This window comes from Gallinula chloropus, assembly GCF_964237585.1.
Source record: "Gallinula chloropus genome assembly, chromosome: 4".
In the NCBI taxonomy this organism is placed as follows: Eukaryota; Metazoa; Chordata; class Aves; order Gruiformes; family Rallidae; genus Gallinula; species Gallinula chloropus.
In genome coordinates this window covers 58,061,309-58,349,666 of record NC_140088.1, presented here as the reverse complement: position 1 = coordinate 58,349,666, position 288,358 = coordinate 58,061,309, and the positions used below count along the sequence as shown (strand labels likewise).

The 288,358-nt window shown below is 38.9% G+C and overlaps 1 protein-coding gene across 4 annotated transcripts; it reads left to right on the top strand.

The window, feature by feature from the left end:
• Positions 1-60,491: 60,491 nt before the first annotated feature.
• INPP4B (inositol polyphosphate-4-phosphatase type II B) lies at positions 60,492-253,231 on the top strand (the record flags this gene model as incomplete). Of its 4 annotated transcripts, none has more annotated exons than XM_084263374.1 (23): positions 60,492-60,597; positions 62,219-62,263; positions 86,631-86,749; positions 88,519-88,635; positions 128,712-128,762; positions 132,748-132,827; positions 142,100-142,211; positions 144,467-144,539; positions 150,566-150,713; positions 161,108-161,238; positions 166,375-166,479; positions 172,354-172,462; positions 181,327-181,504; positions 186,135-186,347; positions 192,563-192,707; positions 203,510-203,682; positions 204,708-204,831; positions 205,831-205,948; positions 210,240-210,380; positions 214,111-214,208; positions 218,348-218,460; positions 224,171-224,325; positions 253,099-253,231. In XM_084263374.1, the coding sequence occupies exons 1-23, from the start codon at positions 60,507-60,509 to the stop codon at positions 253,229-253,231; spliced, it is 2,772 nt and encodes a 923-aa protein (XP_084119500.1). In that variant the 5' UTR covers positions 60,492-60,506. The 4 variants fall into 4 exon arrangements, with proteins under 4 accessions (XP_084119500.1, XP_084119498.1, XP_084119499.1 ...); XM_084263372.1 differs by lacking the exon at positions 253,099-253,231 and adding an exon at positions 251,678-251,852; XM_084263373.1 differs by lacking the exon at positions 253,099-253,231 and adding an exon at positions 251,678-251,852 and having other exon boundaries at positions 60,492-60,605; positions 62,227-62,263.
• Between the last annotated feature and the right edge of the window lie 35,127 nt (positions 253,232-288,358).

The following is a 288,358-nucleotide window of genomic DNA, read 5'->3' as shown; positions in this document are numbered from 1 at the left end:
AAAGCAGGTTATTTCTTTTTTCTCCTTAGAACTAGTGAAATACGGAACAGTGTGTGAAATATCTCCTTGATGAAGTATTGTTCTAAAGTGTTTCTGGCTGCTTCTCCTTTCTTCCCGGTCAGGCAGGAGTTCCAAAACCGTAAATATTCAAATGTTCTACTTGTGCAGGAATATATATTTTCCTATCCAAAGTGAATAGAGGACTGTTGAAGGAATCTGGCTCTTGCCTATTAAGTAATATTGTTGTGGCTTGTAAAAATAGGGAAATGGAATATCTGAAACAGCAGCTTTCAGTTTGATGTATTGCTGCTGTTATGCCTTTCAGAATTATAAAAGACATACTTAAGTGTGAATTGGAGAATAATGTCAAGGGAAAAAATGTTACTTTTTGGCAATAGTTTAAAATAAATTAAACTTTGGAAATGTTCAGAGCCAGGTGTCCCATTTTGATTCATTCCCTTGCATTAATGTATTCCCAGCACTTTGTGTTGTGAATGACCTTTTCCAATTCAAAATAAAAAAAAAACCCTAAAATTAGAGAGGTAAGGCTTTTTTCCCCCACCCTGAAATAGGAACTAGTCTGATAAGCAATCAAAGACTTACAAACTGGGAAGAAGTAGAATTTGTGTGAGATGTTCTGCAAAACTGGAGTAAACGAAATTTTCAATTAACCAGTAACAGAATCCTTGGAAGATTCAAGGATGTGTGCAGGTGGTGCGTGGGGGGTGTGTTTGAGTGTTTGCCTGGGTAGCAATTTCTATGTTACTGCTCATTTTCTGGGTTGTGACATATGAAGCCATAGATATTGCTGGCCTTGGGCCAAGGCCCCCTTGACCCCCAAGACCTGTGGACGTCATGGGCGCCAACTAGGACTTGCCAGACTATCTTCATTAGGAGTTCCCCAAATCAGGAGAAGGTAACACAGCCAGCATTCTGTTTAGCTTTGCCTAAGACTAAGGTGAACGGCTTTTCAACAATTTCCAACCTCTTCAATATACCAGTGTAAAAAGTGAGCAGCATGAAAGCCATTTAATTGTGTGTTGGCATGCATCTATCCAAGCATGCATTAGAAATCAGAAGGAAGGTGGGAATTGTTCTCCCAACTTCTTTTGCAATAGTTCTATGTGATTTGGCATCATGGAAGATCATCTACATCTGAGTCCTCTGTTGAATTAAAAAAAACAAGGCCTAGACAAGTGTGGTGGTGGGGGAATCTAAATGGGAAGTCAGTCAGGGTAGGGGTAATGGTGATACTATATACAGCAGGAAATAGTGGTGGTAATTACTGGATTTTTAAGAGCTTTGTGCATCATATAAATGGTTACAAACCTGATCATCTTTAACACAGGAATGCTGTATGAATGCTGGTGTCTTCAGAGTAACACATGGAAATGACTACTACCAATTTAATTGGAGAGATTGTAGCACTCATTCTGCAGTGCTGCTGAATATCAGTTTATCTATGCATATGATGGATAGATTATTTTTTTTTTAATATTACCACCAACTAATGTTACTTATTTTACTCTGGTATGGCAAGAATAGAATATTTCAGTTGGAAGGTGCCTACAACTGCCTGATCACTTCAGCACTGACCAAAAGTTAAAGCATGTTATTAAGGGTATTAATATAAATAAATGCCTCTTGAACACTGCCAGGCTTGGGGCATTCACCACCTTTCTAGGAAGTCTGTTCCAGTGTTGACCACTCGGTAAAGAAATGCTTCTTCATGTCCAGTCTAAACCTCCCCAGGTGGAACTTTGAACCATTCCCACATATTCTGTCACTGGATCCCAGGGAAAAAAGGTCAGCACCTCCCTCTCCACTTCCCTTTCTCAGGAAGCTGTAGAGAGTCATGAGGTCAGATGTCCTCCCACACTGATTATTTGCCTTCTTGACTGCCAAGGCACACTGGTGACTCCTATGGAGCCTGCTGCTGGCCAGCACCTCCAGGTCCCTTGCTGCAGGGTGCTCTCCAGCCCACTACTCTCCCAGTTTATACTTGTACTTAACATCTAGCCATGAACTTTATTTGGAGTAGTGCACAGTGCCAACAGTAACATTTCTTCATGTCATAACAGATGACTGTATCGCAGGCTTCAGGTTATCTTGTCTTTTTGTCCTTTTAGATGACATCGGATTTTGGGGTTAGATGTATATTAATGTGCAGTTATATTTCATCTGGAGTAAGACTGCAAGCAAAGTTTCATAGCACAGTCCACCTTGCTGTATTAGTTAAAATTCTGTACCAAAGAAAATCTATTGTTTTTTATTTAATAACTTGATGTCAGCAATATGCCAGCTTATACTTTCTATGTAATTTCATATTTGTCTACCAGTAATAGAGGTTACAATAACTGAGGCAGGTAAGGTGTAATGCTCTTCAAACTATTCCCATAGGTCGTTCATTTTGACTTAACCGGGAGCAATGTGTGGTGAAGGTTTTTAGGGTGATGCCCTTAACATATGAAACATCTGAAATGGGATAATTTAAATTCAATATCGCTGAATAAGTGTTACATTGATTTCTTAGATGAAGTGTGCTCATACTGTATGCAAACTGATTATGTTAAGATATTCTTTCTAGTGAGAAAAATGTCCAAATAGTACAAAACTTGTTAAAATTATAGAATGAACTAACTGGGTGAGAGACAGTTTTCCACATCATTAAAACGCTTGTTTTCAAATGTCATAAAATGGATAAAATGAAAGAATCTAGGTTATTTCTTCAAGGATAAGACTAAAGTATAAAGCAGTGGCAAATGGAAAATTAAGTGTCTCCTGAATAATATTTATAAAGATTAGAAATATGTACTGAACAGAAAGATAAAATTCGATGTGCTTCATTACATCAAATGTATGAAGGATAAATGAGGAAGATGGGTAATCGTTATAAGCCAAGAAGAACATGAATACTGAATAAAAAAATACTTTTTTGTGTGCTAAGCTAGGAATCTGGTATCGTTGGTTGGATCAATTAAGAACATTTCCAAGGACTATTTATAAATACTCAGTTTCTCAGACCAAGTTTTTAGGCCTGTTAATGACACTAGTGGTAAATTCTTTTTTGAGGCGAAAAATGTAATTATAAAAGGAGTGAAAGTCTTTCTTTATATTGTCACTAGCTTGAAAAAAGATCTTTCCTTGCAATCTACAAACAGCAAAGTAAAGTATAGAACAGAACTACCTTTAAAACTGCATAGTTGTGATGGTTACAACACTACTAATATTTTATAAGTAATATTTTAGGTACGTGTTTCTGCACAGGTATTGGTTGCCTCAGGCTAACTTGACAACCTTTTCAGCTCTTGAAATGGCCTTGTTCCTTTTGTTCTTCCTTGTTGCTAATACTCAGCTGCAGTTAGAATTTGCTGCTGCAACTGACTGAAAGCCAAACACCAGACTAGCTATGTGGTTTGTTTTCTAGGAATTGAATGCTGGTACTCATCCCTCTACTGTGTTCTTCATAGAGTGATGCAGAAACACTGTCTGACACAATAGAAGCAGTTGCTGAGGTTGCCATGTGGGAGATGAATGCACTGTTAAATCAGGCTTCAACAGTCATGACTGGTTAACTTAGAAGATATTTTGGTTTGTGGGTTTGAATGTGGATAGAATAGCACTGGCTAACATAAAGTAAGAGTAAGGCTCAGTGAAGAAAGGCACCTAGAGAAGCAGCAACACTAGGTGATGAAGATAAAATATCTAAATAATTTTTAAGGATTCTTTTCTTGCTGAGTTGGAGTTTGAATATATGCAGAATCATGTCTTAAAGGGTGCATACTGACCTGTCTCAGTAGAAGTGAGTAACCATTCGTTCCTGTTCCTTCAGAACTGGAGAAATTGCAGTTGGGTTGGGTCAGATTTGGTAAATGGGTCATATTGTCTGCACCAATTTGATAGTGCTGAAATGTATGTTTGGACCTGTAGAGCAATGATAGTTATAAATGAAGGAAGAATTAAGTTGCTCGTCAAAGTAAATAAATCAAAGTCTGGCAGATACTGTACTTTGTCTCAATTTTTTTCCTGATTTCTGTGAGACCTGGAAATGCAGTTTGCTGTGTGTAGCAGAGTCATTAAATGGACTGAGAGGAAGAGATGCTTATGAAGCGTAATGCTGCCAGGCTTCTCTGCCAGAGGTGCTAAACCTGAAGAGCTACGAAAGGAAGATCTGTGGTAAACACTTGGACCACTTCGCCATATATCCAATATTAGATGTATAGTCCTTCTACAGGTGCTAGGGTCACATGTTCCATGAATGCTTCAAAATGGATTTTTTCTGCCCTGATAGGTACCTTATTTAGCCCCTAACTTGGGCTTAATTGTCATCATCTTGCAGGGACAGTATCTGTTCAGGCTGTTCTTTTAAAGTAGTTGCTTCATCTGGGACTTGATGTAGTTAAGCTTAGTCAGCTCTCCTGGTTTCTTCCATTTTGATTCTTTTAATCAGCTGGCTTTCCTTGTTTCTTGAGGGAGAGGTGGTTCTGTCTTCCAGTTTTGTGTGAAATCCACAGTTCTCCATCTGTCTCCTAGCGCTATTTTCTCCTATAGTTCTTTTTGCCCTCCCGTTTTGTCCAGTTTCATTTTCATCCCAACATAACTTTTTCGCTAGCCATCTTCTTACATTGTACTGACTACTGTACTGTCTTATTTTTCATGTGATCCGTGTTTCAGATGCTATATAATTTCAGTGTTTCTAGACATATCAATATTATCTTTCAATTTTTAAGGGGCAATTAAGCTTGATACATATTGTGATTCTTACTATTGTATGTTACAATAATTATCCCTAACTATTAATCAAGACAGATGAATAGCTAACATAATGACCTAATTCTTTGCCACGTTTTTGAAGTAAATTATTATTTGTGGGAAATAATTTAAGTGTGTTAGAATAGATGTTGTAAGCATGCAAACCATTAAATCACACAAACTGTGATTACTTGTTCCATCTACTTAAAGAGCGTAGTTGCTCAAGAGGTTGAATGACTTGAACACCCGTTCATCATTCACCATGCAGTAAGAAATACTGTACCTTCTAAAACAAATTTTAACAATCTGCTCCAAATTTAACACCCATTTAACCTTTTGAGCCTAATTATTTTTCAGCAAACCAGCTAAGTCCGTAGCCTGTCTTACAACGCCAGCCAACTTTCACCTCTAGGTAGAGCATTTCTTAATTTTTGGAATTCAAGACACATTGGGCAACAGCTGCAAGACTTCTGCAGTTTTTCTTGCTGCTAAAAGAATGCAAATTTGTTACATATAATTCTATGTGTGTTGGCAGTGACCTTACTGCTAGAACTTGCTGTTATTTGTGTTGACTTACTTGACAGCAAGCTTTTGAGCTTTCTTTAGTTTAAGTACAGGGTATGGAGTTAAATCTGCACTTCTTAATAACATCTGAAAAGCTTATGGATCTCAAATTTAGCAGGCTCCTACATTTGATTTTCAATCAAGGAAATGTATTAAATAATTTAAAGCTGTTGCAAAAAGAATTACAGTATTGTGTTAAAATTCTGCTCATAGTAGCCACAAAATTCAAGGTGCTGAACCCTTCTGAAGTATGAATGCAGTTGCATTATGCTTGTCCTCTGTTCTGCTAACTTGTTCTACTACTTAGAGGCTGGGTGAAAATCATAGGAGAGGGCTGTAATTATGCTTTGTTTATGACTGGGAGGCGAGGACTGCGGAGAGGAAGTGTGCGTGGAGGGTGGGTTTCCTTTTTTCTTTTTCTTTTTTTCCCCTCCAACTCCTCAAATCAAGAATGTGAAGATATATGTAGTGTCAGGGCTTGCCCATCTTACTCAGTTAGTCCCGTAATTCCAAGTTGGAGAATTGTTACCCAAAAGGTCTTTTAGACCAAGACTAAGCCAAGCTGGCAGTGCGGGAGGAGTATTGTTTGGCTTTTCCTGTCTGAGAGAAAGGCAAATATTTGCTTTGAGGTCATCCCTCAGGTTGGACTGTGCTCCCATTCCCTGAGGTTTCCCTGGGGTGGAGCAGGGTTTAACTGTGTGCAGGGCAGATGGGAGACCTCTGCTTCACCAGCCCACCTGGGCAGCTTGGGAAGGCCTGCCATGGCCCTAGAGCTTGATGCTGTTGCCCTGAAGTAGGAAGCCTGTGGAATAGCAAACTCTTAGTTTCATGAAGGCTCCATGCTGACCTGTTTCATGAAGATTACACTGAGGCTAACTTCTCCCCACGGCTTATGCCTCTGCTGAAGCGTGAGTGTTCCTGTCTTGATCAGTTCTCTCTCAGTACCCTTTGAAAGAAATTCAGTAAATAAATTCTTTTCAGCTAAACATGAGAAATATTATGATGCAAATGAGCTGTCACATAAATACCTGTCAAAATAATGAATTGGTTACAAAAATCCTCCAGCTGCTTACAGAAAAATGAATAGCAGTCATAACTTGATCTGTTTTGGGAACTGGTAGACAGCATGTAGCCATGGATGGCTAAGAAGGTAACAAGCTGCAGCTTCCACAGATGAGCTCTGTGTTGCAAAAGAAACTCCAGGAAAAAGAAAACAAAACAAATTCTCCCCCAGTAATTCTGTTACCAGGAATTGTGTACAGAATTAATGAATGAAGGGATGCTGTTGCAACTCTGTTACCTGCTTGCACCTTCTGTTTGTCTGTGGGTTGTGGGTTTGGTTTTTTTTCTTTTTCTTTTTCTTTTTCTTTTTCTTTTTTTTTAAATTCTCTTCTATATTTTGTCTTTGATCCATCTAGGACAGAGCATTAGTTGTTTGTGATATGGAAAATGTGGCGACCTCTTTCAATAAAGATTTTGCAGTTTTAGATCTCTTCAGCCATACTTATTTTGGGATTTGTCTAATTTCATGTACAAAGCAATTTGGAAACCTTCTGTGGGATGCCAAATTCATACTCTGATCTGCCCATGAACAATTAGTTGTTTGTTATTTTTAAATTTGTTACTGACAAATAAAACAATCTTTAGTTGTTAGTGTGCAGTTTATAAATGTACGGATGTGAAAGAGTATAAAGGGGGAAGGAAAACCCAATAAAAAAAAAACATGTTGTTGTTACTGAACAGAGAAGAAACTCTTTGAAAAAATACTTGGAATGGCAAACTGCATAGGTCTTGTATTCCATATAGAAAAATAACAGTGGAAGGTTAAAGCTAAAGGTTGATTCATGGATTGCCAGTAGTATTTTGTACAACTGGTGTATTGAACACCAGGTTTGGCACGAATACACTGATATGACAGGTGGGTTTTGCTTGAAGGTCAGGGGCTGTACCAGGTGAATAAGTGCTTGCTCAGGGGACATTTATACTAGTGATAGCATTTTTAAGAAATGGATTTATTAGTTTTGCTGTGGATAGAAAAAAGAAATTAATAATATATCGAATTGTATTAATTTTGGTTTTACTTTCATTATTTTGTAGACTTAGCAGTAAAGTGTATAACGCCCTCTGTCTTGTTGTTTTAAGCACTGTCATCCAAAAGGCTTAAATGCTCATAGTCTGTCTGGGCACAGAAAGGCAGCTGAACCTTGACTGGTTTTAAATTAGTTCAGTTTGATTTCAGCCAGCAGATTGGCATCTGTTAATGCCACATGAGGTGCAGGCATAATAGGCAAAGACCACTGATGTTATAACTGTAATACGTAAAGTCTTCACAGAGTGACAGGAAAGTATATCAGCTATCTCTCTCACTCATTTGAGTTCCTATTCTGGTGACAACTTCCCCAGCTCTCCTTTTTGAAGTTTATCACTTATACATATTTCTAATTTGGGCAGTTGTACAAAAGAGAAGGAAAATTTTAATGAATCAGGTGGTGGTGGTGATGGGTGAGGTTATTAATTTGTTTTCTTTGAGCACTTTCTGAGCTGATAGTCTCAAGGTTTGGTACAGTGTTTTGTGCAGGACAGAAGTGGGAATGAAGATAGCTTTTTACATAATTATTTGTAGTACCCTTCATATCCTGGGCAAGTCAAACTAGCAGTTTTGCACAGTCTCTCTTCTGCTGTGTTGTACTTATAGCCCCAAAGAGTTGCTCCAGATCTACTCCATCTTTAGCCTGTAGTGTTACCCTCTGCTCCATTGCACAGTGCTCGACATCTGCAGGGAACCAGGATGTAAAGACTGAAAACATGGAAAATCTTTGGATATCTAATTAAGCTGTGTCTTATGTCTTCATCTCATACTTCTTAATATAAACAAATGAATATAAGTTTAATCTTCCTGGTAACTGGATTTTAGAAGTAGAAAAATAACTGTTAAATATCCCCAGAAAATCTGAAAAAAGTAATTTGAATTTTTTTTTCGCGTAATTCAGTGACTTTGTTTTGAGAAGCCTTTGTTTTTAAATGGAAATGGTAATTTGGGTATGTACTATTCTGGATGAGGTTTGTCTGTTCTGCTGCAAGTAGCACAGTAAATTTGTGCTCCAAGCAGCATGCTGATTACATTAGAGAGAGAATCATTATCTTTGCTCTAAGTGATTTGAGATTATTTTCCCTCCATCGGCTAGTCCATGAGGTTCTGTAAGCATGCAGCAGACTGCTTTCCCTTCATGTGCTAAGTGGTTGCCTGAGAATATAAGCGTGGCATCGCACCGTGTAGCTTTTCCAAGGCAGACACCTGAGTTTCTGTGAGCGTGTGCGCCAATACGGGCGCGATACGAGGGAACCCACGGTAAGACACTGGAGAAAGCATTGCGAACCGAGTGCTCAGGCTTCCAAAAGTAATGTGAGTGAATTGCTCTAGGAGCACAATATATGGCTCTCAACGCATAGCAAAAGTTGTTTCTGCTCTTCCCTTTAGGTATGTGAGAAATGGCACAGAATTCCTTGCTGGCCGTCCGAGTGTCGGCGAGGGGGTGGTTTAAGAGCAGACTAGCCTGGCACGCGTCTTACCCTACGCCAGACAGTATCTCACCACTTTTCAGACCGTGTTCTAAAAAATAATTTACTGTTTTTTTCTTTACTCCAAGTTCAGAGATGTCTTTAAAATAGTCTGATTAAGGTCAAGGATGTTATCATGTGCTGCAAACCATCAGCATTTTTACGTTCTGCTATGAATTGTTTTTTACCATTTATTTTGTTTACATATTCCTCAAGGTGCTGTGCTGTGATAAACTGCAGTCACTGTAGGTTTTGGGGCACTGTGAAATAGGGAATTCTATTGTTCTGCTGATGGTTCTAGAATAAGGATGGCAAGTGCTCCTCATAGACAGTTTTTCTTTTTTTAAATGTATTATTTGTAATTCATTGAGGACTGAGTTGTAATTTTTTAAAAGCATTTTTAGCTTGCCCTATTTCTTGCTGCACTTTTACTCATAAAGTTAATTGCTTTAAATGTAATAGTTATCCTGCCTCTTTCTCCATGATGGTGGCGGTTAACTGAAGTTCTCAAATTTATGCTGAGTATTTCCCCCTGTAAACTGTCTGAAGTATTTATCTAAACAAAGTACCTAAATGCTTTGGGTCATGCTGAATATGAGAGGTGTGTGCTGTTAATGTAATTGTTCATTTATTGGAATAATGTGGTCTTTTGCAGCCTTTTTTCCTTCTGGTAAATGAAGTGATTTGTGATTTGTCAAGAGTAGGGCTTTCCATGGCATGTCTCCCACAAACCCCTATCCCACTTTGTTGAGTTGTGTTTCGCTTTCTTTGGAGCTGAGTTACTCAGATCAAGAAGATGCTAAACCTCTCAGCTATACTGCCCCAATCAATGGAAAGTTAGTTTCCCTAGTGTTCCTCTTGGCTTTTATGCCCGAATTCTTTCTGTGCTATGCTGGTATGATATCAAAGCAACTTCTGTGACTTCAGTGAAGCTAATGAGTTTCACTTTAAAATGCACACACGTGATGATGGAGTCCTATATCTTTTCAGATTCACATCCTCTTTCTTACAGTAGAACAAGTGAACAGCAGATAAGGGTTTGTTGAACGAAGAATCAGCCCATTTGTGAGGGCTGTGGGAAGGACTGAGGAGAGGTGGTTAAGGATTCAGCAAATACATGAACATACGTATATGTTTGCTGTGATGTTCACTGGACTGTAAAATGAAAGGGTATTAGCCCAGTATTTCACAGCAGCTAGGTTATTTAGAAGCCACGTAAACTCTACCTTCAGAGAATTTTATCCCACACCCTCCCCCCGCCCTTTCCTCTGGAGGCAATCTGTTTTAGACTTAGAGAGATTCTAAAAATTACCAGATGAAAATGGGAAAATTGCCCAGGTAGCAGTTTCCCAGGCACAGATTAGGTATTCTGGTCTGTTCTTGAGAGGATTATTCTCTAAACTTTTAGGTAACACCAGAATATTGAAAAAGGGGATGGTCTACTACCATTTGTTACAGTCCAGCTCTCGATGTGTAATCAGGCTTGTTTTCCTCAAGATACTTCAAAAGGGTATTGGATAATTATATCTGAGCATGTGAAAAATGGATATATTTTTAAAAAGTAATGGAGTGCAATCCTAATAGTTGCAGTTTGTAGCTAGAATGCAATAAGATGGTTTTGCTTTGTGAAAAGATAATAGAAATAATGCAGCCAGTGTTAGGAATCAGCTCTCCACATGATTTGCCTGTCGGAATTCATAAGAATATTGCTATGCTAATAGACCTACACTGTAGTGAAGCAAGATGGTTTCTCATGTCCTTGACAATAGCTGGGAAATCACCCCTGGAAATCTACATATACAGATCAAGTAATACACTGGCTCGTAGAAATGAACTGCTGATCCCAGGGATGTTTCTTTTCAGTTTTAGTAATAAAACAACAAAACTGGTTGCAGTGAAAAGACTTCTGCTCAAATGTGTACCCCAGTGCAACACCTGCTCTTCCCCTGTCCTGGCCCTGTGGTACTCTGCTGAGCTGCACCCATTGTCTTCCTTTTGGGTATAAGCAAAGCTAGTAATACTAAGTGTAATGAAAATGTGCAGTAACCCTAACTTTTGTGGTAAGTCCCAACCAAGTCATTAATATATGTGGTAATTATGAATGCTTTTACTGTCTATTAGGTATGTGATATTTTTTAATTAAGTTTTGAAAAAACTCAAATATCCCTTTCTTCTACTCTTCTAATTAAGTCTCTGATAAAGTGAGAATAAATAATTTGAGCAGAATGAAAGCTATAGTCTAATGGGAAAAGCACTGCTTCAAAATTACTTATCCAACAGTGATATGAATTGCAGTTTGTTCGAAGTTCAGGCCAGAGGAGAATATAGAGTTTTCTCCTTGGTTTTAAAATTGTGCAAACTATTGTTTTTCTCTTAAGTTGCATCACAAGTTTTGCTATCATGGGCAAACTGCTAATTTGCTTTGCATTGACAATCCTGCATTCGTTGCCTAAAAACTTTCTAAAATACAAACCTGCAAGTTTGAATTATTTTCCCCTCAATTTTCCATGTAAACGTTTTATGTGGGGCTGTGAGCTTTCAATAAGACTTTATTCATGCTGAAATAGTCGCGAAACAGCTATTTGAGCAGCTGTTAGAGCAAGTGGGAGGAATCTCTTGCATTCTCTGACTATGCTGGCTGTCTAGCAGTCTGTAGTTTGAAGATGTCCTTTGTTTTTGCTTGAAGATATGCACAGTGGTCTGTTCTGTAAGGTTCTTCCCTACCAGTGTCAATCACCCTTGATGGTTTTGTTTGTAGAACTGCAGTTGTTGCTCATTAGGTGACGAACTTGGGAGTGTCTCTTAAATTGTGTGAGTCAGTTGCCTGAGTGCAAACTCTGCATGGTGTCTTTAAATCATGTATATTTATAACGTTTTTCTTGTAGAATCAATATAAAAATTCATATGGTATTTGTCATTTATGATGGGGTTGGCCTTGGAACTAGCAAATGGAAGCCTTTATCAATTTATCTGATCAAAGCAATTTAGATTTATATAACCAAGATCAACAATTTGAAGAAAAGGGTGATATTCTTCTTTTAGCAGAGGTGGTACCTCAAAGACTGTCTCCAGAAGAGGGAAGGGTGAGCATGGCTGGAAGACAACCAGTTTCAGGGAAGTAGATGGAAGTGGGTTTTTTGTGGGGTGTTTTTTTGTTGTTGGTGGTGTTGGTTTTCTTTATTTTTCTTTATTTGCTGTTTATTTTTCTTTGTGGAAGGAAAACTTAAAAAGTTTATTGCATTCAGCAGCACTGAGGGAGTCTAAATGAAATAAATGGGCTTTGGTTCGTTTTTATAACTTGTGAATATGAAAATGCTTTTTTACTGTATGCTGTTCAAAATAGTGTTTTCCCTCTTGTCTTTGGTAGGCATCCAAAATGGGAACCATTACAGTAAGTCTGTTTAATGTTTCTGACCTGGGGCAGAGAAGTGTTCTCATCTATCTTGTGAAAAATTGTGAATTGTGTAATTTGTCTTTCTGAAATGATTAAGTTCTTGTGTTTAGTTTGCATGCTTGCTTCTGTTTTAAAGAAAGTATTCCCTTGTGTATAAAATACTGTGTTTCTTCCTACCTCTGGTGGAGAGCTCAAAAGAGTAAATCTAGGATAAAGAAGATTTGATTGCTTTCTTACAATCTTTAAAAATTCTATTTAGCAGTAGTGGCCAGTGGTGAAACTGTCCTGTTATCTTTGGTTAGATGTCACTTAATGTACATACCCTACTCTGATAGTCTTGGGGATGGAAAGAACAGACTAGATGCTGCTTTCAGTGTTGTTCTTGACAAAAGCCTTTTTAATGTCAAAACAACTCAAGCAGAGGATTTCTACCTCATCTTGTGGTTGAGCCCTGAAGACTAGTGTGGGACACTGGGGCTTCTCACAAGGCTTGGTTGGAAGAAACTGAATTTAATATAGGCTCTAAGTTTGTGATTGTGCATCTGGGTTAAAACCTTGGAACAGTTTTGAGTCTTGGGCAGTGTGTGTGTGTGTATATATATATAGCTAGTTACTAAGACCAGGAACCATCAAAATTCTTTTGATCATACTTGGGTGTCTCTAGTATGTTTTAAGCAGCAGTAAGATATTAGATTGTTGTCATAGACTGTGAGGGTTTTTTTATTATAGTTGTTATTTAAAATTACATGGTTGTTTTTTTTTTTTTTTTAAATCAGTGTAGCACATAGTAATTTTAAAGTCACATATGTTTCAGTTGCTTGGTCTTTTCAACCTCTCTTGGCTAAATAAATAAATATGTCGTTGCCTAATATATCTGAAGTATTGCTTTTAGGAATCTAGATGTGAGTGTCTAAACAGCATGTCCCTGATGCCAGAGACTGATATGTGCTTTTTTCAACTTTTCTATAATGCAGTTTTGTGCAACGCTTTAAAATGACGGTGGAAATGAAATAACAGGATTGAAAATTAGAATTGCTATACAGAAGAGAGCAAAACATAAAGGACTTGATAAGGTCAACTTTCCTGTTATTAAGCTATTAAAAGAAACAACCCCAAAAGCTCTTCAAAAACACATGCCAAATGACTGAGGCTGTTATTAAAGACTGGTTTTGTAGTCTATAGAGCTACATTTATGTTAGGATTGTGTAATTCCCCAGATCAAAGTTACAAAGTAGATGGCTAGAAACAAGAGCTTCAGCTGCCTGAGGTCTTTAAAAGACAGACAGACAGTCACTGCTTTTGAGAAACTTCATTCATAAAACACAGTAGGAGTATAATATTCCAAATGAGATAAGAAATTGAAATTATTTAATCTGGGAATAATGCCAAGCTGCTTGTACTTTTTTATTATTATTTTTTTAATTAGGAGTGGTTGTAAGGTTATTACCAGTTTCCCAAGGGACTTCATCTCTTCCCCAACTGCCCCAGCGTGGGTCACTTCAGTGGACTGCAGTCCTAAAATCACAGAATGTCTCACAGGCCCAGACTGCTCCAGCCCGGTTCTCCACAGAGTGACATGTCCCTCCTGGTTATCCAGCATTGGAACAGGCTGCCCAGCGGGGTGGTTGAGTCACCATCTCTGGATGTATTTAAAAGACTGGTAGATGAGGTGCTTAATATGGTTTAATAGAGGACAGGTATGGTTGGACTTGATCTCAAAGCTCGTTTCCAACCTAGTGATGCTGTGAGTGTGTTTCAGGTTTTTAACTAGTGTCCTGGTTCTGGCCATGACAGAGGAAACCTCCCCAGGCATCCAGCCCAGGTGAGCTATGTTAGCCCAAGCTGTTTCCCACACCACCTGACATCACTCCCCCATAAAAGGGGCTGGTTGGGGAGGGGTGCTCTTGGGTGCCTCCAGGGCAGTCTGAGTGCAGCTGGGCTGTTGGGTTGGTCATCCTGTCATGCAGTACTCTGTAATGCTCCTGTTGGTAAGGTACTCTGTGTTACCACTGGGTGTGAGTGTAAATGGTTGTTATTGTTCCCCTTTCACGGTGCTTTTCTTAGCAAACTGTCCTTTTCCGAACCCACAGAGGCTCTGTCTGCTTCTCCACTGAGAGTGAGCCTGTGGTGCTCAGCCACTGTTTTGGGGCTGAACCACCACAGGAGTGAAACTGCTGTTGCAAGTCCTTTTGTTCTCCTGGGGCTCTTCTTTTCAAGACCACCACTTTCAGTCAGGAAAGTCTGAGCAAGGTTTCTTTTGGCAGCAGCAACTGTTGATTTAGCCCTTCTGCGTGTGTCTGCTCTATTTTGAGCAGGTCATCTGGCTTCATTCTGTTGGGAATCGGAAACATGCTGGTGTAGATTTTGAGGAAGCTCCAGAAAAGAATGTGGTGGGACAGAAAAAGTTTATGCTGCCACGTCAATATGTGAAGTTTGAATTATGGGATATACTGGACATGTTTTTGAATCCATGCCCCACCAACAGCATAGGCATAACTAGTACAATAATTACCTTTGGCGTTTCAGAGCTGGTGGGCTAATGAGAATCAGAAGCTTAGGGAGAAATTCTCACTATTGATTCAGACCAGATCTTCCACTATCCTCTGTCACCAGGCAATTCTTAAAGTCAGACTTCACATGAGATAATCAAGTGTGAGATTAAATCATTAGAAGCAGTGGCAGAGGCTGTGGGAGAAATGAGTCTTCTTCTTTTTTTTTTTTTTTTTCTATGTAACCTCAAGTTCGCTGTGAAATGGTACACAAGGATCTAGATGCTTTCCAAGAGGTGATAACGGTCAATAACCTGTTCACTTGGCAGTAAGTCTAGGGTTCAACTTGTCTGCCCTCAACTTCTGTGGAGGCAAAAGCTGAATAACATTGAATGTTAAAGAGTACCACAATGGCCTTTGCCATGCAGTACATATAGAATCAATGTGTGCTTTGGAAATAGGTTTTTTTGGAAGCCATTGATTCTGTTTTGACTGCAGATTGCTCTGTACTGTTGGCAACATCCCACATTCAAGAAGTATGTCCTTTGAACTGTATCAGTTTTAAAGTCTTTAAATGAAAAATATCCACTTTCTGTAGTATTTATTTGTCTAGGTATTAAAATGGCAATGCTTAACCTACAGGAGTTGTTAGTTTTACTAGCAACCCTTCATCAGTGAGTTGTGGGTGGGGTTTTTTTGTTGCTGGTAACATGAATAATTAAGGTAAAATGGTCATAGAACTTGCCATTATGTGTATCAGGAATTCCTGTAATGAGCTGATTAAAGTGGTGGTTGCTTGCATGTGACAGGGATGGCCAGCTGTTGAGTAGCTAATTTAAATCAGTTTGGTGGAACAGTTTTAAAATACTGTTGCATATGTGAATGAATGAGAGAGATCCTTTAAAATAAAGAGAAATTATTCAGAAAGACAAACCCAGTAGATCAGAGCTGCATTAGTTCAGTTTCTTAATTAAAAAAAAAAGCTGAAACTAAACCATGGTGGTTTGATGGCATGTAGGGTATTGTCATGCAAAATGGCAGGAATAGATTCCCAATTTCAAATGAAAATGCCTCCTAGAAAGCAGGATATTTTTTTCTTACCTTTTGGAAGGTGTGGCATCAAGTTGTGTCAAAATAGATGAAATCTTGTAAGCTTCAATTCTTCAACATGTTTGTCTGTATTTTCATAATTTGGAGATGTCTCAGTCCACTATTATACCTCTTGGGCTGAGACTATGTGAACCTCACAAATCTGCATGGAGCTTGGTGAATCACGTGTCTCCTTTTGTTTTTAAAACAACATGTTTGTATTGTGCAACATGGAGATACTTCTTAGTCACCTTCCTCAATTCTGGGGAATGCCATGATGCATCCTTGGAATGTACAGATGTTTTGAATCAGCTAAGGTTAGCAGTTACTCTCCATATTTATTCTGAGGTACCACATTTTTCATGATGTGTGACCTGTTCTGAGCAGTCATCCGGATAACGCATTAGTGGGTTGCAATGGTTTTGATGGTACTACTTCTAGTGATACAGAAGGAGGAAAGGCCTGAGTTCTCCATGGGTGGAAAATCATGTTCTTTATCACCTGCTGTTTGACTTGACTGAGGCCTATGAGAAGTGTCTTCCTTGCTGCTGTTTGCTGAGGTGATGTAGATGAATTGCAAGGAGTGAGTGTCTGTATTGCATGCTTGTTTGCTGCTTGGTGCTGTGCTATCTTTGTTGGCAATGGAATTAAAAATAGAGGCCTATGTGCCATTTGGAACTGGACACAGGAAATGTGGCTGTGTAGGGGCTGAAATTTTGCTTGCTGAGGTAGGTTGCTGAGATGCTTTTATTATTTAAGATTAGATTTTGGACCTAGGAACTTTCTTTTAAGGCAAGTAAATAAGATGGCCTTTTGGATTTGGTTACAGTTTTTAATAAGGTTTGAGGATTTCATATCCATATTAAGACTTCCACTAAGCTACTCCTACTGGAAAATGGTGTATTACTGGAAATCTCATCTTGAAACCTTGGTTAAAATTTCTTCCAAAAAACCAAACCAACTAATACCCCTCATCCCTTCAATGAAAAGACTTCCCTGAAGCTTGTTGGCTGCCAGAGATTCTTCTGTTCAACCAGTGGAAGTAGTTCTCTTTATTATGGTGCCAGCTTATGCTGGCTGTATTGTCATGTTTCTGAAATGTTCTATTTATTTGAAGTCTTAGCCAAAGGGAGCCTAAATTATGTAAATCTTGTCACAACTGCTCTTCAAACCTCTAGAGGAATTACTGCTGGGTACCTGCCCATAACTATAGTTTGAAATTCAGGGCTTTCTAAACAAGAGAGAGACTGACTGTATAAGAGCAATTTTTCATGGCAATTTTTCTTCCAGATAGACTTAGCAGATACAGGCAGAAATCTTGTTATGCCAAGTCTCAATTCAACTTTTTAAACTGTTTTATTTCATCTTTTTAAGTTTTTGATGTTTGTAAGGAAACTTCCTGTTTTAATATTAGAGATAATACTATTTTATTTGACTGTGTGAAGAAATGAAGATGCTCTATATTTAATTGCTTCATATGTAAATTTAATGGGATAATGATTTTGTCCTTATGGTTAAAGCTAGACGTGACAACCTTCTCAAGGACAAGGCAGCAGAGGGTGTGTGAACCTGCAGTACACAGGCTGTTGATAACCCTAAAGAGACAGAAATCAGGTTGTATACGTGGAAAATACGAAGTAATGAGATGGATAGATCAGAATCAAGTCCACTTTTGTGGACTCAAATTGGTTTCCTCAGCATTGCACAGCTGCGAAGAGGTGAAAGTTGTGCTAGTGTGTCTTGCTGGGTGACAGTAACCATGGAATAAAGGATATATATCACTGGCAACTTGCTGAGGTGAAGTATTTTATTTTGATAGGTGGTGTACATAGTCTTAAAGTTTACTGGCTTAGTTTTTAGCACTTAGTGCCTTTCACATAAGTCTAGTAGAAATCTTTGTTGGCAAGAAGGGGCTCTGTTAATAGCTGTGCTTTTATTTCAACTGAAGTGATAAAAGGAAGAAAATTGTTTTATGTATTGTAAAGTGTAGAATAGCTAACGGTATTATAAGATTATCTTGTCTTTCTGTCTCCATCCATGAAGAATTTTTACAACAAAATAGCAGCCTGTATTGTAGCAGCAATTCTACTGAGCATACAGACTGTAACTTGATTTAAAATTTGAACTCTAAAATTGAATTCATTCTTAGTGTAATTTCTGAGTCCATGAAGCATTACAAGGAATATATTTGACCCACACATGCTTATATACTGTATACTAGTCTCCTGTGAAGAAAGCAGGTATGGAGTCATCAGCTGAAAAACCTATCTGGGATGAGGACAAAGATTAGTATTTCTCAGTATAGCTTTAGGTTCTGTGCTTCCTCATGCACCTTCTCCGTATTCTATTTTTTTAAAGGGTTTTTCAATGCTCAACGTCAGTGTAAAATTAGGCCTACTAAGCACTGTTCATCACTTCATCATTGGGTTTAAAAGCAGCATAACTGTATGAATACTGTTTTTAATGCACAAGAGAAATGATTTATACTCTCAAGCAAATGCAATCTACACCCATGTTTTGGAACGAGTCATTATGAAGTGTTGAAACTGATTTTCTTCTTTTAATTTCTTGTTTCTCTGGATGCAGCTTTCATGAAAGACAAGAAAAAGGAAAGTTTGATTTCCTTTTTTTGTGAGCCACAGTAGAGCTATATAGGAGTCCAGCCACTGCATTGAAGTAGAGAAACAGGCATGCAGATTGTCTTCCGGAGTTAGAGGTATCTGGGAAGAAGACTTGAAATAACCATTTTGAGCTTTCTCTTTTTAGACTTTTTTTCCCAAAGTAGCTTTGAAGCTTTTATAATGGATATCATTTCAGTCTAATAAATCAAAACCTGCAGCTGGGGACAAGATGATGCCATCTTAGGAATAGAGAAGAAGGTTTCAAGATGGCTTACTTGCCTGCAGTCACACCTCCTAAGCATTTGTACTTTTCAAAGGTTTTGTGCTCTTCAAGTGATTTTTGTTGCGAGTCTGGCTCTTCTATTGCCAAGTGACAGAAGTGGCATGGCACCAGGAGTGTGAAGCTTTTTGGAACCATACAGTGAACTGTACCTGCTGCTGGAACAATTCTCTTCATCAGTTACTACTTTGCATGCAGAAATGTTTTCTGTTTGGTTTTGTTGCTGGGTTTTTTTTTTTAATAAGAACTACAAAATGTGAATCTTCTAATCAAATATGTTCTTTCCCTTTTAGTTTCTTGCTCTTAATCTTTGGATTCTTTTGTACATGTGCCAAGCTTGTTTTAGCACGAGTACTTTACCTTTTGTTGGATTTTTATTTATTTTTTTTTCAAATGTCATGTTGTATATTTCCGTGGGTCTGATTTGTTTTCCAGTTTTGAACCGGGGTGGGGGGAGAGCCTGCTCACCCAGAACCTGATGGCTGATTTTCCAATCATATCTTCAGAAAAGAAAAGGAAATTTGCTGCATGTAGCAATAAATATTTGATAACACTGTGATGAAACTGAAGGCTCATATAGTTCTATGTCACAAAACTGTGTGTGCTTTTCACACTTAGGGTTTTTTCAAGATAATAAGAGACTCTTTAAGGAGTAGCTTAAAAGCATATAAGGTGGTGAATACATTCTTAATATAAATAAAGACTGAAAAAGAATAGAAAAAATTAGTTAAATAGCTCAAGGATATTTTAGGTATAACTTTCACATAATTTCTGCACAGTTTTTATAATATTGTAATGTAGTTTTGGCTCCTAAGGTAAATACCTGGTCATGAAGTTTAAACACTTCAGAAAGATTGTAACTTCTTTTTCAGATTGTTTGAGTTTGGCTTTTTCTGGCTGATTATACTCCTATGAGACATTGGATAATGACCTACAGTTCTTTTGTGGATGTTCAGTTAATTTCTTTATTATTGTCTTATTGAAGGTCATGATGATTTTCTAAGTAATTCCCATCTCTGCTCTGAGGGACTTGATGACTTTTAAGAGAAAACATCTATCCCTTGAAGGAAAGAGCAATATATTTTGGACCAGGAGAAGAAGGAGATAAAATAGAAAAAAATCCCGTTTAATAGTAGAAGTAGTAAAATGGATAAAACTGAACTTTTTTATGAAAGGTTGAAAATTACTTCTCCAGGGTAAAGAACTATTCTAAGGGGCATGCAAAGAAACTTTTCGGACTGGAACAGCCATATCAAGAGCTAAAAATGTCTCATTTACCTGTGAGACAAATCATACCGCTTCCATAATAGCACGGTGTATTTAACACTTGTATGTCAATTTCTGTCATTCTTTGTAGTCTTTAAACAATAGTTCTTATCATATGTGTTCATATTTTGGGGTCTTTTCCCACAGGTGTCTTTTCCTATGTGTATTCAAGCTGGATTTCATTTTATTTCTGATCCGTGCATCTTATCTTTTTAATTTCCACTGAACTTTGGTTCTCAGCCTCTTTATTATATTGCCAGTAGTGCTCCCACAGGTGTTCTGTATTAGGTTTCTTATGGGGCTGAAGGAAATAAATATTCTGTAAGGTCTGACCAAGCTCTTCACTTCAGAACTGAAAACTTTGCAAGCCCCGTTATTGTCTTTGTATCCCAAGGTAAGTGTATCTGCAGAGGCGAGCTTTTAACCCGAAACGATAAATTTGCAACTTGGCTCTTCAGAGGAAAGTAGAGAGAGGAGGAGGTGGGACACAGTAGAAGTGATGAAATGTGACGTCACTGTTAATATTGTGAATGCTGCAGTTTTGCTGTCCTCATTAAGGGCAGTGTAATTTTGCGGGGGCCGGGGTGGGAGAAAAGGCTATTGATGTATGAGCACGCATTGTATCACTCTTAGCATTTTGTATGTTACCTTTTTCTAGCTCTTTTCACCATATAATGCCAACAGGGTATTAACAGGAACAATCACAGGCAGAGTTCCACTGAGGAGCAGACCTCACCAGAGCCTCCCCGGTAACTTCAATTTCAGGTTGAAGCCGCTTCCCGTAGCGATAGGGTTCATCGTGGCCAGTCCCCAGATACAGTAAGGATGGTAATGCAGTTCTGAAATTCTTTTTGTTTGCAGAACTAGGGAAGGTGTCATGTCCTTGCAGTATGTTTGCAATAGAGAATAAACCTTAATCGCTTCAGCAGAGCGCAGTGGTAACATTCATCTTGTCAAACTATGCAGGAAGCTTGGTAGCAACTGTCATAGCAGGCTGGTGGCAGAACTATGTCAGGCTTTCAGTGTTTGACTCTTCAGAGCCTTCACGTGGTGTCCAGAACTTTTTAGCTGATGGTGTAGAAAAAGATGAGTTGCCATAACAAAACTGCACGCAACAGTTTGGCTTTTCCAGTGTTTGCTTGTTAAGATGAGCAATGAGATAGTTTCACAGTTCACCTTGTATGCATGTGTACAGATCATCTGATGCAGGAAAAAAAGCCCTAGAACAGTACTTTAATGTGTGTCTCAGTTGTTTGCCTGTCCAAGTTGAATGTGAATTAATTGGTAGGATATGTTAATAGCTGCTTGCATAAGGAATGCATGATTTTGATATGCTTTTAGAATGGATTTGCTAGCTATTTGTTTGATTAAATATTTAATATTTTGGATGTTAATATTTCATACTGCGGTTGAGTACAGTCCTACATTAGTACAGCTTCTCTGAATTGTAAGTCTGCCTAGAGGTTATCCATTTCTTAAAACTGTTGGTATTGCTTTCATGTCTGTACTATTCTTCGTTATATCCTCCTGCAAGGTGAGTAGATAACTGGATTACGTTATACAAAACTAGTTGAACAGTTCTACAATCTTCCCCAAAAAAATAGTATCTTCTTTCATAGTGTCTTAATCTGAGAAAGGATCAGTGAGTACTGTACACGAATGGACTAGTAGTTTATAGCAGTGGATGAACAGAATTTCATAACAGTTTTTGTAGAGAGGAGAGCTGTAGTGGATTTCAAGTTTTGATGCCAAAGCAACATAAACAGCATTTTATCTGATGAAGCAGGTAGCACAGGAAAAACCACAAGAGTTAAATTGGTAGTATGAGAGCACTGAATCTATAATTGGTAAGATAAAAGGCAAATGAATATACTTATGCTTTTTTTTTTTAACTGTAGCTAAACTTTGTGAATTGTTTGAGTTCTGGCTACTTTTTACCAGTTATGTGTGTGAAGAGGAAAAACTGAAGTCCTGTCTGGAAGGTGGAGTGTAGCAATGCAAAACAGGGAGCAGAGTTGGCTAAACCTTCGCGAAAAGACTACTAGAGGGATCAGACCGTAGGACTGAGTGCCTCAAGGTATGCTTTTAGAGACACTTCGGTTTAGGATTAACTTAATTTTGAATTGCAGAACTTGTCCATATTCACTCTTTTTTCAAAATTCCATATTCATCTGAGAAACCTTGTGCTTCCTGGAAGACAGCAATCAGTTTTGTTCAGGATTTAGAGGATATGCTTTCAAGAAGCCTCTCAGTTGGTACTGTGCAGAGCACAAAAGTATCTTACGGAGTTGTTAAGCTGGGACATTGGGAAACATCAGGTATTTATTTACAGAAGTAGGTCATTGTTCCTTGGGTTTTTGGGCCCATTTTCAGTGGTAATTTGTTAGTAGCATTACCATTAGCGAATATATTTCATGTTGGCTGAGGTCACACTGTTAAACTTTGAGTGGATTTTCTCTCCATTTATTAGACTTACAGGTTATTTTTAATTTTTTTTTTTTGCTACAGTTCATACAGGTACCAGCTTCAGTCATTTGAGAAGCAGCAGTGTTTTTCATTGTCTCTGCCTCCCCATTTGCTTATTGCAAGTAAACTAAACTGTTGAATGTGTTCTAGTCCTCCTCACTCAGGGCTAGAAGTATCCTTGGTTTTGCAGCTTCCTGCCTGAGGAGGATGAGAATATCCACAGTGAAGGTGAACTAAATTTGCAAACTGGGACACCTTTTATTTCATTCAGTTTTGCTTGCTTGTACTCCTTTTGGGGGGGGGGCTACTATTGGCTAGTATTGTTCGAATAGTCTCTGTCTTGCAGTGCTTCCATAGCTGTGCTCTGTGAATTTTTGGAGGTGTGCAATATTTGGAAAAACAAGACAAATTCTCAACCTAAATCTCCAAAGATTATGTGGAACCCATAGTGGCTTGAGAGTCATAAGGGACTGTCTTTCATGGAGAAATGTCAGCCTGATTTGTAGGATGATTAGGTGGTGTCACTTTGGGCTGACAAGCAGCTGCATCAGGAAACAGCAACTAGTTTCTTCTTTGAAAGCACTGGCTGGATTTTGAAAATAAATCTTTTTGAATTCTAAAAAGAGATACTGTTTTTTAAGTACTGCTTTCTGCTGTGAACTTGTGTACATGGACATTCTCACTATTTGTGGGTCCTATTAAAATAGCAATTAAAAAAGCCCCTCAGATCTACGTTTCTTAGAGCAGTTGGACTTTGTGGGTGTACAGTGTAGTCCTTTCTGATGTTTATATCTTAGCCTCAGACTTACTTCTTTGTGAGCTGCTGATTTTTTTTTTAAACACGCGTAAAAGGAAGTTAACAGCTAGAATTCTTTCAGGATCTTTACATATCATTAAGTAAAGTATTATCTGTACTTTAAAAAGTTGACAATGTCCATGTAGCAAAGCAGTGGTACCACTGAAAATGCTACTTGGCCATACATTTAGGGGTGGAATAGAGGAAAGTAGATATTGATATATGTCAGATGGTAGGATATACAGAGAAACTGATAGGAAGACAGAACAACTCGGTGAGTCTGGGCTGATACAAGGCTGATGACAATGTAGCAGGAGACAAAGCCTGTTTTACTTGGCACAGATGTGTCATATTACTTCTATGACTTTTTTTACAAACTAATCCGACAATTTAGAACAATTGAAAGGTATGCTGCTTAATCTCAATTCATAAAAATTAATGGAAACACCTTGTCAGACTGTGGGTTGTTTTGGAGGGTTTTGTATGCTTTTTTGAAGAGGTTACAGTTTTATTCATGAAAATGGTGTAAGCTTTGGGGGTTTCTACTGGAGTCCTCTCAATCTTAGAAAACAGGATAGTCTTTAAGATCATAATAAAACCCCCATACCCCCCAAATTTGAACATAAGTGAGATTAAAACAGCCAAGTAGCATCTCTAAAAGCCAGCATCAGTTGAGTTGATAGCAGTTGATAATAGAATGGAGGTTTTGCTAATGGGACTCTTGATAGTTTCAGCAAGAATGAGGCTTAATGGTAATCAATTCATTTAGAGAAGTTCTTCCCTGCTTGCTTGATTGGATTTGAATTTGTGAATTATGAACCTTGCTCAAGGGAGGATACTCCCAGATGGAGAGCCAGATCTTAACTTCTCAAATAACAGATCCTACCCCTTTTGCTTTCTTAAGCATTTAAAGGCATCCTCCAGACTTTAATTTATCTTTCATTGGTGTAAGTCTCTCCAGAAGGAGGGATGCTCACATTCTCTTCAGGCCTGCTATGGGCATGGGATATCACTTGGATCGCTCCAGAGCAGTGAGAATGATTCTGCTTTCTGACTTGGAATAAGCAGTAGGATTTTTTTTTGACTCTTCTCATACTAAAATAACAGTGAGAGTATTTAATGTTGAAGATAAAGCTTCTGGGGCGGGGAGGGGGGGCAGGCAGGGAAGCAAGGGGAGACAGGTGTTAGTCTAGATAGTATCCTAAAATTCTGCTTTCTTTAGAAAAAGAAATGTAGATCTGTAATATCTCTGAGCTAATTGAGAGAAAGATTGGTAGTACAGCAAGTCTGTATGACTGAAACCTTAATAGTCTCTGATTTGATGACTTTATGAAGGCGGATTTGTGAAAGACACGAGCTGCTTGATGAGCTTCTAACTGGTTGGTATTCTGTGATTGCAACATTATAGCAGTGTGCTCATTAGGTGGGAGTTACCGAATGGAAAGGAACTTTATTGAAAATATTTGGTATTCCCAGAGTTGGGTTCTACTGTCCTCACAGCCTAACATGTGGCTATGACTTCACAACTAGTGAAAAGTTGTTTGAATGAGGTCTGAAACATCATTATAGAGGTTGCTGTGCTGAAACAATGCTGTTGCTCCTTACCCGACCTTGAACTGTGGTGATTATATCGCTTGCAGCCATTGTTGTCTCAAGGGCTCAAGCTGTCAAGTATTTAGGAAGAAAACCTTCAGGTATTTTGAAAATTAGCAGCAAACATCTCTAACTGGTTATCTAGTAAAGTGGAGCCTTGTTGCTTAAGTAGTTCACTCATAGCATCTACTTAAAAGCTTCTTAGACTCTTCTAAAGGTTGTTCATAATCTCAATAGCTGTCCTCATGAGATAATAAGATAACCTCAGAGAGCTGGGCTTTGTTCAACCTGGAGAAGACAAGGTGCTGGGGCAGCTTTCCAGTACCTGAAGGGACCTACAAGAAAACTAGAGAGGGATTGTTTACAAGGGCATGTAATGATAGGACAAGGAGTAAGGCCTTTACCTGAAGAAGGGGAGGTTTGGATTAGATAGTAGGAAGAAATTTTTCCCTGTGAGGGCAGTGAGGCCCTGGCACAGGGTGCCCGGAGAAGCTGTGGCTGCCCCTTCCCTGGCAGTGTTCAAGGCCAGGTTGGATGAGGCTTTGGGCAACCTGGGCTAGTGGAGGGCGTCCCTGCCCCTGATGAGGGGATCAGATTACATGGTCTTTAAGGTCCCTTCCAACCCAGGCTATTCTATGATTCTATGAACCTGAAGTGTTTTTTTTATACTGGTTTGGATAAGTTCTGATTGCTGCAATTCTACCATGTTAAGCTGCCTCTTCATTCTTTGAGGTTGTTTGTGCAGGTACAGTACCAGAAGGCAACTTATAAACTGAAAAGAGGTCATAGTTACCAGTGTGCTCTTTGAGACTGAGCTTGAACTTGAATACTCTCTGTTGATTACGCTATTCAAAGCATTGCAGATTTTTTTCATTTGAAGATACTGGGTTTTTTCTGTCATCTGAAGGTTAAGTGAAATAAAATGTGTTAAGTTGTCTATAAAAATTAAAGCACTTTAGTTCCCACAATATAGAACCCAAACAGGAATAGAGGAAAGTTAGCCTTGATGAATCTGGAGAGTTGTTGTTCCAGATATTGCATGGAAAATTATTGTAAATCATTATAAAAATCAATTTAGTGTATCACCACTGTAGCTAGCATTTCAATGTACTATCTGAGATTTAGTCAGACTATTAAGAATGCCCTTGTGATCTTTGTCTTCAATCATATATGGCATTTCTTTCATGTCTCAATCAAAGTCTTACCACTGCAACATAATGGAACCATATAATTGCCAAGTTTAGCATTGCCATGTGTGTTCTCTTAAAGTTAATTGTTGGCTTATGCAAATGTTTTGGTAATTCATAATGTTAATGTGGTGATTATTTCCTGAAGAAAAACAGGCGAAGCCAGAAGCAGATTGCGAGCTCACATTACCTTGCACCAAAATGAAACTGTGTACATGTTCAGCTAGCAGTGATGCAGATGTTCTTTGGATTTGCAATGACATTTCACAGCCATCAGGATTAAGAAGTATGTTTTTCCGGGGCCTTGTGTTACTGTAGCAGCTGACTGCATTGTGTATTTGGGGCCTGCTGGCAGCTGTGGTGGGATAGAGGTAGTGGGGATTCCAGCCAGGAGTGTAAGGTGTTGGTTAAGGGTTTATGTCTGTTACAGGGTTTCTGTTTTCTTTGTTGTCTTGTATTTCTTTTTACTTAATTGGTTTTTTTTTTACACTTTGTTTGCCCAGAAAAGTGTGCTTAAACTGCTTTAAGGGCATTAGTTAATTGATGGTGATCTTTTAATGGGATGGCAATATAGGGGGAGGAGACTATTGCATTGAAATGTAGCATGGCTGACAATTTACTAATCTGAAAACCAGAATAAGTTTATTTCTTGTTCTTATGAGATTTCCACATACCCCACACCCCTGCCAAAAAGGTGTTTGGAGACTTGAATTTAATGAGGCCAGAACTGGGTCAAAATTAACACCTAGAATGGAGGGAGCCTAAAGGCTTAATAGGAATTTGTATGCAGTGAATGCAGAAGCAGAGTGATCTCAAGACGACAGAATTTTAGTGTACTCGCCCAGTCATATCAGGCTGTTTAACCCAGACTGGAAATACCATATGGAACCTTTTGTTTATCTTTTCACTTTTTCGGCATAGATGGTCTTTGATAATTGTTTAGCAGCAGATCCGGATGTTTTTATTCCTAACAACTTTTTATTGGTATATAAAACTTACAGAAGATGATAATGTATGACTGTACTATATAGAGTTACCTATTATAAATAGCTTCTCAGAATGACACTGTCTTTATGATCTTTGCAAACCGGCAGAATGGTTTCTGTTTTTATATTTGTGATGGTGATGTTAATTTTAGTAATTTAAAATTAAGTCTTTGTTTTGAGCACAGTTTGTTTCAGTTTATATACTGAAGAAAAGTGATTTCACCATGCAACTACTCTGTAAAACACACCATTTTTTCCTGGCAAAATGAAAGCATAACTTATCCACATGTAAAGTAACTCTCAGTCGTGTTGCTGAAGTGTGGGGTTTGTGTAGGTCAGTATAGCTTCATTTAAGGCTGAAATTTTAGTATATTCAAAGAATTAGCAATGAAGGACCCCCTGAAGTGTAAGTAGAGTTTGGTACAGTTCTTGAGAGGGTTTATCAGCACTGGTGTTAGCACGGAGTAGAGAGAGCAGCTGGAAGGAGCCCAGCTGCCTGCAGTCACTTGGGCACAGCATGCTGTTTTCTGTTGTGGCACAAAGTTCTGTCTCTGTGCTGTAAAACCTGGGAAACTTCAAGTCTGTAGGCTCCTCATGTCAGGGTGTATCATAGTTGTTCAGTGCTGGTAAGTATTTGTGATGGAACGCAGTAACACCTCTGCATCCTGTTACATGCAGCTGTCTGTAATGCTACTGTGCAGCTCCTGAGCTTTACGTGAAAGAGCAGCTCAAGAAAATAATAAAGAAATTTGTCTTATGCTCTATTTTGTGCCCTCATCTGCCATTAAGGGTACAGCTCATCTAAATTTTCCTCAGAAGTGGTGCTGTTAGTACAAAATCGGTGCTGGTCAGAGGGGTAACCTATACTTAGTGTAAGTCTGATTAGCCACAGAGTTACGGTGTGGTGCTGGAGGGAGTTTTTACTTACCACACTGAATGTGCACTTTGTTTTGGGACCTACCCATAATGTGCATCTTCAGTGGGGCTGTTAATACTTGGAATTGTCCATGCCCTTTTATCACCTCATTTCCAGCTGTGCCTGGGCATCACTGCTCAGATGCTGCCACTTGAGACCAGGCTTTCTACTGAGCGTAGGGCCTGCCCAGCCTGGCAGGTAACATTTAGCAGGATGGCTCTGCTGTTTCTTCTGCTTTACTTGCAGAAGTAGAGGCTGGGTTTTCTCACCTTGATGGTGTTAAGTGATTTGGTGCTTTAGCACTGTACTGTGAAGTTGCTGTGGCTTTTGCAGTTATACTTGCAATTTATTTTGTGGTTGGCTGCCTGAGAGATTCTTCATCTGCATCCAAAGAGTCTGTTGCCTGTGTTACTCATCAGTTGAAAACAGAAGTGTACTGAAGTAGCTCAGAGTTCAAACACCTGTCTCTAGTCTCTGTGCTCTTACACTTGCACAAGAGATGTTTCCATTTTAAATGTGAAGTGTGGGTGGGTGTATGCTTTCATGACGAGCTTGTTGTAGAAATCACATTTCACAACATGCACTGTACTTTCAGTTAGCTTAATAACTTTTCAAGTAAATTTGATGCCTTGACAAATGGTAAGACGGTAAGATTTGCGTTCTGCGTTGAACACTTTATATAAAAGCTCAAATGGGGCAAGTAGTTACATAACTACTATCTCTGGATAATAAAAGGAGCCCAAATTTAAATATTGTATAAATGAGGGAGTGGGGTTTGGGTGTGTTTTTCCAGCTTGATGCATTGGACACTGATCAGGCTTAAATGAAAGCATCCTTGATGCTGAGCTGGGCTGTTACATGTGAATATGTGAACTGCCAGGCTTTCTGCTGCTTTCAGGCACTGAATGTGATCCTGTGTGTGGTAGCAGCCCAGGGAGAGGAGGATGCTGCAACCTCCCTGCTTGTGGGAAGTGTTAGGAAGCACTGTTGTGATACAGCAAGCTCGCTCTCTTCTTTCCTTTCCCTGTGGCTTTTATGTACATCTCTTTGCTCAAAGGATAGGAACTGAAATTGTGGTAGGAGTTGTAAATGTCTGGGATAGTTCTTGGGTCCTCTGCTGTGCTTTATGTACCCCACGAGCAAAAAGGGGGGAGGCAGGGAGGAGGAAAAGGCCTTTCTATATTTCTGTCTACTATGTTGTGCTTGCTGGGAAAACTAATTTAGTGATAATTGTATAATTTCAGTGTATTTCCTTAATAATACGGTATGCTTTTCAGAAGCTGAAAATCCAAGCAGGAAATTAAGTAGAGCAAGAGAGACAAAGTTTGAGCCTAGCCTTTACTTTTTCATAATGTAGTATGGTATTGCATTAACATTTCTTGATTAGTAATTTGTGTCTGTAGAAATACTACTTTTGTAACCTTGAGCTAGGGGGAAATAATCAGAGTGAGATTGACATCATTGGTATTCTGGACTCAAGTTGGCCTTTACCATTTGCTCTGACAGAGTTCAGCTGCTTTAAGGTCTAAGGACAGAATGGATAGTAGTGCCTGAAGATAAATAAACCATGTGAGACTCCTTTGCAGGTGCTACATTAGGATAGCAAGACCAAAATTTGAAAAAAACCCAAAAAACAAATGGTGTTTTAGGCATTCACTTAAAAAAACCAAACAAACCAGAAAACCTAAGCCCCCAAAAAATCCCCAAAATCAAAACAATGCCAAACCAAAAATGCTTAAGCAATAATGTTGAAGAAAAATATAGTATAGAGCTTATTTCCAGATAATACATACATAAAAACTGATGCAATAAGCTTCAAATTGGCACTAGAAACATAAAAATTTGGCATTATTTTATTTAAGATAATTATTATGGTATATCCAGGAAGTATTAGCAAAACATTTTAAATGGTGTGAATGCAAGAAAAGTCCTGGTTTTGAGATCCCAATAAAAAAGACAGTCCATTACATGACTATAAGTATTGCAGAATTTATTTAAATGTACATTTTTCGGTTGTGGGAAGTGAGAAATGCCATAATGGGGAAAGTTCTTGTCTGTTGTTGCAGTACTTTGTCTCTTCTGCTGCATTGCTTGTAGAGTAGCTGTCCTCTGAGAAGAGCTCAACAGCTGTGGTGAAGAGAATGCTGCAAGTTTGAACATAAAGAACATTGAATTTCCTCTGGAAAACAAACTTCCAGTTTTAAGCATGGTGATCACAAAGAAGCAGCACACTTAAGAGATAGATATTTCTTATAAAGCACACATGGTTCTGGTGCTTTTCCTGGTTCTGCTGTGATGCCAACACTGTTTTTACTGACAGAAGAGCATTAAAGAGTAGGATTAGAAAATTTAGATTTATTTTTGTCTGTGCTTAAAGTTACAGATATGATATTGCTGCTGCTTAATATTCCTATCCACTTGACTGGATTAAACTCTAGCTGTGTTTAAGGGAGTGCTGGTGTGTGTGAATTGAAAAGCAGCAGAAGAGGTTAAATGTTTGCTGTAGTTCTCATCTTTAATATAGTGCATTGGATAAGATGTTTTGAAAGCTGATTCTCTTTTACTTCAGGACTTCGTGCTTGTGTGAGGAATTTGTCTTGAGAGATGTTTGGTGGAAAAGAATTAACGAAGACTCATTGTGCATATCCCTGGCAATAGTGAGAAAGATTAGGTGGAATGAGCCTAATTTCATTCTTCTCTTTTTTTTTTTTCTTAGAAATTACTGCAGTTATATTGGATCCTTAGAACAGAGTAATTATAGCCACAAGCTTAAAAATGCTTAAGTTCTAAATTTGGTTTCACTTCTTAGGTTTATTGATATTTTTAGAAAAATGAAAGAAAAAAAGCCCTTCAGAAGTGCTTCACTGTCTCTGGTAATAACACTTAGAGCCAGATCTCTTAAGTAATCTTCTGTCTTGTATAATTCAGTTCTGCATATGGTATTTCATTTATTACTCTTAATGTACATATTTAGTAGTGATTAATTTAGATTGTAAAGGGGGGGAAAAAAAGGCAGGTGAAGTGTTCTTTTATCCCACGTTGCTTGATCGTTTCCTATTTTTATAGATAGATTGTTTCATGTTTACTGACTTGTTTCCTGAAGTGCAGAGACTGATGCGGTTAATGGCAAACAGGCTTGTGCAGAGACCCCCTCCCACTCTCACCCCTGGCTTCAGACATCACCGTCAGCCACAGCACCAGTGCTCATTTTTAAAAATACTTTACAGAGCTTTCTCCTTATTGCTTTTAGGTCCATTTCCTCCTTCTCTCGCTGGTCTCTTCATGACCATCTGTGCCCAGGATCTTTGTCCCTGATTGAGGTAGTCACAATTCAGTTTGGCTGCATGATTGTGTATCTTTCTGCACCGCTGGTACATTGATTTATACTTCTTGTGCATTTGCCCAGAGAGATGCTAAGCTTGTTTAGTGCAAGAAGATAGGGTTTGTGTGACTACAAAGTCTCTTGCTTGTTACAGACAATAACTACTCCTAATGTGACTATTAGAGACGAGCAGCATCTGAACAGAATTGCAGTTATCTACTTTTTATTTTTAGAGGTTTTTATCAAACAGCAAATGCAGTTATCTATATTTTGATGGTTTAGTTTGTATTTGACTCTGGCAATGTGACAAGGACACAGATCAGCTGAGTCAGAGCTGTTGCTTTTTACAAATTTTTTTGAGTTGAGGACTTCATTGGCAAGGTAGGCATCACTCAAATTTATCCACCCTTTAGCCCCAAACTCTGGAAAGATGCAGGTGACTGAGGCGCCAGGTCCCACGGCCTGTGAAGGCTTAGGGAAACAGGACTCCGGAGCTGGTGGCTCCAGGCTTCCCCCAAACCAGGAATTTGGAAGACAACTGTAGGGGTTCCAATAATGGGAGAAAATATGGTTATTTTTGTGTTGAAAACTCTGAAGAGAAGGAAACATCTTATATTCCCACTCTGAGTAGAGGTTCCAAAAAGGAATATCAGACCACAGTTGGACCTTTGGTACCCTAAGAGTACAGACGTGAGAGCATTCATCCCAGGGGCTGCTTGGTTAGGGATTTTAGAGCGCTCTGACCAAGAGAACTGAAAATGTGCACCAGTGTTGCTATGTCTACCATATTATTTTACCAGACTCTTTTCAAGCTCATAATGTTCTACAGTGTAGCTGAAGTGAGCATGAGAAAATTAATTGTGTATATTCCCTCTTAAACGTTCAGGTGGTAATTAGCCTCATCCCTCATAAAATGTGACTACATTTGTATGGTAAACATACGTCTTCTCTAACACTTTGAAAAGTCACTGTTAGCTGCTTTGACATTTGAATTAGTAGTAATATGATGGACATTTTGGGTGCTGAAGTCAATGATGTAGGTAGTTTCACGGGGTTTCTATGCAGCTGAGTATAAATGTAGTAATTCTTTAACTTGCTGTTATTTTATTATACCCCAGATTGGTGGTTGCCCTTTATGCTGTGTCATTTTGATCGCTTTCCTGGGGGATATCTAATGCTTCACTCAATGTTTAAGAAGGAGCAGTTACTTTGCGGTGGTATATGAAGCAATAAATGGTTTTTGAGAGTGGCTAAATGCCACAGCACTGGTGAGGCTGTAAAATGAGAGAACTGTTTGTAAAAGGTTTTTTTTCAAAAACACTTCTGTTTTGCTCTAGACAGAAAATAAAACTAAGTGGAAACATGAAAAATAATCTCAAATTTACGTTGAGATGCCCCTTGCTCTACTTGGCCTGTCAACTACTTGTAAAAGTCCCTCTTGAAGGATTTGGCAGCATGGCAAAGGGGTGATCTTACCAAAATCCCAAAGGGTCAAATGTGTAATTCTGTGTTGATGTTGTGTATGGACCTGCTTGCAGGTGGGTACTTTACCTGTGCAGGTGCAGTGTTTTGTGGACATGTTTCCTCGTGCTTGTACACAGATGAGAGCTATACATAGATTGGAGACAGTTTTTTGAAATGGGATTGCTGCTTAGTTAATGTCTGTAATGAAAAAAGTGTTACGTGTGTTGTTTTTTTTCTTCAGTTGAGGTACTGTGGCTGAAATTGTTCTGAAGTATATATTAAGCATACATTGGGATGCTTTGGATTTGCTCCTTGAGATCACTGCTAAACCTGAGACATCTATGGATTGTTTGTTTCCTCCCCTTTTTGAGACCAGTAATTACAGTTTGAAGTCAGAATATGAGGCCCAGATGAAGATTGATTTTTGCCTCTGAAAAATGTTTCTTGGCTGTTATGTTGCCATAACCATTGACATTTCCAAAATGCAGTACAGCATCACCTTTAATCCAGTGCTTTCACCTGCACCTTTCTTTTAACAACAGCCATGAATGTATTTTAATTTTGTTCTGAAAGTACTTTGGAGGAAGTTAATTACTGTTATCCATAATGGAGTGTTTGAAATAATTGTTTCAGAAACTTGAAGCTGTCTCTTTATGACCAAAGGAGGAGGAAAATGCAGAAGGGCAAGATAAAGGCATATTATATGCTTGCTCAGTGAGCGTGTACAAAATTCACTATTTGCCAGTGAGTGTTTAGAATAATCTATGTAGAAAACTGCAAGTGCAGGATAAAACGACTTTAACAAAAAGAAAAAAAAGGCATGGGGGAACACCAAAAGAAAGTTAATTTTCTCCTTTTAGCAAGTCTCTGCTATGCTATGAAGTCAAAATTGTTGCTTGATTTCTTTTTCCCAGGAAACAAATGCATTTGTGATTAGTCTTGAAAACAGTTCTCCTTTGTGCTGAGGGAAGTTTAACCTGATTCCACATAGTACGTCATCATTTGTGCAATGAATGTTTGTTTATACAGTTTTGTAAGCAAAACTGTGGTTGCTTATTTGGAATGTTCAAATGCACACTCTTTTGAGGCTGTGCACTGTACACCAAGCAAAGTTTTCCTTGATCTGATGTAAAGTCTGCCAGGATTCATCTCTCCAAATGAGGTTGCACAGCATTGCTTAGTATATATCATAGGTCTAAAATACTTACTACAAATTAGGATGGGATTCTTGCAATAGTTTGATTCATGTTTTATAGCCAAGCTCAAATTTTCAGAGATGAAAATGAAAGGAATCTGTAGTTTCTTTGTATGAGCTCTTAAGTCAGCTGTATTATCTTCTTTCCTGCATTAGATGTCTCTGTGCTGTATGTTTTCTGCATATTTACATGTGTTTTCAAACAGTTTTACTGGGGATTTTTTTTTTCCCTTTGGTAGTTGTTGTAGGGTTGCACCAAAATACTATTATTAACTAACCATTAGTAATATTTGAAGTAAAAATAACCAGGTCAATTGTCCAACATCTGTTTAGTGTCAAGCACAAGTATCAACATGTACCTTTTAAAATTAATTATAATTTTTTTCCATTTACTTTACTTTCATTAAGGTGTCTCAGAGGTGTTTTGGTCATGGGAGGTTTTTTGGTTGGATTTTGGGTTGGGGGTGGGGGGTGTTCCTACTTTCTTTGTTTTTTAAACCTAGGTTTTCCTTTGCAGGAGTCATAATGTTTTCCCCTAAATCCATAACTCAGCATGCAATGCTAGTTTAAGAAATGTAATAGTTCTTCGCAACTTGAAACAAATTTGCTTGTGTCACTATAAATGTACTACTAAATAACTTCACATGGGAACCGCTTCACTGCCTTGTAATGAAGTCATTTATAACATCACAAACCTAAATGTGTGTGTTGGAAGTAAAAGCACTAATCGTTTAGCTGTCTTTTCCCAGTAAGTATAAAAACTTGAATTACTTTCATTAGTAGAGTGTTTTGAACAAAACCTCCATATTTAAAGCAGAATGTTTTAAGAAGATGGATGTGAATATTATGAATACCGGTGTGTTGAATCAGTGGTTTGAATATTTTTATTATGATTCCAGGAAGAATATTTGTTTTAAGGCGTGTTAGAACTTGTCACTTACCATTAATTTTAACAACCAGTTTTATGCTTGCTGTTTATAGCCAGCACGTGGTACTGTAGACCCCAGTTTCTGCACTGTATTATAGAAGCACATAAAATACGTTGAAATAGTATTTAGATGTAAATAAAGAAATATTTAGGGCTTGTTGATGCAGTAATCAACAGCCAGATCCTGGGTAATTGGTGTTTGAATAAACTAACCTTGTAATGCTTCTGTTTGGTTTTGCATCTGCTTTAAGTGTGGAACATGGCAAGTATTTTAGAGTCCAGAACACTGATGGCAGCTGCTGCATGTGGACTTCTTCATGCTCTTGGCTTCAAATAGTGATTGCATAGCTGGAGTTTGCAGTCATGGGCCTGGGCTGAATTTTGTGGGTTTCTTTTTAAGTATACTTTGATTTTTCGTTAGGTACAGAAAAGATTTTTATTTGCAGAGAGAAGGTGAATAGGTCTAAGTACAGATAAAAGTTTGCTTTAATCTATTTACTATTCTTTTTTTTTCTGGTAAATAGGTTAGAAACCCCACAGATACTCTTTGTTAGCTATCTTTGAAAACTATATTTGCACTGCACATCGAGTAACTAAATTTAGTTTGAATTTAAACATTCTGTGGTGTGCCAGCTCAAATAGGTATGCTTCGTGCTCACCCATACTTACTGATTGATCTTTCTGAACTGTTAAAAATGCCTTTCTTTAAATGTTTTTCTCTGAGCTCATGACTCCATTCTTCTTTTTGTGAGTGCTGCTCTGAATGATGATAGTGGTGCTGTATCTCTGGTGATGTGAGAACGTAACTGAGCTCAGTAGTTAGAGGCAATGGAGTTTATTAGACCAAGCAACACAGCTGAGAAGTGACAAGCTCTTGATCACAAATGCCTTTAAGGCCTGAAATCAAAGCATTAGTTTTCAAAGCTAAATAGAAGATGAAGACTGTTGCTCAGAGTTCAATTGCGTGTGGATCAATTTTGCTGGTTTGGAAAGGAAGGTAGCTCCTAGGAAGGGAGGCAGGAGAGGTGTAGACAGGATGTTCCTGGTGGAGGGGAGAGATGAGAAAGCAGTTGCCTCCTATGGGGAAGAGACAGGCAGTTTCTAGCTGGTGGAAGGTGAGGAGCTGGCTGTGGAGGGAGAGATCATACTGAGCCCTATATTTTTATTTTATGACCCATTGGATGTATTTGGTATCTAGCAGAGTTATGAATTTTACCTGTTATGTCAGTTTAGTTGACTGTAAAACTACGGTTCCAAAGCTTGTATTTGGGAAGTAGTGCATGGGTTTCCCTTGAGGATGGCCTGAGAGGTTAGAGATGAAGCAACTGCTTTATGGGAAGTGTCCTTCTGATATCTGGTTTATTTTCTTCTGAATCAATTGTCTGCATGAATGTACTTTTTTAAAACATTTGCTCATGCTTACTTACCGTTCTCAGACTGATCCTGAAATAGGAACACAGGACCTTCTAGGAAAGTAAGGAATTTTTTTTTGGGCTGAGTTTTTTCAAAGTCTAGATAAAACATTTTCTTATAAAGAATGAAGTAGGATGAGCTTAACATTCATTTGTGAGATGCCACCATTTCCTTTGGTATTTAACTGGCTAAAAATTATTCTTGGTGCTTATAATTGTTTGTCTTGTAACACCAAAGCATCTAACTTCTCCAGTTTGTCCCAGCAATGCTTTACTAGGTCCTCTTTAGTGAGAGAATTCCTGAGGTGTAATCCCAAAGATCAGAAAGTCACACTGTGTCTGAAGTAAAATAATATTAATCAGTAAGCAAGGGAGGGTTGGCGTTTTTTTTAAACTAAGATTAATGAGGTTTAACAAGTCTCCTGCATTTCAGAGAGTATGATATAAGCTTTCTAAATTGAAAACTTACAACCTAGATGGCTTTTCTCTGGGTGCCCATACATGAATTGTATGGGCAACAACACTCTGCCTGTTATGTCCAGTGGCTTATTGGTTATAAGGGAATATGGAAAGCAAAGTTTCTCTGGGAGAGAAAAAACCCCAATCCTTATTTTTCTTTCAACAGCAGTAACAGATCTGGGTTTCTGTGTAGCATGGGGTTGGGTTTTGTTGCTTTGTTTTATTTTTCCTCAAACTTGAAATACAGGAGATACACACGTGGAATATCAAGGGCCTAATTTTGCTGCTCTTAGAAAGAGCACACTCATCCCAGCATTGATGCTGGTGCAGGTTGAAGGCAGAGCTGTACTCTGGTGTACCTTGTTATGCCCCTTTGAGCTTGGGAGTGATCAGGAGGGCTGCCATTCCTTTAGCTGCAATAAAGAGAGGTGGAGACAAACAAATGCTGGAGGAGGAGTGAGGAAGTTAAAATGAAGAAGCTTTAGGAATTAGAAGTCTTGTCACCTTTGGTTCTCTGTTTAGAAGTTAGCATTTATTGACGATGGGCAAGGGCTACATGGAGACAATTTACAGGTGTGCTAGGAATTCTTTTTGATCCTCTTAGGTACTGTAACTAATCATACAACACCCATCTCTTCGCACAGGGAGACTTGAGGATCTTGAAAAATATTCTGTTTGCTTCTTTCATAAAGCACTGTCGAGAAGATTAAAGCTCAGGGCAGTAAATCATAGCTTGCTTTCAAATAAAAGTGAACATCACTATGGGCAGTTGAAGGAATCACCAGAGTGGGAGTTATCTTTACAATGCATATGTTGGATATATCAGCACTCAGTTTGTAATTCAAAATATTCCAACCATTTTTTGCAATGTTTTAATTCCAGTTTTTTATTCTGAGGCTGTGGGAAAAGCTGATAGCATATAGTGAATTTTTGATTGATTTTTGTCACTTGGGGAAAACCTTCAGGTGAAAATATAATACTTAGTTTGAACAGAAAGGTAGTATGAAGAAGGATATTTTGTTATGAAGGAGTACAAGTCTATCCTGAGGCTGTTTCTTTGCAGTTCTGTGGATCATGAAACTAAGTCTTGAATAAAGCATGGTTCTCCCAACAGCAATTTGCACAATGTACTGCTTGTTGGGGGCCAACCAATGCAATGCAATTTGATCTTGTTTTTCTCTGCACGCTAACATTTTTTAAATACTATTTTTCTGCTGCAAATCTTGCTGTCATTTATGATGACCCTAATTTATATGTATTTGAGTAACTGTACATGCAGTTTGCACATCATATAAATCAATGAATGTTCTGTAAGATCCCTGATAACATTCTTTACTTCTGAGAGTAAATGCAAAACAGTTGTATAAGTGACTGTATTTGTTTATATACATTTACATCCCTCACTTAAACATATTTTTTTCACCTTCTGATACAAATAATGCTGATCACTACATTGTAATAGGAAAGGGGAAGTCTAGCACAGATAACTAGTTGAATAAAACTTAAGTTCTAGGAACTATGACCACTCAGCCAGTTCTCAGAGGGTAGTGCATCAGCAGGGATGTGTAGTGAAGCTGGTGCTGTCGTAATTGCAGAAATGCCAAGAAGATGCAGTGAATAAACAAGTCTGATGTTACAAACTTGCTGAATAGTTAAGATTGGTGGGAGTGGGGAGCGTGTCGAATATTGTAGAATGACCATAGAAGTCTAAATCATTAGGTAATAAAGTGGCAGATAAATTTCAGTATTAACGTGAAAGTTACACATGGGAAGAAAACTGATTAAAATGTCCTGTTGATAGAAGGGCTTTGTATTCATTTTCTGTCCCACTTAGTGAGATCTGTAGGGCGTTACAGTTGCGGGAAAACATCAGATGGATTGATCATTAGGAGGTGTTGATAACATGGCCAAGAGCTCTGTAAAGACAGACCCACCACACAGTTCCTTTCATCTTACAGGATATAGAGGAGAGGGGAATTTTTCAGAGAAAGGGCAGTTGGAGTTGATAGGGCAAGGAGTGAAGAGGATAAAGGTTTTCAGCCTGGAAACAAAATGATGGCTAAGGTGATCTCTGATTGTGACCTTGAAAATCATGATCAGTTTGAAGGCCGTGTGGGTTAACAGTTCATTGTCTCTCACAGGATGCTAAATGAAGTGAATAGGAACTGGGTTACAGACAAAAGAAGGTGGTTCTTCGTGGAACAGGTAGCAGAAACACTGCAGTTGCTTGCCATGAGATGCTGTAGATGTTAGAAGTAGGTATGCATTTGAAAAAATACTAGGTGCTCTCAAGAAAGAGCATCCCTGAGAGTTAGTGAATGGAACAGGCATCTGAGGAAATACCCTGATGTCAAAACAGCTGGAGGCGCTGACCTTTTACTCTTGCTTGAACACTTATTGATGGCACTTGTTGTAGGCAGAATAATGGTTCTCTCATCTGATACAGCTGTTCTGGAAATATTGCATGTGGGTTCTGTGTCAAGTCTGCATGGGCTCTGAAATGCCAGAATTCACAGCATTACCATGATCTGTCTAGGGCCAATTCTGTGGTCATGGCGTCTTGACACTGAAATCCAGAGGTGGTGGGTGTTTGGAGGGGTCTCTTCATAGCTTGTGGCTATGTTATAGTTAATGGAATGGTAGCAAGATGGTTAACTCGTAGTACTGATGTACTGTACTGGCTAAAATATTGGTTTATTGCAATTCCAGTTTATTATATTCTGAACTGTAGGTGTTATTTAAAACAAAGAAAGAGGAAAGAAACTGTCTGCAGCACTTCTGGCAGCCCAGTCATTTGCAGTGCTGAAAGCTACTGCAAATGTATATAGTAAAACCATAGCAGTCATGTAAGTCATGAGATCATTTAAACTATGAAATTGTTCCACTTCTGGACTTGCTTGGTGTTCGCTTCTGGGCTTCTGACTACAAGACATGTGGACATACTGGAGAGAGTCCAACTCAGGGCCACAGAGATTAAGAAGCTGGAACATCTCTCAGATGAGGAAGGTTGAAAGAGCTGGAGCTGTTAATCCTGGAGAAGGGAAGGCTCAGGGGAGGATTTTAATGATGTGTGTAAATATCTGCAGGGAGGGTGCAAAGAGGATGGAGCCAGGCTCTTTTCCATGGTGTCCAGTGACAGGACCTGAGGCAGTGGGAACATGTTGAAACACAGAAGGTTTCCTCCCAACAGCAGGAAACACGTTTTCACTGTATGGGTGACTGAGCCCTGGCACAGGCTGCACACAGAGGCCATAGAGTCTCCATCCCTGGAGATACTCAAAAGCCATCTGTACGTGGTCCTGGGCAATTGACTGTAGGGGGCCCTGCTTAAGCAGGAGGAGGTGCACTAGATGCCTTCCAGAGTTCCTTTCCAACCCAGCCGCTCTGTGGGTCTGAAAAGCTTTAGCCAAATATGGAGCCAGCTGTAATGGTTTAAGAGGGAAAAATATTTTACTACATCCAGCTGTTTTGAGTTGCTTTTCTGATGGGAGAAGTCCCTGTAAAAGAAAATCATGGCCTTTTATTTATCTTCCATAATAAAGATACTGATTGCTCTATTCAGCAGTCAGTTTCTGTGCATTGGTAACACATTACCTAAAAGTACAGAGTCTTCATGAGAGCTGCTGATAGCTTGAGCCCCTTGTCACGTTATGAAGTTCTAGATATCTTGTTTTTTAAAAAAATATTTCTTTTTGACCATCAGCCAGAGACTGGCAGAAGAAACAGTCTTGGTGTGTATCTTGAAATGTGAATTATGCTGAAATGTTCTTTATGGCTCATGTTTCACAGGAGCAGTTAAGTAACACAGAGGTAAGGAAGTTTGGATGTAGTTCATTGCATGCATGTGACATAAATTCAGAATAAAGAACATGTAATAAAGCTATAAGAAACTGCTTTTTTGAGTTAATTAGGGAAATTAATAATTAAATGATGATAACTGAAGGATCATTGCTTTATAATGAGGGTTATCAGACACTAAATTAAACTTCTCCAAGTACATATTTCTCTTTCTCTCCTCTTCATTGTGGCTGTCAGTTTGGATCATCTCGTTTAAATGCTTTCTGACAAGTGGGCACCCTGTTGTGGAATTAAATCAGAATTAAACATCTGAACTGCAAAAATATTTCAGATCTTGGAAGAAAACACAAACTAAGTTAGGTAAAGGAAACCGATCTCCAGAACTCTCACTGTCCAAAATATCCCTTTCATGAACTTGTGTGGGACATACGAAAGGGTTTCCTTTAGTTGAAAGTCATCTTCTATCCAAGAGAGTGGAGAGGGGGGTTGTAGTACCCCACAGTTTCTGGATTTCTTCATATCAGAATGCATGGGTCCGGCATATGGTGTAACTCCTGTTCCCTTCCTGGTTTGGTTTCCTGACAAGCATCATCTAGATTTTCAGCAAGTGGTTTCGGAAACAAAAAGACCTTTTGGTACCCTAATCTAGCTGGAACTGCTAGTGAGTCAAGGAAACAGTGATGGCTGCAGACTAAATGTCCACATTCCTCATGTGGACTACATCCAGCATGTGCTCCATTCCCTCTGCTCCTCCTTATAAACACGTATCACTTTCCTGTGCCTGTCATATTTTGGGGATTCCCAAGAGAACCATTTTCTGCCTGTTAGGAGTTACCTTTTAATTATTTTTCTAAAGACACTTGTGTAGCTAAATTAACTTCAACATGGGTTAAATAGTATGGGACTCAGTGCAGCCCAAAAAAGGGGTTTGTTTCTCACCTTCTTTACTGCAGGGTCACGTAGTCCATGCTCAGACCCTGTGTCAGGGAACTATTGTTCCCTTGTCTACTCAGCTCCAGGGGTTTTGTCCACTTCTTTCTCACTTGCATATTGAGATATATTCATATTTGTGAGTGATGTTCCCCCCACCCCTTGCTGCAATCTGGACTCAGCATTGCCCATTGTTCCCATGAGTGGTTCCCTGGTACCCGTGTTCTAGCAGCCCTGTGTCATGGCTGTTCTTCTCAATACCGAGGGGATTATTATAGCAATGGAGCGCATGAATTGTCATCATACCTTGGTTCTTCAATCCTTTGGCAGTCAGAGCTGGTAAAATCTTGCTCAGCAGAGTTTGCCAGAGGAATAACAAAACTACATGTGCGTCCGCTTTCCACTGAGATCAATTTGGGCCTGGCTGCTGGTGCTTGAAATGCACTTTCTTGCATGTTAAAGTCAAATACTCAGAACTGTCTTAGTGTTAAATATGATGTTCCTTTTAACTGGGTCTCACCAGAGCAATGATGTTTGGGCTGGAATTGGTCCTGAATAGAAATGACCAAATAAATCTTGTTAACCAGTCAGGCAGGACTTTTGTTCTCTGGTAGGGAGTGTAATGAGTACATCCATTGATTTACTTTCAATTTTTTTAATAGTTTGCTCACAACTGGAAATTGTCACTTAAATCATAGTATGATGGCTACCAATAAACTTATGCATCTGAAGTATCAAGAGCAACTCACAAATTGTACTGGTAAAACATTCACCTCAGTGAAACATCTTTTTCTTCCTCTAGCAGAAAATAAAATTACATTCTTCTGAGATCTTTCTGCAAGCTAGATATCACCCTGCAGAGGTACATACATATCCCTGCATCAATGAGGCATGATGATCTCAGCTCCAGGAACTGAGAGCTGCTGAAAGTTATTTCAGAGGTTGCAAAACCTGTAGTAAAATTTTAAAAATGGCAAGAATTGTTACCAGTGGGAAGAAACATCCTTCACTGTCTACCTTAAATATCCAAAAATAATGCATTTTACAAACAGACAATCCTTGAAGTGGTAATATTTTTGTGTTCTGCCTTACTTCCCCAGTACCGCTGAAACTGATTAAAAACTGTAATTAAGCTGTCATATCTAATTTTAGAATGCAGCTAACATTTAATTCTTATTTTAACCTATTTTTAAATAAATATGCAGTGTACTAGGAACTGAACCAGAGATTAGTAACGCAGTTTTTAAATGACAGCCCAAAAGTGTAGAACAAAAGGGAGGAAGTTGTTTTTTCTTCCTTGACGTGTATTGTCTAAGGTATGCATTGTGATACAGCACTGGAGTCTTGCACCAAAATACAACTTCAAAAACATAACTAATTCATATAGGAACTGTACTTAGGTAGGAAGGGTAATGTGAGACTGTTTCAAGCTGTCTTTAGAATGTAGAAAGTGTTTAATTTTAATGTTTTTGAAGTACAGTCATGCATAATAAACTGAGTGAATGTGGGGTGTGACTTAAGGGAGTGTATATGTTTATACTGTTATTACTACTAATGCATTTGGAAACTGAAAAGAAAATGACTACTGGTTAGGTATTCACATCTGTTAATGGTAATAGTCTATTAAAACTACTTGCCTGTTCTGTGGGATTTGTTTGGTGATGTACATCAACAAGGTTTTCCAGAGTGAATGTAGATTAGCGGTATTAGATTATCATGACGAAGTTGCTATCTGGTTGCACGGCTTGACGGATTAATCACAGGGGGTAAGGCATTTTTTGAAAAAGATGATTTAACTATCTTTCAGTGAGCTGACAGTTTGTAAAGGTTGTTGCAATGAATTGCCAGGTTACAGCCTGTGTGGAATAATTAAAGCACCTCATCAGATGCCCAGGAAGCATATTGTTCCTTATCACTCAGCTTGGGTGCTTTGAGATACTTAATAGCCATGGGGTGGGAATATTAATATGGCAGAAGGATATATATAATATAAAAGGACATTTCAGATTCCTGAATACTGCTTGCCAACCTAAAGGGGCGTCTTTAATTCTGCAAATTATACACTTGCATATGTCATGCAGTTATTTGTTAATACCTCAAAATTACAACAGCGTACTTTAATCTATTTGGCAATGGAACTATTGCTGTAGAAATACATTGTACCTGCCTACATGTAAAGACTGTTAGATTTTCTATTTGTGAATGGAATTACCCTGACAAACTCTGTAGCTTTTTTCTTGTTCATATGTATAAAAAAGCTGTCCTTTAACTGCAGGGTGATGAACCTTACCTGTGCTAACACTGAAATAACAAATATAGGTGGTAATGGTTATAGCATAGTCAAAGGCATGACCTGAGCACACGCGGGCATTCCTGAGCCAGTAGCAATCTAGCTCCTTTGCCAGTACCAGGAGAGCTGTGAAAACTTGGGATTGTAGGCTAGTTGTACAGCTTGTGCCATTTGAATGCCATTAGGACTTCGGTGTCAGAGCTTATAAGGTTAACACTAAGCTATCGGTAATGCCGTTGTGCATCTCGTACGCGTTGCAGACTTTTAGTTGCACTGTAGGAATGCCAAGAGAGAGCAGCCATATCATTGTGTGTGCACGCTGTCTTCTAGCTCTTGTCCTGGAGAGCCAATCGAAAGGAGGAGTCTTGAGGACATGAATTTTCTGAGCCAGGTTTACAGAGTCAGGATGTAGGTACATGGTGGAACTAGGGAAGTGTCCATAGTGAAGTGTGAGATGCAGGCGCTTCACTTCCCTATCCTGCAGGTTAGGCACTTGGCATGGAAGTCACTGAAAGCAGTGCCGAAATAGTTGGTGCTTCAGGTTTCCTCAGTCACCTACTTTTTCTCTAAGGCTTCCAGTAAAGGCATGAGATAGGCTTTCTAATAAGGGGTGGACAGTGGCTTTTCAGTTTAGTCAAGGAAGATGATAATGGGTTCAAAATAATTTGATGAACTTTACCAGCTGCTATCAGTACCTTCTGGCAAACTCTTCATTGTAAGTATTTTCCTTAATAGCTAGCAAGAACTGAAACCAGTTCTGGTCATTGGCATTTTGAAGGTATCTTTGTTTTGTTTTTGCCTGACACAGCTTTGTTATTTGTGCGATCATGATTTTGCCTATTTTATTGCCGCTTTGTTACTTTTCTGTAAAAATTCTGCCTTTAACTTGTTTTTATCATAAGAATGCTTACAAATGCAGGCAGAAAACAACTGATTTAAGAAGCATGAGTCAACTGGTGTGTGGAGCATCCCTATTCTGTAAAGCTTTTGGTTAAATTATTTCAAGTTCACAAAAGTAAGTGTTTGCTAAAAAACCCCAACCCTTTAATACACGCACACACACCTACCCGCCTGGGTTTGAGGAGATTTTATAATGTCCTATTAAGAGTTTTACTTTCTGTAGGGTTATGGGGGTTTTTTGGGGGGGGTTGGGGAGAGGTGGGGTGTGGTTGTGTTTTCTGCAGTGCTACAGCATAGGAATTGTTTGGAATGTTACTTCTAATTTTAACTGTCAGTTTAGTTCATGACTTACTGTAGCTAGTAATAGTTTTATTATTTCATACGCTCCCTACAGCAACAAATGTCTTACTGTAAATCCCTTTCATAATTACACCTTTCTTCCCTCCTGCAATGGTACATCGTCAGATCTACAGGAATGCAAAAAAAACCTCAAACATGCTACTCTGACAGTTTTAGAAGTTTCTGGGTGCTTTAATTTTTTGGAAAGCTTTATTTTCCTTCCCAGTCCAGAGAAAAATGTTAGACTAGAGTCTGCAATAGCGTAGTTACCAATCCCAATTGCAATACAATTTACAAATGGTGTGCAGATACTTAAAAGCAATGAATGAGAAGGCAGCAATATCCTTTCAAATTCTGTGTGCTTCCATTACTGCTGCAGAATGTGTATTCAGGTTTTATGCATTCTGACTGCAAAATGTTGGATTGTACTCTATCTGTAAACTTCTCTATGCCACGTGTACTTGAACGATGCTTGCCAGTTTAGCATAGTTTTCTTTACATTAGAAGGACTTGTGTCCAGTGTTGTAGGTATGAATATGCCACGTGTTTTGGTATGACTGTCTCTTATTTCAGTTTTAGCCATGGACTTCACAGGAACAGGGATGTTCTGACAGCTTTGATTTGAAACTCATGATGGTTACAGTAGGCAGTAATGGATTTAGTGGTACAGTAATACTTTGGTTTTACATCAGCATATGGACAGCAAAGTTTGGCTCGTCATTTGGTACAGTCAACTGAAAGGGTTTCTGCTAACTTTAGGTTTGGGGAACTCTTCTACTTCAGCAGTTTTTCTAGGATATTTAAGTTAGATTTATTAAACATGTAACTTTCTCTTCTAATCAGTGTTTGAATACAATTTCTTGATCTGGGGGAGGGTGGGTGGGTTCTGCTGCCTCTAGGCTTTGGCAGTATTTTAAGACGGATATACCAGTTCAAGGTCTAATTATTTACTGGCTTTTGGATTGATCCAGTAATTTTTTTATAACAATTATCCAAAATCCATAGAGTGGCATGGATTGGAAGGGACCTCAAAGATTTAGTTCCAGGGACACCCTTCATTGGTTGGACCAGGTTGCCCAAAACCTCATGCAACCTCCCCTTAAACACTTCCAGGGATGGGGCTTCCACAGCCTCGCTGGACAACTTGTTCCAGTACCTGACCAGCCTCACAGTAAAGAATTTCTTCCTAACATCTGATCTAAACCTACCCTCTTTCAGCTTGAAGCCATTGCCCCTTGTCCTATGACTACACTCCTTGGTGAACAGTTGCGCTCTCACTTCCCTGTAGGACCCCTTTCAGTAGTGGTAGGCTGTAATTAGGTCTCCCCAGAGCCTTATCTTCTCCAGACTGACCAAGCCAAACTCTCAGCCTGCCTTCACAGGAGAGGTGCTCCAGCCCTCTGATACCTTTGTGGCCCTCCTCTGGACTCTTTCCAACGGCTCTATGTTTTTCCTGTACTGGGGACCCCTGAGCTGGATGCAGTACTGCAGATGGGGTCTCACAAGAGTAGAGCAGGGGCAGAATCACCTCCCTCAAGCTGCTGGCCACGCTGTTTTTGATGCAGCCCAGGATGCCAGTGGTAGGAAAAAAAAAAACCCAGATGTGTTTGATTGTAACACATAACTGCAGATCTGATTTTGATCCTACTTGCTGTGCATAAAGACCAGATCATTCCAAGTTACCCTTTTATTGAAATCAAACCAAGAAATATAAAATAATAGCTAGTCCAAATAAGCTCATATTATGCACTTAAAGTAAGAGAGAAATTTTGCATCTCTTCTGATACTGAAAACCAAATCTGATCTCTAGCAGATACACATAATGGTTCCCCTGATTACAATTTTGTTATTTCATTTGTAAATAAATTTCTTGTTTAGCTTTTTGTGTGACAGACAGAACATAACTCATCTGAATGATGAAAAGTCTGGAATCATAGTAATGCTTGAAGATCTTTTCTTTGGTTTTGTGTTAGGATACGAAGGAGATTTCACAGCAACATGTACTTTCTTTTCTGGCAGCCTTACACTTTCATCTCTTTTTTCTTGTTTCCCTTCTTGTTCCCTCTGACACACAGGAAAAGTAAATGCATATCTTCTGATCACTGCATGCGGTCTGATATGCTCCATGTATGTTGGAAAAGCAAAGCATTCCAACTCACTTGGAGATGCAGCATTGTTTCATTCCAGCTTCAGCTGCTATAGGGAGTGGAGTGACATGTCCCTAAGAGGCTCCTGTGCTATCTTAAAATGCAGAAAGTCTAAAATAATCTGAACCTTCCTCTCTCCTATACGTCAGCTGCATTGAGAGATGAACCTTACTAATAAAAATTCTTTTAAATTATTTGATAGGGGGTTTTTGCTAACTGCTTCCAACTTTTAGTATATGTACGCTGTATATAAATCTAAACATCAGGTCTTACAATCTTGGCAATTTTAGCAAACTACATGGAAGCCGTGGATCTTCATTCCTGGCGTTTCTGAATACCTGACATGTCTGAAAGCCATGCAACAGGGAGTTGCTTCTCTCTATATTCTGACAGACTTCTACTTAACTCAGATACATGTTTTGGAGGAAACTTTAAGTCTAAGGAGTTGCCCTGGTTGCACATTCTGTCTGTGGGGCATGAATATCAGCAGAGGAACTGTTTTCTGTAGTGATGAAAATGGGGTAAGCTATTTGAATTAACTATTTTTTGGACAGGGATTTGTTGGGAGTCTTTCATGTATTCACAGCTGAATGTTAGATTATCTCAGACCTTTTTTAACTTCTGAAATAAACCCTTCTTTTAGCCATATCTTTTCTGAAAGATTGCCAGCTCTTGAAGGAATCAGGCTTGTTATCCATTTTCCAAGTGAGGATTATCTGGGAGACTGTATCAGTGTTGATGCCTTGCTTCAAAATCTAGAAAACTAAAATAGCTATCAGCATCATTGCAGTGGAGAGCTTCCCAGTTAGTCTGCTGTTCACTTTCTGAACTACCATCGCTCATTTTCCCAAGCTGACTTTAGGTATTCCTCACAAAGACTTTGAGTATTTAACTTTACCTGGCAGCACCTCAAAGAATGGCTCACCCAATAGCTCCTGAGAAGTGCCTCTGGGTTACTATGCATGCTCAACTTTTTTGATTTGATAAATAAAGAAGCTCCCCAATATCCTACTTGTATCTCTCCTGAAACTCACTGCACTGTTTCACTACTTCCTCCCTCTTTTTAGTATTGTTTGTTTTAGCAATCAATTAACTGCTTTTCAATCTACAGGACAGAATGTCCCTTTAAAACCAGAACAACCTGAATAGTATTTCAAATTTGTCAATGTACAGGTGGTTTCTAGAGGAGTCTGATTTGCTTTTTCTTCCTCTGTTAAACCTTCTTTCTTGACTTCTGGTGTATTTCAATATAATATCATGTGGGTTTATTTCTCCTGCTCCTCTATTTTATTTTAATATTTTGTCACCTTTGGATGTTGACATGTGCTTTCATAACTGAGTTTAAAGGATTCATTTAATAAGCGGTAAAATGTGAGAAGGGGAAAATATATGTAGACTTCAAGAAAATCTTTGTGAGACCTTCTGGAATGTTACTGGTCTGTTACTTATCAGTCTTAGTGTAGCTGCACTTTCTTACTGTATTAAGTGTTCACTTCTGTGCTCTTTTATTTCTGTCTCTGGAAAAATGCGTGTAAAACGTGTGACAAAGTTTTAGTCTGATTCAGGCAGGCCCAATCACACAGTATAAATGCAGGGAAAGAGCCAGGCAGAAACTTGTGTGTGCTAGGTATGTGTTATAAATATGAACTTTTTAATAGGTAAAACTAAAGTTCAGGCTTTCGTTAAAATTGGTCTAAAATGTGAAAAAAAAATCATCCTTAGGAGCACTTGGCATACTGAAGTGACTGGGAACAGAATGTTAAAATAATGATTCATATTAATCCCTGAAGAATCTCACTGAAGTAAAGAATGCACTCTGTGAGCTTCATGTTGTGAACCTGCAATAAGGAAGTGTATGGGTGCATGTTCTAGGGGTTATTTGTTACCAGATGATAGGAATAAAAAATGGATAATAAAAGTTTTAAGGGGAAAAAGATTAATTCTGAGGGAGTGATCAATCGCTTCACTCCTCTGAAGAATGAGTCGCACTTATTAAACTAAAAGAAGAGTCTGCATCTTCCCTGCAGAGCACTCTCAAAAGATGATAGCAGTAATTTGTATCATATTGCACTCTGCAATAGGTCTGTATCGCTTAATGGCATTTGAATTGCATAGCCTGAGACAACATTCAGAGTTTCGATTGATGATAAAGAAATCTCTTTTAAATGAAAATTGAAGAGAAATATCTCTTGTAAGCTTGCATGTTATTTTGTTCACTGGAAAATACCCTACTCTTTGAACAGAATCCGACTTTTGATTCGACCACATTAGTAAATACGGAAACTGCGATGAGCTGGGTTGGCCTGACGTGCTTAGGAATGAAGTGGCATCTAAACTTTTGAATACCTAACTACTGTGTTCCATTTTTCTTAGTTTCCTGGGTGTTCTTATCCAAGAGTTTCTTCCCCTTATAGCTGGTTGAGCTGAAGTAGGGTGGCACAGATCAGTAATTAAAAAATGCCTGTGTCCATCTGCCTAGTGACTGTAGTGACTGTTACGCTTTGCTGCCTTTATATCTACAGGTTGCATAGGCCAAACAGAAGGATGCCCAGTTGGGTTCCAAATCCTAACATTTTGTCACCTTTATGTCTCACAGAGTTCTGAAGTCTCTGAAGTGGTAATCCTGGAGCGCTGCTGGATTGTGGAGTTCAGGAGTAACACAGATGTTTCAATAGTTCTCAGTAAGTAAGACACATTTTGGTATGTGCAGTGTTTTTATTTTTTTAAATTTTTCTTTTATTTCTGTCAACGGAAACGATGAAAAACCCCAAAACACCCACTTGTTGAAACTTTGCAAAAATCTTAGCTAAAATATAGCCTTTTGTCTCAGATGCATACATCTAAATACTGCTTGTCTCTGAATTCATGCCTCAAAGAAAATCTTAGAGGCTATTTTACTTTTTTCTAAAATCAGATGGAAGTCTCATGCCATCTTCTACCTCTGGCAATAAATAGAAGTTTGATGTTCTGGTTACTATGTCCAATATAGGTTTTGTGTTGATATATAGCCAGTTTGGCTTATTCTTGAATGATTAATCATTGCCAACCTCCCTACTAAATGAGGGGTTTCCTGGTTTTCCCACTTCCTATCGACTCTTCATTAATAAAATTGAAAAGTGACAGAAAAAAATAGTTATTCCATAGAAATAACAATCATTATTTTAACAGAAAGTTTTTATTTGCAGAGAATGCTGACATAGTTTTCTCTGCAGGGCCCCCTCAAATCTTTGTGTTAGAAAGAATTCACATCATTATAAAATTCTGTTACCACTGCAGACTTCCGAAGTCCTCAGATCAATTTGCCATTTTCTGTTAGCTGCAATGGTCTAAGAGCAGTTTTGATAAGCTGATAACAGTAGTTATAAGGGAAAAAGGTTCTACTGAATTACTGTATTTAGTAGAAGTTAATGTCTCTTTTTTTTTTTTTTTTGTTATAGTCCCTAAAATCTCCAGTCCACTTGAAGGAAAACTTTGCATTAATTTTGCTAACTTTTGTCCCTGCCTGCTGAAGTGATTCTTAGTGTTTAGTCACATTTGAGAAGGTAGTGAGTTAAAAAGTATTCATTGTAGGTTTTATCCTTTTCTAGGTTGTGTTCTGGAGAATAGCTCAAATCTGCATTGTCAGTAGTGGAATTAAATCCTGTGTCTCGTGCCTGATGTTGAGGCACTGCATCAAAAAAGGCATCTTTCTGAGTTTGGAAGCATTGCTTTGCCTAATGACAAACAGCTGAATGGTTACCATTAACTCTCAAATTGAGACTTCATTAATTATGCCTTTATTGATTTTGGTTCACTGATTGGAATCACCATCTCTGTGAGGTGGTGTTGGTGTATCAGTTTGGGTATAGAAAATCATGTCTGTTCCTTTTTGGTATGTCTTTTGCAATGCTTGGACATAAAGCTACTGAACTGCACCAAGAACACTGTTGTAATTGCTGACAGAATTCTTTCAACTACCTTTGAAGCCTGCAAACAGGACAGTTTCTGTGGCAGCAAGACTGGCAGATTTTAAGCCCAAAAGCTGGGGAAGTAGACAACAAGGAGTACTGAGTAAGCACTTCAGGCTGCCTATGGAGAAAAAGAGACTGAATATGCATGGAGGAATAAATATACTTTCATATAGTTAGGAACAGAAATTTCCACCTGAGAGATAGACTTTTAGAAACAAAGTTTGAAGGTCAGTAGTGTAGTCAGAGGTAAGGATGGCTTTCTGACCCGCACTGATGTAGAAAAGAGGAAACAGTGTTGAAAACTACAGGTACGCAGGGCCAAAAAATGAGGATGAGTGCCTGAGGCATGACCAAAGGAAGACAACATAACATAAAGGAAGAGACAGACAGGTAGAGGAGAAATGCATTTCCAACTTGGTAATTTTCTTGTGCTGGAGAACAAGGACAAGAGCCTGGCTGATGATTTGTTGGATGGGAAGAGGAAGAAAAAGCCAGATTAATATAAAGTATTACAACAAAACTATAGAAAAATGAACTTGATATACTGTATATTGAGTAAGGATAAAATGCCAAAATAAATGAAATAATAATTCATGTACTGTAGTACTGAACAAAATTTGGAAGACAAAAGGGAGGACAAAAGCAGAACTCAGGAACCAAGAAGAGAAATATTTGTGAATGGGGACATTGTTCATGGAAAAAATGCACTGCCATAAGAATATATCCATTGGCCACCGAGAACCAAAAAAAGCTCTAAAATTTTTACCTGGAACTTTAAAGGATTCAGGTGGAAGCAGGATAGGAGAACATACCTGCTCATGATGTGAAATTCCTTGTGGAACAGAGGAAGAGCTGTGCCACAGCACAGTAGTAGGTCCAGGGAAGGTACCAGGTGATCTGTGGGGTGGCTGCAAAGGGACATATTCTTTATCTTGCAAGTCAAAGAAAATCAACTGGGGGTTCTGCTCGAGTACCGTGAGGGGAGTTTTGGATTAAGAGTTTTGCCGGTTGTATCTGAGTGACGGGCTGAATCTTAGCAGACGTAGGAGTGAGAAATGGAGACAAACTGGGCTAAGAACAAAGTGTAATAAAGGGCAATAAACATGGAGGGGAAAAAGGACGTGTTTATGCAATCAACTGTGGACTTAATCATTGCCTCAGGGTGCTGTGGGCACTTGAAACATAGGGCAAGTACAGAAGAGGTCAGGCAGTCGCAGCAGATAATCCTGTCAGTGCTTCAAGTGTAGGTAGTGCTCCCAAAGCAGCCTAGCTCAAAAACTTTCTAAGTGGACCATGAAAGGAAACGGAAGGGTTTTTTAGGTGAATTATCGCTCTGCATGTGGCTGGTTGCTTGCCTGCCCTCATAACATGAACTAGTTGCTATTAGCGGAATGGGTCAGACAGTAGTGTGAGATGGATCTGATTGAATGTGGCAGCTCACACAAGTGTGATTCATTCCTGAAATCCCAGAAGGTGTGATGAGGAGAGCATTTCAGCCCTTTTATCCAAAAAGATCTTAAACCTGGAAACTGCTGCTGTGCACTGAAATATTTGAGCAATGGCATGTTAACTGTCTGGCCTTCGATTCTCCTCAGGAATAACCACCACGTTTACACCATCTAAACTTGCCCTTGTACAGTATAGGCAGCCCCTGTAGCCTCACTAGGCACAGGAGTATATAATCATAGTTATCTAGAGAATATCTGTGTCTCTGCTGGACCTTGGAAACCCTGTTAAAAGTGGTTAAACTGCTGGGTTCACAGGCCCAGGTGCTGGCAGTGAGGGCTGAATGGTCTCTGTGAGGAAAGGCCAGGACACAGCTGGTTCCAGACAGTTCCAATGGCCTCACCACAGGGGCCCCGCTGGTGGCACCTCAGGAATAGTGTGTTTCAGAAAAGGTGAAATGCTGCCAACAGTTAGGGGAAAAAAAAGTGTGAGAAAAGCCCCAGGGTGATAGCAGAAGGAGGGGAGGAGGTGCCCGAAGTGCTGGAGATGTCGCCCTGAAGCTCCTGGACAAACCCTGGGGAAGTCACTATTTCCCTGCAGCCAGTGGAGAGAGGCCACACTGCATCCAGGGGTAAAGCTTGAGAAGAGAGAAGTAGCAGAGGAGCTGTGGCTGAGCATAACCACCCCAGTCCTCAAGCCCCCACTTGGGAAGGTTGGAGAGTGAAGGTGAGCTGGGAAAAAAGGAGGGAGAGGAGGGCGAGGAAGGTCTTAGTTTCTCCCTAGTGAGCAGTATTTTACATTTGCAATAAACTAATTTATCTTCCCATGAACAATATTTCCTATAATTTTGTCTGTGATTGTAATTGTGAATTGATTTCCCTGTTTTTATCTCAACCCATGAGCTGCTTCATGGTGGGTTTTTTTTTTCCCCCCAGCCCAGTTGAGGGGGGGGTAGGAGTGAGGAGCAAATGTGGCAGCTGGCAGCTAGGCAAGGTCAACACACAACAGTTATTTTGTGTCAGGCTTTTGTCTTTAAGTGTTTTCTCCACTGGCAGATGTGTCAGTGTTTCAGCAGATAATGCAGAAAACATGAGCAACCAGGAACAAAAAGTTGGCATTAATATTAGTAGTTTTAAGTTGCTGTTACATTTCTCTGGGATGGGGCAGTCAGAGCCATGTGGTGCAATGTTTGAAGCTGTCCCAAGAGCAATCTGAAGTTCACAACTGTGTTGTATAGAGCCTCATGCAGATGAGAGCAAGGACTCTCTTTAGTCTACTTTCCTCCATGTGATGTACAACACAAAATTGACAATGAACCCACGAGACACAGGCACAATAAAATGAAATCAGATATGAGAGAGGGACTACTTTGTCTTCATCTGTCTCTTCTGTTTTTGAGAAGAGACTGTATTAATTGCATTCCCGTAGTGAGAAGTAGGGAGGTGAGAGCTCTAACATCCAGGTAGGGCTGGTGAGGCATGAGGAGGAAGGGTGGGAACAGAGGAAGACAGAGATCGCCATCACCTAAAACATCTTGCAGGGTATTGGCTGGGTGTTTAAAAAAAAAAAGAGGAAAGGGAAAAAAAATAAGGCCAGCATATAGGAATACTCTTAGGGAAAGTAAGACAGCAAGCATTCCTTTTTTGCCAGTGGTAGTGTCTAAGCCACTTAGAGGTTTTTGTTTCCTTCTTTCCTGTTGGAAAGACAGGTCAGTATCACTCCCTGTTTTAGAGATGGAGTGACTGAGGCATATGCCAAGGTTACTCCTGCAGAGCTAGACAGGGAATAAAGATTTGTAAATCCTGCATTTAAGGTAAACTTACAGTCCAGTCAGTGATGTGATCTACTTCCTCTCAGAAAAAGCAGCCTACTGCTTTGCAGAAGCCACACTTACTGCTTTGGGTGAGTGCTGCAGTGTATCTGTTCGGTGATCTTGAGATACCATTGTGGTATTTAAATATTTGTGTGGTCTGCTTTGCTTCCAGCATAGGTGTGGTATTTATTTAATGAAAGGGGAGAAGCAATATGGCATGTTTGATAGCCTGCAGATACTATAAGAAACTAAGTATTATACTGTAGTAGTCAACCTGGGATATCACTCTGTATTCATTTCAAATAGCTCAAGCTCTTTGTGAGCTTCTGTGGGGACTTGAATGGAGATTATAATAGTAACTTATATAAGTTTATTCCAGCATTGCAAAATAATAAAAAAACCCCACAGAAGATAAAATTTTTAATTAAATTCTTTATCTTTGATTGAAAATTTAACTTCCAAAGGAAGATTAGCGTAACATCATGAGTAACCATGGGATGATTTCATCACCACTAATTTGAACATGAAATGCATCAGCATATAGAATTTGGGCAGCTTTGTGAATTAAAAGCCTCTGATGTCTGTATTAGAAATATCCTGCGGATATAATTTACGTATCAAAGCTTCCATTCTACTTCTCTTACAGCATATGGTGGTTAGCTGTGACGGTGCTTTATATGTTAGAGTGGCAGTGGTTCATTGATATTCTCAACCGTTTTCTGCTGCTGAGGTAACATCTGGGAATTACTTTTTGCTAGTGTGTGTGAAAAGAGGGGGACAACCTTTAACCCCCTTGAACTCTCTTTACTGTGCCTATTGGCATAGGAGAAAAATAGTGATCCTCTAGAAAAGGGGAGTCTTTCAAGCCTGGAGAAATGAACATGTGCTTTGCTCTTATTTTTATTTAAATCCTGCCAGTAATTTCTTCTTTTATGCTGTTAAACATGATTTTAGGCTTATGACTTTAATGAAAATAAAGCAAGCCATGGAGTATCAGTCTTCCTGTAACTTTCACATGTTTAGTGGAATAAAATAATAAAGCCTTCTTAAGAAAAGAAAAAAAAAACACATGAAAAAGCTTTAAAAGCAAAGTGTTTTCTCTCTCTCTTGGAAATATTTGGTTTATTATTTTATATTTTAAAAGCCTTTCCATTAAATTGCAGTCTTTTGCAAGACAAGGGTCAACTCCAATCACTGCCTGTACTTTTTTTGGTGACTCAGTTCATTATTTCTGGCTTCACAGAAACCCAGGTTTCTGTGTAAGAGTTTGATTAGAGTTACAAACAGGTATGCTTTGAGGGACACCATTAAGACTTCTTTAACAAGAAATTGGTTTTCATTGTTTAAAAAAAGTGAAATATCAAGGTATTTGCAGAGAAAAGAGGCAATTGCTATTGTTAAATTGAAAAACTTGGGAAATATAAGTATTGGAAAATAATAGACAAAAAAGGTTATTCGATGGTAATGGAGCTAACACCAAAATACACTTCTGATTTTAGATAGTTGGGTTAGGGTAGAAAAGGCTTTCTAGTGCCTTTCTAGTGTCTTTTATCTTTGTGCTATTTCCTTACTTGACAGTAGTCCTGTTTGAGCTGGGGGGCAGGGGAGAGGGTGGGGGTGTGTGTGGGGGGTGTGTGTGTGTGAATTCTTTGAGCAGTGGAAGTCCTATGGGACCATAACTTTCTATTCTGGCTTCTGTGGGAAAAAGTCTTACTGACCACAAAGGCACACGCCCACACACCCCCATCCTGAGGCTGGTAGCTATGACCATTAATTTATTTTCAACTGGACATTTCAAAACTGAAGTAACAGTATAGATATATGATGAGAAACATTTTGGTAGCTGATTATTTATTTCAACTGCAGACTAATGTTTAATGGAAAATATGAAGACTTCATGCGAGCATGTGTGACTTTGCACACCTTGAGATTTGCTCTTGTCATAATTTAAGTACTAGTCACACTACTCCTGCATTTAAGCACTCTTAGATTCCAGGAAAAAAATGAAATGTCTTGCGAAAAGCTGAGGACAAAGCTTTGTAAAATACTGATTTGGTTGGTGATTTCAATTAGATATAGACAAATCAACTGTCAGGGCAAATTCTATCAGGTTACTGTCCATCCTAGTGCTGGATCTGGTAATCTTTCCCTTTGTTTCCTTTTGATTTTATGCAAGCTATGAAAAGGTCATATGTTGGGTTTTGTAGCTATGTAGATGTTCGTAGAATCATAGAATCTTGAAGACCGGAAAAGACCTTGAAGATCATCAAGTCCAACCATCTGTCCAATAGCACCATGTCAACTAAACAATGTCCTAGGGTGTCAGGTCTACGTGTTTTTCTGACATATGCGGGGATGGTGACCCCACCACCTCTCTGGGCAGCCAATTCCAATGCCTGACCAAGCTTTCAGTGAAGAAAATTGCCCTAAAATCCAGTCTGACCCACCCTCCACCTGACACAACTTCAGAACATTTCCTTTTGTCCTATTGCACATTTCTTAGGAGAATAGACCAACCACCACCTCACTACAACCTCTTTTCAGGTAGTTGTGGAGAACAAGGTCTCTACTCACCCTCATCTTTTCCAAGTTGAAGAATCCCAGTTCTAGACCTTCTTTGGTCCAGGAAGAAAAAGAGATCAAGATACAACTATATACCCTTTATAGATATATACTATATATAATGTTTTGCAAAGAAAACCACTGTGTCTAAGTGTATGGATGTCTTCCTTAGGTTTCTGTTCCAGCACGAAGATGAAAATTACTGTTCTGCTATAGTGAATTCCCAAGTAAGAGGAAAATTTTCTGAGTTTTATATATTCTTAGATCGCACATGTTCTCTTATTAAAAATGTTACCCCTATAGTAAAGCTAGGAACACGTACCAGATAAGGAACTGGTCTCATTCAAGTCAAGAGTGAATGTTTTCAAAAGGTCAAGATTTTTTTCCAACTTGAACTTAAGATTTCATATTAGCAGTAAGGGAGCATAACAAAGGATGTTTGTATACTTGTATTTTTAACAGTAACTCCTTAATTGTGAAGTGCTTTTGTCCACCTATGACCTACTCCTGCACTTAGGATGCTTCAGTAGGAATATAATTCTGCTGATATGTCCACTGTCCATTTGAGGCCTTCACTACAGTTGTAGGTCTGGTAGTTTTATTTTCATTTCCCTGCTGAAACTTAGAATTGTCTGAGCTTCTTAGAGTTTACTGTATGTACGTGATCTAAAATTATAGTCAACATAATCTGGGAGAGATGAGCAAAGAAATTATGATCTCTGTTTAAACGAACAGGCAGATATATTGCAACAGACATTTTAGCCAACGTGCATTTTGGACATTGTGCTGCTTCTAGCATGTGAATTGTTTGTAGGTAAACATTACCTGCACTGAAGCAGTACAGGAAATATATCACTTGTCAGCTCTTGGATCTGCAGAAAAAACCTCTACATTTGCAGTGATGAATATTTTTCAGATATTTTCAGCTTTTCAGAATTTAACTTAGCTGTCAGAGTACTCCAAAGATCTAAATATAGCAGACTCTAGTGTTTTGAAGTGATAGTTCAGAATGAATTTCCAGATCTCAAAACTGGCACCTGTTAGATCAGAATACAGTGAATTATGCCCACTCCTACTGCATTTCACTATCCATTTCTGCTTCCATGCATATTAAGGGTGATTCAGTATGTCTTTTGTGCTTGGCAGTCTGATTTCCACAGCTAAGAGGTAAATATAAATAGCATGATTTCAATTGCAAAGTATTGATTTCCTCCCAAAGCAGATGCTTTTCATCTAGCTAGTGGTAGGGTATTTCAAGGCAAGATCACTTTTCTTATTTGCATTTAAAAATAAAGAGCAAAAAGAAGAGAACACCTTGATACATTTGTAGCTTGGCAGTGATGTGTTTATTTCTTTGTCTGACAGTTTTTCCATAGCTAAAGTATCTTGGATATCCAAACCACTTCTATTAAAAATTGCCTGTGCTTTTAAAGGCTGAATAGTACAAGTAGGTGTTTGGCATGCCTCTGGGGGGGTGGGGTGTGGGCAGGGGTTGGGTTTTTTTTGAAATGAATTTTTGGTTTGGTTGTTTGGGGTTTTTTTTATAAAATAGAATGACTGCTGGTTAAGTTTGGTCTTGATGTGGTTGGACTACATGCCTCATTTTTTCCTTCCCTTTTTCCACTGGTAATTCTGAAATACTATAAAATAAACCCAGACTTCTGAGTCAGTGGTGTCAGTGATAGAGGGGAGTAGAGGACTGCACTTTTCCAGATCTTATCAGAGGAGCAGAGAAGTTGCTAGCTCTTCTAGCCAATCTTCTTGAAGGTTACTGCCCTTGTGGCTTCGTTGCAGTAGCAGCTGACACAAGAGCTTACGGCTAAAACTTCCATATCTCTAAATTTATCTTTGACAAACAGTAAAGCTCAGCTTGTTCAGGTTTGGTCACTCAAGACAAATATGTATTTTGTGTGTAAACAAGGATCTGATTAACATCTGCAGCTCCTTCAGATTTTGAATGTTCTTGTCTCAAGAACTGACCTTGTTTCCAGACTTGGCCAGAGCTATAGGTGAGAGTTTGAATCCTTATTGGCACTTAAATTGCCTATGAAGCCAGAAAGATGTTTCCCATACTTTCTGCTCTTCATCCCAGTCTTTCCTCATGAATTCTATAGTCTAACTAGTGAGTAAAATCTTAGCCAGCTCTCTTGGTAGCAGCTGCAGCCACACAGATTTACTTAGATCACCTCCAGACAAAAAACTCATTCCACCTCTACAGGGATTTCTGCCAGTGCAGTTCTTCAGAGGCTTCCAGACTTGAGGTTTGCATCTTCTGTTCCTCCCCACCCCCCAACATATAAAAGCAGGCTTAATTTCAGGTGGCAGATGTTCAGTTTATGAAGTGCAAATGGGTTTAGAATAGCATATGTGGGTAAGTGCCCAAAGTTAAATACTCAAGTTAGTAAAAGGGGATTTAAGATCACTTTGTATTGAAAAAAATTTTTGTGTTACTTGGGTTTTTAGACTAAATATAAAAACATTTAAGTATTGTGTGTCATCAGTAGTATGAGCTGCAGCTTATTTACGTCAAAATGATTTTAATGTCCAACCAAATGTTTCAGTCCTTATTAATACAATGGCACAGGTGTTTTATAGAGTTTTATGTTTCTAAATCACTTGGTAACAACTTTTAAAGCAGCATTGATTTTTCTTTTTTTTTTCTTCCCCAGTTTGTTCTCAGTGTGCATCACACTAAATGTCACATTGAATTTGTGACTCTGTGAAGCCATCTATAACACAGAATTTTAAATGCCTAAGAGGTGTTTTTTCTTCCTCTGCTGATTTTAATTAAATGAGTGACCCTTGCTACTTACCTCGATTCCTTGGGAGCTTCTGCTTTTTTGTCCCCCTTTTCTCTTTTGTTCTTAGAAAATTTGATCATTAAACAATTAGACTTCAGGCAGAACAGCAAGTGACACGTGGCTAGTAATGAGGTCAGGAGCTCTCACGTGCAACCTGTTGAGCCTTCACAGAGGAGCTATGTCATGCTAAATTATCTGCGTGTGTCGGTGAGCAGTATTCTGGCAAGGATGAATGAGAGGCTGAACATAAAGGAGAGCGCTAATAGAAGAAATGATGGACACATTCATTCTGCTGAATCCCACTGTCTGTCAGAACCATGTCTGCTGCCCCTGCTAAATTAAATTCTTGTTCCAGTTAGCAGCTCTGATAGCTACCTGCTAGGCTGCAGAATCTGTGCTAAAAAGGATTTCCCATTTATGTTTGATTCTGCTGCCTAGCTTAGTAATACATTAATTGCTTTTGGAACCACTCTGTGGTTAGATTCAGTACTGCACCAAGTATGAAAGAACTGGGGTTTGATTCAAGAGGTGGATGGGGTGCATGGTTCTGTGACCATGAGAAGAAACGTGTGTGTGGTGGCTTTAATGCAACATCAATGTTTTTGTGACCCTTCTTTTGAATCAGAGTCCCTAAAAAACTGTGTGTTTTCTGAGTGCAGAGTTCCAGAGTGGAGAGCCAGATCTTTACCTTGAAGCTGCATCAAAGCCAGATTGTGAGTCTTGGGCTGTGGCGCTGGGAGAGGCAAACTCAGAAGGTTTGCGGAATAAAATTCAGCAGCTCCGCAGGCTGATCATGGAAATCAAAGAGGAGAGGTCGTCAGAGGAAACACGGCAGTTTCTCCCTTCATCCCAAGCAGACAGTCTGGGAGACCCACAATTTACGAGTAAGTGTGTGTATGCTCATTGTATTGAGTGGTACAGTAAAAAATGGCCTGCTCTCTGTAGCAGTACAGGTACTCTCACAGGCAGTAACACACTGTTTAACTTCTTCCTTGATAAAGTGCAGTTGTAGAGGAAGCAAACTGGCTTTAGCTGATGTATTTTGATTTGTTCCCCTGATGATTATCAACATAAATGTGTGATTACTGTGTTTCTGACTTTTCCACTGTAAGCTGTCTTATTCATAAGCTTTAGAAATTGCTTAGCTAGAAATACTCTTTTCCTCTCATGTCCTGTGTGAACATATGGACTACTGTTTAAAATATAGCCTGATAACTGTCATAAAGGTATAAAGCTTTAGTGATACTTAAGTGCAGATTTATTCTTTGTGATGTAAAAGCATTCTGAGGATTTTAAAGCATGTAGACATGTGTTGAGTCATGTTTGGTGTATTGGAGTCTGGGCACAGTTGCCCAGTTACTTAATCAAGTTCATATCCAGCATATTCATAAATGTTGCACACCAGTATGCTGATTCTGTTAGTGGCAGAGTTCAGCTTGCAAATTTTCTACTTCATTAAAAAAAAAAAAAAGGTTATTTATTATTTCTTACTGACCAAGGCCTTTCAAAGCTGCAATTTTTCTTTCACAGACTTGCATGATTAGCTATGGTAATGAGAACAGTGTAAAAGTAGACCTGGTCACCAACATCACGTTTTCATGGAGCAATAGCAACTATAAGATTTTGGTCTGTGAGTGTGTGTTTTGTGGTTCTTCAACAAAAAAACACCCAAAAACTCACAAACCCCCCCAAAACCCCCACATATTATTATTAAAAAAAAAAATCTTGTATTCCAGTCCACATACCAACTTGTCCCTTCCCGTTTGACCAATTATGCCAATACAGGCAGATACTTACTAATGCTCACTGGAGACAACACACAACTGTTAACAAGAGACAATTTAATTTCTACAACTGTAGTTGTGATGCAATTACTTCTTGCAAAGGGTGAACAACTTAGTATTATTTGACTGTCCTTCCTGCGTTTCTGTTGTTGCATCTCTGTGCTTCGCTCTTTATTGTAGTGCAGCAAGAAAAAAGCCCTGTTCTTTGCAGTAAAATATGCACTAGAACATAATTCCACGATGGAGGGAATTAAAATGTTCTTATTGTCCTTGATATATGAGAAAAGGAATGCATATACTACTTTCCAACAGGATGAATTAGGCTCTCTTGTTTTAGAATTTATATGTAGGTCAATAACAGTTTTATTGTATTAACCCGATTTACATAATTTCACAGAATATGTTTTTTATTTCTAATGTGATGACATACCTACTTAAAAATGAGTTGTTAAATTGAATACTTTTCCAACAGTATATGTGTTGTGATTGAATATTATACAAGTTCCCATCCATGAAAGGCTAGGATATTTTTTCCTTAATTTCCTTTCCTAGTACAGAAAGTCTTGATTAAAAAGAGAACAGAAAATGTTGCTCTAGTGTCAGTTGCAGGTAGTTAGAGGTATGAATTAGTACAACTTTCATGTGCCTATGTGTTAAAAAGCTAGTCATTGAAATGAGGTTATTTCTAATATTTTTTTTTTCTTTTTCTTAACCTTAAAAGGTATTCAGAGAACTGCAAATGAGCCAAAACTGGAGTTCAGTCTTGGTAAGAAACACTTCTGACTTCTTGGAATTGCAATGGTCTGTGTACTTGAAGAGTTTATATATGCAGTATTACACAATGTGTTCTGTTAACTGTTTTATAAAAAGGAACTCTGGGTCCTTTAGGTAGGGGTCATAATTGTGCATGTCTTTTAAAATGCTGACTTCAGATTCTTAATTCATTGAAATGGCTAAAGATCTATTGAGCTCTCTAATGCTGTGGTGCTCTACTAAGCTGAAAATGCGCCCAATAGGTTTGTGAATGTTGTTTATGAAATACTATTTATTTGGACCATTTAAGATAGAGTTTTTGAAAAGATATTTGATTTAGGTAAAAGTACTGTCCCTTTACAACTAGCTTTTATCTAGATAAAAATCATTGATTTTTTTAATATTTTTTTATAACTTTTACCTAATTTTCTCTTTTTATGCCTGATGTAAGTAATTAGTATATGAGAACTATATATTAGTATAGTGTATAATATTAAGAGAACTTTTGTTTCAGGAGGTACACGATCAGCTCAAGCCTTCCCCTCTATTGTTTAATCAAGACAGTCAAGAAAGCCAATTCAATGACAGTGTACTTGTATTTACAGGATAAAGGTGTACAGTATTTGCAGTCCAAATGGTACTGTTTGTAGAATCACCTGGCTTGGAAGAGACCTTCAAGATCATAGAGTCCGACCACAGCCTAACCCTGCCTAGTCCACCTCGTAGACGGTGTCCTCAAGGACAATGTCTACACACCTTTTAAATACCTCCAGGAATGGTGACTCCACCACTTCTCTGGGCAGCCTGTTCCAGTACTTGAATACCCTTTCAGGGAAGAAATTCTCCCCGATCGCTCTTTTAGTGCCAAAACTTTGAAGCTTTTGAAATAGCGAAGTAATTATTTGCTATAGAAGCACTAGATACACTAATTCCATATTAGAAATCAGAATAATAGCTAGGTGTAGCTGATTAATGGTTGGACTCCATATTCTTAAGGGTCTCTTCCAACCTAAATGATTGTATGATTAGATCCAGCTCCTGTACATGGTAAAATAACACAGCTGCAAGCAATGTTATCTTTTGAAATACCTGATGCTATATACAGTATACATTCTCAAATTACTAAAACTTGTCTGTTATAGGTTTTGTATTTGTGTACCCTGTTAATATGCATCTTGTTGTGCAGCTGTACACTGAAAAACTTACTCAGTGTTATGCAGTATCTGTTTACTCAGAGAAATAATTTAAAACATCTGTTGCAAAAGTGTGTATGTGTGTGAGAGACGGGAGAGGTAAGTAGGCACATTTGTAAGCAGGGTATTACTACAAATAACTTTTCCTCAGAACCCCCGCAACACAGCAAACAGGGTGGCATCAGTGACACACCTTATTCCACCACGGTAGTCTCTTTCCTGGCCCTGTCCTTTGAGCTAGGTTACGTTTGTCTTGTGCACTGCTGTACTTGTGCCGATTTAAAAGCTGATGCCCCAAAGCTGTGCCCTTTGCAGCAGTTGCAGTTCTGTCTGGCACAATGATTTTTAACTACTTAACTGTACCCAGGTAGCTTTACCTGTATGCTGCTTAAAATCTAAATGCTTATAGTGTTGCAAAAACTTGGAATGCTTTTTCTTTAGGGACTATGTTAAATGTTGGCATGGGAGACAGGCCTAGTTCTCGCTTGGGGAATTAGCAGGCTATAATAGTTAAGAGCTATTTTAACTTTCCTGTGCCTTTCTATACACATTTTGTAGGTTATATGAAAATAGTATTTTGGCGTAGCTTGTAATTGCTATGCTCCAATGATGATAAACTCCCAGAATGACCCTGGTATGGCGTAGGGGAGGGAGGAAGGCACTACAGGAGGTGACTGCAAATTAGATGAGCCATAGTTAAGGAGAAGCTTCTTTCAATGATAAATGTATCCCAGGAGGCTGAAGCACAAATAAAATGTAAAGCCTTTTTCAGACTAGTTTGAGCACACACTGGACAGAGCTCTGTTCACTCATGGTGTCAGTATTTGTTTTGCATTTGGTTGTTTCTGCAGGAGTTTGTTCTGTGGTTGTCTTGCAGCATTATTGAGTGGTGGCAGCTCTGAGAGTGATCTTACACACTGACTTCACTGCTCACGCAACAGATAAGAGTAACAGTGTAAACCTCCTGGTTTGGACTGGTATTCCTGGCCAGTGTTGTAAACCAGGGCTATTTGATAGTGTAGGCAACTACATAAAGCTGATTGGAGCACAGGAAGTTCCACACCAACATGCGCAAGAACTTTTTCACAGTGAGGGTGACAGAGCCCTGGGACAGGCTGCCCAGGGAGGTGGTGGAGTCCCCTTCTCTGGAGATATTCCAGACCTGTCTGGACGCCTATCTGAGTGATATGTCCTAGGGAGCTGCTTTGGCAGGGGCGTTGGACCCAATGATCTCTCAAGGTCCCTTCCAGCCCCTACAATTCTATGATTCTTAATGCCTTGATGCTAAGGTAATAAAGAAAATTTAAGCATAACACATTTGTGTTAGGGGAATTCCCCTTCAGTGACTGACTGGTCCACAGCAGACTTCCAACTTTATTTTAACAGTTACCTTCTTTCTGAAATATCAACATGCCCATGCTGGCACTTCCTAGCTCCAGCCAGCCTTGCTCACCAGCACCGTGCTCCCTGTGGGTGTGCAGACATACATGCACGCAGCAGAGGCCTTTCGCTGAGAAGTGAGATGGACAGGATGTTGCTGTTTGCCCCAATAAGCTAAGTTAAAATACTTTTCTCAACAGCAGTCAGTCAAGATGCCTTCTATGCTGTTCATCTTGGTTTTGGTATGGCTGGAAGATCCTCTCAATCTAACAGCCTGCTCCGTGCATCTGGAGAGCACACACGGTGTTGCTGTGCCAGCAGAGCCGGATAGATGCCCCTTGGCTGCTCTCAGGCCAAGGGCGCTGGTTGGCTGATCTCATCTTTTGAAGGTTTCACTTATGTCAAATTAAAGACTTGAAGTTAGTTTGAGCTTATCAAGTACTTCTAATACCTCTTTGTGAGGCAAACCATAGTGTGGTTAGCAGGGATGAGAGAGAGATTTGCTGTAAGGGAGCACACTGCTCTGCTCTGCCTAACTTAGGTAACCCAGCTCTGTAAGAGAGCTTGATTAGGCTGGTCTGCATCATTTAGGATTTGGAAGGCAAAACAGTTAACCCATAAAACCTGTCTCTAGCCCAGAAATAATGGTTTATATCTGTAATTTTGTTTCTATGTATTACATAAATATTAACTAGTAGACATATTTATACTAACAGATGTTTGCTTCTCTCAGTTAACATATATGTCTTTTTAATTATATGATAAAATGGGTCAGTCATCACATAATAGTACTTTGTAGCTCTTCTATCACTAGTTGGTTAATAAACAACATCCAGAAATGGAACTCTCTAGTAATTAAAACAGAATAGCTAACTAAATAGTGTTTTAATAATATTTGAGTGCTGTGTAATATGAGTTTTATTTAGGGACAGTATGTCTAAACACTGCACTTCAGTGTTTGAAGTTCTGATAACTAAATCTTAAAATAATGTTATTAAAGTGTTTCTGGGGACTTGTATTCTCTTGTAGTAGGTAATTTGCTGCCTTCAGCATCCATAACACTCTGGAAAGTGTTCTCTTTACAAAAGGTCCAAAATATCACCGCCGCCTTATTTTACTCTCAAATTCAGTAAAGTGTGGGTTTTTTTCCTCAGGTTGGTTGAAGCAAATGATAGAACTCTTTCCACCCAGCATTTTTGGGAGTGTACCCAAACTTTTAACATTTCTTATTTTGGAGTCAGAGCTTCCTTTTGACTAAGGTTTTCTGCTTTTTATGTTCTTGGGGACTCTTTGGAAATACAGCTAAATTTTGAACCTTGTAACTGTTGATGGGTTTTACTTTTCAAACTTTATCGTGTTTGGTTTCTCAAGTTGTTCTGCCCTGCATGCTGTTATGTGAAGCACTAGGAGGTAGCACGTGTCAGTCTGCACAGAGCACTGAGAAGAGAGGAGGATCAGAGCAAAAGGAATAAAAACAGACTCTGGGTCTAAATAACAAACCAGTTTAACAGTGATGCTGATAAGAATCTTTCCCATGGCTTTGAAGTGCAAAGGGTTAGTTCTTTAATAGATGTTTATTTTGGAGTTTCTTGTTTTGGTTGCTGCTTCAAAATATCCCAGACCTTGAATCCCAAATCTAGCAACATATGGCATAGGTTCCTGACTTCACATTGACTTCAGTGTAGCTACTTTGTGATACGTGACCTTAGCTGAAGTATTATGTTATAGTTAAGGGAAATAAATTATATTATGTGTATTGGTGAATGCTACCCTGAATTTTTTAAGAGCTTGCACCTCGAAAAGTGTTTGCATTTACTTGATGGTGAACTGAAAAGCAGCACAAGAAAACTCACTAAGCAGAAAAATGAGCGAGCAGGGTAGAAGACACAGTTCCTAGTCAGTGCTCAGACGTGAACTCAGTAAATTAAATATTAATATGGAGAAATACATTTGAAAAAATAGTCTAAAAGGAAGCATTGTGCCTTCCTCAGTGACCAGTAGAATTTACATTTGACACATTTCAGTGGGCTTGACTTTGTCTAATTGATAAGAGTTGTGAAGAGAGAACAACAGCTATTGCAGTTGTAGGCATAGTATAATTAAAGAACTGTGTGGAAAGGACTGTCTCTGCCCATATTGAGGGCATATTCAGGTAAAATTCATTCTGTTTAACATCTCCAGAAGTCTTCAGTTTCTTGGAAAGTATGTTAAGGCAATGACGTCTGATGGACTTTCCTGTTGCATTATCTCAGGGTGCTTTTCAAGGTATAGAGGTAAATCTCAGTTATGTCCTTTTATAAAACCTCATTAATAGCACAGAATTCATAAAAAATCTTCAGCAAATAGTTGAAAGAATTAGAAATTATATTTTCTAGGGTATGTATCTTTTTTTCATTTTACCAAACATTGGATTGAAACAAGAGCTGTCAACCTTAAAAGGCAGAAGATTTATTCTTCACTGATTTATTTTTCTCAGAGTAATACTGTGATGGCATCCCTTGGAAAAAGTCTTGAAGCAGATATAACTATGCATACTGAACTTGAATGTACATCAATGCTGCTCAAAGACCATGACTAAATGATTTTTCCAATTCTGAAACATAATCTGGAGATTTTTCAGCAGCAGCTGTTCCTAAAAGAACGATAAGCAGAAATACTATTTTTATCCATACTGCAAACTTGGAGTCAGACTCCTGATCCTAGCAAAATTTTCCAACGTAACTTGGTTATTCTTCTGCTTCATCCTGTTATGAGTTAATGGATAACTGATACTTTGTTGTATTAGCCAAGCTAAAAAAAAGTAATCATCACGTGTTTGAGTAAATTTAAAAAGAAAAGCGATCATTTCTCCATGAATCAACCTTAAAGAGTCACTCTATGGTATGTTTATCCCTCGAAGTTGTTGGCTGTTTTAGGAACAATATTCGCAAAAATACAAAAATGAAGAGTGGGGGGTTGTTGCTTTAAATTTTATTTTTACTTTTCACCTTCTTTTGTTGAAACAGTTTGATCAATTTTATGTGAATTTGTTTTATCCCACACAAATTTAATCTTCTACCTAACTAGCTTGCCAGGTGTTTTGTCTTTTCCTAGCTTTACTGATGTATACTAGATGCTGTTTCTTCTCAACAACAAAAACCAGATAAAAGACAAGTTAAATTGGACAGAAGAAGTTAAGTAGAAAAGGCATCGTGTGATTGGAAAGAATGCTCTTTTTCCCTCTGGGAACTACTTATTGGACTTGTCTCTGTTTTGAGACTTTTGCACTGAAGCATACGATTCTGTAAATATATTTTATTCTTAGGAACACAGTTTTGCTGGGATGAACTTTTTTTGGCAGAAAGGGCACCCCCTGTTTCCCCCACCCCCTCCACCCTCAGAAGTATCAATTTTAAGCCCAGTCTAATAGACTGCATGGGCATGGCTTGAGTGGTTTTGACCTAGGACTTGTCATGTTTTTGAACTAGCTCCCAGAGGTGACTTCTTTTCCATGCACATTATGTAGGTGACCTTAAGCTAATTTTTGTCAGTTTTGAGTGTGTTTAAGGTGACTAGTGAAACTGTCTTCCAAAAACTGTCCTAAGGTAGTGAATGCCCATCACCTTTCATGTTATTTGGTAATAGGATAATGCATATCAAGCAAATTGATGAGTGGGAGCGCTTAGAGTTGAGTGACGTTGAATTAGTGACCCCTGAGAAGAACTGGGTCTCCTTACTGTGCGTTCTTATAGTACACTTGCTTTATTATTCACAGACATTATGTGAACACTGCTGAAAAGTGATTTGAGGATGTATTTGCCAAGACTCTGTGTCCTTTTTGTCCACTTCTCCCAAAGTACATGGCTAGCTTTGCAGAAGGCTTTTGGGATTCTGTCATAGCCCTTGCCAAACTTAAAGTGACTGGTGGGGTGGTTTTGTTTGGGGTTTTTTTGGTTTTTTTTTTTTTATAGACAGCTTTCTGAATCTCTGCTTCTCTTTAAAAGTAAATCATTGCTCCTGAATTTTGCACGCTGCATACCCTGTCAGAGAAAAGGACTGGCTTTTTTGGTGATACTGCCAAAACTGTCTGGATATTACTACTATGACTTGGTAATTTTAGGCCATTTGTTGCACTAAAGTACTGTCAATCACACCACTGAAGTAACTCAAAATACAAAGGGAATGTATTTGCGTGTTTTCCCTTTAAAATCTTGCTGCCTTTCAGTCTTTCATGACTCTTCTGTTATGAGCATCATCAGTCTGTCTCTTGCAGTAGATTTTCCCATTCCATTTGACAGCATCAGCCCATATTGTCTATTTGTCTTTACAGTTTAGTTCATTATATGTTGCCTCACTTTATAATGTAATACACCATTGTAATTTGATAACCTACAATCTTCACTGTAGTAAACTATCTTTTAAGAATGGTTATGTATACAGGGAAAATAATTTGTAAAAATATTCAGAAACTGGGGAGGGGGGAGGTGTGGGGTGTGGTGGTGTGGGAACACCAGAAAGCTCAAGAGCAGAATCTTTTCAAAAACTTACATCGTTGTTCAGATTTTACAGATATTCTAGGTTTGAGTCGTAGAGAAATAGGCCAGTTTTGCAAATATGTATCTGTAGGTACTACTGCAATTTCAGACATCTATCCTTCAATTGCTTCAGGGTAGGGATTGTCTTCATTTGCATTGCATGCTGTCATGAACCTTAAATTTTAATTCCTACTAATTGCGTTGCTGAATATGCAAAGACTGAAAAATCCACAGTAATGAAACTTGGGAAGGTGTTCAGTTAGTGTTCTGCCTGTGATGCCAGGTGCCCACCGTAACCCGTTTGTCACTCCATCTCCTCAGGGAGAGATCACTCACCAATTACCATCATGGGCACAAAATGGGCTGGACTTGGGAAAATTAGTTTAATTTATTACCGATTAAATCAGAGTAGGGTAATGAGAAAAACCCCGAAATCTTAAAGTGCCCTCCCCCCCCCCCCCCTTACTCCTTCCTGGGCTTAACTTGTGATTTTTTTTCTACCTGCTCCTTGCCAGTGGCACAGGTGTATGGTGAATGGGGGTTGCTGTCAGTTCATCATGCATTGTCTCTGCTGCTCCTTCCTCCTTAGGGGGAGGACTCCTCACACTCATCATTTGCTCCACCAAGGGGTCCCTTCCACAGGACACAGTTCTCCATGAACTTTCCCAGTGTGAGGCTACAGTTCTTAAATGACTGCTCCAGCATGTGTTCCCCAAGGGGTCACAATTCTAGCCAGCAAATTTGCTCCAGCATGGGCTCCTCTCTCCACAGGCTGCAGGTCCTGCCAGAAGCCTGCTGCAGTGCAGGATTCCCACGGGGTCACAGCCTCTTTCAGGTCTGGCATGGGGTCCTCCTTGGGCTCCAGGTGGAAACTCTACTCCCCATTGTCTTCCCTGGGCTGCAGGGGGACAACCTGAAGTGCCTCTTTCCCCTCCTTCTTCACTGACCTTGGTGTCTGCGGAGTTGTTTCTTTCACACGTTCTTACTTGTGCAGGGCTTTCTCGCTCCCTTCTTAAATATGTTATCCCAGAGGCACTGCCACTGGCACTGATGGGGCTCTGCACTGGCCAGTAGTGAGTCCATAGTGCCAGCTGGCTGATATTCCCTTGATTGGACATAAGGGAAGCTTTGAGCAGCTTCTCACAGAAGCCACCCCTGTAGTGCCTCCCCCCACCCCCCAAAAAAACCCCAACCTTGTAATGCAAACCTGGTGCAATTTCTTTGTAGAATATCTATGTATCCATATATAGAGTTATATAGATACGTATTCTATTTATGTAGTTCATATATGTGAAAACTTATTTCATTGCTGACAGACCCATTATATCTAGTATAACATTATTCATTTATGTTAACTGTGTGACTTATCTACTTAATTTGTGTCATTAAGAAGTAATTCTTGATAGAAGTAGCCACAGAAATATTTTCAAGCTGTCAGCATCCGTTGCTACTTAATGATATTCATTAAAAAGCTCTGACTTGCCTCAATTCTTTCTTTGTGTGTAGGTTATTGAGATTAAAGTTCTGTATTACACCCTGCAATGCAGCAGGTAGTCACCACAGCGGGCTCATTAAATGCAGGGATGTTTCTTTGCTCTGAAGTGGGTCAGAGCACATGATGAACCAGCATAAGGGAGTAAATCATTACTGATTGAGCGTATTCCAATATGATGGAGTAGAGGAATCCACTGGTGCATTGATGTGAGGAGTAAGTAGCACGATGATGTTTAGGGACATCAATATTAGTAAACCCAGCTACAAACTGGGTTTCAGGAAGCTTCCATTCTATTCTATGAAATTTAAGTATCTCTTATTTCTGAAAGCTTTTGCTTTTAAGAAAAAAAGTATTTGAACTACCAGGAGAAAAGTGGGTGACAGCCTTGTAATTACAAACTTGTATAAATCAGGACTGTGAGTAAGAGAAACTTTTGAGTATAGTAGAATAAGGATTCTCACAGTTTTGATATAAACGTTTATCTGGAGATAAATTTTTAATACCTATGGCTAATCTGTTTAGAGAGCACTTTGTAGGTACCTGAATTTGAAAAGCTGTTTAGCAGTTGAAAGATTTTGGGGAGGGGGGGGGGGCGCGGAGGGGGACGGGAAGGAATTTAACCATTCTGGGATACAGGGTTTTATCATCTTAGTTCTCGAGTGATGCAGCAGATCATAGGATTAAACTCTGTCAAAAATGTACAGATTCTTAAATCTTGTCAGAGTTAGCAAACACCTGCATTTACAAGGCCAAGAAAAAGGAGGATAAAACTAGGAAGGACTTCTCTTTTTCAAATCTTAAATAAATAAATTGATATCACTAAAAAGCCTACCAGTTTCCTCTTGATATTGAAAATGATGCTTCTGTGTCTACTTCACATTTTTTCCTCATTAACTTCATAAATGTTGTGTTATGTTTACAAAATTTCTTTTATCCAAAATTTCAAAGGGATAAGGTTGTGTGTACTGAAAAATGTAATGCTTTTGTGGGGTGGGGTATAGAAGCAGATTAATTGCAAAAGCTCAGTCTTAGAACATGTTAATCTACCTCATTCCTTGCCAATAAAGGTACTCATGCTGCTTTGCCTGCATTGTAGTTTCTGAGGTAAAATACTCAAAGCAGTCAGAAACCTTTGTAACTTTTAAGGCTTACTGAAAGTTACTGAAGAAAAGGGTTCCAGAGTTATTTAAGGATTATAGATGAAGGTACAGATGTTGCTCAATTTTGACAGAATTATGTTATCTTATTTTTTTTTCTCATATAAATATTAAAAAAAAAATAACAAAAAAATCAATGGGAACCTTCATTTGCCCTTTAGTATTTTTACAAGCATAATGCTTGGCTTCTGAAATAGCTCCTGGAATAGCAGGTGTTCTAATGAATGTGACATAAACTTTTAAATTATTCTGATGAACTGAAAACTTGTGTTTCCAGGGTATTTTTTAGGTTCATAGGAATGTGGAATTAAAGATCATTAAGTTAGAGAGAAGTTATTTTTGGCACATGCTGCTACTCTTTTTTTCCTCATTATTTTTCTCTTCCTGCTTTTCTCCCCCCAAAATAGATCTCTTACTGTGCACGCTCTCCTATATGTCTTGCCAAGCTATGTGGTCTTCCCAGTTAGATTTTTGAACCTTATGCTGTCAACTTTGGGTTCCCTAGCAGGCCTCCCATATCTCATACTGTGAGACTTGGTCTGTGTTAGAGTGTGTTTGTATGTATGTGTGTACCTTTAGTCTGTAGGGTGCTAGAGCAGTGGGACAGGTATGTGTGAGTTTGGCTGAGTTGGGGAGAACAGTGACTCACCTAGCAGTTCTCTGCTGTGGAAGGAGTTTTTACAGGCAGCATCTTCCTAGATGAGGCTGGCACTGAGCCCACGCTCCCACTGCGTGACCAGCATGTCCACAGGTACAGCTCTTACATGACTTGATGGCTTTATGCTAACCTGGTAATTAGTCCGTGTCTGATTCCTCTATGGATCCAGCAAATGGGTCTGAATGAAAAGGACTTTGTAGATCCTTATGGAGAGTCATTTCAGTTGTAGACATTTGTACACAGAGCACAAAATCCAAGTAAGGATAAGTTACACCTTTTCTCATATATAAAGCTCTGTAAGGCTTCCTTAGTGACAGCAGAGATTTGGATGGCAGTCCTGACACTGCCACCACCTTCCAACCTTTGCCTACTTCCCAGGAAGCTGAACTTTTAATTGTTCAGGATGTAATTGATTTTTTTTTTTTTGTCTCATTCCTTAACCATGCTATTGTCAAGGAGCCTTAGAGGCATACCCTGACTGCAGAATGTTTTCAGCACTAGATTCAGCAGCCAAAGCTTTCTGCTCCACAACTTCATTGCTAAGAATAAACTATATTTTCATTAATCCTTTAAAACTACACTGCTTCTTCGGGTAGAAGGGCTTTTTTCCTCATCAAACTGCAATGTCTGGTAGCATTACAATTTTAAACTTTATCTATTTAAAATAAAATAATTGTGTATACCACTGAGTTTACCTAAGAGCCATTTTTAGTATTCCTGTTTTCATGTTTTGTGGCTGAAATTTTAGTTTTCTCAGCTGCTGTCCAATGCCCCTCAGTCCTGAGATTTCTTTCAGGCAGGTACAAGAAACAGCTTGTCTTGTGGCATTATCGGACAGTTTCAGCTGGGATGCTGAAAGTAACGTTTATGATTAAGGGACAGGAGTTTATTAAGGAACTGGAATATCCGCTGTATGAGGAGAAGCAGAGAGCTTGGACTACTCAGCCTGGAGAAAAGATGGCTCCTGGGGAATCCTATCTATGTGCAGAAATGCCTGTTGGGAGAGATTGGAGGTGAGGCAGCCAGCTTCTCAGTTACAGCCAGTGAAAGAACAAGGAACTATGGCCTGGAGTTAAACACAGGTGAAATTCAATCAGAATTTAGAGACTTATTTTACTGTGAGAGTACTCAAATATTGGAACAGATAAGCTAAGAAGGTCATCATCCTTGGAGATGGTCAAAACCCAACTGCATGTGGTCCTGGGCAACCTGCTGTAGCTGACCCTGATTGGGCAAAGGAGGTTGGACTTGATAAGCCCAAAAATGACTCTGGAATTTATGTAAAATGGATTTGTCATGTAACTTTCTGGTAGGATTTTTGAGGTTTTGACCTTGCTGTTAGTGATTGGCTTGCAATAAGGATATAACAGAGGCCTGAATTGCCTTGCTTCTTAGGCAAAGAACAAGTTAGGTCTGGAAACTGTTGAACAAATGTGGAATTAAAGTTTTGTGAATGCTTTTGTCCAGAGATAATATCTTATTAGTGCTTCCCTCCCCCCCCCCCCAGCCCCCTGCTTCTTTTTTTTAAATCAAGGTGGGACAGCTTCAAGAGGAAGACTTGAGTATCTGCTTGTATACACTGTTTTGGTGATAACTGGCAACTTCTTGTGGTTTGTAGCTGCTATGCTAGAGGTGGGCAGAAAGATCAACCTGTGGGTTTGCCCTGTTTCTGGCCTCTTTCTGGTCCAGTGCTCCGTTGAATTTAAAAGGGGCACTGGCATCGTTTTTCCTTCAGCCTTCCTGCTGGGTCTGCTGTGAAGGAAATCAGCAGTGATGTTTTTGCAGCGTGTGGACTAGCAGCTGTGCCCTGCCACCGCCTGCCAGCCTCAGACTGTCAAGATAGGTGTGTGGTTTAAAAGTTCTGACAGGGCCAGAGAGGCTCAGAGCTGCTCAGCATTTTCAAGGCTGAGGCAACCGGGATGTGCCCAGAAGCCGACCTGCAAGCATGCAGGGACCTCTTACAGCTGAAAGCTTAAATACCTGGAGACCTTAAATACCTCCAAAGCTGGGCAGCAGGTGTGTGGAGGCTTCCAGTATTCTATTTAAAACCCACTCATGGACATCTCTGTCTTTTTGTGAGTTTACGCTCGACTTTTTACTGTCACTTTTTGCTGGTCTTTTCCTAACCTTTAGCCCAGCCTATAAAATGCTTCATGAAGAATTGTCTGGAGAATTCCTCGCACGTCTTTTCCTGCATGCCTTTCTCCTTGAAGATAAAGTTGCCTTATTATTCCAAAAGAGAATATATCAGAGTATAGAAAAAAGCAGGTGAGTTATTTAGGGATTACGCTAGTTGTGCAGTTCATGCTACTTGTTGTGCAGAATGGTATTGACCAGACAGACCTAAACCAATTCTGTTTCATTAGGCCAATAATATATTGACTGAAAGGTTTTTAAGTGATTTAAAGCATGATAGCTCTTGGCTTTTTTTGACTCTAATAGTACTGCACTGCGTTAATGCAACGTTTGCCTTTCAAATAGGAGTTGCTAAATACATCTTTAAATGTGCCTATAGAAATAATTGCGGTAGGACTTACGTGTTATAAAACATTTCCCAGTGGACTTTTTTTAATCTGCATATGTGGAAATAGAAGTTCCATAAAAAGCAAAGCATCTAATAAATAGAAGACTGAAGTCAGCCACCCTTATTTGGGTGTTTTGAAATGCATGTCCTAAGGTGAGATTTGACTTAAAAATGAGGTTCTCCTGCAGGGCCTGAAAAATCTGGAATTCTATGAAGTGCCACACCACAAAATCCCACATGACACTGGAAGGCAACATGACTAGCTCGTGACCTGAGGTGATTCAAAGGTCTTTGAAAACAAACAAAACACTTAAAATGCTTTTCTTTGTTGTTGTACTTGACTTCCATAGGATAGTAAAGTTTCTAGTACAGTTACGGTCACTTTAATGATTGTGATCAACCATATTTTTATTGGGTATTTTTGTTATGTTGACTATGAAACCGAAATGAAATATATTGAACTAAATTGATAAAATCTGTCTTCTGAAATATAGTTCAAATGTTCAAAACAAGGTAAAGCTGACACTTCAATCTGAATTCCTGTTGCCTTTAAGATTGATTTCTGAGGGATGAGTACAGAATTTCATTATGATGAGTTAAGAAGTGTATTATCTCAGCTTTTTTGAAGACCAAAAGCTGAGGATTGATGACTGCAGGATGGTTAATGAACTACTTGAAAAAATAAGTAGGCTGGCACTGGTTTCAACTTTGAGATCTGAAAGTGCTCACACTGAGATGAAGAGCAGCAGTACCTAGGTCATTCCATCTATCAAGGAATCTCTCTATAGAGACAAATGAAGGATATTTTTTCTCCTTTTAATCCTTAACTAGTATTTCTATGTACAAAGGAGTTGAAATAATTTAGAAATGATTTCTCTGGGAAGAAGTCAGTTACGACTCTATATGTGAACACATCAAAACCATAGTGGTTTCAAACATAGTATTGTAAAGTGTGAGCAGCAGCCTTTCACCTTTGAAGAAACTCCTGTGAGACGTGTCAGTCTCTTCATAGTGTAAGGATTCAACTTTATCATTTAGCATGTTGTGTGCTGGGCTGTACTGCTCTTCAGAAATCACTGAATGCTCCCCCCTTTAGATCTGTCTCAAAATACAAGCTGCAGACCTTTTGTAAATCTCTGAGTTAATAATTTAGATAAATAATTATGGTCCAGGATCTTTGAGGACATGAGTTGATTTTCAAGAAACTGGAAATATAAAAATATATGCTCCTTTAAAATGATATCTAAAGGACGTCACAGCAGCTACAGTCAGTTTGGTATTTGTTACACTACTTTTTTGAAGACTGTACTGACAGAATTCTTTTTGTTGAGATACGTGTTTTGGAGAAATTTGGGAGTAAAGGTTATTTCTTCAAGATGTGAGTAAACGAATCCAAAATGCTCGTGGGTGGTTAGATTCCTTGAAACTTGTCCTCTGACACAACCCTTGATCAGAGAGATTTTATTATTTCTGCACTCTAGTGTTTATGTGAGAAGATAGAAACATATATATACTTACTAATCCCTTATGAAGGGGTTATACTTTGCTATCTTATGCAGGTCCCATGCTGTTAAAGCAATCTTAATTTATTTGTCAGAACGACTGTTTCAAAATCCCTTAAGGAGTAAAGCATTGTCTCTTACTTTGATCTCTAATTTAGGTATTAATCCTGAATTGCCTCCCTTTCAGACAAGTCTTACTTACATTATAATGTCTTCTTTTAACTACGGTTTGCATGCAGATTACTTGGTATTTATCATAAGAAATTTAATCATTACAGGGCTAAAAGCGATTGTTCTGGATTGCAAAAATCTATGTTGTCCTCTGATTAAAAGCATGTCTTGCTCTTATTTGCCTGGACTTTGAAGGATATTTTAGTCTGGTTTCTGTTTGGACATGTCAGAGTGTGGGGTTTGTTTTGCTGAAGAATGGCCTCTGCCTTATTGGGGAAACTAGTGCTTTGCTTTCTATTTGCTGTAGAGGACTTTCTTTTTAGACAAAGAGTCACTAGTTGTTTTCAATGTTTGACAGACACCTGTGAAGGAGAACTAATTGAGAATCAGGCTATGTTTAGCATCCCAGCGGGCAGGGGGGGAAATAGTGCAGTCAAACAGCTCCATAATATCCTGCCTACTTCTTGTAAAGGCCACGTTCTGTCTCATTTGAGCACTACACATGGGGAGTACTACAGTGCTCAAGCCTTTCTGCTGACCTCCCTTCCGTGTTGGGTATTCTTTAGGAATCTTTGTGTCATTTATCAACAACATGTTGCTTCCTCCCCCTTCACCGGAGGCTCCATCCTTGGCATACGTAAAAGGAGGAACACAAATCTTTTCAGACAAATGAATCTTAAAGGCAGTTAGACAGCTGAGCAATAGCTTTGCTTGCAAGTTTAACTACTGTATGTCTCTTTCTTTTGTGAGCTGCTGTTGGTAATATAGCTCCCTACTGCATCTTGCCCAGGCACCTTCGTCATAGTTCCCTTTCCTAGGTAACATTTCCCTTAAAGAAGAAATGAATAGTTTTATTCACTAGCAGCGTCTCATGGGCAACAGGGCTGTGGCCACATAGTTGATTAGCTTATGGTTAATTAGAGAGCTGGCTACAGAGAAACTTATGTGACAGTGACATCCTTTGAGAGTCACGGCCTCACAAACTGCATTGTTGTTTAGATGTACTTGGGTTGTTGTTAACATCAGCCAGCTTGGGTGGCAAAGCAGCATAGCTGTGGGACTCTCACGCCTTGTCCAGGCTGCACAATGTGCTAAAGAAGTGGGGTGGATCATTCTTTACTGGGGTCTGGGCTCCTGTAGCTGGATTTCTATTCAGAATCCAGAGTAGGTCTAAACAGCTGTACTGCAGTGAAGAAGCACCCTAAAAGATACCAGGTTGTGTGGGGTTCTTTCTGAAGCTTGTCATCTGTAGGCCCTGGACTCTGTTGCTTGACTGCCTTCCTTTATTTTGCAAGGGGAGCTTCTTTATTCACCAAACCTGTAATTATGTTGTAAAGATGTATATGATGACATAGATCTGGAGTAAGGCTAAGCAACAGCTGAATTTTCTTTACATATTAGAGAAAAAGACTGTCTCTACAGTGTTGTAAAGTAATACTGCACACTGAGGATCAAAACCACGTAGTGCTTCATTTGACAACTGATATAGCACTGGATAAATGCTTATGTCAAAGGAAGCGATGTATGCTGTTATAATAAAAACATGTGACAGACTGAAGACTTTGAGACTTGGCACTTATATTTCTTTTCATCTTCTTGTGGTATTGCCAATATATTTTTGTATGCTTATCTTATTTTTGAAGAGATGGACAAAGTTAGGAACTAGCAGAATACATTTTATTTATAAAACATGGAAGAAATTATTGCAGGTTCTAGATGTTTGCTATGAGCAAACATAGTATAAAAAAAACCCTTCATAGTTAATGGGAAGTCTGTGTACCATTTGCTATTCTTCTAATTCTTCAGCTGGTCCTTAAACTTGTAACCATTCTATTTTTGGGATAGTGAGAAATCTCTGAAAGACATTAGAGCAAGTTTCCTTCTTTATTAGATACTTGATATGACGATATTGGGAAAAGGTGAAGGGGGAAATGGTATTTAGCTCTCTTTCCAGGAGATTTAAGCCCTTTTATGGTATTCTAAAATACCAACAATACCTAAATAAATTACAGCTGTGGAAAGCAGTATAAAAATCCATTTTGATGTGAATATTTATGGAGTGTGGTGATGTATAGCAAGTTTTTGTAAGACTTCAAACACTTCAATTTTTTTTTCTTGTTTCATCATTTTTCTCACCAGAGAACTGAAGTCACCTTCAGTTCAGAGCATTAATATCATTCATAGGTGGTGCAGTGAGTGAAATGATTTTGAACCGAAGGTAGAGAGGATAACTGGGTATGTAAAGCAATAGGAAGAGCTCTGCTTTGCTGTCACTATATTACTGCAGCATCTCAGAAACAGAGATATCTCTGCTGTTAGAGGCATAATGTGCTCAGTAGGGAAATGCGGTCTTTTTCTGGGAGAATTACATTTTTATAACTAAATGTAGTACTACATGAAAAAGACACACTCATGTTCTGAACTACAGCTTAAAAAATTAAAGGAGTTTACAAGTATTGATCAAGAGCAATCTGTTTTATAACTTAGAGCCAGCTGTTCTGACCAAAGCTAGAAATTCACTTTTGTGACCTCATTGCCATTGTGTATGTTAAGTCTAGAGCTCAGAGGTGGCAGAAGTCAGCTATACACAATTGTAAATATAGATGGACAAGCCTGAGAGTTAGCAGTGAGAGTGCTGAAGCAGGTCGTCTAATGTTAGCAATGGATTAATGCACTACCAAAACGTAAATTGAACTGAATGCATGGTTAACATGTGTAATCATGCAGTTGCTTCTGCAGTGGATATGTCATGCTTGTGAGTTGTGTGTTGATCCATTCAGCCACTTTCCTGAGTCACTTCCATATATTGTACTTAAACTCTGGGGTTGGCCAGGCTGAACAGCAAAGCTGCCATATGAAGTAGGCCTGTTCTGACCCGTCAGAAGAGTTGAAATCTGTGCTCAGGAAATTACTATTATTGCTGCTGGTAGTGGCAACACAAAGTTACGGTCTATAAGCCTGTGCATGCATTTTCTTTCCTTGGAGAAAGCAGAAAGATGCAGTGTTTATGTGCTCTTCTAAATGCTCTAGTCCAGCGCAAGGCTTTCAGTAAAACACAAAAGATGCAAAACTTAAAATGTCTTTAGTACTACAACACCCAAGGTGGGAAGAACTTATTCTGAAATACATCACTTTTGATTTTCACAGTGCTAATTCCAACCAGATTTATAATTCTATGTGCAAAAAAGATGATGAGTGCAGCTGGCATCTCCACTCCTGGGTAGATCTTCCCTACGTGCCATCAGCATACACCATTTTTGCCCAGTACTGCACGTGTCTTATTCTAACGGTTCCTAAATAATTGTGTTGTTTTAGTTAATTCAGTGGATTATGGCTGATGTTTTTCTGGACAACAGATTGATGTATTACTTAGTGTGACTACTGCTCATATTGGTGGTGTCTGTGGTCCATTCTCTTCTGCCCATTTTCCCCCTAACGCTTCCAACTGTATGTGTAGAGATGTAGAGTTATCTATGCTTCATCTGAGACTTCCTGGTCATTGCCTTCTCCTTGGAATGTTGGTAGAACTTTCTTCCTGCTATTAATTACAGGTACCCCCCTGAAAGGATACTAATTATATTGTATGCCTGCATTTCCCTGAGGAATAACTAGGTTACTTTAGCAACCAGCTGAACATTCCAGAGAATCAGCATGTATTTTATTTTTATACAAGCTTCTCATTCCCAGAGACAAGAACAGTGATCTTGGACCTTTTCTTTAGGAAAAAAAATCGGTGGATCTTTGCTCTACTTGTACATGTAGTCTTCTATTCCATAGAGATTATTTTCATTGCAGAGTTTCCCAGAGTCTGAGTATTTATTTTAGTTCACTATTGTTAACGAATGTTCCTCCTCACACATGCCTGTTTCACGAGTGTGTAACTATGCCTCAGTGTGGGATAACGTGGCTATTGTAATTTCTGTGGCTGCATCCTTTGGTACTTAATGTTGTATGGTGAATTTTACTGGGAGTCAATATTGCAAATGGATGTGGGAGTATCTTCTTGGTTCTTCTGGACCCTAAGTACAGGTGTTCTTCACACACCAGCAAACCAAAGCATTCCTGCTGATGCACGAGCAGGACAACTAATTGGCAGTATTTACGATCAACTGATTAATAATATTTATTATGGAGCACTAGCTGGAGGGGTGCTCATTATTGCTATTAGGTGCTAATACCAGTCCTCACTTGATTTCAGGCATGTTTTGCCATGCAGAGCACATTGCTGTCCCGTTCTTATCCCTCTTGCAGTTGCGTTTGTGCTCCTAATTGAAAACTACAAGCAAAGTTTTCCTGTATGTTCTGAACTTGGATTATTCCTAAGCCTTTATGTGTGCTTGTCTGAGGCTATTCTTTTCAGCAAGCTTGGTTAGTGCTGCGTGTTCAGCAGAGGCAGAAGCAGTGGTGACGTGCACTTTCTTCTTCTCTTACAACTCCTCAACACCCCCCTAGGGTGGAGGAAAGAAAACTGTGTACTGCACAGTGTTCTGCATGTAGCACAGGTCTGAATGTAGTGTTCTCTTATTTAATGTGTCCTTTTGCCCACTGAGGAATAGCTGCACCTCAGTTAATTAGTCTATCAAGACAGACTGTACATTATTATTTATAAACTAAGTTGCTTTGGGATGATAACACTGCTGCAATGCCAATGAAATGAAAAAAATATTTGAACATTATGTTCACATATATATGTGTGTGAAAGGCACAGGCTTCTCCCTTGTCTTCAGATACTACTAATTTTCTGTTCTGCTTTGCAGCGTGCCCTGGAGATGGTAGGGCTGTGGTGGTTAACTCCTGTCCCTTGCCACCCCCTTGGAATCTGTTTTGGTTTGGAAAATGGGAAGGAATGAAGCAGGGGGAAATGGTGTTTCTGTCACTGGTTAGAGGAAAAGCCACCTCACAAATTGCTGTGCAGGCTAATACAGGCATTGCGTGAGTCTGTAGTCTGAGAAGACATGGACCAACATGCTGTTAATTCCCCACTAACAAAAATAAATAATGCCGTGTCAGTGCCATTTCCCAATTTTGGGGCTAGTCCTTGGCTTCCTTCCCAAACAATTTAGCGAGCTCTGAGCTGAGGATGTCTTACAGCCCCTTTGCCCATGTTTCAGCTACTGGATCTTTTTCAGTGTTGAGAAATCCTCTGCCAAATTAATTTCTTTTGGCTCCAGTGGGCTTAAGTGCTGAAGGCCTGGTCGTAATTGTTACAGTTTCAGGGAAGGCAGAAGATGACTTTCCAGACTATTTCTATTTTGGTTTTTGTTTTGTTTGGTTTATTGTTATATAGCCATTGCGATTTTTTTTAAAGTGTTTTTTGCTGTGCTTTTTCTCCATATCGGGTAACATTTTCAGAAAGTTCTCCCTGATCACAGGAATTGGTCACCAAAACCGTTGAAGCAGGCCCAGTTGTATGGAAACAGTAACTAGTCTTTCTCTTCTGTTGTCTTTCTGTGGGCATGAGCTCACGCAGGAGGATGAAGAGTGCAGCCAGCATGTTAGTGCAGCACAGAGAACTGGGAAATGCCGAATGTGGCAGGAATTGAGAACCAAGAATCTACTTGTGTGGTTTGTGTTTACAGCACACATGGATTGTGTGCATTGTAGTGGTACCGGAGTGTGCAGGACAAAGGACAGGCATGAGAAGGAGCACTTGCTTGTTGTGATTTATGGAAGAACAGTTATCATAGTTTTAATAGTAGAACGTGACAATCAATGAAAATGAAGTAAAATTCTCTTTGCTTTTACTTAAAGATTAACATTGATCAAATGTTATCTGTTATAAGGCATTTTAAAAGGTAAGACAGTTTTATACACAGACCACAAAATTTTACAAAATGCATAAGTATTTGTAAATATATTCTGGAACAATTCTTTTTCCTTGCAGCCTTTCATCTTGCTCTGCACATAAGTGATTACTTTGCTGTCTGACTTTCCTTCCTTTGCTTAGTATGTAAAGGAGTTGTTTCTTCCTGCCATCTCAACTTTTTTCTTTGTTGATATAAAAGCATAAAATATTCCTAATGCAGTTCTTCCTTAAACATTCATTGTACGCTGATAGGCTTAGCAGAAATGGGATCACCAGGGGAATGGATGACTCAGGCTTTTACACACTGAGTCAACAGTCACAATGAGTAGATTCATATACTTTTGGCATGTAAGTACAAGCTGTCACTTCAGTTCACTGAGTTTTGTTGATGAACTTTTCCAGAATTAATTCAAGCATAGTGAAGTATTGAAAAGTAGTATGACCTATGTAAATGGTCTGCTTGGGTGTAGGTTATAATGGAAAGTGCATTGATGTTGTTACCTGTTTTCACTGTGTCATATTTACAGTTAAGAAAACAGCCTTAACATGCCTTTCATGTTTGTATTTTCATCAGTTTCTTTCTCAGTAGTGTGTGAACAATGCCCAACTGATATATTTAAATAAGTAATATATAACTGGTATTTCACTTTCACAGCCATATAATGTTTCACTTTGCCCAAAGAGTATTTGACTGTTTGACCTTGGGTCAAAGAAGACTTAAGGTATTCAGAGAGAACTGCTAGTAAAATAGTTCAAAGGGTGATAAGTAGTGCAGTGTGCAGCTGTGGAACTTGCCAGGCTATGAACAGACTATAGCAAACTTCCCTGTTCTTTGGCATCAGCTTAGAAGTGGTCTTTATATATTTTGTTAAACTTTTCAGTTGGGCTGTTGTTATGCTTTTACCCCAGTTGGCAATTTTAGCATCATTCAGTGGCTCACTCACTCCCCCCAGTGGGATGGGGGAGAGAATTGGCAGAGTGAAAGTGAGAAAACTCATGGATTAAGATAAGACACTTTGATAGGTAAGGCAAAAGTCATGCACACAAGCAAAGCAACACAAGGAAATAATTTACTGTTTCCCATGGACAGGCAGGTACTCGGCCATTTCCAGGAAAGAGGGGCTCCGCCACATGTAACATTTACTTGGGAAGACAGACGCCATCACTTGGAACATTCCCTTCTTTTTTTTCCTAGCTTTTTCTGTTGAGCATGATGCCATAAGGTATGGAAGGAATATCCCTTTGGGCAGTTGGGGTCAAATGTCCCAGCTGTGTCCTTGTGCACCCCCTTTCCCCTTGCTGGTGGGCTGGGGTGAGAAGCAGAAGAGGTCTTACTTAGCTCTGTGTAAACCCTGTTCAACAGTAACAAAAACATCCCTGTGTCATCAGCACTGTTTTCAGCACAAATCCAGAATCTGGCCCTGTACTAGCTACTTTTAAGAAAATGAAATCTATCCCAGCCCAAACCAGCACAGCTGTTCTTAAGGGGAGTGCTGCACTGTTGTTCAAACTGACAAATTCTGTCTCACACCAGATATTCAGCTCTTGGTCAGTGACAACCTTAGAGAATATTCTCTGTGACAGAAAAGGTAGTTGTGAACAGCAATATCCCAGTGTCACAGCAGAGACTGATAACTTTGTTGTTGAAGTAGATGGAGGTTTTTTATTTACCCTTTTGCACTAGGATGTCTCAAAGAATTGTGATACTTTGTGCTCATTCTCCCCAGTGAAGAGATGCAGGTGAATTATCATCATGTTAACTGTCCAATGAAATTCAAGATCATGTTGCGAAGTGGCCTTTTAACAGGAAGATGATCTAATGGCTGGATTGCCCAAATATCAAAGTAATTAATTGTTTGCTATGCTCAGATACCACCAATGGGGTGAAGACTTAGTGCAAATCTTCCTGTGGCTGAAGGTTTATGAGCAGGATAAAAGCCTGTGCTCTTGACTGCTAGAAGAATTAGTCACACCTAGTTAATGTATTTGAGACATCCCACAAGTAAATCAAACCATTATTTATGGGGCATTTACCTCCGTTCATCACACAACAGTTCTTTTTTACAAGAGTTCAGCTGTAGGGTTCCTGTCAGAGTCTCTGGGGAGAAGGGTTTGGGGGAGATACGGTTTTCTTTTCCCTGGGTTTTTGGCTTTTCTGGTTTTCCCTTCTGGTGTATCTGTCCAGTCATCTTTGGAGGTCCATTCAATCGTGAACTGTCTAACTTCCCTTTGTGGAGGATGGGAGACATTTGGCTATATCTGTCAGTGTTCCAGCTTCTGGTAGTGAACATGAGGTCTCTTGCCATTCCTGTGAAACTGTGCTTTATAAAAAAACATGACTATAGAGTGGAATGCTTAAGGATTGCACTTAAGGATTGGTGGCATAAGATCAGGCTTTGTGGGGGGAAATGGTGTTGGTAATTGCTTTTCAGTGAATCTACTCATAAATATAAATTCTTCGGGTCGTATCAAGTAGTGAGTCATTTCAATAATGTGGTGAGCCTTAGCAAGGAATTTCTGGCAATTTGGTATTTGAGTCTGGTGCTGTTATATCAGTTGTTTCATAAAGATTTCATCATGCACATACCTTTATTCTTATCCCAGTTTAAACCACCAAATTATGATAGGGTCGGTTCGAGACCGTGTGCCAGGAGATTTAATTGCTCAAATTTTTGCTTTAGCCCAAATTACCAATATTCTGTGAAGGTTAGATTTAGTTGTTTCTATGTTCCTTTTTAATTGTTATGGAAGCATGGTAGAAAAGCTTCAGCCAGTTTTATTTTCTCTAGCAGCAGATCCAAACCCAAAGAAAAAAACCCTGTATGAACCAAGCTGAATTGTGTGCATCAGAGCTTTCCTTGCCTTGATTTCTCATCAGACCAGGTTTGCTTTCTGTGGAGGTAACCTGACTCACCTTTTAAAATGCTAAAGGTCAGCTGCACTTGCAGAAGCCCCCCAGCTGTCAGGGTCTTCTAGAAGATGTCCTCAGCTTTTTCCTGACAATTAGCCCCTCCAAAACCTGTAGGCCTTTCTTCCCTCAGGCGTTTAAGATCACAGTGAAGATTGATGCACTGCAGAAAACACTGGATAGATCCTGTCACAGTATTCACTCTTGCATATTCATTGCTGAGGAATGTAAGGTGGATGGGTTTTGCTTTTGAGCCAATGCATGCACCATTAGTCCAGGTCCCCTCTGCATAGCAGCTAATGGTGTGTTTGTTCCTTTCCTCCTCCTTTTCTTTTTTTCTTTGGTGTTTTCATGGAGTGAACTCCATCAGCGGCATGATCGTAAGTCCAGGCTAAAAATAAATTATTAAACGAGCTGATTTTTTTTTCTTCTATATTTATTAGGTAAAATTATTTTTTATATGATGTCATATAGCCAGACAGCCATTGTTCTATTTATATGCCAATCACTGACAAAAGAATTGGTTATTTTGCTGGTTTTAGATACGTGGATTTTTTTTTTTTTACTTGATTCATTCTACTAAAAAGTTTTTAAGGTATTATCAGACTATATTAACCAATCTATTAACTAATAGCATTTAACTGGTTTAGAATGTGTTGAAAATGCTCATGTACTGTGAAAATTGTTAGGCAAGAAATGATCGAGTTAGACTGCTAGAAGAGATTTCGTGGCAAATGAAATGAATGCTTACGTAAAATTGCCTACTACTGCAGGATGTGTAAGTGTGTGCGTATGCGCACGCACGTTCATACACTGGAGCTGATGAGCCTCTGGCAGGGAGCTTTGCAGAAGCTGCAAGTATTTTTAGTGGAAACGAAATCTCAGTGCAGTTCTGCAGCATGTGACTTCCTATTTCTGCAAGTTACTTCCAAGGGACTTCCTCTGTTAAATCGGCTTGTCTCTGGAGATTTAGTCTGGAGCCGGAGCGTGGTCTGCTTTGTCCTGTGCCTGTGATAGCCTTTTCCCAGAGTTTTCTTTTGAGCATTTCATTTTTATTTTGTACTGTCTCCAGCATGCAAGGATCTAGTGGCTGCTACCCGTGATCGGAAGCTGAATACGTTTATACAAGTCTCAGTGGTACATCCAGCAGAGCACGTTTTGACGAGGTATTCAAGCACTGAAATCGTGGAGGTGAGAGTTGTTTTTGTTCGATTAATGTGTTGATTAATACATTGGTCTTTTCTTCTGTAGAAAATGAATGAGAAATTAAACAAGTTAGTGCACAGTCTTAGGTAAGGCAAGCACTCTGGCAGTTAGTAAAGCATACCGAAGTGTTCTGTAGTTCTTGGCATTTAACCAGGATAAACAGAAACTAACTTGGCTTTTCATGAAAGCTCTGTTGTTCCAAGTAGAGGCATAGAGAATACTCCAGTTCTCCAGACATAGGTCTAGAATGAAACAGGGAATAGTTACTTTCGTGAAAAGACAAAGCAACACAAAGTAAAATTAGAAGAGTACGGTGAGTTTGTAAAGTATGTTTAAATTACAGGAGAGCTTATTATATGGTCTCTTATCCTGTTTCTTGTTCTATTTTTTTCTACTGGAAAGTTGACACTTTTGCAATTTGAAAAATATTAACCTACTTCTCTAATTAGGGAAAGGAATGTGTGTATGTAATGTCTGTGACTTAATATAAAATAATTAGTGACTTGCATCACAGGTTACAGCGAAAGTTGATTAAGACAGCTAAGCTAGGCTTCGCTTTGCCCTGTCAGTGTTAGAAACAGCAAAAATGGTTCACAGAGAGAAGTGTGAGCAGGCAACATAGGTCTGAGATGCTTAACATACTGGAGAGGCTCATTAAGAACAGGGAAGTCTTGTTGTAAACACACGGTTTTACCAAGGGCTTGTTTTAGTTCTTAAATATGATAAGAGTATTTCATGAGCTCTTTGTGTGATCAGGTTCAACCAACTACAAATTAAATCATTATGGTTTCAGCCATCAACCATCCTGAAATTACTTAATTCAGATATCTTATATCTGATCAGGATGTTTCATTGCATGCTGGAATGATAACATTTAGAAGATGGAATATATTTTTATTTTCCATCTTTTTAATAGAAGTTGATGCATTTCCTAACACTATGTCCCAGATCTGAATAACTCTGAATTTGTTGTGTCATAGTCAAACTTTGGGGGAGGGGAAGGCAAGGGCACAGAAAAGTTATTTTCTTCAATTTACATGTATCATGCAAGATCCTTCATTTTACTAATTAGAAAATTTAAGGATACTATCTTTGGAAATTAAGTATAGTTAAACATGAAAAAATAATGAACAACATTTTATATGATTTAATTGTTTGTGTATCTGGAGCTATGATATAGTTACTATAATATATAGTTTATAGTCTTTAGATATAATCATAATGTTGGAAAGCACAGGAATGTTATCTTAATGCACTGCTGCCTAAAGAGGAATATTGCAATCCCCTCCCAAAAACCAGTATCGTTAGTGCAATACAGAGGTCTCTATAGCGGGTGTACATACATTTTATTGTTGACTCAAGATATCTTTTTCTATGTTTTTATATTTGTGCTCATTTAAATTAATACAAAATTGTGGTACTTCTAGGAAGTATCATGGTAGAAAGGAAGGGGTTGTTTATCACAGCTTGTATTCCAGATACTGGTACCTGCTTGTTGAACTGCTTAAAGGCATGTTGCTAGGCTCTGTTTCACAAGTACTTAATGTCTGTTCAAGTTAAATAATTTTCCAGAGAGTTCTTTGAAGCTTCCCTGCCATGTTTTAAAGTGGCCTGGTTTCCTTCTTGACTGGGTGATGCTTGGCTGTAGAAAGCTAGCTGCTTTTAAAGAGCCCCCAGTTTCTGAACATCCATAACAGCATATACAACATGTTGCACAGCTCTTACCATACTGCATCTTTCCTTGTGTTACACAGGGTACAAGAGATCCACTGTTTTTGACTGGTGTGACATTCCCACCGGAATACCCCATCTATGAGGAGACTAAAATAAAACTAACTGTCTACGATGTCAAAGACAAATCTCAAGACACGGTAAGTCCTTTTCCTTGCTACTCTTTGGCTCTCTCCAGCAAGTTTTCAAATTGCAGAAATAGGTTTGTGTAGAGGTGGGTTTGGTCTTTCCTTATACCTAAAATGTACTTTCTCTAGTCTTTAATATAATGACAAGAGAACTGTAAGCTTAAGATGGGACCTTTGCTATTGTTTAATTAATTACATGAAGCAGCACAGGTATTCCTAGGAAATAAAATATTACTCTTGTGTGCTTTTTGATGGCAAAGAACATATGGAATAGACTGAGGTAACACCACTGTGAATAATTTTTCAGAAATATGTTTCTGATAGTATTTTGCTTATATACCCAAACCAGCACAATGGTTGAGCCTGTAACCTGATGCTTGTGATAATCATGCTTAAGTTTCATCTCTTGTGTGGTAATTCCCACAGCTCTCCTGGGGCTGCTGCTGTTACTGATTTGTTAAGGGTCCAAAATGCTTTGTGTCACTGCTATAGGTGATTCATGTGGGGTTCCTACGTTGTATTGGTTACGCTGTCAGCCGCTTATGGTGAGAAACAGTTACTTGAAATGATATATGGAGGTCAGCGGGACTGTTTGAGTGACTTTACTGCCACATATAGACCTGAAGTGCCATTTTATGTGCTCCACATGAGCTAAGACAGCCTTAGAGAGTGAGAAGATTCCATGGGACCTATGGGAGATCTCTGTTTTTCTTTCTGTGGCAGCTGGAGTCCAGCTGATAGTTTTCTTTTGGGCATCAAAAATGGCCTTTGCTACCTGTATTTAATTAGCTGAAGTGCTCTTTATATGTCTGTAACTGGCCTCCAGTATTATTAAAGACTATGCAAGCACGTGTCATGACTTTATATGCACTAGTTATCCATAAAATGGAAATTAAAGGCATAATTTAAAATCTGAGATTGTCTTTGAACTGCTTACATAAGTAAAGTGTAGAGGACTTCTATTTTATTTTAAGGTAGAACGTAGTTGATAAATTTGTTTAAATTTTGGACCTTTGTGAGTAAGCAGGTTGCATTTGTCTCCTCACTGCGCTCCTTAATGGGAATGTGGGGAACATTTTAGACATAGAATCTGTATTTCTTTTAGTTTATAGACTCAGACGTTTTTTCTGTTTAAGTAGGGGATGGGCTTGTATACACACTTTGACAATGTGCATGTTTTAATTATTGGTTAGGATTTAGACTACAGGGTCTTAAAATAGCATTTGCTGTTTATTCAATAGAGTTGTCACCCATGGACAGATAGAGGAATTGGGCGAGAGGAGTGTGACATTGTCCCTTCCCTTGCAGTTTCTATTGTGACTGACAGATGATGGAAAAACAATATCCGATCTGTAAGCAAACAAAGTAGACTTGATTCATAGCAGTGTCCCTGTTCTATGACTCTTCTAGTTGCAGATCTCTATTTAAAGGCCTCTTATACAGGACAAGCTCTGGCCTGGAGAATGGATGTAATTTGATCAGGTTAAAAACTTTTTATAACTGTTTCTTATAATTGTAGTTCAGGACTAGAGTGTTTCCCAGAGAATCCCATTAATGTCATAAGTCACAAGAGAGAATACCTTTCTCTTGCCATAGCAGTGAGGTAGTGCTTATGTAAAACACTTAGATCTGTATTTTATAGTGCCTTTTGTAGGGGAAAATGTTAACTCCATCTTGGTTTACATGTATTTAGGCCTTTTTTAATGTTCAAATGTTTTAAAACTGGATGTAGGTAAGGAAAAATTAAGCTATAAGATACATATCAAGGTAGATTCCAGCATGTGTGAACGACCCTGGGCCACCCAGGTTGCAGCTTCATTTGAGGCAATATTTGGACTTCTGTTTACATCCTAGAATATCAGCAACGGTAAAACTAGTAGCTTGATTGTCTTTCCTATAATCAGAAGGCATCTCACTTTGCTGTTAGTTGTGATGACTATTTTGAGTCTGGAGATGTACATACATTCGTAAAATTCAGGTTTAAATGAGCTATAGCTTGATACCATTACCATCTTAGCTGCAGTTGCACAGACCTCAATGCTTGCTTCATGACCCAAGAAGTGGGATGTGTGCCTTTGGCAGTAAGCCTGTTCCAGGTGCTGTGGCTTCACAGTTCTGATTATCCAGGCTATAACAAAGCTGACTTTCTTGTTCCTCAAAACTTGCTGCCACAGCCTATGGCCACAACACGTAGCCCCACCATTCCTTCAAACAGAAAGGTAATCCACCTGGGGGTAAGGGAGAATCCAAGGCATAGATAGCTCTGGTTAAGTAGCTCTGCTCTTCTCTAGGCCATGTTTCCAGACAAGTTGCCACCTCATACAAGTCAGCATTTATGGTGGAACGAACCTTGGATCTGACTTCAAAATATTTTATAAAAATTGGCCAAAGCGCAACAGTAACAAGAATTCCCACAACATCAGGGCTATGCTACTCCTGGTTACTTCAGTTAGCCAGTTGAAAGTAGCTAATATTCCTCATCACAAATACATCCTTATTCTTTTCTTATTTCCCTTGTAATTAAAATGAAACTGAAGGAAGCGGATTCTGTGCATTAATTAAATTCAGCAGGATTTTAGTGCCACAAATAGAAGATTGCAGAGAAGGTGAGGGAAGGGCAGCAGGTATATCACATTTTCTCATTTTTTTTTCCTGAACGTGCATCTGTCTAGGAGAATTTGGTGTCATTTTCAAACCCATTGGATTTTTACAATAATACAGGAATAATTGGAAACTGCTTGGTTGGTGCATGCAGGTTAATGCTGAAGTGAAAGGGGGTGCTTCCCACAGTGGAAGACAACCAAAATTTCTTTTTTTGGCACTGCTGACATGCTGTTTGTGCTGGGTTTTTTTTTTTAATAATTTAAAATAACACTGCAATGCTTCCATTCTTGTCCCAGAAAGCAGATAGTTAACTTCACTCTTGTCTGTCATTTAACTTCTTATATAAGAAGTGGTTTAATTATATTAAAGTACTGTGCAGCTGGTATCACATTCACTGTGCTTAACACACTGAATGTTCTAACTGCACTTTTCACTCTTTATGCATCTCTTCTGATGTTGATTATAATTATGTCTTGGCTGTGTCAGGTTTTCTGTAATTGAGACATTTTAATAGAATGAAACACTCTTTGTTTGGGCTGGTGTTCCTAAGTTAGGGTGATTGGTTACTGTAAGTTTTCACATAAATAGAAACTTAATAAAGACTATGGTATTCCTACTTTAGTTTGATATACTTGGAATAAAGAAGTTAATAGATTGTGTTTATGAAATAAAATTTCAATATATCCAGTGAAGTCATGCATACAAAGCAGTGGGTAATGCCACATTCTGAAAAATGTACAGTGACATCTGTTTCTTCAGCACTAAGATTTTCTTCCCATATTGCATTGAGCAAATTTGTTTCACTGGCTTGAGCTTCACTGTCTTTAAGATTCTAGATTGGTTTTGTCATAATTCTGGGACTACATCCATTCTTTAAGTCATTGTCCAAGAAAATAGGAATTAAAAGCTCTCATGCTCTTAAAATATTACCTGTGTACCACTTTTTCACAGATATGCTATTCTTCTCTTTCCTATAAGCATGCAGGTTTGCCCAGTTTGGTCTAGCAAGTGCTGAAATTGGATTTGTTCTCTTTGAAAACACTGCTTAGCACATGTCAGGTACCATTGCCATGTGACAGACCCACAGAAAATACAAAGTAGATTAATGTTTGCTACCTAAAGAGGAGGGAATGGCTGGTGACTAATTTGAGATGCAGCAGTCATTCTGTTCTGTGGTTACAATATTATATACTTGTGTCCTGTGGCAAGCTTTCTGAACTTCATTGTGTAGAGGAGTGTGGCTGTATTTTTAGGCAACTACTGTAACATTTAGCTATGGTGAGGCTTTTGTTTGCTGGGTTTCCATAATTGGCTCTTCTGTTGCCACAACCACATCTAGAATGTTGGTTTAACGCAGTTACACCTACAGGTTAAATTCTTACTATACTGACTTTTCTATCTTTAAAGTGGATTTGAAAATGTTTACATCATGTATGATGGGATTGTGTGTGTTTATAATGCAACGAGATCTTGAGCTAAACGAGGTTCAATGTTCATTATGATATATAGTGAGTCAGGCCACCCCCTTTTGCTCCACATGTGGAGAAGTGCTGGAAGCAGAAGGCGGGAGCAACTTTCTGTATCTGGTCCCTGCATCACCCCTTCATAGATTCCCCCTGCCTTTGGGAGGAGCTCCTTTGGATAGATACAACTACTGGAATTCACATGTGATGTAAACAGCCACTCTAATGCTGTCTGCTGGGAGCAAGGAGAAATTGGACGTATACAGGGGAGTTGAAATATTTTGCGTTCTACAATCTAGTCGTGCATTTGTTACTCCCCAGTTTTTCTCTTAATGAGATGAAAATTTGATTACTTTTGATAAATTTAAGATTAGTAGGAATAGAAGTGCAGTTTTGGATATGGGAACGTACATTGTAAAGTGACAATTTTAGATTATTTAGGCTTAAACTTCATGTTTTCTAACTATTGAGGTTTGACTCTCCTATTAAAACTTGCTCCCCTATGAATGAAACCTTGCAAAAGGTTTTTTCTTCATGTGTTTCTTCGATGCTGCATGTACCCCCAGTAAAACTGAATCACACTGTAGTAAGTCCAAAATGACTGTCTGTCTCAAAAGAGGTGCTTTGAGTTCGGTTGTAAAACCAAATCTGAAGTGACAGGGTTCTGCGTTCCCTCATGGGCATCGATCTGAACCACAAAACCACCACATGGTTTAGTGTGGTTTGCCATCTCTGGCAGAGGCCCGCAGCCTGAATGTTAGGAATGCTGCAGGGCAGTGTGTGACGTGCACCGGCAGCGGTAAGTGTGCAAGGTTGCGCATCACCTACCTGCGCCCTGCCTGTACCAGAGTGCTCTTCGTCCCTCGTGCTTGTGAATGCTGAAACTGCTGAAAGTGCTCCACTTCGCTGAAGGAAAAAGCACTTCAAATTCTTCCTTTCCCAGTTCTGTTCACTGTCATCTCTGCAAGATTTGTAGAGAAATACTGCCTTAAATTAGAAACTTATCTCATTCTTCTTAATAATGCAGTACTGTACAGTACCATGGTCCTACCCACAGAAATACTTGCAATAAAGCTTTAGCTGTCAATGTTTTTTTCAAAATCATGTAATTTTTTTTCCACAAATATACATTTAGTGATTGATTTACTTTTGCTTTTGCACTGAACTATATAGTCTTACCAAATGACATTATTAGAGACTTTAGCGGTGATGGCTTTCATTCTTCTGGGCATGTGCACGTGGAACCCACCTAAAGCATTATTGTCAGGCTTCCTTGGGATTTTTTAGAAGTCTGGATACATAAAGGGAAATTCGAACTACTGACTTCTGGTTGGGTTTATATGGGAATAAAATCTTTCTTTGAAGTGGCTGAGGATATAATAAGGTTTGGTCTATCTTAGTGTATCTGTAAGAGAATTGGGAATAAACGTCAAGACCAGGAAAGTTACAGGTATAGACTTAAAGTCCATTTGTAGCCTTTCTGCTCTTTGTGCCTAGCCCTTTTAAATTAAGTGGGAGGATTTGGCTTTATAAAATCTTTTTCTCTTTGAAAGCATTCTACTTTTCTTTCTGCTTTTTCTCCTACGCCTCTTTTTTTTTTTTCCTCTAATTGAGACAACCTCTTCCCTATTTCTGTATCTTTATGGAAACTTGTAGTTCAGCGTGTGTTAATTTTCTATTTTCTTTTCCTTCTACCTACTATGTCAATCAAATGCTACTGCTGCCTCACATCAAAGGAAAGGGTTTCTTTAGTCACTGTGGAGCAACGTGGCTGTGAAAACATGACCTCAAACTGAAGAATACATTTCTGTCCTTTTAAAGGGTTGGTCTACATTACTTGCTTTTGACCCAGGCATCATCCCCAGGACAAGCCACTGGAGGAGTAGCTCCTCAGGAGGGCTGGCTGGTGCTCCCAGCAGGCTGAGCACTGCAGCCTTACCAGCAACACAGGTGCTGCATGTATGAAGATTTTCTTGTACTAAATGCAGCTACATGGGAATGTTGGAATGACTCAGAGGCTGATATTGGTGTGTTCTTGTCATTTTCCCATCACACCAGCACAAAACCTAAAATGTACAAAAGGGGAACTGACATTCAAGAAAACAGTGATGTGTTTGCCTTTAGCTGTAGCTGTATGTTGACCTGTAGCTGATAGGTCATTTCTCAATGAAGGACACTTCCTGCAGGTGAAAAAAACCCAGAGACTTATGATGATGTTTTGCAGTATGGAAAGCTCCATTTTTGCCGGTTGGACTAGTATTTTGGTAGTTTTTCTACCTGGAAAATAATTCCATAAATGAATGCCTCTCTTGCTGTTGTAGAAGCATTTTTACCTTTAAGTGAATGCATCAAAATACCTGAAAAATCATGCCCGTGAACTACTTAGTTTTAATTTTTCATGTTTTGTGTGCCTCTCTCAAATAAGGCTTTAGAATACTCTACTACAAGTAATTGTCTTTATACTGCAGGAAAAAATGTTCATGCTTTCTTCCTTCCTTGCAAACAGAATTGTACATTAATAGAAAGTAATTAACCAAGAAACTGAATTAAATGTTAAAAAAAAGAGAAGAAAAATCAATGTTTATATTGTAGTTTCTGCCTCTTAATCTTCACTAAGGAATTTCCATTTTCCTCAAAGTCCAGTTCAGTACTAATGGACTTCCTGAAATGATTTTGATTTTTATTTTATCATATTTTTTATTTTCTTTTTAGCATCTTAAAAATCAAACGCATCTCCTTGCATGTTCTCAACACTTCATAGAAAAGAACTTAGAAATGTTGATGTAAAATAGAAGATAGAATCTATTTAAAATCCAGTCTCTCAGTAGCAAAAATATTTCTGAATAATATTTAACAAATTTACACACACTAAGGATTGGAAAAATGAGAAGAAATGTATGTGGAACAGTGGTTAATCTGCTCTTGCTTTTGTGTTGTGAAAGCAGGCACTCAAAACCAGTTTAGAAACAGATTTTTCTTTTAAAGTTTTGAGGGATGTATTCTGGGAAATTGGAAATAGAACAAATTCAGTCTATGTGAACACATCTTTCTCCCTCTAGCACATGTCTCACAAAAGTGTTCTTTACAGTTACGGACACACATGTACCAGTAAATGTTTGAATATAAAATTTTGTACCTATAAAGCCGAGCAAGTTATTTGAAAATCAAGTAAGGATCTCTTGGATTGGATGTAACCTGAAACTTTACCTTTCTGGCAAGTTTTTGTTAGAAGAGCATAGTTAATTGCTCTGAGTAAACTAGTTAAATGTTTTGTATTATGCTGTATTTTAAATATTTGATGAATAAACATGAAAGGCTTGTGTAATCATTTATGAATTCCAGTGCTGTTAGAAATGCATATATCATTGAATTTTATGGTAATCAAAGCTTCCTTATGTAATCATTATGCAGCATATTACAGAAACAAACTCCCATGTGGCAGAAATTCTCCATGCTTGGCTTTTTTCATGCCAGAAGTGAGGATTTTGGTTTGATCTATTCTTTGTTTTGCCCGGCTCACCATGGACTGATTGTAAAGGGAAGGAAAAAACCCGCTGGTTTGTAGCATACAGATTTTTAAGAAACTGTTTGCAGATTGTGCAGTAATGTCTGTAAAGCCAGGAAGACAAAGGACAGTCTGTAGTGTGGTCAAGGTGTAATGCATTAGGCATCCTCAGAACCTCAACAGTGTAAAAGTGAATGACTGTCATGAACATGCAACAGCTGAACTCGATTTCAGTGTACAAAGCAGTTACCGTATGAGTATCAGCTGCTTGTAGTGTTGTAGTGTTACAGCACGTTGTGGTATATGGGAGAGGTTTCCTTTCACTGAGGAGTAAACCAACTTCCCTCATCTAGAATGTATTACTTAGAGATCATGGATCATTACCAAGGAGTCACTGGCACAATGACATTAGGTATAGTTCAAGATTTTTACAGTGTCATGCAGCTGTTGATGTTATTCTTGCAGCCTTATTACCCTTAAATCCTTTGACATACATACAGTCTCGCTAATGTGTAATGGAGATATGCAAGACACAATTACCCAAACCACTGGAAGATTCCACCCCACCGCCCCTCCAACCCCCCTCCCATGCCCAATTCAGAGTAGGTAACACTAAGGCTTACAGCTGTTTTGTTGTGGGCTGGTATGTTTGTTTGTTCCGTGGGGTTTTTTAATAGGTCTTTCCCCTACTTTTGCCTTTCTTCAGCTTTCTCTGCAGGCTTCAGCATATCCCAGTAAGGCACAGCATTTAAAACATAGCTGTTGTAACAGCTCGTACAGCAATTAAAGTAAGAGCTTTAGAGCACAATTGTAAGTTATCAAAGACTGTTCTTCCTGTTTTGACTGTAAAACTTACACTTGAGCCATCTTTAAGTAAAATTTGGAGAGATCTTTACTGGGCAGAAATTAGAGAAATGCATTTCGTCCACAAGTTGCGTACTAGTGTGCATGTTCTTGTGGGATAAGATGGATTTTTTTTGAGGGCATGTGTAGTATATTGGTCTGACTGGATATGTACAGTGTTTTCTGGTGGAGGCTGGCGATGCCTTACTTTGTGTATCTTAACATTACGGTGTAGTTGTCTACATGGTTCAGGATTTTGGTTGTACGGTAAGAGCTTGGGCATTTGTCACTGAATTGTTGCTAGTTGACACAAAGAAAATCACTGGGTCACTGTGGAGTGGGAGTAGAGTGTACAACCTTATCTTTCCTGGATCTATTAGCAAAAAAATTATACAGGTGGTGCTACCTAGGAATTTTTTCTGTACCACTTCCACCAAAATTTGGGAGTGGGATCAGGGGCAGTGTTGGATTGGAGCTTCTCAGTTGTATGTTCCCTGCTTTATCCCTCAGAAGTTTTACTGGGAGTGTCAGAGAGATCTCTCTGCATTGAGAGTTAAAAGCTAATTCTTTTGATTGCAACCGCATCTGCACCATGAGCAGTTGTATGGATCTGTTGTCTTAAAATGCAGATTCACAAGTTCGGGTTGGGGAAAAACATTTCTCTGCTGAGATTCCTTCAGACAGGATTGTCTGCTTCCTGACAGAAAATCTGTGGGACGAATGTGATTTATTTCCTGTAGAAGGCAGCAGTCAGTACGTCTTTGAGATGCTTGGAAGGCTGGTATTTTGACACACAGCTGCCTCAGTGAAATCGAGCATGGAGGTCCTTGATTTGTTATAGCTATAGATTCTCACTGCCTCTGTTCCTGGGGAATAACTTGGCAGCTTTTCAAAAAGAAGTAATTGCAAGGCTCTCACTCAAGGAATTATCTCTGAATGTGGAAGCTCTGGACAGTTACTGCCCAATTATTGCTACCTTGTTCTGAACTAACATCACCCCTGTGACAAGCAAGTTTCTGAATAATTAACTGTGCCCAAATGGCTTTCAGGGTTGCGTATGACAGAAGAAAGACTGTCCTTGCAGTATAAATTAAAGTGTAGGTGCTTATGCTCTGTTCCACTGAGAGGCTTCCTAAAATAAGTTTTCTGTTGTATGTACAATACTGTGAGAGTCTTGTGTCCAGAGTTTCATTGTCCATCAAGACAACCTTGGCCGTATCAGTTAGCAGTTCTCTCCTGGTGGATAAATCTGTCTTGATTTAGAGTTAACTCTTGTACAAGTATTTTGTAGTAGTACAGTGGTGGATTCCTTTCTCCTGCTCCTTTCTTAGTGCTCATAGGCCCAAAGAACAGTGCTTTACAGCAGGTAGGAAGAACCAGAGGGCTTAAAGTTTTTATGACTGGTTTTAGACATGTGAAATGTCATAATAGGCAGTACGTTCAGAATGAGGAACAAAAAAAGCTGGATCACTCCAGTTGCATTAAATTCCACAGGAATAAGATACTTGGATTTTTAACATTTGTCTTAAATATTGTGCCCTAAAACTCATGAGTTATCTGTTGAAGGAATTCATAACAATGAGTGAAGGGACATCATGTAGTTTGCAAAAGCAGACTTATTTGCTTGGTTTTGGTTTGTTTCCTCTCTCCTCCTGCCAGTTCACTTGTTTCCAGGTTCTCAGTTTGGGTTTCTGTTAGTTGTGTACATGTTTTGTGTGCCTGAGGTGGACCATGCTGTTTTCTTAGTGTTTCTGAATCTCTTCTAGCTGTTTCTAGAGTTACTGGAATTACTTTTTTTTCACCTATAATTAGATACACTGGAAATGTATTGAGTAGTATTTCAATGGATATGGGTAATCTGTCATTTACACAGGAAAAACTGGAAATTCAGGTTATTTACACGAAGTAGTTCATAGCTCTTAGGATCTGAACACTTAGTTAAAGCAGCATTGGATATTCTGGTCACTTTTTGAAGAAAAAATGTCATGAAATTTGTATTTACTAATTTGCATCTGTGATACAATCATAGTGAATCTTAGGAGACTAAAGCTTAGGTTAGATTGTAATTGTTGATGTGTTTTAATTATTACAAGCAGAAGGGGCAGTAAATTCTGTTCTCCTTTAATGAGTGGCTGTTGTTTACAGTAGCTTATTGAGATGCTGGAAGTTAACCTGCACAACGTTTCGTATTTGATTAAAACGGAAGTAGGATGCTTCTGACATAGCACAGTAGGTCCTGGCTGGTTTTAGACCAGATGTTTTGTATCCTGAATGCTTGGCACTTGCCACATCTGAGACTGCACTGTCTGAAATCAGATGCCATAGATACTTTATGTACCAGTGGCAAGTAGTGTAATATGAGTCTTGGGACTGGGAAAAAGTTCTAGTTTTGAAACAAATTGCTTAGATTTATTATAGATACACACCAAAGCTTTAGTTTTTAAAGAAAAGCAAACATTTATTTTCAGATGGTTTTAGCATTCATTAGGAATTCTGGCTGAGATATGATAAAAATAAGCATATGTGGTTTGGGAGTTGTAGATGTTTTTCTCTGCCCTTTTTCCCACCAAGTGACCAGAGTACAAGAATTTGACTTGAAAATAAGCAACCTTTATTTTGAAAATGAGCTTCTGAGGCAACCTCTGGACTGCGAAGCAGATGTGCTTTGCAGTAACATCCTGTAGCCCTTTTCCACTAACATCCACCAACGGAAACCTGGGAGAAGAGATCTGGTGAATATCTGGCTGACATCCCAAATCAAAGTGCGTATTGGGAGGCAGATGCTAGGAAGAAACTCAGGGTCTGAGTTTTACATGTGTTATGGAAGACCAATCTGATAGTGCATAGCAAGGTAGTTCCATCACTGCTGTCTTAGGTGACACACCACACTGAAGTAATTTGGCTGTTCTGTTTCATGGCTGCTGAAAATTGATTTGAGTATGTGATGGGTGGGAGAGGGGAAGATAGTGTCCAAGCGAAAACATTAGTAGGGATGTGACAGGAAGAAGGGGGGATGGGGGGAGACTCGTATCCAGAGGCTGAGAGATGGAAGTATAAAGTGTGTCCAAGCTTTAATGTGTTAATAACTTAAATGTTTGGCCTCATGGGGTTTTAAACTTCTATGATCTCATCACCGGCTGGGTAGATGGATGGAGAGCAGTGGATGTCATCTACCTTGACTTCAGCAAGGCTTTTGATACTGTCTTCCATGACATCCTGATAGCAAAGCTGAGAGAGCATGGGATAGGTGAGTGGACAGTGAAGTGCATTGAGAATTGGCTGTCTGACCGAGCTCAGAGGGTCGTGATCAGTGGAGCAGAGTCTGACTGGAGACTAGTGGTGTTCCCCAGGGCTCGGTGTTGGGTCCAGTCCTGTTTTAATATCTTCATTGACGACCTTGATGAGGGAATAGCATCCACCCTCAGCCAGTACCCCCATGATACAAAGCTGGGAGGAGTGGCTGACACGCAGGAACACTGTGCAGCCATTCAGTGAGACCTGGACAGGTTGGAGAGCTGGGCAGGGAGAAACCAGATGAAGTTCAACAAAAGCAAGTGCAGAGTCTTGCACCTGGGAAGGAATAACCGCTTGTATCAGTACAGGCTGGGGGATGACCTGCTGGAGAAGAGCTCATTGGAGAAGGACCTAGGGGGTCCTGGTTGATGACAGGTTGGCCATGAGCCAGCAGTGTGCCCTGGTGGCTAAGAGAGCCAATGGGATCCTGGGGTGCGTCAGGAGGAGTGTGGCCAGCAGGTCAAAGGAGGTGATCCTCCCCCTCTACTCTGCCCTGGTCAGGCCCCACCTGGAGTATTGTGTCCAGTTCTGGGCTCCCTGGTTTAAAAAAGATAGGGATCTCCTGGAGAGAGTCCAGAGAAGGGCTACAAAGATGATTAAGGGCCTGGAACATCTCCCCTGTGAGGAAAGGCTGAGTGAGCTGGGACTGTTCAGCCTAGAGAAAAGACAATTAAGGGGAGACCTTATTAATATTTATAAATACCTGAAGTATGGGATGCAGGGGGAAATGGCCAGTCGCTTTTCAGTGGTCTTTGGAGACAGGACAAGGGGCAATGGCTGCAAGTTGGAGCACAGGAAGTTACACACCAACATGCGGAAGAACTTTTTCACAGTGAGGGTGACAGAGCCCTGGGACAGGCTGCCCAGGGAGGTGGTGGAGTCTCCTTCTCTGGAGATATTCAAGACCCATCTGGACGTCTATCTGTGCAATATGAGCTAGGGACCCTGCTTTGGCAGGGGCGTTGGACCCGATGATCTCTCGAGGTCCCTTCCAACCCCTATGGTTCTATGATTCTAAATACCACACCGCTTTCTATCTCAGGTTTGCATGATGCAATTAGAGCTGGATTTGTTTGTTTGCATACAAATAGAGCTGGATCTCTGAAGTGGACTAACAAGTCCTAATTCCTTTGATAACAGCTGTTGGAACGAATAATGACACCTTTGGGGCCTTGGAAGGGGTTACTGGAGAAATGACCATCAGCACTGTGGAGCGTTAAAATGGTGCACCTTTGTCTATGAGTTGGTAATGCAAAATACACAATTAGCTCAAAAAGGAGTAGTACAAAACCTAAAATGTTGTATGATAGAAGTAGAAAGCTCAGGTAAAAGGGAGACTGTGAGTTTCTCTACAGTTGCTTTGCTAATCCCATAGTTCATGTAATTACAATGTGTACCTGCACGCTCTTGTTCTCTTGTTTTCTGTGCCTGAGGCTTTCAGGTTCCGTGGCGCTGTTAGCGTCGTTTGCTTCCTCAATCCCTAATACAGTAACACCAAATACAACGAGCGGTGATGTTTTCTGTGTGTGATGTTCCGTATGAAAGTTGGGGGAGAGGGAACAAATTCTACCTCAGCCTCTATAAACAAGAACTTACAGCTTTAGTAATTAAAACAACTGTAAATAAAGACTTAAGTTTTATTTTCCTTGAAAAATTGAGCCAATATATGCTGGTGTTACCAGCCTATAATACTTTATTAAAGCCACTTCATTTTTCAATGAAATATTCAAATTGCCTTTTCAAAGTGGTAAACATTTTAATTACTATTGAATTAATGTAACAATGATAGATTATAATTAGCACTCAGTTTAAGCAAATGAACACTTTCTCCCAAATTAGCTAAAATGATGCTGTTAAGACCTGTAATATTACCTTACCATCCCAAAGCATGTGGTGTATTTTGGGGGGACATTTGGGTTTGGGTCAAATCTCTAAAGTTAATTTCTTCCATGAAATGAAACCTGTTTTAAAAGAGGGTATTAAACAAAGAAGCTTTTAAGTGTTTGAAAAAAATGCCCAAGAATTTTCACCTTGTATGTTTGATTTCTCTTTAGGTGTTTTTGGTTTGGTTGGGGGTGATGCTTTTAGGGCAAAAGGGACTGTTTCTAGTAAGATCCTTGGCCTGATGGGACTTTAAACTTGCTAGGTCTAGCTGACTTGTGTGAGTCAAAGTTTCCACATGGCATCATTTCTGGATCTTGGGGCTGGCAGGGAGTCTGAGGGTGGGGTGCTGCTGGCAACCTGGAATATAGGTTAGTAGCTGAGCTGTAAGTGTTTGCAAAAGAGAGAAGGCTGAAATTCTGAAAGGTGCGTGTATTTACATGAGGATTTTTTAATTCCTTTTTCTAAAAAGGCTTAAGTTTTTCTCTTTTAATCTGTCTTCTCCCAGTTTTCAGATCACCAAGAAGGTTGTGTTTAAGTGGTTTATTTTATAAGCCTGGTGGAAAGGTTGGAGTTTGTTCCCAATGGTTTAAAAAAGCAACATGTGCTGTTTAGTACTCTGACTTTTTTCTGTGTGTTGTTTGCTGAGGCTGGACTGTACTGAAATTCTGAGTAGCATTGAAGGTCTGCTACATGTTAATAGAACGGTTCTTACGCGTAAGGGAGGAACCTGTACACATGGATTTAGTCATAGGGCCTCTTAGAAAAGGTTCTGCTTTTCGAGGTATGCTGTGGTCTGAATGTTTAAAGATAAAAGCTGAGAAGTAAGCTACCATATCAGCTATATTTATTTACTTAGTGCTTTGTGCTGTCTCTCTATATGGTCCGTGTTACCACTGATTAAGTTAACGGTCTCTCCTTAACTTTTCCACTTTTAGAGAGGAAAATTGAAGAAGTAGGGCTTTTATCGTTGCATTTGGCTAGCTTCAGATCCAGAGTTGGAATTTTACCAGTTATGTTAATCAATCCTTTTCTCTAATGTCTGTATCTGAAAGTGGAGGTGGTGTGTGACTGGAGTATTTCTCTGGTGGCATTAGTTCAAACACAGAGCTGTTTGCAGCATGTACAGAGTGCTCCCACTTTTCTCTTCTGGGGCTCTCGGAACATGTTACGGTGTTCAGAGTATTTTGATACTGAATATTAACTTTGAGCTATTTGAGTGGAAAATTTTGGTGCAGGAAAGGACAACGACTGCCCTGTTAGTCTGAAGAAATCCGCATGCATATTCTCCTGTTTTTAAAATAAAAGCCACATGGCAGCAGGTAGTTATTTTAATGTTAGAGATACAACCAAGTGTTAGTTATCTGTAATTGCACGTGCTCACAATAACGTTTATCTTGTGCGTAGCACCTTTGCAAAGTTCAGCCAAGCATGCAGTCTCTGTGCAGGTCTCTTGAGAGCAGGCTTTCTGTGCTCACTTCTGCATAAATCCTTAGATGTAATGTGTAGGCTGGAAGAGAATGAAGTATCTTTGGAGTAAGCTGGGGGATGCCAAGCCTGTGACTGTGTGGTCCTTCAGCTCTTGCATGCATTGCTTCTAACAGCCAAGCTCTAAATCTGGCTCACAGTGTCAGTACTACTCAGAAATTACCCAGTGTTGGAGGGGGAGTCTGGAAAAGGTGGCCACAGTCCTTGTTCACACAGCTTTAGGGCTTGGACAGGCCTGTCTGTAGTATGGGTTAGTGTGCTTACACTGGAAAGCAGGTGAGTTGGATAGAATTTCTGTCGAAGCAAGCAAGCCACATCTGGACACACACCAGCAAATCAGATTTATGTGCAGTGTTTGGGGGGGTGTGTGTGTATGTATATATATTTAAGAAAAACTCTCAGAAGTATTTTGCAAACCAAGACATGGGTTTTGGTATGGAGTTGTAGCTAGCTGAGTCAAGAATGCGTCTGGAGCATGGGGGGAAACCAGATTTCTGTTTCGGGGGTAAATCCTCATGATGAGCAAGGATGTCCTGAAGTAAAATGCTTCCAGAATGAGCAATGGCATTCCTTTTAACTGAACTCTTCTGTCAGTTTGAAAGATAACATTAATTTAGTAGCTTTTAGGATGGAAAATGATGTTTACAGTATGTTATACAAGCTGCATTCTCCCTCCTTTGCCAACCTGCTAGTATTTATATAGCATTTGAATTAAACTCTGGATATAATTTAATTCTGAAAATTTCTTCTTAATTAAAATTTTTGTACTGTAAATGTCTATGAAAATTTACTTCATTACATATTCAGAAATAATATTTGGATCCAGAATTTTCAGAAATAACAGTTGTCTGTGCTTATTTGGAACTGAAAGGGAGTTGAAAAAAGCAAAGAGAATACAAAAGGATGGATGCTTCACTGACCTTCATGGAAATAGTTGAGTTCCCTGATCTGCTCATGTTGCTTGCAGTTGGAGTTCCTATCTTTCACTTTCAGAAACATGGAGAGTGAGTGGAGTAGTGAATCAAACTCAATTTACCATAGTCTTCACCTTCTGGCTGTGCAGGGACCCAGTTTGACTAGTGCAGCTTGCATGGGGGCAACCAGTATGGCAGGAAGCTGATGGTGCAGAAGGAGTAGCTCTGAAGACTTGACAGAAGAGCTGAAAACTTCACAGAAGGATTGTACTCAGCTCTCTCTCTTTGGTCTGCTGGCAAATGTCTGGACTTGTGAAAAGTGCTTGAAAAATAACGCTTTCTTTCAATGGCTTTATAGTTTGTGACAGCCTCTGCTTTGTGGTCCTACCTTGTTAGGTTGTCTATTAAAGCACAAGACACATTACCCTTGAACAAAAGAGAATTTTTTGGCATGGATTGTATCAAATATTTTTTGTTCAGTTGGCAGCTGCAAAGACTGAGTTGATTCTTACAGAATTTTTGTTCACCTTTAGAGTTATGGTTATGTAATTTGTGACAGGTTCTGTTCTATGTCACTGTATCTGGGTTTGGTTTTTTTTTTTTGTTTTAGCATAGATATACCATGTCAGTGGAGAGAAGAAAAAAACAAGCCAGTTTTCCTGATATGACAGAGTTATTCGCTTAGCAGACAGAATGCAACTAACTGACTTAGACTGCTGCCACCCTTATGCTATAGAAGTCATTCAGGAAATCATAGCTTATACACTGGACCAGAAAAAACCTACTGCTTTTGGAACAGCACAAGATTGTTGAAGGTGGTTTTTAGGAATCAAACATGAGTTTTAAATTTTTCTCTTTTTTTTTTTTTTCCATTTCCTCCTCCATATTAGAACTTTCACTGTGGCTGAAGACTGTGTTAAGGCTAATGGGTTGAATTTATGAAGATACTCAGAATGGAGGTATTTACATCAACACACTGGCATCTTTAGGTACATATAGATTCTAATCAATTTAACCATATAACTTTCCATTTGTTAGCTACTTTTTTTTAGTACTTTTAGTCTCCCTGTACCTACTTCAGCACTTTTAAAGTTGCCTGAGGAAATCTATCAGCAACTTTTTTCTGACTCTATGGATATTTGAAAAATGTGACCCTAACTTCTCCAGATTGGTCTCCACTGTAGCATCTCTGTTAAAGATGTCCACATGCCAACACAAACTTTCAAGAGGGAGGTCAAGTACCTTTTAAAGAATTAACTGACGAGTGGAATTCATTTCTAGCCATTAGACCACTCAACAGACCCACTCTGAATGGTTGTCTTTAGCAAGAAAATGGATAACTGCTCTTGCACAATCAGGTAGGGCATGGGGGATATATTGGCCTACATGATCTGTGTTTTCAGGGAATCTTTGGGCAGGCTTGCGGGAGAGAGGTGTTTCAGCATCCAGTCCTTGCTTTGGTGATTATATTTTATGAAATCAAGTTGAAGAAATTCATCTGTGTGTTTGATAGGCCCTGAAAAAACATGGGTGAAGAACACAGGTTTTCTTGCAGTTGTACTAGGTACTTGTACAGAGAGACAAATACCATGAGGACTGAAGATCAGATAGGACCTCCTTTAGAATACAGAATCTAGAAACCCATGTCTGGCAGGTTTATAGACCATCAGGAAAACGGTATCAGTATCTTTTCAGGAAAAAGATGCCTTAGCTTAACTGAAGTAGTAATACAGACTAACAGAACAACTGTTTCCATTGAAACATTTTGGACTGAATTCTGAAATACTACTAACGTGATATACAGCTTCCCTCACATTTCTGTTTGAAAAACTGAGTAGTGTGTCACTGTGTCTAGTCTCAGTCATGCTAAAATTCTATTTCCCTTTCTTCATACTTAAACACACAGATGGTTACTGTAACAAAATTTTATCTCATATGTGGGGAGAGAAGTATATTGTTGAATTTCATTCGAATTTCACAATTAAAAATTATATGACATCTTCTGTGTTTTGATAAGTTGACTGTTCCATTCAAAAGCTTGTCTTTTTCTATGCTGGGTAATATTTGTGTATTCTTGCTGTGTTTGGTTTTGTTTTCTAGAGGGGATGAAGATTTATATTGGTTGGTTCAGTGGGTGAAAGCCATCTGAAATTGAACCTGAGCTGATGGTTCAGAACAGTAAGAACAGGTGCACTGAATCTGAGTGACTTTACAGTCTTGGTGAAAGAATGAAGATTTGTGTTTTGAAAGAGGTGAAGCAGTAGTAAATATGTCCCAAAGGAGGATTTTAATAAGTAGCAAGGCTAAAGGGCACATGTTGAATCCAAATTTATTAATTGTCTTGTTTTTTAATGAATAAGTTAGTAGCTAAACTTTTGAACTAAGATATAAATAATGTGTTCGTTACTCCTGCTCTTAGTCACAGGAAAGTCTGTGAAGGCTGTGATCCTTTGCTTCTAAATCTTTGTTATACAGGACCACTGGAAAGGAACTTAATACAGCATTGAGAATACATTTATGAAATTTCAGCTCTGACAGCATGTCCTTTCTAAATTCCTGTTCTCTGAATCTTCTTGGGCATAAAAATTGGCTTTCGGTTAAAGATATAAAGATTTAAGGCCAAACTCTTACAAGTATGTGGGAATTTTGATGCAGGAATCTTTTGTTGTGACTGTGAATATGTCATAATGTTTGGGGGTTTAAATTAAATTTTAAACCAGTAATTTTGGGGTTCTCAAGTGTGATTGGTTATATGTTGGCTTCTTGTGGGGTTTGGGTTTTGATTTATTTATTTGTTTCCGTTTGAATTAATTGGGAAGGGAGAATAGGCTGATAAGAAAAGAGCCAAGTTATGTGGGGATTAAAACACTGATCATGTGCTCATACAGATGTATGTAATTAGCACAACAACATGCTATGTATCACAAGCAGGACTCACTCATTCATGCACCTCTGGACCAAACATGAACTTGGATTTGATTGAGTGTTTCCCACTGAATACTGGACACACACAGGCTAGGTGAATAAAACTGATGCAGGTTTCATAGCAGGGTGTCTCTGCTCTGGTCCAGAATAGCACTCATGGCCCTCAGGGCAATGCAAGCAGAAGGCAGTCAAGCAGTGCCTGAAAATTCAGGAGGAGTAAATCTCAAAGGGGATTTAGAGGTTTTTCAGTTACATTCAAAAATGTGGCCCTTTGTAGGGGACCGTTTGGTTAAGTTGAAAATTAATCTTTTTCTGAAAGAGAAAGAATTATGCTGAGTCATAAGGTGATCTCTTGTTGAATGGTTTTTGTATTTTCCAGTGTCCAGACAGTAATTTTAATCTATTTTATCAGTGTATGCTAAGAATGTCTTTTGTGTCACGGATAAGTGAGAACATGAAATTGTAATGTCCATTGCCCTTCTCTGTCTCATTTCCAACAGTCCTGGTTTTAAAGTCTGAGAATATTACCTTAATTTAAATAGCTCTCTGCTTCCTGTGATGTTAATGCACAGTTGCATTCGTTTAGGAAAAGCGTACCTTCTTTTAGCTCTGTTTTTTGATGCTAAATAAATTTGCACTGTTTTAGTAATCTTACTTAAAATTGCTTCTCCATTCTTCCCAGCATCCTTAATCCTGTTTCTTGTATATGAAGGGCAAGTGTACACAGCATTGCTGATAAAGTGGAAATACCTTTCCTGATACAGCGGAGAAGTATATTTGCTTTTTTCAAAGTTGTTGATGCCTCATACTCAGCTTGCTTAAGTCTTTCTGCTGCTGAGTGTTCTGAACTAACATGCTTCCAGCTTGTAGAGGAAGTGCTAGTTGTTACTAATTGAATGCATCGCCTTGTACTTAATAGGGTTATGTTTCTGTTACTCAGAACTGCCATGCGTAATTCTTTCTGTATCCCATTGCGGTTTTACTTGTTATAGATTCTGCCCTTTAAATTTCATTATAAAGCTTCTACAATTTTTGACATAGTGTTCAGTGAAAATCTGAAATAAAATTAGCCCTGCCACGGAGTCTCAAGGCACTCTCATTGCTATTTCAACTGTACCATTTACTGATTAGCCAGTCTGTTAATCTCTCTAATTTCTTTCCAACTGACTAATACTTTTTGAAAAGGCACTATATCAAATGCTTTATTGAAGTCCAGAAGATAAGAAATAGTACGGCATTTCCTTTGTCTAGACAATCAGTTATCTTATTGAAAGAAAATAAGAAATCAGTCTGCTTGGTCTCAGTTTAATGAACACATGTATTTTTCCAATGAGAATACATATATATGTATATGTATGTCTAAATATTGTGGCAATCATCAGTAATCTGGATGCACTCAGTGGGAATGCAACATCACGACTAAACCTTAAATTACTTGGAAAGGTCTAGAAGAACTTGCAGCTTTCAATGAAATGCCAAATAGACTACCCACTACTTCACAGTTTTGGAGTTCTAAAAGACAAAGATTCTGCTCTTGTATTTAAAGGAAAGAATGGATCTATTTTGCTTAGAGATAAACCAATCTGTTAAGAAAAGAGACTCCTGAATTTTCATCACGGGCCTTCAGAAGACATCCTGCCCTTTGTATGCTTAATGAAGGAATCTTTTTCCTGTAGGAAACAGCATTGAAGCAGCCAAAGTCTTTTAAGATGAGTTTGAAAACACATACCAACATTTCATTGTATTAATTTTTGTTATGGTATGGCATTGTAAGCTTAATCCGCAACAGATGTACTTGATACTGCAATAAAATTCAACTCCATCTTTTTTCCCAGTTTTGTTAAGCCATTTTAAGCCATGCAAGTTCTGTCTTTTTTTTCAGCTGTTAAAATCAAAAATTAGTATTTGGTATGATTACACTGAAATTATTTTTTAATACTTGATGCACTTTTGTTGACATGAAGCCCCTTGTTTTGTAGTGGTGCTACTTCAGTGACCTGGGTTTTGTTTCTGTTACACATTAACAGAGCTTACGAGTTGTTGTTAATTGTTTGAAGCAGTATGTATTTGACCAAAAGCACAAGGTATCTTTGGAAAATAACTATCAAACAGCACATTTTTCTTTGCACTTATTGATTCTTTTCCCATTAAGAATAAGTTTTTGTTTAGACTGTATTTTCCTTACTAAATTCCTGCCATCCAGCATGTAGCTGAATCTGCATTCTCATGGGGTATCTACCTTAAAGGACTGTACTGATTAAGTCTACAAGAGTTGATTAAAATGACACTGGATGATACTACAATTTCTTCTCTTTTTTTGTTGTTTTGTAGCCTAGAAATTCTGAAATTTGGGCACCAATTTCTCATCTACTTTTATACTTTTCCTCTTGTTTTGCTGGCTTTGAAGAAAATATCTTATACATTGTTAGGGCAGAAATTATGTTGGTATACTGATGGTCTTAGAATGGAAACTATTGCAAAACCACGTGTGTAACCTTAGCAGTAAAGTAACTGGAGTTGAACAGTGGCTTGTATGAATATAATATTGCATTGCTTGGTGTTTGGTTTTGAGTTTAGGGAAGGGCAATGTGGAAGTGAAATTAAGAGTTAAGATGCTCAATTTAATGTGGATGTACCAAAAAGAGGCATTATTATGAGAGAAACATCAAAAAGGGCCTTGTTAAATGCAGGGAATTTAAGGCATTTTTCACCTCTTAAAGTGTTGATGTTGTATTTCCTGCTTCTTTTACTGGAGAACAGCAGTTAAGTATGCAGCTACTGCAAAAACTTCTGCTGACACCAGTAGGCATGGCACACAGCTTTCACATCCCCAAAGTTTGAACTCTGAGTGAAAAAAACTATTTTTCCTAGAAAACTTTCCTGTTGTGCAACCTGAATTAAAATATTTGGAAGAAACAATGTAGAAAACTTTCTTTCATTGAATTTAGCTTCAATGTTTTTGTTTTTTAAAACATTTAAATTTATTATTAAAATACCACACCTTAAACTACTGGTTGAGTATTAAAACCATTTAAGGAACTGGTTTTAATATACTAACAAGATCTGAGGTTATAAGAGAAAGGTGGTTAAGCGACCACAGCTCTTTTACGTAATTTCATATTTAGTGTCTTCTGTCCTAAACCAGCACCCAGATACTTCAGAACAAGAGAGGATGCTCATAGCTCTGAGATACCCATTGTGTTTTCTGTGTTTCTGAATCCTCTGAGGAGTTAAATCACTTGAATATTGTGCTGGATGAGGGACAGTGTGGGAGCTACACATTGCAAGTCTCTGGCTTTGAATGTAGCTCTGCCCAGCTGGATTGTGTGGCTGAGACACACATTTTTTTGGGATGGTTTCAATTAGGCCTTGGTCTTTGAAGGCGCATTAAAATAGCACGGTGGTTAGAATGCATAAATGTGTTCGTTAGGGGGATACCCCCAGCCGTGAACAGAGGAAGGAAGCTGAGTAATCCTGTGGTATGTGGAATGGGAGACAAGAACCTATGTTGTTAGTTTTGCCCCAGGCTTACTATGTTATCACAGGCAAGTCCCGAATATTTTATTTGTATTCTGCAGAGGCTTTGATTTTTATGGAAATTCCCCCCGGAGCATGAGATGAAATATGTTTGTGTGCATCGCTATGATCAGTGTGTCAGCCAACTGAGCTTCATGTCGGATGCTGCTAAGCACTAGTCTAGTAGCTAGGTGAAGAGGGCCTTCTGCCTCGATAAAATGGGGTGAACATCTAGGTGTTTTACAGAGAAATATGCATTATGTTATATAGTTAACTTTCCCTTTTAACAGAAGATAGGGTTAAAAAAAAAACAAGCTGCTCCCATCTGTGTAGCCTTTTTCTTTTTAAACAATATTTAGTTGCAAGTAAGCTCTCTTGTCTGACGAAATTCGGTCATTTTTACTGTCATTAATCATCCTAAACAGAAGGATGCTGAGAAGTCTTTAATACACCTTGCCTTGTTTGGTTGTTTCCACATGTACTTGTTGCATGAAGTTTGGGATGTTTCAAAAACTTCAGCATGAGGCCGTTGTTCTTGGTTAAAGGATCTCCCTGCTTTTAGGTAGTGCTGATAGCTGCTCTGAAGTTCAGGATCTGCATTCTAACTGAGTGGAAAAGTGTCTTTTCTTACCTCCTTGGAATGCCAGTGCCCAACCAGTGGTGTTAGCCCTCAGTTCTCATCCTACTGTGACAAATTATTTGGCCGGGCAAAGTTTTTTTCAGCTCTTCCCAATATGTGTGCTACTGCCAAAAGGGTCTCTGACTGTGTTGGCCAGTGAGGGGTTTTGAGGCGGCACTGTTCATGGTCTTTGTAAAAGTATCAGTGAGGAATGTTTTTATTTTTCGGAATCTAAATTCCTTTTATCATATTGCTGGCAGTCTTGGGGTGTGTGGAGAAGGGAAAGTTACTTATTTTCTCACACCCCTTTCTTCTATGTGCAGAGTGATGACCAGGATGGAGCAAGAGTGCTGTCATTTAAAGACTGTTTGTCAACAGCTGGACTAAATAACAGGACTGTGATGTGTCTTTCTCTCTTCCTCAGAGGTTTAAAAGTGCATAGTATCAAAGGCGATAGAAGCAGAGTTTTTCTTTTAATGGCTTTGTGGCTAGAATTCATACATCTACCTGAACTGAACTGAGATCTGTCACAGGGAATTGGTACCCAAAGCACTGCTGTAGCTTCTGTGGTTATTAACCCTTTGTCAGACAGGATATATTGGAGTGGGAGCTCATTGGATTCTTACTATGACATTTAATTTAACTACCTAATTGAGCTACCTTTAACTATAATGTTACTCTCTCTAAATTTCACTGAAATATTTTGTGTTGGCCTACTTTGTTGCCACTTAGCCCCTGGGGAATTCACCTTGATTATTTATTGCAATAGTGTGGTGGTACTCATTTCTCTGCAAACATGCAGAGATGATGTCTATAATTTTTAAATCTTTTTAAACTGGAAACATGGATGTCAGACTCTCCTGATCTGTTGTACAGGAATTCCTGTAATTTGCAGGAGCACAAAGCCATTTGCGAGAAGTCTTTTTTTCATATGTAGAGAGAACAGATCTTATTCTCTGTAAGTAAAAAGCAGGAAAGTCAGGACTAGATTACAGAACAATCACTTAGCTCAGACTGGCTTGTATATTTTCATGGAAAAGTAACATATAAGCACAACAATTAAATATTTGTGCAACAAAGAATTTGTATGGAACCCTATTAGAAATGCCTCTGTACAACACTGAGGAATATGCTTGGCCACATGTAGTACTGAGTATTTAAAAGAAAGCTGAAAGGCATGTTTGTGAACTTTTATCATTTTGTATTTGAAACGCTGCATGTCCGGTTCACAAAGGCTTTAATGGAAAAAGACTGCAAATGTGGGGTTTTAGAAACTGAATATTTCCTTTTGTAGTGTGAACTTGATGACCACAAACTGGCTGCCCTAAGTCAAGCACAGAGCCTCCTTCAATTTCTGGTAACTAAAAAAACTGTAGAAAGAACTAGAGCCCTTTTCTGAGATGGGGTTCAGTGTAACCATGCTGACTCCTAGTGTCTCAAGAGCAAGGATGTGTTCTGCATTGGCCCTGTGCCACAGGGCAACCTTTAGCCATGCCCTGCACGCAAGAATTCTTTTGCTGGATGATTCATGGGTTGCCAGGAGAGCAGGATTTATTAAGAGTGTGTTGGGACTCTTGGTTATCAGTTGGAGGATGTGGGAAATTTAGGGGAGAAAAAAGCGAGAGGAAAAAATATTGCTGTTAAATACAATTGAACTGCATAACTGGAAGTGGCTTTTGTTGTTACTCTTTATATAGAGGCTTTGCTGGATACAAACCGAGCCTCTGCTCAGGAAGTGTGGTTTTCTTAAATGGTATTCATCGTGTACTGGTGCTTATCTTTATGGAGAAATGTTTTCAAGGCAAAATGATGGTCAGTCTGCAGATTTTCTTTCTTTCTTGGAAAAAATAGTTTACTGAGATGACACTGGCTTTATTTCTTAGGTGAAATGAAGCAAGAATAGTAGCTCTGCCCTCAAGGGATCTTCAGCATCTGTAACATAGTAGATTAACAAAAGGTTAAAAACATGAATATTTTTCTGTCGTTTTAAAGAACGGTTTTTAGAAGGAGGAAAAAATAATCTGCCAGGCTTGACTTTTTGAACTGTTTTTTTCTGAAGTTTATTTTATTTGGTCTTTGGTAACTGTAGTACTGACAGGAGATCCTTTGAGTGTAGCCACTTGTCAAGTGAAGTGCATGATTATGAAATGATCTTCAATCCACACAGGAACGCAGGATTAATAGGAGATCTTTAGATCGCAGAACAGTGACGCTAATGGTGATGTTGACATTTCCAACTACTGCTTCTTAACGTTGTCTTTGGAAAACCATATTTGTTTGAAAATAAATTATGTCAAACTAGTAATTTTCAAGTAGAAACAGAAGTGAGAAGTAAAATAGGCTCTGTCATTTGGGTAATCCATGGATATAACAAACTGATGCACCAAAAAGTAGTCCTGATGCATGTGTGGCAGTGGGTCTTTGAGGCTTCTACCAGCTGTTTTTACAAATAAAACTACAAAAGGGGCAGTGGTAATGATTCTTTGTAAAGGGATTTCTTTACATTCATTTCCTTTTTATACCTTAGAATGTAAAATAGGGCAATAGATTTTGCTTTTGCTTTATACAGTTGTAAAACTTAATAATAAATTATGTGGCAAGGAAACTTTTGTGGCAAACCTTAGTGTTAAATTCTTGTTAGCGAAGAAAGGAAAAGAGTGGGTTTGGCATATCATCTCAAAAAACTTTCTGATCAGAGGAGTGCATAAATCCTGGAAAATTGCTTCTGGTGTGTCATCCTTACTAGTACTGTCAAGGCTGAGATGTAAATAACAACTTCCCTCTGCAGGGGCTTGCAGCTCTCTGCGTTCATCTCATTGTTGAGGGAAGGAGAAACCATTCTCTCTTCTAGGAGAAAAAGACCCCAGGAAGTAGATGCACTGCAGTTGGCATATGAGTTTTGGAAAGAAAGCCGGGTCTGGGTGTTTTCAGAGTGTTGTGGGATCTGAATTGATTCTTTCTGACAGAGGTGTGGTGTTTTGTGAGCGATGGTGAGATTTAAGTGAGGTGCTGTTTCACGGACTGCATGTTTCACTGCGGCAGCATTTCCTGTACACAGTTCTCACTGGAAGAAATTTATGTGTCCTAAGAACAGAGATGCTGTGTAGGAAAATAAATTAACAGCTGAATTAAATTGTGATGATAGAAACATTGTCATGACAGAAATGAAAAGACATGGTGAGCAGGGTATCAGTGCATGGTGTGGACTCTAGTAGCCTAGGTCCTCAGTTCTGGAGAGTAAAGGTATTTCATTTTAAATGGGTGTTGGATGGCTTTTAAAAGATGAATGTAGATCAGAAAAGAATTTCCATGAGGTTGCAGGTGAAAGTCTTCTAGGTTTTAAGTACTTGCTGTTTCACACGATGAGTGAGCTTCCTCTCTCCCCCCTTGCAGAGGTCTCAAATTTTGGCACTTTTGTGTTTGTAAAGCATTCTTTATTAATTTCCTTCCAGGGGTCGTCTTGGTTTCTTCTCTCATACACAAGGAAGAAGGCAGTATCATTAACTCAGAGCAATCTTGAGTTTTCTTGCAATTTTGGGGGACCTTCATATGCCCTTAACTCGTCCCTCTTGAGGTATATGCAATTGTGAATCGCTTATAGGTTTGCAGAGCGATGATGGTGTAGAGAGTGGTGCATAATTCACTGCCTTTCTGTGCTGTGATCTCTGTGTAGGAGGATGAGAATTTGAAGCTGCAGTGTTTAAATCAGAGCTGTCATGCACGTTTTGTTAATCCAAATATTATCTGGAGCTGAAGCTTCACATGCAATTTGAATCAATGTTTGGATTTTCCTTTTTAAACAATATTCAACTATTATTTTTAAATGTGGACTTTGAAAAAAGTCCAAATATGTTTTAGTTTTTGCAGGGAGTGATGTACTGAAGATCATTAATGTTGGTTTTATTCCACTCTGATCTTTTCAAAAACAAGAGATATTGAATTTAATAAAGTGCTTTTTATTAACTGCTCTGTGATGATGCTTATGCTGACAAGTTTGGAGTTAAGGTTCTTGCAGCACTATTAGGTGTTATTTTAAGGTCTTTAGTGCTTAAAACTGAGCAGAGTGACTGAATGAATTGAACAATTTGTATACTTGGTTTAACTTCTCATTTTCTTTCTTCACCTGTGAGTAAAGACAATTTCTTACATTACCTACATTTATGTGCAAAGAGAAGAAATTGTAGTAAATTTTAGCAAACATGTATGGAAATTTTATTTTACTGATTCTTCCCCCCCAGTTAAATTCATAATGAACAGAATTTTAAAAATGTTTTTCCATTACAATCCTGACTGCTTCCCTGTAACACAAGAATTAAAAGTCTTAATGCATGTGGGTGGGTGTTTGTGGGTGGTTGTGTTTTGGGGGTTTATTTTGGGGCTCTGCTGCCTAACGAAATGGCACAATTCAGCTGCTGGATGTAGTTTCTTTAACCTTGGAAATTTTCATGGGTTTCATTAGAAAACTAGGCACACGAGCCTTGGCATTCATGCTAAATTAGTTCATGTCTTGAAATGCTTACTAGTATTAGTTACATAAAGATTCATGCATTTTATCCAGTGGGGTTTCGTGTTGCTTCTCATTTTTGTTTAAGGGCCCATCTGCAAGACAGCTGAGTTCGGGCAGCTACTCTAATAATCACATTGGGTGCAGAGGATCTTTAATCATGTATACAGAATTTATCATGTGAGTTGGAAGACGCTCTATGAATAGAGCATTATTTCATATATAAGGTGTTCTCTGTTGCATATATCTCTTTCAGTTTTAGGTATGAGTTGTGGAAGAGGGAAACCTCTAAACATTAATTTTCTAGAACTACCACCGTCCTGTCAGCATATAGGACACTTTGCAATTCAGGGCACTATATCACAACCTGTCCTCAAACTGAAGAGATTACCATATTTTTACATGTATAACTACCATTCCTATAATTCATCTTGTATTAAAATGCTTTCCTTTTATAAATAATTGTTCCTGGTGTCAGGGGAAAAGAGCCTACTGAGCGCTGGGGGAAGGACTGGGGAGAAATGTTAGGCTGCTCTGTACTTAGCTGAAGTGAAAATGAACACCAACTGGCTACATGCTAAAGCCTGTATTTGCTAAGCTGTGCTCTATTACCTGTGCTTGAGTGTAACTAGTGTCATTCCTGTGAAGCTGATGAATTTCAATTATTTTTATATGTGAGGCTGCCAACACATTCTTGGAAGTACACCCTATATCATATCCTGTTTAAGTATATAGAATATCCTACTTGTTTTCAAAAGTCCTCCTTAAATTGTTGCAGTAGCTGCAGTCAGCCATTAAAAGTTATGCAAATTTACATCATCTGTGGCAGGATATATCTGTTACTCTGATTTCTTTAGACAGAAATCAAATCTGTGTCATCTAATCTACGTGACATAACACCATTCCTGCTAAAATGTGAGTGTGCCTTTTTTATCCCCTACTCTTCTTGTGCATTCACTTTCCAGAGAATTTCTAGTATTAATTCTGCTCTTTCTGAGAACTGTTACCTTCTATAAACTAGCATACCTAAACCTGGATCCAAATTCAGTAGCATCTCACTCATCTCCCAAACCAACTGTACTTTTAATGAGCTGACTGGCTTCAGAAGAAGAACAGCTAATGGTGTTTACTGGCAGAATATTTTTTTTAAGCTGGAGTTTCAGTTTGGTGGCATTGCAATACGTGCCTTTATGGAATTTCTAATTCCTATTCCTGGTGTCAATTTGGATGCATCCTGAGATATGCTGCTGACTTTAAATCTCTGCATCCTACGGTATTTCATGTCATTTGCTGAGGAAGTAAGGGTGAGTCAGCAAGCGCTGTCATCTTAGCAGAGCACTGTTCGAAGCAACAAAGGATGGGGTAGTGAAAAATTATGCTGTGCATCAGAAGGGAAAGAGCAGTGTGTAAAATATGAAAGCGGGGAAAGCTGTCACTGGAGTTTGTGCTGTACCTTTCCTGTCTCCTGCTTGTCGCAACTTCATTTAATAAGCTGTAGTGTTGTCACTGATGTTTGGATATCTCCAGAATCTATTTCTAGTGGGCTAGAAGGGTAATGGCTTGGCTTCAAAACATCGGAAAAGATCACAGAGCGTTCATTTTCTTATGTAACTTGTGGGAATGTGAGGGTAGTCTAAGGGTCTGTAGTTCTAGGTAGCCTTTTGTTGGGCAAACAGGTATGGTGGAGGAAACACATCAGGAGCACAAGCTTTCTTGTGCCAAAAAAAAGTTGTCTGTTTCTTTCCATCTCATATCAATTTATCTAATAACAGCTACTCTTTCCCAGAAAATGTAATCTTGCTGAATTTCTAAAGCAGCTGCAAGATAAAAGCAGGAAAGAATCTTTAGCTGACTTCTAGAAATAGAAGTATGGTCAAAATTCACACCTCAACATCTTTGCTAAGAATACTGTGTCTACTATTTTCTGTTTATTACTGATGAAGCACGATTTAAAATCCCAGAAAAATGCTGCTTTTCAGTTTTAGAAAAAATTAATCTGTTTTTTTAAGTGGTGCAAATATTTAAATATATTGGTTGTTTACTCTAAGCCTTAGAATTTTTTTGCATCATCATTATATAAATTCTGAAGTAAATAATGACTCAAATATTTACCTAATGTCTTTATTCACACTGATTCATAAGAATCAAAATATAATTACTTACCACAGCCAACCGTGACTACCAACTTTCCTGACCCTACTTATGTGTCTTGAAAGACAGGTGCTCATAGCTTATTCGGTTTTAATTAAGATCTCATGCTTACAGAAAAGGATTACCATAACTGCAGATTGCAGCTATGCTTTAAAAAGAAGTCAATGTACTGAGGGGGGAAAAGTGGTTTTATCTTAATATGGTAATGAAGCACAGTGACACTTATCCAGGTGAGGAAAACCAGTCTTTCTGTAAAATGACTTTGCAATCAAAATCATGCACATTTTATGTGGAAGTGACTGGATATAATTTAACTGACAAAACAGCGAAGTAGTCTTAATATAAACCTGTCTCTGTTACACTTTGTGTTGAGAAGTAAAGGAACTGTGTGATGTCTGCTTTCTGCCTTGTCTTGTAGGTACCAAATGTGTTTAGCCTGCTGCGGAGTAAAGTAGGCCCAGGGTGATACCTCCTTCCAGTGATACCTACTTCTTGCCTTTAAAGGAGAAACTAATTTAGATTGTGAGAGAGATGAGACATCCGTCTTGAAACCACTTCTGAAGCCAGCAGTGAATTTATTTAATAAATAAACCCCTTTCAGTTTCTCATCTCAGAAGAGAGAAAGGTTGTGCAGAGGTCAGAGCCCCATCAAACACTGTCTGTTTGTTTAAAGGTGGCTGACCAGTACGTTATTCATTTGAGTATTTATGTACCAAATATCTTAATTCCAGCTATGCGGGTTTAACTGTCCTAGTCCAAGAACAAAATGCTTTCTCAAATGAAAAAATGAATTTGTACAACTTTTCTTTGTAGATGGTTTTGGAAATGTTTATGTTTGGATAGTTGGGAATGTTTATTTTCCCAGGAACTTCCAGAGGTTCCTGTGAGAAAATTCCTTACTGTCCTTAAACGTGGCTCGTTAGCAATGCGGACCAAGTGTGTGGACACAACAGTCATTCTCATGAGAGCACTGCAGCTCTAGAGGTTGGAAGTGCCCCTTTCTAGGGAAGTACAGCTGTAAGTCTACTAAAATGGAATTTTATTAATAGATAGATCCTGTCTACTAAGGCAGAGAAAATAGAGCTCACAGCAAGCCCCCAAAAAATTTATGTGCTCCCTCTCATCTGTCTAACCTATATTTATGCCTTCTACCAGAGTAAATCTGATGAGTGTTTTTACCCAGGATTCCCCAAACCAGAACATTCCGTTAGGTAATGCCACCACCAGACGTTTGTCTCCACTGTTTTTTAAACATCATCGCAAACTGTCATAAGAACAAAAGAAAAGTCCTTCCTGATAAATGTTATTTTCCCTGCTTTTCTGGAAATATACGCAAGTCCTTCAAGCTTCCACTTACTAGAGAAAAATCTAGTGAGTGCTGAAAGCTCCTGTTCTCCTGAGGGAAAAGGAGTTGCCAGCAGAGAGAATTCTTTACCCATGGAGCTGCTTCAAGTCAGTCTAGAATAACAGTAAAAACAATGAAATATAGTAGCCTCCAAGTGCAGGACCCTGTGTCTTCTAATGTGACGGTTTTGGAGGAACTAAGACTGCATCGGAAACAAATTACACGAAGGACAATGCAGGTAAATTAGATGATCAAAGTGTGACTGAGCAGTGGATCTAATGCAGCAGAGACACAAACGGGACTCCCAGATGAATCCAGGGAACGAAGTTCAGCGTACACATTACTGACGGCTTGTCAGAAAAGTCCTAATGGGAGCTGTGAGCATTCGTATTCAAGAAAGATGAATTAGGACTGGAACAGGTTGGGTGATCTTGGGAATGGACCCTATTGTATGACAGTGTATTGGAAAAGCTTGGTTTATTATCCGAACAAAATGAAGTAGGGGAGGACATATGATTCCTTTCTTGTGAATACATCAGGAGACCAGTATGAGGAACAGAAAATAATTACTTAACTAAAAGACCGTGTTGGCAGAAGAGCAAATGAGTATAAACTCTCCATGAATAATGCTGGTCTGCAAATGAAAGAATGACTCTGAACTATTATAGCAATCATTTTTTGGAATGAATTTTGGGTTAGAAGGGTGGGAGAAGAGATTTGGATAATTTCAAGGTATAGTTCAAGAATGTGTGAAAGGGGTTTTATTATGTGGTGTCCATGACAGTAAAATTTTGAAACAAATGATCTGGAGGTTCTTACATCCCTGTGCTGCTAATACTTCTTTTTAATAAAATATCAGGCTCTTGATTGCTTTTCAAACTTCTATGACTGCTTTTGAGGGGAGCAGGGTTAGTCAAAAAACGTTCAGTCTATGCATGTTCCTTTCTCTGCTTCTCTCAACACCTACAAATGTCCAGAATACTGATGGACGGGCACTGCTTGTAAGCATGGTTCAGACTTTAGGGAAATAATGTTATACATTTTAAGTCTTCACAAAAGTTCTTTCTGGTGGTGATGTTGCTGCAGCTGCCTCTAGCAGTAACTGCCAGGAAAATCCACTGCTGGAATTAATTCCCTGAGGGAGACACCCAATGGGAAATGAGGAAGGTCATCTGGCTTGCTGAACAGAATTGCTCTAAAATGTTCACTTTAAAATTTAAAAACTCATGTTTAAAAGTTACCTTAAAACAAGGGAAAGAGAGTTAGAATATTGCACTTCCTTTTTGGGTAATCTTATGACTATTTTCTATTAATAACTGGTAGTTCTGAACCTCACATAAAAATAACTCATTCAACATACTGAACTTAAGAGGCTCAAGCAGGCAATGCAGCAAGGTATCAGCAGAGGGACAGCATCAGCTTCTAGAGGGAACTTAGGTAGGGATGTGACTGCTGCAGCACAGAGGCTTTTAAATTCCAAGTTCTTTGCTTCAGCTGCTCCCATGAGTTGGAGACTGAGAAAGGTTTTGTATAGAGTATTGAAAGGTCTGGATTTGTCGAAGGCAGCAAGATTTATTTTTCTTTTTTCCTGTGTTTAGTATGTGAACAACCTTCTGCTGTTTGAGTAAATGTTACAATCTGTTGAGGAACAGGGAGTGTTGGAAATACCTATACTAGATGCAAATGTAAACTTCTTGTAACTGACTCATCACTGTAGATGGCATCATGTTTAATTTGTAGTAAGATTTCTGAAGATCTTAGTGCAGTTTTTATGGCAATAGGTGCAAATTATGAAATGCAGATATTTGCATTCTCAAAAACAGACTTCATTTGGTAAAGAAAAAAAGGGAATTTCAATTCAGCTTATCAAGAGATTTAGAATCATAATGCAATTTTTATACTCAAGTTTGGTGCTGAAGATTGTATTCTGGTAATTTTATATTGCCTTTGAGCTCATAATTGGATTGGCCCAATGATATTTGCCTTCACTTATATTGTGCATCATACACTGAAGTGAGACTGTGTTACCTGGCTGTTCAGCAGATAACTGTATATGCTTTTCAGCACCTTATGTTTGTATCTTCTCACATGTCCCCTGAAATAAGTGGTTAGAGAAGCAGCTCTTTCCTTGGCTTCTCTAGCATGGTTTTTGGCATGGGTTCTCTGATACTAACATAGAAATGAGAATTTTTCTGTTGCTTTTGTCCAAGCAGCCTTAGGCTGTGTGAGCGGTGCTGAGTACTTTAATTCTAGAAGGCATTTTACCCTGAAATTACAGCTTGAACACTTGGGTTATAGTTTGCTGCTTCAGGGGAGCAAGATGCTCAGACAGACTGAGAGATTGCCAGATTAGTTGTGTTTTGCTCAAGCAATATGCCCAGCTAGATGAGGGGCGGGGGGAGAGAAAAGCATATATACGTATTTCTACATCCTATTTTCTTATTCTGGAGTGCATATTGTTTGGGGTGTACTTTGTCAGGACATCTGGGTTTCCCTGGCTGCAGTTAAGTGCTGCTTTTTTTTTGGATTGTAGAGTCTGTTTCAGTGATCTTTGGATGGTGGATTTGTAATAACTAGCCTGAGGTATTTGGATTTGAGCAAGTAACAGCTCCCCATTGGCTGGCCCATATAAATGAATAGGCAACAAAACTTAGGAATGCTCCATCAGAGGCTTGCTGACAGAAGGTGGAATTTGCTTTCTGTGATTTCTATTTCACAGTGAAAGCAAGCAGGGAAGAACAGGCATCACAAGCACTTTGAAGGGGATTTTTACTCTTCAGATTTTGAAGATTGCTCCCAGTATGCAACAGACTTCAAAGGGGTGATTCCTGGAAATTATGATGGTGGGGTGAGAAGACCGACGACCCTACTGACTGATTGTAATGACTAGGGACTTCAGGCATGATGTTCTATTATATAAAAATTAGAAGTGAGGAAATGCCTAGAATATTCAGTATCTATATAAGATTACAGAAGGCTTCTTCATGCAGTTGGGTGCTGCTCAAATGAACTGGGAGAATGAGGCAAAAGCCTGTATTTCATTATATTGCTACCAGTGCTCGATTGCAAAAATTTGATCTCTTAAATCAAGGTTGACCAATAAACAGCCATCCAGCCTGCTTCTGCCAGTCAGCACTTCGTACTGTGGGGGACTCTGAGCAGGTGAGCACTGTGCCACTTCCCAGCCATGGCTGGATGCTTTGCAGCAGAGAGCAGATGCCATTCCTGCCCCCTGCAACGCTAGAACCATCACTTGTAGGTATTTCTTCATGAGTACAAACTGTGTGTGCTGAAACCACATTGCAAGGTCATCTTCTGCCACAGCTCTTCACGAGAGGAGTGATGATATCATGCAACATGAGTGCTTTGCAGGGAAGGTCTGCATTAACTCTTAGCTGATCGTTAGCTGGGTACATCCATAGATGATTTTTCTTCTCCCTGAATAGCAGTGTACAGCAGCAACAGGCAGACTATCTGTACCCCAAGTTTCAATAAAAAGCAAATTAATTACTATTAGCAGAAAAGCACTTATTTTTAGTAATGCTAAAACTCAAATGTTAATTATTCTGAACTTATAAAGACCATTTTTCTTTGTCACTTTAAATCTTTCACATAACCTTACAGTTGGCAGTTCTTAGTGGAAAAAAAAAAGCTGTTTCAAATCAGTTTTAAAAAAGAAAGAAGCACAAGCTTGACAAGATAAATAGCTTCTTCCTTCCATTTTTTCACTGCATTGGTAAAAATATTTTCAAAAGTATTTAGATTTATATGGATATATTTGCTAGCTGTTTCATATTTACCTTGAATCCAAGAGAGAAATCAAACTTAGAACTTTGCCTTCAAGAATTAGTTATCATATGGCTAAGTGTGGAAGAGTGTAGGCCTAGATAAAGAGAGATTGTTATAGCTGTGTTTCAAATGTGTGATTTTAACTTTGTGTACTTGGTTTTGGAGCATAGAAGGGAAGAAGCTGTGTGTGTGATCTTAATGCATTGGTGGGGGAGAAGAGCATTAACAGGAGCTGCCCTTTTTTCTCCTGGCACATCTCCAATACAGTCAGTTCTTAGTTGTGCTTGGGAGTTTGCAGACTGAGTGTCAGTGGGTGAATCTCTGAGCTGTGCTGAGTTGGGCCCTGTACCCAAGCTGTAACCTCCTGGGATCCCAGCTACAGCAGGTACCATTTTGTGTAGAGCCACAGTGCACGGTAGTACAGCTCTGGTATGGCTGGCAACTCTGCTGAGTGAAGAAGTCTTGGTGGATCTAACCCAACTCTCTGTAGCTTCTCCTAAAGTGTCCATTATGCCCCTTATGATTTTTCTGTCACTTGGTTGTTTCCATCTTCCGTTTGGATGTTGCAGAGGCGGCATGGTTTTTATGATGCATTCAATAAACAGCTCCTAGAAATCTTTCTGAACTGTGGATTTCTGCTTTTTGAAGGCAATTCTGATCACATGCCTGAGTTGTAAAAAATAAACAAAACCATAATTGTAATCAAATATTCAAGGTTTTTTTGATTTTTCTGCTCATTTTTCATGCACCTACAGAAGCTTTTAAATTCTGTTAACCTTGCTTTTTGGAGGGAGGGAAATCACATAATGCTTGTGTGATGCTTATCTTGTACCATGTCTTGGTACTCTTCTCTAGAAAGTGTACAAAGACGTTTTGTCAATACGTAAGAAACATGGCATACATATATATATAAAATACCTATGCAGAAGTATTGCAGTAAAGTTGATCTAGATTATGTTCCCATTACTTGTTTTTATCCTGACTGAAATTTAACGCTTGTTAGTGTGACTGTAGCAACTTTTCCATGGAAACTGTAATCCCTGCAATACCACATCCATGTCTGTTGGGAAAAGGTTTTCTTTTTTCCTTTATATGGACTCTTAGAAATAATTACACACTGAAGGTCAGAAAATGCCTGTATTAGCATTGTCCTCCATCCAATACACACGTATCCAACAAAGTATTGATGGAAGTGTTTTACTTTGCTGACTACGCTATGCTGATTGAACTGTTTGGCAAAGTGTTAATCTATATGATGAAAATAAATAGCTGGTAAATGTACAGTATCTCATCAATATATTCTTTTAAAAATGAATTTGCTGCATGTACTGGAAGGGACCTATTCTCTAAAAGCTGATCAATATTGTTGCGGGACGCAGTAACAGTTTTCAGCATTTTCAGCTCATCCCTCACACATCCATGAAGCTACAACCTCTTTGACTGAAAAATTGCAAGAAATACATTTGATGGGTGGTGCCACATGGCTGGCAGGGAGATGGTGGTGTGGGGGTAAGGACTGGCTGCCCATAGCAGCCAGCTGTGGAGCCGTGGTGGTTGCATTAGCAGAGCTCAGGGCTCACTTTCTGTGCAGAAGGGTCTGTGGGGGAATGAAAGGTGCAGAAACTGTGAATGCCTCCCTGGGAGGTGCTATACAGAAAGAGTGTAAGTCACATTTATGACTGCTGTCAGCAGCATAAATGCTGACAGCCCCTCTATGCTTTGCCTGATGTGGTGTGTCCCTAGTTATTGTGAGATGCTGGGAGCAGATAACTGGTGACAGAATAGTGCATTTGAACAGCTAACAGAAATAAGTACTGGGAAGTCATTGGAAGCTACTGTTGGTTTTATGAAACAAAGCTAGAGTAACTGAGAAAAGGATCTACCGTTATTTCTCTGCAAAATATAAATGCCTTCCAAACATGGCCTTTGGTCATACATTGAAATGCAAAGACTCTAATTAAGAACAGGGAAAAAGTTTCAGTAATGATAATGATTCAGTCTTCTGAACTTTGACAGTGTGTGTGGATGTGGCTTAGACTGCCATGAATGACTGAAAGAAATGTTCTTTTTAATCATACAAAGCTGCTTTATACTAAAGGACAGTAAAGCTGAATTTAGCATTTATACCTAGAGAAATTTGACACTTGGTTATACCTCTGATAAACGCACTAGAAGTGTAAGTTTAGCTACTCATTGCGTATTGTTCTGTATAAGAATTAAAGAAAGCACAATGTGCCATGAGTAACCGGTGTAGTGCCCTCGTGTACCTCCTGGTACCACAAGCTGTGGGGTATACAAGATAGCTGTATTCATTTACAAACTGAGTCACTGGAATGAATACTTGTCATAAACATTTTACATTAGACCTAGGTTACAATTTATCTTTCTTGCTTGTTTGATCTCCTCGTACATCTCGTCAGGGAAGGAAAGGCTGTAACATCTGTTATTCCACCACTGAGAGGTTTGCATTTTGCTAAGGAAAGCCTAGAGCAAATCAAGAGAAAACCCGAATTCTAATAGAATAATGGACACTTGAGATGAAAATCAGCCTTTTTGTTTGTATTTATATTTTCTAGTTGTTTTAGAATACTTTTGGGGCCGTTAGGGAAAAATTGGTTTATGACAAGGTCTTAAAACGTACAGCAGTTTAGTCAGGTAATGTACTGGGAAAATACTTGCTCATTCAAATCCTTTGTATTTCTCTCCTCCTTTTCTCTTTCATTTTGTGGATTGGGACTAGCGCCAGGTTGTTTCTTAGGTTTTATATTTGGTTGTGAACTTTCTGACTTTGTGCTTGCAGTGATGCGTGCCTGGGCCTACGTGGACGTCTCGTAATGGGATTCTGATAATTGCAGTATTCTGGAAGTTGAATATGTTGTTTTGGGAATGCAACCTATATGCAGCATGAAAAGGACCAGGCTAAAGCTCCCATATATATACTTACATACACATGTGCAACTTCTTCTTTTTAATGAATATTTTAAAACTGTTTCTAAAATTTTAATGTGTTCACACACTTGGATCAAAAAAAATTACATTTTCTGGTTGTGTGACTACTGGTTGTAAAGTGGTCAAAACCAAATGAAAATAAACAAACCACATAGCTGAAAAAAAGATTATTTTAAAACTGAAAGCTGAAGTTTGTGGATACTTTTTCTATTCCTTTCATTGTAACGCTAGTGAAATTGACCTTGGAATGGCAAACAGGCAACACAATTTTATTCCTTATTTTGCCAAGTTTTAACATCCCTTCCTGCTTCTCTGCTGGGTCAAAACCCAGTAATAAGTTCTCCTGAACTGAGGCTTTACCCAGCAAAAGAAGGAATGAATATTCCTTGACTAAGTATATGCTTGGTTCTGCTGATTTTAATAAGCATAAAAGATGCATGGGCTTTCTCTTGAAAGCACACCTCAGTACCATGAAAAAGCAGTAATATGTGTTTTGAAATACTTGCTGAACTGCTTCATTGTTATAAACACATCTTCCTACATCTTTAGTGATGAAAAGGAAGGTTCATTCTTAAATCATTTGTTCACGTTTCTTGAATATCCATAATAATTAGAGAATAGAAATACCTCACTTCCACTTTGGGCCAGATGTTAGCTGTTTGAGGCTGGTGTATTGAACAGCTTTTTAGCACCTTAAAATGACATAACAGTTTTTAGCCTCTCATTGATAGTCCCTCTTCAAGAAACAGATCTGCTGTATGTTATTTCCCTAGCCTCCAAAAGGTATCACCAGCTATCACCAACGAGGATATATCAGTAATTTTATTTTCATTTACTACTTAAAGTATTTGCAGATAAATTCAAGTTGAAAATTTTGGTTTGTATAAAGTTAAATGCCTTGGAGTTGTTAATGTTATATTAGTGGAAAAAGCGCAAATGTAAAATTGCATCCAAATGAGGACTCCCACAGACTTCTAAAGTATGGTGGCCCTCATTAATTATGGAATTTCTTTACTATCTTTAGGCTTTTGTGGAAATAAAGTTTTTCCTCGCTCTAGAGATAAGAACTGACAAAAAAAGCTATGGTATGATTTCGTTGTGTCTCTGGTATATTTTTGATTTGCCCTTTCTAACAACATACTGCATTTAGGATAACAGACAAGGATTGTTATCTTTGTTTTAAAGAGGATGTGTGTGTCTCTTTATGTAGTAGATTGCAGCTAGTTTGATTGCATGGGACAAAATGAGTCTTTTGCTGACAGATCTGCAAAATAAGTTGGAGCTTTACTTTGAAATCAAGCCAAAACGTTGTCCTTGGGCAGCTGTGCTGCAAATGGGTATCTGTTATGTAGGCTAGGTAATAGAACAGCTGTGAATGCTCAGTTCATCCCTCCCTTGTGTGTTGCTGAAGCTGGCATCCTTTTACCACCAGGCTAATCCAGTGGGCTGTTTTGGCTAAGGCCGGCTGTGTTAGAGGGGTGTCATGGAGGGCTTCTGATAGTTTTGGGGGTTGTTTTATTTTGCTTTTTCTCACTGTTTAATCACTTTTCTGTTCTCAACCATCAATCAACAATGTAGGTACTAAACCCACTGCTCCAAAACCTGTACTATTTTTGGCGAAATATGGAAATAAGAAGTCAGGTTGCTCCATACTTTTTCTTGTGATATTAAAGGACTTATGTATAACAGCAGACCCACCCTGCAGAGAATGCAGGGATAGCTGTAGGTTCCATGTAGAGGAGAATACCAGGACATTAATTCAACGGATGCCTGCAAATATTTGTCATTTCAAAGATGCTCTGGAAGTGGTAGGAAGGGATGGGGTCATACGTTGTGTGAGACTGAGGATCAGGATGCCCGTTATGATCAGCCTGCAGAGGCAAGCATTTATTTGGTGGAAATACTTAATAACATACTGTGCTCTTTCATTTATGGTGGAACGTTTTCATTCCAGCTAACAACTGTAGATGAAGAATTCTGGCTTTTGAGTTAGAACCAAAGAGTCTGGCTTTTAGGAAAGGAAAAACTGAGCACAACCTTTGTCCCTTTAGAGAATCAGGAAAGTTAAGAATGATAAATGGGTAGTGGTGAGAGACTTTCACTGTGGGAATCAGAAGGTTATTATGCTTAATTTTTTATTAATTGTTATTAAATTGTGTATACATTTCTATATCTCCCTTTAAATTTATCTCTAAAATGTAGAAATCATGAGGAAAAAAAGCACAAACTTTTCTCATTCTTGTTGGAAAGTAACAACAAAATTGTAATGTTCTGTTTGCCCTTTTTCCCCCCTCTCAGGTCCACACCAGTGTCTTACCTGATCACAAGGAGCCAAGAGCAGATGTTGGAGTAAGCAGGTTTTTTTCTTTTTCACTAATCAATGAATTATTTCTTTTCACCTCATCAGCAGACACAGGCACACAATGAAGAGAACTGGTGTTTTGCCTAACTGCTAAACAGGACTTGGCAAGTTTTCTTAATAGCAGAAGGGTTAAATGAATAAAAAAAAAAAATCAAGGCAGAAGTAATAGTCTCAGTGATAGATGTAATCCCATTCACATGCTTTTCAACTGAAATTATCCTGAGGCAAGCACAGCTATCTAAACTTCTTGCCACTTCCATAAAAGCAATATTGATGTCATTGAGAGCTTGGAATTACATTGCCTCAGTGAGCCTGGGCTGTTGCCTCCTGGCTTTTGTGTGCAGAGTATAAAAGATTCTGCTCTAGGAGTTATCTTTGGGTTCATTTTAAGAGGTCATGCTGGTGCATATGAAGGCCTTATGTTTATGTGTAGGTCTCTAGAAATTTTAGCAAAGGTATTGGTATGTAATGTCCGGGTTTGGGAAGGCTGGAACCTCCCAGATAATATGGACTTCTCACAGGACTGGGAAACATTGGTACTTCTAGAGTTGAATAAAAGACCAAACACCATCTGGTGCAGGTATCACACCTTTGTCTGAAAAGATTTTTGAGTAACTGTTTTCTTAAATTTTTAGCCTGAGGTGTTGACTTTCCTGCATTACCAGGGTTTCCTTGGCATAGTTTCCAGGACTTTAGCTAAGTGTTCAAAAAATCTGTAGCTTGGCAGCAAGTTCAGTATTAGTGAAATAATTGATGTATTTCAACCTTTCAGGTAGCTATTATAGAGACTTTTCCTTTGCCTAGCTGAGATTATTCATCAAACTACTCAAGGCACATATCTTAAGGTTTATAATTGTAAGTACCCCACTAGTAAAATTACAGAGGAGCATTACTCTGTAGTTAGCATTACAGCAGCAGTTCTGTTTAAAGCCTGCTTCTCAAGCCTTTTCAAGTCGCATGTGCAAAGTCACATTGGTTTGTAGACTGCCAGTTCAGGTCCCAGGGTAGACTATTTATCTAAATCAGTATGGAAAAAGTATTGTCCAGCATTGTTTGAAATTAGACCCCTTGAATATTAGCATAACTCTCGTCATTTGGGTCATGGAATCATTTATAATTTATTTAGTTTTCTAAGTAACTCCTAATTGCATTGCTAGGAAAAGAAAACTTAATTCTAAGTAAGTGTAAAAATATGAAACAGGCAAATAGGTTGTTTTTTTAAAGCTCATAAAATTGTTCACCTTTAGTTTTATGACTCCAGAGAATTAGATATGACACTCAGAGATGTATATGAGAGTGGTATAATTGCTTCTTAGTCCTAATCATACGAGGACTCCAATTTAGGGTTCTTAAATGGATTTATAGTTCTATTGTGCTGCAAAAAGAAGCCCCAAGTGACCCAACCTATATTAGTTTAATTCCAAATATCCTGCTCTCTCTTTCCAAATGATGCAGTAGCAAATACAAGTGCTTGAATGCCAGAAAATGCTGGAATAAAGGCTGCTATATAGACATTGTGCTGTGGAATGTCATCTTATTATAGAGCTCAAGAACGATACACTCCTGTAAGCAGGTAACTAATCTGTGCTAACTATGCTACCGTAGCGTTTTAGTGAAGAAACAGTTTGATATTGACTGATCTTAAGGAAGACAGAACGGTGTGTTTACTCTGGCAAGGCCATATGCCACACCTGGGCTTATTTCTTGTAAAAGTAGGTTTCTTTTCCACAGTGAAAACCAGCTCAGGCCTCTGCTTGTACAGCTGTGGTATTTTTCTCTAGATTTTCCCAATAGGCTTTTTTTTTTCTTAATGCCTGTTCAGCACCTACTAAATCCCCTGTTTTCCCAGCCTTTCCAGACTCTCACCTTATGTCTTTTTAATTTGCTGCCAAAGTGCCAACCAGAGCACTAGAAATCATAGAATCATAGAATGGCATGGGTTGGAAGGGACCCCAAGGATCATAGAGCTCCAACCCCCCTGCCACAGGCAGGGACACCAACCTCCAGGCCTGGATCTACACAAGGTTGCCCAGGGCCCCATCCAACCTGGCCCTGAACACTTCCAGGGACGGGACATCCACCACCTCTCTGGGCAGCCTGTTCCAGCACCTCACCACTCTGTCTGTAAAAACTTCCCCTAATATCTAATTTAAACCTTCCTTCCTTTAGTTTTAATCCATTCCCCCGTGTCCTGCCGTTGTCTACCCTTTAAAAAAAGTTGATTCCCCTCCTGTTTCTATGCTCCCTTCAGGTACTGGAAGGCTGCAATGCGGTCCCCCCATAGCCTTCTCTTCTCCAGGGTGAACAAGCCCAGCTCCCTCAGCCTCTTTTCATAGGGGAGGTGCTCCAGCCCTCTAATCATCTTTGTGGCCCTCCTCTGAACCCTCTCCAACAGTTCCACATCCTTCTTGTATTGGCAGCCCCAGATCTGGACACAGGACTCCAGATGGGGCCTCATGAGGGCAGAGTAGAGAGGGACAGTCACCTCCCTGTCCCTGCTGGCCACCCCTCTTCTGATGGAGCCCAGGATACCATTGGCCTTGTGAGTTGCAGGAGCACACTGCTGGCTCATGTTAAGTTTCTCATCCACCATGACATCCAGTCAAGCCTGCATCATAGAAAAGGATGAGCCATAACTGACTTCGTTTTCCAAAGTTGGTGCTTACCTAAATTGAGAATTATGATTTGAATTGTACATTTTATGTGCTAGAAAACCTACCTTAGTGTAGAGCTTCATTGTTAGCATTCAGATCCTCACTATACAGCCGGCCTTCCTGAAAGAGCAGGCTGCGGGTTCATTTTTAACTAGAGGAATTTATGCTTCTTGGTAGCAACAAACACAAATTCTCTTCTCTCTTTCCCTGAAGGGAAAAGTTGCTCTCTGCGTGCAGCCCATGTTGACTCAGAAGCCACTTGATTCTTTTTTAATTTGTATATACAGGGACATGTATAATTTAGCATGCAATTTTACTTTGCCATTCCAACAGTAGGGTAAAATTTGTATAATCTAATAAAAACAGACTTTGTGTACTGCTTACTGTTTTCTTGCAAGAATTCAACATAATCTTATCATCTCATCATCATTTATTCAGAGCAGGAGATATTGAGTTGTGTATTTGAAAGATAAATGGATAGTAGATGGCTGTAGACTGTTCCTTTCTTACCTGTTGTTCCTATGGCAAGAATACTACTGTTGACCAAAGGAGACCTTTAGCAGCGTGCAGCAGGATACCAGCAGAGGTTAAAAAATAGCCAAAAAAAAAAAAAGGCAAAAAACAAAGAAGATGCATTTGTTTTCCTCTTTACCCTATTTTCTTGATATTGTGTAAAGGTGATTTTGATAGAAGCAAAAGATAGTGTTTTAGCTTAATTTGGCTTTAGACATTCTACTTTCATTAGGAAATTTCTCTGCCCTTGTACTGTAATGGATAGGTCCAGCTTACAATGGAAATAAAGGAAACAAGTATTAGAAAGACTGTTGTAAACTAGAGGAATATAACACATCTATTAATAAACATGTACTGAGTTCAGTGCAAAAATACCTTCTTAGGAAATACATTAGATCTGGAATACATAAATGCTAGTGCCTATGGCTTGAGGAAAAAACAGCAAGAATATGTTTGATAAAACATTGAAAATTTGGCATTTCTTGTTAATACAGAGCTTAAAAAGAGGAATGTTTGTACTGAACAAAATTTTTCCAGTGGCTGTACATTTTACAGCCTGTTACTTTGTCAGGTTGCTCTTAGTTAAAAACAGAGAGCTTTCTGTCTGTGAAACCAGAGGTTAACAACTGACTGATCATCATGCTACAGGTGTATACAAAATTTCTACAGATCGGTGTGTCAAAAATCCTTTGTTGGAAATTAATATTTTATTAGGTAACAAAGAAAGATTTCCAAGTGAGAAGCAAAAAAGTAACAATTAAAATCCCCCAAATTAACGGAGATGTCTTTTCTTTCTGTTTTGTAGCGAAGCTTCCTGGGCTGTACAACTTTTAGAGTAGGAGACTTAGTAAAATCGAAGGAGCAACAGTTGACCCTTACCCTCAGGTAAGTGTTTTCCTCTTTTTTAAACCAGGTTGAATTAACTGACATTTTGTATCTGGAGGAGAGCAATGAAGCTGGTGTAGTGTGTAGAGAGCAAGTCCTTTGAGGAGTGGCTGAGGGAACTTGGCGTTGTTTAGCCTCGAGAAAAGGAGGTAAAGGGGGCACCTTATTGCTCTCTACAGCCACTTCAAAGGAGGTTTTAGTGGAGTAGGTGTCCTTCTCTTCTCCCAAGTAACAAGTGATAGGCTAAGAGCAAGCTGTCTCCAAGTTGTGGCAGGAGGTTTAGATTTGATATTAGGAAAAATTTGTTCACCAAAAGTGTTGTCAAGCACTGGAACAGGCAGCCCAGGGGAGTGGCCAAGTCACCATCACTGGAGGGATTTAAAAGGTGTATAGATGTGTCTCTTTGGGACACAGTTTAGTGGAGGACTTGGCAGTGTTAGGTTTACAGTTGGACTAAATGATCCTTAAGGTCTTTCCGACCTAAAGAACTTCATGATTGCTGCTTGACTGCATTTGAAACTCCATATTACTTCAGGTATAGTGGATGACAGCTTGAAGTGCTTTCATTTTTACCGTGCACAAAGTCAAAATGAAATACCAATTCTTTAAGCTGGAGCTTGCCATATGTCAGATTGGAAAAGGTTAGTAATTTTTTCCTGTGATAAACTATGGAAGAATTGCCGAGGACTTGAAGTAGGGGGTGTTTCCTTTAGAAAGGAGCCGAAGGTTCTCAGTTTCATTCAATGCGTGTGGCTTAAATTAACATTGTACAGTTTGCTGGTATGGTTACTAGGCATATTTAAAGATGGTGTCCCTAATGACTCGAGGCTTCTCTCATATGAAATTTGCTTCAGTTTCCTCAACTTATTGCTGCACCCAGACAAACTCAGATTGCAGTGGATGGGTGATGCAGAACTCCTAACTAGTGACACAGGGTACAGAGCTGCGGGAGTGCCAGAGGCAGTGTTCAAAGGCCAGGGCTGGGCTGAACAGCTGTACACAGCTGTATCCTGCAAACCTAAAGCCAGGCTTGATTTGGCTGAAGGCCCAATTACAACCTGTTCAGAAATGTGGTTCCATCACTATGTCAAGGACACTGCAATCTTTTGAAACAGAAACTTCTTCGAGTATTTTGGTTTTATTACTACACCTGCCTTCCTACTGTAACAGCAGTAGTTGCATGTGTGTGTGTAGTTGAGAGGCTAAAGTTACCAAAATGGCTTGATTTCCATTTCTCCCAAAGATAGAAAATGCCACGCCTAACATGCAGATAACTCCTAACAAACAAAACTGGTCAAATAAAATATGAACTGACTTGGGAAATGTATGACTAGATAAAGGAATACCAAGTGACATTTGTAAGAGTCTTTTTGTACAGAATTGCAAGTTGTCTCAAGTGTTTTGGGACAAACTTGCCTCTGATTGACACACTGAAGACTTGTTCTGAAAGAATGCCTCCAACAGGTGCCATAATAATTGACTGACTGTAAAGTTTCTGGAGACTTTGAAAATAAGAAGTACTTGGTATCTAACCCATCTAACCTGTCACTGGAAAGTTCAGATGGATAACTAGTAGGCAGTCAGTGACAGATTGCCAGGTTAGTTTCAGCTGAACTTCTAGGCCTTTTCAGATTTGCTTTTAATTAATATTTTAGCCTCATATGTCCTCTTTGTGCAGCCTGCACTGGAAGACAAAAATTATACCAATTCAAACTAATTTGCAGATACATTAAATGGTAGGTTTTAGTTGTTTGGATTTTTTTTTAAAAGAAAATATCTTAACCTTTTAAACGTGGGATTTTTTTGCTGATTGTGGCTATTAAGCAACAAAATCAGTAGGAATTATCCATGTTTCTTCAATGATAGTTTAAGCAGAACAGTCTAGTAATCTAAAGTTGCTTTCTCCTAATTACCCTGTTATATTAGTACCCCTCAAAAGGATAGGGGCCACACCAAGGGCCTTGTCAGAGTATGCAACTCTATCTAATTCTTGTTGATATACTTTGGATGGGAGTTTACCAGGGAGTGCCTGTGATTAGAGATACTCCTTTGTTAGATCTGAAGTAGAGATTTAAGAATCCGGAAATAGCTCTGTGGTATGCCCTGTAAATATTGGTGTAATTATAGAAACTGGTTAGTTTTTCACTGGCTTTTTCCATTGTTATGTCTTGTCACTGTCTTCCTGGGATGCCATGTAATAATTTAGAAGTGTTTTTAAAGGAATATTCTCATATTTTTCTCAGTTATTTTGTGGAGGGTTGTCATGCATCTACAATTCCTTACTGTTTACAAACTGTGCACTGCATTTTCCTTTTCTCTACCATTGTACCTTAATAGTGACTAGGGACACCGGTTACAAAACCTCGCAAAAGGAGCTTTTATTTTAATTTTTCTTTCTTCTCTATGAAGCTCCCCTAAACTGAGTGTTTATTGTAGTCGTGTGCACCTGTATCTAATCATCAAAACCCGAACAGGTCAGTTTGTAACATTGCTTTGATGCTGACAGTGTATGCAACTGATGTCGACAGGGGAATCAAGTTACTAGAGACTCAGGATTGCAGTTTCCAGTGTGAAATATATAAAACCAGAAATACCTTCTATAGACTTGAATGATTCATTTTGCATTGGTAATGCAATGCCACTTGGTTCCAGATTTCTCATAGGGTTGTGATTCTGAACAGCACAAAATGGGCTATTGAATAAAACAAAAGCTGTATTCAGTAGAAGAATATTTCTTAATATTGACTATATGTTGCAGTGTATCCAATTATAAAAAAAAAAGGGAAGCAAGCATACCTTTTTTCTTTTTAAATGAAAGTTAGGAATACTGATTGCTATTTCGGTAATTAATACCAATTTTTTTTTAGGTGAGTTACATTTTAAGTTCAGTTTATAGGATCTTTTTGCCATGACTTTCTTTAGAGAACAGCACAATGTGTTTGTTTGGGGTTTTTTGCTTGGTAGAGGTCTATGGCCTTTTGTAAAGGGCTAGCAATTAGTAATTCCATTAGCTGCTTCCCCTGTGGTGGTAGTTTGCCCTGTTTCCAGGAAAGTCCTCTTTAGCTTGGGTGATTTTGGTATGATTTCCAGTAAGTTACATGTAAGAAGCAGCAAAGGAAAAAGATATTAGTGCTCTTTTGTGCTCTCTGTAAAAATAAGGTCCATTTGTCTGAGATGTTCCTCTTAGCAGACAGTACAAAAGTGTAAGTAGGGCTAGTTCAATATGAAACTAGGATAATATCAATGTGGCTTGGATCCTTTTGGCCCCTGGAAGCAGGAACTGTATAGTGGTGGAGCTAATCGTACAAAAACAGGAACTAAGATGGAATCCATGAATTATAGACAGCATCTCAGAATGTGCCTGTGGATGTCTGGCAACTATACAGACTTTCTTTAAACATGACTGACCTCTTGGACAATATATATCTGTCTAGCAATCTGCTTTTCTCAGCTGTCTTACTTTCATTAATCTTGGGCAGATTAACCTATTTTCTTTAAATAAAGGACATAAGCCATAGGGGTTTTTTTTAGAGTTTAAAAGAATACACCAAGACTCCTTTAAAGCAAGTTCCCCACAACTTCCCTCCCTCTTAACACTGTCCTCCAAGCACCTGTAGTCAGTGGGCTGGAAGACATGTAACTACAGTTGTTACGTTCACAGTGTTTAACTAACTAGAAAGAATTGGAAAGCAGATACTAATTAGCACACTAATTTTTGTAGTCATTTATGTACATATAACTTCCTTAGCAAGTGATGACTATAAAATACCATATATTTAGCTGCGTTTCCCTATTAAAATTCAGTTCAAGTCAGCCTGGAGCTAGTTTTACTTGGTCCCCATCCTGAAATTGTTTCTTGGCTGCTTCATGTTGTGTCATCCTCCCCAGGTGAACAGCTGCTTGGCTTTATAAACCAGGCAAATGTCCCATACAGTTGAGGTAAAACTTGTTTTGACATGAAGCTTAATCAACAGTACATTGAAATCATGAAAACTGAGAAGGAATTGAACAGCACAAAAATGTATTTATCTTAGAATGCCACAGGATGTTATTTACTAGCGGACTTGTTTAAAGATGGTATTGATTGCAGTAGGCTCCACTGTGAATTCACAGAATAAACATTTCTGTGCAAGTACAATTGCTTTGTGCTTGCATATTTCAAAATATATTGCGTCAGTGGAGAGAATTATTTTCTGACAGTCTGTATGTTAGTCTGTACTAATCGCATTTATTGTCCATTATGCACTGGAGAAAGGGGCCGCCTGCTAGACTGAAAGTCATGCAGTTTGCTTTTCAGGCAGTCACTTGCTTTTTCATTTATGATGAACAAATCAACGCAAATACACAGTCTGCTTCTCTTTCTTTGTGTTCTTGAGCAATTTTTTTTTGGAAGAAAGTTATGGGCATGGAAACTAATTAGCAGGCCTAAATTTTCATATTCAGCATGCAGCAATGAGACTCAGTAAGAACAGCATGGAGTTAAATAGCTGCTATTCTCCGTCCATCTAGCCCACTTGCTTTTCCACCACTAGCTTGTTACCTTCTTTTTTGCTGGATGCCCGAGTCAACCTTTTATCACCAGAAGTAGTAAGGTGGGCACTTAGTCCTGCTCATGATGGTGCTGACTATCTTCTTCTCTTGCTTTTGAGGGAACTGATACTGACCTGGTGAGTCTTAGGGACTTGAGATGGTAAAGAAATCTATGTGTCTAATAAACTTTAAATTATTATTAGAAGTATTAGTAACTGTGGTTTTAAACCTGAGCAGATTTTGCAAGGTTCATCAAGAGATGGGCTCTTGGTGAGCTCAGATTGTCACAGGATTATGGCTGCTGAAGGAGGAGTGAGCGCTGCAGTATACAGCAGTAGCTAGGGATAGACTGAAACATTGCCAACTTTGCTGCCAAAGCATGCATCCTATGGCAATGGATACTAAATCTGATGTAGAAATTATGCTTCTAACTACTTTTCATTGGTCATAGTCCAAATGGCAATGCTCTATGGACAGATACCAGGCAACTGATGCTCCTTGTCCCAGGCTGCTAAAAAAAAGCTCAAGAGAATTTTGCATCTCCATAAGCCATATATGGGCTTCTTTATGTTGACACTTTTATTTATTCATATTGCTGTACTACATGTGCCCGCTGTCCCTATTCAAGTTTGTAAAGGTGCAATGCTTTGTCCTGTGGGTCTATAGTATTTTTTGTCTCGTGACTGTAAGCAGATTGATGTAGGGACAGTCTTCACTGCACCATGTGAGTACAGAGTGGGTGTTCAGCTTTATTAACTACAGCGAAGAAGCTGATTTCATCCTAATACATTATGAAGTATTCTAAAAGCAATTAATTATTCTCCTGATGCTCTGTTGAACAGTGTAAGAGATGGTCTCTCCCCGTCTGTCCAACGAATGGCATGAAGAGTATTCATAGAAGATTTGTGTGTGCACAGTACTGTTTCTATTAGTGCAAAGTATAATATAGGTTTCTCTTTTATTTAAGTGTGATTGTAAGGCTTTTTTATTTTTCTCAGTACATTTCTTCTATTTCTTACTTTTCATTTTCTTTCAAATGAAATTTTAATCTCATGATGTTGCTTGGAAGTTTAAATGCATGACATGTCTGTTGTTTGAAGACTCATGTACCAATGGTACTTTAAATTCATGGTTTCTGACGCAGCTAATGATGGTTTCTCCCTGGACATTTATAGAGCTCTTTGTTGATTTGTGTGCCTGTAGCATTCAAAAGAAACTTTGGGGGTTTTGGGTTTTTAATTGTATTTGCATATCTCTGGAGAATTCAAAGGAATGGAGGAAGGAATAAAACTGTGATGCAGTAGTCCCACTGCTTAGTTTCTCTGTTGCATTACCTTCTGCAGATACTGCATGTTTCATGTTGTCATATTACATATATGTTAGACCACAACAGGAGCGATATTGAGAAACCATTGAAAAAAATAGATATATAATGACATTAGATCAACTGTATTTTTTTAAACAGGTAGGCAGGAAGCTTCCAAATACAGTATTACTACTCATGCTCACAGCTGTACTGAGGGTAGCCTCGTGTAACAGCAGTGAGGGGGAGTATTTCGAGTTCTAAAGAGAGGGAGACAAGAACTGAGAAAGCATAACTGGCGTTTCCATTTTTATTTTGTTTACTTGAGCAACATGCTTTATTGGCTTGCATCAGTTCATTTGCAAATTGAGTTCTGTTTTACTCAACTTCTGTTTGTACTCTTAATTTATACTGATGTCATTTTACATCAGATCTGGTTTATGTATGTCAGTCTCAGACTTCCAGGTCTCTTTGACCTTAGGAAAAATTCGTGTCCTAAAAAAAAAAGGATGTGTGGGATTTTACTTCTGGAAGACAAAAGACTACAAGGCTTTCCTTTCAGACCAGGATGACAGCTAAGTGCTGTTGCATGTTGAAGTCAGTCTGGTAATGAGGTTGTCCACTTGACACTTTGACCGGGCCAGGTTAAGCTCTTGAAGAATTTTCGGTCTCATAGCCACATGTTTATTTTAATTTTTAAGGGTATCTGGGATTTGCTAACATCAGTTTTATTCCTTTTCTCCTTGGAAATGTTGTGATCAATTTGTTGATGTAGTTGTGCTTGTTTGTCACAGGAAGGAGAAAACAGGTACGGTCATATCCCTAATCTGTAGCAACTTGGGAGTGTTCTTCATTTGGAAGACACTTAATTTGTTCTTGTGCATTTCAAAATTATTATGTATTTTTTCTCATAAACACCCTTTGGACATTGAACCCTTCTTCCTCATTACTTTTGTATACTTTGTTAATTAACGTGGGCTTCTCTGGTTGCAAGGCTATCTGAAAAGGGCTCATTTTTAATTGTTCTTTATTTTTTTGTCAGTAATGAATTTGGCTCAGAGCAAGTGAGGTAGTGACACATGTAAAATATGAAGAGCTATGTGTATTTTGCAAGGCTTTGTATGAGAACATACTGAATTTCTGTAGCTGCAACATGAGTATATTCTACTGAGTTGCATATTAAATCATAATAATTTACAAACCAAATAATTATTTAAATTTTAAGCTTGGAGGTATCTCTTTTTTGAGACTTTACTATAAAAAATAACGAAAGTTTTGATTTAGAATGATAAATAAGTATCCAGGCCTGAAAAGGCTAACATATCTGCTTAATTGGAGTCACTGTAAAGAACTGGCATACTTGGACTTCATTAAGGCCTTATATTGCATGCAGGAATACAGATGATGTCAAACTGGGAGCTGAATGCGGTGACAGGGCCCTCCAGCCTGGTGCATGAGCAAGCACTCTGAGTAAGCCTGTGCTTGGCAGAAGTCAGCATGGCAAAGCTGGGCTGGGCCTGCTCTGCCTGAGTGTGGCAGGAGATAATGTCAGCGGGTTGCTGCGCCAGGGCTCTCAAAGGCAGCAGGAATCAGCTCCCAGAGCCGGCCTAGGATGGTACCTCCGCATAGTAATATGCCGAGCACATGGGTGTAGCGCAGGGGGCAAGGGCTCAGACTGCAGTCTCTCTTCTGGTGAGTGAAATGAAGAAAAGGGTGTTTGGGGGATTTTTTTTCCTTCCTTTATGTGGTGGCTTCACCTTGGCTGGACATCAGGTGCTTGCCTCAGCCAGACCAGGGAGGGGAGAAAAATAAGGTGGAAGAAACCCAAACCTTGTGCATCAAGATAAAGGCAGTTTAATAAAGCTAAAAGCTGCACATGGAAGCAAAGGAGAATCAAAAGATTTATGGTCTGCTTCCTGTCAGCAGGAGATGTCCTGCTACTTCACAGGAAGCAGGGCTTCAGTATGTGTAGCAGTTGCTGCGGAAGACTAGTGTTATAAATAATAAATGCCCTGCCTTCCTCCTCCTTTCTCTCTGCTTTTATTGTTGAGCAGATGTTATATGGTATGGAATATCCCTCTTGTCACTTGGGGTCAGCTGTCTTGGCTGTGCCCTTTCCCAAGATCTTGCCCACCCTCAGCCTATTGGTGAAAGCTTGCTCACTGCCAGCACCTTGCTCACTACCAATACACACCACTTTGTGGGCTGCTACAGGGGAAATTAATTTCATCTTAGCCAGACCTCATACACTTTACTAATACAATGTGAGGAGTTTTTGTAGTTCTGGAAGGGTGTCTGTGTTCAAGAGGGTTTTCATGTTTTTCTTCAGCGAGGATTACTCTAGGAATGTGGTGCTTCTTAATGGATTTTTTTTTTTAATATTACTGTTTCTGAAAGTAATTTTTTCTTTTTTTATTGCCAGCCCTCAAGTCCCTTGTCTGTGTCCTGCTTCATCACCTTCCATCCTCGCTTCTGAGATCACACGCAATATTGCCCCAAACCCCTTTGTTTCCATTCTTCTTCCTCTCTGTGCTTTCGCAATTCTGCTGAACTTATTCTCGTAATTTCCTTTTGCCAATTTTTGCGTGGTGACTGTTTTTATACTTTCCTCATTATTATTAAATGATCTGTTACCTTTCTTTCCTTCCTTTCAAAAAAATCCAGCTGCTCGGTGTAAGCCAGCGGGAAGAGATTGTGCTGTTAACCTCAGTGCTTTGCTACCACTGAAAGTTGAAAAAGCATTCAGTATCTTTTTGGAGTTTAAACCCTTGTTTCTTCAAAAGGTAGTGAGCAGTACTGTTCAGAGATGAAATCTGAATTCCTATTTATTTTTGCTTAATTGGAAGTAAACTATTTGCTGCCACGATAATAAAAAGTATTTGCCAGGAACTGTATTATCTTCTCCCATATAGATAAAGAAATAGGACTGATTCTGAATAATTACTCTGCAGAGTGACTACAAAGGGAAAAGTGATATTCAGATTAGTTTAATTATTTTGTTTTAGCAGGAGGTTTATTTATACACTGAGCATGCTCTTTCTTCACAGATTATGTTAGGAAACAAAACAGGGTACTGTACAGTGAGATTGAAGGTCTTAAGTGGGGGACTGCTACAATGTTACAGCCCTTTCTCTGATGGTCCACAGACAGAATAAAGTCTAGAATGAAAACTTGGCACTGTTCATGGATTCTCCCACCATTTATAGCACTTACCCATACCTGGCTTCATGATGAAAACCTTTATATAAAGAATTTGGAGAAAATACATTGTGCCTTATTGCTAATGTTTGTTTTATGATCATAAATAATAAGTTCAATAGAGGTGACTGCAGCTATATGGAATAGAGGGGACTGAATGTTTGCTGATGATATTTTTACTGAAGGAATGCAATGCTGAGAATGACCAAATGTCATGGTGGGTTTTTTTTTTTGCTTCTAGGACTTCTGATGGTGGAAAGACAGTTGGTACCATTGAAGTCAATCTTGTGAAGATGGGAGAGCTAGAGGATGGGGAAACGGATCACATCGCAGCAGATGCCCAGGACCAAAAGGTAAAAACTCAGTTCATTGCACAAAGTTAATTAGAATGATTAGCTGTTCCAAATGTCTAAATTACTGGTTCCAAATTGGGGTAAGGACTTAATCCAAAATTTCTGGAATGAAGCACTATGTACACTTAACCTCCCTAAAATGAAATCATTCTTCATGAAAACACACAGAGCATATCTGTGCTCGTAGTTTCCTAGTCTCTCCCCTTCTTTAGGAAAAGCTGATTTTGACTTCAACTGATGGTATTTAATCACTCCTGATCAAAAAACTGTCCATAGAGACACCATAAATCTGACTTCTTTTTCCCTTGGACAGTTCCTCTGTTTTCTACCCTTGAAGTCCTGTTCACGTGGATATTTATGTGCAACCTGTGCCCACAGTACTGAAAACCTGGAAAGAATGACAGACAGGCAAGCCAAGGAAGAGGTGAATCCCCTTGCAGAGGGGGCAGGTTCAGTTGCATTTCATGGGAGTGCATATTGGTGGGGAAAATCATCAGGAGGGATGGTGCAGCAGTGGTATTTCAGAGTGCTAACATAAGGTAGTGTTGACCAGAGGGTGTATTTAGGAATTCTGAGTTGGGATGATCACCCAGCGTGGGACAACAGGAAGGACAGAAGGGCTTGAAAACAGTGAAAATGCTCTTAAGTAGGTTCTTGAAGGCAAAAATGGTGGAGACTGGAGCTGGAGATGATATGGAGGGGGAGTGGGTTTGAGAGGGATGGAGAACCAGTGGAGGGAGGGTGGAACGGATTGGCTTTTTCTGTGAGGTTTGGGCTTGGGAGAGATTCAGACACGACTGCTCAAAAAGAAGAAATTGGGTTTTGAATGTGACTGGCAGTTAATAAAAAGGTCTCTTTAACTGGGTCCCTGACGGGTGGTGACTGTATAGAATTGCCGCCTCCTGGTATCTCCGCCTCTGCAGCCCCACACTCACTGACAGAATTTTTTGCAGCCCTAATACTGTAGATGTTGTTCTGAATATCTTTTTTGCTTGGCCAAAGCAGCCTGCTTTTGCACCAATCTCAGAGGAGATGTTTTACGCTTTTTTTCACTATTCTTTTCAAAGGTTCTCAACACCCTTTTAAAACAATGAGCCAGTAGAACCACTTCCAAAGAAGTTGACAAATGCTGTGAAATCTTTGTGGTTTTGTGCTATAAAACTCACAAGATATGCAACATGAACTGTTTTTTCACCCTTCTCATTCATTTTGTTTTTCTTGCACTTCAAAATGTGGAACAAGACTTCTCACAAATATTTGGGATGTAATTATTGAACTGTGTCTAATTTGTGGCAGCCAGAATGCTTTAATAGTGTCTTTTTAGGGAGTTGTAATACTTGTTAAGAAAGACAAGACCTTGTTGACAGCTGGACTTTCTAGGGTCTTTAAATGAGTCCTTAGATTTTGTGGATTTGTTGCATCATGGAGTCATTGTTTATATGCTCATGGTGAGGATGCAATTGTGAGAATGTAGAATTATCTAATTTCTTAGAAGTTCTGAATTAGGTTTGCTAACTCTGCTGGCTATGTACAGGGAATTCCTGTGGGAGGGCAAAGAGATAGTGAAATTCAGTCAGAGGTGTCAGCTGAGAGCATCATGTGATGCTCTTTGCTTTGAGTTCTGCAGCAGAGCATGTGTAAACTGGAGAAGCCCAGGGAACAGAGCACACTGCCACCTAACTGGGGCAGGAGGAGCATTAAAAATATACATCCCAGTGCATTTAACATAAATTTACATCACCTGATTTTTCTATTAAATTTGTATTCCTTTATTTTATACATTAATCTTATTAAAGAAATCTTTCAATTCACTTGTATAACAAATGACTTTAAACACAAACAGTGAGCACTTTTAAAAGACTTTCTGTAGTTCCTACTTCTCCCTTGTTTAACAATGCATGGAGGTCTTTCTGACATTGTGTATGTGAAAACTGCCTTGTCAAAAGAAGCTAATTTGAAAGCACAGAACTTGTCAGAAAGTATTTTGACCTCTTTTGCTGTATTGGTAGGAAATCTTTCTGGTTTATTTTGGAAAATAGCTGATCATACTTTGCCATTTTTTCTGCTAGGATTCTGATTATTATTATTTTTAATGGTATATTGGAACAGAAGCTTAAAGATAAACATGTAAATAATAATTAAGAGTTGGGGAGTTATATTACCAGTGATGTTTTACAGTATGCCATTTATAAAGTGATATGATTTTCCTTGTAACACCTAAATGTGCTACATTTGTGGTTGAATTTCTTTTATAGTGTGCATTGGTTCGTGAATGTACAGCCACTGAAGGCATAAGTGGTAGAGACAACTTGCCTTCATTAAATGCAGGTAAGTATCCTGACATCCATAAAAGATGACAGCCTACAATTCTGAAGATATCACAAAGGTTTGGGGCAGAGCTCTTACAAGGCTCTTGAAATGATGCACAAATTTTAAAGTTTAATATTTCAATGATTTATACATAATTAACAGTATCATTGCACTGAGAAATGTGAGGGAAAATCTTTCAGAAATGTCAATTATGCTTTCTGAAACATGGCTAAAATCTCCCACTCCTACATCTTTGCTGTTCACTGATTTTCAAGACTGTCAGTGACTTCAGTGGGCATGGAATTAACCTCATAAGTTTTTGTCATGTCATTGCATGACATTCTGTTAGAGTAATTATGCATTATTTGCAACTGAATACCCTGGAGAACTAATCTCGCTCTCAGCTGATGAAGTGGCTGTTTCGGTTTGGTCTGAAAGCTGTATGTCCTGAAATGAAGGGAACTGTTGGCAAGGCATTCCAATTCTAGGTCAGCTCTGGGCAGGAATGTGCAGTGTTGAATAGATCTATTTCTCTTTCATTATATTGAGAAATATTACATGCTGATATGCTGCACCATAAAAGTTTTATTAGCCCAAGTTTATGAATCTCCATTACTCTGCCGTAACAATGTCACCAATAAGTTATATGGGTCATCTGAAACCACTGTGCTGTCAGGAATTCTGTGTATTTGCTGCATACAGTTGAAGAGAAATGTTACTGAAGTTTTGAAACCTTTTAAAAACTTTACTGGGACTTTTTCATATGACTTCACTGATGGGACAGAAGACTTACTAGACTAGCTTTGGGGTCTGAAGGAAGCACTAGAAACCTCCAAATCTTTTTTTCCATGTATATAACAATGCTATAAATTTTTTTTCTGTGATTTCTTGAGACTAGACCAGAAGCAGGGAAGAAAAATTTCTTCAAAACTGCCATTTCTTTTCATTGGTGCGATTAGAGACTAGATATGTTTGTGGAAAAGATTAATTGAGAATTATTAAATGCACAGGAACTACATCTGGCCCCAGAAATTCCTGAACTGAAAATAGCCGGAGGCAGGGAGAGAGAGAGTATCTTGCATCTCTAGGTATCTATTTATGGCTCCTCTTGGAGACAAGATACCAAGCCAACCGAATGATTTGGTCTAAATCAATGCAGCCGTTCTTTGACTCTGATTCTGTATGTCATCCAGATAAATGGATTTTAAAGAAATGACATGTCTGGTCAGAGGAGATGTTACTGATTCACAACTGATTCTTTTTCTTTCCTATTTTCTGCCTCCGTTGGGTGGGTTTGATGGGGGATTTTTGGGTGGTTTGTTTTGGGGTTTTTTTGATGGGCTAATGCTTTGATTTGAGTCATGTACTTTATTAGAACTGATGGAACTTCCAGAGTAGATGTCAGTTTTAGGGATAATGAAGTCTAGATCACTTTTTCAAAAGTATTTTCACATGATTCTACAGTGTATCTAGGCAGCACTTAGCATTTCCACATTTATTGTTCTCATTCATATACAAAGACGTAATATAAAACCAAACCTCCCAGTCAACATTGCTAGTGTTTATGAAGTCAAACATACCATAGAGGTTTTTTTTCTCATTTGTGGGGCCTTTTTAAGAGTTGAGGAGAAAGAGTAGAACTTCAGATGCAAGAAATGACAGCAGTCAGGATATTGGAATCAGTTCCCTGTCACAGGAAATTTGTTCTAATAAATACTTATTCTTCACTCTGTTTCCTGTGCTTGTGACTTCCTCTTCTCACCCCAGAATTGCCTCTGCTTCCTTGCTGACAGCTGGCACTAGTTCCAGGTCTTGCCAGTCCCGGTCTTTTTATTGAATTCCTAATTTCTTTCCTTTAAAAATTTCAGCTCCCCTTTTATACTTTCAGCCTCTTTGTCCATTCAGACTTCTTCCCCAGCATGCCACCATGACGAGGCTTCATGTGAATCCAAAGGTCTCTGTTGCCTGGAGATTTCCTTTCTCACATGGGTACAAGCACTGACCTTCAGCATACTGGACCCCACACTAGCTTTACTCAAACATCCACTCTCTACAAATGACGTTTACACAGTTTTGTTGGTAATAGAATCTGGAAAGGATGCAAGGATTTTCAATAATGGTAGACCTTTAGTGCATGTATGAGGTGTTATGTTCAATTTTTGAGTTTTTATATACTGAGAATTCTTTCCCAAGGCTTATGTCTTCAGATCTGGGTGGATTGCCATGGATGTGGTAAAATTGACATATCTGTAAAAAATGTGCTGTCGGAATTCAGGTTTATAAAGCAAAGAACTTTCTCTTGCAGATTTCTGGCCTCATTCTGTGCAGCTGGACCTTCTTAACTGTAAAATCTCAAATATTATTAATTTAAACCAGACAGATTTCACTGTGGCAAACTTATAGGCAGTCAAAAACAAGAACTGAAGGGAAAAGAAACAGTATCAGTGATGTGGTAGAAGCATACTATAGGCAACCTGAAGCATCCACATTGCACTGTTTTCCCTGCTATGTACATACTGCAGATAGATCTGTATGGTGTATAGTCCATATATGTTTGTATTTAGTATGTGTGTACACTGTTGTAAAGAGTTCTGTTTCTTTCTGCCTCATGTTGTCTATCAGGCCATCAAAACTATGAAGCTGAAAAACTGCCCCTATGTGAATCTTTAAGCCTGTAGACAGAGATACACATTGGCATTCTTCTGAAATTTAAATCTTAATAGAAGTAACTCGCAGCCCTCAAGTGAGTTATGAGACACTTACTGAGTGAGTGGGAATGAGTTTCATATTTCACAGAGGCTTATCACTATTCCATTTATACCCCAAGAGATTGAATTTATATGTCTCCAAATTCAGTTATGTATTTATAACACTGGAGAGTTTGGCAAGTGTTTGTATGTAAACATATTGCACTTCACAACAAGAAAGGGAATAAACGTAACTGAAATGAAGCAAAAATTAAGAAAGCTGAAATTATGCTTCCTGCAAAGATATGTATAATACAAAGGAAGATACAAATAGAAACACTATTAGTAAATTAGTATATGGCAGCATTATGCCTTCATCTATGTTTGATAGGGAACAAAAATGAAAGCAGAGAATTCAATCTTTTATTAATTTTTTATTTTACTTGCAGGGGAAGCAGTGTGAAGGATATTGCATGGAGCAAAAAGCACAGAGGTCTTTAAATTTAAAAATTAGAATGTCCAAGAATATAGATGATTAAATATATATAGCATTGGTTTTTAGGCTTCATGCTATTGAGAAAGGCATTTAAAATAGTTTTTCCTCTTTTTAACCACTGCAGTTCATTTGGATTTTTTTATTTTTCACAGAGCTTTTCATGATCACTGTCTAAATATGGGAGGAATTACCTTTATGAAACCTTTGCTCATTTTAGTAACTACTTTTTATAAAAGCAAAATCTAATCTTGCCATTGTTAGTGTTTTGCTGGTTCTACATACCTTCTGGATTTCTTTTTAGACAACTTGCTGTGATCAGGAAGCAATTGTTGCAAATGGAAAGGAAAATAAATCTGAGATTTTTATGGAATCACATGACTTTGTAGTTCTAAACAAACATTATTGCGCAGCTTTTATTGACAGCCTCAAGATTTAGCAATACTGCAGACAAGAACTATTCGGGGTCAAAATTCTCAGGCTTTATTCTGTTTGTAAATGAAATTTTCTTCATAAACCCATGGTCAGAGGTTTTTGGGTTTTTTTGAAAGCTTGCAACACTTTCTCGAGCTTGCTGGAATCCTGATGGGTTTTTTGTTTGCTTTCGGGTTTTTCCTGTGATGGTAGTAGTGGATGGAGAAAAGAGGTTGTGGGGCTGTGTAGGTGCATTAGGTTCTCCCAGACAAATACGAATTTTTGAATGTCATAGATTGAGTGCAAATCTAATGGCTTTTCTTGGAAAAGCATTCTTTAATAAATTACTTGGAAGTAGATCTAAAAAAGGTAAAATAGAGAAAAGAGTCTTTGGTGTCTGAGGCATCATCACTTACAATATATCAGCCGGCTTCTTAGTGAGCAGGTGGCACTATGAAAAGAAAAAAACAACCCACAAAAAACTACCCAAACCAAACCCCAAATGATAATCTTTCTTGGCATTTCTGTTTAAGAGTAGATTGGAATTAGTTTCCTGAGCTGTCCCAATGACTGAGGATTGTGTCATTACATCTCTTGTTAATTTATTTACTTTCTGGATTGACAGAGGCTGTCAATACCATTGACAAAACTGATTTTGTTAATTAGAAGAATCTAAGAAAAAGAGGAGGAAAATAGGAAACTTTTGCAGTATATTTTAATCAAGTAATAAAGCCCAGAAGCCCAGATCCTGGGCATTGAACATAATCACAGGACTTGGAGGTGATTTGGTAGTGGACAATAGTGAGGTAAGGATTCTCTCTGTAACGGTGCTTGAACATTGAGGTTTTTGGGGTGTTAGTTGTAAAGAAAAATTGCTGCTGTTTGTATGCCATAGCTATCAAGCATCTATTAGACTTATTTCACAACAGTAAGTCAGAGTTTAGTTTTTATACATAGAATCATTGGTGAATAAAAGCAAATAACTCTAGAAAGGCTTCTGGTTTCTCATCAATGACTAATGATGAGAGAGATCTCAATAGTGTGATCAGAAAAGAAAACAATACATCTGTAATTACTTAAACATTATTTACAGCATTCCTTTTTTCATGAGTTGCTGACAACTGTTTTATTACAGATATTTTTCAACCCGTGGTCTTTCTTTAGGCCTTTCCTGAAGGACTTCTGTTAAAAAACAATTCGATTAGATAGACAAGACAGTTTGTGTATCTCCAATAAATTGGTCTGTGTTTTTCACTCTCTATAAATTAGCCTACATAGGCAATAATGGTGGCAGTGAGTTGTGAAGCTGAAATTTCTATTAGTAGATGTCATTTTGACAGCAACAGTTTCCTTGCAGCGCACATGGCGACTGTGTTCCTTTGGATTATAGACCATTCAGTGGCAGATCAATGGGAGCCTGCTCTGAGGCAGCTTTTTCCAGAAGGCTGATAGGAAGGTTGGAGGATTTGGATGGCTGTCCATAGTCATTCTGAGTTAGGAAGCTGTGGATGTATGTGTTAAATGACAATCATTTGTCTCCAAGTAAGCTTATTAAAGTACTCAAAATTTTATTTTCTTCTTTTTTCCCCATTTACTCATTCTGGAAAATTATTGAAGAGCAGGGAGGAGAAAAGAAGGAAAGAGCGAGCAGAAATTTCCTGCCTTCAGTATAGAGTATCATTGTAAGATCTGAATGAAAACTTAGCCAATGTGTGAGAGCTTTGACATAAAAAAACATGGTGGGATTTAAGCATAGCTTTCCAAGACATCAAGTAACATGACTTTCTGATGTCAAGTTACAATCCTGATCTGAGAACAGTGTGTGTAACATATTTACGGGATTGTCATATTTCTTTCTGTGTAGCGACAGTCTCCCAACCATATCAGTGATCAAGCTGACTCTAAAATGACGTCCTCTTGACCATGTCAGTGGTCAAGTTTCCCTAAATGTAGATGCACACCATCCATTTGTGTGAGTGACTTCTGTGTGTGCGTGTTGTGGAGAAGATGCATCACAGGTAACTAGGCTCTGAGGCATGCTTCCCTTGTCCCGTCCAATTTATTAGCAACGCGAGTGATTCTAGCAGGTGGTAAGCGGCACCATTGACTGTATGTGAGTTCCTTGTTTATTTGTGCATCCCATTTTTCTTAACTGTATCTTAAGTGTAAGAAGAAAGCATAATTTACATTCCCACTACAGTGAAATGCTAAATTCACAGGGTATCTACTGCGCGGGTAAAATATCATTTGTCTAATGTACTAGTAATACATGCTGCTATCATAAATTAAATAAAAAATTAATGTTTTTAATAGCATTTTAATGGCTGCAAAATTAATTCTGGAAGCAAGGGGGGAAATAACATATTATTTTTGGATGAAATTGTTGTCATAAATTATCGGAGAGTCATATAACCACAGTAAAGCAATAATATAATTTTTCCTCTCCACAGTGTTAAAAAACCCAATCTGTAAGTTATATAGATTCCCTACTTCTGACAATAAGTGGATGCGGATCCGGGAGCAGATGGCTGAGACCACCCTCTCTTTCCATGTTCCTAAAGAACTGATCAATCTGCATATAAAGGAGGACATGAGAAGGTAAGGAAGAAGTAGCAATAGTAAATAATATTTATTTTTCTGAGTTGGAGTAATGTGATGAGCTGAGAGCATTAATTTGTAGTATGAAATAGGCAGAACATAGCAAACTTTTTGGCTGCAAGGAATTTAGAGCTATAATTGAAAATTGATCGCTGAGAATTCAAACTCCCATGACTTTCTAAGTTCTGAACAATGGACTGTGCTGGAGTGCTGTCATGACTTTACATGGGGGAGTGTAGACATTTGGTTAACAATATCAGTATTCTGAAAACTTAATATTTTATAAAGAAATAACGTACAACAAGGATGTGAACTACATTGTACTGTGTTTTGCTTGCATCTGGGCACTGCTGATATCACAGAGAAATGTAATGGAAGCAATGGAAAATTACAAGTTTCTAGTTAGTAAAGGAGCAATGAGAATATCAATCACATTCCTCTAACTAATGTAAATTAGTTTGCATAAGAAAAGGATACTATAGTAATGTAAGTTTGAAAACTTTGCTCGTGCTTGGCCTTGTGACCAGGAGGGACATCTGAGGATAGTTACAGTATGTGGGACCTGGGAAAAAACAGGATATAGGGAGCACGAGTGCTCCAAAATCCTTTGTATGTTCAAATTCCCACTGCAGCAACTAAAATGTCAGTCTGTCCTTGAATACTTGTAAGCTGTGCTGATACAGCTGTCAATAAAAGCAATGTTTTAAGCAGTCCAAGGCCTCCCTGAAAATATACCTTCTTTTTCCAATTATAATGGATGGTGTTGAAGAAGATAATGTCTCTTTCCACATGAAAGTTGCCTTGCTCTTTGGCAGGCATCTGGCTTCACATATAAGAGGAACACTGTGAACTGGTGCTGCATCCCAGAGCTGTCCTGTGCACTTTCAGGTAGCTCTTTGTGTCAGAGGGGATGGCCTGTGGTTATTTACAGTAGTTGTTTGTCCTGCAGTATGACCTTCTTTCCTTTTTTTTTATACACCCCATCTGCTGCTTCTGTATGATCTTTTTATGCCAATAGAACAGCATGCGGGAGACCAGAATCTTGCTTTTAATAAAGTCAATGGACTGATACATACTTATGCATGGTGATGATGGGTTATAAAAATCATATGAATTGTTATAATACTTTATTTTATTCATTTAATACTGTATTTAGGCATTTATGGCCTGATCTTGTTTGAGAATACTAATGTGTAAGGTTTTTTTTAGTAGGCAATAAAAATAGATTATGCTGACTTGCACAGTTCATCCACTTCCCAGATTTTCATTTGCCCCATGGGTAAATGCCTTTTAAATGTTAGAGGATTACTTTAACCACTTTTACTACTATTTTGTTGTTGTCTCCAAAGGCATAATGCAAGTAATAGCTCTTGCTGTTATTTCGTGTTACAGCATTCACCTCCTTGGATAAAGTCACAGTAAAGAATCACTACGGTTTGGTTTTTAGAGGTTATTCAATATTCACCAAAATAAAGAAAAGCTTTGAGAAAGGAAAAGAAGTAAAAGTTACTCTAAGATTCAAGTAGGTGGTTCCAGTTTTCCTGATTGCCGGAGTGGTTAGCTGTTGACCTCGCAGAAACTGTGATTCTTTCAGTCTGAGGGAGGAGGTAGAACCAAGAGGAGCAACAACTTGTGGTGGAATACTAGCAGATGGTGGGAATGGAAGCATTTGTGTCACCTCTCATTGTTAAAGTATGTAGGTTGAACCTTTGACTTTGGATGGGCTTTGCTTTTTAAAATAATCACAATGATGTGTGCTCTTGTGGACCCCTTGCCTTTATAATCTAGTAAAATCATGTTAGGAGGCTGTTGTTAGGTTAGGTCTTGGGCTTGGACAAAACTTACACTGTATGATATGAGGCTATTCTCTTTTGAAGTATTCTCTTTTTTCCAGAGTTAATGTGAAAAAATATTTTTGCTTCAAAGGCCTGTTTCATTTTATTCCTGTTGGGGCTTCAATATAGTCAGGTATGAGGCAATTACCTGTAAAAAATAGCCAAGCAAAGTATTAATATTGTTCAGTATTGTGTTTTAAATTGTAATTTAAACTCCCTTTTCTCATGGCTCTTAAGATTGTTTATCTCTTGATAAAGCTACAGTGTTGTTTATTAACTAAACTTTTTCGTTTACCAACATGATACTCTGAAATGTGTAACCACTAAGGATGTTTAACTTTGTTTTTCAGCCTCAAATAATGTTCTTGAATATATGCATGCATTAAACATTTTATCCTTCAAACCTCCCAGAGGAAGCCTTAATAGGAGCTATATGGTCATTTTTATCGCTCTAATAAGGACCGTACAGTCTGCTTTGCTGGGTTTTAGTAAGAAATTACTTCTGTTTCCTCTTTGATGCTTTCCAGTCAGTCCTTCCTCCTTTTTTAATATTTCTTTGCACAAACCATGTCCAGATATCTTTCATCTATCATACAACATTAGTGATGTAGTTCTTTGAACTTAACATTTATAGAGAAGACATAGGAATTTACAAAAACTGTTCAGAAAGTTGGTTGACCCATATATTCTAAGCTTGCAGCTGTAGATGTAACTTGTGTTGCACTAGATCAGCACAGCAAGTGAATCAGGAGGCTACAGGAGAAGCTGCAGGACGTGCATCTTTCAGATTTGCCACTAAAGCTCTTTTGAGTCCCTTGGAACCAAACTTGGCTTTGGCTGAAAGGAAATTCCACCTACTTACAACTGAATTAGGACCACGGCATTTGTGGTCACAACCCATAAACAAATTTCAAGGATAAATTGCTGAACTTTCCTTGAACCCTCTGTCCAGAGTACAAAGCACACTCAAGCTTTCCTCCTGCATCAGGAATGGTTGTCCTGTCCCAACACCAGTAGCTTTTTCTTGAATCTATGCTGTTTGTCTGTTTTCTGATCTCTTTCTCATGACATTAGAGAACAAGGACATAGCTCAGACTGTCTGATTGATGTATGTTTTTCTACTATGTATTGGAAGTAGGCATTGATTTTTCCAGACCTTTACATGTTCTTTTTCACACAACTAATTTTTGAGTAACTGTGCTGTAAAAACACTGTATTAATAAGAGTTAATATTGTAAAATAAGTTATTGTGAGTAAACTTGACATGACTTTCGAAGGTGTTTGAACCAACCACTTTTAGGCACTGTTAATGTGCTAGCCACTTCAGGACTATTCAAGCATTAGCATAAATGTTCACTTAAAAAAGTCCCCAGATGTGTCAATGACATGTACTTTGATATATAGGCATATGAAGTGTTTACCCCACTGTGCATCAAAAAGGATGGAATACCTTTCTCTTCTTTTTCTCCATCACTTACTGCATAGAGGAATGCTAAGTATATGAGTACATGTAACTTGAATTTTTGTAAGTAGTGTTTAGACAGTTGTGCTCCTCAAACATGATCAGTTTAGAAACCATTAATTTATAAACTAAAAGGAAAAAAAGCATCGTAATGCATAAACACTACCTAGTCCTCTGTCCTCTTGATTTTGCTGTTTGTAACTACTGTTGGAAAGGATGGCCTCTGTGAAACTCCGAGGCACTGTCTGTGAGAGTTAGTTAATGAAAATTTGCTGGGCTTTTCTTTCTTATTGGGTGTTTAAAGTTGTGGTGCATTGGAATAGAGTGACATGACCTGCATAACCTCTCTGTAACATTTCAGCAGAGCTGAAAGCTATTCAATATTAGTTCATATTCTGACTGTCCTGTTGGGGACCGGGGTGGTTGCTGTTTTTCTGCAGAATCTGCCCAGGTTTTAAGACTCCTGACAACCATTCTGTACTAGTCAGCAATGCTCCTCAGAGACTGGCTGCGAAAATTTCCACATGTTATATTTGTGTGCAGCGTACCCTGGTCTTCAAGAAGGCCATACTGAGCAAATGCTATAAACTGTATTTGTTATTAGTGTCTCCCACATTGTAGTGAAGGACAATACAAACCAAAGGAGAAAAGAAAAAATCTTAATATTGTAATTATTTTAACACACTCAAATTATTTTTACATAGCTAACTAGAGATTTGCACTTAGCATTGCTTATCTGTGGTTCTAATAGCACTAAGTTGGGTATAATTTTGTCAATTCATGTCAGTGGGGGTGTAAAGAACATAAATTAGAGGTGTTGAGGCATTAAGTTGGTTTAAAAAGCTTTGTACATTTTTATTATGTTCTTCACGTCATGAAGGCCCTCACTGTTTATTTTGAATGAGGCACTCTTTTTCTTTATTCCCTAATTTATTAATCACTGAAAACCATAGAACTGTTTAACTGTAGAGTAATCATGCAGTTAATAATGGGATTAATCTTGCACATGCATGATTCCAAGCTGAAAGAAACAAAGTTATAAACTATGAGTAAGATGGTTTTGCTTATATCATAGAGCTGAAGCAGCATAGTCTTAAGCAGATTCTCCTGTTTCCTGATGAAACAGTAAAATTTAAAAAACCACCTAAACCAATACTATGTGCCACTGCTAGATACTAAAATACAGTTTAGAATTCAAGTGTAAATTCCACAGATGCCGGTCTGAGTATTACTGGATTTAAGACTCTGCAATTGTGTGATGCACGAGAATTTTCCTCTGCTATTAAATGTGAATCATGGAATTAGCCTCAAATGATCATGCTGTTTGAAGATCTTGAGTCTTTCAAAGATAAACGTAGGTAATAAAGGGAGGGAAAGCATTTAGTGGAGGCAGGAAAGAATGGGTTTGGTTTAGTTTGTATATTGTCAATGCTTTTGGATAATAAAAAAGGGGTGATGGTGGATAAAAATGCAAAAGGAACTTAAAACCTCCAGCTTGCGGGAACATTATAAAACATTTTCAAGCCTTTGCAAATCCCAGTGTATTCTCTGCATATACACAGGAGAAACAGGTTTTTAAATATTTTAAATATATTTGGTGGCTTGTTTGATTGGGAGTGGTTTTCTTTTGTTCATTTGTTTTTAAACAAATGTTTAAGGCATGCAAAAGGCACGGCATTCATTTTAGTTTTTAGTTGCCTGTCAGGTCAGGCTTGCCAGAACCTGAAATAGTTTGGGGAAACACTGTAAGAAGAGAAAAACAGCAACCTTTTTCAAGAGGTTCAAAGTGAACTCTGTTTGGAAGAAAGAAAAAATATCCTTTTATTCATTTTTGTGGTATAGCTTACCCAGAAGGGATTAAATCCTCCTCAGTAATTATTTGTCTGGTTTTGAAGCAATATAGTAAAAAGGCTATAATTCTTTTATTTCTGCAGAGAATGTTATATTGTTTTGATGGGTTATTGCCTGTATATCACAGGACCATAACTTGCAGCGAAGAAAAATGAGAGCAATTTTATCTGCTTCTATTCTACAAAAAAAAAAAAAGATTAAATGGTTATCCATAAATGTGTACACTTTAAAGTAAGGTTTATTAAGAAAAATAATTCCTGTGCTCCTTTCCTTAGAAGCAACCTTCTGAGCTTCCCTTCCTTATGAGTGATTGAGTCATGCCCCAGAGCTGATGGTGTATATTTACTCCAGAGTTCCTGTTTGATAAATATTCAGAACTTTGTTGCCTTTATAATATTATAAAACTTTGTAAATATAATCTGCAGAAATGTCTTTTTTTTTAATACTTCTAAGCACTTTGCTTCTCATGTTTTGTGAAAGAGAAATGCAGAAGCTAATTTTGCTTGGTGGGAAAAAAAAAGCCACTTCCTTTTCTTCTGTTTTGAATTTGTCATGTTTGCTTCACTGGGAATTGCATTGCTGGATTTTTTTAAGCTGAATGAATCAAAAATTACTACTTTGTCTTCATACAGTATTTGTGGTTTATATGCTTTTATCATATATCCTCTTAATTATCTCTTCTTCATGTAATTACACTGATCTTTTCAACTTCATCTTTCAATTTGTGCTGTGTCCTTAATGATGCAAATAGCTATTCCTGCTGCTTCCTTTTCTGAGACAGAATAATCAGATCAAAAAAAGTTCTTTGAGGAAACGCCCCCATCTGACTCTTTTTGTTCATCTTAATATCTTGCTGATGGTTTTGGCTTTGTTTTGATTTTTATTGTCACTGACCACGGGTTTTCACTCTGCATTCCACAGTGGTGCCTGGACTTTCAAGTGAGGCTACAGGTAGTTTGGCAAAATCAGGTTCATAGGGAACATTGTTTCAGTATTAGGATTTGCTTCAAATGCTTTTTTGAACATGCTGCATACCCCTCAGTCATAGTACTCCTTGCAGAATTCAGTACTTTCCATTTTCAGTATTAAGTTTCTTTTTAAACTTCTAAGCTTTTCCTACATCCTCATGTCCAAAGTGATGAGAGAGAGGCTTTACTGTGGTCATCAGAGTGCATGGCACAAAGCAGAAGCTGTCACCATGAAGAGCAGGGAATTCTTTGTGCCTCTTTCAGGTACTTTTAGTAGTCTGATATAACCATACACCTAAAGCGTTCGTAAAAGTAAATGAATAAAAGCATGAGTTGAAAAATCGAACGGCAGATTATTAATTTGAGCCTTGGGTGCTCAACCATCATTTGGTAATGGGCTTCATTGCTTATTTTCTTAAAACAAAAAACTTGCCTGTAATTTTACTGCAAGTCTAATGGCAACAGTATTGTAACTGCTAGTAATGCCAGAAATGTATCCAGTCTTGTAACATTTGATGGTTGTCCTGAGGTAGTTGTTCATAAAGAAAAGCGTAGATATTTCGCTCCAGGCAAAGGTCCTCCTAAACCATCCTGCATATCAGTGTAACAGTTTGAACAATATCAGCAGGGCAAGGCTGGGAAAACCTCAAAGCCACAAAAGGGCCCCTAAAGTGCCCATGAATTGTAGCTGTGTAAATTAGGGAGTAGAAAGTTGTTGGTTTTTAAGTGGGAGCCTGAAATGAACTTCTGTAATGCACAGTGGGATCCTGAGGAGTCTCATAACTTATTCTTAGAATTTTTCATCACTTTAAAATTGTGTTGTCTTAGTACCAATGATCATTAAGCTCTGTACTAGCAATCCGCATAGTATATAGGGCTTTCAGCAAAGCAAGATCCCATATTGATATTTTTCTGCCATAATGGCAAGAAAGAGCTTTGAAGAAAGGCTACCAGGTAGATTTTTAGATTTTTTTTTTTTATGGGGAACTGCTTCTAACCATAATGGGAACACTAGCATAATCAGTCTGCTAGAGGAAAGAATAGATGTGAAAAGAATTAACTACCTGAGAGAGGCTTAGAAACAAGGTAATTGACTGCTGTTTGAAGTGGTGGAGGAGGGATAGGTACAAATGGGGCAAAATTATGTCAAGACCACCATAGAAGATAGTGAAGTAATCAAGGCAGGAGACAATGAAAGCAGAGACATGCTCCTGGGTGGGAGTTTCCGTTGTGCATTGACAGAAAAGACTGTTCAGGAGACAGTTTGAGGATGTAGACGAAGCTTGGATTTGATTTTGTGAGAAGAGTTGAAGTTGATGCTGAGCACAGGATCTGTCATGGTGATGAGTGCAATTACCTGGAAAAGACTTTGAGAGAGGGGATTTGGAGTGCGGGAAGATGATGATAAATAGCTCTATTTTAACAAAATTGAGTTTGCTCTGAGCTTTTTGCTCTGTTGACAAGCTATTCAAAATTCCATGGCTGCATTGAAAAGGTGAATCAGTAACAGACTTTCCCTTGGTAGAAACAGTATATATCATAAATATTAATTTTCTTTTCTAGCACAATTGTTGTTCTTTGACACGATTACTGTCTGAAGAATGTTTTTAAGTTATTCAATGAAATAAGTTCTGGTGTAAGTATTATAGTATTATTTAAACAAAGTTTTATTTTTTTTTTAAACACTTGTGTTTGTGGGTATAGTATGAACTATAAACTTCCAAATTTGAAAAATATTATCTTCAGTTTGTTTATTTACTTTTGGGAAGGGTCATACACAAGAATTATGATAAAGCTTGGTACAAGTGCTGTATATTGTTGATGTAGCTTAGATATAAGAAAGTTTTTTTTTTCAGAGATAACTCAGAGTTGTACTGAGTCAACAACAGCAGTGACAAATAGTAAGAATTCACAACAAACAAATAGTATCTAAATCCTATGTCTTACATATTTGGATTTGGAAAAAAAAAGGTGCAGGAAGGCTATTACTTGTGGAATGGTGTCTGCCACACAATCCTGTTATCTTATGTTTTTTTACTGTATTTTAAAATGAAAATAAATTTAGGAAAGGTGGTATTTAAAGTTTCCATGGGCTATTTGTTCTAGATTACTATAAAGCTGCATGCTGACTTGATTAAAACATTGAGGATAAGTTGTATCTTTTTATGACATACCAGTGACTGTAATTTGATGTTAGTGATATGTATGTGTTTCTGAGATGAAACAAATACAGGCCTTGTTGAAAGCAGTAAGAGCAGGATTTGACATTCACATGTTAAAGTTAGTATAGTGGAATTTAAGCTTTCCTTTCCCATTGGTGTCAGAGGAGTTACTCAGCCAGCTGGTTAAACCAGTTTTGGGTTTTGGTTGGATGTTTTAGTTTGAGAGAAGGGGTTTCTATTCCTGCTGTTGCAGGAATTGAGCAAGAGACCAACACCTCCACCAATGGGTTTTCCATGGGGTGGAGGGCTCCAAGTGTGGTGTATTGATGTGCCCGCATCTCACTGTGTCTCCAATCTCTGCAGAATTCCTGTATGGGAGGAGCAGTTCCTAAAACTATTAAATAAGGCAACATGAATATTAAGGACAAGAATATCTTCACTGCAAATAAATAAAACTGTATACCCTGACAAATCTTATGAGCTTTTTTTAAGGAGAAAGCACTGAGATTTCCATTTAATGGGATGTCTCATTTGAAGCCGATAAAAGCTTGCAAGGAAAATGTAGGGTTTGTCCTCTTACTGGTGAATGCTGTGCTACAGTGTCACCAGTTTGTAATGATGGAGTAAAGTTGAACTGTTTCTTCTGTTCTTCAGGTTAAATGAAATGGAAAAAGTAAACATGCCTCACTAAATTCCCAAGAAGTTCATATATTGTAATCTTTGTTTCTATTTTGATTCTTTCAAGAACATGTATAAACAAAATGCCTCAGTTCTGTTTCCAGTGCAATCTCTCTGGTTTTCACTGTTGTATTAGCCATGGGCAGAATTATGCCTATGTAGCTTATTATAATACTCTTCAGTGTAATGCAAAGCTAGTAATGATGGGGAAAGCATCAGGGTGTGAGTGTGGGGCTTTTCTATGTAAGAAATAATTTTAAACCTTTTTGACTAGTGGTCAGAACTGTTGTGGTAAGTGTAGCTCTGTGTTCCTGGGCTGCTATCTCATTGGTACTTTTCTTCTCCTCCCACTCCCTTCCCCCTTTCTACCTTCTCTCCCCCTGTTTTTCCATTTTCTTCCTTAATTTTCATATACACAAGGGATGTCCTCTGGAAGTCTCTTTTTTCTTTTTTTTCTTTTTCTTTTTTTTTTTTTTTTTTTTTGAGAGTACTGAGAATTGCAGGGCAACAGTCTGCTTGATACGCTGAGGAAAATGAGGAAAACTCGTTGGTCACGTTGCACAAGTTTTCTGAAGTGTCTGAAGACCCAAGATCTTTCATTTTCGGTTTCCTTAAAAGTCTGTGTTCCGAAGTGGCTCCGGGATAAATAGATGTAGGGCAAACTCACTGTGCAAGTGGGGAAAACAAACAGAAAGCCCACTGTACTGTAACTATGCTTGTTTGTGTAGGAAATTAAAGTGATCTCTATTTCACTCAGGTCAGTTCTCAAGAGTGTAGAGGAAAGCTGATAATTTGCTAAAGGATTTCCTTTTGGATTTTCAGTGACATGGTTGGTTATCATAACGCTGCTGGTTTGACCTGATGAACACAGCTGTAAGGATGAAGATTAAGTTTTAGGGGACTGGTGGGGTTTTTTTGTCTCATGTTTTCTTTTGAATGCTAAAGAAACATGGTGAGGGCTGGTGTGTTGGTTAAACTGACTTTTGTAGAAATACTGCTAGAACTGTGTTTATGATGGTGTGAAAGTATCTGTAGAGTGTCTCCAAACAGGTACGCTGTAAAGAACTTTGTGTTCTTTACAATGGTGTTTAGTATTCACAGAAAGTTACTTGCTGTGAACGTAGCTCTCTAGAGCCTGGAAGCCTTCTTACCTCCAGGGAAGAAATAATATTCCGGTTTACCAGCTATTGCATTTCTATCAGAGGAGTTTTGAGCACAAAATACTGTGTTATTCAGTGATTTGACATTATTTATAGTTTAGGTGAAAAATAGAGCTGAATCAGTGGATTTTACAAGTGTCATGAGAACAGATTTTACTTCAGTTAGGAAGTGCTTTTGATGTTTTAGCTTTTTTATTATTATTAATTGGATTAATTTAAATGAATGTTCATAGATTAATGAGTTAATTAGTGCCTTCTCTTTTTACCTTTTGATACAGGAATCAGGAACTCAAAGACCTGGGAGAACTTGCTCCTCACTGGGACAATATGCGCAGAAGTGTTATTGCTCACTGTGATCAGATGCTGACCATGTACCAGGATACTCTTGCAGAGCTTGGGAAGCATACAGGTATGAAGATCCCCCCAGAGTCTTCTCCAAGCTGAATAACCCCAACTCTACCAGCTTATCTTCATAGGAGAGGTGCTCCAGCCCTGCACCTGGGACATAACCCCAGGCAGCGATACTGTGTCCAGTTCTGGGCCCCTCATTACAAGGAGGACCAAAAGGTCCTCGAGTGCATTCAGAGAAGGGAAACCAGGCTGGTGAAGGGGCTGGAGGGAAAATTTTATGAGGAGTAGCTGAGGGAGATGGGGTTGTTTAGTCTGGAGAAGAGGAGGCTGAGGGGAGACTTTATCACTTCCTATAATTACCTGAAAGGAGGTTGTAGAGAGGTGGGCGATGGTCTCTTCAGCCAGGTGACAGGACAAGGGGAAATGGCATAGAGCTGCACCAGGGCAGGTTCAGATTAGATGTTAGGGAAAAATTCTTCACTGAAAGAGTTGTTGGGATGTGGAACAGGTTTCCCAGGGAGGGAGTTGAGTCACCAACCCTGGATGTGTTTAAAAGACAGGTAGATGAGGTACTTGGAGATAGTGTTCAGCACAGGACAGGAATGGTTGGACTCGATGATCTTAAAGGTCTTTTCCAACCTAGTCATTCGGTGATTCTGTGATTTTTCTGGCCTTCCTCTGAACGTGCTCCATGTCCTTGTTAAGTTGAGGACTCCAAAGCTGGACACAGTATTCCAGATGAGGTCTCACCAGAGCAGAGCAGAGGGGCAGAATCCCCTCTCTTGGTCTACAGGCCACACTTCTTTTGAACCTTCTTTGGCTTTCTGAGATGCAGATGCATAGTATAAACGATGACAATATCTTTTGAAATATCTAGTGTATACTTATGGAGAATTTGCAGCATTTCTTATTTTTTTTTAGCTTTCTACATAGTTCAAACAAGGCTTTTTTTTTGTGTGTGTGTGTACAAAGAAATGGAGCAATCAGATTTTACTTCCATATACAACAAAAATGCACAGCAGAATAATTTCTTCTTGTAGAGAGCTGGGTGGGTTTGCTTTTATTATAATTAATCTGCTGCGTTTAGTAGGTGAGATACAAATCTTTCCCTTTCAAAATAGGCATTAAAATAGTATTTTTACTCCTGATCCATCGTCTTCTAATTCATAGTATTTTTCATTCCAGATTGCTCTGGATACAAGAAAAGAGAAATCCTGTCTTAGTGTATGAACAAAAAACAATCTCTGACTGAAACTAAGCATTTTGGGAGAAGTTAATTATCTGCTTAAATGTGTGTCAGTGGCAGTGGGGAGGGGGTAGTGCTCATCTGTTGGAGTAAATATAATAATTTGCATTTTGTTTACAAAAGCTTAATTTATTGTATTTATGATTATTTACAATCATCAGAATATTCCAGTTCTGGGTTTGGCAGGCTACTGTCTGACCCGTTGTGAACACTTCCTATATTTCTGTGTTCTAACTAATATATATATATATTAATGCTTTGTGGATTGCATTTTGAAAGCACTCCATAAAAGGTTGAAAATTGCAGTGCTCTGGAGTACCTGTGCTTCTGCGCTGGAGGTCCAGCTCAGCTCAGAAACAGGCACCTGTTCTGGTAGGGGCAGTTTGTGATCAGCAGTACTTAAGAACACAACAAAGTTGGTTTTCTAAACAAGATCAGGCTTCTGATATCTGGCCTCAGATGCAAAATCCCTGAGTTGGGTTGTTATTTTGGGAAGCCTTATTTTATGACAAGGCCAACTGGTCATTTTCCTCTCGGGGAGCCATAGAGTTCTTTTGCCTCTGCCTTTGCTTCGCAGCCATACGTGCAGCCAGAGATATGTGGAAGCACTATGCTACTGAGAATCTTCTTCCTCCTTGGTACATCAAACTTAGGGTTGATGTTCATGTGTTTAGCATTTTTGCTTTGTTACTCACTGAACAATGGCTTTTTTTAACAAAGAGCTTTTTACATGTATCTTGTCACAAATAATTCTGAAGGACCAACTCCATGTATACCATCTAGATGCACATAACTCCTATCTCCTTTCGTAGCAGACCTGGGGAAGCCTGTTTTCACTCATAAGCAGTGTACAGAAATTGGGAAATAGGAGGAATATGGGAATATTACTTCTATTTTTTCCCCAAAACATTCCAATATTCCTCCTATAGAATCACATGTATGAGGGTAGTAGATCACTGGAACAGGTTGCACAGAGAGGTAATGGAGGCCCCATTCCTGGAGATATTCAAGGTCAGGCTTGATGGGGATCTGAGCAACCTGATCTAGTGAAGATGTCCCTGCTTACTGTAGGGGGGTTGGACTAGATGACCTCTAAAGGTCCCTTCCAACCTAACACATTATATGATTCTACGCTGGGTTTTCTGAGAGATACCTACTTCACACTCAGTTGAGCTGTTTGTGGAATTTAATGGAAAAGGTTGCTGTTAGTAGATCACTTTCACTGCAGCCTCTCAACTTTAAAAAGAAATTAGCAAGAGACTGCATTAGATTGCAATTTTGATTCGGCAGCATATTTACTGAAAATGGAGCTTTAGCCAAGGTAAGACTTTCAAATTAGAGTTGTTTTGGCAAACACTTTCACCCACAAAAATAAGGGAGAATTTTAGAGAATGCCAAGTGTTTTTCTTTAAAGGAGACATAACAACAGGAATCTTAAACAGTAGGACAACATTACATAACAAATAATTTCAATCAAAACCACAGATTTGGTGATTTTGGGAGGGAGTAGAACTTTGAAACTTTTTTTGCTTAGCTTGACCTGAAATTATTCTTCTCCCCTGCCCCCTGTTCTTTTCCTTTTCTGTTACAGTCATGAAATTGAAAACTATTATTCACCCTGCCCTAGAAGAAAAGATGAGACAATCGAGGTATCAAGGTTAAGGGAACTGAATATTGCTCTGGAGAATTGGGCACTATCCCTGCCCCTGTCACAGAGCTCCTGTGTGGTACCAGGCGAGTCAGACTTTAGAAGTGGTTAGCATATGGGGTTCTTTTTTAAAAGCCTGGCAATAGACACATGTTGTTTTGTGCAAGTACTCACTGCTTAGAGATGTAATTCAGCTCGGTGGGAGCTGTGCTTCAGGCATGGAATGTGATGTTGTGTTATAATGGGTGCTCTGCAGAATGAGATCCTCTGTATCTCCTCTTAAATGCTTCAACCTTAAATTATTCTCTGCTATTAGAATGGATAAAATTATAACCCTTTTGCTCAGCCAGTTAAAATTCTATAAATATTTGTCAATCCCATAGGAGCTCTAGTGAAGACAGGTTTGAAAAAAACTAATAAACCTGTCTTTGTGAGAGGCTTGAGCAATATATTTGAATCCAGATACCAAAGTAAAAGTTAGAAACAAAATACTGAATTGCTGCTTATAAAGTGAGCAGCAAAGACCCTAAACATTAAATAAGCTGGAAAAACCTTGTATGTGAAATGTCATTGCAGTCTATTTCACTGCTCCTCTTCTGGTGGATGTCAGAATAAGTGTGCATCTATCGTGTTATTTCCTAACTTTGAAGACTTAGATCTTGCAATAACAGCGGCAGTAATTATTTTCATAGTGGGAATGTAGGGTTTGGGGGCTTTTTGTCCTTTAAATACAATTTACAAACAAAAAACCTATACTGATATAGATTAGTTTTATCATATGGATAATACTGCAAATGCACATTGAGATACTAGTTCGATTGCGTGGATTTCACATATCTGAATAAACAGAATAACTGATAGCGGTGGGTGGTTATTATGCTATATGCTTCTGGCACTGGACAGGAAGGGATTCTTCCTTTGCAACTCTTCCCTGAAAAGAGCAATAACAAAACTCATTGGTGCTGCACATGTTCTACTCCAGCTTGGGATAGAAGCGTGTTCCACTAAGTACACTAAGTTTGCCAGTGTTTCCTCGTCTGAGATCCAGTTACTGTTCCTGAAGCTTTGATCTTGGTCTCACCTGAATTCTCATAAATAGTCTGCCCCCTTTTTCTTTCCTAGTGGTTTACAGTCTTTTCACCTATGCCATTCCTGTTTCTTTTCTGATACAGTTCAAGTTCCCTTCACTGCTCCCTTAATTTTGTCTTTCTGTGCTTTCCAGATGCACCTTTCTGACTGCTATTCCTTGTCATCAGTGACTCCTGGTTTCAGCCTGCATCCCAAGTTTCCTATCAAATCTGAATCTTTGACTCCTGTCAATTGCTATTCCTGCTACCTTTGCTCTTAATCTTTAAGTTATTATTTTAAATTACTATGCATAGGTTGCAGCCTATCCAGGCTTGGCTGGTCTGGAGCATCTTTGGTGGCCTCTGGCAATGTGATTTTCATTGGGAGGCTCAGTGTGTAGTCATGGTGGAATCTATGGCATTTTCAACAAATATCCAACAAAACTTTTATCTGAATCAGAGAAATTTTAGTCCAAATGGTTAATAGTTGGCTAAATGATAAGGTGCCAAAAAGCTGATTTACGTAAATGTTGGTCTGACTGAGAAGAAGATAGGCCCATCTTTCTTTCCTACTCCATTTTTTATAGCTGTTGTATCAAATATCTCGAGGTAAAATGCACTTTCATACTGTCAGGCTTTAATTATATTTCTTTATAACACCATAGAGTTCCTCATAATCTCATACTTTTCAAATATGCAACAGATGTACTTTTTTTTCTTCAGAGCATTGTGCTGCTTGTGATTCTGGCTTTTTAGAAAGAGAACTAATTTATAGCTTTTCTTAAGCCATCTTATTTCTTTATTTAAACTTTCTAGAAAGAATGGATAGCCTAGTAAGTGCAATACTTTTGTTTGAAGAAAAAAATGTTACTTGATGAAAATGCAGTGCCATCATAGCTCTGTACCCCGGTGTTCTTAGCACAGAGTAAACACAATGCACATTAACTGTGACATTGTTTCCAGCAGACTGCTTTCAGACACCAGAAAGAAATGTCTATCACCTAGAATAAAAAAATTCGATTGTTCTGCGAATTAAAAGCTATTTTGTTGCTTCCAGTGTGGATGCATGCTGAGACTCGGTTAGTGAAGCATTCTTCTCTTAATATACAATTACACATTAAAAGGAAATTAAAGACGACTCCTAACATACAAGTGTTGTCCTCACATTAAAAAAGAAGACAAAACATCTGCTAGATGCTTAAGATAACGATTCTTTAAACTTTTGTTTTTCAGGTTCTTCCTTCAAATCAAGCTGTAGCAAAGGAGAAAAAACACTAGAATTTATCCCAATAAATCTTCATCTGCAAAGAATGCACGTGCATAGTCCTCGATTGAAAGGTAAAACATATTCTGCAGAGAAATTCCCCAAGCATGACAAAGAATGCTTTGAAATACAATTAAACTTGCAACAAGAGTCATGGTTTCCATATTAGCCCTTTTGAAAATGTAAATATCTTTACTTACATGTGCAGTTTCAAGGATGAATATTCTGAAACCTTAAAACCACAACAGAATGGAAATATATTCTGTTTAGAGACTTTGTAAAGTATTAGCTTGCTTGCAAGATTGTGTGTATGGCTTGATACAGAAGGTTTCTTGTATGACTGGTTTGCTGTCCGATTCTTTGATTTTTTTGGTGGCTGTTTTGTTTTTTAATAAAACCAAAATCAAGCTTTCAAATTCTTTATTTAGAAATCTGTACTGGTGTACAGGCTTAAAGCTTTTAATTTTTCACTTTGTTTGATGAGCTTTAGGAACTGTGTGGTTATTTCCTGTCTCTGTTTTGTTTACATATCTGGGACTTGCTGCCTTCCTGAAGGGGTTTGATTTCATTCTCTCAGGACTGTGCATCTGCTTCTAAAACCCAAACTTTTGGGTTTGGATTTTGTTTGGGATATTACTAGAGCCGCTGAGTATGTATTGCATATGTATAGAGGGCCACACTGGAATAAAAAATGAGATCAAGGAAGTAACCAGTGTGTCCATTTTCCGTATTTCTCCACAAATTCTGAAACATGCACCCAGACCTCCTGCCACTGAGATTGATCAGAAGTCCTGAGTCTGTGCTGAAATTCAGGTATCAGGCCCAAAGCTAAAGCTATCCAAGGGATTTCTCTGCTTTGTCTTCTGAAGCGACAAGTTTTGGATACTGACTGCACATATTGGAAAACTAAGGAGTGATAAACTATTTTTTTTAAGTTATTAAAAAATAATAATAATCACGGGATGTTGTGCTCATTTTGTTTCTGTGACATTTCAAACAGATAAGTTAACACAGAATATATGTTCATTCAGATCTGTTGGTAACCTATGCATGGTTGAAGGTACTCTGTTGTAGCAGCGCAAAACTAATGCTGTCATGATTCATGCTGACACACTGCACAATGCTCAGTAAGATTCACATCCTTCTAGGGTGTCAGCTTAATTCTCCATTGTGATCCGTAACATCAGTGTAGTGTAAAAGCCAGTCTTGCCTGTCGTCTTACACCTTTCTGAGGTGGGTTGGTGGGGTTTTTCCCCCCCCTCCCTACACTGTGCCACCAGAGATAGTGATAGAGCACAGTACATTTCCTCCAGGATGAACTCACCAGCCCAGGTGATGAGAGTTGCACGGTTCCATTAAGGAGAGTGTTACTTCTAAACTTTCTTAGGAAGCCTTAATGAACCCAGTGCTGCTTGTGCCTAAATCAGTTTATTCAGTGCTACCCTGTGCCACATAAGCATTTCCTTAGTGTTAAGTAAAAATGTCTCACTGATGCTGAAACTACTGCAAACTTCTAATACATTCTGGAAAGGGGGATAATTTTCATAATGGTCGTTTGTCTGTGATTCTGTTTAATACAGATCTCTGGTGCTGCTGCTTGCATACAATGTTAGCAGCATCCTTTCTGAGATAAGAGATTATATCGATACATACATATGAGTAAATCATTGCACGGTGAATAATTTGTTGATAAATTGAGATCTATTAAATTTGCTGTCACTGTAGAAACACGGAAATTACACTCTGTAAGGTGTCTGCCTTATAAATGCTCTCTACATCTAAGCAGATTGTGAAACAGCAACTATGAATGATAATTATAAGAGTATATAGAGTATTAATTCGTGTACTGTTGGTGTTCATCCGCTTCCATGTTGGAACATGGGGACTTCTGATTGTTAGATACTGTTATTGGTTCAATATTTTGTTATTTCTTTTATTAAATAATAGTGTCTCCAAACGTTTCAATAAGATGGGTGTTTATAGTGACAGAATTTGAAAGCACAAAGTTTAATTTTGCAAATGTTTTGAAGTTAATTAACTCAAAAGCATTTTTAGATTTGTAATGACTAAAGGTGGCCAGGACCTTAGTTTTAGATCTTCTCAAGAAACCCTCTCTGTGAACAGGCATTGTATGTTTATTTCTAAATAAAGAAGTAGAAGAAAATAGACCACTTAATCACCCACTACTTTAACACTACAGGAGTTTTGCTTTGTTTTGCTTGTAATGAATTTTCTCCTTTCTCCTCCAAAACCCCTTTGCTGGTGGCATATGGCTAATCCACAATTGAAACGGGTACAGAAAGAGATAAATGTTAGAATCCTCTCCTAAACTTAGGACGTTGTTTAAATTATAAAACACTCTCTTTTTTTTTTTTTAAGCTACTGCTCACTCCACTGACATGAGAATCAGAGAACACTGCTCTTGTTGCACTCGAGTTTAGAGATTGCAAAGCAGTAATCAGGAAGTGAACTGTTAGAATCAGGGAATTTCTTCTTACAGATTTTTGAAAGGCTGACACCTTAGTGACATGGAGCTCTTTATTTCTCTATTTAAAAATGGGTTCTTTAGTATGTTTAGGATATTTTGGTTAGCACTGTAGTATAAATATAAAAAGAAGTAATTGAAAATTATTACTGTGTTAAACTTTGGTTGGATAAATGATCTATTATGTAGCCACTGCCCCATCTGTTTAGTTCATTGAAAGATTTCATATTTTGAGCAGTAAAGAACTGCATCCTGTGTTGGATACATACAGTTTGAACAGTTTGCAGCAGTTTCTAATCATTCTGGAGTAAGTAGCACTTGGACATCAAGTTTGTCTTTTTTACCTTGTGCATCTCTTGGTACATATCAGAGGGCACCAGAAATATAAACAACAAACAAAAGCATGTAAACATTCATAGAGGTGGTGATTAAACAAGCAGATTAGCCATAAAGCTGTCATTAACACACTGACAGAGGTCTTAATTTTGGGAATGCCAGATAGGTTTTAACCCCATCTATCATGTGTATGCACATGGATTCATGCTTTTGTGTTCAGCATGTTCAATAACAGGTTTACTTTTACTGTGCTATGATTCAGGTTGATATTGGGTTCTGACAGAGTAGAAAATACCTATGTGGTTAAGCTTCCAGTAGGAAGAGTTTTGAGAAAAATGCTATTTAATTATGGGATAACTGTATCCCAATCCATTTGATAAACACCACATTTTGTTCTGTTCATCATAATACAGATGTTAGTTATATCTTGCCATAGCTTTGCTTTTGTCCCAGTTTATACATCGTGTGCTGACTTCAAGTAAATTTGGTACACTGAAGAGATTTTTGTTTTACCTCTGACCAGTGTGAGATGCTGACTGACTCCTGTGAAGGCGAGCAGGTTGCTTCAAATTCAAGATTGAGTTCTGCTTGGTATAAAATTCCCTCAGCTCTTTAAATTGGTCTGATAAAACTTAGTTTTATGGGACTTCTACTGTGTTGCTGTGTTTGTTACTGTGTTGCAAAAGCTCTCTGTTTTATGCAGGAAGGAGTGATGAGTAGGTAGTTTATATTTCTGAATGAGGAGGGAATTGGTTTTTGGTGAGTGCATAACTAGTGTTAGTGTTGCACTTGTATAAGTAGCTGAGTGTGTTATTGAGTCAGAGTAATTATTATGAACTGATGACTGATTTTAAAGCTCAATTTCTCTGCATTCTAATGTCTTGCATTTTTTCCATCAAATTCTGCAGTATTTCGGAAAGAGTTGAGGGGTTTTTGTTAACATCTATTAATTAATAGGTTTGGGGAAGTACACTGACAATATGATACAGCTCCTATGGTGCTCTGCCGTATTTTAAGTGTTGTCTCCACTGTAGAGAGTTGTCAGCAGCTGTCTGTTCTTGAAGTGGCTGATGGCTGTGAGTTATTGGAGCACTTCTGTACCAGCATACTCGTGCTGACACTGCATGTCCTTCACAAGGAGCTGTATTGATGTGTAAGTGAAGCACATCACAAGGCATTCCTCCCGAGTCTTGCAGCACTTTCCAGGGTCCTGTGCTCTGGAAGATGGGAGTAAGGCTGTCCCGTGCCCATTCACTAGGGTCGTAGACGTTTTGCTCTTTGCCATCCTCACTTGTCCATGTTCTCCTGCTTGAGGTAGTTGTTCGACTGTTCTGAATGTGTCTTAAACAGCTGCTCTGTGACCATGCAGAGAAGCAGCCACAGGCTGAATCAAATCCTCCTTCTGGGGAAATCTCCCAGATTTCCAAGCCAAAAGAAGTAACTATAATCAGGGTCACTATGTATTTTTAGAACAGTGACAGAAAAACTACCAAGATTCAATCTTTTAAATGTTTTCCTACAGTTTTATGAGCTGTCTGTAAACAGAAGCCATTATTCAGTTAGCCTTATATGGGTTCATCTCTTATTTTGGTTTCAAGCCACCATTGTTTTAAGCAGTAGAGCTACTTACTGTCTAAGTGCCAATGGAGCTCTAATAGCCCAAGATTATGTATTATGGATAAATTTCTATGAAAACCTGAAAGACCAGGCTATTTAAAAATCTTGAAGCTCACCTTAGGCTAATGAAATTATGTCACTAGTTCTTTCAAGTGGAAATTGAAGAGTCACCAATTCATTGGAGCTCAAATCAGTTTGAGCGAATATGCTTTGAGATTTAGCTCTGGAAGTAAAACATAGTTCATTAACTGTGAATCATTTGTACAGTGTTCTTGCTTCTAGGGATATTTATCATCAGAATGCAAGAAAAGGGCTATTTTAGGAGAGGATTAGATTTTAATTTACATGAAAAGCTTCCTTGATGAATAAAATAGTTCACTAAAAAAATCCTCTAGTTTCCTTTAGAAACACGTTTTAAGAATGAGGGATCGTGTCCTGTATTTTTATACCTTCAGTAAACTTGGGTACAAAACAGGTACTGCTTAATGCAAACACAAATTCTGCAAATCTAAATTTAAGTTTTGATGGAATAATTATTGTGGTTTGGGATGTAATTAAATCTTCATTTCTGCTGTTTTTAAAAAGATGTTCCATCCCCCAGGTCTGTAAGCATAGTTCCATAGAAAACCATGCTCATCCTGTATGTCACAGGACACTGGGTACATACAGATACTAACAGCAGTTTGTTGTCTTGGCAAGAATTTCAGTAGAATAGCTTATTTCCCATTCTTGTAGCTTTACAGCTGAAAACAGCTGGCTTGCTCTGTGCTTATAAGTATATATAATATTTAAGTATATGTCACAGAACAGGACTTTTCAATTCAGCATTAAACAGGTAATTATATCTGAAAATGAAAGTTAAATCCAAACTAGAGAAGTGGTGGAGATTTTTACTAGTCAGATTGGTTAATCATTGAAGTAACATCTCTGGGACTGCAATGAATTAATTGGCATTTGAAGTCTTTAAAACAAGGTTAGATGTCTCTTTTTTTTTTCTTTTTTTTTCTTTCTTTTTTTTTTTTTAAAGAGATGCTTTCACTCAACCAGAAGACATAAACGTGATGCCAAGAATCGTTAATTGTAACTCTGTAGCCTATATTATTCAGGCAGCCAGACTGTTCCATCGTAATGCTCTCTTTTGACTCTAAAAAAGCATGAATCTCTGCATCTCAACATGAGTACAAGTTAAATAATGGAAGGGGTAATAAAGTGGAATGCACAAAGGGCCAATTTACTTGGCAGCTTTGTAAACTGCAGACCTAGAATATTGTTCTACACCACAGCATATAGTTTAGATGTAGCAATAAATCAGAATAGCTTTTGAAGGTGTGCAGGTGGCTGTGTGGAAAGATTGATTAGCTCTTGGGCCTCCTTGGGACACAGATTCTCGATTATGCCTTGGAAATAACAGACTTCTTGTCTTCGCATCTTGTGGAGTAGATACCATAGAGTTGCCTTCTCTCAGGCATAGGCACATGCAAATCTCTTCGATTGTCTGTTCCCATTCCAGATGCTCTGTATGATGTCATCACCGTGGGAGCCCCAGCAGCGCATGTCCAAGGCTTTAAGAATGGTGGTCTCCGAAAACTGCTGAGTAAATTTGAGGCAGAAAGACGAAAGTAAGTATTTTTGTAAGTAGCAAGGAAAATATCATTAAAGTTGCATTATGATATTATGAGTTCACTGAGTAACAAATTCAGTTTACCCTGCTGAATGCCTGGATGATTAAAATCTGGTAAGACTGGACAAGTATGCATTCACAAAATATTTCCTTTATCTTCCCTGCTTGGCTGCACTGCAAAACTGAAGCACAGTTTACTTTTAGTGTTAAGATGTATTTTGAACATAAACTCAAAATTGTGACATTTTCTCCCCATAATTCAGGAAGCTTGAAGGGAATATCAGTGCTTGAAAACTGTTCAGAATGAGGTATCTCTTCAGTAATTCTTGTGTTAAGTGGAAAGTACCTATAGACATTCTTTCAATAAAGAAAGAGTAGCCTGAGGTAGAATCTTCTTTTCTGACAGCCCTGGGTCTATCTGAACAAAAAATATTTTTAGCACATCTGCAAAGTAAATAAACTATTCTTCATAAAGCCAAAATGAGAGTAAGCAAAGAGATGGGCCTTAATTAGGATTTCAGCTTAGTGCTGTACTCAGATGCTTTGTGAACCACTGAACGTGTACAGATGTTAGTTGCATATTTTGCTAGCTGAGAATTGGATGGATTTGCATTTGTTGCTGTTACAAAGTTTCGAGCAGCCACAGCTGTCACTGGCAGCACCCATAGATAGTTGTGACTGCTCAATGCTTGGACTAACTGTGCCAACCACATGCATTCAGTGGCACAGTGTTCAAAAGGGAGCACTGGAAGTACTCTGTGTGCTATTCTAAATTCTAATTACACTCCATAGAAAATTAATTACAATAGTCAAAGCTCAAAAAGTTTCATAGGTACTACTTCATAAAGAATAGAAGAAGAAATTATAAAAATCTACTGTTGAACTAGGGTTAACCAGAAGTTGGCATCGATGCTAAAACAAAACAAGAAACAGTGGATAGATTTGCTTTGAAAAGTATTACTCTTTTTTCTGTTTGCATTACATGACATAAACCCCCTATCAAATCTTCTAAAAATCTTTAATTTTCCTGGTCACCTCTGGTGACCACCATACCCATGAAACACAGATGTCATTGGTCACATGAGACCCATGAATGGACTTGGTGTGAAGCCTGCTGTCAGCAGGCGGGTGTAGGCAGCCGTACCCCCAGGATATGCAGGCCTGTGAAGTAAAAGTTTCCTAATAAAGAAAACGTCGAAAGACGTTTCTTAAAGTATCTGAGTAAAATAGTTGCAGTAGTACTTAGTGGGGTTTTATGACATTTCATAAGAGGAAATTAGTTATAAGTGATAGAAAGAACTTTGCAGTTCCCTTCCTCAAGTGTTCAGCTTTCAGATAATGAACCATTTCTTGCTGGCATGGGCCTGCAGGATGTCCACAACAGCAGCATGTGATTTCCCAAAATGGAGGAATGCTGTGAGGCAAATGTGGAATTATTACCTGTGATTTCTGTTTTTTGGAGAAAAAGGGGGGAAAGCCATATAGGGAGGAGACCTAGTCTGTCTTGAGTTCTTCCTGGACAACAGACATGGCAGTATCTTACTGGATTTGAATAGAGAGTGCTCTTGTTTCTTAGTTTCCCATAATAGGGGAGAGGAGGGGATGATGAACTAAATTCTTTCCTCTGGATCCTGATGCAATGTTACATGACAGAAGGCTAGGATGGCAAAGGATACTCCATGCAGCACAGCTACCTCTCATTTTCATTCACTCTAATTTCACTGACTCAACCAGGTAGAACTCTTCAATTAATAGAGGACGGTGTTCAGGAGCACTGGGAAAGCTTTGGGCAGTTTTTATCATGGCACTTCATACCTATTTCAGGGTGCCTACATGTCACTTGGTATTTGCCCCGCTGCTTAGACTTTTCTGCATCCCTCAGAAGCTTCTGCATTTTTAGTGACTTTCAAGGACAAGATACCAGACATGTAATCTGTCAGTGTAGTTTTCCTTGTGTGTGTTTATTCCCTGGGAAGAGTATAAAAGCCTGTCCTTAGGATGATACAACCAGGCTAACTATGTTATTACCCTGTGTGACTCTTTCTAAAAAAAAGAATCTGAGTCAGGCTAACAAACTGAAGTTTGAGCACTAAAAACAAGGGACTCCAATTCTTAGCAATTCCCTTTCCAGGCCTGAAGAAATGGTCACTTGGTGTATGAATTACCAAGAAGCAGAAAGGAGGAAACCTCCAAAATCCATCTCCTCTTCTATCTTTGAGGTTAGCTCAGAGAAAACTCCACACATGTTTGGTTTTGGAGGTTTTTTGTTAGGCTTTTGATGTGGCTTTTTTCTGTTGTTTTTTTTTTTTCTTCAACAAGACCAACTTGTGTGAATTGAAAGACAGGAGAATGCAAGCTCTGAATGTGATCTCATGTAGTTGAATATTCAAGAGTGGGTCTACTTTAAATAGGTATGGTGTAAGGACCATTCTCATTCTTATCACAGAGAAATTTCTTTTGCTGTGGCAATGACAACTTTATTTTGTATGCATCTGTTTGTTTAGCTGCATGAGGATGCTTTGAGGACATGCAGCATTTCCAGGGGCAGCTTTTACAATTTAAATTTTCTGTTTTACAATGGAAACAGCTTTTCCGAAGATTTGGCTGAAGGAAGAAGGGACACCTTGAGATATCAGTCAGAATATTAAATGAACAGGAAAAATAAAAAGCAGATTTAGCAGCCGCTTCCTCTAGGCCAGCTGAACTGAAGACCTAGAGGAAAATGTGGGAAGAAATTATTTCTCAAACCAGTCCCAGTAGCTTTCAAGACATTGTTAGTGCACACAATTGTGTGTCTTGCATGCCTTTGACCTTCAGACTGATTATTGGAACAGTTTATTGAAATATTCAACAGTGTCAGCAAATCAGAAAATATTTCTTCCTATACTTGTGGAATTAACAGACAAGAGGAACTTATAACTGGTAACAAGGTTATATCCTGCTTTGCGAGAGCATAATTGCGTTTGCAGTTGCCCAACCAAAGCAAGAGTGAAACATATGTTCCATTAAAGTTTATCAAACAGAAGAATGTGGAAAATGTGTATCTGAAGATTGGTCTGGCATATTTTCTGTTACCCAGAATATGTAATTTTTGTGCAGGCAAGACGGAAAGCTATTGTATAATAATGTTCATAAAAACACAGTACTATTTCAATTCTCTCATTTGTCACCAACAAACAATTCATATTAAAAGAAAGATAAATTTCTAAAAATATTACCTCAAATAAAAGGAGAAAAGGTGGGGTTTTTCAAGTGGAAGGCAAGACTTAGTATGTGATCTGAAGCCAGGTATGTTGCTTTATATCCCATTCCTGATCTGTGCTGTTCCTTAGTTGCAACAGAGACAGATAAAAGGCTTTGCTGTTGTGAGCACCAGCCATATCTATGACTCTAGTGTGTCTGTCCCTTTAGTAGCTACTAGTGAACTTCACAAGATGAGTTAAGAACAACCTTAACCTTTTTTAGGCAAGATAGCTTTTAAATTCAAATGATTGAAGTGTGATGACTAAGGTGTGCTAAATTATTTTAGAGTATTAATTACTTGTACATAATGTAAATTTATTTTAGAATTTGTTATGTTGCTGTATTGGTTTGTTCTTTTGATTCTTTTTTTTCCTAGCTTATTTTTAGCGGAAAGAAAATATAAGTCAGTTGTTCAGATTTGGTTGTCTGTTGACTTGGTAGCATAGGCTACATCTCCTTCCAGCAAATGAAAGGACATGACTTCTTATCAGTCTTGATATCACAGCAAATTATTATTTTTAGAGCTCAGCTGTACAAGAATATTGAAGGCAGACATTCTGGAAGTTAAACCTGTCTAATGCCTTGCTGCTTGAAATATTCATTAATCACTTTCAAGGTACACTAAGGACTTTTTTTTTCTTATTTAAAAGCTAATTTGATGATCTCTGTTTTAGCCTTAATACACACTTATGACTGCAAGATTTTTCCTGTCCCAGTACTAACCATCTAGAAAATCAGAGGTGTCCCAATAACTGCTTTAGGTGCTGTGATTCACTGTGGTTTTATATACCATTTCTTTAGAAGAGCCTGCTTTTAATTACCACAAATGGAAAGTTGGAATATTAATAAAAAGGATTTTCTGTTGATTTCTTTTCTTAAAGCTATGCTAATTTAACCAGGGTTTGGACTGTCTAAAAGGACCTTTTGTTGCTTGACAAGACCTAGCTTTTTGGTCAAGATGTGAGGTGTGCTCCTTCATTAACATACTAGAGTTTATTAATACTGAGGCCTTCAGGGTTCCTATTACCTGATTTTCATAACCTTCAACCCTTTTCCGTTCTGTGAGGAACCTGAAATGGTACTGTTTCACAGGATATCCCATAGATGTTGTGCTTGATCTAATTATGTAACCTTTATTTTCAAAGAGAAGCCACAGCCTGTCATTCATAGCACCTTTTCATAGAGATGTTTTGCTTCCCTCTCCCCTTTTTTTAGTGTCTGTGTTTATATCTGTATGTATGTGAGAGAGAGAGATGAGGCTACCTTGGAGATGGATGTTTTTTCACTGACCATAAAACCAATGTATTAAGGTTTTTGGAAGTTTTACTGATAAAGCACCAAACTTGGTGCTATTCATTGAGATATAAAAATCTCATCACAGCATTTTCCAGTGGTTAGGCTCTCTGGACAGACTTGCCTGAAGCATTTCCTTAAGCAGGCATAAAAGAAAGGGACCTGGGGCTGGAAAAAGAAGGGAGGGAGGAGTTGGGGAAGCTTAGCGCACACAAAGTTTAAAAAGGTTCATATGATTTGGAGGGAAAGAAACTCATCCATATACACAGGAGTGGCAGGAGGAGAGTGGATCCATGACTTAGCCATACTTTCTTGTGACAAGCACTTCAGGCTGCCAGGAAAAGGCGCTACTGAATCAAAATTGTTTAGTCTCAGGGTTGTGGTGAGGCATAATACCTCTTTCCTTTTGATAAGAATCATGCTCAGCTAACCTGCATAAGATTTTCCTCTGTTAAATGCTCTTTGCATCTTTTCACCAACATAAAGATACTCTAAAATTAATTTGAAGAACTGTGGGTGACTCTCCCTAGGCATTCAACCTTCCTGGAGCAAGTCTTCCTAGGGAGATGCATAACGTGATTCAACTATGCCACTGTGGCATCTGCCATACTTAGGTCTCTAGAGGGCTGATGAAGGGCATCTTGACCTTTCTTTCAGTGAAACTCATGTCCCATTGCCATCTGTGAAGCCATTGATTTAGTTATTCTAGTGGTCAGTTAGGAAGGAAGAGGAAATAGAAGAGCAGTAAGGGAAATTCTGTGTATACAGCCTTAGCCATTGCTTCAACATAAGGACTCATGGAGATTTGTACTTCATAAGTAGAGATCAATTAGACAGAACTAATGACATAACTTCATTTTCTTCGGTGTTCAAAGTTAGAATTTCCAAGTTTGCAAGGGAAAATATTTGACCTTGTGACCTCTGTCAGGCCAGTTTTCAAAACCTCAGCACTGATCACATGGTTTAGTTTTATGTCCTGAGACAGTGAATTGTCCTGGGTTTTTATGTAGCAAATTGGTTTTGATCATAACTTCCCACTTTAGACAGAACACGTGATGCATAAATAAACCCCTGAGTTGGTATCTTTAGTAATTTACATAAGCTTGAGGTTATTTGGGGTTAGGTGTTCTTGCTGTGCATGCTTTAAGTGCAGTCTTGATGTTAACGTCTGCAGTCCTGACTGTGAAAAATATGAGGTCAAATGTTCGTTGTTGAAAGATTTTTAACCCAGTCCCAGATGGTGGCACTTTAACTCAGTCACACCAATTACTCAGTTAACAGCAGGAATGGAGTTACTTGGAGTATCATTAAAAAGTAGAAATTTAGCATATTGCTGTATTTATTCTTGGCAAAAAAACTTTAATTTCGAGTTAAAATTGCAGATGTAGTCAATGTTATCCTAATTCAAATTGCATGACATCATTAAAACAAGTTAAAAACTGAAACGACCGCTGAGAGTCATGTATGTAATTAATGATGGTGCCAATATATGGAAATGATCAAGTGTGGTTTTATATACTTAGTTAAAGCTTTGAAACTTAACCCAGAAGACACGATTATTATAGAGTTTTTCAAAAGGTAGATGACTAATACTGTATTTTACATATCAAAGGTAGGTTTTCATACTGCTGCTGATTTCCAGCGCTGGACCTAACCATGTGGTCTTTGTCCTAATGCAAAAGTTTCTTCATGTAATTCCCTTCATCTAGTTTCTGTATGAGGATAACTGTGAAAAGTTTTTCTATATTTTCTAGCTGCTTCTTTTAAGTAATACTACTTGTATACCGCAGCTCTATGTGGCAGCAGGCGCAAAAAATAGTTAAAAGGAAATGAATCTCAGTGAATTGGAAGTAGAAATTTCTTTTCATGACTGGTATGGCTACTGAAAACCTCAGTGTAGTCTTAGGTGCAACAGTGTTAAGATGCAACAATTAGAAATTTCAGATATTCCTAAAAATACTGTTTCTGAAAAATAATTATGCACTTTCTGGGGAGAGGGGGGAAGTTACCCGCAAATTCTGTAAAACTGAATATTTGCAGTTGTCTCATGCTCAGGTTCAGGAAATGTTAAAAATAGCCAAATAATGAGACTTAATAGAACACTTCACTCTGAAGACACTGTCATTCTCTCCTCTTCACTGTTTCCTCTATTTAAAAGCTATGATTGACTTCATTAGAATAAGAACCACTTAGAGGTTTAGTATCCCTCTTCTGTCTCTTTTTTTTTTTTTCTCTTATGACATTGTCTGTAGCTTTTCTGCCACTATATTCAGCGAATCTCAGAGCTGTGGGAGATCAGTGAAAATGATCTGGGAATTAAAAGCTGAGGGGAATCCCAGAAAGGAGTGTGTGCCTGGTGAGCTTGATAACAGCCTTAGCCAGATACAACCTGCAAAAGGCTGTTTGATAAAGGGAGGGAGAACCCTAAAAGGGGTATTAGAAAAGATTATTCAGCACTGTGAAGTATCAAGATTTAAGACTACAACGTCACTGCAATTAACATAAACTATTACCTTTGTCTACTGAGTGCTTGAGAGATGCAGTGAATGTAGACATAGATAGGACTTAGGAAGTTCATTTCACTAACAGTGTTCGCTAACACCTTGAAGGCAGAGCTTGGTCCGTTCCCTCATTTCTCAGAGGGACAGGGATTTTTTTTTGACCAGTGCATTAGAAGAGACAGCTTATATGGTTCACTTTGTTGAAATACTCAGAATTCTGACCCCTGCACTCAGTAGTCTAGCAACTCATGCAGTGGACAGTGAATTGGAGACCTGTGGTAATTTTGATGTGACTAGTAGCATGACTGATCATGGCAAAACTTCACTGAGTCAGACGGCATTCATCCTGAGTGCTTCTACAAAGATTTGTGTCAAAAAATGGAGACACTGGTGAAGGGCAGAAAAATAGGATGAGATATTTTGGAATTTGGGACTGTAATTCAGCAAAGTATTTAAGCAGGGAGGCTTAATTTTAAGACTGCTTGAATCTATCTTTATTTGCCAAAAGAATTAAGCCTTTTAAATTTTTCGGAAGTACCTTCATTCAGACTTCTGAATGTGTGTTGTGTATGTCCTTCATTGAATTAAATTTCATTTCTGATTTGTAGAAAACTAATGAGGAGGAACTGGAAGGGATGCTAGAGGACAACAAAGGGGAAGTGGGGGAGTGAAGAGATCTGGAAAAAGACTGAAATGAAAAGCAGTGCATGAAGTTGAAAGTATTGCACTAGTGTCAAAATTCAGGTCTCTATATGTGAAATTAAGAAAGAAATTAAATCAGTGGGGAAAGGATGGAAGAGACTGAAGGATGTGTGATAAAAAGAAAATGAAAGAACAGAGCTGGGGATTAGTGTGTACGTTGCCCTGGCAATGGGGATGGTGCAGGAGTTGCTTGGTTTTGTTGTGTTTTTTTTCTTGTGTTAACATTATAGATTAACCTCAACCAGCAAAAAAGCTGGTTAGTTTCTCTCAGAGACTGAAATGGGGCTTTATAAGGGGAGAGATTCTGTATGAGAAAGAGTTTTAGGAGGGGAGGTGTATACTGTACTGAAAAAACAGTACACATGTGCATGGTGTCTGAAATGGTAGTTTGGAATAATAGTATAAAAGGATCTTGCATAATTACTAGGTTTGGGGGAAAAAAAACTGAGGTATAGCCAAAAAAAAAAGTAATGCAAAAGAATTGCAGTAGTTTGTGAGCAGTTAAAAGAGGGAAGTTTGCAGTATGCATTTGTGTGGGTTGTTCTGTAGTGATTAACTCTCACACCTCATTTCTGTGTCTTTTCTTGCTAATTAGATACATGTTTTTTATTGCAGATAACTCTGTTTATCACCACTTCCTGAACATCCCTGATGCTAATCAAAACATAGTGTGGGCCACTGATCAGTTAAACGTTAATGGCTCATTTTGAAAGACTTAAGGAGGTCGTTAATAATGGGATGGGGAGTTCAACTGGAAAAATACAGAGCCATATGGTCTTTGTGTTTATTAGCGACTTGGTCAAACCTTTCATTTCTCCAGAATTTTATCTTCAAAAATAAATAACTGTATGTTTGTCTTACGTTAAGATTTATCACTCAAAGGGATGATTAGGTTGAACACTACTAGTTGGGGTGTTTCATGGTGGGCAATCTATTGTCCCCTACTGTTCAAGCAAGGATTTGGTTTTACCTTTGAAGGAAGAAGCATTTCAATGATATCGCTAAAATTCAGCTGTGTGTCACTTTTTGTAGAACCAGTGGTAAGATTTTTAGCACATTAAGCATTGTTACTAATAGCAGAAATCATTCTGACATTATGTGACTCGTTTTTGTCTTACTACAGTACTGGATACCAGTGTATTTACTATTCACCTGAAAACACAGCCAAGGCAAAAGAAGTTCTTAGCAACATCAATCATCTACAACCTCTCATATCAAGCCATGCAGACCTGCTGCTTAATTCTGCAAGCCAGCATTCTCCAGACAGCTTGAAGAATTCTTTAAAGATGCTTTCAGAAAAAGTAAGATTCAAATCTTCACTGCAATGGAAAATGGAATAACCAAGTCTCTAACTGCTGGGTGTTTTTCTGCATAAATTGACTTTCATAGCATCAGGAAATGTTAACTAAGCTCTGCTAAAATAAGCTTCAAAATATTGCTGTTAGAAAAAAAATATTATTTAGTATTTCTGTAGGCTTTTCATGTGGAAAATTAATGAAGTCTATATCGGTTGTCTTTATTTGACAGTATAATTAATTTAATTTCATGTGTCTTCATTATGCTCTAGTGACCGCATACTGGGATTTATCAAAAATAGATTATTGTAAATAATTTTGTGGTAAGATAAACAGTTATGTTATTTCTCTTTCTGTGAAACTTCAGACTGCTGGTTGTTGGGGAGAGTTCAAGCCAGATTTGTGTGTGTAAGGTTTAGAGTAATAGCATGATCAGAAATGGTGATGCAGTCTGGAAGAAGCAGGGAAGTTGGCACCAGGAGTCTCAAATTTGAATCCTCTTCCTCGAATTATATTTCTCTGTAGCTGTAGGCTGTTCCTCATCTTAGTTTCTTTAGCTCTAAATTAAGGAAGAGAGTATTTTCCACCTGTCTCACAGAGTGATACTGGAGATTAGCTGAAGTCTAAAGTACTTTTAAGCATATGTTATCCTGTATAAATATTAAGCACTGTAGTTATGACCAGAGGGGTTGAAAAAAGTTTCCCATTGCTTCATGGGCCATACCTTCTGTAATGTGATCTCGATTTGGCTTAATAACACTATCAATAACCATTTCAATATATCTTCAGCTATTGGGAAGTGGCAACCCCTGTGGTCTGTTGAGCACTATTATCCCAGCAGTACATCGTTCAATGGGAGAGTTTAAAATCTGAATATTAAGCTGAACCACATACTGCGAAGGCATTGCATTGGAGCTGTGGGGGAGATAAACGTTGCTCTCGGTTACAGATGTGTAAATCCACAGTAACTCTGAGAACACTGGAGTCTCTCTGAATGTCAGGGATAATACAGGAAAGTAGAATTCAGCTTGGAAATGAAAGAGAGGAATTTAGGGTGGGGTTTATGGCAACGATACATGCCTTTCCATATGGTAGTGAAGGAGGCTGTTTTTAGCTGCACATACAAAAAGCAGAGCTGCTCGGTTAGTGGTTCGTTCAGAGAAAAGTGTGTGTACAAGTCAAGGAAATCAAACAAGGAAGTGTTTGTTTTGAAGATTCAAGACCCGGTTGCTAAGAACGTCAGTGTCAGTCATTTGCTTTGCCCTCCCCACCTTTGCTTGTCAGGGCAGGAGGAGTGGACACTTTCAGAGTGGCTGTGGGCAGCTGTGATACTAACCCACTGTGAACCATGGCAGTTGGAGACTGGCTACAGAAAAGGGACAGAAAAGACAATCCAATTGGTTTGAAAAACTGACAGATGGTGACTTACTTATATATGTGCATATCAGCTTTTCAGGGCCAGGGTTAAATTTCTGGTTACTGCACAGGTTCCCAGAAGTGGAAGCAGGGATCTTACCTAACATGGGCCACCTAATAGCACACCCATAGTTTCTGTCTTACCTCCACATTTTGCTGGGAAGAGATGAATCCAGTTGTCCGAACAACTGTTGCAGGAACAGTTGAATACCTACTTCCTTGACTATTCCCAAATTTACTCTGAGGTGGCAATGTGGGACTGTTGCTGAGGAAGCTAGTGTAGAGCAACAGCTGCTTGTGAAGAAAAGAGAGTTGGCGAGGAAAGCAAAGGCCAAGAAACAAGTTCAGGGAAAGCTAATATTAAATTTCAAAAACCCAGATAAAGTAAAGCCACACAGTGCTGTGATTAGATTTCTCACAGTTAATACAAAGCATCATCTCAATATCCTGAGATAACCTGTCTGTATCATGTGGTACAGTATGGGAGAACCAAGAGTACCAGTGTGTCCCTGGTTCTGTTTAAGATAGGTTGGCATGTTCTTCTGGATAGCATTATGTGATGCCTACCTGCACTTTGGAAGTGTGAGGTGCTTCTGTTCTCCCAGCTTCATGTACTTTTTACATGTAAAAAAAGAAGCGTTCTCTCACATTTAAACTTGATAGAAATGTAAAAATTAATTAGCTGTTTGAAGAAGTCATAGAAATCATTTGCCTAGTGATTCAATTCCTCGTTTATTAAGAACCATATCACTCTTTATTTTAAGATAACGCTAAGCTTGATATATAGAATAATTCTTTAAAAAAAAAAGATGAGGTAGCACTGAGTGTATCTGAGTTATCAGTAATGTGAATTAGTTAAGTGTTTATGCTAGAAGTGGAAGGACTGGTCCCATGCATAGAAAGTGGAAAATTAAATACTACTACTGCTGCTTTTTAAATTGAGCTTATTTTCTTATATTAAGCATGGTTTTACTTCTCCATGTATAATTTGCAATTTACTGTAGTGTTTTCCTGAAACTGACCTTTTATCAACACTTTCTGTTAATTGATTAAGGAAGCCTTTAGCTGTCGACAAGTGTATCTGCATTTGCAGCTTGCAGAAGGCTCGATAAATTCATTTTCCGGCCATGCCTATCTTTGTCTGCAGAAATAGTCTTTAGTGAAGTATCTAAAAGAATTTGCAAAGTTTTCATTTCTTTGTGTAGACTTGTTTTGTGATTTCAATACAATTTTATAAATAGCAGTGTTCTGCAAATTTAGCTGTACTGAGCTGTAAGAAAATGTAGTTAAAATGTAGCTGCTTGTTAAACCAATGGAATCCTTGAATGGAATTTAATTACAGAAGCAGTTTAGTCTCTATATTGAAAAATGGAGGCTTGCTTCCATGTCAGTTTGCTTTTGAAAATTAATTTTCCTTGTAAAATGCTTAAATTACTTAAACTTTTCAGGCAGTTACCTAATATACATTGCGGTCATAGTGGGCATTCCTTCCTTCGAGTTGTCCAAGACTTAAGTTTTCTGAAATCTAAAGATTTTTTGAGTCTGCCATGCCTGATGCAGAGATGTGAAATGATCTCAGGCAGACTTTAGGGGGAGGGACTGTACAAACCTCAGCAAAACCATGAGGATGTGATTTCTAAGGACAGACAAATAGTTTGGACTCTCTTGATATGAAACCATAGAACAGCTTTGCAGAGGAGCTCTGCTGTTACCACACAAGAAAAGACAACTCTGCAAGACTCTGAGCCTAGGGTTTGATAGCAGTATTGCCCAAAGACTCTGTATTCTCTGAGCATCCACCATGCAGAGCCTGGAAAAGTGGAAAACTGAAATTGTCCTTTAGTGCAGCTCAGGACTACCCCAAGGCACTGCTGAAGCGCAACATGTAAGAAAACTGTCTCTGTTGAAGTACCCTTCCCCTCAAGCACTAAGTTACTAAGGAGGAGACAGAATGGGTCTGGAAAAATTACCAAGGTTCTTATTTTTAGTTTATTTCAAGAAAATTATCAGTCATTGCACATGCAGCCCCTCAGGATCTTCCTAAACATGGAACAAAGGGGAAAAAAGTCAACTTCTCAAGCAGGTACCTAACCCAGCAGCCGGAGCTTTAAGAAAACCATCAATTATTTAGAGTATTGTAGTCTAAATGTCAGTAAACCTTTGAGAGGATATTGAGGTGAGAAGGGAAGTAAAATGTGTTGAGTTGTAGAGGCAGTGGATGTGGTTGTAGCAGCAGGGTGCATGCTCTCCCCACTCTGACAGATGGACCCGCTTGAATGTTGCTGAAGTGAAAGGGAACGTGTCCTCATCCTCTCCTGTTCATAAACTGCATCAGCTAATGGAGGAAACATGCCAGCCTCCTAAGTAAGAGCAGCAGTGGAAATAGGGCTGCATATTCTGTCTTGATTACAGATGAGTGTGTGTGGTAGACTGGTGGCAATGGCAGGTCCTGTTATACATGGACATAGTCTAGAGATGCTAAAGATCATATGCATAAGGAGTTTTCCTTTTCTTGTTGGGGTGGAAGGGAGATAAATAATGCAGGGAGGTTGGAGGTTTTGAAAAATACAGTGAACTTCAAGCTGTCATGGTCAATGAGAAGGATTTAGAAAAATGATATGGTAAATTAATAAAATCTTCAGAGTGCCTGGAAAAACTACCCCAAGGTTTCCTTTCTTCAAATTAAAGCTAGAAATCGGGTATCATCACCTGCCCTGATATCTGGGTTTGATACCTCCAGGTACCTGCACCTTTGGAAACATTGCTTTGGCAGATACTACAATCTCAGCACTGTACAGTGCTGTGATTTTATTTAAGAAGTTCCTTAAGTTTGTTAATTGTCTTTTATCTGACACTTAAAAATTATTGAGAGTTGGTTAGTCTTGGAACGGGTTCTTGTAGAGGCTCATCTCTGCAGGCAAAGCTCGGAACTCAAAATAGGATTGTGTGAAAAGATGATGATCTTTATGGCAGATACTGTGCTGTTGTGTGAAGCCTTAGAACACTGGGATTGGAGAATGTGGTGATACCCCTAAAACCCTTGAATTGTTTCTCCATCTCTGTTGGTCTACTTTGGTTTCTGCCCCTCAGACCCACCTGAAACAAATACCTACTCTGCCTTAAGGCAATTCAGTGTTGCAATAGCTATGCTGCAGTATTGCATTCTTCTGTCTAACCTTTTGATTCATTCTTTTCTTTTCCCCCCCCCTCTTTTCTCTAGACAGAGCTGTTTGTGCATGCTTTTAAGGATCAGCTGGTCAGAAGTGCCCTTTTAGCACTATACACAGCCCGGCCTGGCTGTGTTCTCAAGAAACCAGCTGTGCCTAGAAACAGTGTAGAAGAGGGGGGTGATTTACAGCATCGGGACCATCCTTCTCAGATTAAGAGACAAGACTCTATACCCCATCATTCTGAGTATGATGAGGAAGAGTGGGTAAGTAATCAGAAGCTCTTGGTTCCTCAATCCTGAACCCTGCAAATAAGCATAAACAAATACAAGCCCTATGTGTTCTTGTCACTTGTTGTGAGGGGATCAGCAAGAAAGGAAGGCAAAACTGTGAAATAATATTGTTGAGATGCATTGTGTGTTTTGAAACTAACTTGAATTTTCTGAAGTGCAGTGTGCTTTTGTGTGACTGGTTGTGCATGTAACAGTGAGGATGATGACAGGAAAATATCCTGGAGCGTGAGCTCCTCTCCTCACAGAGCCACAAGTACTGCCAGGGGCTGCAGAGGAATCTCTCCTCCAGTGTTTGGAGCATCTCCTCTTCCTCCTGCTTCACTAACCTGGGTGTCTGCAGAGTTGTTTGTCTCAGATTTTCTCACTTCTCTCCTCAGCTGCAATTGTTGTCGTAAAGGGGTTGTTTCCCCTTTTTAAATATGTTATCCCAGAGGTGCTACCACAGTCATTGATGGGCCCAGCCTTGGCCAGCACCAGGTCTGTCTTGGAGCCAGATGGCATTGGCTCTATCAGACATGGGAGTAGCTTCTAGCAGCTTCTCCCAGAAACTACCCCTGTAGTGACATGCGCCCCCCCCGCCAACTGCCAAAACCTTGGCACACAAACCCAGTGCACGTGTCTTGCTCTTATGTGAGTTCTTTTTGCAAGTTAGACAGATTTAAGGAGACTGGAGCAGCATATGCTGTACGATTCCCTGCCCCTTCCCAAGCTGAATGTAAATAGCTTAAATATACAGATAAATTAATCCTCAGCAACAGAACTGTTTTCCTTTAGAATCTGTTCTTAGAGGATGTCTGAGATTGCATAAAAGAATTAAACGTGGCTTTTAGATCTTAGCGTTGTTGGCATGTCTTTCAAAGATCTGTGTTATTTATACAGCTGAAATTTTGTAAACTAATTATTTTGGTAGATGTGTTCATACTATATCTGCTTCTTTGTTAAACCCTGATCTCAAGCTACTTTTATTCAGTTCAGCCTCATACTTTCAGTTCATCGCTGTATTCTCATAAGTGTAAAGGATGCCAGTATATTAATCTCTATTATAAATAATTAATATCTTGTGAGCTACAGTACTCACACCTGAACTGTAATTTTTATCTATACCACGAATAAGGGAAGATGAATATATTTATTCTAGAGAAAAGATAATTGTCTCCAACCCCATGCATTAAGTAGTCATGAGATTTAAACAATAAATAAATAACTCATTCTTTTATCTGTCTTCTCATGTTAGAGCCCTGAATTCACTTTTTTCATGTTTTCTAAACAACCTGAGGGACTAGAATGGTGGTTCTTTCCCTGAAATGAGAGCCAAAATGTTTCTTTCCAGCTGTTGAAACATTCAGAAAAATAAACATCACAATAGATTTGATCAAAGGGAGAAATTTTGCATTGGAAAAATGGCATTTTTGTGCAAGTTGTATTTTAATTCAGTATTTTTGTCTCTGTGGAGAAGCTAGATTTACTGTCTTTATTGTGATTTTTTTTTTAAAAAATAAATTTCTGCCAGGTACTTGGTCCTCATCTATTAAAATATATAAGCACATTAGGTTAACAGGTGAGGCTTTTTCTGCTGAATTGGTAAAATTACCTGCTTGATTAAAACTAGGTGTGTCAAGTATTTTCTGAGTTAAACTCAGTCACTGTCAAACTTGAGACAGTATAAATGCTGGAGAAATTTGGTGTTTTTTCTAAATTTGAAAGATGAGGCTTCCATTATTTTCCTGTTCTTTCTGTCAATGAAGGTAACAAATAATGTGGATTTTAATGATGAAATTGTCATTAGAATGATGGAAAAGAGAAAGAATAAATGCATATAAAATGTGAACAAATGCTTAATCTACTCTGAAAGAGCACTATAAAGGAAGAAACTGAGATACATTGCTTAGTATGCACAGTACTATATCCTCTTCTGTTGTTTTTCCCTAGTGCTGTCCAGCACTAGAGTTCTATTTACAATTGGAATTGCAATTTTAGTTTTGCCAGAAATGTAAATCAGTGAAATCCAACAACTCTTTAAGCTGACCCTGTTCCATCCACTTCACATTACCTTACAACAATCATGAAAGTGAGTTCAAGGCATCCAAATTTATCCATAAGGAATAACTCCCAATTTCTTAATCATCCAGAGTGCTCTTTCACTGAGTGACCACTGTTTTCCAAAAAAGCTTCTTAATAGCAGCACAGTGTCACACTTCTCTTTGATACCAAGTACAGATATTCATCCCAAAATAACTGACAGCAGTATGGATTGAGCTATTTCGATTATATGCACTACATATAGGCAGTAGTAAAGCATTACTGTTGAAGGAAAAATATTTAACTTGAGAGTTTTAGATTGCCTCTGGGTAGATATTCTCTTCTCCTCCTGCCAGCTGCTTCTGCTATCCTAGAACCTCCCTGCAGGAGGGAAGAAAGCATGTTGTCATGTATAATACAGGAAAGGTGGGCACATTGCCTCTTGGAGCTGTTTCCACTCTACACTTCTGACTCACTGCTTAACATGGTTGGAGCTACAAAGAACAGATAAAATGGCATTTCCAAGAAATTATCTACAAATACTGACATGATACTCGGACACAGGTCTGAAATACTGATCTGCGTGCAATATATTCCATTCCAAAGCACTGTCATGTGCACATTGGTTCAGATATTTGGTTTATGAGCATATGTCAGAAAAGGCTTAAGGTAATTTATAGGTATCGACCCACATGAAGGAGACACAGTATCTTCAGAGCACTGGGGAACGCAGTTGCTGTGTCACACCTGGCATAAGTAAAGCATACAACTGTCATGGTGTATATGGAAGGACAAGAGAGATGACTGAGGAGCTCTGTAGTGAATTTAGCCTTTGAATCCTTTGAAAACCAAAAGACAGCTTCTGGGACTCAACTGGCCAGCCATACTTAGGGGGAAAACATCCAGTCAGGTGCAGTAACAGGAAAATAGTTTCCCTCCCGCTGTTTAAAATGAAGAAGGTTTTAATGGTACTTTCAGACTGCACAGAAATTATTTACATTTTTTGAATTGGGTGCATAAAAGAGAATTTTTTTAAAGGTTCATTTTTAAATGTCCTAGGAAAAATGCCCAGCTCTTTGTGGTGCCAAGGCCTAGCTTTTCATGGAGATCATTACAAGTTTGTATGCCTGTCTGCTTGCCAGTAGCACAGCAGAGGTGGCAAGAGAATTGCAAATATAGCCATTTCTGACTAGCAACACCTAGCCACATGTGCCAGGACTCCTTAACATGCCAAATTGACATCTTCCATTTCTTCCAAATTTCAAAAGCAATGTGTTGTTGTCTTGTCCCAATGGGGTCAGGCCCTGTTACAGATTTGCACTTTCCCTGTCATTGGCTTGACTTTGGAGCTTAAAGAAGCAGTAATGAGAGGGTGCCACAGGCCTTGTTTCTCTTGTTCTTTCATGCCACAGTAGTAAACTTATCATCCAGTTATCACTACAGCAACTGGTGGGGAGAATGGTATCAGGGAAGAGGCATCTTGCTTAGGAATCTGGAGTCTTAGTACTTCCTTGTATCAAGAATGAACAGTTTCCTCTGATCCCTCATTTCACACAGAGGATGTATAAGAATGTTTACCTGAGAAGCCGAGGGTGGGTGTATTTTGTCCTTTAAACTGGCACATGCTGCAGAATGATAATTTGTGAGGTAGTTCTTGGGCAGATTGAAAATATACCCCTTAAAAAGATGAAAGGGCGTGGAAATTGTGCTAGGCTAACGGAAAACATTATGGGAATAGTAAAGAATGAAAAATAATGCTAAATCAATGGATTTCTTATTACAGAGAATAATAGGGAGTTACTTTATTTTCATTGATTGGAAACTGCATTTTTACTCTAGAATTGTTCTTACCAAACTGCAGCATTTCAGCAGTGCTGTTGGAAAACTGTGGTCATCTTTCGTGCGGACTGAATAACACAGACACATCTACTTTTTCTATCTGCCTATAATGATAGTTTATAATCCCAGGAATTTCCTATGAGGAGAAAAAGAGCTGTGGACAGACAATTCCTCACTTGCCTATATGTAAAAAAGCCAGATAGAGGATAAGAAAACTGAGTTTTCTGTCAACAGATGTTTATGAATTTTATTTCTAAACCCTTGGGGAATGTTTGTGTGAATATTGTACAGACACCATCTCAATGTCGGGTTAATAGTTGGTTTGAAAGGAGAAAATGTTCTTTCAAAAATGAAACAAGGCCTCGTATTTGTGTTGCTTGTGCAGTAACTCCAGACGCTTGTTAAGAGCTCAACTCTCTTAGTGTTTGGATTAAACTCCCCACACTAAGGGAGAAAAGGGAAATCACATTGCAGCAGCCATACTGACCGACTTGAGTTCATACGCCTCAGTGGTTAGGAAGCCTGAAGTTCACTGCCACTCTCTGGGAAAACTTGCGGCTATTTGGGTCCAGAATTTTTTGTACTTGCAGTATTTCATTGCCCTTCATAAATTTTTATCCCCAAAATAATACTTTGTGAGTGATAAAAATCAGTCATTTCACCTATAATTAAAATGTTTTTCAGGAATGCGTGAGCTACTTAGGGGATGAAACTTTTGAAGGAATCTGTACCTGTTCTCTGTCTTTGGCTATAAATTGTATTTACTCATGTGAATATCAGATAGTCATGTGTCTAATGGTTTGTTTCATGTGTACAGGTGTGAGTATTTCTACCTGTTGCATGGTACATGCAGTACTTTAAAAAAAATTTGTGAATTAAATCCAGTTCTGCATAAGCAACTAGCTCCTTCCCTCTTGTAAATCAATAATACCTTCTTCATAGTATGGTTAAGGCATGGTTTTGTCTAGGGAGAGGGTCAAACCGTAGTTTCTACATCCACCTACAAGACTAGTTGTTCAACTGTCCTTAGGGCAATCCTGCAGTATGGGTTTAGCAAGTACTGCAGGCATGTCCCTCAGGGCTGGATGCAGGCATTCACAGGGTGTGCCCTCAGCTGGAGGGCAGGGGGAAAGATCAGACCTCTCCAGTCAAGATAATGACCTAAGGAGTGTGGCATCTAATTAAAAATGGATCTTAGGTTAAATGTTTGCCTTAATAGTAGTTGTAACTTTGCCTTCACCCACTTTCTAAGTGTTTCCATTTGCATTGGCCTATGGTATTTCACTGAGTTTTCAGTTTTCTTTAACCTTCTTCTAGTCTCTTGTAACTCCATTTTTATGCCTCAAGGCATGATGTGTACATAAAACTTCTGCCTATTGTATCATAAAGTAGAAAGGAGTGATATTACTTCCCCATTTTTAACCCTGAAGCAAACACTCATTGCTCTGCACTGTTTTCAGCATGACTCAGCAATAAAACATGTACATGGGGGGTTTTGTGGGTTCATTATGTTTTGGGTTCAGTCTGACTGCTAGCCTGGTGTACAGCCACATTTCTTGTATGGCTTGGGTTTTTTTCTTATTCAGCCTCGAAGTAGGTGCAAGAGCTTCAATTTCTGCAGCTTCCAGCATGTGAAGGGACCCTTCCCGTGTCTCAGTTCCATAACAGCTCTTTTGCTCCACATTCTTTTGTTCTCTGCTTGTACAGGATTTTTTCTGTCACTCTCCTACTTCTGCAATTCGCATATTTATTACAAACTCAGTTAAGTGTGATGGTTGTGTGAGAGGTGAAGAATGAAACTGAAATTGTGTTACCTGGTAAACATGTCAGGATAGTATCATTCTAGTCCTTTAATTTTACGTTTGCTTTAACAGAGTAACTGTTAAATACTGTAAAATACAGGGTATGTTAAATTATCAAAAAAAGAGGTTGTCACGTATTATGGAAAACTGGCAGGTGCATGTGAGATTTGATTTGACAAGGCTCTGAATGTCTATGTTTTTACTGTATTATTTCAAATAGAGAAACTGCTCAGTTCCTTGTGATTGGACCTGAAACTTTGCATGCATTTACATGTAGAGTTTGATTCTGTCTAAAGCTCCAGTTTCAGTTCAGTCATTTACACTGCAAGAGAAACCTCTGTGAAAAAGCCTTAAGATGGTAGTAGACTGAAGGATGAGGAAAAGGGTAATATGCTGACACCTGATATTTCTAGTAATATTTCTGGTCATTTATATGTCTCTGTCTCCACTTTAGGGTGTTAATGAGAAGTTAATATTGTCTTTTATTTCTTCAGTGATGTGCAGTGATAATAATTATGCTCTTTTCAGGACAGGGTGTGGGCCAATGTGGGAAAGAGCTTAAACTGTGTTATTGCCATGGTGGACAGACTTCTTGAAAAAGATAACCTCAGCAACATTAAAGAGGGTGAAAATGACCCTCCAGCAGCAGATTGCAAAGTGTTGCATACAGGTGGTAAGCAACCTTTTTCTTTTTTTTTTTTAAATCACTGACTAGCATAAATAAAAATGGAAGAAGTCACAGAAAAATGATACAGAGCAGAGTCAATAGTTTCTTTGAGAGTGCTGACAACAAGGTTTTGCTCAGTTGTAGCCTTGAATGATGGAAGACGATTTATCAAATTACAGCTCCATTGTGTGCTCAAGTGACTTGCTGGGCTCAGTTGTTTGTGCTTTGGTGAAAACCTTTTGAAACCACAATGTTTTCCTTTGAAGGCTGATATAGTTTAATTTATTTTAGATTTTACTTGAGTGTACCATTTTGAGGAGAAAAAAAAAAAGTGTGTCTTATAGGAAATGCGTAAGGAAGGGTGAACATTCTGTTTCAGTGTCATTCTTCTGAAAACCCTTCCACTTTTCTGAAGTGACATACTGATTTTTCTTTTCTGATATGTTAAAATTTATTTTTCCCTGAATACAGTTGTCAATCTGTGTCAATATTGAAGGCTAAGTAGAGCAATTCCATTAGATGATATGGAAAAAACTGTCTACACCAGGCCCTTGTCACCAAATCTTCTGATCTTCCCCAATAGCTACATTCCTTGTTGTTTTCTCTAAGCAGATTCGATCTGGTTCATAGATCAGACATGACTTCCAAGTATGTTGCAAAAAATCAAACATCTCTTTAGTCATAATAATGATAATGCAAGTAAAAGGAAATAAAAAACAAACCCTTGTGCTACTCTTCAGTTAAAAAAGCAAGCAAGCAAAACAAGAGCCTCCAGAAAACAAACTCTCTTTATTTTGTGGACCTTAATATAATTTTACCGGGGTTTTTTGTGTGTTTTATTCTTCTTATCTATCATCCCCCCTAGCCACCCTCTCCCCCCTGATTTTCATGACTTGTTTTTATATCAAGGGTTTTAATGTTATTAGAAATTATTTTAAACTTCTTTCTGACGTAACCAGAAAGAGTGGTGAGGTGCTGGAACAGGCTGCCCAGAGAGGTAGTGGATTCCCCATCCCTGGAGGTGTTCAAGGCCAGGTTGGATGGGGCCCTGGGCAGCCTTGTGTAGATCCAGGCCTGGAGGTTGGTGTTCCTGCCTGTGGCAGGGGGGTTGGAGCTCTATGATCCTTGGGCTCCCTTCCAACCCAGACCATTCTATGATTCTATGATTCTAAAGCTTTTTTCAGCTGTAAGAGAACTGGTGTGTTTTGTGCAAAAGATTTTGGTTCTAGCACCGATTTTTAATACAGCTGCAACATCAGCATCTTTATCAGTATGAGAGATTTGTGAATCTGGAAATTCTGATTTTCAGTGCCAGATGTGTTGGACTTGATTTTGTATGAATAGTCCAGAGATGAGTATTTCTCACCCATTGCTTTTCTGAGTTTCTGTCTACCAGGCAAGTATCCCTATAATGTTTGAGAGATTATGGTATCATCTTTGTTCTCTAGTGAAGGCTTGCAGGTGCAAAGTGTCAACACAGTTAGCTTTCTACATTGTTCAGACTTTGTTCAGATAAGAAGATACAGATATTCCACCATGAGTTAGGTGTAGTTATCAAATCAATCTTTAGAAAGTGAACCCAAGAACTGTTTTTTTTTAATCTGTATTCCATAGGTAGAGAACAAAAGTTCAAATTTCACTGTCCTTCTCCAGTCTGGAAAAAAGTCAAGATTTAGGGTAGTTCTTTTTGGATGCTTTCTGACATGCTTAGCACCATGAATGTTTACAGCTTTTCCTTCACTCTCTTCAACCACCTGAACATGCTCTCTGTTATTCTGTAGAAGCCATGAAGTGTATTTAACCAGTCCATTGGAGTCTTTCATTGTCATTATAAAAAAGTGTGCACTTAGCTTTGATTCAGGCTCACACCCTGCTCAGGCCGATGAAATACCGGTTAGAGCTTTTTGTTCACAAAGCCAAAAAAGCTGAGAAGTTTCTTCCTGTTAAGTACTATAATAAGCAGTCATCAAAGAGAACGAAAGGTACCTCTTGCTAAGCAGTCATAATAATGGTAATGGTTTGAAAATTATAGATGTGTTTCCTTCAGCTGAGAAGTTGTCGTCTGGAGCTGACAAGCCAAGGACACAAAAAAACCCCAAGTTGTGATGGCACTGGCATAAATTCTTGTTTTCCCTTATCTCAGCGTTTTCCTCATTTCTCTTGAAACAGCACAAGTGTTGTTCTGTGAGAACAGTCCGTGCTCCAGTTGAGTTGTGCTGTCCTGTTACACCCCACCACATGGAAACTGCAGAACGTTTGAGGGGCAGCTCACTTTGTTTTCATATTCTACTTTTTGAGGAAGACATCATTTCCTATTGATGCTTTCATGAGAGCATCATGTGGTGCCTTTGACAGGTTATAGGACTTTCAAGGTCACATAGAAATGGAGACATATTAGAATTGCTTTCTTTTATAGGACTAACTTAAAACACAAAGCTTTCTGAAGAACCATCCAGGTGTGTGCCAAAGTCGATTGCCTAATGGTTTTCAAAACCATTGCCTCTGGGGCCAGAATTGTTCATGCTTTACTTCCAAATAAGAGTCTGCTTTTGTATGTTTGGGGGTGGGGTGTGTGTGCATCTCCCTCTTTGAAGTTTGACATGAATCCCTGAGGATTTAACATGAAGCACCTAAATAAAGGTTGAGATTTGAAGTTTAAGGCTGTACATTCTGCTTTAATTCTTCTCCATTTTATTTTATGAAACTCCATTTTATTCTATATGGGTTCATAACTTCATAAACTAGATACAAAATCATACTGTGTTTACATCTATAGATACATTTCTAAAATTACAGAATGTTATGCTACATGTAATTAAAAAACATTGCATAGTGGAAAGCTTACCATGTTTTAAGATTATATATTACACTGTAATTTGAACATAATGTATTTCATTAACACTGCAAATACATGGGCACAGATAGATCTTTTAGTCTGAAAGTCCTTTTGTGTTGGAGCTGATCCTAAAGAAAAGTTGCACAGCTGCTTGTAAGAAAAATAAGGAATACAAAAGGATTTTGACCAAAACATTGAAAAGTATTCCTTCTAAAATGTTTGCTTATATTAGTGAACCTGTCTGTTTCAATGCAGGTTGTTTTTTTTCTAGTATATAACCATGAAAAAGATGTCAAAGAATACAGGCATACTCATTTTAGGTGGTAGAAAATGTTATGACAACTTGATGGTTTGAGCAATAGCATATTCCTGTAACTTATGGGTATTGTCATAACATACATTCAGAGCTTCTTAAGATACATTTGCAATCTCAATGTTGACATTGTGTGGTCTTATTCTTTTTTTTTTTCCCAACTGTCTTATATTTATTATATGGAATCTTTGTAATCACGAATATCAGAGGCATGTTTTTCTTGAATTTACCTTTAACTGCGAATTATACCTTCATAGCTTAACTTTTCATGCAGTCTGACCTTTGAGTGTATTCTTAAGACTGAATTTGAGTTATCAGTTACCTAGGTAACATGCTATGGTTTCATCAGCTGCAGGATTATGATTTCTCTGCATGATAAATCCTGAAGAGTAGATGGATTTTAAAGGAGAGGGTGTTTTTCATTCTTTTAACACTAGGCTGCTTTGCCTTGGAGAACTACTTGACAACATTAAATTATTTTTATTTTTGCCTTTTCATTTTCCATGGGAGCCAGAATGTGAAAGCCTGTCCAGCAGCATTAGAGGTGCCAGTGAAACACAGTAGATTGCTCTTATGCTTACACAGCCCCTGACAGATCTCTGTGTTTAGCTGTGCTGCTAAAAGAGGCTGTTGTTTCCATCTGCTACTTGTACCACACCATCAGAACTAGCACCCAGTCATTCTTCTGCTCGCCCTGTGTGAGTACTCCCTAGTTTGCTACATACTAGATCCACCACATTACCTCAAACAATTGAAGCTGTCAGTGTGATTGCACCTGGATTTTGCTTGAAGTGAATTATAAAATCATGAGCTATGATGCTGGGCAGATGTATCAGCCCATGGTGACCTTCAGCATTGGTAGCAAAGAGCACCTGTGGAATGGTGCCATACTGCCTAGCTGGAGTGAAGGACAACATCTGTTCATAGCCACAGTGCTACAGGTATACACGGATTAACTTTTCTTGATTAATCTGGTACCTGGTGGAGACTCACAAGTCCTGGTCAAGCTCCTCTGTCTTTCAGTGCCCTTGGGATGGGCACTTCATCCTTTCAGGGCATCTCTCCCCATTAAATACTGGTAGGATTGTAAAATAAAGCTGTGTTCTGGTTTTGTTTGCATCTTCAGAAGATGAGCTTAGTCAGAAAGATGAAAAATTCTTTCCCAGTCTGCATTTGCTTCAGTCGCAGACATCATTTATTTTCAGGAAACAAAAACACTTCTGAAAAACTCTTTTCTTCCTTTTCCTCACATTTTTCTTTTTCTGTTCTTTTAAGTTTGTCTTTGCATCAACTCTATTTCTGCATTTTGGTATTTTTTTCTTCTCACTTCTGTATCATCCTACTCTTTTTTTGATAGTGTCCTTAACTGGACTGTATGCAGCCCAGTGCATAAGGCTTCAGCAATACTTTCTCTAAGTAGTTATGCTATTGAAGGAAGCTTAAGAATGTGTAAGGAAAAGGAAGACTAATTAACTGAACCAACAAACTATTTTTTAAACAAGGCAACAGAATATTTGGTTGCACATTACTTCTAGAGCAGGGTTTATCCGTTGCTCCTACATTTTGAGTATATCAGCTTTCCTGAGCTTTATGGCTGTTAATGTCATGTTCCCATTGTGACTAAAGCTGCCAAGATACTTTTATATGTATGATTAGATGGTTTCCAGTTTCACTACTAATCCACATGATGGTATAGAAAATCTCAGATGATTACAAGGGAATAAATCCCCAAGAATTCAAAATTGTTCTTCTGGACACCAAAACTGCAAAGTAGACTGCTATTATATTAACTGCAAAAATGCCAGGAAGACTTATGCAGGTTTTTTGGTATTCCTGTGAGAAACGCTGCAGATTTATGAGCATATAAAGCCTTATCTTTTCTCAAAGCACTTAGACCTCATACTAAACTGAGCTCCAAGAGCTGAGTGTCAAGATGAAGCAGTAGGAAGCAGACCTTTCTGTAGTGCAAAGTTAAATGCATGAACTCTACAAAGTCAGTTTTTAAACCTGCCTTAAAAAAATTCAGAAGAATGTTCCTGTCTTAGGTGAGTAAATTCAGACTCTGTAGGTTAGTTATTTCATGCTGGTTTTGAGGTGGTTATTGCTGGTTTGGGTTGGTTAGTTTGTTTCTCTTGCCTTTTCCATTAAAGCATTAGAGCTTGTCTAACATTCAGTTTGTGATGTCAAGACAACTTCTTACTTACTTTGTTTGAGCTCTTATTTCAATCATAGATTATTTGTATGTTTGTGATTGGCTGCAGTGAAAAGTTGAAGTTGTGGGTAGCTGTGTTTGTAGGGCCCTCTGTTCCTTTACAAGTGTGACATCGTGCTCTCTTCTGCTTTTCATTTTCTGTTTAGATTTTAACTTCATATTGTGCAGATTTTGAGGTTTCTTGAAGTCATTGAAGTTTTTCATTGGTGCAGTGACTGAATTGTTTGGTTTTTTTCTCTGCTGCCAGAGCAAAAGGAGGTAGGAGGAGTGTGATGCCAAAGCCTTAGGGCTTTTCCTGATCAATTACCAGCACATTTTAATAAGTACTTCAGTGGGTCTGATTTTGGCTTTTCCGCCAAACTTTATCAAATTTAACATGCAGTCTGACAAATTGTGACTTGAATATTAGTTAGCAAGTAGAAATTACTGCTTGGGTACCTTGCAGAGTCCAGTTTGCCTATGTCAGCATATTGATTAAGAGGTCATGGGACTGAAGGGTGGTCTCCAGAAACCAAAGGGCAAATCTTGTCATAAACTGAACTTTCACAACTCTGTTAGCAATGGAAATGGTGTATTTAGTCAGTGCTTGTGCTGTGTGTACTCTTTTGTTTCAATCTTACACTAACCACACCGTGGTGATACTGTTTCTTTTAATTTCCTCCTTCCATTTTCCATTTTAATGTGTTTGGCTTTTATGCCTTGTTTTAATTTCCTCTCCAAAGGCTGACTAGCATGATTTTTAAATTGAGTCTCCTTGTTTCATCAGTAGGCTTTGACTCTTTGTTTGGATACTAAATATTCCAAACAGGACAGGCTGCCCTTGCCATTTGAGTGACCTGACCATCATCCTGTAGTCTCCTTGTTTCTTATGTTCTTGCTTCTAATATCTTCTTTGAGATGTTTACTCAATCAATTCCTCAGTCTTTTTCAAAGGATATTCTGCTGTGTTGAGAATGTAAATCTTTCCAATTTTAACTTAAAAGAAATTTGATACCTGAAGCATCAATCTCGTGAAAGTCTGTGAATGCCTTAAAAACAAAAGCAGTAATTTGTATGATTTCCAGGCTCAAGGGATTCTGCAAAACTATCATCAGTTTCTGTAGGAGTAGAGGTCCTGATCCATGCTTGGCCCCCTACATCTTCATCACGGCAACAACTCATTCTGAGCGGACTGCCAGTTTTCTCATGAAGAAGTTGTAGGGCATCTTGTGCCCATCCCAAACTCTTCTGGACATCTAAGTAGTGAATCATAACCAGCTCCTCACATGTCAGTGAAGTGGAAAGACAGAACAGGATAATCTCAACAATTTGGACCAGGATTTGAAAGCTCCATTTACAAATAATATCTTTTATGAATTTATTTAATATCCCATATTTATCCTTTGTGTATAAGACAATTTTACTTTCCAAATTCTACTGTTTACTCGTAAGCTTCAAAAAACAACAGGTTGTTTTTGTTTTTTTTTTCTTTCATAAACTTCAGTTTCACAGTGATTCTCAGTTTCAAGGAGCAACTTAAAAACTGTACTGAGTAATTCTGTTGGATATTTGGAGCTTTGTGTGTTTTTATTGAGTGACCCTGATTTCTGGTTTTGCTGGAATATTTACAACGCTGTATCCAGCCCAACAAATCACATGTGGTGATTTTAACAGACTTGATTGAGCATCTATGTAGATTTCCTTTTTTCTACAGCTGTCTTTTCTAGGACCTCAGTCTTAACACGCAGAACTGGCTTTAAACTAAAAGGACAAACATCAGAATATACTTGTCCATTCATAAATACTCAGTTTTCAGGAAATGCAATCCTCCTTTTAGATTTGCTAACTAGCTCCACCTTCTGGGGACTGGCCATCCTTACTCAGTGTAAGCAAGGAGTAATGATTGTTACAGATAACTTAATCACGTTTTATCGTCTTTTCTCAACTACAATTCTATTTACGTTCTATAATAAAATAATATATTCTATAAGAAAATAATAGTCCTTAGGGTAAGGTTTCCTGCAAGTTTATAACTTTAATTGTTTTCAACAAAGCAAAATAGGTATGTTAAGTAAAACTCCGTATTCTTTGGGACATTAAATATTCAGTAGTGTTTATTTTTAATATAATTAGCATGGATATTCTGTAATGAAAAAATGTCCTTCAGGATCTCAAATATTTGCATTCCTCCTTACTTCATCTATTACTGACAAAAATTACTTATGTTAGTAAGTTCGTAATCCAAACATGTAGTCTCCCCAAAAATAATCCTTGTGAAAGAATGATTGTAATGCTACTACAAGGTATGTGCAAAATAATTTGGAAAGTCACAATACAAGTTATTTATTCATTGTTTACTGGCAACCTGGAAGGTGACATGAAGTTGAATCCACTTACATTTGTTCTGGGTGCAGTATTATTGAATATTTTCATTACTGACATGGTTTATGAAATATGGATGATGCTTATAAAATTTGCAGATGCTTAAAACTGGGAGAGGTTTTAAGCACCATGGGAGAAGGATTAGAATGGATCTTGATGAAATGGAGCACTGAAATATTAGGATGCAGCTCGGTAAAGTCAAGTATAAAGTTATGTTCCTGAAGAAGCAGAAATACATGGTGCGGATTGACTGGATAAGTGACAGCTAAGTAGAAACAGATCTAAGTGTGATGTGACTTTTGGCCAGTGTATGATCCATTCAGTAAAGCTCTTTAACCCTATCCACATAACGTGAAACTGCAATAGCAAGTTCACAGTGTGGCTACTTCTAGAAATTCAGCTTCTCCCTTGCCCTGGCTGTCATTGTACTTGCAAGATCCTTGGCTGTGTCTGTCTCCAGCTCTGCTTTCCCATGAAAGTGGGACAGATGTCTATTAGCTGCACCCTCAGATCTACTTTCAAGTAGTCAGGTGTGATTTTTTTTTTTTTTTAATTATTTGCTGATGTCAGATGGAGCCAACAAACTCTGTTCTTGCTGCAAACAGCCCTGTTCACTGGTTTAGTATGCATTACATCTTTTAATCTCATTCTGCTGCAATTGCTTTTCTTGGCATTTATTTATTGATTAATTGAATAAATTACTGTAATTTAGGGCTCAAAAGGAGAGTTTAGATTGTCTGGTCTGTCTAGTCTGACTTTGCAGAATGTCACACCTTTTTGATTTGACTGTGTCTCACAGCAGCCTCCGGCCCTTGGTGGTTCTTTTGCTTTCATTCCCTAGAATAAACATCCCTGTTAGTACTTGTTATTTTCTCCTCATGAAGAGAGGAAATCAAGTTGCTGTTCAGCCTTTTTCATAGGCTTAAGGAGATTAAACTCTAAATCTTGGTAGCTCTCTGCAAGCACTCTGTTTTTTTCATCAGTCTCTTAAAACGTGTACGGCAGCCCTTGGCAGGCAGTGGATCAGTACTCTCAGTCAATGGCATGTATAAAATCACCTCTTTTTGCTGGAACATGAAACTGGCGATGGTTTATGTTCTGTTTTGTTCATGATGGCTCCATCTTCATAACTGCTGTTTTCCAGGGAACAGTCCTTCACTATGTATTATTCATTGTTAAATACTTACGACTGTGTTAAAACACACGTTGTCTGACCACGGAGACGTTCTTTGCAAAGGAATAGAGTTGTTCTCTGTGACTGTTGGGTCCTTGTTCCTATTTCCTCTGTTCCCAAGCCTTTTTTTTTGGGGGGGGTTGCAATTTCTCCTGGCTTTCCAAGTTCTCTCCAGTCTTCTTGGCTACAGTTTTATTCATTTACATATTTTTCTGGAGCATAGCCAATTTGACTTTGCAACAGGCAGCTATGTCTCCTGCCTAAAGAACTTCTTCAATACTAATGAGTCGTTCATTGGCCTGACTCAGAATGTTACCTGAAACAATGTGATGTTATCTTCTACCTAATTGCAATTTAAATGGAACAGATTTTAATTATCATTGATTCTAAATTACACTAATCTACAGAAAATATGAGTTAGCAACAGACTATGTTAAGTCAGTTATGCTCCCTATTTTTATATAGATTCTTCTGGAGCATTGATTTCTCTTTCATTTTAATCTGTAACAGTGAAACTAAGATGTAGATTCTAAAGAAAGGTGATTTTATTATTATTATTATTAGGTTTTTTAAGTTTTATTTGCTAAACTTACAGGGTTAGGCAAAGCTATATGCAGCTACAATGCAAGCCTGATGTTATTAAATGCTGTAAAATTTAGGATCAGCTTGGGTAATTGGGCAAGTTTGAGTAAGCAGTTCTGATTTTCCTCCATTCCTAGTTATCACTTCGTTTTGTAATGTATTACGGAGTCCCATTTTTCAAGCATTTCCCTAGCTAGTTTTTTCTGACATCCCCAGCATGTATTCTAACAGAGCAAAACGGATTACTAAATAGTTCTAAATCTTTGTTCTGAAAGTAGCCAAAAAATGAGTTTGATACCTCTAAATATTTTAAGAGAACAATATAGAGAGAAGCTAAGACGAAAAAAGGGATGTGACCTAAAGAGCACCATTTTGCCAACCTATATGTTAAACAGATGATACCCTTCCAGATATATATTTGCTTTTCTGGTTTGCATTCCAGCACCCACTTTCTCCATTTTCTGATTGTACTTCATCTGCTAAGAAAGTAAGTTGTCAGTTGCAGAAAGAACAGGTCTTCATATGTCCACGAAGATGATTAGAGGGCTGGAGCAGCTCCCCTAAGAAGACAGGCTGGGGGAGCTGGGCTTGTTCAGCCTAGAGAGGAGAAGGCTGTGGGGGGGACTGCATTGCAGCCTTTCAGTACCTGAAGGGAACATACAAACAGGAGGGGAATCAACTTGTTAAAAGGGTAGACAATGGCAGGACAAGGGGGAATGGATTAAAACTAAAGGAAGGAAGGTTTAGATTGGATATTTGTGGCAAGTTTTTTACAGACAGAGTGGTGAGGTGCTGGAACAGGCTGCCCAGAGAGGTGGTGGATGCCCCGTCCCTGGACATGTTCAAGATTAGATGGGGCCCTGGGCAACCTTGTGTAGATCCAGGCCTGGAGGTTGGTGTCCCTGCCTGTGGCAGGGGGGTTGGAGCTCTATGGTCCTTGGGGTCCCTTCCAACCCATGCCATTCTATGATTCATCTCCAATTAGCATGAGATTAATAAAATGAGTTTTCACGTGTATCCCTCTATGTTCTGTTTATACTTCACTGCAAGTTTTACAGAGAAGTTATGTCTGTTAAAGTCACTGTTTCGGGATGTAGTTGGACTCGGGCCAAGGATTTAACCACAGTCTTGGTGGTAAACTGCAGTCCTCCCACCTTTAAGCTTATGTGCCCTGGTGGTGTTTGCTATACAACAATGGTTAGGATAGAGCAACAGGGATGTTTTAGTGTTGGACGATCTATGCAGCCATTACTGCATTGCTGTCTCCATTCTGAAAAGGAATTTTACTGCAAATTTTCTGTTTTGGACTGGATTATGTGTCTTCTTCTAGGTGACTGGTATGAACAGCTGTATCCCCTTGTGATCACGCTGAAGGACTGTATGGGAGAAGTCGTGACCAGGGCAAAGCAATCGATGGCGTTTGTTCTGCTCCAGGAACTCGCCTGTGGTTTGCCACAATGTTTGATGCTGACCCTAAGAAGAGACATCGTCTTTAGTCAAGCAGTAGGTTGTCTTGTGTCACTTATATCCTCCTGTTGCTACAATTAAGCACACTATCCATGCTAGCGTTTGTGGGGTTTATTTGTTTTCCTTTTTCCAATTTAACACAACTTTTTCATATATTTTCCATTATAGCCACCTAAATATTTTCTAATGCAGTAGAGAAATTAATAGTAAATGGAAATCCATATTAAGTGTATAACTGAATCAGAAAATTAGATCTGCAATGGACTGGAAAAGGTTACCTAGTCTCCTTTTTGCACAAAGAACAATCCATAAAGCTATTTTTAGTCTTCCTAAGCCAGTATCCTCGACAGTAGATCAAGTTCTCAAATCTAGCCTTGAGTATTCCTTGCTGCTATTCAAGCTAGGGTGTTTTTTTTTTTTTTTCAAATCCTGGTCACCTTGGAAATGAAGAACAAATTATTTGGTTTTGGTGTGTAGCAGTATTTTATGTGTTTGAAGACTATTAGCATGTCTCTTCCCAGATTTGTCTTCTCTCGGTAAATAACCAAAGATCTTTTGACATTCTCCTGTAAATCATGTTTTCTAGATAGATTTTCTGTAAAGGATTGATCTAATTTCCCCCTTAAGTTACACTTTTTTTCTAACGTAGTTAAGGAGTTAGAGTGCTCCTGCCAAAAAGATTCAGTTGCATTAGGTCCCCAGCTGCTTCCACATCCATCGTAATTCACAAACTTAGGTGTCTGTAGCCTGCCAGCAGATGTTTTGGTCTTGCCTTATGACCATGTAAATAACACACAACCTCACCAAACAAATAAAGCTTCTCTAATGTAAAATATGGGAATGTTTCACTGCTTTCTATGCCAAGAAAAGCCTCAGTAATATGTTAGTAGGAAGTTGTGTATTAGTTACTAAGTAGAAATATCTATGGTGTTTTCTCAAATACCTAAAAATCTAAATATCTCAAATATCTAAAAGTTACTGTTGTTGTGTATAATGATAGCAAGCCTCACTAACTGTAGCAGTACAGCTGGTAATTTCACTTTTTTTCATTGTCTTTATAGCTTGCTGGATTGGTCTGTGGGTTTATAATCAAATTGCACACAGGGTTACATGATCAAGGATTTTTACAACAGCTTCATACTGTTGGATTGCTTGTGCAATATGAAGGACTCCTTAGTACGTATAGTAAGTATTGTTCTTGGATAAAGTTCTTTATGCATCTAGGCCAGATGTTTACTCAGGAGGTTCTTATTGTAACCTCTGTTTTCTGCTTCCAGTAATTTGGCTTATTGAATCAACAAATACCATCCTTTGGAGAGGATAGGCTTCCACATACTAGCACAGTTGAAGTCCTTGATACCATGTTGTCAATTCTACATCAAAAATTACTCCTTTATTCTGAATTCCTCTGAGAACAGTAGTTGATAATTATTACGTGCAGAGTGCTGAACTGCATTGTCCCAAACGCAGGAGACTTCTTCCTCAGTAGAGCTAGAGGAACATTTGGTTTTATCGAAAACTGTATTCATTCATATAGGCATTTGGCCTGACCCAAAATAGCAGATTTGTAAAGTGAACCCAAAGTGACTCTGTTAGTTATGTGAAGATAAACAGTTTGATCGCTAGCTGGTACAGATGCCATTGTTTGATAGGTATGAAAAAGGAGGTTCAGAGGGAGAAACTGCCGTATGTTTCAGAATGCTTCGAACTAAAGGTATTGGAAACCTTCCCCAAATTAGAGATTTCAACCAAAGTAGAGGGATTTAGCATTTGTGCAGCTCTCTAATGTGCAGGCAATTGCAGATCCTCGCTTGGAGATTTCTGTCAGGCTCCCTTTTGCATACTTGTTGTTATTCTCAAAACCTTTGTCCTCCATCAGCAGGACAGTCTTTAAAAACACTTTCAGAATAGACAAAAATGGCTTTTCTGATGTTATTCTATGCACATATAGAGCAGGCTGTTTTTCAGAGCTGCTTAATACTTATGGTTATCATTTAGGCCACAGAGAATTGTCAGCAGTTCTAAAAATCAGCCTGCTTTTATGCAGGTTACTTTAATGTGGATTTAATACTGTGATTTTTAGATGACGAACTGGAAAATATAATCCTCCTATTGCTTTACTGTAACCTATTCAGTGACTGATCTGTCTGCTCTGTTAATAACCTCTGTAATCTTTCCACATAGGTGAAGAAGCAGGGATGCTGGAAGACATGGCTGTGGGAATTTCAGATTTGCAGAAAGTAATGTTTAAAGTCATTGAAGCCAAATCAGAAGATTTTTTGCCTATTATAACGGGAAGGCGGTAAGAACTATGTTGCCTGCAGCCCATGGCGTATTGTTTTAAACTGCAGCACATAAAAGAACCATAGTGGTTTTCTTCTTGCTGAGTTCTCTTATATGGAAAGTACAGTATTTTTTTCTTTCTTTTTTTTTTTGAGCTGAATGGAAATGTAATGAGGTAGTAGGGATTTGTAAAGCTAATAGTAATATGGGCTTCCAGTTACTTTGCTAATGAAAAGCTGAAAGTTCCTACTGTATTAACACAAATTAATCAAAGCAGTGTCTGGATTATGTGGAGTTGCATTTTTCATGTATAGACACTGAATCAAAGAGAAGTGACAAGGCCAGTATTTACAAAAGGGGCCTCTAACTGAAGAAACCTTATTTCTGAGGTGTCCAGAATGTGTATTTCACTGTGGCAAATGAAATTGCCTGTCTAAGGGTTAAGGCTGGTTTGTTTTGAGATGGAAACTAAACAACTCAAGTCCCAAAATGTAGTGGTCACTTCTGAAAAATGAAGCTAGTTGCTGAAGTTCACACAGAATGTATACAACCTCAGAAATCTTGTGTAAAGCCACTAATAGATTATGCGTCTCGCATAAGCACTTCTGAATATCAGGGCATCAACCAAAATACGTAATTAACTGTGGCTGGAAGAGGGTTAAAAAAGTTGTTACACAGGAGAAATGAGTTTTTCATCCTCATTATTCTAGTCTGAAGCTCCAATTGTTTTTACTTTTGCAGAAATCACTTCCTTAATAGTATCATTATTCTTAAACTGACTGTAAATTAAATTCAGCTAAAAGCAGCAGCTTTTAGAAACGATATGTTTCCTCTGAAGGGGGCTTTCACCACTGATTTACTTAATTATTCTGGATGATTCACTCTCATCCTATGGGTCTTTCAAGAAAGGATTGAAATAAATAGCAGGAAGGCCAGAGTATGATAGGCAACACATCGGGAATAATTAAGAATAATTATGGTGTGTAGATAAAACAGAAGAAATACGTCCTTTGTAAATCACAGCAGTCAAAAATCCTGAAAAATCCAGCAGCTACATTTACTGGCTTGCTGCCATTACTGCAGTACACTGAACTGTCACGCTAGGAGGTCCTGCATTTGAAGGAGACTCGAGCTTTAAGCTGCCTCAGGCATTCTGGATTGATAGAGTAGTCAGCCTTTAGGAAGAAGAGTTACTGCCTGTGATTGCCATACTGTACTTACTGGCAGGTATTCACTGGGTGGAATTGGTATCAGACCAAAAAAAAAAAAAAAAAAATCTTTAAGGCTTATGAAGAGGAGACAATTTCTATCAGACAGCTTTGGAAGTCGACCATAAAAAGAGAAGACAGTGGAAAACCTAGTTATTTTCTAATTAATGCTTAAAAAGCCCGTAATTTTTAGATCGTTTTTGTTGTTATGCTTGATAAAATGAGAGTTAAAGACTGTAGAAATGCAAGACAGAAAATTTAGCTACAAATTGTTATCTTGCAGAGTCAGAGTATCCACTTAAAATTGTTTTTCTAGGGAAGTGCTTAAGACTGAGATTTTGTGTACACAACCAGACCAAAGAGCCTGGTGCTGACCAGCAGAGCACTGACCTGCTGATGTGGGTGCCTGACACCGACCATCCAGGTGCAGCAAAGTCCTGTTGAGGCACTCAGGTTCTGTTACTAGTAGCTAAGCCTTGTGTTTATAAAGTTCTTTGTATTTGATTGAACTTTGTTTTCAATGAAGCCCACCATCAGACCAGCACTTACAGCCACACTGTAACATCTAAAATGTTGTTAGTGGAAAGAAGAGCAGGGTAAAGCACCTCCCAGCTGAGATGCTGTGGCTGACCATGTTTATACATCCTTTTTCTGTTGCAGAGCAAAGGTGCATGGAAATGACTTGTTCTGCATTTATTGCGGTGAACTAAGTGTGTGGTTTCAGCCAGGTGCAAGTAGATGCAGGGTCCGTGGCCTGCAGCTGCGTGGGGTTAACTTTCACAAACCTTCTAATGGGACTGCAAGTTTTTGTCTATTTTCATATGTGGTGATAACAAATATTAGACAACAAGGCAAATAAAGTCCAAGAAAGGGTTATTCTTAAGCGATCCTGTTTCAGTGAAATTATATACATTTAAAAATTTAATACCTAAATATACAGTTTGTTGCTGAAGTGATTATGATTTATTAAGTTGTACTCTTACACATGCTGGATTTCTCCACTCTGTTTCCTTGGGAGATTGTTAAGTGTTAAAAGTTATGTACTGATTTTTCCTTCTCATTGGAAAAGTAGCAGCTGCCTTATCCATCTCATGCCGAAATCACCTGGTATCTCTGCAGTGAGTCTAGCCACAAAAGAGAGAAACCACATGGTGATAAACTTTACTGCTGTATGTCTGTTTGTCATTTAGGTAGAAGTAAAAAGACCCATAAGATTTTTGGTAAATTAATGTCAAACAATTCTTTTAGATTTCAGTACCTAGAATTATTTTTCCTTTCTCTTTTCTTTTTTTCCTTCCCCCACCTGACATCAGTATGATTAGTGGACTTCCCAGGCAGCTCTCTGTCACACTTTGATACATGATCAAAAGTGGATTGTTTTCACTGTGCAATGGGTCACAGATTTTTAAAAGTTACAAAAGATTGTCTCTGAGATAGAGGAAGCTCTCAAATGGTACAGGTGTTTACTTATCATTCCTAAAGGTCAGAATTTCTTAATGTTCTCACGCAGAAAGATTAGTAGTGATTTTTGGGGTCTGAGATGTAGCAATGGAGTGATTTGGTGACAGTTTGGTTCAGTAGCATACACTGAATCAGACTAACCTAACGTTTCCTCCCAGTCTCGTGAAAGCATTCCATCACAGAAGAACGTTCTGGTGGCCCTTGACAGCAGCTAGGAGTGCTCACATGCAGGCTGGGAATGAATGCGGCTACTCAAAGATCATTTCTTTGGAGTTCTTTACTGTCAACCTCTCTAACTCTCTCTTTCCTCCTTATGGGTGAATGGAACACATTAAGCAGAATACAAACCAAATAGGGAATCTGGAAATGGAATTATTTCTTCTCTTTTTTTCCTGAGACATGTATCCTTCATTCAAAACTGATAACCCCCCCTCAGTAGGGACCATCTGGCATTTGCTCAAAGACTGCACACTAGCTCTAGCACATAGTAAAGCACTTGTTGACCTATCTGAATGCAATTACGTTCCAGTCACGAGTCTGTACTGGATCTATTTTATTTTGTTCTTGGATATACGGAGAGGATAGATGTTCAAACACACCCACTAGCTCTTCTAAGCAGAAGCTGTTTATCCAAGCACCTGCTCTGAGATAGTGCCACTTGTCCTTCCAGTTTGCCACAGGCATCAGACCTACTGCAGAAATTGCCCTTTTTCTTCAAGGTTTTCTGCCGTTTCTCCTTTAAATTCTCTATGTGCATAATCCAGGTTGAATTCTAATTCCTTAGCAAGCATGTGATTGTTTAAGGGTTGGAGGGAATTCAGATGGATCATTTTAATAAACATCATGCAAAACATTTTGCATCTCTAAGTTTACCTACAAAAGTTGTGCACCTTCCTAGGCTTGATTTCTGCAGGTAGGTGTTAGGTCCTCCTTTTCCCTCCTCTTGTAATATTCCTCCTTCTCAGTGATATACTAAATGTGTTCTGCAGCTGAGAAAATTCCAGTCTTTGTTATCAGCTGGCCCTCTGATTACATTGCCAGATCATAGAGACAAACAGATTTGCTTTTTATTAGACTGATTGCTCTAGTAATGGAATGGAAGCTAATAAAAACTAACATATCAGCATGCCGTTGTTTGTGATGTGGGGGCAGGTATCAGTCCTCAAAACCAGGTGAAATTCAACTTGAGGGATGCACACGATCCAAATTTGGACTGACAGTGAAAGTAACATGTTTTTCATAAAGTCAGACCAAGCACAACTATAAAGCTGGAACTCTGCTATAGATCATACCCATTCTCCTAAAATAGGATTCAAGTTTGTGTAATGAGCCTTCAGTTATTATCTTCTGAGTCAGTTCTGTTGTTTGTGATGCTTTCTATCCCCAGGGAGAAAATCCAACCACTGAAGAAAATGGGAATTTTACTTTGGGTTTTTGTGAAAGGCTTTTGCCCATATTACATTTAGATTGGATACAAGATCAAGTTGCAACTTCTGAAAGGAAGTTGTTTTTGTAACTCACCGAGATGAGTTTTAGAAGTTGAGGGGTTCTCATCAATATTTTAGTAGCAGAAGACTAAGGTTATAATTTTAAGCAAGCCATTCAAAATTCCCATCCTTATTCTTCTTTTATTTTTCCCAGTGAGCATTACATTATCGAGGTCCAGCTTCCAGGAAAGATGTTTGAGTTGCTGCCACAAGAGATTAAAGAAGGGAAGCTACTTCGCATGTATCCAGTACTCTTTAATGTTGGTATCAATGAACAGCAAACGTTCGCAGAGAGGTAAGACCAGGTCATGTTTCACTTTCTGTTCAAGTATGCCATGCTGTACAGCATATGTCTCAGGCTTAAAAAGAAATGTCTTTTGTTATTTGCTCTTGGACCACCTCACGTTGACTCAGTGTGTATCTGAAAAAGTACTAAAGGAAATAAGCACAAGCTACGAAGCAGTGCAAAACCATGAGGAAGTCTAAGTGAAGATATGACTGTATGCAACAGCAAGTTTCCTTGGGATACAGATATAAAATGCGTTTCTATTTTACAGGTGTGGAATTTTGTTCAAAATACAGAACTTTGGCCTTCTCAAACATGAGTCTGAAAATTCAAAATTCTTATCTTTAAGGTGGGGTTGAAGATGCCAGACAAGTCTTAAGCTAGAAAGAGACCATTTTTCTCAGTTTTTTAGGACTTTTTGTGAGGGCTGAGGAGTGGTAGTAAATAATAGAGAATGCATTAATAATATATTTGTAGAAACATGAAGGCTGATGTGCCAAATAATGCCTCTCTGAAAAGATCGCTGGAAACTAATTAGCACAGTAACAGTCAAAGTTTCACCAACCTATTCATTTTCTCTTTCTAGAAAAAAAGTGTCTTTCGTGTGTGTTAGATTACCAAATTTATCCAACCTGAAAACTGCATGGTAGACATCAACAATGAGCATGCTACATTACTCTCTTTTGTTAACTGGCTTTAATTAACAGAGTATCAAGGAAACACAGTTTCTTGGTTTTGGGTGGTTATTTGCCCCTTCCTTTTCCCTTCCCTCAACACCCCTCCCCACCCCCACCCCCCCCACACACACACACACACACTTCTCCCCCTCCTGTTTTTCTTTAAAGAGCAGGCAGCTGCGTGGATCTCAGTTCTCAGCTGGGGTGAAACCACAACACATCTTTAGATTGTGTCCACTTCAATGGTCTAAGAGCATAGCTGCAGAAATAGAGGTAGACAAATTAAAAACTGTTGGCCTGGACAACAGGCAAGAAACTAAGCATGACAGGGGCTTCAGGTCCTGTTCTTTGTAGACAGCAGAGTAAGAGCAGTGTTTTAAGGAAGACTTCTAAGGAATGCCACCAGGGAGCTTTGTGGGAAACTGAGTTGTGAGTGGTAATGTGTGAGAAAATTGGGGCAGGAAATTGAAATGGGAGACATAGATAGACTAAGTTAGACGACAGTAAATGCCGGCATTTTACTGGTAAAACAGTTGAGCAGATGGTTAGAGAACTTGAAACATTCTTGAAAATGAAAATAGCTTATTATTGATGCCATAAAAAGGGGAAAGTGATGCTATGAGAGGAGTGACATGGCCAAAGTGACAGCATACAAAACCAACAAAATCATGACTATTGTGAACTAGGGCACATCACATTTTTCCAAAATCAGAGAAAAGGAGCATGCAGTTAACTGAGAAGCAAGTTTGTGAGAGCTTACATGGGTGGGATGGGCAGGAAGGACAGTATGTTACAAGTGTCCTAAAGAAAGACAGCAAGATACAGGGGGATGTATGGGGACTTGCAGAGGACTCCGTGTGAAAAGATGTCTGGCTAGCAGGTGTAGGGATGGTAGCGTTGTTTACAGTGGTGATTTTACTTTGTGCACAAAGAAAGCTAAGAATGGAAAATTAATATATGCATATCTATAAATATAGGTACATATTAATATATGTGTCCATCAAGCTGTTGTGGTTTAAGCTCAGCTGATAAGCACCATGCAGCCACTTGCTCACCTGTCCCTGCTCAAGGGACGGGGAGGAGAAAAACTTGTGGGTTGAGATAAAGACAGTTTAATAGGATAATAAAGGAAGAGCATAATAATAGTAGTGGGAGTAATAATAATAAAACACAGCCAGTTATGCACAAAATTGCACACCACATGTGGAAGGGGGAAAAAAAAAACCCAAGCTGATGCCTGGTCTGTCTCCAAGCAGCAATCCTGCCTTCTGTCTCGCTTCCCAAGTTATATCTGGAGTGTGTCGTTATGTGGCAGACAATATCCCTTTGGTCAGCTGGCAGGGTGAGAAGCTGAAAAGTCCTTAACAGCATAAACACTACACCTACCTAGCGACAACTAAAAACATCAGCGTGTTATCAATATTATTCTCATAGTAAATCCAAAGACAGCACTATACCAGCTACTAGGAAGAAAAGTGTCAAACCAGGACACAAGTAAATCAAGTTCTAGAAAGAGCTTGTCCAGGTGTAAATGTTATACTTGAATCAAACTATAGCTTAACTCCTAGAGCTGCACATTTGTCTTTAAATTGGAAACTCTGCACATGCCTCTTGGTAAAAAGTTTGGGGTTGGTTTTTTTTTGTTGTTGGGTTTTGTTTGGGGTTTTTGTGTGGGGGAAAAAGAAATACAAGAACAGAAACAAAGTTTCAAAATAAATTTCTAAAAAATGTTATTTTATTAGATGCAAACATCTCTTCTTTCAGTAAAGCACAGTTGAGAATATATCTGGTTTGAAAGAAATATTCTCGTGTAGCAGTGCAGCAGTGGGTACTGAGGAAATAGCTGAGCCTTTTACCTCTTGGAAAATTTGATTCCCTTCTGCATAATGTAGCATTGCATTTAGTACCTTTTGATTTGTGTCCCCTTTTGTCTACCTCAATTTCTCACTTAACCTGTCCATGCCTGTTGTTCTGTACTCCTCCGTTTCCTTTTCTGTCTTCCTTCTCTTCATTTCAAGGCCATTCTGTAGTGAGGTGCACAAACTTGGCCCTAACTGCCTAAGAGACACTCCTGTTTTACATTTGTTCATATCTCTCATAGTAGACATACCAGGAGTGGGGTTTTGGGGTAGGTTTTGTTTTGTTTTGTTGAGGTTTTTATTGCATATTGACTGTTGTAGAAATTTTGGTCTCAGAGAGAAAGATACAGCTGTAGACAGTTTATGGATAAGTGTAAAGATGTCCTGATATTCTCTGGGTTTTCTGCGAGGTGCGGGACCATGAGGGTTTCAATGATTAGAGCTGCCTGCTGCAAGAAACCCTGTAACATCCCCCTGACCCAGCTGCAGCACTGAGGTCTGGCTGCTGCAGCCAGATGAAGTCAGCTAGCTCGCAGGGTGCAACTCTGTGAAGCTTAATGGTGAAATCAACAGCAAAAAAATGGTTCTCTCATTTGGTTCAGATAGAACATGAGACTATTAACAGCTCAGGAGCAGTGTAGGGCAGAAAGGACCCAGAGTGGTAATCAATTTGACTATTTATAGCAAACGCTCTCAGAGAGGAGCAGAAAATAGTTCTTCAGTAGGTTTTCCACCTCACACTTGCATCTCCTCCATCTTGTGTGGCTTCAATATTGTCCAACTCTGGTAGAAATTAATATACCAAAGCAACAGCAGCAGTAAGCGATCTAGGAGTTGGTGCTGTCTGCCTGTGGTACCATTTGAAATTCCCACAAAGAGCCCTTGTATTTATTCAGGATTTGTGAAGGGAAAAAGAATGTGTGCTTTATTGAATCATTGTCTATAAATGGATTACTTTGCCCATAAGTTTTTTGGAATAAGTATCCATGAGTGATGACCTCATTCCCAAATATTAGTTCCAAAGCACATGAGAGATTAGCAACAGTACATATGACAAAATCTAGTACATTCAACACTAGAAGAAAAAAATAATCAAAGCTATTTCTTTATGCAAAGAAACCATTCTGAAGGATAATCAGGCTCTGCTTCGGATTTGAGGTTTTTCTGGGTTGTTTTCTTCATTTTACTGTGCTTTTTTTATAGGTTTGGAGATACTACTTTGCAGGAAAACATTAACCAGGAAAACTTAGAACTTCTAAAAGAATATTATAAGCTGTTTACGGAAAAAATGCCTCCTGATTGTGAGTACAAAATAATACAATATCTAAATGGCTTTGAAAATGTTTGGTAGGTGAAAGATATGAGACAGTGATATTAGCACAATATTTAGGATGCAGCTTTTAGATTTAGGCCTCTGTTCCCTAACTAGTTCCTTAAAGCTGAACACTTTGTGCCTGTACTTTGCCCTGCTGAAGGGCGTAGCGATCGCAGGCCCAAGGCCACAGCAGGAATACAGGGAGAGCGAAACAGAGTAATGATGAACTAAACAGCTCTTTTAAATTATTAAAAGAATATGCTTTTGAATATTTCAAGTAGAGGACAGTCTATACCTACTGTATTTTACAGAAATACTTGGTGGGAGTTTTCATCGTTTTCAGCCATGCACTCCATTCTTCTTTTGAATGTGCATTAAGGCATGGAAAATCATCGAGAAATCTCCACTAGTGAGCCACATCATAATGTCACTGATACTAATAACATGATTCCATTAGATTAGGTCCTATATGCCCATTGTATAGACATATGGTTTGATAAACATTATTATTCTGTTACTTCGATTGTTGAAAGTAAACACTGAAAAGACCTTTTGTATCAATGTAATCCTGTTCAAGTAGTCGTAATGCCTAAACAAAATTCCCAAGTGATGCAGACTTTACAGCCTGATTTTGATTAGCTTGGATTTAGGTCTCCATCCCCTTTGGTAAGGTGCAGGGTGTGTGTGTGAATCTCTTGACTGTGAGCAGGTTATCATCCTGCCAGATGTGTGTAACTCCATTGCTTAAAATCATAGAATCATTAAGGTTGGAAAGGACCTCCAAGATCATCTAGTCCAACTGTCTCCCTACCACCTATATTACCTACTCCTGTGCAAAGCTTCGCATCTCCTACAGAACATCTTGTGTTGATTACTTTCGCAAATTACCCATTGCATACATGTACCTATATCTAACGTGTCACTCCTTATGTGCACATGCTTATCTTTTATATCAGGATGATTTTCATTTGTTTAATACTTTTGACAGAAGTGAAAGCTGTGTTCCTAAAGGGTGGGCAGTGTGCCAGTCCATCCACCCACATCTCAAGTATTTCTAGGATTTCTAGAGAGACGCTCAAACCAGAAGTTAGTAATTAATTTAGGGGAATCCTGCCAAGAAAGAACTAACCTCATCTGGGGTTAGGCCTAAGGTAGATCTGCTGCTTCATAAATGGAGCTGATTATATAAAAGTGAAAATTTGCATGCAGATAGTATTAGCTGCTTTTCATTAACTGAAACTAACCTTACACTGTCTTCCTGCAGAAGGATTATTAGTGAGCCACACAGTCTTCCTGGACTTCTTCCAGACTGTACAGGCTTTTGAGCACTATGCTTGTCTAATTCATCGTGTCTCTTCTGATTATTATTACCTCCTTGCTTTTTCTCTACCTCTAAGATCTGACTCAGCTCTTTGTCCAAATTTTTACAGAATACAAAGCACTTTCTGGTTCCACTGCCCTTCCAGGTAGCTCCCTGCTATTATATGGAATTACTTTTTTTGGCTTGGAGGAATGTGCCTTTTAAACCAGCTCCCCAGAGAAATAAAGGAAACTTTCCAAATTGTTCAGCTGGGGGAGGACTTAAATTCTTTCCCTGTTCCCCACACTTCTGTGCTCATGTTCTTAAGAAGATAAACCTCCATCCAAGCTGACTGCAGGCCCTGGTGGTGTAGCCAGGTGAGAGCCATTCAGTATTTATTGATGGCTCCTTGATGGTTTTGTCACACCTTTCCAGATAATTTTCTGTACTGCCAAATCTGTGCTACAAAATAAATGGAGGACCCAGCCCACAAAGGTGTAACAAATAGCAGTCATGAAACCATACAGAATTTGAGGATTCACAGCCCTGTTGGCAGGGCGGCTGAATCCACCATCCTTCAGCAGCCTCATTTGCCTGCTACTTTGTTCCTATATTCCATTGCAAATAATTCACTTTCCCACTCCCATAAAGGTAATGCCACCTTTGCTATTAGTTTTTCTCTCTTCTCTGTAATTCCCAGTGCCACTAATGTTGCAGCTTTCCCTCTATTCCTAAATATTAAACATCTTCAGCTGCATGTAATTGTGTTGCTGCCATGTCCCCTCCCAACTCTTTGTGCACCCCAGCCTTCTCGCTGGTGGGGTGAGGAGCAGAAAAGGCTTGCTTAGCAATAATGAAAACATCTCTGTCATCAATGCACACATCCAACTCATGGCCCCGTATTAGCTACTGTGAAGAAAATTAACCCTATCCCAGCCAAAAGCAGCACAACCAGTATGTGCCAACCGCTGGCTTTCTAGCCTCTGTTAGCTGAATATGCACTCTGTCACTTACCCGGTCCTTAATCTCTTTAATTCCCTAATAGGAAACTATGAAAACAATAAACAGTGTGTTCCCAGAGAGATTCCCACCAAAAATGCCAAACAAATGCAATTCTGGTTTAGGCATCAAACTAGCACTGCTTTTATAGAACTGCTCACGATAGGAAGGGTACAAAGCTGTGTGGCTGTTGTTTAGTAGTGCATAATTAATAGAAAAGAATGGCTTAGAACTCAATTTAAACAGATGAAAGCATAAAATCAGAAAAGCCTAAGTTACCAGTGATGTTCATTGTTGCTGGTTTGATGCCTAACACCCACAGCAGCGTCAGCGTTGCAGAGTATCGTCCGACGCGAGACGGGGAATGCATGGGAGGTTTAGCAATCCTGCAGGCAGGTGAAGGCTGCCTGCGTAGCATGGCACTACGGGTAGCAGCACATGCATTTTCGACAGAATGCCTGTGCACCTGTTTCATGCTTCCAGGCTTCTCTCCCTTACAATCTGTGAGAATGATTTGAGATTCAATACTGCTTTGTCACACAAGGAATTTAAGCAATCGATCACATCCAGTCAGGATGCAGCTCATTTGGCAATATTATAAATTAGGAGAATCTTGCTTTACATATGGTAAAGTCATCTCTCTGGGATGATGCGTTTTCTGCTATGAGCCAGAGGAAAACTGCTTTAAAGCAATAAAATGTTTACTTAGTAATCCATCCTCATAATCTGGAAGCATCTTTTTAGCATACTCATTTTACACTGTGTGTTTTAAAGAACCAGATGCAGGATAAGTATAATAGTCTAGCAGGTTGTGATGTATTTTTACGTGCTCTGCATTCCCTAATTGTATGATCAGGAATTCTAATACACACATAATACAATCCTTGTTATGATTATTACCAAACCAGTTTCAATGTATATTTTCTACTTTCTTTTTTTTTTTTTTTCCCCTCTCCTTTCTGGCAGCACAGTTTTAGGGTAAGGCGACTTAGACATTTTTAGAATAGTTCCTTTTGAGTAAATTTAAATTACTACTTACTATGAATCATGAATAAGGGAAACTACAGAACTCATTAGAGATAAAAGGTTAAAGCCTGTTGCTAAGAGAGATCATTCCAGCTGTGATCAGGTTAGGAGAATGAATTTTGACCTGCATTAGTAGGTGCCTCATCTTTAGTCTTTGAATTGAAGATAAATCGTAGGGTTTGGGGCTTGAGTGGTTTTGTTTGTTGGATTTTTCCCCTCAGAGTTCCTGTTCCACTTTTTCCTGTTGAAAAAAATGTATGAATTTGGTTTAATTATGTTTCAACTGGTTTTGAGCCTTTCTTTGGTGATAACTATTACCAAGTTTCTTACTTCATTACAATAAGAAGAAATCATTCCAAAAACCAGACTTTGATTATTTTAATTCTTTTCAAAACTAATGAAGGTAAAGGTAACATTAGAACAAAACCCTCCTGTGTATAAACTTAAAACAGAAAAGCAAATTAAATTGCCATCAGAGCAGGTTTTAAACAACTCATTTATTTACTCATTTTCACTGACCGTCTAGAATAGGTGATGAACAGAACTACAGCAGAGATTTGAAAGCTTTTTGTAAGATAAATGTTGAAGACACTTTAATTTTCCATGGTGATGATCTTAGAGAGGAAAACCTTGTACTTACAAAGAAATAAGGTTTCCTTATTCCTTAAATGTTTAGCTGATGCTTTCCATCCTGTGTTCTGAAATAAGGTTGTAAATACTAGACTTGGTTTTTCATACAGGTATTCTTTAGTCAGCACAGCTTTATTATAATGAACAGCCTTATCATCTTTTTTCCCCAGGTCTACCACATTTTCAAGAGCAAAATGATTTAAAGGGATTGCTAGAAAATCTCCATCAAAATATCCAGGCGAAAAAGAGAAAGAATGTAGAAATCATGTGGCTGGCTGCAACGGTAAGCTCCCTTGTTTCACTTTCTCAACTGATAGAAATGGCTAGAATTCAAAGCAAGGGATGGTCTTGGTCACTTTATTGTCCCCTACATCCTCCAGGCCCTTTTCTGCAGAGCTTCTCCTCACCAGGCAGTCCATGGCCTGTGATGCTTCTTGGGGTTGTTTTGTCCAAGGTGCAGGACTTCTTTGTTTATTTCAGTGAGTTGCCTAAAAGGTTTAGTTTTGGTTTGGGGCATGCTTTTTCTTTAACTGAGCTTGGGTTTAGGCAGAGGTATCTCCATTCACCCCTAGTATTGGCAGAAATCCGTTCTTTGGGTGATTGCACGGAGCTGTAACTAGATCACCGTATATGCGACAGGCAGCACACTATTCACCTACTGTTTCTCACTTCTTTCCTGTTTAAAATCATATCCATTCTTTCATAATATAAAGTTTGGTTATTCAAAATATCTTCCTTTTATTGCGTAGTGTCCGTAAGCCTTTGAGTATGATGCAGAGCACAACTACTTGCTCTGGCTTTTGTTTAATATTGCTGCACTCAAGTTTTAATTTTTCTCTAATTAAGGTCCTTATGTTTTATAAATAAGAATTTAATTGTATCAGTACAGCTTCTAGTCAATTATGGGTTGGGTTGGGTTTTTTTAGCCAGTGGCACCAAGACAGCCACTCAAAAGGGCACTGATAGCGACACAAAATAAGCTAGACATGATGCAAAGGGCAGGCATTCAGGCACAGGGAGAACACAAAGAAAAACATTTATCAAACAACAGATAATACTTGGTTTGCTTTATTCACATAATTCCTTTTTGCTTCCCAATTCTGTGGGTTTTGCACAAACGTTTGGGAAAAATCCCCAGCAACAAAACAACCCTTAGATCTTTATAAAGAGCTCAAGCTTTTCAGGAATGGGAAATTCAACCTGGTAATTGCCTTTGATTTAGAGAAGTGCTGTTGGGGTATCTGCCCATTTATAGAAGCAGAGATTTGACTCTTAGCTATCTATAGAAACTGAAGCAAGACCTTGTGTTTTGGGGAACTTTCAAACGTGTCTACCCTTCAAGGCAAATAAATATCTACACAAACAAAATATTAATAAAATTTTCCCTGACTTTTCATTATCAGCAGGAACAAGACATTAACTATGTCTTTGTATAAAAACACTGCTATATTTTTTTTATATTGCTAATAACATTTTGGCTTGTGGTTAATAAATATTATCACATGGTATTGAGGTATAAATCTGTTGTGAGTTAAAATATAAGCTTTTTCTTGCAGTACCAGTTCTGCAATTACTATGAAACATTGCTTTTTAAAGAAGTAAAAGGTAAATCATTTCAGGACAGTGTAAAATGAGCTACAAAGAATGTGACAGAATTTACTTAATCTTTGGATGTAGACAGTTGTCTTCTACCATCTATTCAGGGTTCCCTGAAAATAATTTAATGGCAAAAAGCATTCTTTTGATGTGCAAACTTCCAGGTTTTTTCCTTCACAGTATTCTATTTACACTACCTTACTGTAACCTTGAGTATTTCTGGACCCATCAATCTACACACTGTTACACAATGTTACGTGCCTTTACTGGAAAGGCGCGATTCCCGCTGTAAGGCTATCGCTTCGTTACTGCCACAGATGTGTAAGATTCTACTTGCATATGCATATGTAACTGGACCTGTGGGTAAGCCCTGGTGTGACCATGAAGAGTACAGCTGAATTTTAAAAGTCAACTTTTGCAAATCAGTATCACAAACATTTCTTATTGTGGATATAATGGGGCAGAGATTTAGTTGCTATATATATTTATTTCCTAAACTATGGCCTTTATCTGGAGAAATAGCCAGGCTTGATTTATCCTTTTTGTAGTCTTCATGGTTTTATACGCTTTTATCATTCCCCTCTTCAGACATAATCACAATTCTAATCAGTTAAATCTGTGTTCATAAGGGAGACTTTCTAAAGCTCTAATAAATGCAAAGACCATTTCTCCTTCTCCTATATCTTTAATATATGTGGGGAAGACATAAGCAAAATTTAGGATAAAATTCAGGCTGGTCACTAATTGTAAGTTGTGTGTTCTGATATGATGATACTACCATATATTTTGTATTGTCCCTTATTAGATTTCTAGAGCATCCTACCATTGTGTTTGACCATTTTAATTATTTACTTTGTTTGACTACTGCTGCTTAGTTAACTGAGTCAGTGTGGGGATTTATCTGGCCAGCCTATCAGGTTAACCTACATTTCTCCTTCAATCAGAATCTAAGGATTTCTTAATTTGTTTATTTAACTTAACAGATTGTTTTCTATTTAATCCACTTTAAAATGACTGAGATGTTTGCAAAGTACTTCAATACAAAATAAGTTTGTGGTTATTGTCCTTTGCTTGTTGTTCCTGGAATGCTTCTCGGTTCAAAACTGCCTTTCACTAGCCAGCACTGTGTATGCTGTCAGCCCAGATTTGGGATTTAGCCCTCCCCTCCCATCACTCATCCAGAATAATTACCTGCTTTTTTTTTTCGTATGACTCATTCACTTTGAATAGTCACAATGACTCATGGGCTTCAAAAGAGACTAGTGTAAAGAGAATTAATCTCTTCAGTTAAGCAGCTGACTACTTTCATAATGTTATACTTTCACCACTTGATAGTTTCTTTAAAAAATTATATTAATCCCTATGAAACTTTCCAAATTTTTAAACAGATTTAATTTATAAAATTGTGAATTATAGGAGGGAAGAAACACACAGATTCTTCTTTACTAGCCTGTACTTCTTTGGGTTTAAAGTTAGATTGAATTAATTGCCTGGATTCATCTTGTGAGATCGCCCTTAGCATGGTATCACAAAGACCTTAAGGGCTCTAAGGATTGTCTGAGCCCTTGATTTTAGTAGAATTTCTGAGAATGCAACTAATGGATAAAAAAGTACTTATTTGCTAAAGTGAGCTTATGAAGATTGTGTTTGAGTTTGATCCTGCAAGATCCCAAGTAAAAACATGATAGCCAAGCTGAGAAGGTCTTTAGGATGAGGCTTAACTAATTTATTGCCTTGGCCTCTTCTCATAATCATTTTCTCCTTTGATACCATTATAGCCATGACTGTCCAGGGACAGAAGCAGTACCTCAGGGTAAAGTATACCTATACTCCTCTTCTCCAAGCTAAACATCCCCAGCTCCCTCAGCCGCTCCTCATAGGATTTGCCCTCCAGCCCCTTCACCAGCCCGGTTGCCCTTCTCTGCACTCACTCCAGGACCTCAATGCCCTTCTTATGGTGGGGAGCCCAGAACTGGACACAGTACTCGAGGTGCAGCCTCACCAATGCCGAGTACAGGGGCACAATTACCTCTCTAGACCTACTGGTCACATTATGTTTGATACAAGCCAGGATGCCATTGGCCTTCTTGGCCGCCCGAGCACACTGCTGGCTCATGTTCATCCTGCAGTCAACCAACACCCCCAGGTCCTTCTCTGCCTGACAGCAATCCAGCCAGTCTCCCCCAAGCCTGTAGCGCTGCATGGGGTTGTTATGTCCCATGTGCAGCACTCTACACTTGGCCATGTTAAACTTCATCCCATTGGTCTCAGCCCATCGGTCCAGTCTGTTCAGATCTCTCTGAAGAGCCTCCCTACCCTCAGGCAGATCAACACTTCCTCCCAGATTAGTATCATGTGCAAACTTACTGAGGGAGCATTCTATCCCTTCATCAAGGTCATTGATAAAGATGTTGAACAAGACCGGACTCAGGACTGAGCCCTGGGGGATGCCACTCGTGTCCGGCCTCCAGCTGAATTTGGTTCCATTTGCCACCAGTCTTTGGGCCTGCCCATCCAGCCAGTTTTTAACCCATCTGAGGGTCCACCTGTCAAGTGGCAGCCAGTCTCTCAGTCAGAATGCTGTGAGAAACGGTATCAAAGGCTTTACTGAAGTCCAGGTAGACCACATCCACAGCCTTCCCCTTGTCCATTAAGCGGGTCACCTTGTCATAGAAGGTGATCAGGTTAGTTTGACAGGATCTACCTTTTGTAAACGCATGTTGACTAGGCCTGATCCCCTGGCCATCACGCATGTGCTGCATGACAGCTCCCAGGATGACCCTCTCCATGATCTTCCCCGGGACTTAGGTCATACTGACAGGCCTGTAGTTCCCCAGATCCTCCTTCCGAAGGGTGTAACATCTGCCAGCCTCCAGTCAAGTGGAACTTCCCCAGTGTGCCAGGATTGTTGATAGATGATGGAAAGGGGTTTGGCTGGTACATATGACAGTTCTCTCAGCATCCTCAGGTAGATCCCATCTGGCCCCATTGACTTGTAGATATCTAACTGGCCAAGTAGGTCGCTAATCAGTTCCTCCTGAACCATGGGAGCTTTATTATTCTTCCCTTCCCTGTCATCCAGCTCCTGAGGATGAGTATTCAGGGAATATCCATCTTTACTATTAAAGACTGAGGTAAAGAAGGAATTAAGGACCTCAGTCTTGTCCTCATCTCTTGTCACTAATGTTCCCTCAGCATCCAATAAGGGCTGGAGATTCTCCTTGCCGCTCCTTTTACTGTTAATATATCTATAGAAGGACTTTTTATTATCTTTTACAGAACAGGCCAGCCTGAGTTCCAGTTCAGCTTTAGCCCTTCTGACTTTCTCCCTACATGATCTCACTAAATTCTTATAGTCGTTCCAAGACACCTGCCCCTTCTTCCAAAGCTCATATTTTTCTCTCTTTTCCTAAAGATCTTCCTGGATTTGTTAAGCTCTAATTGTTCTGGGTCACACACTCAACAGTTTACCTGTTGGAAATGAGTTCTTGGTCCTCTTTGGTCACGAGTCTGGGTTAAAAAAGGCTCGAAGTTTTTCTTCATTTTTGCAGCATTCATTAGGTGGTCAGAAAATTAGGCTTTAATTGAAGGGGGTGACTGTCACAAAGTGAGGAAAAAATGAGGCAACTTTTCCTTTTATAGGCCAGGCTAACACAACTGCTTCTTATTTCAAGTTCAGGAAATTGGATGAGATGGTTTTGTAAGCTGTAGTGTGTGCAGACATTTTAGACTGCCTTAAAATTGCTTAGGGCTAAGAATAGTAGATTTTTTTTTGTTGTTGTTGAGTCCACCGTCAGTTACTTGCTTCACTTGTCAGGGAGGTGTTGGAGTGCACAGGAGAGAGACTTGATTGCAACTGCAGTACGATATTGTGTGCAGCACTCTTTTCCAATCAATAAAGGCTCCTTTTTCCTCAGTGAGCAGGTTATTTGTAGGCTTGTCCTGCTAATGGAAGCCCCGAAGATCTGCTTTTAAAATTAGTCATTTGGACAAATTGGAAATGGGCTATAGATCAGTAGCTGTAATCTTTCGGTGCTATTTCTGTAGAGTGTTAATGCTATGAATTTATAAACAAAAGATAAATTTACGGCTTCCTTCAGCGCAGCATCTTCACCTTTGGTGACTCTGTGTCAGGTCAGCATTGGTATAAGCCTGAGAATATAAAAATCCCCAAGCCAGGGCTAATAACCCATTTAACTGCAAAGACACATGTCAGCAGCCTTCTGATTCAGGTTGGAGTTGCTGCCTTTTAATAGCTATTTTCTCCTTGAGAAATACTGTCATTTTCTGTGTTCATTGTCAGGATGGCAAACTTGTGGGAGTTTCAGAGTCTGTCGGGCGTGGAGAGAGTGTGAGGAGTGATGGGGGCAATTTTTTGACATCTGCCTGTGTTTCAGATTTGCCGTAAGCTGAATGGAGTCCGTTTCACCTGCTGCAAAAGTGCCAAAGACCGGACATCCATGTCGGTGACGCTGGAGCAGTGCTCCATCTTGAGGGACGAGCATCAGCTTCACAAAGACTTCTTTATTCGGGCACTGGATTGTATGAGAAGGTATGTGGAGATGCTATCATGTCCCTTGCATTTGGAGCTAAGCCAGTAACTACGGCGCAGGTTGCAAAAGCAGGATAGGCCCCAGTCCTGATTTGGCAGAGAACTGGCCAGCAGTGTGTCAGTGTGTCATCACATCTGCATGCAAGGTCTTTGCCACTGCCTGTTTTCTCACTAAATAACGGTTTCCAAGACAGATAGGTGAAGCTTTGTAAGTGCCACATCACTGGCTGTTGAATTTGACCAAGGTAAACAGCCTTTATTTTAATATTTTCTTAGGCTTTCACAAGGCTTAAAATTTTAAAAACATTCCACGACCGAATATAAAAAAAAAAAAAAAAAGTTTTCTGGCTTAAGAATATTTTTTAAATGTTTGTGAACTTATTAAAAAATTTGTTTCATATTCAGACACATTTTGTGAAAGCACAATAAGCATTTGTTGCAGATGGCAATTCTTACTAGTTCATGTTATTAAAAATTAAAGAAACACCCAAGTAGGTTTGGACTGATGGTTGTTGCCACTAATGTCTGAGAAAATCTTTACTGTGCTTAAAAAAATATAAAAAACAAATGCTATATTCTAAATTACAACTATGCAGAAATTGAGGCTGATGTTATCAGGAGTGTGTAATTAAAAGATGTAAAGATTACTGATCATCTGAAGCTTTGATGAATGAAAAAGACCCAAAACCATTAAGCAAACAAGTTTTGATCATAAAGTGAGTCTACACACTATGTTCTTTAAAGAAACTTTAATCACTGGCTTTAATGAGTACCACATTGCGTTTTTTTAATAAAAATTAAAAAATTGTACCCACAAAGTTCAAATATAAGATCCCTGCAAAACTGGTAGAAAATATTCAGATCAGCCTGCACAGAAGTATCTGGCTTGTACCTTGCACTGAAGCAAAACACCAATTGTTTGGATGTTTGATTTGCAAAGATCACATCGAAGTAAATGATCATGATTAAAGTCTGCAATCGATAATTCTTGATCCAAATATTGAGTATTGTCAGATTAGGTGTTTAATGTCTTGATTAATAATGTAGGTTTACATGTGTAGACTCCTTTTGTCTTTTGACCAAGACTGGTATTCTACTGCAAAAAAGTAATGTCTGCAAACTGAGTCAGAGACCTGAGATGGCTTAGGTGTTGTTCTGCAAGGTGCTAGTGTAGTGTGCTCTGTTAAACTGTGGCATGCCTGGGATTTTGTGTCATTAGCTTGCATAAATCCCTCAGTCTGCAGTATTTCAGCAAGTGAATGGCCTGTGTGCAGTCCTCCATAACTCTGTGTTTTACCATCAATGAATATTTTCTGAGTTTGCTGTGTTAAATTTCATTTGTGTTGGCATTTCAAATATGTTGTGATTTGGTTTTTTCTTTTATGTCTCCAATGAAAACAAAAGTGTGTAAACTACATTAAATTACCAGATACAGGCAAACTAATGAAGTGAAATCATTATTACACTAGAATAGCCTTGAGTAGTAGATTGGAAAACTTTGAAAGATATAAACCTGCTTTTTAAAAAGAGCCCTGGTATTCATACAAACTAACTTGCCAGTACAAAAGCCTTGTAGGGTTTTGTAGACTAAAATGGAAGCAAATCTGAGTGCTTTTATGTCATGCAACTGATCTGAAAGCTGAGATTAACACGTTAGGTATATTTGCAGAGAACCATAAACTGGGGTCACAGAAGAATGGTGAAGAGCCCAGAAAATCTGGACCAAAGTTAAAAAATAAATGAGCAGATGGGTATGTGAGACTGAAGCACCATCACAAAGTGTTAATTCTGTGGTTTTGCTGTAGTTTTAAACAGAGAAAAGCTTTCTCATGCTAATGTCCCGCAAATGAATTTGAAACAGCCTTGAACTGAAGTAGTTGCTGCGTTGGATGGAAGGTAACAATAGTTTTGACTTGGGTGGTAGGATTGTCTGGGACTTAGAGCAGAGGCAGTAGTGTACAAAACAACCTAGACCATTCAGATAACCAATAAATCAATTGCTGGCCTGTGTTTGTGTCTGTGTAACGCTGTTCTTCTATCTGCTCGCACAACTGGAGGTTAAAAGAAATGAGCAGCCAACTTCCTTGTTTTTCTCATGAGCTGGTGGGTTAAAGGCTAGAAATTTAGAACAGAAGACTAAAAATGCCAGATGGGGATCCTTGGTACTTAACTCTCTGGTGCTCCCTCTGAATGTTGGTCAGACAACTTCAAGAGCTGTCTTTGGGTGCTTTTTTGGTATCTTCGTTGCTACAGATGTTCAGCAGAGACTGTTTCTCCCTCCTCCCTGCCCATCTGTGCTTATGGAGGTGCTTACAGAGCAATGCTGGAAGGAACGCAGGCTTTCCTCCCTCTCCACCACTGACTGGGTGGTGTGGCAAGGACTTGCCAGCTGGGCTCTCTGGTAGGCAGATGCGATTTGAGAGAGCAAACTGGGAAGGAGAGAACAGCTCTGCGAAAAAGGCTGGGGTGTGGGTGGAGGGAGAAGCTATAATGTCCACAGGAAGAGATATAATGGTGCTTCAACTAAATCTCCTGTATTTGACTCAAGGGAAGTTTGGCAGCTATGTCTTTTGAGGTTGGCATGAATGAGGTCAACAGACTTGTTTGGTAGTCGTTTGATGCTTGCCCTTCTGTCATTCCTTTTTATTCAGTTACTGTTGCAGAGTGTTATTTGAAAGATTATGCTGTGCTTTCTAAGCTTTTCATTGACTACGTCTAGAAGCTTTTAGAATGATTTTCACGCTGAAAAGAACCTATTTTGTTTTAAGAGCAGACAGAGAAAAACTGTTTGCTCTTTAATTTAGAATTTTTGCAATTTTCCCCTGATGAATCTTCTTGGGTTCACTTAGTTAAACTGTCAATCAAATCCTGTTATGCTGATTGCAACAAATCACTTCTAAGCCTTTCGAAAGAACAAGCAGGCAAGAAAAAGTCAATTTTATCATCCAGAATCCTAACAGACTGGATTGATCTTTGAAAGGCTTCTTTCAAGAGTTAACAGTGGGAGATAGAGAGTACTGTGAAACAAAGTGAGTTGTAGAAGTAAATGGCAATTGGAAACGTGGTAATTTTGAGATATGAAAATTATAAAGGTGCCCATGTACCTCTATCCTTTTCCTGCCAATGCTGACACAGCTTTGGTGGCTGTTGTAAAAGGAAAGTGTGTGCTTCTGTGTTTCTGCTTTTCTGCTGGACTTCTGTGTGCAGCTGCTTTTCAGCATTTCTGATGTCCCTTGAATTTGGAGCAAAGCAGAGGTGATTTCAGATGTTTCAGTGTGTTTGCTTCCCTGTACACTGCACAAGGCTGGCTTGGAACAAACTGCCAGTAGCTGTTATTTAACGACTCAGTTTGTAAGTGCAATCCGTGACTTGTCATTATAAACTACATGATGCTTACTGCCTCTTATGAAAAAGAGGGGAAAAAAAAAAAGCTGTACAAAAATCCTTCCGTTAGTTATCCCCTTTAGCATATGAAAAATGTGGTGAAATGCTGACAGGAGTTGAAGCATTGGCCCGTACAGTACGGTTTTGTCTTATGGGTGTAACTCTAGCCATTATGGTGCTGTAGTTGATGTCTATGTGAAGCAGCCATTCCATAAAAAATGCTACGTACTGTAGCTTCCTTGCTATGTGTATGTGACTTCCATCGATCTGTGACATGCGCAGTGCAGAATGAGGAAAATCAGTGTATTATCCCCTCTGAATCAAGTGCTTGCAATCTGCATCATGTTAAAATCCTATTTGTAATGTTGCCTCCACTTTCAAATCATAATTCTTCTGCAGTCATCAATATTATTTTCTTCTTTTTTTCTTTCACCAGCATGAGACTATTTCCTGTCATTCAATGCTAACTGTATTCCCAGAGACAAAAGAGAGGTAAAACTGATTCACCTGAGTTTGGTGCAGTATCTGTCTCACATTCCTACTTTTCATCTTTAGTGATGGCCACTGCTTAAGGGCAGTGGGACCCTGGGAGGCAGCACGCTCTGAAGCAGTCCTGTAACGCTCATCTGATTTTTACTTTTCTTCTTTCCTTTCTGAACCTATTCAATTTTAATGTTTTGGTGACGGGGCCCCTTGGGGAGGCCTTGGGTGGTGAATAGCCTCGGAATCTCCTGGTTTTCGAGCATGTTTCCTTTAAAGCCTCAAAAGAGAAAATGCAGTGACAAATCCACTGTCTACGGCAAAGCCTCCAGGCTTTTAGCCTGATCGTCATTCTTAGCAGGGCACAATACCTGTCAGATATTTCAAACGTTGAATACAAAATTTACTCAATGTAGGGGACACTTTTCACCTGAAGCAGCAGTCAAGGTCATTGCAGATTATTTTAGATAATAAAAAATCTGATTGAAGCACAAATACAAAGAATGGATGGCCTTGGCAACAAGGTATGGGCTTTTCATGGCCCAATTATGAAGCAAATATGAAGCTCTTTTAAAGAGCTGTTTGAGGGCATCTCTTCTTAAAGGTCATCTTGGAGATGTGTGAGTTGAGAAGGAGGAAGAGCTGCAATGGCTTTTTCATCAGGGCCTTTCATATGTTCTGTGTGGAATCCATGGTTGCAGATGACATGGGCCTTGGCCATGGAAGGGGCTGTACCAACCCATCAGTGTTGTGACTGCTACATGGACTAGGAAGCAGGAGAAAAGGGACAAGATGAGCAACAGGGATCCATGTACAGTCTGCTTCTGCCTTTCTCCCATCTCCCAGCTTTCACCCTGCTCCTGTGAGCTTGTGGCACTAGATACCGTGCATGAGGGGTCAATGCAGAAGCAGCAGCTCATTCTCTCCTCTAACCTTTTCTTTTTCTAGTCCATCTGACCTTCCTTCATCTTTATTTTTTCTGAGAGTATTAGCACAGTCTAAACAAAAGGGACAGCCTGGCTTCCAACACAGATTTTTACCATCCTTCTATGTTCCTTTAGGAACATTTATATTTTGAGTTCCAAAACTTAGATGGAAATATTTACATTGCCTAATATATTGAAACAGGCCTGGCATAAATTAACAGCAAGGTCCAATTTTGGTGCATTGAACCACCATTAATTTTGTTTTCTAAATTTCCTTTTATAAACAGCAACAGTGTGCAGAGGAACAGAAAACAATATGGAGGGAAATGCTCACAAAATCAATGCTATTGGCACCTCACTGGGGTCTTTTAGAATAAAGGTCTATTTCTGAGCATCCTTCTAGAAGGAGAAGGAGAATTGCAGACAACCATTCCAGCCAAAGTACCAAACACTAGAAAAGGCTCTGTTAAATCTAAAGTTTTCTAACGTAAGTGCTCAAATTCACAGAATTCATCTTCATACAGTGCCTTTAAATCAATTTTCTGGTTTGTAAGACTAAAAGGAAAAAAGCCAACAGATAAAAAAAGAAAGGAAACCCAAATACCCTTTATTTGTACCATGTCAGGCACAGGAAGGTCATCAATGATGTTCAGGCTTCTATATGGGCAAATTAATTAGGTAAAATTGGCAGTAGTTTGGTAATACATTTATCTGTTTCACTGGGGTCAGATGTTCAAGTCCATATTTTGCAGGTGGATGTCTCTAGCTGACTACAGAAGTTTCGTTTCTCCTGTACTTCATTTCTCCAGCTTCTCCCCAGATACTCACTTCAGGCTTCTTCCTGGTCAACACCCAGACAGAGTCCGGAGAACTCCCTCTTGAGAGCTTTCTCATCTTCCTCTTTTTCACCAGACTGGAATACTTCCCTCCATTTGCTCCTTCCTCCTCTGTGATGAGTGTGGCTGCCTTTGTCTTCTCTTCCGCGGAGCTTGGGCGCTGGCCTCCCTAACCGTATAGAGAGAGCAGCAGAGCCATCCCCCCGCCTCATTGCTTTTGCTTCATATTGCAGCGGTCATCAGCTGCCAGGGAGAAGAACAGCAGGGAAAAGCCTTGTCTAACCCCTCGACCTGGCAGACATTCAGCATAAATTGAATCCTCAAAGTGTGTACCTGCTGAATTTTAACAAGTCTTTGTTAGGAAAAGGTGATTGGAGATTCTTGCAGGAGCCGGCTCTTACAATTGTTAAATCTCTCTCATAGCTTTTATATTACCTTGGTGCAGAATAGCAAATCCTGCTCTTCAGCAAGGGGGTACTAATAATCATCTCAAAAAAAAAGGTGGGGGGGAAAAGCCAGCTGTCGTTTATTTCTTCTTTAAATGATGTAATTTTCAATTTTATCCATTCAAAATGAAGTAACAAGTGAAAGAAAAATCACAATGGAAAGCATTGTGTAATCTTAATTATAGTTGCCCTTGCCCTGGATCCTATAATAATATTCTTGGGCTAATCACTGGGGAGGAAGGGAGTTTTCAAAGGAAAACAGTAAAACCTTTGCCACTCTTTGGAAGGTATATTTGGAGATGTGACCCAGGCTACGTCACGCTTGGCTCTTCAGCGGGCGGTAGAGCAGAATTTCTGAAGTAAATGCTTAGCTTTCCCATCAGTGCCAGGGGAAGGCAGTACCATGTGCAGTCTGTAGTGTTTGCAACTTCTGACACCAGTGGTAGGTGGGAGAGGCCTTTGTTGGCTATGTAGGAAGGGTGGGTGCTTCACGAAGACTCAGAACCTGACAGTAAAACACAGCAGTAAAACACACTAATGTATTAATTGTGGTGGGGGAAAAAGATGTTCCTTATCCATTGGCAATATTTGACCATGTTTGGGTTTTAGCTTTGTGACAAGAAACAAACTTGGATTCCCTGTGATCTTTTTTTCTGGAGGGAGTCCTTGCCCTGTGACTTAAGTTTGTGTATGGCACAGCTCTCCAAAAGAGAACAAGATTTAATGGAATTCTGTTCAAAACTCACCTCACTCTGTGGCGTTCCACTCTGATCTGTACTTTTTGTCTCTCACCAGGATATCAGTGGGGTAAACAATCTGTTAACTAGCCCATAGTAGTATATGCAGTATCTTGACCCAAAGGAGAGCATAGGGAATTGAGCCATACCTTTCCTCTCACTGAATGTTTTAATTATTCAGTACAGACAGTGAGAAATGTCTGTAATTAATTGCCAGGTGCACACTATGATCACTTAGTTTTCAAAACCAGCCAAATGAAAGAAACTTTATCCAATAAATTTGCTTTCCCATTTAGGACCACAGTCTTTTTTTGGACCCTTAATAGTGCAGCAGCAAATTTAAACACTACATCTTGAGTAAGTACCAAAAGATAAAGGGAAGTGCTCACGCTAATTACACTCCTAAAAAAGTCTCATCAAATGTAAAGTGCTTTTGTCACTTTTGTCATACACAGGTTACAGGACCATAATTTTCTAGGACTTTGCCTGCCATGGCCAAGCAAATATGTTATGCAAGCAGTAAGATTACCTGAAAATGCTCTTTGGTGTTCACTCTTGAGATTCTCCTAGTCATCCGTGGAAGACTTCGTTAATTGCCTCGTTCATTTGGTGCTTTACTGCTGATGCTCTTGCATATTCAGAACTTCCATGAAAGACTCGGTCTTACCTGAAAACAGAGAGCAGGTGCATCATACTTACCAGGAGTAATGCTGAGTTTCTTCCTCTATTTCTCTTCTGTTAAGATTTTCTGAGAGCATGTGTCTGGGAAAAGTCCTGCATGCATTTTATTATTTGTCGAGACAGTTTGTGCCACAGCTGAATTGCCGCGGCGCTGACCACGTACAGCTAAATCTCTCAGGAGAAGCATCGCTGCCAAGTCTGAAATCTAGATAAGAAAGGAGCAGGAAACGAGAGTGAGCGGGTAGTAATAGCATACAATAGCTGGTTAAAATTATCACAGATCCAATCTCTTCAAGAATTTATCTGCCTCTAAAACAATATTCTTCTCAAAATAATCCAACATGGGTAGGGAGAGCTCATGACTTCCTGCAGGCCCAGCCGTGTACAGACGGTGGGGAAGTTGGAGGGGACACAGAAAAGAGCAGCAACTGGCTGCTCTTGTGGAAAGGGTGTTTTGTAATAGAAGACTTTGTATTTCTACAGGAGAAAGAGAAGGCAGTGTCAGGCTACAGCTGTAGATGGCTTATGCAGAAAGCAGGTAACAGACACCCATAGGTCTATTTTTGCACTTGATTTAGGCTCCTTTAAAACCTTCATCCAACTTTGCTTCTTTTGTAGGAATACCCCCTGCTCAAATAATCATCTTCTCATCCAGCATCCCTGTTCACTTTTTTTGGTCTGCTGCTGTATTTCTGTTTTCCAGTGGGTTTTTCCCAGTCTCTCTCCCTGCAGTACCACCCTGGTCTATGGGTTTTTAACAGCTCCTTTGACAGTAGCTGTGCTCAGCTCAGTTCAGGAGTGAGCTTTAGCTGTGGTTTCTAGTTGTTACTTTCTGCGGCATTTCTGATCTGGTGAGTGGCATTCCATAACTGTGTCCTTGCCACTACAGCAACTACTGGCAGACTTCCTCTGCCATAGCCAGCAACAAGTTGTTCCTCAGCATTTCCTTGCAGTGCAAGTCCTGGTAGCTGTTTGCCCTGGAGTGGCCAAAGGTGTTTCCACTGGACTATTACATACTTGCTATGGATTTCTTACTTCTCTGATGTGATCTGTAGTTGGTGGAAACTACTCACCATCTCTGGAGGCATTTAAAAGAAGGGTAGGTGTTGTACTTGGTGACATGGTCTGGTGTTGGATAGATGGTTGAACTCGATCTTGAAGGTCTTTTGCAACCAAAACCATTCTACAATTCTACACCCAGTAACAGAGCCTGAGCGTTATGGTGCTGACCTGATCTTTGGGTCATTCACAGAGAAGTTTGGGAGGTAATTTTGGGAACTTGCGTACTTAACAGCCTAAGCATCTATAATCTGCATGCATAGGAAGTAAGTGTTTATAAGGAAGTCCATGCAAAGGAAGGGTTGGAGTCCTCACAGAACACATCGCTAAATCACTTGACAGTTGAATCTGACCGTTGTAGCAGCTGGAGAGGCTTTTGTAGCCCTGGGACTTAGTGGTGCTGTGGCTGTAAATGTATGTTCCCAGTGCCTGAGACTCTGGGCACTGATATGGCTGTGCAGCTGCAGTGCCACTGTTGTGCCCTGCTCTGGACTCGCTTCCCTGGCAGCTTATCTTCTCCCTCCACCCTGGTTATTGCCGTTCTGCATATTTTCTTCCAGCAGATGGAAAACACCTGGCATCAGGTTCCTGGGATTCCAGGCAAGGCTTAGCCAAGGTTACAGTCACATAGACTGGAAGGGAATTGTTTCCCATACCTTTTGTCATGGGATGAAATATTTGGGGTGTATGATCTGGCCTCCCTGTTAGATTACCTGTTAATGAGGCAGGAGATATGTCTGACAGTGGTACCCGGAAGCTTCACATATACTTGTGCAAAGGTTCTCATAGTATTGCGGTATGAGGGGTATCATTTTTTTTTTAATCATTTATAGCCTTTCTTTTTTTATTCCTTAGAGGAAAATTTAGTGGTTTTGGGGAGTAATTTGATAACTCAAAATATTCTGAACATCTGTAATTTTAATATAAATACTGTTATTGGCAGAGCTAGAGCTTACCAGAATGATGTATTTAGCTCAGTGAAGGAGCATGAGGTCAGGTTTGTGTCTCTCTTTTTGTGGCTTACATATTTTTGGGGGGAGCGATTGTCTGAAGTCCAACTGAAGTTTTTCCATAGTTGGGCATGTCTAAGGAATCTCTTTCTACACCTCTCATTCTTTGTATGGGTTTCCTGATATATAAGTAGCTTCAGTTTCCTGCTACATCCTCCCACTTTGACATGTCTCTCTGCAGCTTGACTGTATATTTTCTTGCCCAAAGTAATAAACTTTGAGGTTTCTTGTCCCTCACTGGAGTTTAGATGAAGTCGGTCAGTGTGTCCGAAGGTTGCAAGACTACACAGTCACATCTTCCTTCCCCTTACATCAAGCACTAAGGTGTAACCTTGTAACCTTTGCTTCTGCAAGAAGACAGACTAAAAAGGCAGCAGCTAGTTATTACCAGCAGTAGATCAAAAAGCTATACCTTGCTTCAAAAGAATAAATATTTTCTCCTCAGCCACAGATCCACACCAGTCAATACTCAGCTTTTTCAGATGTGAAGCGCTTGTTTGGATTGCTAAAAAAAAAAGGAAGGGATTAAGAAGCAAACTGATCATGTAGTTGCAGGTTTATAAGAAAGACCTTGCTCTAGGATCATCTGATTAACAGCCTATGTCTTGGGTAAACTGGCAGGTCTGATGAAAATATCCGTTTCTGTCAAAATAATATTTTTATATGCATCTTGCAAAAATCACTCCTCACTGCTCGAAAGTTGTTGATTTATTTCCTACTACTTAAGCCCACGTATAACTCATTCATAACTGTTGACAGTGGAGCATCTGCAGAATACAGAGTAATCAGCAGCAGAAGGGTTTGTGAGCATCTTCCAGCAAACTGCCGAGTGGTGGTGTGATGAGTAGAAGACTACAGAGGAGGTTGTTGCAGAATAGTTTTCATAATACATTTCATCCAGGAAATAAAACTTGACACCTTTAGTTTGGCTTGGTTTGGGGTTTTGTTTGATAGGTTATTTAGCTCACTTAGTTTAACCAAGACTGGCGTAATCCCTATCGTAAGTTTATTTCAGCTAATAAAATGGCTGCTACACTGAATGCCTCAGGGAAGTTAATAAAAATGGCTAAACTGTCACTCTGTCAAAGGCATTATTGTCTGGTTTTGAAATCATCAAAGTAGCATCACAGTGCCTTTACAAGAGAAGCAGTTACAGTAATACCTCATTCTCAAAGGACCATGACTTGATTCTGGAATTCCAGAATTCCAACATTTTGCTGATAATGGTTCTAACCAGTTATAACATTTATTCATGAGTCTTAAAACATCTTTGCCATGTTCGGTGTTTGTTGTTTCACCTTGTCACCCGTGTGTACTTAGAACAGGTTCTATCCTACTTATATATTGCTGCTAGTTTGTGTTGTGATATTTCTAAAATGTCTTCTCTCTCATTTAAGACCTTATAATAACAAAAGACCTAGTTAGGGTTTGTTCCCTGAAGAAGACACAGAACTTTCAAATACCTTGTTTGTATTGTATTATCCACTCTCTGCACCAGGTAGCCACTGCTGGCACGGTAAGCTGCACATGCACCAAACGCCTTGCATTTAATCAGCGCTAGTTAAGAATGTATCAGGTGGAGGTTAAGAGCCAAGATTTGAGCAGATCTGCAAACACGTCTCTACGTCAATTGCTCTCAACTCATAAAGCTTAGAATTGGTAAGCAGAGGGTGAGATAAAGAAATGCAATTATATCTTTTTCACTTGTCAGTGGGACAAAGATGGTATAGAGATGTCAGGTCTCTTACTCATGACCATAGTCCTTTCCATTGTTGGAAATGGACTTTGCATCTGCCTTTCCTTAAACAGACACTCTTCTCCTTCTCTGGTTTACTTTATTTAAAAGTTTTATTTAAACGCTGCACTCAAATGTGCAATAGCAGTGCTTGTAAGGTTCCCTGCCTTCCCGGCAGTCACCAGCCCGCACGCGAGGGATTCTCTTTTCCCGCTCTTTTTGCTGCTGGGTTCATGCTGCCATCCCATGTGCAGCAGTGCCAGCTGCACAGCTTAAGCCGCTTTCCCTCTGGAATGCTGCTGAACGATATGTGTGCTGCCTGAGGGAGTGTTGGGGGGATAGTCCTCCCTCCACATCGTGCCAGATCAAGTCCTTGCTTGCTTTCTTACTGCGCTGCTGCCTAGGGGAGAAGGTTGCTCCCTGTGTCCTCTTTCTCTGTAAAAATTTGCTGCTGCAGTTGTATAGCAGAGAATTTTAGACAGTTGCTTTAGATATAGTTTGACGTTTCTGTTACACAGATTAACATAATTTGCCACATGGAGATGGTACTTGAATTTGTTCTTAAAATGTACGTGCTGTTTATTTCCCAAGAGGTGCCACCAAGTAGAGGGTGTGCATTTTACTTCCGTAGGTTTGGGTCTTGCCCACATAACCTGTCTTGCTGCATTCTGTAAGATACTGTCTTGTGCTCTCATTGCCACTTGCTTCCTCCTGCTTGCTCTTGAGGGGAAAATTGAGTTGTTTCCTGAAGCCCTTAGGGTGGATATGGCCTTACGCTTCATGCTTGCTTTGCTCTGTGAAAAACTGCTGGCTGGCTGTGATTTGTATAATTATAATCTGGTAGATTAAAAGTCAGTAAAATATTTTTCCAGCCAGGGAGGATTTCAGTCACCTTTTGGTGGCACCTCATCAAGGCAACACTGCATCAGCAGAGTTTGCCTCCTGAGTCTGTTGGTCCCTGTGGTGTAGCGCATAATGTGCACTCACACATAAGCACAAAGCAAACGCACAAACATAGCAGGAATCTGCATTTTGTCACATGCTGCTGTTCCACTGTGTGACTGCAAGGAATGTTTTTAAAAGGCTTACAAACTCTGCAAATTTTTCTACAACACAAGAAAGAGTTTTTAGATTGCTTTAGTTCTGTATCACTGTGGTTTCTGATTGTTCTGTGTGCTTTGACTGGCAATTAACACTTAACCAGAAGACTCGAGATCTTCCTGTTCTGTCTTGCCCCGCAGCTTTACTATCTTCAGGTGAAGATTCTCGTTTGTAGATGAAGATTTTACTGAGGTAGAAGTGCTGGGAAAATTCAGTCACTTCATACGATGTGACAGAGGTGCTGTTCTCAGTGTTTCAAGGAGGTACATGAGACTTGAGCATACTAGCATTTTTCACATCAGACACTATTTCTCACTTCCAGACAAGTACTCACTTGTAAGAGGGTGCTGAGCAGACACATGGCACAGTAGTCTAGAAAGGTATTTTTAGCCTTAACTAACTTTTTCTAAAAATTATTTTGTGACAGAAGTATCTCCAACTCATTTTTCAGTTCCAAAGGCAATCACTCTTCCTGCTGTTATGAAGAATCTTCCTCTGTGCGGCACAATGAGGATAACAAAACTCATTTCAGTCTCAATTTAAGTTTAATTCCAAGGTAGAACTTGAAATGAGGTGGTAGTGGGTTTGATTATATACTGCATGCTTATACAAGTGCTCAGGCACAGTACAGGTATTTTCCAGACATGGTTCTGTTCTGAGAGTGTCTCCTCAGCGGATTAAAACCTGACTCCTTTCCTTGTTGCTGTAGTTAACATAGTAAGAACATTTGGAATTCAGCTTGTAGCTTTGAATCAGATCTACCTAAATACCTATCTAAAAGAAAAAAGATAATCTTTACTATCATGATGTGGTAATTCTAGGAAATGATGAGTATATAAGGCAAAGAGACTGATCCTCTGAAACAGAGAATGATCAAACCGACAAAAACCATTTGGAAAGCTCAACTCATAAACGTATTTCCCAATCCCAGCTGTTAAGTCTCATGGGTACTGTGGTGGTAACAGCCACCGTCTCCCTCAAATTCTCTCAATTTGGACACATATGTCTCTTCTGAAATACTGTTTTGTGCCACATACTCGCTGCCAGCCAGCCTTCCCCTGAAATAAAACTGGAATAGCAAAGCCAAAGGAACTACAACAAAAAACACTGGTGAGAAATTTGCCATCAAAGGTTGGCCCTGTGCTGTGCCCCACTCCAGGCAGCCCCACCAGCGGTATCATAAGCACGAGAGGGATGGAACACAGACATTTATCATGCTGTGATCGGTCCTTTCCAGCCAGCAATTCATGAACACGCAATTAGTCCAATTGAAAAGCATCCTCACTCCATGCTTTTGGCTTTTCTAGGCACCGACAAGGTAACAAACCTTCCCAAATGGGGCTTTCTGTAGTGTGGACTTGATCGATCTCTGATAATCTGTAACCAGATGGAATAATGAGCCCACGCTGGGCTAGCAAAAGTCAGAAGACCTTTTCCCAGACAGTGCCAACACCTGCTGTTCTGGTGGGCTGCTTTATGCAAATACTAGGGGTTTGTTATTACTGTGTTACAAAATACATTAAGCATCCAATTTCCTTTGTAAATGAAGCAATGTATTACCTCAATAGCTGCATTTGAAGCTGTCTGCAAGTTGAAACGCAGATGTTAAAACTAATGGAACTAAATGAACCCCCTCTGAATTGTAATCCTTGGATAGAGAAGTGATTTTAGTAGGGCTTTTTTTAATTATAAAATTTATTAAATGAAATACATATTACAATGGAGAGGAAAAAGTCATATGATCTTTTATGGCAAAAATAAAAACTTTAAACTTGCTATCCATACTCCATTGGGTATGGAATGCCAAAATAGAAATAAAAAGACATTTAATCTTGTTGCAAAGCTTAATGTTCTGTACTACATTCTAACATAGCCCAAACCAGACTATTACCTACGCATAAATCTTTCTCTTTTTCCCCTTTTATTCGCATTACAGAGACAAATCAAGACTGTTCTTTAAAAGTAGTCGGTAGACAAGTGAACTTGAAAGTTTATGTTGTTCGCTATCATGTTCAACCATTTTTATGGTCCCAGAAAGAAAAATCCGAGGCTTGTGTGGTTCATTTTGCAGCGATGCAATGTGTAGCCCAAGCATGGGTTGGAGATCATAAAGCTCTGTAGAGATCAGGGGGAGGAAAACATTAGGCAATTAACTGTTGGAGAATTTTTTTCCATAGCCCGTTGAATTCACTGTAACACTTGTTATCGAACTGATTCTGTCATAAAATTTTAGATAGCTATTGTCTGAACAGCCTAGGTTAAGAATTCCTGTTCCCAGTATGCACTGTGGGGGATGGTTAAGCCCCTGATTTAGGGGCTCTGGATCATCCTGCTAGTGTTCTGTAGCCATATGGGAAGCCTGGGCCATAAAATGTTGTACCTAAAGGTTTGCCACTCTGGCTTAGGGAATACAGGAGCTGTTGCCTTTGAAGGATTTGGGTCATCAGGTCTTGGAAGGGTATTTTGTAGCTATCCTAGCAAACAGCTAAAGGTAAAATAAAAGTAGGAGGGCAAAACTTAGTGTGGGGGAGATACTCCTGGCATCAGCGTGCTCCCTGTGCTGTTTGTCACCAGACACCAATTTGTTCAGTGTTGTGGAATCTCAGGGAAGCCAGAAGCTATGTTTATTAAAAAAAAAAAAGTAAAAGAAGTTAAAAGTACACTGTTAAATTGCTGTTTAACCTTCAGCTCTTGTGTGGGCTGAGTTCTTTATGAGCCTAGTTCCTATGGTAAAATAGCTACTTCATGCTTTGATATTTTGGGGATAAAAGTCCACTTTTTGGTTTCCCTGTTTATACAGACAGGAGAAGCCATTAAGCAGTGTACTTGAAGTGCCTTTATCCTAAATTGCTGTTTATATATATAAACTTTTTAATTTGATGGCACTTCTGGACGCAGAGTTATTTTAGCTTATATAATTTTGGGAACACTGAATTCTGTATATATTTAGCCTTTTTAAGTAGATAGATGTGTAGAAGTTTTTTCAAAACCTTTTTTCAGTGTTTCAATAACTGTTCTATTTTTTCTACCATTGTGGTTTGATGTATTTGTTTTTTGAAAAAAAACTTCCTATGAGTAGGATTCCTAATAATTTGAATAGGAGGGAGAGGAAGCTTTCTAAATGAATTGCCTCCTCTTTAGGGCAGTGGTTGTTTGGTAGACAGCTCTTTCCTTGTCCTCGGCTTCTCTATTATTTCTTCAGTTCTTAATGATTCTGAACTCAGGAGAACATTATTGGCCCAACGTAGAACAGTCCTTTTTCCACTGTAATTTCCATTAGCTGTGAGTAATTCCATTTTAGGATGGATTATGTTTTATATTTCCTACAGTTTTCTGCATGTATTTCATTACTAAGTACCATACCTGGGAAAATGCCATTAAATATTTCATGCACCAAATACTCTGAGCTGATGGACGTATTCATCTGACAAGTGCAATCGCTGGCCTGCACTCAGGTGCCGTTGGCTCTGTTTGAACCTCCGATCTGCCATCCTTAAGTATGCATGCAGAGAGCAAACCTGAACAGAAATACTTCAGAACATTTCTGCTGCGTATTTGCTTTCATCGTGTTGTAAGACAGTGGGAAGGATGTTATTAACCTGGTGGTGCACAAACAGTACACAAGCCAACTCTGCCCCCTGTATATTAACGAGATAACAAGAGATGCCTGTTGTGTGGCAGTGATAATTTTTAAAAATTACCTTTGTTGTTTAATTGCAGCTTTTGTGTTTTATTGATTTTATTGAAGCTGTCAGTAGCAGCACATTAAATACAGAATTTATTTTTAATAACACAGAATGAAATACTAATAAAATGAGACAAGCGTGATTCCAGACTTCTTTCCACATGCTGGCTGGGCTTCAATGAGATGATGTGAAACTGATTTACCTTTGAGTAAAGGTTAATGGAGAGTAAAAAACTGTAAGAATGGTTGAGAGGATTTTAAGAAGAACACTGCATACCTGTCCGTATATAAGTGTGTTCATGGCAGAGGATCATCTTGCCAGTTTAAAAGCCTAGGCTTCTGCTGTGCTTTTACCAGTGCAATAAATGCATGCTAAAAAGGAAATTATTTTGTTACTAGCAGCCTGTAAGTGCTGTCCAGCAGCCACAGAACCACACACCGTGTTAAGCAAGCGACGAGGAGAGCGGCAGCCCGCTCAGAGTAGAGTAGGCAGCTGCACATCCTTACAGTTCACTGGCCATGAGCAAGTGCTTGAGAGGACTGTGAATGCCGACGTGTCGCACAGGGTCTGGAGAGGCAGTGTCACTCCCAGTGAGATTAATGTGGGGTATGTTACAAGATAATTGAAGAGCATTAGCATTTATTAGAAATGAAAAGGGAAGCAGAATTCCTTAAGGCCTGCCATTGTAACGGGCATTTGGGGAGGATGAAGTGTTTCTAATTAACAGTCTGTGTGCTTTTTGGCTGCACTGTGGATTTTTCTGTTCGACCACCTGGCCTCTGGCTCACAATTACTCAAGCCAAACACTTTAAGCATGTGAATAAGCATTACTGTTTTTCTTTGTGATTAAAGAAAAACATGACCGGAAACATGAGTGGTACCAGGATGAATGTGTCTCAGACTTGTCTAGGTAGAGAACAGCATTCTTATGAAGACAGTGTAGAACAGGAGGTGCTGAAATCGCCCCCAGCACAATCTCATTCAGTGTTGTGTTCTAGGGGCACTGAACTTATTTCAGAAGACAGGGTTATTTCTGGAAAATTGGTGCGATGTGTATCTACTGTGGGAGCACAGTGAGTTTATGTATAACTGAAATGTTTCTTAAACTATTTTCCTTCCAGCATGTAAAATAGCCAATGGACATAACAGCGTAGAAAAGCACACTGTAGATGGAGATAACTCTTCACCATCTCAGTGAGGGAACATCTGTACCCTCCTGCTATATTCCATGTCCCATCCTGGGGAAGAAAGGAAAAGAATACTCAAACATTGCTACTGGCTTGCTGCTTCTTCAGAAGAAAATAGATGATAGGTACATAAGTTTTCCACAAAATCTTAGCTGTTTCCAATTTTGTGTTATATGGTTTGAAATTTTCATAGTAAAACATCCTCTTTTGCCCAGTTACGTGTTTATAAAATATGATCTGTTCTGCTTACTTGTACATGATGGCTTTCCCGTTCCACATGCAGCTTAGAGCTGCTTTGCCTGGGGACATTCATTCTCTACATATCTATCCTGGAGACTCCAAAGTTGCAGGATGTGGCAGATTTCTGTAGCTCTTTGCAAGCTACAGTTCCCAAGGCATTGTAGTGATAACTACGGTGAGAGAGTTTCCTCGCTACTGATGGCGTGTTTGAGAGAATACAAGCTGCAGTACAGGAAAAAGTGATTTAAAAAAATAGTATGTGTCTGAGAGTTCAGTCCAGGTCAAGAAGTAAATTGTCAGTGTTTTTAATCTGTCAGTGACTTACCTAAGTAAGTGATACTGCCAGTGTAGTGAACTCTTCTTTTTCTGTTCAGGGAGCCCTGAACGTAGTTCATAGAGCATATCCCGAGAGCTGCATCTTTGATCTTTGGCAACCTGTGAATTACTGTGACTGTGCTGAGCTAAGCCATGTCCTTCATTTCTTCATAAGAGTAAGGAATACGTAGCATTATATGGAGAGGAAAATGTTTGCCCCTGTGTTGTGATTTGCTGGTTTACTCCTTGCTGCTAGCAAAGCTTGGGGATGCAGGAGGTAAATACTCTGCCTATTGGATCTTTAGTCTATAGTGATCTCAAATCTTTAAAAGGGGTTTTTCTCTGGATATCGTAGGGGCAAAATTGTATGGGTTTTCACCTCTTCGCTCTCCCTATCAGTGCAGTGCTATTTTTGCTTAAAAAGTGATGGTCTATGCTAATATTAATTTTCTGAGATGTGATGAAGGGAGCTTAGGAGAGTATGTTTGAAACTTACCGAGAAACCTGCATCATCATTCAACACCAACATTCCCTTACCAAGGTCAGTAGTGGCACCAAACAAAGAGAAAAAAGTTGTAAAATATAGAAATACATTGTTTAAAAGATTTCTGCTTCTATCCTTCTCCTTGGTGTCTGGGGAAGAAAAGTACTTCCTTTTAAGAGCAGGCTCCAATAAACTTTGGCTAGTTTATAAATACACGCTGAAACATAACAAGTAAAGAGAAATCCACTTTCTTAATTTCACAGTATTGTAGAATTGTAGGGGTTAGTAGGGACCTCGAGGTCATCAGGTCCAACTTCCCTGCCAAAGCAGGGTCCCTAGGACAGGTCACACAAGTAGGCATCCAGACAGATCTTGAATGTGTCCAGAGGAGACTCCACCACCTCCCTGGGCAGCCTGTCCCAGGGCTCTGTCACCCTCACTGTGAAAAAGTTCTTCTGCATGTTGGTGCAGAACTTCCTGTGCTCCAACTTGCAGCCATTGCCCCTTGTCCTGTCTCCACAGACAACTGAGAAGAGGCTGGCCATCTCCTCCTGTGTCTCACACTTGATATATTTATAAACATTAATAAGATCCCCATGGACAGTGTTTATTCTTCTAGGTCTCTACACAGTACCTATTACCAGAAAGGGCAACAAATGCATTCAAGACATTTCATGAAAATTTCAGCCCAGCCCCGCCAGCTGCTCTGAAAGAAGTGGATGGAAAGTGTGCAGTGCATTTGGGGTTCAAATAGGATATTGCTTGCATTTTATAAAACTCTCTTAGTTACGACTAAAATCAGCCTGGTGGGTTCTTGGTAGGGCTGTTGGGTGTATAATCTCTAGATTGGTACACTCTGCATCCCAGTGTATCTGTTTCTGGGTAGGATTTTTTTATTAGCTGCCTTCTTAGCCCAAGTGGAGTAGCTTTCTTTGCTGCATTTAGTGCTCCTGGCATCGGCAATTGTGCACCAGCTAAAATCAGGTTTAGGTGCATTTTCCATGATCCAAATGTGCATTAACTCCCCTGGCATAAACACACCCAGGTCCTGCGTGTGGTATTAGTGCTCAAAGAATAGATGGGATCAGAACAGAGAAGATCTCAAACTGTTAATCTGTTTTTAAAACAAGGCTATCAGTATTTTAGTTGAAAGTAATTAATGAAGTGGCATTATTTACTTGAAATGGAAGAGTAGTTTTCAGATCTTTCCTGTGATTTATTTTATGACTCACATATGGGTTAATCCCCCATGAAGAGATTATGTGAATTGGTGTCATTAATCAGAAACAGTCACATTTCTCCCTTTGTACATCTCAAACTGAAGCTGCAGGTATAAAACACTAAGGTACAATATTCAAATTTATACTTGCTGCTGTTCCACACCCTCCTCGCTTAAAAATGACATAAACGGACCCAAACTACAAATGCCCTGTAGATTAAGTGATGCTCTGTTTACACCAACAATTCTCTGACCTTAATTTTTTCATCCTACCCATAGATTCGCACATCTAGAAATTACTGTCAGATTTTAAGTGTCATTCCTCATGCATGCCTGTTCAGTTGTACAGCAAGCCTTTTCTGCTTCTTAAATCAGCTTTGCCACTTGTCCTCACCATAGGGGAAAAAAAAGGCTACAAAAAATCTTTGCCAAAAGAAAAGGGATGATTCATAAAGATTTTTCACGGTCAACAGAAAATATTTAAAACCTGATTAGAAATATGAAAGAGAGAATTTATCACAGGTTTATGTTTCGCTGTACTGTGTGAGCTAAATGAATAATCACATCCTTAGTAAAAAGTCCTGTGCTGTGACAGAAAGAGACTGGAAATAAGTGTGACTCATGAGCCAATTACACTAGTGCCATAACCTTATGGAAGGGAAATGTGTACCCAGAACTTACGATGACGACTGCATCCTTCAAGTTCCACACCTGCTCAGGTCACTGAGAAACCTGAGGTTTGGCTTATGGGTTGGCTGTGGTATTTTGCTTGCTTCTTGTTTCCCTGCACAAAGGCGTAGATCACATTTGCTTTAATACCAGTCGCACATTGGATTGAATTTCCAACCTCGCAAGAGAAGTTTGTGAGGACAGATTTTGCAATTTTGTCTTGGGAATATCCCATATATGTAATCCTAATACTTGATAGAAGAGCGTCTGGGAAGATTATTAGAAACACATTCTCTGATAAAAAAAGAAACCTTTGTAGAATTGATGTGCAGCACTGCTCGGCAGTATTGGTAAATAGGAGAATGAAACAGCAAATCCTTTGCTTAGAGTATAATAGAGCTGAAAATCATGTTTCAAAAACCACTCGGCTGTCTTGACAGGTAAAGAAGAATCTCTCCTGCAAAACCCATCACTTTCCAGCTCTGAAGCTAATCCTTCATAGTTACAGAATGACTTTGCAGGACTTGAAGCCTCTGCCCATACCTGTAAATTAAAAACCACTGGGGAATGTTTCTAGGACATGATCTCAGTGATTTTCATACAGTGAAATTATTAAATGTTTCCTGGCACAATTTTAGTGGATTTTAGCACTCTCCTAGGTGATTCCAGGGCAGTTTGGGAGTTGGCATGACCCAAGGACTGTCCTCATGTGGTAACCTCTGGTTGGCAGTCTCTTTTGAGAGATGAGGGGATGCAGGCCTATAACCTGAGCTTGGTTTTGCTGTTCAGCTGCAGGGGCAGAGAGCTGCTGGGGGTGGATTTGAACTGCTAACATAGGCATCTTAAAGCAGCAGTGAGGAAAATGGGCTGTGATTCCAACTGGAATGTTCAGGTTGTTTGCATGATATTTTCACTGTATGAGTTTTATCAGTTTAACTGTTTTACCACATAGTTATGTTTTAATGTCAGGGCAGAAAACATTCTTGCAGGCTTTTTGTATCAGTCACAAAGGAAAATGTTAATTCTCCTGCAATCAGCAGAGATTTCTGAAGTGCTGGGATTAACGCTGGTGGAGATGTACGTTATCAAATAGCATATGTTTTGTGCTTATGTGATATAAAAGTTGAAGCTGCCCTTTCATCTGTTCTTCAGTTAATGGTATGTTGAAAGTAAACAGGAGGGGTAAACAGAGGAAAGTAAACAGAGGAAAACTCTGGTGAGACAACAATGTTGGGATGGAATGAACCAAACTGGATTTTTTTCCACGTTTTTCAGATCTGTCTGAAATGTTGTCTAAAGAAACTAAAAATGTTTAACATAGCATTTAATATTTCAGCGTTTTCTCTTTGACTTTCCCTGATGTAGGACAATATTGAAAGGAAAAGCAGATTCATAAAGAAGCAGACAAAACATCTCTTAGATTTTCTTATTGTTGGGCTGAAACTGTCAGATACAGTTTTAAGTCATGAATAGGTCTCAGTTGTGCACTGTGTTTCAGGAAACTTATTATATGCCAAACAGCAATCAAACTTTATCTGTATTCTCTAATTCTGGTAAATAGCAAATTGCCTAGCTTGGGAACTATTTTTATTAATGCTAATCTGTTATCATGTGAAGAAACAAATGGTGCTCTGATGTTTTTTCATTGCACACTAGTAAACAGTCAATGAGCCTGTGCTTTTGTACTTTTCTTTTTTTTTTTGAAAGTGTGGATGTGTTCCTAAATTTTATCTCAGAATTAACTCAGTGTCTTCCTCTTAATCTCATGGGGTCAGGCGATCAGTTAACAAATTGTGAATTCCTGGTTCAGTCTGTAAGACTCCCCATCTTTCAGGAAGGACGCTGCAGAACAGGGCTGCAGGCAAGTGTTTCCGCAGCCCAAAGCAGGGGCGAGGTGAGCTTTCTTGCCTGCAGGTGCAGGGTGTGCCCCCCTTTCACCTGCCCTGGCAGACTAAAAACCAGCTAAGCAGATAAAACTCGGAGGGAAATTTGGGCAGTTACGGTTAGTTTGACTTCAAAGAGAACATGTTCACAGCAGAGGGAAAGAGAAAGAAGAAACCGTGTAAACTGAAGGTTGGCTTCAGGAGTCCTTCCTAAGACTCTGTCTGTCAGTGTGGGGTTTCCCAGCTGTGGCTGCGTGCACGTAAACCAAGTGTCTCCTTCCCTCATATTAAGTCCTGCTGCAAGATAGTGCATCAATAGATCTGATACTCTTCACTGAGCCGGTCTGGCCTGCCTGTAATGGTGTTTAAAAGCTGTACCTGACCATAGCTGAGCCCCCAGCACCCTGCTGTTTCTGGCCAAGTCCTCATGATGGACGTGTCCAGCTTCTCTGGACAGGCTGAGAAACACATAGTAGCAGCACTATAGTTCTGAGCACAAAAAAACTCACTTCCTGTATACAAACTGTTTTTCAGGATCTAGGTGTCATGCCATCATGACTTGATCATTGATGTGCTGCTTGCTCAAACGCAGTGGACAAGCCTCATGTTCCATAATGTGTTCTCCTTTTTGTCTCCTAAATAATGGCATTAGAAAAGTAATGTGTCACATCCAAACAAGGGGCAGAAGAAAGGAGTAGGGAATCAGAAGCAGCTGATAAAAGCAGAAAGAATAGGTGGACAAGTTGCAGCGCAAAAGGTAAAAGAAAAACAGGGAGGTTAATGCGACACTTCGATAAATGTATTACACTGTTGGCATTGTTGCTGGATGTTTCACAGCAGCTGTCTCCAAGTCACCGACTAATTCATCAGTTTTCATAGATCTGAGACTGCCCATCAACTTCAGTAATGCCAGTGGCTGGTTTTGAACTAGAGTGTTAGAGTATCACATAAACAGCAAAAATTGATCTCTAGTATCATTTACTTTATTTAGTGCTATCTAGATTTAAGGGAAAAATGTAAATTATTGATGATAATATGTATCAGAAAAATAATTATTGTAAAAATCATTTATATGGAAAATGTATCTGATGGTTCCCTTCCGATGACTGCTGTTTTGAAACCATGCAGAAACATGGGGGGTTTTTTACAAATTGTTGGAGGTTTTATCATGTCAACTCCATCTTTCAGGGAAAGGATTGTTGCCCAGCATTCCTTTGTATGTTTTTTTCTGAGTTCTGCTCCAATTCAGCAGTCCTCCAGACTAGTCCGAGATCTATTTATTTCCTTCTGAATCATGTTTTATTCTCCTACATGCTATAGTGTAGCATCTTCATGATGGCCAGGAGATGTTCACAAGGATCCCATCTCTCCCCTTTCAAAAAGTTACAGCTGCCTTCTAGAACTGTAATGCTGTGCCCTGAAACAGTTGATTTTCCTCTGAAGCATTTCAGTGAATCACAGTAACATGTATAAATTAGAAATTAAGCTGCTTTCACTACAAAAACTTTTCTTTTTAAGGCAAGCAGGCACTGTTCTGTTTAAAATCTTTGAGAGGGCTGAAATCTTTAGAGAAGCTGCTTCTTAGAAGTTCTGGATAGTGGTAGCCTTATAAAAAGAACAGGTAAGTAAGCAAAACTGTGTGAGATCAAGGACTGTTAGCAATCCCTTCTATTTGGTAATGGCTGTGCTGCTATTGTTGGATGGGATTAAAAGTAGCATCTCACTTTTACCATTTTTCTGTGTCAGCACTGGAGTTTGACAAGAAAAACCCAGGAGGCCCAGAAACTGCTTGCTTGAGCCTGTCTGAAAAAGGAGAATTCCCCCAAAGTACACATGTGGTTAGACGTGAATTCAGACTGAAGTCACTGCTAGCACATGACATCCTTGTGTTGGTAGAAAGCTGCCTATCTGTTCTACCTGAAGCACTGCTTTAGGTCAATTAGCGTTTCCAGTATCATTAATAATTGGAGCTGGAAAAGTTCTAACAGGAGAAGAATATATCCCAAAGTGTTCAAATGCATCTTTTCTAAAAGCCTTACCCAGGCATGTCGGTGTGACTGATAATCAAAAGCCAGAATGTGCCCTCAAACGTGTGCTTGAATTTATAAGGACTCTTGAGAGGCTTCCTTTTTCCCCATACCATTTTCATTGTCTCTGCTCCACTGCTTAGAAATTCACACAATTTATCTTCTGAATTTAAAAACAACAGAAAATACCTGCTGTTTTGCCTTTGTCTCATTTGATAGGCATGCAGCATTATCCCAATAGGAGTTTAAGATGATAGAACACCAAGTGAAGTAGAAGGCAGACTGAAATGGTTATATCATCGTTAAACTTACAGCACCCTTGGCTGTTACAACATATTTGTGCTGTGTTGTAAGCCTCAAATGAACAATTTGAAAGTAAATGAATGAGAATAGTGCTATAGGTTAGAGAGGTGTTTGTGACCCCAGATGTTGTTTACTTAGAGAAGCTTTTGCTATTCCTCTTAACATTGTGTGTGAAATAAAAGCTTGTTGGATATTTTAGGAGTCTTCCCCCCTCCCTTTGCTGTGAGTTCAGAGCTGTCAGAATATGGTTTGTGAAGAACAGAACATCCAAAACTATAGTTGCACCTTCACACCATTATAAAGTTAGATGTCACTCTGTTCTGGTTGTGCTGAGTGTCAGTCAGAAGCCAAATAAATCCAGCTGGATTCATGCTGTTTTGCTGTAGAACTTCTACAGGTTTTGATAAGCCAGGGGAAGCAGTGCTGTCACGCTGCTGACAGCAGAGTGTAGGGCCTTGCTTTGTTTAACTAGATACATTAGTCACTGTGGAGAACACTTTAAGATGTGTTAGAGGACATTGTCACTGCAGTGCATTGAAAAGTATTAGCAGAGCTTACAAGGCATCTGACCGTGATCAAATATTCCTCTTAAATTAAAAGCATGTTTAGGTATTCTGCTCAGCCTGTTCCTAGATAGCTAATAATGGAGTTGGATCCCCTTGCTCTGTTTTGAGGATGTCTTATTGAATCATACATAGAATGATGTGACTAATCTGTGGAACAGAAGTCCCTGTGCATCAGCTGTTCACTGTGGTTTTCCTGGGGGGAAAATAGGACTTTATGTTGAAAGACAGTGATCATTCTTTTCAGCATATCAAAGACCAAATGTACTGTAGGCTTTGCTACTGAAAAAAAAATAATGAAATAGAACAAATGGCTTTTATCTCTACATCCATCATTCCATCTGCATAAATCTCACTGATGCTAATGGGACTTGTAGCAACACACTGTCAATGAGAGACAGAGCAAAGCAGAACAAGGCACACCACAGAAGCAGAAGGGCTCATCCCTGTAGGGGCCACCTGCAAGCATGTAACTCAGCCTGCTTAGCATAAACTATGGGCGTGCAAAGCTACAGCTCTCCAGAATGAAGTACCCAGCAGTGGCTAATGCAGTGGCTGTGCCGGCTTGCTGAACGCTGAGCTTTGTTGCTGCCTAGAGGAATCTTTTCAGAGAAGAAAGAGCTTGGTCTCTGCATCCACTCTACCATATGAAGTGCATGGTGGAAGAGACCCAGGAGAGTCCAAAAGCACTGGGGTCTGTGACTTGGCCGGAACAGATGGGACCATGAGGGCTGAGCTACAGCTCTCAGTTGTGGGCTAGAGTGGTCTGACACAGAACACAGAATTATTTATTTCAGTGTAAGCCACAGTGCTGATAAAGTCAGCACAGCATACAATTAGCTTCACTTCTTGACAGTTTCTGAGAGGATTTTGTCTAAAATACTGTTTAGTTCCAAGTTCTATCCAGGGGCACTTAAAAACTACACCAAACACAGCAGGCACACCGACATCATTAATTGCTTTGACCTAGATTAAAATATTACAGCTTTTCTTTTTATCTTTTATTGTACTATTTAAAACGGTATGGGTTGTCCTTTTTATTAGTGTAACATACAGTTTGAACATTCAAAGCAAAGAAAGAAATGAAGAACTTATTATGGAAGGCTTCTTTAAAAGGATAATTGTGCAAGGAATGATTTTGGTCAGTCCCTTTCCTAGGATCCCACCTGTAAATGCAGTTCTTGCACCTCTCTTGCTACCCAAGCTCAAGGAACTCCACATTGCCTGTTAACACTTGAGTCAGAAAGGTAGGCCTTCTGTAAGATGACGCGACTGCTGCTGTCTTTGATGTACTCTTCTCATTTTACCTGGGGCTGCATGATGCTACTTTTGGTGTCCTACAGCCTCTTTATGATCTGCCAGATTCTTTCTTTGAAAAAACGCATACTTGGGACATGTGCTCCTGAAAAAGCAGTGTGGATACATTTGGGTAGTCTGAAGTCCACTGAGAAAAATAGGGAGTTATCTTTTCATCCCAGAATATTCATAGTAAATAGAAAAATAAAAGTCTTATTGGTTCTTACTGCCCAAAAGGAAGTCCATAAACAGAACTCCTGAGATAAATTTAAGTTCAGAGGGATTGAAGAGGTATAGTTGTGGTATGCATAATTCTACTTGTAGAGAAGCTACCAAAACTACAATAGGAAAGCCTGGCAGTGATTTGACAGTATCCCTGCTGCTCTGGCAAAAAAATGACCTCACAACTTACCATGATTTAGTAGAACTTTGCTGTAAGCAGATTAACTCCTAACTGAAAAAGGCACGGGGCAGTTTTCTTACAGGAATGTAGATGTGAGCCTTTAAATAGAAACAACAGCTGTTGACTTCACTGAGTCATGGGCACTGAGGAGTTTTTGAAGAAGTTGATTCATAATTTAAAATTTTTCCAGAATAGTTAATTCTTTCAAAAAAGTGCATGTCCCCTTTCTATTTCTGACTCTATATTTCCTAATAGACAGTGAAGCAGGACTGAAAAAAACCTGCAAACACCATGGAGACGCTCTTTTGTCAGTGTTGCATTGTGACATATTCGTGATCTTTTTTTCCTTTGCTTCCTTAACTATTCTTTTAACTTCCTTATTTAATTTCTGTTCAGTGTGTGTGTTCATTTTAGTGCCAGTATAGTTCATCTCATAAGTTACTTAATATTAACTTGTGAATACTCCTCTGAGGCACCTGGCAGGCTTAATAACATATTAGCCACCTAGTCATCGTGCTTCCCAGGTCAGCTGTAGAACACAATAAATGTATTGGAAGTACTTAGCATAAATCTATTTCATCAGAATGGCTGTATAGTTTCTCTTTGTCAAAATAGCTGCATGTTGGCTTTCTTTGCTGTTTAAATGCTGTTCTATTTGTTCCTAACTTCCCCTGTTTAACAGCAGACAAACCCAGGGAGCACTGAATGAATCGGATGATCCCGAAACAGGCTGTCTAACTGATAACAAGCCAACTTCTCGACACTTCTATCCTGTCGCCTTGCTGCTTGTCAGCTCACACTTGCTGGTTGTGTGGCTTATTTTAAGTCTTGCTTTGCTATTAGCCAAATATCAATAAACTTCACTTGTGTTCCTTTCTTTTCTACAAACAGCAACAAACTAACTTTAGTAAAAGGAATTATGCTGTAATATTTCTACAATCTCAGACCCCAAGGATTTGTCTTTAAGATACAAATGTCTGAAATGTACCATGGTTTTGTTATTTTTTTCTGAACTTTAAGAAGTATACTATGCATTGAGTGAATTGATTTGCTCTTTCTGTTCATGGTAAAGCTTTCCCACTGTACGTAGCTCAAAGAAAGCCCACTTACAATGCTGTCACTGTATACAAGATGATGTGGAATCCTGAATGCTATGAACCCCTATTTCCAGAGTAGTCTTAAAAAAAAAAAACCAAACCCAACCTGAAAATGAATTTGCACAGCACAAACTAACCCCAAGACAAGTATTGCAGGGTGGTGGTTTGTGAGACTTGACTTTCATTGTGTTATTTTCATTGTTATTAGCTGATGCGATCCTTTCTGTTTAACAATTGATTATTACTTTGCTACAACTAACCCTTTTCTGTCAAGTAACTAAATGGAATAGAGTAAGTTCTGTTTTGTAATGAAATTAACCTGTTTGTAATTGTTGCTTTAGTTGCATTTGCTTTCAAAACACTTTTATATTCTTTTTAACAAAGTCCTGTTTATGTCTGGATGCACCACTTTGGCACTTGTGACTTTTGTACTGTATGTGAACAAACATCCTTCCTTTATAAAGCAGAGAGTTGGATTGGGCTGTTGGAAAAGCCATTCTCTCTTTTATCTTTTTTCTTTTATTTTTTTTCATTGCAAAGCCAAACATACAGGAAGTGAAGCAGAGATGAAACAAATCTCTAGGGCCAGACTTAATAAACTGCCTTATTGTTAGAATACACATTTTTAGGGCAATGTGTACTCTCATGCATATAGTGAACAATTTGAAAAAAGTATGAGAAGGTTTAAAAGGCAAATATATTTCTGGAATTAGAACAAAATATATCATTAGAGTATATAAAGTTTTTTTACTAAACTTTAAACCTCAAGGGCAAATATATTAGGGGGAAAAAAATCTTATCACCTATTTCTGAGGGCAATAACTGTACTGGGCCTGGCCTTGGATTTAATTTTGTAAGATGTATCATCACTTGTGGAAAACAAAAATGTAGAGTTGAATCTTTGTTATTTTTACTTCAACTGTTGCTGAAACTCTGCAATGAACAAATAAAGCATATTTATTTATTCTGTGTTTCATGAAGTTGTACTTTTTCCCCCTTTCACTAGAGAAGGATGCCGCATAGAGAATGTACTGAAGAATGTCAAATGCAGAAAGTATGCATTCAACATGATACAGCTGATGGCTTTCCCAAAGTACTACAGACCTCCAGAAGGGACATATGGAAAAGCTGACACCTAAGTTTAACAAAAATGTAATCAGGAACATACATCATGCTAATTAGTGAATATAAAAATTGCTGTTTATGACTTATTAATTGGGAATGTGTAACCAGTTGAGGTGTTATTTTTATCAGGTTTTATCATTTTACATTAAAATAACTCCAGTTAGTCACTATGAAATAAAATATAATGAAAAAGCAACAGACTGAATATTCTCAAAACCAAATACATTCAACTTGTCTTTGTGAAGCTGAAGCTTAGTGTGACTTACAAACCAGCTGAAATTAGTTGTTTGGGTCATTTGGTCAAAGATTAAAAAGGGAAATGTCATTTGCAGTATGAACTGAGGTTAGCAGCCTGGAAGGAGGCATTCTGACTCCCAACCAAAACCTAAGATTTGATGTAAGGAGCCTCTTCTGCGGGAAATAGTGTTTTCTGGAACCAGCAAGGCGCCAAGGTTCTAATGAAGGTGCTAATGATTAAATCCTTCACTGAAGTGTTTATGAAAGATGCTAATGTTAATACCTGGGCTAAATATAATTTTGGTAATTACATTTAGCTTCTTTACATAAGCATGGTAACTCCATAATATGTTTTTAGTAATTACAGCCTGCAATTTCAGTAATTCCATTTTGATTCCTTACAGCTCATTTGGATGTGTTATTCTTGGCTTTCTGTAACACAGCCAAATACCACTTATTTGACTTTCACATAAATCACATTGAAATCAGGGCATTAATTCTTCACATAAGGTGACCTGAATTTGACCTGTCATGTTCCCATTTACTGTAAACCCTTAAAACTAAATTTTCTTTAGTGGTAGGGAAAATTAGTTGTATATACAGGAGTTAATGTATCTTTAGGCTATAAGAACATGTGTGTTTTTACAGAGCCGAAGAGAAATGTTATAATGATGAGTAACCTGCTGTATGAGGACTAGTGAGCCACTGCAGCTGATTGATATCAAATTTGTAATGCGGCCTGTAGACACTCTAGGATGAAGAACTATCAGCTTTAAAAATGAGCGTTAATGCTTCTGCCAGACTATGTTAGTCCTGGAATTTGTCTTGCAAAGAACATTTGTGTTTTCTAATTGTATCTATTTATTACCGCCTTCTGCCTCCCAGAGAGAAATACAATTAAAAAACCCCAAGTATTCGCTGGTTACTGACCTTTATGTAATGCATTCATTTTGAGGGAAAAAAATATCTAGAGGAGAAGTGTGAGAATTTTATGCTAATGAAACTGCACTGGGAGTTTGGGCGTCTGTAGGAAAGTGTAATTGCCATGGATAAAGAAGTTAATGTTTGCTTGCTGCTATGGAAGTCAGAGAGCTCGATGCTCCATGAGGTAGAGCTTGTTCTTTTTAAACCATTAATGCCTGCTTCTGGCCAGAAATCTCTCATGTGAATAAAATTAAATCTGTCTTAAATTTGCAAGATCAGGCTTTGGAGCTTGTAGGAACAGGTCCTTGATCCAGGAGCCGTTGACTTCAGTGAAGTCAAGAATTTACCTGTAAAAAAACCATATTTACCTAAGTAATTGGAACTTTTCTCAAAGTAAAGTAGGTAATTTAAATAGTATTTAGGTGCACTTGTTTATTTATGGGATTTAATGTGCTATCATGAATGACTTCTTTGTTCTTCTGGAATGTATTACTTCAACAATAGGTGTCAGAAGAGTTGGCATTACATCAGAGAGATGCTCAGGCAGGCGAGAATATAATGCCTTGGGTTTTTTTCCTGTCGTGCACCAGCAGAAGTGGGAACTACTCACTGGGTGGGTGGACAGGTGCATCAATTTGTGCTTGGGTCTTTATAACATTAAACAAATGTTATAAAAATGTACAAAACATTTTTGGGGGATTTATGGAAGTCTTCCTAGGAAAGTAATGTTTTGTACTGCCAGATTGTGCCACCAGCCCTCACTATCCACCATTATTATTAGCTTAAAAACTGCCTGCATGTACAGTTTAGAAACAGCAATAAATTCCTCATTCTCCTCTGAAGCAGTCTCACAGATGTACAAGAGCGGATGCCTGCCTTCCTACAGTAATTCTGAAACAATCTGTAAAAGTCCATGTAGGGATCGTAGTCACTGGTGGCTACTAGAGGTTCCTAGTCCCACAGGCATTCTGTCAAGTTCTGTAGATATCCTTCTTATCAGGAAAGTAGACTCTCAAGATCTTTCTTCAGCATTTTAATCCCACTTGGGTTCTAAATTGCCACTGTGACTATCATGTTACCGTTATATTTAAGATACTTTCCACGTTGAAGCCATGTTTTTGGAGGAGAAGGGAAGAGGGAAGAAAAAAGCACTGGATTGCTTTCGGTTTTGTTTTGACGGCCATTGCCAGCATGCTCTTGTGAAATTAAATAATCTGTTATTTGATAAATATGATTAAGAAAAAAACAAAACCAAACCACAAAACCCAGAAACAGTGTACTGCAGTGAACCTTCACTGGGCTTGGGCCATAGCAGAAGAGTTGGCTGGGTTTTATGCTAAATGATGATGTATTTTTCAAGCTAATTTTTTGATTGGAACATCTTTCTGTACACAAGGTGACCCTTGTAAAACCCACTGATGTGGTTCCAAGTCACCTAGAACAGCCTTGTTGCTTCAATAATGAAACAGGCTCAGATGTTTCCTCCTTTGGACATTGCCTATTGGGACCTATTGCAGTCCATACAGGCACAGGCTGTGTCATCAACACTGAGCTGTCAGCTAAGCATGGATTCAAAACTACTAGTGGGTTTTCTTGGTTTGCCTTTTATGAAGAAACAAAGGGTTTTTTTCTGCAGGTTGATAGTTACATTACTCAGAGTACATTTTCCCTTTATAGAACTTCCTTCAATCCCTGTGCGTTGTTTAAATGCCTAATAGAGGAGTGAAATCATCCATGAGATCTTGCATGTATCCTGTGAATATTGAGGAGTAAGTCAAGGAAAATAATTTTCATAAGAAGGCTACACCATTTCTTTTGCCAAGTGTTAAGGGAAACATACTAAACTTGGTGGTATATTCATAGAAAATGTTCCATATCTCTCTCTCTCAACATTTTTGTAAAGTATAAACTAATCTGCTTTGAGGCCAGGGCAGTTCTCAAGGGCTAGAAGATGAACATTCAAAAATATATCTGGCATCTAAAGCCAAATCCTGTCTTTGTAGGCATAAGGTCATCAGGATCTGCCTCAAATAAATAAGGGCTTCTAGCTTTGAATATTTGTGCAATGCGTTACACACTTATAGGGGGACTTTGTACCACAGTCTAGTGTCTAAATACAGAGCCTAAAAAATAAGAAAAGAAAATTCAAAGTCAGTTTTTTCAGAGAAGATTTACTGTTGTAAAACAGGCAGAGGTTTAACACTAAGCAGGCAGGACTTTTTTTCTGAAGTTTTCTTCTGGGAAATTTAAAATTTGTTAATGTTTATACTTTGGCTTTTATGGAGCAATTAGGAAACAGAAATCTTTAATTATGCTATCTGATTTTTCTCTATGTGAAGCTGGAATGCTAGCAATGTACATGTTGTAAAGAAGAAATAATTTAGGAAAACAGCTGAAACAAAATATTATCTGAAAGCCTTAATGAAGTCCTTTGTAATATTAATATTTATCCTGTCTGAATTTTGGCATTACATAAGTGAAATAAGGAGATTAACAAAAAATTTCTGTGTCTGAATTGATAATTTCTGATGAAAATGTGCTTATTTGCAGTGAAATAAAATGTAATGGCATTCTATATCATTACTATTAATTTAGGTGTAAAGAAGTGCAAGATATTTTGAAGCCCACTATGTAATATGTCTATTAGGAGCTTCAGAAAATAAGCTGAATTTTATTTCTATTTTAAACACAAGTTCCAGGAAAACTTATAGTCCACGTATAAAAAGTAGAAAATGCACTGAACATCAACCAGTATAATACAGAAAGAAATCATATTAAAAACTGCAGCAAAATTACTTGCGTGAACTAATGTATGTAAACAGTTAACAGTCTTAAACGTATATTGTGTCAGTTGGCTATGTTGTAAACTGAAATCATCAATATTGCTATTTATGCTATTTTTATTGTAAAGAAGTGTACTGTACAGGCAATGCCATGAGACACAAATTTGCGTCTTGCTTTTCACTTATTTGCAGCTTAAAAGCAGATGTTTACAATCAAAGTGCTTTGAAATAATCTACTATTCTTCAAAACACAACCTTACCTTAGAAATGGCATGTTTCAGGAGAAAAAAAATCACACAAATGCTTTTTTTAAAGCAGAAAAGGAAAAAAAAATCCCAGATTTCAGTCTCTAGAACACTGTATTTTTTTCTTAGTCACACAACACATCTACTGTTGTGTTGTCAGAGCATTCAGTTTACACTCTGCAGCACTCAAACTATTTGCTCTTTCTCTCATAGCATCTGCTGAATAGTAATATAACAATCAATTTCAGCAGGATCCAAGATTAAAAACTTACGTTCCTTCAAATAAACATGAAATTTAATACTTTGGAATAAATAAAATACAGGACATGTGAACCAAAGTATCCGTATTCCAAAGAGCTGAAACATAAAGCATGGGTTTGCATGCTGACAGTAAGAAAGACTTACAGTGGAAATCCAACTGTGACTGCCCTTGATCTCTGTGGTTTGGAGTGGTGAGATTTGGACTGTGCTGCTCTTAGCTCTCTAGCCGTTGGCAGCGGTGTTTTGTACTCCTTCCTCGCATGCAAAATACTTGAAAAGTTTTCAGCGCTTCTGTTTTGTTTATGAACAATCTGATTTTCTAAAATCTGAAATTACTTTGGTTCTTGTTTTCATTTTGTGTAGCTGTTCCCTACGAGATTCCTGTCTCTCACTCTGGAGCACGTTGGGGCTATGTATAAGTAGCTCGTGTTTGTTCAGAGAAGTGAAGCACAACTACAGTAGTAATTCAGCTCTCTTTATATTTCAGCATTTTTGTTTCATTGCTGTCTGTAAGCCATGTCCATTGTACACTGTGTGTATATTTTTATTTAAATAAATTTGATGTTTATTTTTTATGTTTCTGACTTTTTTGTTTGTTCTTCAGTTTTCATTTTCATTTTGGTGGTGTTGCCCAGAGGGCAGATTGTGCATGATCCTGAGAGTGGGTTCCCTCCTGAGGGAGGCAGTGGAAACCCACCCACAGGTCTCGTCACTGCTAGGAGCAAGTATTAAAGAAAACCTCTGATAAAACATTTAAAACTCTGCAATGACCATAAGTTAATTGTTCCTATTGTTCCTAGTCTTACCACAATTTTCATCTCAGAACCAGGTGGGTCCTGCATTTTCTTATTAAAGACAAAATGTTCACATACCTGTAAGGAAACCCCTTTCACATAGCTATTGATCTGTAGAGAGTTATTCAGTGGAGCAGAGGTGGAACCAACGTCTTTCATAATGAAGACTATTAAAAAGGTGACGTGGGATGCTTTGGCTGGTATTTTGTCTTTATCATCTTAATGCTGGATTCTAGAGCTTGGGAAATAAGTACAGATTTGCTTCTGTGTTTTTTTTTTTTAAAGCTGTTGTTGATAACTACATTTATTATATGACCTTTTAGCACAGTGAAAGGTAAGTTCTCCATGGTTAGCAGAAATGTAGCAAACACCTTCTTTTGGGGTATATGATAAAATGTGACTCACCTTCTGTATTATTTATATTATGATTGGAAGGTTGTTGCATAATTTGCTTTCTCTGTTTATATGTTAGCATGTTTAGCTGGTTTACTGTGATATATTCAGTGAGATGCTAATTGCCTGCAAGGTTGTTGCTAACCTTTAGAAAGCACCAGGAACTAATGGTTATTATGGTAATAAGTTATAAAGCTGTTAGTATTCAGCCTAGGAATTTTGTCTCGTACTAATAAAAGTGACAGTCTTTTAAAGATACTTTGTCTCACTTTGCATGTTTACGGATTTTTATTTTCCATGTCAACTGGGAACTGCATTTTTCTCATGACTATGTAAGAGAGGAGAAAGAACCCACAACTTTAATGAGATGATATAGCATGATGGTAAAAATATGCTTTCACCAATTCCCTTAACAAAGTTACTTCGGGGCGCACTTGAGTAGAAGTATGATCTGATGTTTCTGAACCTTAGTCTGCAGTGGTCTGCACTGGGGTGTCCATTGTTGGCCCTGAGAATTTATGTACACAAATGCTGCTTCTGCTCGGCAAGTCAGCGGGAGCTGTCCTCTGCGCTTTGTGTTGGCTCTTGTATGGAGCACAGCCATTAGTAGTTCTGTCACAACTGCTGTTAATGCAATTAAGGGCAGTAAGGGTCTAGATAGAAGTGGGTCTGTGCTCTGCTGCTTTGCCCAGACAAACAGACCCTACGTGTTTCTGTGTAGGCTGTCCAAGTACAGTCCTATCTGGTGAAAAGGGAGAAATACACTTCCTCTGCGGTCCTTGCATGTGTGTCTTTGGGTCTCCAATAAAAACTAAAGGTGTGCAACTGAGGGGCAGAAAGAAGGGGAAGGAAGGGACAAATTCCACACCAGAAGCAATTAGTTCCCCTAAGAGGCTGTCATAACAGCACTGGGCTGCGGGTGCAAGGCTGTGAGAATAACAGCATAAGAATACTGCTGCATTCGTTTTATCTTCCCCCCGCAAGGTCCACGTGGATACCCATTTTTCATGCAAAAGTAATTTGTGACTGCTGTAATTTAGAGGACAAAGCAGTTTAAACTGCTGAACTGAACAGAAGTAGAAGAACTCTGTTACACAAGCACTGATGGCCACAGCAGAATTTGTCCCTTGGGTGACAATCACTCCTTAGAGACATTCTTTTTGTGTAAAGCTTAACATATTTTGAAACGGTTAAAAGTTTTTAAGGTCTGATCCTGAAGTCATGAATCACAAGCAAAGGATTTGGAAATGGGGCACTTCAGGTGAGATACTCCAAGGACCAGATTTTGAGAGGGGATTCAGAAAAATTCACATCGCTGGACTTTGGTTCGGAGCTGTGGTACTTGGTTCTGTTTCCAGAGGGCAACTTAAGAGTCTTTGTGACAAAGATAAGACAGATGCCAATAAGTGCACACACAGAGGACTGTTTCCAGCAGCCAAATTCTGCTCCCTGCCCTGTAATATGTATGGCAGCTCTCAACCAGGCTCACGTAGGTCTGAATAATCCCAAAAGAAACTTCTCAATTAATCCCAGGCTCCTTAGCACGCAGTTCCAAGATACTTCAGTGTTGGGGAGCAATGGACAAGCACAACCACACCACCACATAGCACACAATGGCATCTGGATTCTCATTAATTATAGCAACTGTATGGCTAGATGGCTGTGTCATGGAATTCAGAGTTAAGTATAGGGGATGTATATCAAACAGCAGATAAATGTGACAGAACCAGGGAGCAAAGAGATCTCCAACTACCAAGGACAGGTAAGGAAGATGATGTCTCAGCTTAAACTCTGCATTTTAGACTGCGTTCAATCTTTGTCTTCACCTCATATGCTTGGAGTTGAAATACATTGTTGCTTTGTGACTGTTGTAGCAGCTACAATGGAAACAGACTGCCAGTTTGTAAATATATATATATATATATGTGTATGTATATATGTGAAAAATGCCCTTGAACAAATGATGGGATTATTTAAGAGCTGTGGCTGCTTGGCCAAGCAGGTATCATTCCCATACATTCTCATACAGCTGAAATGATTTTGCAGTAAAATGGTCATACCACTTTGTACACTCTCACTAGGAAAGTGTTAACTGAGAAGGCAAGAAGCGAGTGGAAGGATATTAAGGCAGTCTTTTCTATGATTGATAAGGATTGTGTGTCAATTTTCCATCCAAAGATTAAAAGGTCTCTAAAGGGTTGATTACAAGTCCTAAGATAAACAGAAAGCACTTGCTTGTTTAGGTAAGTTAAGTATTTGAGTGTTCCACAGGAACTTCTGATGCAAGCCAAGCTAATATTCACCCTGAAATAACAAAATAAAAACCCCAAAATTCAAAAAATACCATTAAGTAATATTAAATAGTACTTATAACACCTACCTTTATTTTCTTATGCTATACGACCTCCACGCTTTGCTGAAACAGAAGGTTATTAAAAAACTAATTTTAAAAAAAATCAGGACTTTTCCTTTTTTAATATCAATATGGGGAAAAGAAGTGAGCATTTCATATGAGTGGAACGGAGCAGCTAGTTAGCAGGTTTTTTTGTGAGAATGAAGTTATTGTGCTTAACTATAAAATGCTGATAAGAGTTTTAAAAAAAAAAAAGTGAAGCCCAGTATATGCTTATGTATTCATGGGCATAGCTAATGGACATCAGCAGGGAAGATGTGCTCCCACACTTCTTAAAAATCAACAGGAAAACAGTGCACACAATCCAATTCCCTTATGCATTAAACTTATTAAGTCAAATCAATTTTTACGAGCACATAGGCCAGAGCTCTGGCACTTAATTCCTTTTGATCTTCCGCCTGCTAAATTCTGTTTCCCACTGTGCTACCACACAGTTTATTTTTAACAGATAATTTGTTTGGACATCATTAAGAAGAAAATACTACAGCTTCTACCAGGCCCATGGCACTAAAATGCCTGTCAAGCTATTAACTCTCTGCATACACAGATGCACAACCAACCATCCGCACAAAGGGCAGCTTTGGAGTTAAAAACGATTCCCAGCTGCTCTGTTCAAAAGCATGAAGCAGACTCCATTCCTGATAAAGACTTCTGCAAAGCCTTCGTCACAGGTAACTCCCGGTACTTCCTATGCTTGACATGCAACTTCCAGTTCCCATGGTTCTTACGTGTCTGGGGAAAGAGACTGCTGTGAAGTGACAGGATTTGAAGAGAAGCTTCTGTCACCAACTCAATGGATTTGTCTGGTAATTACAGTGATGCTATCTCAAAATTATCTTTTACTACGATTAGTGCCCTAAAAAGCATATTTCCTAATGAGGGATTCTTTTTCCAACCAACTACTCCTTTTAATTATCTCCTATACCTAGTCTCTGGGACTAGGGTTTTCATGCAACTTAATTTTATTTGTGATAATTGAAATATTTAAAATATTATACGATCTGTATTGATCCTGCTGTGTTTATACCTTGAGTTTTTTAATTAGAAAATGAGTAGTTCGTTTAATGATGGGCCTACAGACAGACCCTTGTTCTCACAGGTGCGTTCCACTTGCAGCAGCCAGGATCCTTGCACCACGGGTTTAAATACCCTCAAAGGCTCATGGATCACGTAAGGCCCTTGATCACTGATGTCATGGTGCCTCAGTAATGGCACTAAACAAAATCATGTGCTCAAACACAGATTAACTATTTGCTCTGCAAGCCTCACTCAGGGACATTGGTCTGGGAGATATGTGGTGACATATTAGCTGGGCTTGGAGCTGTGCACATCTGATACTCTTTGAATGAATATTTTCATGGTTTGTGATTGCATCTCTGTGTATTGTTAAAGCTGTCATAATCCTGCATCCTGCTAAATATCTTGAAGTTTTTGTCTTGCTGTAACCCTTCTTGGCTTGAATTAATGATTAATGATCTACTCGATACAGGAGTTCACATTCTTAGAAAGAATGGTACTGCAAAAGGTAACTAGATAGATGAGAAATACCTTCTTCGAGTAGATACTCTGTTGAGTTTGAATCATCCATCTTTCAGTAAAACCTGAGCACTATCAGCAGTATGACTCCACTTGAATCTTTCTGTACCTAGTTTTCCTCTGCCAGAATTATTTATCATCTAGTTTCCTGCTTTTGTTTCTTGTTTGTACAATAACATGGGAACCTGGATGGAGAGCTGGGTTAGGAGAACTGTTGTACAAGCTTCGCCCTTTGAGGATTTGCAGAACTGCTCGATAGAGTTGTCTTTAAAAATTAAGTCAATGCAGACTCGGTGAATATTACATGCATGCATTTTGATCAGTCATGCTACTAGATGATGCCTCCAAATCACGGATCAGATTCACCAAGGGCAAATTTTGCATGACAGCTTTGCTTTTGATATGCCTAGCCAATTGCAAATCCAGGGGACTTCAGCAAAACGTAGACTCTTTGAATCAGTTCAGATTATATAAGAGAGTAGGGATAATATGGCAGATAAGCCTTTTCAGATGTAGGCTATGTTAAGAACAGGACCTGCTTCTCCAAGGCCTGAAAAATGCATATTTTAAAATTAGTTTTCCTGAAACTTTGTTAAGAAGGCAAAATTTCGAGGTGGATTCCAGCAAGAGAGGCAAAGCAAAGAGCCTGTAACAAAATTATTCTAAACATGAGCTAAAAAGATCAGAAACTGCCCACCTAATATTCTGCAGGATAATCAAATGCAGTTGAGGAGACATTCAGGTATAATTGTCACTTACCTTCTTCAAAATGCGCATTTGTTTTATCTATCAGACACAGAGCACATTTTGTTCTCGCTCTTCTGTTCCATTTCTTTAAATTCAGGCTTAGGTCTTGCATCCAAGGCAGGATGAACAGAGATAAACTTCACATTTCTGAGTGCACACTTCATTTACCCTTTAGTTGAAAATTACCTGTTCCTCCAGTAAAGTGCAGATGCTGTAAGAATAGAGTGTGCACCCACAAATAGGAAGTTAATCTGTGTTTATGGAACAGAAACAGGATGATACAATCCAACAACAGGAAAACAAAAAAAAAGTGTTTTCTAAATAACATTATGTCAATGTTATTTGCAACACAACCCAGTTTTTTGATGAAGTATTTATGTAAAGTTTAAAATCAATTAATCAAGCAAAAAAAAATGTTTAATTGAAACATAAGGTATGGCACTCTTCAGTATTGCTTTTTTGTCCTAAAATTCATTAGGGCCATAGGTCAGTGGAGAATTTATATCTAATGCACTACTTATTTAGGGAAAAAAAAAACCCACCTTTCATTCCATCTGAAATCAGATACTAAATACATTTTTTAAAGTTAGGAAAATTAGCCAAATCTATCCTGAAATCTTTAAGTATCCCGAGTGTTGGCATTTTGATCAGCGTGCTGAAAACTTAAAACCTAGAATAGCAAGCTCAGCCCTCTTGCATGGTAGTAAAGACTTTTTTCCACTTCAACAGTTTCCTCAATGGTTTTGTCCCAGTGCACTGCTCAGTACAAGACTATGTTTGACAAGGAAATGTGTCATAATATCTGCCATTAATGTAATGCATTATTGAAACACCAAAATGAATATGAATAGCAGTTAAGGCAACTTAAATTCTAATTCAGCACACAAGGTAGATAGAAGTGTGTTATAGCTGTTCCTATTTTAAGCAGGTGGATGTTCGTACTCACACACCTTTGCTTTCCTAAAGCAATCCGTGTTGCAGGAGCTTGACCTTGGAATGTCAGTGGTATGTTAAACTCCTTTATTACTTCATCTGGTATTTGCTACGGGTTTTATTAGATGATTATTTTCATCCTCTTCCAATGTCTAGAAAAGGGCATAAAGCAAAAGGCCAAAAGTCATAAGGGGATCAGTGTAGTGCAGAATAATATATACTTTTCTCCATAACTATGTGTATATATACTCTGCACCAGTGGGAATACAGAGACATCACACATTTTTTCTCTGTGCCTTATCCTACAGCAAATTACCATCATTGCAAAGATATATTCTTGAGGTTGAAACATAAGACTGCAGCAGTGAAAATGCTACTGATCACAGTTTTCCAAGTTGCTAACTGTATTGAGATTTTGCAGGTGATTGATGCAAGATCTGATACATTGCCATTGCAGAACTGAGAGTGCAATCTAAATCTCATGATACTTTATTTTGTTTCATCAGCTGAAAGAATTGTAATGAGTTCCATACATCGATATATGTTTGCAGTTCTTTCACTGATAAATTAGGTATCATTAAGACTATCACATTTTAAAATGATGTGATTTGTTTTACATGGATATTTTCTTTGTTATACTTCAGTATTTTCTTAGTTGTATTTGTACGTAGTTGATAATTCATTTACTGTTTCTAATCTTTTGCAGAGAGTTTTATAACAGAACTTAACACAACAAAGAGAACAAGACAAACAATTAGGTGGATATGGGGGAAAAAATTTCTATGTCATGTCGGATCCTATCACAACTGATAGAAGAACCTAAAATTAGAAGCTAAGGATTTTACATGTGTATCCAAGTGCCTTAGGCAAAATCAGCAATTTCCTGTTATGTCCATAGCAGTGCAACCACACCTGTCTGGAAGGTGTCAGGTGTTACAAAGCAACCATAAAGTCAGGAAAGCGTATTACAGTTACGTTAAACTGAAAACAGTATCACGATCAAAGCACTTTCACAATAACTTGTTTATGGACTAAAGTTAACTCATAAAATTAATTGAATCATTGAATTATTCATAAACTCTCTAAGCACTGAAAAATTTGTTTACAAATTCTCAGTGGTTAGAAAATCCCACTCAAAATCACGGTACTCTGTAGTTTCCTAAGGCCTGAGGCCAGAAGAGATGTTTAACTCCTCCATGCATTGTATTATAAAGTACTGCCATTTCAAACCCAAATACTTTAGTTAAGCTAAAGTACTTTACAGAAATATAAAGTTATTTGATCACAAAACCCAGTGATTATCCTAAGTGCCTTGAGCCCTTGTTGTGGTATGTCATGGATCAGGAAAAATAGTCCCAGATAATCCCATATGGTTGAAGGCAAGGAAAATCCCAAGGCCATTGTCAGTTTGTCTCAGAGAAATTTCCATCTGATCATGAGTAAGACCCCATGCATGCATAAAGACTCATTAGTGGGACATGTAAGGAAGACCTGTGAGATTTTTCAGAGCATTGGTCTCCTATACCATTCTGCACTAGCTGTGGTTATTTTATTCAGTGTTGACTACTGAATCCAAATCATTTAGCATGAGAAATACAAGCTGAAGCCTGATCATCTTTAGGAAGTAGCACTGTGCAGCATAGCTCAGGTCAGGTTCATGTGAGGTAATCCTTAGTTTTAGATAGGCCATTCAAAACCATTAAGTTGAAATACATAGTCACGATTTCTATGTTAAACTGGGCAATGAGGCATTGGTTTTTGTCACCTAACTTGTGTTATCTAATTTTAGTCTGGTTTCCAGAAGAGAAGTGGCCACAACCACAGACAGCTTAAATCCGACTGAGGAATGTGTAAACTGTCCTCTGAAGATGTCGATCTCTTTCTAGATAGGGAGTTCTGAAAAAAAGTTTAGGTTAGACCCTACAGTCAAATTTGGAGTGTCTGAATCCTAGCTATAACAGCTGCCAGCTGTCAGTGTTGTTCAGCTGTGGGGGGAAAGAAAGAGAAAGGAAGGAAGGAAGGAAGGAAGGAAGGAAGGAAGGAAGGAAGGAAGGAAGGAAGGAAGGAAGGAAGGAAGGAAGGAAGGAAGGAAGGAAGGAAGGAAGGAAGGAAGGAAGGAAGGAAGGAAGGAAGGAAGGAAGGAAGGAAGGAAGGAAGGAAGGAAGGAAGGAAGGAAGGAAGGAAGGAAGGAAGGAAGGAAGGAAGGAAGGAAGGAAGGAAGGAAGGAAGGAAGGAAGGAAGGAAGGAAGGAAGGAAGGAAGGAAGGAAGGAAGGAAGGAAGGAAGGAAGGAAGGAAGGAAGGAAGGAAGGAAGGAAGGAAGGAAGGAAGGAAGGAAGGAAGGAAGGAAGGAAGGAAGGAAGGAAGGAAGGAAGGAAGGAAGGAAGGAAGGAAGGAAGGAAGGAAGGAAGGAAGGAAGGAAGGAAGGAAGGAAGGAAGGAAGGAAGGAAGGAAGGAAGGAAGGAAGGAAGGAAGGAAGGAAGGAAGGAAGGAGAAGAAAAAAAAAAAGCTGCTGTTAAAAAAGCAAGGGGAGGCACTTCAGATGTATTAGAATAGGTATTTCCAAGAATATTTCCAAGAATTCTCAAGGTATGGAAAAGTGAGATAAAAACTGATTTAAAGAGGTGAATAGCAGTTGTCTGGATAAGCCTCCATTATGTTGCCAGCCTGCAAAAATTCAATACCGAAACCCCTTTTTAATAACCAGGAAGTACTTGCATTTAGCCAGCAACAACGTTCACTCTGGATTGACATTAAAAGTAAATAAACGTATTACTGTAGTCCTTAATCCATTGCAAACAAGACAGTAATATGGAAATTTGGTGTTCGGTCAAACTGCTTATCTATAAATTTTTACTGGGTTAAAGGAAGTTTCAAAATCAAAGATATATAAAATACTTTTTGATTTCATGCAGGGACTCTACTGACTCCTGCTCTGTGTGCTGATTTGAAAATCAGCATGTGCTGATTTGTAATGTCAAGCTTTTTAACCTGCAAGGGTTAAAAACCATTGTCACTGAAAGCTACACAGAGAGCACAGCGGTACAGTCAGTACAGACACCTGCCAGCCCAGTGACCCTGAGAGGCAGTGGGAGGGAATACAGGACTGCCATTTGAAGAGAAACAATGAACAGCCGCGTTGCTTCGAACATACAGATTGTGAAATTAGACTGCCAAATAAAGCAGCAGCATGAATACCAGATACTGAATTCCTCCCCTCAGGGACCTACTTCCCAGAGTCTCAAGGAAGCATAAGAAGTTGCCTTAGACTTTCACTGAAATTCCAGAATATTTACAGCAATGATGGCAAGAAATTTGTTGGCGGTTTTCACATCTGCCTGGCCATAAAAAGCAGGGGCATTCAAACATATGGCAGCACATTGGCTGCCCCGAATCTCCCCTGGCCTGTGCCCTGCCAAAATGGCTTCCTTTCATGTTGAAGGAGGAAAGATAATGAAAAGATTCACTCTTTGGAGGTTGCTGCCTGTCAGTGAATATTCATATTTCTCAGAAACCTCTTTTAATGCCCTCTACTTCTTAGTAATTTAAACACTAAGAACTGCAACAGCAGTGGAATAACTATTTAAACAGACGGTTTTAGCAATCATCCCAAACAAAATTTCCCTTAGGAATATTAGACATCTTGGGATTGAACACAGAAGGTTTGTTTTCTGACAGGGTAGAGGGGGTTGTTGGTTTTTGGGTGTTTTTTTTTTAGCTTCTCAGTCCTTCCATATATTTCTTTCAAATGTAATCACTACCAAAAGCAGCCTTGAGTTTAATCCCACTGATGGCAAGCGAAGAAGAGTGTACTGGGTGTGGTGCCAGAGAAAGCAGCACAGCAGAGGAAAACCAAAGGTCCAGGAGCTTTCCTCTGTGCCTCACAGAGCTGCTTCATCACACACAGAATATGCAGGCAAGAATGTTGTTAATATCTAGAGAATTGGTGTCTTTCAGTATACCTTGGTAAATTAATTTGTAGTTTGAGAGGCAGTGGAAAGAGAAAGCTCCCAGAGAAAGCTGACATCTCACCTTCCTCTGCACCACCAGCGCTCAGCACGTGGCCGCCATTACGCACAGAGCTCTCTGACCCACCTTCCTCAAAGACAGTCACTCAAAGACAGACTGAGAGGGTTTTGGGGATAATCTCAGACTTAGTTTTCTTCAATGTAGGGGGAGGGTCACAGCTAGCTGTACCCCTTCTGCCAAAGCAGCTCAGGGCTGTTTCCCTGCAAGGGCGGGAGAACTTTCTGGAAGGCATGAGGAGGTGAGGGAAGCATTTGGGAAGGCACCCGAGGAAAGAGGGGGAAGGAACAGTTGCAGTGTGTGCTCTGTGTGTGAGGCAGCGACTTTGGGGATTTGGGGGCTGCAGGAGGCTTGGGGACGCATAGCAAGAGCCTCTGCAGCCATGACTAACCAGGGCTTCTCCCTGGATGGGTGGGAGGGGTGGCTGGGGTGGGGGGGTGTGTGGCTGTGGATGTGTATAAAAAAAAAATCAGCTTTTTTTCAAGTGAGACTAGTGTTTGTTTTGAGGGAAGGAGCAGGGTTTTGAGGGAAGGAGCAGGGATTCCCCTCCAGTGCCATGGTGGAGTTGGGGGGGCTGGTTGTGAGGTGGGTGTACATGGGCTACTCTCCCCAGGGGGACCATGTCTTCCCCACTCCTTTTAGCAGGCAGTTAGCATTTCCAAGGAGGAACACACCACACCTGTGCAGCCCAGTCACAGATGGGGACACTGCAAGGAAAACTTAGGAGCTTCACAACTTGAAATCTTTCATTTTGTAACCTAATGGCAAGTAAATGTGGGTACCTTTAGTTCTTTTTCCATTTTGAAAATCCTCTTAGAGAATGAAAAAAAGCAATTGAGAACAACCTGCCTGTGGTAGATTCAAGCTGTATAAACAAGTGGATAGTTGTTTTGAGAACAAATCCAGCAGCATGTTAAGTTCCCTGAACTGGTGAAATACTGCCCTTGCAGGGTCTCAGGTTTTGCTGGCTCTTGCAGCAGAAGCTGTTGGCATGTCCTTTCAGGATCTGTGGGCTCTTTTCTACAAATAAGCTGCATAAGGAAGTAAAAACAGAAAATGCTACATCCTTGGCATTGTCTGCACCATCATTTTTAAACATTTGCCTTGTCCAACAACTGTTAGATACAAAATGAAAAGTAATTGTTGAGAATTAATAAGTGCTTAGAAATCTATAGGCTTATATTTTTTTTCCACCCTGATTTCATGCTCTTGGAGTTTCTAGAGGTCACAGAAGTGCTTATTGTGGGTGTTTGCTGAATGAATCGGCGTTTGAGTGTGGTGCTGGAGGCTCACTTAGCATTTTACACATCAAGGCAAGGAGAAGTCAATATTGGGCAAAGACTTTTCTGGATCAGACTGTTGCTTATTTTCTTTTGTTGCTGTTTGTAGACACTTGTTTTGTAGCTTAACAATAGGGCATCACATTTCAGCAGGCGCTGTAGAAGACAATGTTACCTTATTGCCACTTTCCTGATATCACTTCATCAGGAACCAAATCAGGGTCTTTTGGCATGTGGGATTTAAATAGCTGTACCTGTCTCTTCAGGCAACGATGGTCCTCAGATTTCAGTTCCCTACGAACCTGGTTACAGAATTAATGATGCGCATGACAAGATCTGTGGATTTGGAACACTCTTACGTTGTTTTTTCACATTTCCTGGACATATTGCCACAGGTGAATACACATGTGACATATCAAGTGTAAAATATGTAAAATGTTTGTTCAGGCACTGAATTTAGTAAACACTTGCTCCTGTGTAGCAGTGCCTTTTCTTTCACATATACAGTCTATTAGATCACTGTTATGACCTGACATACATGGGATCTAAACCAAATAATTAAGGCTTAATTTTTGTTTGCTTGAAATAAAATTTTGCAGGGGCTGGAGGCCAGAGTTTGTATTCCAGTAGACAATATGGCAATGCACTGAAAGTTTCTTACACTGACTATTGATTCTTATTATTTGCAGGCCATGAGTCACAACCACATAAGAGCAAATAATCACTGTAGTTAGCAGTTAACCATAAAAGTTTGGCACCCTAACAAGTCAAGATTCTTCCGTTTCAAATCTTTGTTGGCCTAAAAGGTAAAAATGAATTTGCAATATGATCATATATTCAGTGAAATGGTACTACCTATCCTTTTCTTCTCCCTTGAAATGGCTGTAAAGGCTGGCTGATCTGGAATGAATCTTGTCTTTCTTTTGTTCCAAGGACTTTGATGTAACGAAGACTATGTGGTAGCATAATTTAGGACCACAGAAAAAAATTGCTTGAAAACCTCCTATTCTACAGTTAGCTGGGATCAGTTGATGTGTGACACTACTTTTGGGCCAAGATTCTGAAATGGCTTTTAGTCATGTGGGCTGCCAGGGCTCTGGCAATGTCTGCAGAGATCACCAGAGAATGAGAGGTTTCCTGAGGTGCCCTGGGTCTCTGGACACCATGACTTTTCATAGGAATGGAGTACTCCTATAATGCCATCAGGTTTATAATGCCAAAGTTGAGGCATTTTAGAATTAGCATCTGGCAGTGGCTTTCTCGTTTTGACCACGCTGTGACATGCTTATCCAGCGTATCAGATAGAGCAATTTTATTACATATATGTGCAGTGAACACAGTATGTGTTGAAAGCGTGTGACTTGCTGTGCATGCCTTTAATTACACAGTGAAAGGGAGCTGTAGGCACACAGGTCTTTGGGGCATGTAAATCATTAACAGACACAGGCACAGTAGCATCCGGATTTTTGATTGAGGATAGAGCAGTCTCAGGTCCAGAGATGCAAAAGAAGCACAGACATTTACAACAGACAATATTTTCAAGTGGAAATACTGACATGTTGAGAAAAGAGGAAGTGCATATTAACATTAGTCACTGAATTCCAGAAGTGGCCTCTGTAACACTGCTTCCATAAAATACATAATACCTTTGGTTTTGTGCACTCTGCATGCACAGAGTAGCTCGAGACTACACAGCTAGAAATTCATGGAGCCCGTGCAGAGATCTGTTAAACATCCTATTGAGTTTAGTAGTGCAGAAGTATTTTCTGATGCTGCAATGTGTCCTGAGGGGCTACTTTAACTGTTTTTCTCATAGCCTTTAAAAGTCTATTGTGCTTTTCTCAGAAGAGTTCTTGGTTCTACTTATCTGTACAAACAAAGCAAAATTGACTCTCACTTAATTCAATTATGGATCAATAGTTGTTGCTGTACTTAACAAACAATAGCATGGAGATGCTTGTTTCCTTTATCAAGTATAAGTAATGAAGAATTTGCTCTTAGCCATGGAGGGGGAAGAAATTAAGAAGCAGTCATCTAAGCTATGAAGTATACCTATTGCCTCGTATAAAAAGGCAGTGAAAAACTGGAAAAAAATGCATTGTGAGTATAAACAGGTCTGTTTTCTGAAGGAAAACAACTGGCAAAAATTTGTTTGCAGCTCTTTAAAAGGTCTATGTAGCGACAGATGCGGGACAATTAAGCAGATAATTGACACATAGTGTTGTTTAGTATTGACTGTTCCTCCATGGAGTGAGCTATTATTAAGGCAGTGAATTCTACACTTTCAGCTTTGTGTACAGAAGTGGACGTGTCATTAGCGGTTATGATTGCTACATTTTTCTGCTCCCACTGGCTTGAAGTTTTCTATCACCTGGTGCTATGGAGTTTATATCTTTGATCACTGCATATGAGAGACAATTAATTTTGTCTAGAACTTTTACTTTTTCCTTTGTTCTATGGCTGCAGTCTAGCAGCTAATTTCACACCAAGGACCTAATTACTTTACCTTTCCTGGCAATTCTTTCCTGCTTAAAGCATTCATAAAGACACTGTAACTGTTTCTGAAGCCCTCATTAGAATTGAAGAAAACGTGGCCTGGCAAGGAGCTGCTTAGGAAATAAATGTGAATGTGTGTGTATTTTAAATGCTATTGAGCTCTTTAGCCTAGTGAAATTGTACGGTGCAAACTGTTGCCAGTGCTCTGTCAGGCTTCTCTAGTGCTGAAGCAGAACTGGGCATAATTAATGTCAACAGACCAATAGTGTGCTCTGCTTCCTAGCAGTCTCTCTCTCTCTTACCTGAGATTTCTTTATATTGGGAAAAAAATCAGAGGGAGATGTAATTTTTTTAGAGTTACTTCTATCTTTTGTATATTCCACTATCTTTCCAACTGTTTTGACCAAGAACAAAATCTAGAGTCTCCTAAAGTCTGAATTTGGCATCCTTAACTCCAGTAGAGTCAGGATTTTCATGTCTGTCACCTGCTTCACATACCTCTATCCCTTCATGTCAGTGAAGAGTCCAGTGTTGTATAAACTACTTCTAGGAATCCAGTAGAGTGTGGCAGCATTGTTATTCTGCCACTTCACCAAGTACTGCAGCTCCTAATTTCTCAACAATAGGCAGTGTCACCTGCAGCCAGTGTTGCCAGGATTCTTGGCCCTGCGTTTCTGTCTCTTCTCTGCCTCTTCCTCGACCACTTCCCAATGCTGCTTGTATGTCTTCTCCACTCACAGAGAATCCATAAGGGGGCATCTGATGGGTTGTGCTCCATCTTTGCTCTCCTCACACCAAGTGCTGGAGCAGAACACAGGTGCACAATGTGGATCTGCCTGTTGCAGAGAGGAACTGGGTGGGAGAAAGATTTTTCCTGTGACTCATTCCCATATGACCTGCTCTCTACAGCAGGGATGTTTTGGAAGGACAGCTCCAGCCTTCCAGTGAGATTAAATAATCCAGGGAATAAGCAGTATGGGGAGGAGATGAAGATAAACTCCCTCTTGCTTTTCCCAACCAACTGGCTGAAATTACACTGAACCCTTGTTCCATGTCTTAATAATAGCAAAATACTTGGTGATACTTTGGGAAGCATCACCATTGTGGAAGATTCAAATGGAACTGCTCAGCACAAGACTGTAAATGAACATTCAAGTATAATAAAACACAGAGGAGAACATATTCCTATATCCTTTTTTTCCCCCCTCTTTCTCCTACCTATAACCAGATTTCAGCTTGTGTTACATACCCAAACTTGTATCTTTCAGTTCCAAATGAGTCCTCGTCCAAAGGTAAATAATAATCTATTATTTCAAATAAACCCACAGTCTAAAGCGTGTCAAAATAGTTCACACAATTCTGTCACCTGAAAAAATCGCAACACATTTCACTGTAGATTTTGCAGGTAAAGTGGCTAGTTTATCTAGGTTCCTGCAGCATGTGTCTTTCAGAAGCACACATAAGGTGAACAAAAATAAGGCTTTTCACTCAGACTTTAGGTACATTTGCTCCCTTCAAAGTTATAGTTACCAGTCTGACTCTGTCAGTGGCATTTTTCAGTATCTCACATAAGAGCAAGACAGGAGTGAGAAAGGAAATCAGAATGTTTTCAGCAAGAGATATCTGTTAATGCCAAAATACACCAGCAGTGAATTTTCAGTGCTGTTTCAGCCTCACTCACTTGCTCTAAGTAGGAACCCAGCTGGGTGATTTTGTTTTGGTATTAAAGCGATGAGTTCTGTACAACTCAAAATTCAGCCTGAGTGCAGAGTTGCTGTAATCAAGCAACTCAAAGTGGACTTGAAATGTCAGGTGTTTTCTGATGGGAAAAGATTTTATCTGTAACCATGAGCTGATCTGTCTCCCAAATGTTACAAAGTTCAAATCCAAAAAGTTTGGTTCTCCCTCAAAAAAAAGTGTTGCAAAAATACATATTTATTTATTTTTATGTTATTATGCTTTAGGTTATGACAAGGACGCAACCAAAGTATACTCATGACTCTGTAAGTTAGATTGCTTATAGATGCCTTTTTTATTAAAAAAAAATCAATTTATGGATATTCCGGGTATTTGGGACCTGTGGTTTTGTTTTAAAAACTTCTTTCCTTTGCAATTAAATAGGTTTTACATTTCATTGTCTTAACGCCAGCATTGAAAGATTTGGAACCTGCTGTCGTTCTGATTGCTAATAAATCTTTATTAAAAACTGCAACAGTGAGATAATTAAAGTTTATTCTTCTCTTGTACTTAGTGATAGTGATTAGAATTAGTTTTATACCCCCCTACAGTTTTCCTTTAAGTGAAGGGTATGACTTTGAAGAAGCATATTTTGCACAGGGTTTTTGCATTCTGGGGCATCTTAAATTAATCAGCTGGTTTTACAGGCAGTGTAGTGGCTGAAATAGAAGAGGAATTATTGCTTAATTATCTCAGCTTTATGAATAAACCAGCATAGATTTTGTAGCCTTGTCAAAACAGAGTCCTCATCATCCTTGACTGTATTTCATCGTCCACTGGAATAACAAAGCTTGGGGTAGAGTTTACAGGTGCCAACTTCTTGCTCTTGTACTGGATTCACTTCAAGCAGATTTCTGGTTCCCATGTATTTGAAGAACTCTTTCACATTGTAATGGCAGAAATCCAGCAAGAATGAACCTTGTCCACTTCTAGATGTGAATTTTGCGACTTTGGCTGTTGCATTAAGTTGCTTGGACTGAAGACAGTTGAGGGCCCCTAGGTAGTAGCATTGTTTATCCACCCATCCTCAGGCTCTTTGTCCAGTGGTGTTCAGATGTTCTGCCCTGGCAGTGCCTTTGAGCCCACCAATGTGAGTACACAATGTTATGTTTGTCAAAGCTGTTACAGAAGGAAACATTCTTGAAAAGCATTTTGTCATACAGATTGTGTTTTCTCGCATTTGTATTACTGTTTCATGCATTTTTGGGGAAGGATTCAGAAGCATTATAGTAAAATTACAGCCTCTGTTGGTTGAGTTTTCACTTCAAGAGCCTCTGTGAGGCCGGTTAAAACATGGCTGTACTTGACTTTTTGCTAAACAAGGTGATTTATGGGCTTTCCCACCCAGAGGAGGTCCCTCATTTTTCTTGACATGCAGTTCCTGCATGAAGAGATTATGTAGCACAATGGGGAATGCATCGTTTGTAGTTTCTTAAAAGAATATTCCTGGAAGGGTGAAGGAGAATCTGGTACTTCTGAAGGTGTATTTAAAGCTTCTGCCAACAAGATCATATTAAAAATTATATGCAGATTGACCTAGTCATTTTGCATTCAGAGCTGCTGACTTTCATAAGCAGTAAAGCGGTAATAAACTAATACAGGTGTGGGTTAGTGCCTGCAGGCAAATGCCCACCATGTAGAAATCAGAACAAAGGGCAGTAGATCTCCTTCAGCTGTGTGCTGCAGGCTCTCTGAAAGAGAAGTTGCCGTATCTTGGCAAGAAGACTGCTTAAAGCTAAAAGGCTAAATTTTGGGCATAGATTTTCCTCAAGTGGTCAGTAGTGATGTGTGCCAGCCCATAAACACAAAGGTCTGAGGGAGACATTGCATCTCGCTGTCTGCCCTGGCCATGGACAGAGATCCCTTTGACTAGCCTGTCTCCATTGCGTGTGATGTGGCTGATCCTCTGCTGTTTGTAGCTCAGTGTATTAAAGGAGTGCATTAGTACTAGGCTACTTCAACATACTGAGTTAAACTCGCTCATATTTGCACACAGAAGTCTCCACAGAGGAAAAAAAAAAAAGTAGAGTGCATGTAATTGTGGGTTTCCCAATTATCAGTAGTAAACCAGTAAGTTCAAATACAAATTTATATTTATTAATTTAGCAGGCGGCAATAGGCAGAGCAGCGCTGGGTGGCTGGAGAGTCTCAGCTCTACCAACGGCGCGCGCGGTCCCCGTCCGAGTTAAGGTTTTTATAGTCTTCTGGTTCCGGGTCTCGAATGTCCCACTGAGACTTCCGTTTAGTTTCCTGCACGTGCGCCAGTTGTTGTTAAGGGGTCATCTTCTACCTCCTGGTGGTCGATGGGATGAAATCGCTTGTCTTCCTCACTTGTCCCTTAGTTGACCCCTCTCCCATATTTGGTCATCTTTAACAGCAAGCTCGGTTATTGGCTACTTGATTTCTGTGGTTTCTACTTCTAAGTTACCTATAACTCAATTCTGTGCTTTGTTAGCAACTTACAATATACATTACACAATCATTCTTACACAATCAGAATGTTACGGCCTGTTTCAAGGCACATGCAGTTTACTGAACAAAGGCTCATCTTTCACAGTGCAGAAGAAGGGTTTGTGGCAAGCTTTAATATTCTTTGCTTGTGAGTCAACAGTTCTTACGTCAGCTATGCTACAGGTTTCCTGGAGCAAAGAACCTTTTAACTTCAATAGAGATCAGATGCTTTTTTTTCCCTTCATATTTTTCTTAATCCTGAGATGTCAACAGCCCTTGTAGAAATAAAAATTCTGCCTCGTTGTGCAGATGAATGCATGACTTTTAATTAACCCAGTGAACATATATAGATCAGATTTTCTGTATCCATTCATCTGTACTTGAATTAAGAAAAGGGATGTGTTCAGCACTGTAATGTAGTAAAGTTTATTTTTAATTAACCTGATTTGCACTTGTAAGTTAAAGCTCATTAGTACAGCTCATTCATTGTTTATATCTAGGACCACTGGGGAAGGTTTGGGTTTCTATCTACTTGGTTCTAGGCCCTACAAGATATGTCCAATACCTGCTATGTTTTTCACTGTAAATGATACTAATATTTGTAGGACTTAATATTATGTAACACCACAGTTTTTGTAGGGCTGGGACCCTGAATCCAGATTTCTGAATCTTTGTCCAAGTTAGCGTTTGCAGTATGTAAATTATGGATCTGAGTTTTGCAGTTTGGACCTATTTTTATTCTTCCTAAGCAGCTGTGAATTGTCCTTGAATAACATTTTGATGGGCGAGTATATTGAATCACAGAAATCTGGGGCTTACAGAGCCAATCTTTATTCCTGTTTCACTACTGACTGATGTTTAACTTGCTGGAATACCACTGAGATGCAAGAAGGTAAAAAAAAAAAACAAACCACCTTCCCTCCTCACTTCCCAAAAAAATCTAGGCAGATTGTCCTAGTGACTTCTTACCTTTCCTCTTGGAAAGATTTCTCTAATGTCCAGCTGAATTTTTCTGGAATGCTGTATTTAGTGAATGTTTCAGGAAACAAATGAGCTGCAGCAGAAATGGCTCAGGAAGGATGTTTGAAAGCAAAATGTAGCTCAGGATGTCATATTCTATGCCACTAATCAGATGCCACAAGCTAAACCAAACACGTTGCAAGGCTATGGGCCCTCCTGAGCGTTTATTCCTGCACAGAACGTATCGCTCAAAATCACCTGTGCTTTAACCACTATAGGTAAGTCTTTGTAAAAGGTTGTGTGCGCTCTCTTACATTTTAAGCCACACTTACTTTGATTTGAGATCAGTAAGTAAAAACAGAGGCAAAATCAGAGTGTTTTTTAATGAAATAGGAGTTTCTGTAGTGATTCCTCTGTTCTAGTTACTTCCCGTTTCAGATTTTTTTCTTCTGCACAGATGTATAGGTGTGTTTCTTGAATTAAGTCTGAATAAAATTTGCATACTAAGGACATCAGGATTTCACCTTCTGCTTCTGAAGTTTAAATGTAAAGTTGTCATGGTTTTTAATGAGTTATCTAGTGAGTAAGGATGTAAAGATTTGACCAGCAGAAATAAACCACATGATAAACTAAGCTGTTAACAATTTTTTTTAGTTGGGCAAATGCAGTCTTTGAAGATTCTCTATCCTTTGACAAGCAAGAGTTTTAATGGTCTGCATAAGATGGATAGCATTAGCAAAGACTTCCTGGAGAACTGTAAGCAGGCAACCATTAAGAATGGGAATACGTTACACTGTTTGGCAAGGTAGAACCATTATATACTTTTGTTGCAGTGCTGCATTATTAGAACCAAGAGAAACTTATTTTATATAAATATTCTCCAAGGGTAAAAAAAAGGTAAGAACACATACAACTAGTATCTCAACTGTTTTATCCCTGCCTCCCTGCCCCCTTGATGATTTAGCAGAGTTCTAGTAAGGAGGGGGAGACTGAAGGAAAAAAAAAAGAGACTGGAAAAGAAAGCTGTCCTTATGAAATGCTAACATGTTCTTCAGGAATTTACCTGTCAACAGAGAAAGTTATTCGCTTTAGCAACTACTGTCTTCGTGCAGCGACATTACAGTTTGTAATGTCAGTGCTGTCTTTGGGTCCTTTTACTCCACTTTGTTTTCCGGAGTCCCTAGTATTCTGTATCAGCTGCTGGTTCCCTTCAGGGCAGTGGTTTCTGATAGTCTAAACTTAATTGTAGAACTTGGTTTTTCACTTCCCGTGTAGAAATGTACTTTTGGCAATAGGTGGTTTTTGTACAGTATGGTGTCATATCTCAGAAGTCCAATATGTAGATTCAGAATTCCCAGAACTTATGGGCACAGAGAGTCTGCTAATACAAGCCATAACTATATAAGACATCTAGAGCTGTTTGGATGTAAAACTGGCTATTTGACAGCCAGCTAAGTCTGATACAAGAGTCTGTGGAATCCACATAAGGGGACTATTAAAAAGACTCCTTTATCTGTTGAACTGTCCAAGCAGTATTAAGTTGAAAATTCTTTGGTTCTGAGTTTCAGATATGACAGACAGCATTAAGTGAAACATAACTAAACCATCAAATGAACTCCAATGGAATATGCCACAATTCTTCCCCCAAGATAATTCAGTTACTTTTATCTGTATTGTGATAACTCCCCATCACCCTGCTCAGAAATTATCATCCTTTGCCCACCCCTGTAAACTTACGTAGAATGAAGAGCCCTTGTAGCAAGAAGCCTGCAGAAGTGATGCTAAAACAAACTGAATTCTGATGCTAGGTTCTAGGTGACTTGACTGGTTGTAATGTCCAACACTGGCATGAAGTTTTACTCTTGTTCAGTCTATGTTGATGTTTTATGATAGGAGGAAATATTGCAATTCTTTTGTAAATTCTTGTTTTCAAACATTTATTTTGAAACCGAAACATAATAATTTTAACCTCCAAAAACTATTTCCCTAGCTCTGAGTTGTTGAAGGCATTGTTTTTTTATAACCTTACACTTATTAGTGAATACACCCTGCTTGTGTACGGCCTTCTGTTTAGCCATAAACCAAACTAAGTGGTAATAATTTGACAGGTGGGTTTTTTTAATATTATAGTCCTGTCCACTACTTTTTTAAACATTTATAGTATAGATTTCCATAGTGAAGAAGCTGACCAGATGTAATAACTGCTGTAAGGTATGTAATGCAGCCAGATGAATAAGATAACTGAATTTTCTCCCTCCCCTACCCGTCCCCCCCCCCCCCCCCAAAAAAGAAAAGAACAATAAAACCCAAAAAAGTGTCAGAGGAAGCTGAAAGGTGCACTTTACCTGGAAGTGGTGTGACACAAGTACCTAATTCAGGACTGCTTTCATCAAAGTGCTATGATTATTTTTCTTTTCCATACTGGGAAGCATATTTGTAGGATGATTTGAGACCCTGTCCATCAAAGATCATAAAACTGCATAGCACAGGTATAGTGATAATGAGTTCATGCAATTTAGCATGAGTTGTGTTGTAGTTAGTGCTTTCCTGTCAAGCTCTGTTTCCCTAATTTCTCAGCATTCATGTAAGGAAGTTCTTCTCAGATTGTATTATGACAGTAGAAAGGAATCAAAAATACATTGTGATAAAACTAACATACTCATTTAAAAGTTAGGGGAATGAAGGACAAAAAGTTCGTATAGCTGTAGGCTTTTATGAAATTACTTGTAGCGTTGTCCAGAAGCTTGTATGAGAATTTACGATTTCTATATGGATTATTGATTAATAAATATATATTGTGCTGAATTTGCAAACCTTGGAGTACCTTTTCAGTACTTGAATGTAAGGGGAGAAGGGGGGGTAGTGTTTGAATTTTATGGATAGGGAGTTTTTTTCACAAGTCCTAAATTTTAACAGTGAAGGAAGAGAGTAAACTGCAAATCTCATTAAATTGATCAGTCAGAGTCTTATGAACTTTGGCTTCATAAGGCCATTTTCTTGTCTCAGACTGCTTGCCCATGTTTCATACTCAGGTTTGTACTGTACTTGGTGGTGGAAGGCAGGAAATGGAAAGCCATTCCCCTAGTCACCTACAAGTAAATCCATAGCTATCAAATGTAACTTGCACCAACTATAATCCCCAGACTGAGAGAACTGAACTTACAAATGAACCTGGTATTTAATAGTTTCCCTGGTGCTAATAATGTACATTGGAGAGTCTTGAAAAGAATCTCAGAATTTAATTGCTGTTAGTGTCATGCTGGTTTATGTTCTGACATAAACAAAATTTGTATCATGTTTTCCCAATAGTATATGGATTTACTATTATTGTGTTACTTTTTTTATTGTGATACTCTCTAAACCTTTGAGATGGAGACTTAATAAAAATAATTAAAGAGTTCTGTCCATAGCAGCAACAATAATAATAAAGAATCAGACTCATGTACCAACAAAAATCCAGCATACTGAAAAGGAAGATTACCTAAGGAGTAATCACAATATTAATAATAATAAAAGGTTAATCTTCTTGAAATAATGTTTACTCAAACCACAGCACTGGGCATGAAAACTCAGTACCAGAGTGGAGCTTGAGGTCTTTCTTGAGATCTGAGGAGCACATGCAGGGATTACAAGCTTTGACAATGTTGGAGGGTAAATTTCACAGGGTTGGGCATTGCCCCATGTCTAGCTGACAATAAGTGCTGTCAGAGCTGGTCTACACCTGAGCAGCACTGCCCTTCCATGGAGGTTATGAAATAGTGATTGATTTTCCTCTGCATGAATGATGCCAGGGGAAAGGACTCGGTGATTTATCAAAATATTGTGGTTAAGTTCCAGCTCAGGATATTTCTACCTCTGAAATAAGTTCAAAGCTGAACGTGCATTTATGAATCTTATAAAACAGCTTAATAGGTTGTAGGACTTCTTAATCAATTGCTCTGTGTAAATTGTACTTTAAAGGTAGGAGGATTAAGACACCTGTCCAAAGAATCACTTGCAATCTGTAATGTGTGAGGGACAGCAGTGAATGAATCCATGGGTCCTTTGTCATTCACTGGTGTAAACTTTCAGCTTTTTCCCTGGTGCCTGGTATTTGGAAATGCTGAGCAACTTGAGTCTAGCTCTACCATCATAGACTGAATGTTTTCTGAGAAAAAGGAAGCCATGCCTCTGCTACTGAACAAGGCAAATACTGTGTTTTAAGAATGATAATGCCAGGACTGGATGTATCCCAAACTTGCATTGAGCTATTTGGAATTTTTCCCTTATTTCACATGCTTTTCTCCCCCACTGGAAGCTGATCCATAATGCATAAATCTGCTATTTCACCTCTTGCTATTGTGACATTTGAAATATATATATATACACACACACACACACACAAAAAGCTGCTTAGGTAAATGAAGATTCATGGGATAATGTGTTCTGTCTTCTTGGACAACATAGCACTGGAAATAGAGTAATTGCTGTAAGTGTTGACATGTTTTACCCAATATTGGAGTTGTAAAAGCTGCAGTTGTCTCTGCAGCAGTGGAAAAAGCAACAGTCTATCTTCTTTCCAGAAGTGGGAATTATTTTTCCGATGTGTTAAAGGGGCAGAAGGTTTTCAAGGACTTGCTGTGCACCTCAGAAACTCTTCAGTACCATAGTGCTCTGTTTGACACACAAACATTCCACTTCTTAACAGGAGCCAGCTGAGAAGCTCTGTCCTTGAAAATCTTCATAACCATCTTGAAGGCCCATCTGTGAAACTCCTTGTGTAGTTTCCACCAGCTCTACCCAGCCTATCTAAACTGAAAGGGAAACAGAGCTTCAAGGGGCAAGGACAGAAAGGTGGATTTTTCCTCATAAGATACGTAGCTTTTTGGACTTGGCTGGCACCTCTGCTTAAAGTAATAAGCCAAGGCTAATAATATTAAGTGAGTGTTTTCTCTGAATGAAATAGCTGGAGAAATTCAGAGTTGGTCAGACTGTATATAAGTCTAGATGTTTTGTATTCTTTTTTGACTTTCTGACGTCATTCCCTCAGGCAAACTGATTTTGTTGGCAGTCTCTGCTTGGCAGCTTATCCTTTTTACAGTTGGTAGTTCATTCATAGGAAAGCTCTTGTTCCTTGTTGGACCCGTATGATGAGAAACAGCATAACAGCAGGTACAATTATTTCTGTTTTCCTTCACTTGGCTTGATGAAAAATCTGTGGAGAGTGTGAGAGGGAAGGAGGCTGGAACTTCTGAGAAGCAGATGTCCATTGCAGGTAATTAATGCATGGATCTAGCATACCCAAGAGTTTTATAAGGGATCTGACACATGTCAGGATACAGCTGACTGCTTTCCCTGAAGCTCCTTTTCTGTCAAGCATACTTACCTTTTGACGTATCTGTAACTACCGCTGGGTACAGAGGTCTCAAAGTAAGAGACAGATAACTCTTTCTTTGATTTATGGTGGGAGAGATGAGAAAGGATGTAATGTTCTTCAGGAGAACAGTTTGTCTTTTCCTCCCATTTATGCTTTAGCATGGTTTGGTCCAGATGATATTCCCAAAATGAGCAGGAATCTTTCAGGTTTCTGTCACTGTTAAATTTCTTATAGAATTCATAACAGATTAATCAGGTCATTTGTTTGCAAGTATCCCGGGAGGTGTTCCTGGAGAAAGGAATAATGTTTGTGCTTGTAGTAGACACAGCAAGTCTTGAACAAACTCTTAAGCTGTTTCCTGATTGGAATAACACTTCGTGGCTTAAATGTAAAATGGGAGATCCCTTATCAGTTCTGCAGATTGACTTGCCTTCAAAGCAGCTAAGTCGTCAGTGCCTCTTTCAGTGGTCTGTGGTTCAAGGTCAGTATTTTTCTGAGCTTTTTGGAATGCACATCCTTCCCTTCCACAGGGAATAGTCTAGAACTTCTCAGAAACTGCCTTGGTAATCTTATATTGAGTGGTTAATGTTGGAAACTTTTGAACTAAGGACTTAACAGATTCTACAGACAACCCTACCAGACTGTTTTCAGGCCTTGTCTACCAAATCAGCTGAACACTGGGGGAGAAAACAATCCTTCTTAATGCAGGCTGGAGAACTTGGCCATGCAATGGCACTGGTCAGTAGTCATCTTTTGTTGATGTTGGGATTTTTTTTTTTCTGATCCTACTGTGTTGTTACCCATTTTTTTCAAGTAACTTACTATCAAATAATTTAATATAGGCTCATCTTTCTCAGTGGCTGCCTGTCAGTTTACAACTGTATTTGATACAGTTGCTGTTTTGAGAAAAAGCAAGATTTTTCTGTGAGGTAAAGGGGAATAACTGCTGTGCAGCTCAATGAACAGAGCAGTCTGTGTACAGAACTGCTGTCCGTACTGCTTCACTGTCAGAAGACAGAATAGAAGGAGCAAGGGAGAAGTTAAAGACAGGGCAAGAAAACAATAGGAGAATTGCTAAAAGCCAGTTAGATAAACATTAACAAAGCATTGGATCATGTGTACCTGGTCATGTATTTGCTTTTAATCCTTCTCCTCAAAAACCACGGCACACTGATCAAAGCAGAAGCCCAAATTATCTGTGCCTGATGGAGGTTGAATCTTTTAAGGCAGGAATGGAACCTCTTTGCTGGAGTGCAGGGAACATAACACCTTTAAAAAACAAAGTTAAAGGGTTCAGGCAATAAAAAAGTTAAAAGATCAGAAAGTAGTACTGGGTGGCTAGATAAAGGCAGCATTTGTGCAACTTTGTGGAAAGTGTTTCTGCTGATGCTAATTACGTATGTGTACATAGTTCAGTATTATACCTCTAAAAATGTTATGAAAGTTACTAGCAAGGAGTTAGGATTGGTTTTATAGAAGAGGTGGGTGTGAGACATGACAGCATCAGGATTTGAGTCATGAATGGTATTGAAAGTGAGATTGAAGATTAAGGTGTTTGCTATCTGTAGTGTTTCTCTGGATTCACTTCACGTCCACAGGGTGTGTTATAGAAATAACAGAGCAATAGAGTGTTTTCTGCATGTGATCACTACTGATATAAGAAACAACTGCAGGGCAACTAGAGCCAGGAAGAGCAAGAATAATCTATTAAGAGCTGAAAAGTTTGGTGTGATACAGTGTTATCTGTTGTGATATTAGGGCCTGGATTTTCTCTGTAGTATTCAAGTGCATTTAGAGAAATGTGGACTGAGAGAATGTGGTGCTGGGTGAGCTTATAGGCAAACCTCAAACTCAGATTGTGTGGATAGTATTTTCACTGCTAACAGCAGCACCTGTTGCTGTTTCTAGTTACTGGACATGTGTACTCATCAGTTGGTAAAAAAAAAAATTTAAAAATGTAACTCTATACTGTACCATGTTTCTACCCCCTCACTGCATGACACCCCTCTGCCAGTTAGGAACTCAGCTCATACTCTCCTCTCTTCCTAGCCGTCTATTCCAGTGATTAAAGCTGTACAATCTGTGAGTATAATCAGAAGACACATTTAATTGATTGTGATAATTTTTAGAAAACTGGATTCAACTTGGACAGTAAATCCATGTAGTTGGACTACTACACTTACGGTAAGTGTCAGGAAGATCAGGTGGTTGCAACTAGGAAAAAAAACAAAGCAGAATATTGAAATGCTTCAGCCAAGAAATAACAGAATAAGACAGACCCATGGAGGCACCCAGGGGGATTGATAAGCTCTGATGGTTCAGCCAACACTGAGATTAAAAAGAGATACCTCTTGTGCTGCAGAGAAATTGACAAAATTACAGTATAATAAAACATTGCATTTGATATCAAAGTGAAGTTTTATCCAGACAGTGCACTAATAATATTACTCTCTGGAGTGGAGGGTGATGCATAAAATAAAACAGACATGGGAAGGCTGTGGGCGCTGCAGGTGAGAGTTCTTCAAAAGATGGCAAGTGTCAGTCAAGTAGAACATTCTGAAATCAAATGGCATGTTAGAAAAAGATTAGGGTCTGAAATTATGGGATAGGAACAGCTACCAAAAGATCAGGAACAGGCCTAGAACAAGTTACAGACAGGCCAGGCCCAGAAAAATCACTGAGCCAGATGGTATATGAAAAATATGCAGTGAGTTCTAGCCAAGCATGAATAGATACACTGTACTGACACACTGAGACAAAAATTTGAGGCATCCTCACAGCACACTTCCCAAGTGACAGCCGAGTGCCAGAAGGCGTTCCTGTGCCCTTGAGTCCATTAACCTCTGCGTGACAAGTCATGGTAGCGACTCTGACTGCTTACCTGTCTGAGACCTCTGTTTGCTAGGAGAAGGGTGAAAGATGATGACTTTCACGTCCTCTAAAATACAAGACATGAAATATAAGTTTATACAGAAGTTAAGAATACTCATTATAACTATTCCTTTTACACCACAGCACTTGTCATCTAATAGCATGCTGTCAAACTGAGATGTCACAAAATGTATACAACAAATACTTTGGTATAAAACCAAATTTACATCAATTACATCTGACAAAGAATGGAATGAGCAATGCATTTTTGGCAGGCAAGTAATTAGTGAGAAGCAGTTTTGACAAAAGGACTGTTTTACAGCTCAGACAGTTATTCAGTGTTGCTCTAACTGAGCTGAAGGAATGATCTTTTCCCTTGTCTTGCCTCCAAAGCTGTAAGAAATCTGCAGCAGAGCAGCATTACCCTCCATACACAGCTCCTCAGCTCACATACCCGGACTCTTGATTTTCTAGTTTTTTTTCAAGACTCTGCCTTGATTTTTTTTTTTTGTTTTCTGGCCTCTGTTACTATGTTCTGACACTGTGGCCTCACCTTATGTGTTGGATTAAAATTTTTTGTTTCTATTTGCAAGATTATTTCAGATAGCCTTTTCTGTGCCAGCATTCCCATTGGCATGACTCTTCTGCTACTCTCAGAGGGATTTTAGGATGAAAGTTCTTGGGGTGGGAGAACTCTCAGATACTAACATAATAAAGGGCATATAAGTAGTTGGGGCAGATTCCAAACCTGAGGAGTGCAAGTTAAGAAAATATTACGAGCTTTATGGATAAAAAGATTAAATGTTTGATGTATTTTCCCCTTTCACCACTAAATCTCAACACAAAGTAATTAACAACTTTGCCATTTATTTAATTTCAGTACATTGTCTTCTTAAAGCACGCATCCTAGAAACAGGTTTATTTTAGTATAACACATAGCAGGATAAAGTTCAGATTCTCCAGTGTAGTGGGACTTTGACTGGTAAGTGCTGCAAAACTGATGGTATTGCATAACTGAAAATAAGGTATGATGTTTTGGAGGGGTATCTGATGATAACGAATGGATTGGTGCTGGCAGGCATGCTTTGTGCAGGTTGGAACCTTGCTTCAGTTTATTGTTCTGAAGTCGTGGACTCCAGAAGGGGTTGTCTGAACAAGAATGTACTGCGTGAATCACTTGAATCAGATTATAAACCGGTAGTGTTACTCTGCAAAACGGTGTGTGAAAATATTTGGTTTGGGGTTTTATTTTGTTTTGTTTTCTTTAATGTGTTGTAGGCAATCACCTCAACATGTGCTTTGAGTGCTATGCTCAGGGAACAGATCGGTTCCCATTCTGGAATGAACACAAAAATAAATTTTTAGGTAGAAACAATGAATGTGTATTGCCTGTGTACACAGCGTAGGCTTGCCACTAAAATACAATGTTCAGTTCTGGTGCCTGTTTAAAATGGAAATTAATGGAAAGGATGGTTCAAATAATGGGCTACATGGATGAGGCAGAGGACAAGCTATGTGAATCTTACAGAATTCCAAGTGCTTTATTTCTCAATAGGGCTGTCAATAAGGCTGGAAAGAGTTTTATTTTATGGAGATGCCATTGAATATGGAGATATGAGATATGCTGCAGTAGGGTGAGGGAGAAGTATGGGGTCTTTGATCTCAGCAGGATCCTGGGGTTGTGGCATGAAATAATGATCCTGATGGATATTGGAATATTTCAGTCAAGTTTATTCCTCATGTTGGAAAGAATAAGATGGTTCTTGCACTGGTATGTATGGAGGATCTGAGTAGTTCTGCTCATTCCCCATCTTCACAGGTCCTGTACATTGACGAACCTCTTCTGTCTCTGCATTGGAAGAATGACTGCAGCTAATTGTCGTGTGTCCTTATTTCTCTCATACTTAACCTGGTTTCTGGCATTTTCTTTTTTCCAAAACATCCAAGATAACTTAGAGTTGTAGATGGCATACTGGGTAGGGCAAGCTATTCATTTGCTCTTGGATTTTTATATATTTTCTGTTATTATCTTCGTATATATCTCAAATAAATTCCTAATCTTCTAAAGCTTTCAGGTCTCATCTTTCCCATTCTCTACCACCAGCATGGCCAGTCCTTTTTAGGGACAAACATTCTTGCTCTAATGACATGTTACAAGTCATTTCTGTAATATGCAATGCACTGGCATGTGAAGGGGTCAGTTCTGATGATCTGGCATTGTCCTTAGGCTTTATTTGATTTTAAGCAAAACTCTCCTATGCAGTTTAGCCTGGCTCTGCAACATTGGTTATGCAAGGGAGCTTTCTTATGTAGTTAACAAAGCCAGTTTTTAGACTATCTTGCGATCTTGAAGTACAGTAAACATAATTTTCCCAATGATGAAGGAGGTCTGGATTATCAGGATTATTTTTCTCAAATGGAAATTTCTCTATCGTCTCAAAGATTGCAGCATTAAAGGAAGAATGTACTGTATTCTGGAATGGTTTGGATCTATCAAGGCAAATTCCCTAATGGTAGCTAAAAATACTGCTTAGTACATGTCTACAACTGAGAGGACAGAATAACTGTGATAGTCATACAAGGTGCTGCTTTTGATCATAAAATGGAAATTAATAGCTGGGGAGCTATGATCTTTATATATAGAACCAAAGAACCAGCTTCTTATAAAATATTTGTGCTATTCATTGGCTGAATATTTCA